The sequence below is a fragment of the Manis javanica genome, chromosome 4, assembly GCF_040802235.1.
Source record: "Manis javanica isolate MJ-LG chromosome 4, MJ_LKY, whole genome shotgun sequence".
NCBI classification, from domain to species: domain Eukaryota; kingdom Metazoa; phylum Chordata; class Mammalia; order Pholidota; family Manidae; genus Manis; species Manis javanica.
In genome coordinates, this window is record NC_133159.1 from 75,443,298 (window position 1) to 75,731,655 (window position 288,358).

The 288,358-nt window shown below is 40.9% G+C and overlaps 3 protein-coding genes across 6 annotated transcripts; 2 read left to right on the forward strand and 1 right to left on the reverse strand.

Moving 5' to 3' along the window:
- Positions 1 to 60,400: 60,400 nt before the first annotated feature.
- On the forward strand, positions 60,401 to 130,118 carry LRRC8B (leucine rich repeat containing 8 VRAC subunit B). Of its 3 annotated transcripts, none has more exons than XM_017654704.3 (5): positions 60,401 to 60,982; positions 96,200 to 96,254; positions 107,670 to 107,771; positions 110,183 to 112,347; positions 125,334 to 130,118. In XM_017654704.3, exons 4-5 carry the CDS (start codon positions 110,209 to 110,211, stop codon positions 125,604 to 125,606), a joined length of 2,412 nt encoding a protein of 803 aa, XP_017510193.1. In that variant the 5' UTR covers positions 60,401 to 60,982; positions 96,200 to 96,254; positions 107,670 to 107,771; positions 110,183 to 110,208; the 3' UTR covers positions 125,607 to 130,118. The 3 variants fall into 3 exon arrangements, with proteins under 3 accessions (XP_017510193.1, XP_036854222.1, XP_017510194.1); XM_036998327.2 differs by having other exon boundaries at positions 60,401 to 60,919; XM_017654705.3 differs by lacking the exon at positions 60,401 to 60,982 and adding an exon at positions 92,389 to 93,457.
- A 5,299-nt stretch (positions 130,119 to 135,417) lies between these two features.
- LOC108393698 (uncharacterized) lies at positions 135,418 to 160,707 on the reverse strand. The gene is made up of 6 exons (XM_073232858.1): positions 160,701 to 160,707; positions 158,589 to 158,671; positions 157,520 to 158,081; positions 149,253 to 149,386; positions 138,270 to 138,426; positions 135,418 to 136,063 (listed from the first exon to the last, which is right to left on the reverse strand). The coding sequence occupies exons 1-5, from the start codon at positions 160,705 to 160,707 to the stop codon at positions 138,403 to 138,405; spliced, it is 810 nt and encodes a 269-aa protein (XP_073088959.1). The 3' UTR covers positions 135,418 to 136,063; positions 138,270 to 138,402.
- Positions 158,021 to 231,546, forward strand: LRRC8C (leucine rich repeat containing 8 VRAC subunit C). 2 transcript variants are annotated; one of them, XM_073234258.1, is made up of 4 exons: positions 158,021 to 158,159; positions 166,485 to 166,608; positions 198,076 to 198,217; positions 224,972 to 231,546. In XM_073234258.1, exons 3-4 carry the CDS (start codon positions 198,080 to 198,082, stop codon positions 227,243 to 227,245), a joined length of 2,412 nt encoding a protein of 803 aa, XP_073090359.1. In that variant the 5' UTR covers positions 158,021 to 158,159; positions 166,485 to 166,608; positions 198,076 to 198,079; the 3' UTR covers positions 227,246 to 231,546. The 2 variants fall into 2 exon arrangements, with proteins under 2 accessions (XP_073090359.1, XP_036854110.2); XM_036998215.2 differs by lacking the exon at positions 166,485 to 166,608.
- The last annotated feature ends 56,812 nt before the right edge of the window (positions 231,547 to 288,358 follow it).

Here is a 288,358-nt window from a genome sequence, read left to right on the forward strand (position 1 = left end):
TAATGACAAATGGTACATCCTTTCTTAATTTGAGTGACAATTGTAACTCCTGGGAAAAATACTGAGACAAAATACCTTTGAAACCAAAATCAGTCAAAGGGAAAAATAAAGTGGGAGAAATGTGTTTATTTCTTACAAGCAGTCATCCAGTATTTCTCTTGTGACCCAGCTGCAGAAGAAGAGGTCCCCACCCAACCTTCTCTCACCCTTGTAATTACCTATTGATATGGAGATGGTACTTCTCTCCACTCTTTGGAAACACCTATTGATATGGAGATGCACTAAAGCCAGGTGAGAGATTCTGGAAATATTGCAATTTTACCCACATAGGCTTTGGGTTTTTTTTTTCTGCTTTCTAAAATGCACGGCATATTTGTGCTAAATTGGGAAAATTCAGCATGATACTTTCACACTGAATGTAATTCCCTGCTTTGCGAAACATTTTGAGAATCAGGACTGAACCTCCATTTGTTGAACGTTAATAACTTCCCACTCTGTCTCAAGTTAGTTTTTCTTGGCTAAAAGCCAACATTGTTATTTAAATTACAGTGGAAAAAAAGAAATCCAATCACTTTCTTCCAGCTTTGTACCATGGCTGTCAATTGCTCAAAAGGAAAGAAAAGGTTTCTTTAATGTGATTTTCTAAATGCCTAATTCCATGAGTTTATGTGAGTAAAGACAATAAGCTAGGCAAAATAATTTCTCAATCTGAAATATTAAATATCAGCTTGCTATAGAGGGGATAATTTTAATTTTAAAATTTTATTAATAAGTAGCTGCAAGAACTTTTAAAAATCCTTTCTTTAATAACAGGTTTATCTGTTAATGAATTTCATTAACAAGCATTGTAGTTCATTTTGATTATGAATTAACATATATTTAAAATAAACCATAGATCTAACATGAAAAGTTGCTAAAGAATCACAGATGGTGCATTTTAAAAGGATGTTATCAAAATATTTTAATTAGAAATTTTGAAACATGTAGAGTCATTTAAAATTATTAATGGTAACAGGAATCAGGAATGATTTAAATTCATATAAGTCTTAAAGCTGCTGCTTCTGTCAAAGCATTTATCATCACATAGACTCTGGAGGTGGAAAACATGAGCTGGAGTCCTAGTACCACCATGCATGCTTGAACTCTCTGAGCATGCTTCCTTCTCCATCATATGGGAATAGAGATGTCCCTGCAAGGATTTACCTTTATCAAATTCTGTAATGACTATGAAAATGCTTTATACATTATAAATGTGTTAGTACTGAATATTAACAAACAACAAAATGTATTTGTTTGTTCAAATTCTAAGACAAAGAGAATACTCACATTTTGAGTTCTTCCCTGTTCTGTTACAATATTGAGAAAGCAATAAAAGGTACTTAAAATATTCAGCAAGTGAAAGGTATGATTTGACCTGGGTTTAATTTAATCTATGGAATACTGGGGAGCTCTAAAAATTGTCTCGATTTATTTCTCAAGCTAACCCTACAGGGAATGTGTTCATACAATTGAGTAAAAATATTGTATGAATGCTCTACTACATGGTGGTGATAGATAGCAGTGTGTATTATGGAGACTAGAAAGATAAATAAGGTAAAGTCTCTTCTTTTGAGAGCAAAGGGTAATGAGTACTCCTTAGTCATTCAACATCAGTTGGAACAACTGTTTCCAAAATTATTTCCCCCATCTTTCTCAACCTCTCTCTCTTTCTCTAGGTCTGCATGTCTTCCTGCATATCTATATACATTTATATGTATGCATGTACATATGAAAATTTATGCACAATATTTATCATCTTAATAGCCTCTGAGATAATTTCTTACACACAAAATTACTTATCCCAAAACATATTCTTATCTCAGTCTTTCACACCTCAGTAAATGGCACCACCATTCACCTGGTTGCTCACACTACAGGGAGCCTCGAAAAATTAAAGTAAAAACATTACTTTATAAATGAACTCATGAGAAGATACAATAATAGTTAATAATGATTGAAGGTTTATATATCAGATATTGCCCATCTCATTTAAACCTCAAAACTATGCTATAAAATAGATATTTCTATCAATCTTAGATTAGGAAACTGAGAATCATGGAGTTTTAGTAGTTTGCCCAAGCCCATACAGGTAATGTGGGATAAAACATGGAATTAAAACCTAGATCTATCTATTGTAGAAACCACTTTTGTGTGTGTGTGTATGTGTGCATTCATGAAAGTATGTGTAGTATCACTAGATTAATACTAAAAAAACAGCAAAAGAATAATTAACCCCAACCTAAAAGAAGGAGTAAACATCAAAAAAATAAACAATCCCCAAAAACAGTAAGACAGGAAAAAAAAAATAGTATAGATGGGAAAATTAGATAGAAAATAATAAGATGGAAAACTTCAATCTAAATATATCAGCTAATTATATTAAATATAAGTGGACTAAGTGCTTCAAATAAAAGACAAAGATTTTCAGACTAGATAAAAAAATTTTTAAAAGAACTGAAAATACTCTGCTCATAAGAGATATATTTTAAAGTATAAGAATAAAGAAACCTTGAAATAAAAATTATATACCATAAAAACTCTAACCAAAATAAAACTGGTACAGCTATATTAATATCAGAAATAAGGCTTTAAAAGAGAAAACATTTCTATAGATAAAGAGGGCCACCTAACAATAAAAATTTTGATTCTCCAAGATATTATAATAATTATCAGTGTGTATGCATCTAATAAATTATAACCTCAAAATATAGAGAGCAAAAATTGATCAAACTTCAAGGAGAAATACATAATCCACAAGCATTATGGGAAATTTTAGCATGCTTCTCTCATTAACTAGGCTAATCAAACAAAAATATTAGTGAGTCTAGAGAACTCTTGAAAAACACAATAATAATGACTTAATTGAAACATAAAAGACCATACCAAAGAGCTATGGTCATCCTTTTCTTGAACACTTACTGGGACATAAAACAAGACACAAATTTAAAAAATTACAGTCATATAGAGCATATTATCTCATCACAGTGAAATTAAGCTAGAAATCAATAGTGCAAATCCCCATGCATTTGGAAACTAAAAAAATATTTTAAACTGAATGACAGTGAAAACAATGAATGCCAAAACTTTTAGGATGCAGCTAAAGCCAAGTGTTTATAGCTTTAAAATACATGTGTTAGAAAGAGAAAAAGGTCAAAATCGATAAGTTAAGCTCCATTACAAAGCTTAGAAAGAGAATAGAAAATTAATTCCAAATACATTACATGGGGGAAAAAAGGGGAGTAACTAACAAAATGGAAAGATAAGTACACAGTAAAGAAGATCAATAATGCCTAAAACTTATTATTTGAAATGCATAAAAATACTGATTGGTCCCTTGAAGGGCCCCCACCAGTAAGATGGCAAACTTCCGGCTTCTCTTCGGGGTCCTCGGTTCCCGCCGGCACCACCTGAAGCCCAATCACCTCTCACTCCCCTCCCAATCCCAGCACCTAGCCAACAGCCAACAGCCCCGTAGAAGTGACAGCTCAATCAATTCATGCCCCTTCCTATATAACCCAGCACCTTGCCCTAATAAAGTGGAACTCTCCGGTGAATTGCTGCTGTGTGTCGCCCCTTTCCTTTCATTGGTGCCGAAACCCGGGAGACGGGACACCCCAACTGGGCCCCGTCTTCCCCCTGACACCAGCAGCAGCTTGCCCTCGTCCTCTTTTTCCGGCGCTGGCTCATCACACTCACCACTCCTCCCTGGCCTTTAGGTAAGTTTTCCCCCCGGAGTGGGCCACTCTTCCCTGAGCTATCGCAGTGCCATTGACCGTGATCGGCCGGCAAGGCCCTGACGCTCGGGGATGAGGAGGGAACTCTCCCCGCATCAGGCCTTCACAGCTGCGGCAGACCCTCAGGCCCCTCCTCCGACAGTCATAAATCCCCGCCTCAGGCCTTCACGGATGCTGCAGACCCTCAGGCCCCTCCTCCGACAGCCATAAATCCCCGCCTCAGGCCTTTACAGCAGCGGCGGACCCTCAGGCCCCTCCTCCGACAGTCATAAATCCCCGCCTCAGGCCTTCACGGCTGCTGCAGACCCTCAGGCCTCTCCTCTGACAGCCATAAATCCCCACCTCAGGCCTTCACGGCTGCGGCAGACTCTCAGGCACACCCCTCCAACAGCCATAAACGAGGTGACTCCTTTGTGGATGAGAACACTCCCTTTCCCCCCCCTCCTCCTTCTGCTCCATCCGCCAAAAACTACTAGAGCTAGGTACCTCGAGACTCCGGCACTCTGCCTTCTTAGGGAAGTCTGGGTGACGACCCACATTTCCTAAGAAATTCCGACTCGTATACAAGTTTCCGCAGACCACCAAGGATCATCGGGGATGCCCTTTGTCTCCTTGCGGTCTGCTTCCAGTCCGAGGATCTCCGTTCGTCTTCCCCTGTTTGTCTCTTTCTCTGTCCTTTAGCCATGGGAGCCTCCTCATCCCTCCCTGAAAGTTCACCTCTTGAATGCCTGCTTAAGCATCTGGCTACCCTCTCCCTGACGCCTGATATAAAACCAAAACTTCTCCATAAATATTGCTTCCAAGATTGGCCAACATACCCCCTAGACAATAACAACCAATGGCCTGCAGGGGGAACTCTTGATCCTAACATCACTCGCAATCTTTTTAACTACTGCCAGCGCCTGAAATTTGGAAGGAGATTCCCTATATCGAACCTTTCCGCCTCCTCCTCTCCCCGCCCCCTCCCAAGTTCTCCTAGCCTGCAAGCCGCCCTTTCACTCCCTTACCCTTCTTCTCTTACAACAGCCCTTCTCCCTTCCTCCCCCACCATCTCCTCCCTCATCTCACCTCCTCTGCCTTCGTCCCCCACAGATTAAGCCTGAGCCTTTAAAGCTCAGGTTCCGCCCTCATACAAGCCCCTCCATGGCCCTATGTCCCCCTGCCTCTATCAAATTCAGATCCCTGCCTCAGCATCCCACTTCTCAGTCCTAGATCTCAAGAGGGCATTTTTCTCATCTTCACCTGGACGGACCCATACCTGAACAACTCACTTGAACAGTTTGCCACATTCATCATGATCACTCCAAGTCCACCTTATTACTGAGTATCCCCCGTCAAAGCTCAAATCTCTTCCCCTCCTGTCACTTACCTCAGATTCCTTCTATCTCAACAAAGAAAGTCCATTACCTTAGACAGAAAATAGCTCCTCTCTGACCTGCCCATTCCCAAAACCAAGACAGAAATCCTTTCCTTTCTAGGCCTGGCTAGATATTTTAGAGCGTAGATCCCTAACTTCTCCCTGCACCCTGTTGGCAAGACCCCTATACGACCTCAGCAAAAGCCCCCCTAAAAAACCATTATCCTCCTTACCCCGACACTCCTTCATTAAGCTCTGTCAAGCCCTCGTAGAAGCCCCAGCTCTCCATCTTCCTGATTTGTCGAAGCCCTTCTCATTATACATTCATGAGAGGTCCAGTCAAGCTCTAGGGGTCCTAGGCCAATATTATGGCCCATCCTTTGCCCCAGTAGCTTATCTCTCCAAGCAATTAGACCCCACAGTTCGGAGATGGGCCCCCTGCCTACGAGCATTAGCCGCTAGACAGCTCTTGCAGAAGGCAGCTCATAAACTGACATTCAGGGCGCCCCTTACCATTCTGTCCCCACATCACCTAAAAGATCTCTTAACCTACAAAAGTTTATAGACTCTCCCTCCCTCCAGACTCCTGACCTTACTGTCCTCTTTCCTCCAAAATCCCGTTCACCCCCTTTGCCATCCATACCCAAATCATGACTTTTTCCTCCTTTACTGCTCTCTTGCTTTTTTCCTCATTCTTATTGTCTTCCCCGCCACCCCAGTCTCCTTTGTATGGCGATTCAAAGTCAGACAGACTTACACACAGCATCAAACAAAAGTTACTGCCCTCATTGCCACACCAGACTGCCCTCTGAAAGGCTGCTCCAAGCCTTTATACCTCCACTTTCCTCCCTCCACCCAAGTGTTCACTAGCAGCTACCCTTATTCTCCCTACCTCTGCTTCCTCTATGACCAAAAACAAGCCTATTGCAGGTGATAGCCAGACACCTACAGGAGATGTCCCTCCTGGTCTTGCGCCATTCACTACATGAGTAACTTCCAGTACCCACAGTATTACTCCTCCAACCGTTTCATGAAATATCCCAACGGCTCATTCTCCTTATCAATCCCAGATCCCTGGGACTCTCGATGGGCTGCCAGAGTCACAGCCTCAGTTTACTACGGGGGGTTCCTCGACCCCCCACAGTACCCTTCATATCTCTCAAAAGTATGTTCCCTCTCATTCCCAGATCTCTCAAGTTGCATCAGATAGCAGACATTCTGAAAAAGTCATTATCCAAACTCTTGACGGCGCCTCTTCATCTTCTTATCCCCAACCCTCTTCTCATTTCTCCTACTCTTCGTTACAGCTCATTCAGGACACCACCATCTTTCTCAACCACACCCTTAACACAGCCAATTGTTTCTTGTGTGCATCACTACAGCGCCCACTGCTGGCCGCCGTGCCCCTTAATATTTCCAACTACTCCTTCCATGCAGAAAGACAACCCCTCTGCCCCCTGGCAGACATACCCCTATGGGAACCAGAATACGCAGATAATCTCACCATCCACCACTGTGTAGGCCCAACTCCACCCCCTCCAGCGCACTTCACTGCCTCTCTATCTACACCCCTACCTCCGGCTCTAAGAGTTTTACGCAACCGGGACACTTCATTTAGTGTAATGGCAGTCTTTTCAACTCACTGCCTCTCAACTCCGATACACCCTGCATTCTCGTCACCCTAATCCCACAGTTGACACTTTACAGCATGGCAGAATTTCTTGAGCTCCAACCTCCCTTGCCCTTGCGCACAAAAAGGGCTGCTTTCCTTCCCATCATGGTCGGTATCTCTTTAACCACCTCAGCCATTGGGGCAGGGTTTTCAGGAGCACTGACCTTGCCTCCAGTCTCCACTCTGCTTCCAATTCCAACCCATTCTCGTCAATACTAACAAACCCCCTCCTCACCTGGCTCTGGCCCATTGCAGGCCCCATAATAATCATTCTTCTCGCCTGTCTCTTCTTACCCTGTATAATAAAGTTCATCAAATGCCAAGTCAGAAAAATCTCTAATCAAGCTTTCAACCAGCTTTTACTCAGGAACTACCAGCTTCTGGCCACAGAAGATCACTCACCCTCACGTGACCTCCTCACCACACACTGAGATGGACCCCTCTCTCCACTGGAAACTGTTCCTGGAAACAATGGCTGCAGACGCCTGGCTCCTGACACCCATATCCTCTTGGCACCATTGGAATCAACAGGTCCTCAACCTATGGTTACAGGGAACCTTCATTGATTTCCAAACCTGAAGTCCACATCTTACTGTGGAGAGTCCTATCAACCCTTTCCTCCCAATCCTCAAGCCCTCACTCCCTTCTCCGCCCCTGTTCAGCAGGAAGCAGCCAGAGAGAAAGCAACGTCCACAACCCCATAGAGGAGAAAGAGGGGAATGAAGGGCCCCCACCAGTAAGATGGCAAACTTCCGGCTTCTCTTAGGGGTCCTCCGTTCCCGCCGGCGCCACCTGAAGCCCAATCACTTCTCACTCCCCTCCCAATCCCAGCACCTAGCCAACAGCCACCAGCCCCGTAGAAGTGACAGCTCAATCAATTCATGCCCCTTCCTATATAACCCAGCACCTTTCCCTAATAAAGTGGAACTCTCCGGTGAATTGCTGCTGTGTGTTGCTCCTTTCCTTTCATCCCTGACAAACTAGATCAACAAAAAGAGAAAAGAAGTTACAAAATAAATGATATTGAGATTTTGTAAGGTGACATCAGTTTGATCATAAAGATGTTAAAAATATCATAATATTATGAAAAATTACATTCAAATAAATTTCAATGCAAATCAACATACTTCATTAGAAAAGCATAACTTTCTAGAATTGACACAAGTAGAAAAATCTAAATAGTGCTATAACAATAGTGCTGAGAGTTGGCTATGTCTCAAGGAGTACTCAACCCAGCAGTAACCATAGTGTTTTCTCAGGAGTCCTGTTCATGCAAGTGTCCAGGTGGAGCTCTTGTGTTCCCTAATAACGGAAATGAAAAAGATTATTAGCAGGGTGTTCTGGTAGAACACGTTGTGTACTTAAACACATTTGTCCCATATGTGTCTTCAGGTTCTGGTCAAGAGAACAGAGTGAGCCTAAAATGGTTGTTAATGGAACCTTGCTATTAACCAGGTAAATGATAAAGCAGGTCCTCCTGCTATGCAAACCATCTGATCTTCAAGATGAAGATTGGTGACAATGATGTACCCAACACTGGCATTATAAGTGCTGTGTTCTGTTTGTTATGTTACTTATGTTTACAGGTATCCTGTTCAGGTCACTGCTCATACACAGGTATGAGATCATACGACATTAACTCATCAGTGACATCCTTATTTCATATATCCATGTAATTAATCTTGGAAGCATACTTATCTTGTTTTGGGCATATATGCCATTAAATCAGTTTGACCCTAATAATACTAGTAATTATGAGATTCTTTATATTCTTTTGTATAAAAACCTAAATAGTGCTATAATAAATTAAATGAATTGTATCTATAATTAAAATACTTTTCATAAAAAAATCTCCAGGCCCAAAAGATTACCAAAAAAAATTCTACCAAATACACTACAGTAAACAAAAAGTGTAAGTCTTTCTTACTGATGATCACTGATGCAAATGTCCCCCCAAAAAATAAGAGCAAAATGAATACAATATATAAAAATGATTTTGTATCACAACTAATTCGAATTTATTCAAAGAATAAAAAATTGTATAACATTTTAAAACCAATTAATATAATCCATCACATTAACAGAAGAAAAAAGAAAAACATGATTATCTCAATAAATGTGAAAATTTCAGTACTCATTCATAATTTCATACAGTAATCTGTGAAGAGAGATGATCTTCCTTAATTTAATTTCCAAAGGGTATCTATACAACAACTACAGAAAACATCATATTTCGACTCAATGCCAACAGAGGATCCTTTAAGAGTAGAAATAAAATAAGAATATTCAATACAACCACTTATATTCACATAATTGGAGATCCTACCAGTAAAATGAATCAAGAAAAATAAATAAAATGATTAATAATTGGAAATTTGTTATTGAAATTATTTACAAATGTCATAAAAATATAGACAGAATTAACATAAAATTATAGGTCATGTATACAAGGTCAATATTAGGAAACTCATCTGTGTTTCTATTTACCATATGTTATATGTGTATATGTCTGTGAAAATTAAAATTTGAAAAGACATTACTTATATTGGCACAAATAAACATCAAATACCTAGGCATAAAATTAATTTAATCTGTTTTAATGTGCAAGGTATCTACATAGAAAATTATAAAACAGTATAGAAAGAAACTAAAGAAAACTGTATATACTATATTCAGTGATTGAAAGGCTAAAAATTATAAAGACGAAAGCCTCAAAGTAATCTATAAAGTGATTTCAATATCAAAAAAAATCACAGTAGATTTGTGTACATGTGTTGATTTTCAAATGGATTCTATGATTTGTATCAGAACATAAAGTAGCCAAGACTTTCGAAGAAAACCTGAGAGGACCTATTTTATCAGATATCAATAGGTATTGATAATAAAGCCACAGTAACTAAGATACCTTGGTAAGATGGAATTGGAAGGAGTATAGACAATTTTTTTTTCAATGGACCAAAACAGGGTACAGAAAGCAGACCCACATATACACAGACTTTTGTTTTGTATACAGGTAGCACTACCCATTTGGATAAAGTAGGTGAAGGGGATTAAGACTATGATCTTCCTGTTGTAAGTCGTGGGGATACAATGTACGTGTAGGAAATATAGTCAATAATATTGTAATAATTGTGTGGTGACAGCTAACAGGACTTATTGTGGTAACCATTTTATAATTTATATAAATAACAAATAACTAACTATATTGTACCCCTGAAACTAATACAATACTGTATGTTAATTATTCTTCAATTTAAAGACTTTTTTTTAAAGATAGCTATAACTCAGGGGGAAAAAATTCCTAGGGCAAAATAACTTTGAAACCAAAATCAGTCAAAAGGAGAAATAAAGTGAAAGAAACCCATTTATTGCTTACAAGCAGTCATCCACTTCTGCTTTCCCAGATCTCTCACAAACTGGCTGCAGAAATGGACCCCACCCAGCTTCTCCTGTCCAGATATGCCCTCACTCCTCCTTGTAATTACCTATTGATATGGAGATGAACTACTTAGATCCACCCCTTGGAGATACCTGTTGGTATGGAGATGCACTAAGGCCAGGAGAGAAATTCTGGAAATATTGCACTTTTACCCACAGTAGCACTGCATAGCATCTGGGAAAAGCTGGGGAAGATTAATTACTGATATGGAAAAAAATGAAACATTACCACTGCTTCACAGTATAATCAAAAATCAATTTCAGATGGATTGAAGACTTAAATGTGAAAGGTAAAACAATAAATAAAGCTTCCAGAAGGTATTATGGGAGAATATCAGGATTTGGGGGTAGAGAAAGAAAACAGGACCCAAAAAGCAAAACCCAAAAGGGAAAGATTAATAAACTGCACTACACTGAAATTATGAATTTAAGTTCATAAAAAGACTCTATTTAGGTAATAAAAAGTAGGAGAAGACATTTTCAACCCAGAAAATTTAAGAGTGTATATCTAGAATATATGAAGAATCCTTCTAATTGATAGGACAAATTAATCAATTAAAAAATGGTTCTCCTAAATAGACTCTTCACAAAAGAAAATATCCAAATGGCTAGTAAACATATAAATAGGCTGTCATTCACACTGACCATCGGGGAAATGCACGACACTCATCAGCATGTATAAAATTTAAAAGACCGGCAATATCACGCTTGTGATGCAATAGGAACTTTTATCCCCTTCAGGTGGAGTGTAAATTAGTATGATCACTGAAAAACTATTGAAATAGTCATGCATACCTGTAACTCGAGGAGAGGAAATCCCGGGACAAAATACCTCTAAAACTGAAATCAGTCAAAGGGAGAAATAAATTTTAATACCTGTTTATTGCTAACAAACTGCAGCCTAGGAGCCATCTCTTTCCTGCTCAGGCAGAAGCAAGCGAAGCCTCCCCCTCTCGTGTTCTGAAAAGCCCTCGGTCACCCAGGAATTATGCACCAATATGAAGATGAACTACCTCTCTCCACCCCTTAGGAATGCCGGTTGATACGAAGATGCACTAAAGCCAGGTGAAAGATTCTCAGAATTCTGCCATTTTACCCACAGGTCATCCCTCCAGAAATCTTGCCTTGCAATCTACTCATTCTCCCTTTTCTGCAATGGTCCTTGGGTAAGAAAACTGGAGCATTGTAACCAGGCTAATGACATACAATAGCAACAGCAATAATATCATGATAATCCTTCAGCCAGAGGATTCAGCTAGGTTCAAAGTCCATAGCTCACCCATTCCACAGGCAGGCAGTAGCAATCATCACACAGCAGCTGCAGCCAGGGGGCACATCCAGGCCACAGGACTGTAGAAGAAAATAACCTTAAAGGCAATATATGTTTTGAAAATAACCAGTAAAGGCAAATCTTGTCCATCAGGTAGAATACATGCAAGAGAGTGGTCCTGTGATAGGACAGTGGCAGGGATGGGATCTCATCCTGGTCTAGTATATCAGACTTTCTCCCCACTCCCTGTGGGAGTTACAGATGGGTCAATATATAGGGCTACAGGAGGTACATGCACTGGCCATAAAGATAAAGCAAAACTTCCCCATAAGATGCTCTTACCTCCTGGACGTTTGGGGTACACTACGGTGATCTTTGGGGGCCACTCTGCTGTTACTCCAGGAATACACACAAGGCCAGCTTCCAGGCCTTTTCCCCAAGGTGCCAGAAGGGCCAGCCATTGCTGGTCCATGTGTCAAAATGTCCAGGGCCACATCCACTCAACAGAGTCTCCAGGGTTTAATGCAGTTGGGGCTGGCAGCAGAATGTTGCTCTGCTGGCCATATCCTGGCTTCAATAACTCTTCTTCAGTTTGCACATACAGTTGTATAAGAGAGGTAGCAATGTGTGTTAGCATGTCCACAGGGCTCAAGGCTCCTTTTTGAGGCTTCTCATTCAAACGCAGTAGCACTGTCCATAAGCAAACTGACCAGCCCTGTAGACTCTTAGTGTCCAACTTCAGGCCAGATTTCAACAAACCATTGTACCTCTCTATCATGCCTACACCAGTAGGGTTATATGGTACATGAAACTTCCACTTTATTTCTAATTGCTGCACCCATCCTTGTAACACATGTCCAGTAAAGTGGGTGCCTTGATTGCTCTCCATCACCTGCAGCTGGCCATAGGCTGCAGAGAGATGCTCTAGGCCCCTCTTGGTGGTTTGCTGATCTGCACGACGTGCAGGAAAAGCAACTAATAGTCCAGTAGCTGTGTCCACACAAGTCATGGCATACTGATATCCTTCTGATATGGGCAGAGGCCCAATATAGTCTACCTGCCACCTGACTAGTGGTATCAGCCCCTTTACTATTGTGCCATGTTGCTGTGGGACTCAGTGTAGGTCTCTCTTAGAGCACACAAGGCACTCCTCCTGGGCTGTACTGACTTCTTCAGAGGTCAACGGAAAGCCCCACCAACAGGCTACAGCCCACATTTTCTCCTGCTCCATGTGCAGCAAATATTGATGTAACCATTGGGCCACATCAGAAGCAGGCTTTCCTTCTAGCCAGTGCACATAGGCCAATGTGTCTGCTTCATCATTCCCTGGGGTTGGCAAAGGCAAATGGCCAGTCACATGATATACAGTAACAGTCTTAGTCTGACCAGAGGCCTATAGGTCTTGCCACAACTCTTGCCCACAAAGGGGCTGGTGACCAACCATCCAGTTGGCATGGTATTCTGTTGGTAGCCATGGGGTCAGGCCCTGACAGATGGCCCAGCTGTCAGTACAGATAACTATGAGGGAAGGCTTGGGGTGATCACTAGCCATACTGCCCACAACAGCCTACTGACTGCTCTTCCCCTCTCTATCCTTCATCCATATTGTCTCAGTCTTAGGATGGAAAGCCACAGCCCTCCACTTCAGGGACTAGCCACGACTGGAGCCATCTGTATATCAAACATCTTCAGGTATAGGGGCTTTTCCATCCTGATAAGGGCTGTTGGCTACCAATGGCTCAAAAACAAGTTCTTTCTGCTTTCCACTGGTATGTCACTGGCCCCAATAAGCATTGGAGTTCTCCACTTAAGGGGCTAGTAGAGAGGGCACTGCACTGCTATAAATATGCACCCCATTTGCCAGTGTAGGTGTCTGTGCCATGCCACTCCATGGCCTTTGGGTCCAGTCTCACACACACCCCGCAATGGGAGAGGTGGTTATTACCTTGGTTGTAGCTGTTCCAGCGATGGGCTCTGTAGCCAGCAAGGCATGGTACACAGCAGCCAGTTGCTTCTCTATCAAGGTGTACTGAACCTCTGCTCCTTTCCATAGTTGTGACCAGAATCCAATGGGTTGGCAAATTCTGCAGCTTTCTGTGTCTCCACCCTTCTCCAGTTCTGGAGAATGTGCTACCACTCTAGGAGGTACTTTACCCTAGACCAATTCCCCACTAGGGTCTCCCAAATTGGAAGCCCCACAGATGGCGGAATAATAACAGATGAAGCTGTACCCTCTGCTGCTGCATCCACTGGGGCCTCCCCACTATCCATAGGGGAGGGGAGGGGGGCTTCCAGGCATCTCCCCACCATCTCTAGTGGCAGCCCTTCCAAAGGCTGCACCTTATTTAGACAGATTTCAGGTTCAGCGGTCCTGCCGACTGACTACTGCCAGATGTAACTCTGGGGAGAGGAAATCCCGGGGCAAAATACCTCTAAAACCAAAATCAGTTAAAGGGAGAAATAAAGTTTAAAACCTGTTTATTGCTTACAAACTGTGGCCCAGGGGCCATTTCTTTCCTGTTACAGCAAAAGCAAGTGAAGCCTCCCCCGAGTCTCTCAGGTTCCTATAAGCCCTCAGTCACCAGGTAATACGCATTGATATGGAAATGAGCTACTCTCTCCACCCCTGAAGAACACCTGTTGATATGGAGATGCACTAAAACTGGGGTGAGAGATTCTGGAAATTCTGCAATTTTACCCACAATACCCTATGAACCTATGTAGCAGGGCTGGCTACATAATTTGTGAGTCTACTGCAAAATAAAAATATAGTACCTTTTGTTCAAATAGCAGAAAAAAAATTACTGTTAACTTTACCAAAACATAAAAATGTTTCCTTTCTTCCACAGTCTCTCTGGCAACTTGTCATGCTGTTTATTTGCTCTTTAATGCCAATCTAAGTAAAGAATTAAAATTTTTAATAACTATTCCAAATTTTACCATTCATCTCTATAATATGCAATGCTAGTTTTAAGTGCAAATATAAGGGCATTTAACTTGTATGTGGAATCACCGTAATTACACAATTTGTATTTTATAACCATGTACACACACACTTGTTTTGTTCTACGAAAACTGTGGAAACATTGCACAAAGCTAAATCTTCTGTTTTTTATCTCACTTCCTGATATGCTCATATTCTATAAACATTCTCTGTTGATGGTTTCCTGCTGACTAAGGAAGAACTTAAAGGAAAAGAAACTAGAGTTTGTGCCATCTTTGCTTTCCTTCTGGATCATCAGTTTCAGAGTTAAGTGGTTGGCTAATAAAGGGAAGCCATGACTCTTAAAAGGCATTGCCTGCTTCATGCAAATTCTGATTTGAATGCAAGAGTGGTCCCTCAAGACTGTTAGTGCCCCACTTCCTCAGTCTGTGAAGTACTACACTTACCTTAAACTTGCTTTGTGTCTAACAGCCCCACTGTTAGAAACCCACTGGAATTCTGTGTTTGTGGGGCATTTGGTCATATGCAAATGAAACCATCAGAAACTGGTAGCATGCTCACCTTTGTCCTCTGCTTATTAGATGCTCATTATCCCATCAGACTTCAATTATGAAAGACAAGTTTCAAGATAATATTATTAACGATTTCAAGACAGCAAGAGCAGAATATTAAACCAAGCACAGGAACTGTGTAAGCACAGGGCCCTGAGCAATTATACAAATGGCGTGTCTATGGTGACAGCCTTGCCCAGTAGATCTACTCCCAGATTTATAGCCAACAGAAATGCATGCATATGTGCACCAAAAGACATGCTCAAGAATATTCATTGTATCATTATGTCTAGTAGCCTTAAGCTGGAAATAATTCAGATGTCTACCAATGTTAAGTGAATAATTATATAGTATATAGAGAGAAATTCATAAAATGGGCTGCTATATAGCAATTATGATTAAAGAATTGTAGCTCATCACAACATCAATGATTCCCACAAATACAATATTGAGCAAAAGAAGCCAAACACTAAAGAATACATGCTATGTGAGTCCTTTCGTATAAAGCTGGAAGATAACTAAAATGACACTAATGGTCAGGATAAATCGTACTCCTGGGAAAGAAGGAAGGAGGCATTCACTGAGAGAAGAATGGAGACACTCGTCTGTCTGTTAGCCCAAGTGGTGATTACACAGGTGAGTTTACTTTGTGATAGTTTCTTGAGCTGAATGGTTATAATATGTTCAATTTTCTGAATCAAGTCATACTTAATTCTAATTCCTTTATTTGAAAAATGGAAGTGTGGAAAAATGGGAAAAAATTACTTTTCTTTTACTACAATTCTACAGTGAAAAGTATGAGTTCATAAACATTCATTTTATGTTTGTTGACATATATGTAGCATCTGCTATGGTTATTGTAGAAACCTATTTTCTACACACGAGCACATTACATACTTTTAAGCTGGAGGCTGAGGAAGTTCCTCTTTCATTACCATTTCAAGTCACCACCACATATATTTACTTGTCCAATGATATTACTTATGATAGCTGTAGGTTGTTCCATATACCCCAATGTCATGACAATGGAATGATTCATGAAAATTATGGAGATTTTTATTAATGTTATAATTTCCTATAAGCTTATGATTATTTGTCAAGATACATGTATAGGGACTTCTTAAATTTCTGCTTGTAATTATCATGAATTGAGAAAAGAAAGAAAAAAGAGCAAGCCTTGAATTCTTTTACGGACTCCAGACACAAGGAGAGAGCAATAGCAACAATCCAGCCAGTCAAAACTGACAACAGTGTCTTGATTCTGACAACTGTTGAACACAGGTAACATGTAAATTTCAAATAATTAGGTTCCCACTCCTAATGAGTTCGTTGTAGGAGTAAATAAGCAGTGGGAAATAATCCTTTATTTTCAATGTGATTCTGGAAGAGGCATCTATGAGAAGAAAGGAATAAATTCTCTAAGAAGATTGAGCTCTGGCCACAAGAGGGTGTTGTGAGGTGCAAAATACACTGATCCCAAGGCTTTGCAATCTATGGACACCCAGGGCTGTACAAGAAATACTAACATCACCTTCATTTCTACCTGCAACCATTTCAGTTTCTGTACAGTGTCCTGCCCTGGGCCAAGGCAGGTAAATTAAGAAAAAGAGGTAAGAAATGACAGTACTTTTCCTGTTTATTGACCATACTTAAAAAAGAGGCCTCTTCTACTTTTGCAGGACCTGATGTTGAATACTCAATTCAGACAGCCTATGTGGATATATTAGGGAAGACTGGAGTAAGGTCCTTTCTGCCATCCTCAGTTGTCCTAGGGAATTACAGTTCCTACCAGAGCAACGTATGACAGCATACCTGTTCTAGAACCATTCCAACTTTTTTGATCATGGAGTGTTACTTATTTATTGGACTGACACTACCCTGCTCTGCATCCATGTAGAAAACTTTTAAATGTAAATTAAAATTACAATTGGCAAGGTTCTATAACAATTCTGTCCTTTTGGAAGAGGTACAACTATACCATGTCTATGCCATGTCTGTACTAATATTTAGTTGTGGCTTTTATATCATTTTTATATATCTTTCAAATTCATGAATTTTTCTCTATAAAAGAATTCTTTAGGCTGGACTACTTTGATTGTTCACAGTTAACTAGAATTCAACAAAGAGGAAGTATTTATACTGACAAGGTAGGTGATGAAAACCCTTTGACCACATATTGTTCAACCACAAATCTGAAAGAAAGAAGCCACGAGATAAAGCCATCAGTAGGACTATCCGTTTTCAGTGCTAATGCAAAAACATGCTCAATATACTTGACAAATTAGCCACACATGCAAGATTTCTTTTTCCTTTTCTCTTTGCCTAAGCTTGATTGTGAAATTAATGACCAATTCCTTTAATGCCTTCAGATAGTTAATATTACTTTAGTCTTCTTTTTTAGGGGGTGAGTTTAAGATTATTTTATATCTTAAAGTCAGACAGCTGAGAAACAAAAAAATTAAACAGTCTAAAACTACTTTCCTCAATCAATACATTGCCTGTGGTGGTTTTGAAAGGATGCCCACGAATTCTTTGAATCTCCTCTCTTCAAGAGGTAAAGGTTAATTCCCTTCCCCTTGAGTGTAGGTTAGTTTTAATGACTAATTTCCAACTATTCAGGTACAGCAGAAGTGATGAAACTCACTTCTGAGATTAGAGTATAAAAAAATCTGCAGTTTCCTCCGTCGGAATGTACTTTTCGGTCCCGGTCACTGACTCTGGAAGGATCCATGTCATGAGCAGCCCTGTGGAGAGGCCCACAGGAGGAGAAAATGCAGACTAGGGGCAGGCCTCCCTCCAAACACTTCCTGCCCCTAAGACCACACAAACCACCGTCCCTGTCTCCCTGACTTGCTCAGTGCCTCCTTTAGCCAAGGCAGGTTGCGCCTCCTGGCCCCGCCTTCTCTGAAGCCCTCAGCTTTCCAGGACTCACAGGGGCTGGGCGGGGCTCCCGCTGGACACCTTGGAAGATCTCTCAGTGTGGTCTTCAAGTGCCACAGGGAGGACCTGGTTGGAAAGACGCGAGGGGATGGTGGGATGCGCTGAGCTACCTCAGCAGACAGCGGAGATGGGTGAGATGGGTCAAGAGGAAGCTGCAGCCGCTCTTTGCCTCCACTGATGTATCACCATCATTGCTCTTATCATTATGTTCAAATTTACTAGATTTTAGGCTTCTGGAGATAAGGACATATGCCTATTTTTCTTCGAATTTCTTATGCCTAGCACTGTGTTTAGAATAGTGAAAACACTCAATAAATGTTTATTAAACTAAATTAAAGAGATATAGATTCTACTTGTACTCTGTAAATCTAGAAGCTAAGGAGAGCCAGAAGTCAGCAGAATGAGAGGCTTTGCCCACATTATGGGAGTTGAGATCAGAGGGGCCCAGGAGTGATTCTGTCAAAGAATTCAGGGCAGTCCCAGAGAGAAAAAGTCAGCTTTAAACATCAGCTGCTCCAGAGAACAGAAGGATGGAAAGAAAGTATCAGTCAAGTAAGAACTTTCCAGTACCTCTCCCCTTGTGCCTCCCTGAGCTCCATACCTAATAGTATAATATTCAGCAGAGACCAGCTGCTTAAGTGGAAGAAGAATGCCCCAGTCCCTTCCTGCCAAGGTTGTTAGCAAGCAGCTGGGGATTGGAGGCCGAAAAGGGAAAGGAGGCTTACCTTTAAATGAAAGGAACATTTAGACTAGGCATGCTAATTTCTGAGTCAAGCTCTGTTTTGCAAGTTAAAGCAACCATGGGACTTTCTGTCATTAAGACCCTTTGAGCTTTTATCCAGCAGCAGGAAAAACACTTATCTTACTAAATACACTTTAAAGTGACAATGGGATGCAAAAAATAAAATTGTTTTTGTTATTACATTCCTCAAACCATGCTTATCCTTTATCCCACACACCAGTATTATTTATTACAATGGAATTATTATTCAGGTCACATTATGAAAAAAAACAAGAATTTAAAGGAAAAATTGCATGGCTATCATGAAAATGTATGATTAAAATAACAGTCCAAGATCTCACATTTAAAAAGCACTTTTAAAAAACTCAAATATCACCTTCACATCTATTTTTCATTATCTCTACAACACTTCAGGTTAGTAACAGTATAAAATATTAATTAAGCACCACATCAAGAGACCTACATACACTTAGCTATCTAAACTATTGGAGTTTGTAAATGTAATAGAGACTAATCAAATAGATTTATGAAGGATCCAGCTCAGCCTTGCCCCTCACATGTGTTTCTTCCCTTCCAGAATCACTGGATCTGGGTCAGGTCCTCACCGGCTGGCTGGATCCCTAGGCCTGGCCTGGGACTGCCCTGGCCCCATGTCCCTAAACTCCATGATGTTCCCTTTGTTCTGAATCTGACTCTGGTACTAGGTCCCTCTTCTGCTCTCTGGGCCTTCATTACATTCCCAAGTTTTGACATCTTCTTCCACGGCTGCAGTTGGTATCTGCCCATCCTCAAGTTCTTGATAATTGTCGATATATTCTTGTTTCTTCCCAGGACTTCTTCTGAGGGTCACTTCCAAAGGATTGGCGGCTTCTCCAAGAAATCAGCCTACAGAGCTGAGCTTTCATATAACCTGACAAATCTTCCTGAAGTCTTCATTGTTGTGTCTTGCTCAAATGCCAGAACTCCCTGCTACTTCAATGTCAGTTCTGTTACTATTTGCGTGGTTGGACCTCACTGTAGCCCTCGGAACATGTGTAACCTGACAGCCTAAACCTCCAGCTCGGCAGGTGCACCAGGGTCCAGCTCCCAGGTGGGTGGGTTTATTGCCAGGTCCTCAGCCTTATTATGAATCTGTAACTGACATGCTCTACCAAATCCCAATAATAATGAATAAACATTTATTAACACCTTGTTGTTCCAGTTTCTGTGTGAAGCGTTATATTATTTGGTTCTTACAAGAACCCTAGGTGCTGTTACCTTTTATAAATGAGGAAATTAAGGCACATGTTGGTTAGATAACTTGCCCGATATTAATTGCTCATAAGTGGAAGAGACCAAACTTATCTCAGCCATGTAGAATTTTCTAGGATATTTGATAATTTAATGCATACACATTCAGCAGGGGGGACATTCACTTGAGCCAGAAAATGACACAGAAAAATTTAAGTCGTGTATAGACTAAGACTAAGGGCATTTTAGGAAAAGGACAAATACATGAGAGCAAATAACTTTAAATTTGTTGATACACAGGTGAGAGAAGATATAAGGAGAAAAGAAGAATTCAATCTGCTAACTGGGAAACAGGACATTTGGCAAGAGACACAAGAGAAAAAGACTATTTTCTGAAGAAGAAAACCTTTCAGTTGCCAAAACTCTGGAGAGGGATCTTAGTCCTGGTTGGACATGAGCTGGAACTGCTCCAAAGTGCTATGGGAAGCTATGGGGTCTGGCATGTGAGCACTTTGACTCTTCGTCCAGGAGGGTTTATACTTAATGAGAAATGAAAATGTAATATAGCTGAGTTTGGAGCCCAAAAGAACTAGGATTCACAGCATCCAGGCTCCACCTCTTACTTTAAGAAAATCAGCTAGTTTTTTTGAGTCAGTTTCCTCAGTTATAAAATGGGAATATTAGTGTCCACCACTCAAGATTATGATGTTGATGAGAGATACTTATGTAAATAACCACCATTGTATCTAGCACAACACCAATGCTTGGCAAATGTTTAATGGTACCAGTAAGATTTGAGAAGGTAAACACCGCCGTGATGCCAAGAAGAGGATTGTGAGCTGTACTCCTGGCTCCCAGCAGTGTCCTTGGCCCATAGCAGGCAATCAATGAAAAATTGTTGAGTGAATGAAGGAGAAAAACAATGAAGTAATGAATTCTAGTGACTCCATCTCAAGGCCAGGAATACAGTTGCTTGCATAAGAGAGGGAAGCATCTGTGCTTCTGAGGTGTCAGCCAAAGTTCTGTCATCCTTTATGGCTCAGGGAGCTTCTAGTTCCCACAGGCTCTGAGGCAGGGTCCAGTCCCGCTGCCACCAGGGATGCTATAGGATGCTCTCATCCTTTTCTTTGCATATGCACCTCATTCAAAATAATAGATGTCAGTTCTTTGCCACTGAAAAATTTCATGTGTCTAATGAGTATTTTTCTAGGCTTTACCCTGGAGGTAAGGTGGGTCAAGAAAAGGATAAGTGAGTTATTTCATAGCCGGGATTCGTCAGTTGCCTGAATCAACTCTTGATCCATATTCACATAGTGGTAAAAGAGCATTACTTGAATATGGTTCATGAGCATTCTGAAGTGGCATAGATATAACATCTGTTACTTTGAAAAAGAATTGAAAGTTGGAGAGAAGAAATAGGAGTTCCAGAAGTAGGCAGGGTGGCTTAAAGGAAAATCAGTATAAAATAAAATCATACTAGAGAAATGCTTAATCATGCAGCAAAAATCTTTCACCACACTCTGAGAGATTCGGTGTGCTCAATCCATATGGAGAATGAAATAAATACAGCATCATATTGGGCTAAAGATTTTTAACCCTGTGATCTTTTCATAAAGAGAGAACAAAGAATTATTTATACTGATGGCATCGGAAGAGTATTGAAACTTGTAAATGATGCCAGCTCACACTGCAATTAATAAATATCCAAGACCCAGTGATACGGAAGGGAAAGCCCAGAGGCTTCAGGTACCCACCCTTTGTGTGAGGACTGAATCCCCAGAGCAAAAATTAATATAATGAAAATAGCTAACTATCAAAACAGATGACTGGAGCCATGATATGGCATTTGGTTCTGGTCCAACTCAGCAGACCAATCTGTGGTACTCAGGTCTTCCTACAGACTGGCACCAAGCAACAAATAGCCCATCTGTACTGCTGGAGATGGTACCAATGAGATCAGACATCTATTTACATAAAGATGGACTTCAACAGCTAAAATGACCCTATATTTGGCATGGCTTACTCATAAAAACTGAGCATTTAGTATGCCAGTAGGCTATAATTGGTCCAATGAATTGTCTTTTTCATGCATGATAAAATCAGTGGTTCTCAAGAGGTTAAACCCACAATTTGCAAGGGCCTGCTTTACCTCAAAGCTAGGTAATTACAAAAGTTATTTTACATGTAGTTGGAATATAACAGTCTGGCCCTTTGTACCCAAAAAATGTTTATTTATTATTTCCTTCTAAAATCAAGGGTTTTTTTTGTTGTTGTATTTTTAATGGTTGATTTAAAAAAAATTTTTTTTAAAGGTATGCACTCTGGTGTCCCATGGACTGGACCTGGATTGTAAACTTCTTTCCAGTTCTTACCAGCTATATAGCCATGGTTATTTTGTGGGTCTCTGTTCCTGGTCTACAAAGTAAGGATGGGAACACTTGTGTTACTTCAAAAACTGTTCTGATGCTAAATGGGACACAGAGAAACCACTTAGCAGAGAGTCTGGAGAAATTAAATATTAAATAGTTACCTCTGCTTTCTTCTTTTCTACCCTCAATGCCCCAAGAGAATCAAATCCAATGTTTTTAAATTTTAAAAGTAATTTGTCCTCAATTTAGCCCTCTGTCCATAAGATGTATTTCTTATGAAGTAGCTCAGATCAGTAAATCTATGCAGCTGTGTACCCTTAAAGCTAGTGTACAAATTGAATTTTTAAAATATGATTATTAATAATAATGTTTAGAGTTTACACTTTAAAAGAATCCTATAAAATTCTCTTGCTTCAGATTAAGTAACCATTCCTAATGAATCTGTTTTATAATTCTGTATTTCTGGCTCCTATTTGAATACTTTGCCTAAAATGGGATATATCTCTTCTTAGTTCTTTGTAGCTAATAATTACATATTTATTCACAAATGTGGTAGACTTTGAAAAAGAGCCTTATATAATGTTCATTATATCTCATATCTGGAAATTCACTATTGTCAGGATGATAATATTTGATTCATTCGCAGAATTGTGGGGTCATTGTTACATTTCACTGTTACATTATACATTGTTACATGTACATTGTTACAATCTTCCATGGAAAGAGCCTGCTTGGTGTGTGATTTCATGTGTGTGTGTGTGTGTGTGTGTGTGTTGTAACATGGAATATACCCCACCGAGTAGAGTGCTTGCTTAATAACTTTTTGTGGCTGATTGGTGATTTCAGCAAATATTAAGCTATTATCAGCCACTGATATGTCTTGAATTGATTTAACTGGGGCAGAGTCGCAAGGGTTGGCAAGATGAAGAATAAGATTGAAAGCAAAGAGAGGGTCTGATTCTCTTCAGGAGAGTTGACTTTGGAGTGTAGGGCCCTGAAGAGGAAGATAGAGACATTGAAGATAAAAATTTACTGCAAGTCTGAGAGAAAACACATAGAAATATTAAAACTTGTATATGCAAAGTATAGGTTATTGTCCTAATGTATTGTTATCCTCCTAAAGTACTGTGTATTGTTCTGTTGCATCATAAATCAAAATAATAAAAATAATAGTGAATTTCAGATCAGTCTTATTTTATAAGGAACTGATCTAAAGTGGTCACCCAACAACAGGTATCAATCAATACCATTGCTTCACATGTTCTGCTTAATCACCTTGTGATTTCTGAATCTTTCTCTGCTTGTAAGATAACGAATCATTACCTAAGCAGAATATAGTTTTAAGCTCCCCTAGAAATTGCTGTAAAAAACCTAAAATAATATTGAACTGCCATCTTCTAAAAAATATTCTGGCATACCAATTTAAACAATGTGAAACCCAAGAGATTAAAAATATGGGTTAATCCTATTATCAATCTTGGCTGGCATTGAAAAAGCAGATGTTAGAGAAAATTTGAGATAATTCCATTTGAATATATTGGATCTAAATTTTCCCCAAATGTCTTGTTAGAACTCCCACAATATTCATATGCCAATGAGTGATTTTGTTGTTGGAGTTGTTGCCTTGTCAGATTGCACTGGATTTTCTGGGTCTGAAATTATAACTTTTGTTTTAGAATAGAAGAGTTGCTGTTCTGTGTAAAATCACCACTTTCAAAAATTTCTGTGGCATTCAAACGGCACATCATTTGGAATCACAGGTGTACTGAGACAGTTACTTATCTGCTACTATATTTTGTATTAGCAAGACAAAATGAGAAAGCAATTTCTAACTCCAACTACATGTTCACTGGCATAGGTTGGTTTAGTTAGATGCCTAAACATCATTTCAGTGGAATTTTATTCTTACTGAATGGCAATTTCTCTTTAACCTAACCTTAAAAGCAAAGGTTTTGAAATGATCTCTATGATCTACTTTGCAAAGCACCTTCAGTGAAAGAAGAAAGCATTTATCACACCTTGCAAGTATGACTCAGTCGGTAAGTTCTCCTTCATTTAGCTCTTATTAAGAAATATACTTTATCAGTCATTAAAAAGAGACCAGGTACATGCATACCCTATATATATTTAAAAAAATAGCTCCTACTTAAGAAATTGCTACAGGGTACTGTTTAAATTGATGTTCATGTAGTACCTAAATATTTAGCACTTGAACCACAATGGGGCTTAGGAGGTATGTAGCACCACTTGAGGTCTCTCCACTGCCAATTAACTCGGAGGGAAATATTTGCCATACTGGCTTCTTGTGTTAGGGAAATAGCTCTACTCCTTGTTAAACCAAATAATTTAAGCATATTGAGTGGAAAATGGGCCAATGTGCAATGCTCTCCAAACTCTCACTCCTTGGATGATATTAACCAAGAGATTGCAACATTGTTGGACTCTGACAAACAGAAAGCTTAGGCCAAAACCAAGGGCATTTGTTCTACTAAATGGTCACTTAGGAAATTGTTGGTTGTGTCCTGGCATTCTCATGTCCACCTGTAACTCCAGGGGGAAAATATGTTTCCACCCCAGGGCAAATAACCTTTGAAGCAAAAATCAGTCAAAGGGAGAAATAAAGTAGGAGAAACCTGTTCATTGTTTACAGTCATCTATTTCTGCTTGCCTGTGTCTCTTGCAACCTGGCTACCAAAAAAACCCACCAAACCTCTGCAGTCCAGGTGCATACCCGCTTTCCACCCCCCTTATAATCACCTATTGATATGGAGATGGACTTTTTCTCTCCACCCCTTGGAAACACCTATTGATATGGAGATAGCTAAGGGCAGGTGAGAAATTCTGGAAGTATTGCAATTTTACCCACACCACCCCTGTTTTTTGCTTAGTATTTTATTCTATTCCCTTTTTCCTTTCCTCTACTATCCTTTCATTTCTCTCCTCTTTATTTCTTATTGGATGGTTTTGTGTAGGTAATGGACAGAGGACAGGCCTTGGACTCAGACAGGCTGCATCTGAGACTAAGCTCTAGAAGCCAGCTGAGTGACCTCGACCAGGTCAGATTTAATCTCTTTGTCTGTAGAAATGAAGAAGTGACTCACTATGTTAAAGAGAATTAGAGATAGTAAGTGTAAAGTTCTTAAAAAGGTAGAAAGTAGTCAATGAAAACAGCTATTATATTATTTTTGTTACTATTACTGATTACTTTTATAAGGTTGATTTAGATTTTTGTAGCAGCTGCTATTGAACTCCACTGAGTGTTTTTACTATGACAAAATATTCAACCCTAGAGGCTCTGGGTATTGGCTGCTATCGGCTTACAGCCCCTCTCTCAAGAGATGCCAGGGAACTTGCATTCTCCCAGGTCACCACTTCTCTAAAGCTTTCTTCTGAGAGGACTCCATTGACAGATCACCTATGAACTTCCATCTGAGACTTTGCTTCTGGGATACTAACCTAAGAAAATAATAATTATTATTAGAAATACATCTTAGGCCTTCCACTATCAACTGGATATTTTAAACATAGCTTAAGACAATGCTAATTATAGTGAATCAAAATGTCCCCTTCCTCATTCCACTTCTGGCATGATAATTTACAACAGACTCACTCATCAGCAAAACTGATAAAAATGAATAACCACTTAATAATGGTTAGCCCTATGGGCATCCAAAAATGGAAATGGCCCTCTGGGCATAGAACAAATGAGCAAAGATTTATTCAAGGATATTTACTAAAACTTAATGAATTTGTGATATTTGAACCAAGATCTACACCCTCCCTTCCCACTCCCAGCTCAGTGAGACAGGAATACCACTACAGACTGGTACAGCCAAGAACACAAACATCTAACGTCCCTCAGTTCCCAGCTGGAGGGCTATCTTCCACTTCCCAGTTAGAAGACATCACTGTTGAAAAGATTAAGGATGGCAGCGTGAGAGGTGGGCCAGAGGCTTCCTCCTAAAACCTCATATGATAAGAAAATACAATTAATACAACTAATCCTGAGAGAGCAACAGGAAAGAAGACTGCACCAGACTGCATACATTATTATTAGAAATATATCTTAGGCCTTCCACTATCAAATGGATACTTTAAACATAGTTTAAGACAATGCTAATTATAGTGGATCAAAATTTCCCCTTCCTCATTCCACTTCTGGCATGACAATGTACAACAGACTCACTCATCAGCAAAACTGATAAAAATTAACAATCACTTAATAATGGAATATTTACCATCACTGAAAGGAAAGGAGCGACACATAGCAGCAATTCACCGGAGAGTTCCGCTTTATTAGGGAAAGGTGCTGGGTTATATAGGAAGGGGCATGAATTGATTGAGGTGTCACTTCTACGGGGCTGGTGGCTATTGGCTAGGTGCTGGGATTGGGAGTGGGGCGAGAGGTGATTGGGCTTCAGGTGGCGCCCGTGGGAACTGAGGACCCCCGAAGAGAAGCCGGAAGTTTGCCATCTTACTGGTGAGGACCTTTCTCCCCTTTCTCCTCTATGGGTTTGTGGACGTTGCTTTCTCTCTGGCTGCTTCCTGCTGAACAGGGGCGGAGAAGGGAGTGAGGGCTTGAGGATTGGGAGGAAAGGGTTGATAGGACTCTCCACAGTAAGGATGAGTAGATGTGGACTTTTTCAGGTTTGGAAATCAATGAAGGTTCCCTGTAACTATAGGTTGGCCAAGAGGATATGGGTGTCAGGAGCCAGGCGTCTGTGGCCATTGTTTCCAGGAACAGTTTCCAGTGGAGAGAGAGGTCCATCTCAGCATGTGGTGAGGAGGTCACGTGAGGGTGAGGGATCTTCTGTGGCCAGAAGCTGGTAGTTCCTGAGTAAAAACTGGTTGAAAGCTTGATTAGAGATTTTTCCGACTTGGGATTTGATGAACTTTATTATACAGGGTAAGAAGAGACAGGCGAGAAGAATGATTATTATGGGGCCTGCGATGGGCCAGAGCCAGGTGAGGAGGGGGTTTGTTAGTATTGACGAGAATGGGTTGGAATTAGAAGCAGAGTGGAGACTAGAGGCAAGGTCAGTGAGTTTGGTAATGTCAGTTGCCGGATTCGTTGATGTAATAGCAGCACTCTTCCCAGAGGAAGACGCAGGTGCCACCCTTCTCAGCTGTAAGCAGATCGAGGGCCCGCCGGTTTTGAAGGGTGACTTTAGCTAGCGAAGTGACCTGTCTTTGGAGAGAGGCAAGGGAATCGGCAGTGGATGTCAGGGCTTCCTCAAGTTTGGCGTTGAGATCTCTAACTGCCCATAGAGAGTGACCCAAGGCTTCTCCCGAAAACCCTGCTCCAATGGCTGAGGTGATCAAAGAGCTACTGACCATGATGGGAAGGAAAGCAGCTCTTTTTGTGCGCGAGGACAAGGGAGGTTGGAGCTCAAGATATTCTGCCATGCTGTAAAGTGTTAACTGTGGGATTAGGGTGACGAGAATGCAGGGTGTATCGGAGTTGAGAGGCAGTGAGTTGAAAAGACTGCCATTACACTAAATGAAGTGTCCCGGTTGCGTAAAACTCTTAGAGCCGGAGGTAGGGGTGTAGATAGAGAGGCAGTGAAGTGCGCTGGAGAGGGGTGGAGTTGGGCCTACACAGTGGTGGATGGTGAGATTATCTGCATATTCTGGTTCCCATAGGGGTATGTCTGCCAGAGGGCAGAGGGGTTGTATTTCTGATTGGAAGCAGTAGTTGGAAATATTAAGGCACACGGCGGCCAGCAGTGGGCGCTGTAGTGATGCACACAAGAAACAATTCGCTGTGTTAAGGGTGTGGTTGAGAAAGATGCTGGTGTCTTGAATGAGCTATAATGAAGAGTAGGAGAAATGAGAAGAGGGGCGGGGATAAGAAGATGAAGAGGCGCCGTCAAGAGTTTGGATAATGACTTTTTCGGAATGTCTGATATCTGATGCAACTTGAGAGATCTGGGAATGAGAGGGAACATACTTTTGAGAGATATGAAGGGTAACTTGGGGGGTTGAGAACCCCCCCTCCATAGTAAACTGAGGCTGTGACTCTGGCAGCTCATCAAGAGTCCCAGGGATCTGGGATTGATAAGGAGAATGAGCTGTTGGGATATTTCATGAAACGATTGGAGGAGTAATACTGTGGGTACTGGAAGTTACTCATGTAGTGAATTGCACAAGACCAGTAGGGACATCTCTTGTAGGTGTCTGGCTATCGCCTGCAATAGGCTTGTTTTTGGTCATAGAGGAAGCAGAGGTAGGGAGAATAAGGGTAGCTGCTAGTGAACACTTCGGTGGAGGGAGGAAAGTGGAGGTATAAAGGCTCAGAGCAGCTTTTCAGAGGGCAGTCTGGTGTGGCAATGAGGGCAGTAACTTTTGTTTGATGCTGTGTGTAAGTCTCTCTGACTTTGAATCGCCATACAAAGGAGGCTGGGGTGGTGGGGAAGACAATAGGAATGAGGAAAAAAAGCGAGTGAGCAGTAAAGGAGGAAAAATTCATGATTCGGGTATGGATGGGAAAGGGGGTGAACGGGATTTTGGAGGAAAGAGGACAGTAAGGTCAGGAGTCTGGAGGGAGGGAGAGTCTGTAAACTTTTGTAGGTTAAGAGATCTTTTAGGTGATGTGGGGACAGAATGGTAAGGGGCGCCCTGAATGTCAGTTTATGAGCTTCCTTCTGCAAGAGCTGTCTAGCGGCTAATGCTCGTAGGCAGGGGGCTCATCCCCGAACTGTGGGGTCTAATTGCTTGGAGAGATAAGCTACTGGGGCAAAGGATGGGCCATAATATTGGCCTAGGACTCTTAGAGCTTGACTGGACCTCTCATGAATGTATAATGAGAAGGGCTTCGACAAATCAGGAAGATGGAGAGCTGGGGCTTCCACAAGGGATTGACAGAGCTTAATAAAGGAGTGTCGGGGTGAGGAGGATAATGGTTTTTTAGGGGGGGCTTTTGCTGAGGTCGTATAGGGGTCTTGCCAACAGGGAGCAGGGAGAAGTTAAGGATCTACACTCTAAAATATCTAGCCAGGCTTAGAAAGGAAAGGATTTCTGTCTTGGTTTTGGGAATGGGCAGGTCAGAGAGGAGCCATTTTCGGTCTAAGGTAATGGACTTTCTTTGTTGAGATAGAAGGAATCTGAGGTAAGTGACAGGAGGGGAAGAGATTTGAGCTTTGACGGGGGATACTCGGTAACTTCTGGACGCTAGAAGGTTAAGTAGGGAGGCAGTGTCAAGTTGAGACTGTTCTCACGAGAGACTGCAGAGTAGAAGATTGTCCATGTATTATAATAAGGCGGACTTGGAGTGATCATGATGAAACTGTTTGAGGTCCTGAGCTAGGACCTGTCTAAAAATATGGGGACTATCTCGGAAGCTTTGTGGCAAAACTGTCCAGGTGAGTTGTTCAGAATGTCTTGTGTATGGGTCCGTCCAGGTGAAGATGAAAAAATCTTGGGAGCAGGGGCTTAGAGGGATAGAAAAATGGGTCCTTGAGATATAGGACTGAGAAGTGGGAAGCCAAGGCAGGGATCTGCGATAAAAGGCTGTATGGATTTGGAACTAAGGGATGGATAGGGACAATGGCTATATTGATGAGGAGAAGGTCTTGGACAAGGCGGAAAGATCTGTTGGTTTTTTTAACAGCTAATATGGGGGTATTAAATGGGGAGTGAGTGGGTCTGAGGTAATTTTTGTTTAAGAGATCTTGAATGATGGGTTAGAGGCTTATGAGGGCTGAAGTGGTTGGGGGGTATTGGGCCTGACAGATATACTGAGAGGGGTCACGTAATTTGATAGAGGCAGGGGGACATAGGGCCACGGAGGGGCTTGTAATGTCCTAAAGTTGGGGATTTACAGGGTGTATGAGGGCAGAACTGGAGCTTTCATTTGGTAGAGGGGGGTTGTTGGCTATGAGGGCCATCAGAAAGGGAGTACTGGGGGCTGTGGGAGTGGATATAGTTATGGAAATGTGGAGGAGGGAAAGGATGTCCCATCTTAGTAGAGGGATGGGACACTGGGGCATAACCAGGAAGGAGTGGGAGAAAGGTATGGGATTGTCTTGGATTGTGCATAAAGGGGGGGGGGGTTTAATGGGAAAATCTGTTTACCTCTTACCCTGACTATAGGAGTAATGGCAGGCATGGTAGGGCCCCGGTATTCTCGCAAGACTGAGAAGGTGGCTCCTGTGTCTAGGAGGAAGGAGATGGGGTGACCGTCTACTGTTAAAGTAACCCTGGGCTCCTGTTTGGTGATGGAAATGGTCGGGTGAGAAGCCCCCAGGCCCCATCAATCTTCTTCTGCCAGCCCCACTAGGGCGGGCTTAGGATGGGGGTTGTTCGTCCAGCCTCCCCTTCGGGTGGTTGGGCAATCAGACTCCCAGTGGCCCTTTTTGTGGCATCTGGGGCATGGGGTGGTAGGAGATCTGGGGGAGGGGCATGCCCTTGACCAATGTCCCTCTTTTCCACACTTGAAACAAGCTCCTGGGGGGGGCTTGTTTGTAGAGGGGTGCCCAGGTTATGGTTTTATCAGCTGGGCCAACATTTGGAAATTGGCCTGATCAGCCTTTTGTTTACGGCGTTCTTTTTCCTCCTCCTGGTTATGGAAGACTTTAAAGGCCACTGTTAGGATCTCAGTCTGTGGGGTAGCGGGGCCCTGTTCTAACTTTTTGAGTTTAGCTTTAATGTCGGGGTAGCCTTGAGCTAGGAAGCATGTCATAAGGACATGTCTTCCTTCAGGTGTTTCTGGGTCCAGGCTGGTATACTGTAATAGGGCTTGAGTCAGTCTGTCTAAGAACTTGGAGGGGGTTTCGTCTCTCTTTTGAATTATGTCTTGGAGCTTTTGAAAATTGACTACTTTACAAGCTGCCTTTTTCAGACCTGCTATTAAGCAGGAGGCAAAAACATCTTGAGAGCGGAGACTCATGGCAGTGTTATAATCTCAGTGTGGGTCTTGTTCGGGGACAGCAGTGGGGCCAGGGGGATAGGTGGGGTCAGTCCTGTGGGTTTCGGTAGCCTGCGTTTGGGCGAAGTCTCAAACTCGTCTACGCTCTTCAGGGAGGAGAGTATTGGCCAGGAGCATGAAAATGTCATGATGTGTGAGGCTGTAAGACTGGAGGGTCTATTGAAACTCCCTGATGTATGTCATGGGATCAGTGGAAAAGGAACTTAGGCGTTTCTCTAGTTAGGCTAAATCTCTTAAGGAGAAAGGGACGTGAACGCGCACGATGCCTTCGGATCGTGCTACCTCCCGGAGGGGGGGCGATAATTTTGGGAGGCTCTCAGGACTGAGTCTGAGGGGGACTGAAGGGTTCTGGCTCAGTCTGTGGGGGAGTGACGCGGTCTAGCCGTGCCTAGTCGAGCAGGTCCTGAAGTGCAGAAGTGGGGCAAAGAAAATAAAGAAAGATAGAATCGGACCTACATGTCGCCAGCTAGCAGCTCAGCTGCTTACTTCTGCCGCTCTAGTTGGGCTTGAACTCATGACTCTGAATTAAGAGTCCCATGCTCTACTAACTGAGCTGCAGCAGGGCTCCAGTTAATTGCTTATGGAATGCGTAAACAGAATGTTCTTTGTTCTCCATTCCTGCCACATGGCAAGTGGGGGAAGGGCATAGCTAGAAGCAGGGGTGGTGTTTCTACACATCTTCAAGGTCTCCCTATTTTCAGAGTGAGGAGTCTTGGCAAGATATGTTTTTGTGGACAGATAACTTCTAAGGACTGCACCGGTTGTTCTCTAGCTTGTGCTTTCCCATGCTGCGTTCAGACATGGGGGAAGGTGCTTTCCCATTCTCCCTACAAACATGTGAGAAGACAAAGGCGGTCCCTAACAGGGAGAAACAGGTGATGAGGGCAAAGATGGAGGAGGCTCTTGGGACCTAGTTAAAGGGGGGCTGAAAGGCTCAGGCTTAATCTGCAGGGAATGAAGGTGGAGGAGGTGAGATGGGGGAGGAGATGGTTGGGGAGGAAGGGAGAAGGGCTGTTGTAGGAGAAGAAGGGGAAGGGAGTGAACAGGAGGCTTCTGCGGGGGCGGCGGCTTGCAGGCTAGGAGAACTTGGGAGGGGGCGGGGAGAGGAGGAGGCGGAAAGCTTCGATATAGGGAATCTCCTTCCATTTTTTCAGGTGCTGGCAGTAGTTAAAAAGATCGCGAGTGATGTTAGGATTAAGAGTTTCCCTGCGGGCCATTGGTTATTATTGTCTAGGGGGTATGTCAGCCAATCTTGGGAGCAATATTTACGGAGAAGTTTTGGTTTTATATCAGGTGTCAGGGAGAAGTTTTGGTTTTATATCAGGCGTCAGGGAGAGGGTAGCCAGATGCTTAAGCAGGCATTCAAGAGGTGAACCTTCAGGGAGGGATGAGGAAGCTCCCATCCCTAAAGGGGATGGATAAAGGACAGAGAGGCTAAAGGACAGAGAAGGAGACAAACAGGGGAAGACGAACAGAGATCCTCGGACTGGAAGCAGACCACAAGGAGACAAAGGGCGTCCCCGATGATCCTTGGTGGTCTGCGGAAACTCGTATACGAGTCGGAATTTCTTAGGAAGTGTGGGTCGTCACCCAGACTTCCCTAAGAAGGCAGAGTGCCGGAGTCACAAGGTACCTAGTGCTAGCCATTTTCGGCGGACGGAGCAGAAGGAGGAGGGGGGGAAAAGGGAGCGTTCTCATCCACAAAGGAATCACCTCGTTTATGGCTGTTGGAGGGGGGTGCCTGAGAGTCGGCCGCAGCCGTGAAGGCCTGAGGCGGGGATTTATGGCTTTCGGAGGAGGGGCCTGAGGGTCCGCCGCAGCCGTGAAGGCCTGAGGCGGGGAGAGTTCCCTCCTCGTCCCCGAGCATCAGGGCCTTGCCGGACGATCACGATCAATGGCACTGCGATAGCTCGGAGAAGAGTGGCCCACCCCGGAGAAATTTTGCTTAAAAAGTTTCAGCACTGATGGAAGGGACGGTGAATGCGTTTATGACTGTTGGAGGAGGGGCCTGAGCGTCCGCCGCAGCCATAAAGGCTTGAGGCGGGGATTTATGGCTGTTGGAGGAGGGGCCTGAGGGTCCGCTGCAGCCGTGAAGGCCTGAGGCGGGGAGAGTTCCCTCCTCATCCCCGAGCGTCAGGGCCTTGCCGGATGATCACGGTCAATGGCACTGCGATAGCTCGGGGAAGAGTGGCCCACTCCGGGGGGAAAACTTACCTAAAGGCCAGAGAGGAGTAGTGAGTGTGATGAGCCAGCACTGGAAAAAGAGGATGAGGGCAAGCTGCTGCTGGTGTCGGGGGGAAGACGGGGCCCAGTTGGGGTGTCCCGTCTCTCGGGTTTCGGCACCAATGAAAGGAAAGGAGCGACACATAGCAGCAATTCACCGGAGAGTTCCGCTTAATTAGGGAAAGGTGCTGGGTTATATAGGAAGGGGCATGAATTGATTGAGGTGTCACTTCTACGGGGCTGTTGGCTGTTGGCTAGGTGCTGGGATTGGGAGGGGGGCGAGAGGTGATTGGGTTTCAGGTGGCGCTGGCGGGAACTGTGGACCCCGAAGAGAAGCCGGAAGTTTGCCATCTTACTGGTGAGGACCCTTCAGTCACGGAACAGGGTAACATACCAAAGCTGTGGCCCGGTGGGACACAAGCCCTTCCCCCACGTGAGTGCACTAGCGGGAGGAAGGGAAACTGAGCAGGGAGTGTGTGGAGGCCTGGGACTCCTGAATACCTAGTTCTGGAGATCTGCTCTGGGAGCACAAACCTACATTTCATGGTACTTTCATGATACTCTCTTGATTATGGGGTTGGAAAACTAAGACAGGCAGAATCTCTGTAGAGACTGAGATTCCACCTGCTTGTGGAAAGCAGGGATCCATATCTGGCTGCTCTGGGGCAAAAGCTTATACCTGTGTGCTTGGCCCACTGGTTCAGGCAGTGGAGACAGGCATAGCAGCCGGGAAGCAGGAAACAGCTCTTTCCTCCCTGCAGGCACCAATATTGCTCCCCTGCAACCCCCGACATTGCTTCAGGGGCTGAGCAGCTCCAGAGAGCAGAGCTTCTGTACACTAGAGGGTGTCATGTACAAATATGAAATGCCAAAGGAACCTGGTACAGAGTAAAATTAATATCACCCCTGAGAAAAATGACATGGACCTCATGACTCCTCCTGAGAGAGAGCAAAATAAAAATCATTAACATGCTAACGGAGGTATGGAAAGATATTCAAGAACTCAGAAATGAATTCTGGTTGGAGATCCAATCGTTGAAGAGCACAGTGGAAGGTATTAAAAGCAGATTGGATATGGTGTAGGAGATGATAAATGAAACAGAAACCAGAGAGGAGGAATACAAAGAAGCTGAGGCACAGAGAGAAAAAAGGATCTCTAAGAATGAAAGAATATTGAGAGAACTGTGTGAACAATACAAAAGGAACAATATTCACATTATAGGCATACCAGAAGAAGAGAGAGAGAGAAAGGGATAGAAAGTATCTTTGAGGAGGTAATTGCTGAAAACTTCCCCAAAGTGGGGAAGGAGATAGTCTCTGAGGCCATGGAGATCCGCACATCTCCCAACACAAGGGACCCAAGGAAGACAACACCAAGACATATAGTAATTAACATGGCAAACATCAAAGATAAGGACAGACTGTTAAAAGCAGCCAGAGAGAGAAATGAGATCACATACAAAGGAAAGCCCATCAGGCTAACATCAGACTTCTCAGCAGGAACCTTACAAGCCAGAAGGGAGTGGCATGATGTATTTAATGCAATGAAGCAGAAGGGCCTTGAACCAAGAATACTGTATCCGGCAACATTATCATTTAAATTTGAAGGAGGGATTAAATGATTTCCAGATAAGCAAAAGCTGAGAGAATTTACCTCCCACAAACCACCTCTACAGTCTATTTTGGAGGGACTGCAATAGATGGAAGTGTTCCTAAGGTTTAATAGCTGTCACCAGAGGCCATAAAACCACAGTAAGGAATGTAGAGCAGTTAATTACTAAGCATATGCAAAATTAAATTAACTATTCCCAAAGTCAATCAAGGGATAGACAAAGTGTACAGAATATGATACCTAATATATAAAGAATGGAGGAGGAAGGAGAAGGAGGAGAAATAGAAAAGAACCCTTAGCATATAAGGTGAGTTAAGTTAGACTCTTAGATAGTAAGGAAGTTAACCTTGAACCTTTGGTAACCACGAATCTAAAGTCTGCAGTGGCAATAAGTACATACTTATCGATAATCACCCTAAACATAAATGGACTGAATGCATCAATCAAAAGACACAGAGTCACTGAAAGGATAAAAAAATAAGACCTGACTATCTGCTGCCTACAAGAGACTCCCTTTAAACCCAAAGACATACACAGACTAAAAGTGAAGGGATGGAAAAAGATATTTCATGCAACTAACAGAGAGAAAAAAGCAGGAGTTGCAGTACTTGTATTAGACAAAACAGACTTCAGAACAAAGAAAATCACAAGAGACAAAGAAGGATATTACATAATGATAAAGGGGTCAATCCAACAAGAAGATATAACAATTATAAATATCTATGCTCCCAACACAGGAGCACCTATATATGTGAAACAAATACTAACTAAATTAAAAGGGGAAATAGAATGTAATGCATTCATTCTAGGAGACATCAACACTCTACTCACTCTGAAGGACAGATCAACCAGACAGAAAGTAAGTAAGGGGACAGAGGCACTGAACAACACAATAGAACAGATGGACCTAACAGATATCTACAGAACTCTACACCCCAAAGCAACAGAATACACATTTTTCTGAAGTGCACATGGAACATTTTCAAGAATAGATCATATAATAGGCCACAAAAGAGCCTCAGTAAATTCAAAAAGATTGAAATTGTACCAACGAGTTTCTCAGACCACAAAGGTATGAAACTAGAAATAAATTATGCAACGAAAATGAAAAAGCCCATAAACACATGGAGGCTTCACAACCTGCTTCTAAATAACCAATAGATCAATGACCAAATAAAATTAGAGACCAAGCAATATATGGAGACAAATGACAACAATAATCCAACACTGCAAAATCTGTGGGATGCAGCGAAGGCCAGGCCAAGAGGAAAGTATATAGCAATACAGTCCTACCTCAGGATAGAAGAACAATCCCATATAAGCATTCTAAACTCACAATTAACAAAACTTGAAAAGGAAGAACAAATGAGGCCCAAAGTCAGTAGAAGGAGGGACATAATAAAGCTTAGAGCATAAATAAATAAAATCGAGAAGAATAAAACTATAGAAAGAATCAATGAAAGCAAGAGCTGATTCCTTGAGAAAATAAACAAAATAGACAAACCCCTAGCCAGACTTAACATGAAAAAAAGAGAGTCTACTCACATAAACAGAGTCAGAAATGAGAAAGGAAAAAATCACTATGGACACCACAGAAATACAAAGAATTATTAGCAAATATTTTGAAAAATTATCTTCTAACAAACTGGAAACCTAGAAGAAATGGACAACTTTCTAGAAAAATACAACCTTCCAAGGCTGACCCAGGAAGAAACAGAAAATCTGAACAGACCAATTATCAGCAAAGAAATTGAACTGGTAATCAAAAACCTACCTGAGAACTAAACCCCTGGACCAGATGGCTTCACCATTGAATTTTATCAAACATTTAGTGAATACCTAAAACCCATCCTCCTTAAAGTTTTCCAAAGACTAGAAGAAGAGGGAATATTTCCAAACTCATTCTATGAGGCCAGCATCACTCTAATACCGAAACCAGGCAAAGACACCACAAAAAAAGAAAATTACAGACCAATATCCCTGATGAACATAGATGCAAAAATACTAACAAAATATTAGCAAACTGAATTCAAAAATACATAAAAAAGATCATCCATCATGATCAAGTAGGATTTATTCCAGAGATGCAAGGACGGTACAACATTCAAAAATCCATCAACATCATCCACCACATCAACAAAAAGACGGAGAAAAACTACATGATCATCTCCATAGATGATGAAAAAGCATTTGACAAAATTCAACACCAATTCATCATAAAAACTCTCAACAAAATGGGCATAGAGGGCAATTACCTCAACATAATAAAGGCCATATGACAAACCCACAGCAAACATCATACTTAACAGTGAGAAACTGAAAGCTTTTCCTTTAAGATCAGGAACAAGACAAGGATGCCCACTTTCCCCACTTCTATTCAACATAGTACTGGAGGTCCTAGCCACGGCAAACAGACAACACAAAGAAATAAAAGGCATCCTGATTGGCAAGGAAGAAGATACAAACTGTCCCTGTTTGCAGATGACATGATATTGTACATAAAAAGCCCTAAAGAATCCACTCCAAAATGACTAGAACTAATATCTGAATTCAGCAAAGATACAGGATACAAAATTAATACACAGAAATCTGTGGCATTCCTGTACACTAATAAGGAACTAGCAGACAGAGAAATCAGGAAAACAATTCCATTCACAATTGCATCAAAAAGAATAAAATACCTAGGAATAAACCTAACCAAGAAAGTGAAAGACCTATATATACCCTGAAAACTTACAAGATACTCATGAGAGAAATTAAAGAAGATATCAATAAATGGAAACTCATCCCATGCTCATGGATAGAAGAATTAATATTGTCAAAATGGCCATTCTGCCTAAAGCAATCTATAGATTCAATTCAATTCCTATCAAAATACCAACAGCATTCTTCAATGAACTAGAGAACATTGTTCTAAAATTCATATGGAACAACAAAGGATGCCGAATAGCCAAAGCATTCCTGAGAAGGAAGAATACAGCTGGGGGGATTATGCTCCCCAACTTCAAGCTCTACTACAAAGCCACAGTAATCAAGATAATTTGGTACTGGCACAAGAACAGACCCATAGACCAATGGAACAGACTAGAGATCCCTGATATTAATGCAACCATATATGGTCAATTAATATACGATAAAGGAGCCATGGACATACAATGGGGGAAATGACAGCCTCTTCAACAGCTGGTGTTGGCAAAACTGGACAGCTACGTGCAAGAGAATGAAACTGAATTACTGTCTAACCCCATGCACAAAAGTAAACTTGAAATGGATTAAAGACTTGAATGTAAGTCATGAAACCATAAAACTCTTAGAAGACAACATAGGCAAACATCTCCTGAATATAAGCATGAGCAACTTCTTCCTGAATGCATCTCTTCAAGCAAAGGAAACAAAAGCAAAAATGAACACATGGGACTACATCAAACTAAAAAGTTTCTGAACGGCAAAGGACACCATCAACAGAACAAAAAGGCATCCTACAGTATGGGAGAACTTATTTGTAAATGACATATCCGACAAGGGGTTAACATCCAAAATATATAAAGAACTTACACACCTCAACATCCAAAAAGCAAATAACCCAATTAACAAATGGGCAGAGGATATGAAGAGACAGTTTTCCAAAGAAGAAATTCAGATGGCCAACAGACACATGAAAAGATGCTCCACATCACTAATCATCAGGGAAATGCAAATTAAAACCACAATGAGATATCACCTCACACCAGTAAGGATGGCCAGCATCGAAAAGACTAAGAACAGCAAATGCTGGCGAGGATGTGGAGAAAGGGGAACCCTCCTACACTGCTGTTGGGAATGTAAACTAGTTCAACCATTGTTGAAAGCAATATGGAGGTTCCTCAAAAAACTAAAAATAGAAATACCATTTGACCTGGGAATCCCACTCCTTGGAATTTACCCAAAGAATACAACTTCTCAGATTCAAAAACACATATACACCCCTATATTTATCTCAGCACTTTTTATAATAGCCAAGATACGGAAGCAACCTTAGTTGATCAGTAGATGAATGGATAAAGAAGATGTGGTACATATACACAATGGAATACTATTCAGCCATAAGAAAGAACAAATCCTACCATTTGCAACAACATGGATGGAGCTGGAGGGAATTATGCTCGGTGAAATAAGCCAGGCTGAGAAAGACAAATGCCAAATGATTTCCCTCATTTGTGGAGTATAACAATGTAGCAAAACTGAAGGAACAAAATAGCAGCAGATTCAGAGACTCCAAGAATGAACTAGTGGTTACCAAAGGGGAAGGGTGTGGTAGGGTGGGTGGTAAGAGAGGGAGAAGGGGATTGAGGGGTATTATGTTTAGTACACATGGTGTGGGGGATCACAGGGAAAACAGTGTAGCACAGAGAATGCACATAGTGGATCTGTGGCATCTTACTACACTGATGGACAGTGACTGCATTGGAGTATGGGTGGGGACTTGATAATACGGGTAAATGTTGTAACCACATTGTTTTTTCATGTGAAACCTTCATAAAAGTGTGTATCAATCATACCTTAATAATAATTTAAAAAAACCCAAGAAAGTGATGAGTATGCACTATAATGCAAGAAAGGGTATAGTATTGAGAAGACTATTGCTTTAAGAAGGGCTCAGCTTATTCATTTATGGATTATCTAGAGTGATCTTGGAATTAATGTACAAGCTTTGTTTCTCCATCCAGAGTCTCTGACCAAACCCTGATTCTGAAATGTCAGTTAACTGTAGTTACGGGACTGAGATGGTTTTTAAGTTTCCCTTGATTGGATGAGAAATATCTGCCTTCTGAAAACTGTACAAATAAGCAGTGATACAAAGAAATGAATACAGGATCAGTACTTTTGATAAATTCATTCAGGTAAAATAATTTGTCTTCATGATGGTGTTTCACTTATTATGCACTGTCTCTTACCACATTTAGGTTGATATGTTTGATTTACAAGACTCATTTACATGCTTAGAAAGATTTTGCTTATTAGATTTCTAAGTCAGAAGTTTTAAGCATTGGAGAAAATCAGGCATTTAAAATTTCTAATTATAGGTAGAAATACCTAAGGATCTTTGATGAATTACAAACCCCTATGCAATCTTTGGGTCCCCTTCTTCCCTTCTACAATGGTGAATGGTGGGCTTATATTCCTAGCATTATTTCCCTGCTTTATGTGGGGAGTTTTTATGTCCGTGAGGACTTCCAAAAGCTGCGACACCTTTTACCATGAGCCTCTGTCCCTTATAGGAATAAACAACAACAAAAGCTGACATGCACTTTGGGGAATTCCTCAGAGTAGGAGATAGGGAATTTGGGAAGCAGTGAGCAGACTAGCCTGACTATAATCACACAGGACATCCTAAAAGGCTTTGAGTACAGAACGACTGACTTGTCAGTTCCACAGAAGACTCCACAGCAGCTGCTGGTGGGCTCACTGGCCATGCACCAAGAGCCTGGTGATAAGGTTACCTTCTGAGGGTGATGTAAAGGCTCACTTTACATGTTTTGTGACTTTGGGTAAGTTTCATAACATCTCTGAGCCTGTTTCTTCATCTATAAACCAGAAATAGTGATACCAAGCACAAAGGATTATTGTTAATGCTGACTTGAAATAATACATGTAAAATGCTTAGCATAGTGTCCGGACATACAGAGAGCTCTATTCATGAGAGCTGTCTGTTCCTATTAAGTGAGGGGTTGAGGAGAACTGCAAAACTCCTAAGTGTAATCAAGATATTAGAATTGTAGTTCAGTTCAACAAATACATATAGACCATATGCTAATGTTGTAGTCATAGTGCTAGGGATTTATTCACATTTGTTCAACAAATATTATTTAGCAGATGCTTGCAGGGAAATTGACTATGCCTGTTGATTGCTCTGAGTCCTGAATAGTGCCAAAAAGATACTTCCAAATTCTATTTTTCTTATTCTTTTGGATGAATTCTGTATTCATGGTTTTTAAAGGTAAATAAATATTGTTAACTGAAAGAAGAAAAAAAAGACATCAGTGTTTCTCATGCTTCCCAGCTACTTGTTGCTGAGGCAAAGTTCTGGGCAAGTACAGCCAAGAGGTGGGGACAACATTTTTCCACCAAACCCCTGAAGGGTCCCCACCAGTAAGATGGCAAACTTCCGGCTTCTCTTCGGGGTCCTCAGTTCCCGCCGGTGCCACCTGAAGCCCAATCACCTCTCGCCCCCCTCCCAATCCCAGCACCTAGCCACCAGCCACCAGCCCCGTAGAAGTGACACCTCAATCAATTCATGCCCCCTCCTATATAACCCAGCACCTTTCCCTAATAAAGCGGAACTCTCCGGTGAATTGCTGCTATGTGTCGCTCCTTTCCTTTCATTGGTGCCGAAACCAGGGAGACAGGACACCCCAACTGGGCCCCGTCTTCCCCCGACACCAGCAGCAGCTTGCCCTCGTCCTCTTTTTCCGGCGCTGGCTCATCACACTCACCACTCCTCTCTGGCCTTTAGGTAAGTTTTCCCCCCCGGAGTGGGCCACTCTTCCCCGAGCTATCGCAGTGCCATTGACCGTGATCGTCCGGCAAGGCCCTGACGCTCGGGGATGAGGAGGGAACGCTCCCTGCCTCAGGCCTTCACGGCTGCGGCGGACCCTCAGGCCCCTCCCCAAACAGCCATAAATCCCTGCCTCAAGCTTTTACGGCTGCGGCGGACGCTCAAACCCCTCCTCCGACAGTCATAAATCCCCGCCTCAGGCCTTCACGGCTGCGGCTGACTCTCAGGCACCCCCCTCCAACAGCCATAAATGAGGTGACTCCTTTGTGGATGAGAACGCTCCCTTTTCCCCCCCTCCTCCTTCTGCTCCGTCCGCCGAAAATGCCTAGCGCTAGGTACCTCGTGACTCCGGCACTCTGCCTTCTTAGGGAAGTCTGGGTGACGACCCACACTTCCCAAGAAATTCCGACTCGTATACGAGTTTCCGCAGACCACCAAGGATCATCGGGGACGCCCTTTGTCTCCTTGTGGTCTGCTTCCAGTCCGAGGATCTCCGTTCGTCTTCCCCTGTTTGTCTCCCTCTCTGTCCTTTAGCCATGGGAGCCTCCTCATCCCTCCCTGAAAGTTCACGTCTTGAATGCCTGCTTAAGCATCTGGCTACCCTCTCCCTGACGCCTGATATAAAACCAAAACTTCTCTGTAAATATTGCTCCCAAGATTGGCCGACATACCCCCTAGACAATAACAACCAATGGCCCGCAGGGGGAACTCTTGATCCTAACATCACTCGCGATCTTTTTGACTACTGCCAGCGCCTGAAAAAATGGAAGGAGATTCCCTATATCGAAGCTTTCTGCCTCCTCCTCTCCCCGCCCCCTCCCAAGTTCTCCTAGCCTGCAAGCCGCCGCCCCCGCAGAAGCCTCCTGTTCACTCCCTTCCCCTTCTTCTCCTACAACAGCCCTTCTCCCTTCCTCCCCAACCATCTCCTCCCCCATCTCACCTCCTCCACCTTCATTCCCTGCAGATTAAGCCTGAGCCTTTCAGCCCCCCCCCTTTAACTAAGTCCCAGGGGCCTCCTCAGTCTTTGCCCTCATCACCTGTTTCTCTCCTGTTAGGGACCGCCTTTGTCTTCTCACAAGTTTGTAGAGAGAATGGGAAAGCACCTCCCCCCATGTCTGAACGCAGCATGGGAAAGCACAAGCTAGAGAACAACCGGTGCAGTCCTTAGAAGTTATCTGTCCACAAAAACATATCTTGCCAAGACTCCTCACTCTGAAAATAGGGAGACCTTGAAGATGTGTAGAAACACCACCCCTGCTTCTAGCTATGCCCTTCCCCCACTTGCCGATGTGGCAGGAATAGAAAACAACGCATTCCATAAGCAATTAACTGGAGCCCTGCTGTAGCTCAGTAGAGCATGGGACTCTTAACCTCAGTCATGAGTTCAAGCCCAACTAAAGCAGCAGAGGCAAGCAGCTGGGCTGCTAGCTGGCGACATGTGGGTCCGATTCTATCTTTCTTTATTTTCTTTGCCCCCCTTCTGCACTTCAGGACCTGCTCGACTAGGCACGGCTAGACCGCGTCACTCCCCCACAGACTGAGCCAGAACCCTTCAGTCCCCCTCAGACTCAGTCCCGAGAGCCTCCCAAAATTATAGCCCCCCTCCGGGAGGTAGCAGGATCCAAAGGCATCTTGCGCGTTCACGTCCCTTTCTCCTTAAGAGATTTAGCCTAACTAGAGAAATGCCTAAGTTCCTTTTCCACTGATCCCATGACATACATCAGGGAGTTTCAATAGACCCTCCAGTCTTACAGCCTCACACATCATGACATTTTCATGCTCCTGGCCAATACTCTCCTCCCTGAATAGCGTAGACGAGTTTAGGACTTCGCCCAAATGCAGGCTACTGAAACCCACAGGACTGACCCCACCTATCTCCCTAGCCCCACTGCTGTCCCCGAACAAGACCCACACTGAAATTATAACATGGCCATGAGTCTCTGCTCTCGAGATATTTTTGCCTCCTGCTTAATAGCAGGTCTGAAAAAGGGCAGCTTGTAAAGTAGTCAAAAGCTTGTAAAGTCAATTTTCAAAAGCTCCAAGACATAATTCAAAAGAGAGATGAAATCCCCTCCGAGTTCTTAGACAGACTCACTCAAGCCCTATTACAGTATACCAGCCTGGACCCAGAAACACCTGAAGGAAGACATGTCCTTATGACATACTTCCTAGCTCAAGGCTATCCCGACATTAAAGCTAAACTCAAAAAGTTAGAACAGGGCCCCGCTACCCCACAGACTGAGATCCTAACAGTGGCCTTTAAAGTCTTCCATAAGCGGGAGGAGGAGAAAGAATGCCGTAAACAAAAGGCTGATCAGGCCAATTTCCAGATGTTGGCCCAGCTGATAAAACCACAACCTGGGCGCCCCTCTACAAACAAGCCCCCCCAAGAGCTTGTTTCAAGTGCAGAAAAGAGGGACATTGGTCAAGGATGTGCCCCTCTCCCAGATCTCCTACCACCCCATGCCCCAGATGCCACAAAAAGGGCCACTGGGGGTCTGATTGCCCAACCACCCGAAGGGGAGGCTGGACGAACAACCCCCATCCTAAGCCCGCCGTAGTGGGGCTGGCAGAAGAAGATTGATGGGGCCCGGGGGCTTCTCGCCCGACCATTTCCATCACCAAACAGGAGCCCAGGGTTACTTTAACAGTAGACGGTCGCCCCATCTCCTTCCTCCTAGACACAGGAGCCACCTTCTCAGTCTTGTGAGAATACCGGGGCCCTACCACGCCAGCCATTACTCCTATAGTCGGAGTAGGAGGTAAACAGATTTTCCCATTAAACCCCCCACCCACCCTTTTATGCACAATCCAAGACAATCCCATACCTTTCTCCCACTCCTTCCTGGTTATGCCCCAGTGTCCCATCCCTTTACTAGGACGAGACATCCTTTCCCTCCTCCACGTTTCCATAACTATATCCACTCCCACAGCCCCCAGTACTCCCTTTCTGATGGCCCTCATAGCCGACGACCCCCCTCTACCCAATGAAAGCTCCGGTTCTGCCCTCATACACCCTGTAAATCCCAAATTTTGGGACATTACAAGCCCCTCCGTGGCCCTATGTCCCCCTGCCTCTATCAAATTATGTGACCCCTCTCAGTATATCTGTCAGGCCCAATACCCCCTAACCACTTCAGCCCTCATAGGCCTCCAACCCATCATTCAAGCAGACCCACTCACTCCCCATTTAATACCCCCATATTAGCTGTTAAAAAAACCAACGGATCTTGCCGCCTTGTTCAAGACCTTCGCCTCATCAACATAGCCATTGTCCCTATCCATCCCTTAGTTCCAAATCCATACAGCCTCAGCATCCCACTTCTCAGTCCTAGATCTCAAGGACCCATTTTTCTATCCCTCTAGACCCCTGCTCCCAAGATTTTTTCATCTTCACCTGGAGGGACCCATACACAAGACATTCTGAACAACTCACCTGGACAGTTTTGCCACAAAGCTTCCGAGATAGTCCCCATATTTTTAGACAGATCCTAGCTCAAGACCTCAAACAGTTTCATCATGATCACTCCAAGTCCACCTTATTATAATACATGGACAATCTTCTACTCTGCAGTCTCTCGTGAGAACAGTCTCAACTTGACACTGCCTCCCTACTTAACCTTCTAGCTTCCAGAAGTTACCGAGTATCCCCCGTCAAAGCTCAAATCTCTTCCCCTCCTGTCACTTACCTCAGATTCCTTCTATCTCAACAAAGAAAGTCCATTACCTTAGACCGAAAATGGCTCCTCTCTGACCTGCCCATTCCCAAAACCAAGACAGAAATCCTTTCCTTTCTAAGCCTGGCTAGATATTTTAGACCGTAAATCCCTAACTTCTCCCTGCTCCCTGTTGGCAAAACCCCTATACGACCTCAGCAAGAGCCTCCCCTAAGAAACCTTTATCCTCCTCACCCCAACACTCCTTCATTAAGCTCCATCAAGCCCTTGTGGAAGCCCCAGCTCTCCATCTTCCTGATTTGTCGAAGCCCTTCTCATTATACATTCATGAGAGGTCCAGTCAAGCTCTAGGAGTCCTAGGCCAATATTATGGCCCATCCTTTGCCCCAGTAGCTTATCTCTCCAAGCAATTAGACCCCACAGTTCAGGGATGGGCCCCCTGCCTACGGGCATTAGCCTCTGGGCAGCTCTTGCAGAAGGCAGCTCATAAACTGACATTCAGGGCGCCCCTTACCATTCTGTCCCCACATCACCTAAAAGATCTCTTAATCTACAAAAGTTTATAAACTCTCCCTCCCTCCAGACTCCTGACCTTATTGTCCTCTTTCCTCCAAAACCCCATTCACCCCCTTTGCCATCCATACCCAAATCATGACTTTTTCCTCCTTTACTGCTCTCTTGCTTTTTTCCTCATTCCTATTGTCTTCCCCACCACCCCAGCCTCCTTTGTATGGCGATTCAAAGTCAGACAGACTTACACACAGCATCAAACAAAAGTTACTGCCCTCATTGCCACACCAGACTGCCCTCTGAAAAGCTGCTCTGAGCCTTTACACCTCCACTTTCCTCCCTCCACTGAAGTGTTCACTAGCAGCTACCCTTATTCTCCCTACCTCTGCTTCCTGTATGACCAAAAACAAGCCTATTGCAGGTGATGGCCAGATACCTACAGGAGATGTCCCTACTAGTCTTGCACCATTCACTACATAGGTAACTTCCAGTACCCACAGTATTACTCCTCCAACCGTTTCATGAAATATCCCAATGGCTCATTCTCCTTATCAATCCCAGATCCCTGGGACTCTCGATGGGCTGCCAGAGTCACAGCCTCAGTTTACTACAGGGGGTCCTCGACCCCCCACAGTACCCTTCATGTCTCTCGAAAGTATGTTCCCTCTCATTCCCAGATCTCTCAAGTTGCATCAGATAGCAGACATTCCGAAAAAGTCATTATCCAAACTCTTGACAGCGCCTCTTCATCTTCTTATCCCCGCCCCTCTTCCCATTTCTCCTACTCTTCATTACAGCTCATTCAGACCAGCATCTTTCTCAACCACACCCTTAACACCGCCAATTGTTTCTTGTGCGCATCACTACAGCGCCCACTGCTGGCCGCCATGCCCCTTAATATTTCCAACTACTCCTTCCATGCAGAAAGACAACCCCTCTGCCCCCTGGCAGACATACCCCTATGGGAACTAGAATACTCAGATAATCTCACCATCCACCACTGTGTAGGCCCAACTCCACCCCCCTCCAGCGCACTTCACTGCCTCTCTATCTACACCCCTACCTCCGGCTCTAAGACTTTTACGCAACCAGGACACTTCTTTTAGTGTAATAGCAGTCTTTTCAACTCACTGCCTCTCACTCCGATACACCCTGCATTCTCGTCACCCTAATCCCACAGTTAACACTTTACAGCATGGCAGAATTCCTTGAGCTCCAACCTCCCTTGCCCTTGCGCACAAAAAGGGCTGCTTTCCTTCCCATCATGGTCAGTATCTCTTGGACCACCTCAGCCATTGGGGCAGGGTTTTCGGGAGAAGCCTTGGGTCACTCTCTATAGGCAGTTAGAGATCTCAACGCCAAACTTGAGGGAGCCCTGACATCCACTGCCGATTCTCTAGCCTCTCTCCAAAGACAGGTCACTTCGCTAGCTAAAGTCACCCTTCAAAACCGGCGGGCCCTAGATCTGCTTACAGCCGAGAAGGGTGGCACCTGCGTCTTCCTCTGGGAAGAGTGCTGCTATTACATCAACGAATCTGGCATTGTAGAAACTGACATTACCAAACTCACCGACCTTGCCTCCAGTCTCCACTCTGCTTCCAATTCCAACCCATTCTCGTCAATACTAACAAACCTCCTCCTCACCTGGCTCTGGCCCATTGCAGGCCCCATAATAATCATTCTTCTCGCCTGTCTCTTCTTACCCTGTATAATAAAGTTCATCAAATCCCAAGTCGGAAAAATCTCTAATCAAGCTTTCAACCAGCTTTTACTCAGGAACTACCAGCTTCTGGCCACAGAAGATCCCTCACCCTCACGTGACCTCCTTACCACACGCTGAGATGGACCCCTCTCTCCACTGGAAACTGTTCCTGGAAACAATAGCCACAGACGCCTGGCTCCTGACACCCATATCCTCTTGGCCAACCTATGGTTACAAGGAACCTTCACTGATTTCCAAACCTGAAGAAGTCCACATCTACTCGTCCTTACTGCGGGGAGTCCTATCAACCCTTTCCTCCCAATCCTCAAGCCCTCACTCCCTTCTCCGCCCCTGTTCAGCAGGAAGCAGCCAGAGAGAAAGCAACGTCCACAAACCGATAGAGGAGAAAGGGGGGAATGAAGGGTCCCCACCAGTAAGATGGTAAACTTCCGGCTTCTCTTAGGGGTCCTCAGTTCCCGCCGGTGCCACCTGAAGCCCAATCACCTCTCGCCCCCCTCCCAATCCCAGCACCTAGCCACCAGCCACCAGCCCCGTAGAAGTGACACCTCAATCAATTCATGCCCCCTCCTATATAACCCAGCACCTTTCCCTAATAAAGCGGAACTCTCCGGTGAATTGCTGCTATGTGTCGCTCCTTTCCTTTCAACCCCCACTCATGGGACAATGGCTGTACCTTTGGGCACAGGAGAATACTGAGGCCTCAGCTGCCTTTGCCTCAGCTCACAGGGCAGGGGTTCCATGTCAAGGGAGACAAGCCAAACACACCTGGGCTGTTGCCCCCATATCCACTGAGCATTCAGTTCTTTAATCTGGGGTGTCACTTAGAGAGAAGTGAGCTATTAGCCCTTGCCCCAGCACCAGAGCTATGGCTCAGAGGTTTTGCCTGGGAGGAAAAGAAGGCCATAATACAGAGAGCTGAAAAATCTCTCCCTCAATTTTATTTGCAGCAGAGCATAAAATTCAAACCTAAGGGTGATGCCAGGGTTCTTGTTTGCAGAGTCAAAGAACGAACTTAGCAAACACCCAAGGTAGGAGAGCCAAGGTAGAGGCTTTTATTTAGAAATGAAGTGAGAGGAAAGAGCTCCTGGCTCACGCCAGGAGGGGAAAAGAGCTCGGGGTGGTACATTGTCTAGGGGATTTATAAGCAGTTGAGGACTTATGGGAATTGAGGGCTTAGGGTGTGGACTTGTACCACCTGCCGTGCCCTCAAGGTGGGCTGGGTTGTTTTCTGTTTGCTAGGGCTGTTTACAGTGAAGTCACAGGTTATGCTGAGATACCCTTGCGGAACACACAAACATTCCAGGCAAAGTTACTCCTGGCCTTTTGACCTTTAACTGATCTCACTGAAGATGTCTATATTCCTAGTCTGGTATTTTTACCCTAGAGAATTAGTGTGACCTTAACTTTGCATAATGCTGAACAGAGTTTCAATAGGGACTTTACATTGTTACATTGCTTTGACTGTAAATATCTTGCCTTGCTTTTTCCAGAAATCCTCACCTTACTCTGTCTAAGCCCATGGTCCCTGTCTCAAGGGTACTTTCAAAAACAGTGCAAGTTTTGAGGAAAGGCAATTGGGAGGTGATTGATAGATCCATTGAAGATACAGGCTAAACAGTAGATAAACTAGTTGCTTGAGAAAAATGAGAATAGAAACAGCTGGAAAAGCCTTCTTACAATCTGAATAAACTTCAAACACTGACATCAGGATCTGGCCCTTCGAAGAGGCCTGAATTTGATTGGATTAGTGTATGAAACAATTTATTCCTCAGGGCATTGTTACAAACAATAGCACAGCCAATCAGCAATTGGTGGAGCTTCACAGATGGGTGTGTTCAGTTAACCAGACAGAGGGCCCTACCAAAACCACTGTCCTCCCAGAGTGACTGTGGGGATATCCCAGCACAACCCTGAGGAACAACATTAGACGCTTCATTATGTGTGCGCGTGTGGGGAGTGGGGGTGGGAGTAGCAGGAAACAGACTTCACTAAAATAATCCAACGCTTCCCTGAACAAGTACACAAGCTAATAACAACAGCCCCACAGGAGGGACGTGGTGCAGCCAGTACCCAAAGTTACTATAATATATTGTTTAAAATGTTCAGTTTCCAAAAAAGATTTTGAGACATACAAAATAAACAGGAAAAATATGACCCATATACCATAAGAGAAGCAAGCAACAGACTGTCAGTAAGACTGACAGATGTCAGATTTGCCAGAAAAAGACTTCAAAGAAGCCACTAAAAATAGGTTCAAAGAACTACAGGAAACCATGACTTTAGAAGCAAAATATGGTGACAACGTCACATCAAATAGAGAACATTAATAAAGAGACCACAGTTATTAAAAAGAACCAAATGGAAATTCTGGACTTGAAAAGTACAATAACTGAAATTTAAAAATTCACTAGACTAGCGATTGTAAAACTGGGTTAACAAAACAAAACAGGATCCAACTACATGCTGTGTACAGGAGACACAGTTTAGTTTTGAAATTACAAATACATTGGAAGTAAAGGGATAGAAAACATGCATGCATGATGCAAAAAAAAACAAAGCTGGAGGGACATTTTATAATAATAAAACTATCAATCCATCAGGAATATGTAACTGTTATAAACATATGCACATAAGAACAGAGCACCAAATATATGAAACAAAACTGACAGAAATGAAGAGAGAAATTATATATATTATATATATAAATTTTCCCATTCCATGTCATCTTTAAGCCCTGTCCTTGTTTATTATGAATAACGAGATGTAGTTTGGTGACTACTTGATACAGGATTCTTTATTACTTTTCATTAAAAAAAAATTGACATACCTAATAGTTTGCCTAATAAAAGACAAAAGTTTAAGTTCAATAAAACCAAAATAACCAGTAAATTTTAAATATAACCAGTGTAAAAATAACCAACATATTTTCATTTTCCAATCTGTTCTTCTGGCATTACAAAATACGATCTTGGATTATCTCTTCAGTTGGAAAACAGAACAAAACAAAAATCACTCGCCAGGCTTAGCTCTCCGTGTGATCAATATATGGCAAAGTCCAGGTTTGAAAAAATTCACCAAAGCCTGAAACTCTGTCATATGGCTATTGTGTGTATTTAGAGGACATTGATTTTATTTGATAGCAGCTATATAATTCATCACAAAATTCACCTTTGTAAGTGTACAGTTCAGTGTTTTTTACTATACTTATGGAGTTGTGCAACCATCATTACAATCTGATATGAGAACATTTTCATCACCCTCAAAAGAGACTCTGAACCCATTAGCAGTCCCTCTCTACCCCTTCTCCCCAAACCCCTGGAAACCATTAATCCTCTTTTCATGTGTGGATTTGCCTATTCTGGACATTTCATATAAATGGGATCATATAATATGTGGGCTTTTGTGACTGGTTTCTTTCATTTAGTATAATGTTTCCAAGGTTCATCTAGGTTGTAGTACATATCAATATCTCATTACATTTTATGGCCAAAAAGTATTCAGTCATATGGATATACCACAATTTGTGTATTCATTCATCAATTGGTGGACATTTGGGCTATCTGTACCTTTTGGTTATTATGAATAATACTGCTATGAATATTAATATACAGGTTTTTGTGTGGCCAATTTTCCAGTTTTCTTGACTATATACATGGGAGTAGAGAATTGCTGGGACATATAGTCATTCTATGTTAAACATTTTGAGAAATTGCCAGGCTGCTTCTCATAGTGGATACACCATTTTACAGTCCCACCAGCAATGTTGTAAGGGGTTCATATCTCCACATCCTCACTGAGACTTGTCATTGTCCTTTTATTTTAATCATCCTAGTGAATTTGAAGTAGTATCTCCTTGCAGCTCTATTAAAATTTCTCTAATGATTTTGAGTATCTTTTCATGTGCTTATTGCCCATTTGTGTGTGTGTGTGTGTGTATGTGTGTGTGTGTGTGTGTGTATATATTTTTTTTTTTCTGGGGGGGAATGTGGATTCAAATAGCAGTTTGTCCATTTTAAAATTGGGTTGTCTTTTTATTGTTGAATTGTATTTTTAAACATTCTGGATACAAGCAGCTTAGGAGATATATGCTTTGCAATTATTTTCTACTATTCTGTGGGTTGTCCTTCCACTTTCTTAACATTGATAATTATTCCTGTCCCTCTCTTTTTATTTACAATGAATAAAGAATAAATGCAAAATTTGTACAAATGTATAGAAACAAATGCTCTGAAGGAAGGGCAGAAATACAAGGCAAACAAATGAAACTTCGCATTGGAGTGTAAATCATGTCATCCTCAATGCTATAATGCCAAATATGTACTTGCAACAGAGCAAAATATGTCTATCTGTGCCACAGCCCATTTCTAAAATCCAGGACTTCTGAACTCAAATCAGAACCTGCCATTAAAAACACCAGTCAACTATGAATTCCTGCACTATAAATATCTCCAGTAGAGAGCACCAACGCTTTCTTAATATTTTGTGTAAATAGCTTAAAAGCTAGAAAAGGCTTACCCTCCTTTCCCCTTCACTCACCGCTAGAAATATAAGACACAAAGGCACTAATTTCACATTCATTAGCAGTTTGTGGAGCACCCGCTATCCCCAGATACCAGGGTAGGCCTTGGGATACCGAAGAGGAAAAGATACACTTCTTACCCTCAAGGAATTTAGTTTAGTGAAGAAGGTTGCCTCAATATCCCAAGAGCCTCTTCTACCAATCAAAAATATCAACTATGAACTAATCATCCCCTTCCCTATTTCTTTTTTTTATTGGAATAGAGTTGATAAACAATATTTATACTGGTTTCAGATGTATAACATAGTGGCTTGATAATTATATACATGACTAAATGGCCTCTTCCCTATTTCTAACTACATATATACATGTAGAAATACACAAGGACTGTATAACTGTCCTTGTTTAAAAACAGTAGGTGCAGGAGGACCTTAGAGACAATCTGGTTAAAGTCTCTCATTTATACATGGAAACACTAAACCCAGAGTGAGTGAGTGACTTACCAAGATCATGATAAGAGCTTAACATGGGACTTATTACATGCCTGGAACAACTTGATGTTATTCATTTAACCCTTACCAGAAACAATTTTTCAAACAGAAACCTAAGGCCCAGAGAAATTAAGCAACAACAAAAATCAAATGTCTCATATGGGCAAAACCATGATTTTTACCCAAACAGTTTTGCTCCAGAACCCAGGCTTTTAAAGCCACTATGCTACATTCAGGTAGCTATTTCTAAAAGTAGTCATGATTTTCTAACTCATGTCTTTACACTGTCTTGTAATTTTATGTTCATCATTGTGGTTTCCAGCATCTCCAAAGCCAATCCTCTGATCAAGAATTACCAAAGAAATTTCAAGATATTAAGGCACTTCAAAGTCACAAGACATTCAAGTTGGAAAAAAAACGAATGTACCAGTGTGCATGTATATGTTACCAGAAGGAAGAGATGAAGACATCCACAGTCATGAGTAATATAAGTAATTGTTTTTTAAGGTAACTTTGACATATGTTGCCACTTGTATATCATTTCCTTATCTTCTGGAATCACTATCACATACTCTATCCCACTTCCAAATCCCAGTCTTTTAAAATTGTTGATTCTTCAGTCAAAGAATGTTGATTTGTGAGACCTGAAGTGAACAAAACTGGGGGTTAAATCCTGAGATGACCTTGGAGCTTAAATATATCATCTCTACAAGACAGAGAAGAGATGTGTTTCAGAAGGATCAGACTCCATTTCACATCATTTATTCATTCATAATTTGACATATGTTTGTTCCATGCCTACCATGTGCAAACCACTGTGCCGGTTGCTGAGGATGCACTAGTCCATGTGATGGATGTGGCTTTGCCCTGCTGAGAACGAGCCTCACAGCATTCCTCCAGAGGCGTTAGGGATCTGCAGGTAAGCAGTTGTCATCTGTCAGCTTCCTGGACCTCTGAATGACAGCTGAGCTGCCAAAGGTTTAACAAAGTGACTCAGCAAGGCTAGAGACTGCTAACAGATGATGTCACTCTTAGATATACAGACTATAGGGATAAGAGCATATTGTTTAGAAATGACTATAATGCACTACTTGAGTGATTTGTGTAAACTCTAAAGCAATTTATAAATAGAATTATTTGCATTTTGATTGTATTTTGTTAGAATGCATACCTAATTTTTGTCCTTGAGAATCCTGAAGAGCAAGATATTAAATATGCTTACTAAATTGGCAAGTAAATTAAGTAAATCCAGGAATTTTATTTAACAATCAAGTTCAGGCAAAGATGAAAATAAAATTGTAAATTTCCACCCACCTATATATCTGTTTTCATCCTTCAGTATGCTTCCCCCTCACCTTTACTTGTAATCAAGCTGTAACCTACACTGAGGTCTGTGTCATCCACCAAAAGCTGTTCTACTCGCTCAAATAACAGGTTTCCTTTAATTCACGCATTGGGTCTCAATGTTTCTGAGAAGTCTTCCCCATTTGAACCTACTCTCTCCTTTACAAATGTAAGACCTGAGACCTTTGCCCCTCAATTTTGTAATGAAACAAAGAACATCTGGTTTATTATTTTACTGCCCTTTCTCATAAGGTAACCATGCTATATTCAACTATTATAGAGCATATTTGAATCATACTCTCTAAGCCATGTCAATATCCTGTTAGGAGATTCTACTGGGCCCCATATTTGCCCACATATCTAGCTTTATATTTGTCTCTTTTTTTTAAGTTTTGAAAACTTTATACTTCTTGAGGGCAGGTGTTCTGTTACTTATATGTGCTGCCAAGAAAACAATTTGGTGGAGACAGCAAATTGGATGTAAAGAAATTAGCTGAGATAAGTTAATAGAAGTATAAGCAGGTAGTTGGAATGAGTATCTGTATTTTGGTATGTAGGGTTCAGGAGACAAAGCAAAAGAGGATGGTGCTGTGGGGACAGACTGGAGCTCACTTAGTTTGTCCTCACTGATTTATGACGTCTAGCATATCATTCTCCAGAGGATTGCTGGGAGACTTGACCTCAGGAGGCAAAGGTTGCATCCATGATGTGGAGAAGTTAATCCCCAGAAACCAGTACAGTGTTTTGGCACACATGGTAGTACAAAATAAACGTTTGTTGGATAATAAATGAATAAAATAAAAACACAAACTATACCCTCTTCTTTTCTTATATAGTTCAGGATAAATATGTTAAACACATTGGAAAATAGAAAATCCTTCCTAGACTGTTAGTGATTTACCCTAGATCTCATAGCCATAAGAGCTACCAATAAGACCCAGGACTCCAAGTCCATTGCTCTTTCTGGCATATATCTCTTTCTTTTCCAACTCTAAAATGTTCTGAACCTTGTTCATTTATAATTTATTTGTTTTTTAAAAATTCTTAATAAGTTACAGAGATATTAGCTCCTACTCTTATAAAACCAATTTGGAGGTCCCACAAAAAACTAAAAGTAGAAATAGCATATAACCCAGCAGTTCCACTTCTGGGAATTTACCTCAAGAAAATAAAATCACTGGTTTGCAAAGATATATGCACTCCTTTGTTTATTGCCATATATTTGCAGTAGCCAACATAAGGAAGCAACCAAAGTGTCCACTATACATAAATGGATAAAGTAGTTGTGGTACATATTCACAATGGAATATTATTCGGCCACAAAAAAGAAAGAAATCTTCCCATTTGCAACAATATGAATAGACCTATAGGTTATTATGCTAAGAGAAATAAGCCAGGCAGAGAAAGACAAATACCCTATGATTTTACTTATATGTGGAATCTAAAACAAAACAAATGAACAAAATAACAACAGGCTCATAGACACGGAGAAGTGACCTGTGGTTACCATGGGGAAAGGGTTGGGGTGGGTGAGTGAAATAGGTGAAGGGGATAAAGAGGCACAAAATCTCAATTATAAAGTAAATTAGTCATAGGGATGAAAGTATAGCATAGAGAATAGAGTAAATAATACTGTAATATTTTTCTATTGACAAATAGTAACTACACTTATTAGGGTGAGCATTTAATAATGTAGATAACTGTTGATTCACTATGTTTTATACTTGAAACCAATATAATATTATATATCAACTATACTTCAATAAAAAGGAAAATGAAATTTGTACATATACATATATATATATAAAAGAAAATCAGTTTAGATGAGAATTGAAATCCAGCATTCAATGATTAAATGTATAGTATAATTAACAGATGGCCTTATATTAGGACAAGAAACACACATACACACAGGTCCTGAGGGGCAAAAAAAAGGTGGAAATCAATCAAGGTCTGGCTTGTGGTAGACTTGGGTTACTCTGAAACAAGGAAATGAAAGTATCTACTGTGAGGAATCTTACTCAGAAATCAGCCACTTTCACAGCACTGGGAAACTTCATGCCTGGATTCCAACACGGTTCAGAGGACACAGACTGAAGTCTCACAGACTGAAGCAAGCACTGTCTCAGTCACTAGCAGAACTCAGTACAGCTTTTTCTAAGACCATTTTGTAGGAGCTGAGGAGCACCAGCTCTACTTTAATTCTAGGCTTCCAGCCTGGCTGGAAATATTTTCTTAGAAGTCACCTTCTTTTTATGGATAAGAAAGGGACAAGAATCAATAACTGGCTGGCTGCTGTATGGTAGATTCCAATATGTGACCCAGATGACAGTATATATTCTTTAAATGGGATGCCTGGGAAACTTTGAAAGAAATATTTGGACCACTTCCCAGAATTATAGACCAACCAGGGCTGGGAGGCATCCTGCTGCAGGAATTAGTGTTTTTCCTTCAGAGATACTAGGTCACCTTCACAACACCTTTCTTGTAAGTAAGGAGCAGCACACAGTTAAGGCAGAGGGGGTTGTGAAAACACAGAATAACTAGTGAATATTTCAGACTGGGAGCATGATAAGGGACCAACACAACAGAAGTGCATAGCCATCCTTGCATAACTACAGTTTGAATTTCTAGGTCAAACTACTTTATTCCAAACACTCAGGCAATGTCCTACTCATCCTGTCCTCAGAATTCTCACCACTGAGCTCCTTCTCAAGGGTCATTCTTAGAATTTTCCCCAGGCCCAAGGACAGCTCATTGTGAAACCTCTGCAACCAGGAGATTGAAAAAGTCAGGAAAACATGGTGAAGTGTTTGGCCAAAAATAAATACAAATTCTTTATTAATGATAATCATAATGTGATCAGTCATACACAGTTGAGTCAGTTGATTCTGGCAAACTTTGTGAAAACGCAAAACCATGAATGACTTTTCTTCTGAACTGATATCTCAGTAGAAATAACAAACTTGAACCATGATGTTGAGACAATATTTAAAAGCAATATTCCAATTTAGAATCTTACAGCTAACAAACTCCCCCAGACCCACGTTAAGTGTAATTCTCCTTCAACCCTACATGGCTCACCAACCCCACCTGCCCTTGAAGATTCTGCATGCCTGGATATAACTTCCCCATTCCACTACGTAGTTACAAGAAAAGGAATTGTACTCATCTTGTTATTTTTCCCTCACCTCTGTCAGATCCCCAGTGCTTTCTTTTATACACCATAGATGTTTAATTAATTTAAAGAAGTAGACAATTTTCCATTATCATAAATAATTTTTAGAAAACTGAATTGGAAAAGAACTGTTAATACTGGATAACATTCTATTTTTCTTTAATTGTAAAAAAGACTGAGCAAACTAAACTGTTAATCAAGGCAGCCACAGGGAGCATAGCTAAATGTGGATGTTACTCAGTTTTTTTCCCAGGAAAGTGTCCCTGCCAGACCCAAGGTTTAGTTGATTACTTCATGTGGTCATGTATTTCAGCCACCAGAGGACCAACTTGTAGTGAGCCTTCCATTTCTATTATTTATGACTGTGTCATTGGGTGGAGGAACTGGCCATTTGCTCTTCATAGTCATTCCCTTCGTCATAGGAGTGTGAAGACCCTACCACTAGCTATTCTTCTACTCAGTGCAGTGTTGTAGAGAGAATATTTTTACCTCTACATTTTCTAGAGATTCTCAGCTTACCAGAAAGAGATTGACTGAGACCTGAGGGTGGATTGAATTTTAAGACAATATTTGGGGCAGATAAGGCAAAGGCATAGGATTTAGTCTTTCTAAATCCTGCTTCTTCTCTTAATACTTTAAAGTTCTCCTTTCTTCATAAGGCTTTTGCTATTACCACCCACACTGATGGATCTCTTCATCTGAGCATCAATGGCACCTGATTATTTCCTGTGTGTTCATCTAAGTTATGAGCTGCGAAATCAGGGAGCAAGTTCAATGCTCCTTCTGCTATTGCCTCTGTTGTCTAGTGTGCTTTAGGCACAAAATAAGTGCTTAGTACCTACTATGGGATTTATGATCACTATTTTAGACTTTCATGAATTTGGTTATGGACATAGCAACTGAGCCTTTAAAATTTTTATTTTTCCAGAATAAATTGATCAGAGAGTCTCTTAGAGAATTTCAGATACTACTGAAATTATTGAACACATTGCAAAACTCCACAGGTCCTCTTTTCAAAGAGATTGTAATGTAGTGGTAAAACTGGGCACAGGCAGGAAAAGCCAAACAAAATTTGTATTTCTCATATAAGGCCTACACTGGGATGCCAATCATTTCTAGTTATTAAATACTCTCTCTTCTTCACCAGCCTGTAACATGTGCATAGTATTAAAGCACTCTGAGAACAGCATTTGAGGTTTTCTTCTCCTCACTGTAGTGCAAGCAGGAGCTTATATGAAGCACAGAAGGAAGAAGAAACAAGAGAAGCATATGTTTGGTGCTACAGCTTCAGAGGAGGATTCCCAGAAGCATTATCACAAATTCAGAAGTCCACTTTCCCCAGTGTCAGCTATAAATGGCACCATGGAACGTGATTTTGTTAATGAAAATTGGAATAATAAACACATTTATAAACTGACATAAACCCAAAACTAATACAGTTTTGATGAACTTGATCACATTAATTTCCTGCTAATGGTGACTTAGTCTACCAAGCATGGAGTCACTATTTTATTCCTACCATCACTGGAATTGTAATCTAAACATACCATCTAGTTTATAACCTCTTATTTTTTATTAAGGTGTCATTGATATACAATCTTATGCTCAGATTTCACATGAGCAACATGTGGTTATACATTCCCCCTATTATTAAGTCCCCACCATATACCCCATTACAGTTACTGTCCATCAGCATAGTAAGCTTTTCTGTGCTGTACTTCCTTCCCTGTGCCCTCCCTATATTATGTGTGCTAATCACAATGCCCTTTAATCCTCTTATCCCTCCTTTCCCACCCACCCTCCCTAGTCCCTTTCCTTTTGGTAACTGTTAGTCCAATCTTAGGTCCTGTGAGTCTGCTGCTGTTTTGTTCCTTCAGTTGTTGCTTTGTTGTTACATTCCACAGGTGAGCCAAGTCATTTCGTACTTGTCTCTCTCCGCCTGGCTTATTTCACTGAGCATAATACCCTCTAGCTCCATCCATGCTGTTGCAAATTATAAGGTCTTATTTTATAGATGAAGAAACTGACTCCCAAGGAGGTTAATTAACTACCCCAATTCACATAGGTAAATGACCTTGCTGTGATAGAAAAAAGGATTGTGTTCATGGATGTGGAAGGGGGGAAAATATTCCTTTCCAAACATTCAAAGATACATTTGGAAAATAGGACACTTTCATTTTTAATATCATCATTTTACAATGCATATCTCTTACAGCACTCTTTCCCTTGTTTCATACTTAACTCTGTATATTGTTTACCTTTCTCTCCAGGTGGTAAGCAGCATGAGGAGCAAACCCCAATCTAAATTAGCTTAAGAGATCTGTACAGACGCAATGGCTCAAACACTTCAGCTAGATAAGAACTTCATGAATGACCAAATGAAGGAATGCTCTTTCAGCTTTCCCTCCAAGACTCAGGAGGAAGACAGATGCCACCCAGAGCGGAGTGGACAAGAATAGAGCAATGTCACAGAGTCAGTCTTCTTATTCACTTTCAGGGCAATTCAAATTATAGTCCCACTCCGAACAGTGCCTGTGAGACACAACTCGGTCGCATATAACTCAGTTGTGCCATTTTCTTTACTTCCATTTAAACAAACCAATCAGATATGGCTAAAACGCTGAGTCTTTTATAGTGTGCATTTTATTCCTTTGGGAGGTCGCTGTACAAACATTTTTTCTTTTAATGGGAAAGGGATTGCCATAGCAACTCAGAGATATAAATGTCGCCTAATTGAATCATGGTGTTGAAGATGATAGTCTGTGTAAAAAGACTGAGTTAAATCTAGGGTGGGTATAAAAGCGGGGCTGAAAGAGGATGATAAAAATATTAAAGCCTCTAATTCCTGGGTTGGATTAACTTTTTGTTGGTAAGACATTTTGTTCCTTTCCAGACGCAGGGCCGCCTAACCGGTAGTAGGAAACGAGTGGGGCTGCACATAGGGTGGGACTGCAGCTTATTTGCAGTAAAACGCTGGTTTTGAATACAGCATTATCCCTCTTCCATGTTGTTCCCTCCCCATCCCGAGGATAAGGACATCTGAGAGAGGTGGGTGATGCTGGAGGCCCAGAATCCTAACTGCAGCAGCCGCTTAGTTTGGTAGGACTGCAAACTCTCCCGCACAGGGGCTCGGCCCTGCCGCCTTTGTAAGCGCGCGGTGTAAATAAAGGTAAAGGGATTTCCGTGTGTAAGAGGCAGGCTCCCGCGTGTTCCACCCACGCCTTCACTCAGGGCTCAACACAGGTTATGTAAAGAACAAGTTACTCGGCGGTGCCCACGTGAAAAGGCGGTGGCCCGACACGTAATACATACCGCACTTCCCAAGCCCCTGCTCTGGGGCGCCCAGCGGACAGCCCCGGCCCCTGTCCCCCGCCTCCTGAAACAGCCCCCGCACCTTCTCGGCCCTCCGCAGCTGGGAACAGGCACCGCTGCCGCCGACCCGAGGCTGCGCGAGCGGCCGGGGCCACACGGCGCGCCTGGGTGACGGCAGCGGGGCTTTGTTTCCACCGGCGAGCGGTGAGTCAACGGCCCCCGCAGCCGCAAAGCCGGCAAACTCTCGGGGCAGGGCAGCTGCAACTTGGCAGCGGGAGCAGCCGCAGCTCTTCCTCCTCTGCCTCCTCCTCCTCTGTAGCCGCCGCCGCGCCGCCCAGGCCCTCCACCTCCTCCCGCGAACTTAGTCAGCGGTTCGCGCCGCCGCGCCCCGATTGGCCGGCGGGACGCGCCGCGTCACAATGGAGCCGGTCGGAGGCGGCGAGCCCGGCAGCGCCGGCGCTTCCCGCTGAGCCCTCCGCAGCCGGCAGACCGGTCAGCGCGGGTGCCGGGCAGCCGCCGGCGCGCCCGGGGGGTGCGGGGCGCACGCTGCGGGGAGAGCGCGCCCCGGGCTGGAGTCGTGGAGGTAGGTGGGAGCGGGACGCCCCTGGCTCCGGGAGCAGCCGCCCAGCCGACTCAAGGGGCGGAGGTGAGCACGGGGTGACGGGACGCAGCAGGTGGGGTTGGTCCGGCAGGTGCGGGTACCTGGCCCCACCTCACCTGCGAGCGGGGCCTGCGGGTTGGTGGCTCGTGCCGAGAGAGGAGTCGTGGCTTCGCTGCTCCTTGTCTTGGGGGGGAAGCAGTGATACGCCTAAGAGGACCACTCCTGGTGCTGGAATCGTTAGGGCTCAGAGGGGGGCGACCGCGAAGAGGCGGTGCCCACCCCGCGCCCGCAGTCAGGGCGCTGCGGGAACAGGGTTCCGGCTTCCCAGACTCGAGCCTCGCCCACCCTGGGCGAGCAGACCTCTCCGGAGGGCGTCCGCGCTGCGCTGCTCTCCTTTGACCCCCGCCCTGGTGCTGTTTGCTGCCAAACATTTTATGCCCATTGGACGCTCATTGTTCGCCTACAATTTGATCGTGGTGTTGGCATTCGTTTGAGGAAGAAGGGGTCGACCTAGACCCATTTAGAGAGAGAAGCGAAGAGATTTCCCCTTTGGGCTGCATTTTAGCAGGTGCTGAGAGGTCAGAAGGGAGGCGACTCTGTGTTGGCTTATTACTCTTGTGTCCTCATCTGACTTCCCGAAGTCTATAGGTTGCCTTTAGTCAGATGACATTTGTGGAAAACTTTAATTCGTGATGAGAAAGACTCCCTCTCAGCACCCCCATTTCCCCCTCCCAAGAAAAGGACAAATCTGTCTGTACTTAAAAACACCTTTGTGTGAACTTGCTTGAATAAGTTCTCCTTGCCTAAAAACTTTGAAAACTCTGTAAAAAAGATACCAGCATGAGAATTTTAAATTACAAATACGTAGCCAACTTAAAATAGACCATTTGTTCGCTGCTTTCTAAGAGAAAATTAATGGCATCTGTCCTTATCAAACTGTTCTGTCTCCTAAAAGTAAGTGTGGGGTTGAAGCACACAGAAGTCAAATAATGGAGTATAATTATTTAACAATTCCAGTGCCCTAGATGTGTTCAGGTAAACCTCCTGAGAACCCAAAATGCTCTTTGAGTTGGAGGCACCAAGGTGACTTTCATTTTGCCCCCGGCTTTCCTAGTCAGCAGCTCCACTCTTGAAGAGAATACAGAATGACAGCTACTCCCCCAAGTAATTGGGCCTGTGTGATTTAAGCTTGTAAGCCCTAACACATCTGACACTACTCTCAGTTCAGATGATGAAGGGGGCAAAGTTGTCACTGAATGTACCCTGAATGTACACTCTGGCATTTTTCTTATACCTACTGTCCCCTGATGTTTTTATTATAACTAAATAAATATATAATTAAAAATCTCCATGAGAATTAAATTTACTGTTCTTCAAAACTTGTTCTGTTTTTCTTCAGTTAGAAAGGTGTTTCAGCATGTCCAGCCTAACACAAATCATTTTCACATTTGGAATGATTTCACTTGACTAGTTGTTAAGGTTTGCCTTTAAAGATCATTCCCGATGGCTGTTTCATTCTTAAGAATTCTCAGAATGAAAGCACCAACATTAATTAAAATGAAATGAACTAATAAATATAACTTGAAAAGGATAACAGGTCTTCCAATTTTTTTGGTAGTAGAATTCAATTTTTAGAGCAGTTTTAACTTCACAGTAAAATTGAGAGTAAAATGCAGAAATTTCCTATAAACCTCTGGCCACCACTCATGTATAGCCTGCCCCATTCCCAACATCCCCTACCATAGTGGCGCGTTTGTTACAATCCATGAACTTATACTGACACATCATTATAACCCAAAGTCCATAGTATATATTAGCTTCACTCTTGGTAGGGTACATTCTATGGGTTTGGCGAATATATAATGTGTATCCACATGTATTCATCATGTAATATCACATGTAATATCGTCAGAGTATGATTCTATATCATAGTATCACTGTCCTAAAAATCCTCTTTGCACCACCCATTTCATCCCTCTGTCCCCCCAACCCTTGGCAACAATTGATGTTTTTATTTTTACTGTCTCCATAGTTTGCCTTTTCCAGAATGTCATATAGTTGGAATCATATACTCTGTAACCTTTTCAGATTGGCTCTTGCATTGGTAGTATTCATTTGTTTCCTCCATGTCTTTAATTAGCTTTATAACTCATTTCTTTTTAGCTTGGAATAATATTCTGTTATTCCTCCAAGTTTTTTTTAGATTGTGTATTTACCTGCAGTGACTTAAAATTCTGATTTTTTTGTTTTTATTTTAATATTTAGAACATTCTTACCTTTGCCAAAGTTTTTATTTATAAACATATATTTTTTAATTCGAGTCCTTTTTGATGGAACGTGAGTGCTTATATGTTCCTTTTTTATTTTGTACTGTCCATAAAAATTAGCCTATTTAATCTGATCTCTGATTTAGTGTCTCTCAAGTTGAATTTCCAAATTTTATTTTTGTTTTTCCTTTCCAGCATCTTTCTAACTATACTGATATCAGAAGTGAGTTCATGCTGAATCTGTCATGTTACTCCAGCCTTGGTAGAATGGTTTGCTTTGACTTCTGTAGAGCATGTCCCCACTGCTTTCCTGACTTAGTACAGGTACTCCACAAATAATTCAGGCCAGTGACCACTCAAAAGGAATTTGGGAGGTCCAGTTATAGTGTAGAATTTAACCAACGGTAAAGTGCATTTTAGTTTCTGTCATGTCTGTTTTCATATTGCTGCCTTTTCTTTCATTGCTATTGCCTACTTCATTTCGTTTCTTAACTTCCTATATACTGTTATTATGACTTAGTTTCCTCCAGGGCTTAAAATAATGTTTTTGGCAGATATAGCTTATTTTTCCCTTCTGGATCATTAAGATTGATCTTAAATGAAATTATCACTGCTGTTCGTTTAGAAATTGAACAAACGGTAGTAACAAACCCCCTGCTCTATGACTTCCTCTCATTTAAGATTCTCCTCAATTGCAACAGAATTTAAATGCACTTCTTCAATGCTGCTGTGAACCCATATAAGGAAATGAATAAAAATTGAGTTGTCAGAGCTTCAACATTGACCTTTCCTTTTGCCCTTTTGTCCTTTATGCTGTCTTTGATATGGGTCACATGATTCTGTTTGTCCCTTTCCAGACTGTATCTTTGCACTTCATCTCCTGCTTGTTCAGTTTCAGAGTCCACTGTAGTTCTTTCTTGTCTGTCTCATCCTGTGGTCATTTCCAGGGCTCCACTTTACAATGCCTGTACCTCAGTCAACAGCGCCTTCACAGGCTATCAGTTGCACAGCTTCCATTTCTCTTTTGTTTCCAGTTCCCTGCAGACGACTAAGATCTTCCTCAGCTCATCTCTGATGGAGACTACATTCTTTACTGTCTAGTAGCATATTAATTTTGATCGTTTTTCAGGTATGCAGATTTGAGAACATATTCAAACCTTCCTTCTTCTGTCAAATTCCTTTGCAGCATTTTTATTACTCTCCCCACGCCAAATGTATTGCAGATTATAAGCAGGAATTCTTCAGACTTCTACCTAAGAGTATGAACCCTATACTGTCACTTTGAATAAGTTGTTATATTAAGATTAGCTGCCAGTTACAAAGATCACAAAGAACAATAGCTTAAAGTGGCACTTGTATCTCTTTGACATTTAAAAAAAAAAAGGTTATAGAGAGACAATCCAGGGCTGGTGTTATGGTTTTACAGTCTTCTGATACCTCAGCTGGGTCCACGTTTTAGATCTACCATCAGATAAGGCCCTCAAAGTCATGATCCTAGATGGATCATGAGCCAACGTGGTTCCAAGTAGTAAAAAGTAGGAAGGAAAGAAGATGGGGGAAAGGCAACAGCCCGTGATCTCTTGAGGAAACTTCCTGGAGATTGTCATACATGTCTTGTTACATCTTACCCGCCAGAATTTAGTAATGTGACCTCACCTAGCTGGAATAGAGACTGGGGAATAGCATCCTTATTCTAGACAGGATTCTAATTCAGGAATAATTTAATTACTTTATAATTTATTCATTCTATCCCAGCAACTTAAATACAGATACTTTTTTTGATATGCCAACCTGATGCATCTGAGAAAGCTGGCTGTAAAGTAGGATCTTTTCAGAGAGGGTCAGAGTGTTGATCTGCATTGCCCTTAGCGAATGGAATTTGAAGGCATTTGGTGGGATGGGGTTCATGTGAAAGACTATTGACAGAAGAATAGGTAGCCCATAAAGGAGCAGAGGAAAATGTCCCCAGAATGGAGGCGTGGGGTGTTCCACAGTTGGCTGGATGCTGTTCCTGGGATGGCCTATCTCAGGGTCAGTGGGCTTGTATAGATAGGAACCCAGCTTGGCACTATGGCAGTGGGATACCATTTCTCCTTGCCCTGTGCAGCTGAGCTAATGGGGGATCCTTTGGGCAAAGGTTGCCTCTCTAATGCCATTGAGAGCTGTGGTGGGTGGCCAGGAAGGCTCTGCTTCCCTGTAGTGTGGTGGGCATGACCGAGCCGCCTGTCAGCCAACTGCAGGTTGTCTCTTGCTCTGAGTGCATTAATTTAGGATGAATTATGTTCATCTAAGGATTTTAAAGTTCATCTCTCTAGACAAAACTAAATGAGTTTGTTCCTGGCTTTTTTTCAATGCCAAAATAGGCAGTCCTCAATTGAGCGATGACTTGTCTTCCCAAAGCGGTTGTGAGTCATGATGCCGTTTCTCAGAGGCACAGTGCTGGGCTTGATGGTCAGGTACCCAGGCTTCCCCGAGAGAGTTCACGCTGTGCCAGCACTGCCTCAGGTGCCACAAGCCTTCCACCCTCACCCTCCCAGGAATGGCTTTGGAGCTGGGACTTGCTCTCACTCCCCACTTCCTCTGGCATTTGGAACTCTGCCCTCGGTGGCACACCAACCTTGTTCCGCCTCATCAGTTTCTCAGTTGCTATTCTCTGCCTGGAATGCTCTTTCCTTATGAATTTGCATGACTGCTTCTTTCTCCTCAATGAAAGATCAGCTCAAATGTGACCTCAGAGTATTTACCATGACCACCTCAGATAAAGGACCCATGCCCCTCACACCTGCGCCCCTCATAGCCTTTCAGACCTTGATTTGTGGTTTGCTTGCTTGCTTATCTTCTGTGACCTTTGCTCTCACCAGAATATAAGTTCTGTGAAAGTATGGACCTCTCTCCCTTGTTTACCAGCTCTTAAGCCTGGTATGTAGTCGACTTCCCAGACTTCTCCATGTGATACAGGGCAAAAATGTTTACCCCTTTGGGCATAGCATGGAGATAATAATTTTTTAAAAAAGATAATACCTGTGCTACCTGTAAATGATGGCCTGGAGTTAATGTACTGCAGATCCCTTCTTTTCTCCAAAACTTGCTATTCATCTTAGATACTAAATTTTTGCAAATAATAATACTGTGTACCCAATGACATAGCCCAAAGAAACTTAAAACTCACTCTGGGCTTCTCTTTGCTTCATTCCCCACAAAACTGCTCTTTATACACTTCGGAGCCATTTGTCCATGGGCCATATCCTTCAGGTTTCTTCCATCAGCACTTTCCTCCACGGCCCTTTTACCACCTTCAGCTGTTGATTGTCTTCCAACCACGAGTTCAGTTTATAGGCTTTCCTGTCTTCCACTCCCAAAATTTGTCATCTACACTGTAGAAAAGTAATCATTCTGAAAGGCAAATCTCATACCATCAATGCCTCATTTAATTACCCTTTAATAACTTGCTTGACCACAGGATCAAGTTCAGTGACTTGGTGAGCCAATAATAAAAACTTCCTTTGTCTGCTGCAACACTCCAGTTTCACTTCTTGCCACCCCATCATTTCTAAATCACCAGTGCATGCAACATGGACACCACATGTGCAGTCACACCCCCATACCAGCCATCCTGAATTTGCAGTACAGGGAAAGAGGTTTGAGGTGGCTAGATGGCTGCATTCCATGGCTTTGTTCCTTCACCATGACTGAGGTGCTGGATTCCCCTTGTCAAACACCTGCCCATCTTTCAGGGATCAGTTCAAGCACACTTATTCTGAAAGACCTTTCCAGACACTTTTGCTCTGCCTACTGCTCCCTGGAGCTCATCACTCCCTCCTCTGTGCTGCCTCTGTGACTTGAGCACCAATGCCAGAGAAAGTCCCTGCCTCCTCCAAGGTGCTCCTTCATGATAAAGAATGTTTTGTTCATCTCCCGAGCTACCTAGGCTAGGCATTATTCTTGGTATGTAAATGGACATCTGGGAAAGAATTAAGGAATAAAGTTCAGTATACTTATTACCTAGTCTAGGGCTTTGTTTCAGTGACATACTTTTGACTGGTATCTGACCAAAATTTTAAAGATCTCCTTGGAGGTTAGAAGTAAGAAGATACATTGCATGCTATTAATAGATACCAGTTGAATGGCCAAAATATTTTGTCAATGAGCTAGTGTTTATTGAACATTTACTGTGCTCAGAGTTCTGAATTTGGCAGTTTGCAGGGGATGCTTGAGACAGCTTTTGCACTTTTCTGAAATAATCCTGACTTTGTCTTTCTATTAGAAGTAGAAATTTTAGCTGGCGAGCACAAGCTCTTTGCATCAGGCAATTTTGAATACTTCCAGTTCCCACTAAAAAGATTTTGTAAAACTATGTACTCTCCTCATACATTTAAAAAGTTAACAGTTGTAGTTTTTCATTGTGATTTTAAATAGTTGTAAAAGGTGACATTTCTTATATAAATATTGATTAAGAAAAAACATTCTTTAATGTACTCAATGGAAGCTAAATTAAATACCAAGGTGGTTTCATATCTACCATATTATCCATTTTAAAAACACATGAACAAACTCTTTTAAAAAATTCAGGCATTATATATAGCTATTTCCCTCATAGAACTCATTTCATTCCTCTTCTCCTATTAAACTTAATCCTAATGGTAACATTTTTGTGTTTGAAAAATCTTTTATTCATTACCTTATCATATTTTTGTGACACCCATACATATATACACATTTCAGCTATAAAAGTTCTTCATTGAATTATGACTTTTACTAGTACACAATTGGTGAAAACAAGTACATTAGCATTTTGATGAGTCATTTTTAGTGATAGGTAAAATTTTGTTGAAAAGTTACCTCTCAATGAATACATGGGGCTTAAAAATAGTTTATGCATAAGTAAATATTACTTATTGCTACAGTAAGATAGGTTTCATAATCAAATCAGCTACTTCTTAAAATGTAAATTGCTTAAAAAATTTGCTGCATAGATAAGTATATAGGAATAAAAGCAATATTCTTTTTTTAAAACTCTTGAGTAACAAGTTGTCTGGAGATCAATCACAAAAGTGATTTTCAGCTTTTTGTTGTCTAACTACCTGATCGAGTCTTTCTCCAGTGTTGTTTGAAGTCATGAAAGTCATTTGGTTTCTTGACTCTACAACCCTACACGTATTTCAAAACGGCCCTCTGCTTGGGGCCTTGACGTTTTTACTCCCCAAGACAGTGCATCATAAGTAGACTCCTGAGAAGTGGGATGTTTGGCTTTCTTTTAGAATGTGGGGAAAGGATGAATGTGAAAAGGGAAAAAAGGAGATGCCCAGAAACAACCAACAGGACATTAGATGTTTTGAAGCAAATGCTTTTTAGACAAGGGTTAATTGGTGATACGGAAATAGATTGTGCAGGGTGCCCTCTCCCCTCCAAAAAGCAAGGGTCCTCAAACCCCATGCCCCTGTCTGAAGATCAACTGGTTTGGAGCTAAAGAAAAATTTTCAGTCAAGTTGACTACCAACTGTAAGGGAAAAGTTCCTTAATAAGCCGATTTAAAGATTTCAGGAACATTGACCAGGGAGAGAGCATGGCTAAAGCATATCATGCCCTTTATAAATCCCGTGGATGCTAATTTGACACCAGAGTGATTTCATCACCAGCATCCATTTTAAGTACACACAAACTTTCTAGAACAGTTAGAAATTGTACATTTTTTAAATAGCTGTTATTTGAGCAGATACAAAAAAACACAGGAAAGATCACCAGACACTTGGTGGCAGTCAGCTGGGTCAGTAGGTGACTGGTTTCTAAGAATAAGTCTCAATCCCACTAGAAAAAAAAAAAATTGTTCAGCATTTATCAAGAATGGTGATTTCTTCCCAGGAAGAGGTTGTGAATTATAGCATGAAGGAGGGTTCAGTACCAGGCTACATTTGGGACATTTTTTTCTTTATGGAGGAAAGAGAGGAATTGAGCCTGGCTGTCATCCTACTGAATAGGGAGCCTTACTGGGGTCTGCCTGGTCCCTGGCTGCTCTGGCCCTGTTTGAAAGGACCTTGTACCATTATTCACTTGCCTTCTCCAACAGTTTATAACAAATCTCTTCTAGAACACTGTACAGGAACTTCCACCACATTACTTAACATGCTGTACATAACTTTAACATACTAAAGAATTTATATTCACATTTATTCTCCTGAGGACCTGCAGTAAATGGGTCAAGTATCTGTATCATCTTGTATGATTATCCCCAGGATACAAATGTGCAAACTGAGTTTGTAAGGAGATATGTGGCTTGCCTAAGCAAACCCCACAAATTAGTGGCAGATTGGGCAACTGATGAAGTGGCTTTTTCTACAATATATTACCTGGTTCATTTTCCCAGATGTGTTATTTTATAAAAAGCTCTAAGGGTTGGAAAACTTTCCTTAAAGGGGTCATATGAAGATTTCGATATGCTCATAACATGCTAAATAGAGTGCACCACTCTTAGCAGGCCCCAGATTTTTAAAAAAGAAAAATAATTTATTTGAACTTTTGTTCTGCTGTGCTTCATTTTATGGATTTTTAAAAAATTAATTCATTCAAGATTTTTTTTCTTTTGGGCACTTAATATTTGCCAGGCATTGTGTGACAAGCACTGGGAATATATCCAGCAAAGAAAAAAAAAAAAACAGGAAAAACCTATTGGCATGGCGCATACATCCTAGAGGAGGGAAGGTGGGCAATGAGCAAATTCAAGATAGAATGTCACGTGCTAAGTGCTATGAAGAAAAATAAAGCAGTGTAAAGGGCTGAAGAGTGGTTGGTGGTGGGGATTAGATAAGGATGGTCAGGGACAGCATCCCTTGGGTGGAGATTTTGGGGAAGACCTGAATATTATACTCACCTAAGTCTGAGTTCAGAGCCTTGAGTTTATGTGGGTAAGTTGATTCCAGTTATGGTCTTGTAGAGTTATGTGGAAGAGACTTTAGAGGCCCTTCATTGATTTTTAACTTTTTTATTTTATAGATATGTTTGAGGGTCTTTCCTAGAATAACACATACATACTCATAACATTTGAGCATGCCTTGGCATCATCTTTAGATCCCCTCAAATTCATATTTTTGGTCTATTTCAGTCTTTTTTCCTGATACTACACTAAAGTTGAGAAAGGCAAAGTGAAAATGTCCCCAACGTCACCACTAGTTAGTGGCTGAGACAAGGAACTAAGATTCCCATAAAGTTGTCCATTGCTTTTTCCACTAAAATCTGTAAGTAGCTAGAATGTTAAATTCTCTAAAACAAATAATTCATCAAACATCTGTCTTTTTCTGTAACTGCACATTTTTATTTATGTAGAGCAAAACATCCCTGATTAGATTTATGTGGCTATTTTCCTTTTTTTCCTTTTCCATTTCCTGACCAGTAACAACATTAATAACATTCTGAGCATTCCAAATGTCCCTGAAAATTATGAGCTAGGAGGACTCAGGTTGTCAGCAAGCAAGAAAAAAAAAAAAACAAACCATCAAAGGGGAAAGGGGCAGTGGCTCCCTGGGGTGAAACAACAGTTACTCCCCCACCTGTACCCAGTGACTTCCTTTCAGGACATCTTGTATAAAATCTTGGAAGATACTGTGTCACTTTCAGGAAAATATTCATTATATCAACTTATCTTCCCTGCCACACTTCCTTAATAGATGTCTCAACTGTAAGTACTACAAAATAACCAAAAATTGTAAGTAGTAATCAGCCATACTGTAGGATGAGTGCGTGATTTTCCAAATTGGATGCTGTGTAAGGATTTCAATTTACATGCAAGATTTTCTAATAAATACACCTGGTTTTAAAACCTTAGATGCCTACAAGTCTACCTCCAGTAAATATTCATATTTATTGAAATTTTAGGTTGTTTTCTGTTGTGGCTCTCTTACATACAGAGAAAACTTACTTCAGTTAATTTGCCCCTTAATGTACTGACAACTCCAATAGAAGAAATCCTAGCCTTTTTCTCTTTATCAGTGAAAGGCCCTTTCCTTTATATTCCCTATCTCCACCCAAATTTGGGGGTATTTCTAGCCTACTTTTCCATTTGTGTGCCTTGTTGCTATGGTGATGGGCACCATAGGAATAAAGAACAAAGCAGATATAACAAGCATCTCCTACATGGTTTACAGTGCTAAAAAGGGATCTAGGTTTTTCAGGCATGGCTTGTTCTTTATTGGTGGCAGAACTGGATCAGCCCAGCTGCAAGGGGCCAGTAGGATTACATGCTGATTTGTGCCCTATTATTTCCTCTGTTCTACACTTTGCCAGGAGTCATGAAGGTGAAGGAAGAGCAGTGGGAGTGTGTAGAGAGGATGTAGCACAGAAATTAGCCACATGTAGCCATTGAAAGAGTCAATCCACTGCAAAGACAAATACTTCTGCTACAGCATATTACACTGGGGGGAATCTTGGACTGGTGTTAGGGTTTACCAGCCATTAATCCTATTGATTTTGCATTGTTCAACTTAATCTTTTAATAGAGGAGATTTACTAGCCCAAGTCTTTCTTCCTTCAAGGTATTTAGTCTATATTAGATATTGTTTAAAATTAAATGAAAATCTACATTGTATTTGCTCTTTTCCATTGAATTTTTTTAAAACATCAGTGGTTAAACTACTAATGCATGGTTGTTTTGTGCTTGTTTTAGAGTTTCAATAAAATATTTTCTAAGTATTGTGGAAATGAGTGTTTTCCATATGTTCTGAGAGAAGATGCCCAAAGATAGTTTTCAGACTTCTATATATATGTTCATTCTCTCCTATATTACATCTTCATGTAGCACATTCTTAGATATCCCTAATGAGTTACCCAGAGATCAAATAGTCCAGTTATTCAATTCCTTCTTCTGAATAATTATTTTTAAATTCATTCTTACTTTTAAAGTTTTGCTGTATTTTTATGTTTGAGGGGCAGGTACAGGGTAAAAATAATTCAGCACAACATTTTGGAATATAAGTCATGGGACATCATGCATCAGATTTTTGGAGCCTAAGAAGCTGAATGTTCCATGTGCCTGTTGCACTGTGGCATCGGGACCAGAAGTTCTTTCTTGATCTAAACTTTTCTTCTTTTTTCTGGTGGCTCCTTTCTTTTTACCTGATGAACCCATATTTTGCCAATTTTGTTATCTGCTACAGTGGCTCTAACACTGATATGAAAATGTGTTTGGAATCAACCCCACCATCTGTGAGTTTCTGAAGTGTCTATGCAGTATACCCCTCCCTGCCAAAATCAGCTTTCCCCTCTGTAAAAAGAATAAAAGAGAAGGTGCTAGAGAGGGAGTTGTAATACCCAGTGCTGATTCTGGCTCAGTCTTTGCCAGGGGTGGGCTTGGAGATGGATTTGTAACCCTATAAAATGCACACAGCTTTATCAGGAAGAGCCCAGGAGCTGCAAGGAAGGGTTTGAAACAGAAGGCAGCATCAGATTTACTTTAGGAAGTAATGCTGGCAGCTGAGTGGGGGATGTATTCTGGATGAGATGGTGCTGGGGGACCACATAGGGCAGTGAAGCAGAGGAGACTCGTATGAGAGAAACTTGAGAAAGAAGTCATAGGATTAGTCATATTTACCTTCATCACACGGATCCTATGGTAATTATTTAACTCATACTATGCTTCCTGAAGTTTTACTAGTTTTGCAATAACTTCTAACTTTTTAATCATTTTTCATAGGAGGAATGGATTAAGTTCTCTCCTGATTGTGTTTGGATCCCTCAAATCCCCCATTTCAGATTGCTGATGAGAGTACATTATATTAATACAACTTTAATAATCACAGATGCTGCTATTGACTGAATGTTTGTCCCCCTACCAAAATTCATATGTCAAAACCTAACCCCCAATGTCACGGTATTAGGAGGTGGGCCTTTGGAGGTAACTGGCTCCTGAGAGAAGAGCCCCAGTGAGTGAGGTCAGTGCCCTTATGAAAGAGTCTCCAGGGAGCGCCCTTGCCCCTTCCACCGCAGTGGGGGGAGTCGGTGGGCCAGAAAGTGAGTTCTCACCAGACACCGAATCTTCTGGTACCTTGATATTGGACTTCTCAGCCTCTAAAAGCACTTGTTGATTAACCCATCCAGTTAGTCTATGATGGCTTGCTACAGTCCAAACAGACTAAGACAACTTCCAATCATGAATATCCTGTGATGGGAAATGAGAAAAGACTTGGTGAGCAGTAGTGTTTGTTCTATGGGAGGAAAAATGTTTCTGCATAGGAGTGTTCTGCAGAAACCAGGTAATCATGCCCTGCAGGACAGCTCCTTGTCATCCAGAAGACTTGAGAACTGTGGACGTTTGGGGCAGGTTTTGTGTCATGGGGAGAACAGAGCAGGTATTGGTGAGGAGTTTGCCTCTTTATGGACAGTTGTTCTCTGATACCTCCTGGGCAGAGGGAGTTCCATTGCTTTTGATGTTATCATCAATGTGAAAGTATTAAGTAGGCCAGGTAGAGTTATTTCTAATTTTACAATGAAGAAGCTGGCATTCTGAGAGATTGCCTTGTTTGGCTAAATTTAAGGCAGATGGTAGGCAGATGTAAGTTGTTTTGCTTACCTCCACTACTATGCTCATTACTGAATGAATGAGTGCACGAGCAAATGCGTATTTAGTTGTTCAGTCTACCGTTCGTTCCATTGAGTTAAGCTACTTTTTATTCCTATGAAAGATCTCTTTGAACATTGACATTCATGCCAGCTTTCATATTACGAGTTCACTAATTCTGCAAATTTAATGAAATCACACAATTTTGTCTCAGTTGCCTAATCTGTAAAGTGGAGATAACCTCATAGAGTTGTTGGGAGCATTAAATAAGTTGATATAAAGGGCTAAGAAGAATATTTAACATATGGTTATCTTGTTGTTAGCACAACTTCCATGATTCTTGTAATGCACGGAGCCTATTTGACTACTTCAGCCTCATATCAGCTACTGGTTAGGGCCCAAACTGGGCTTGTTTTGTCTTACCATGGAGGAACTATGAAGGAATTTCTACTTTACTTGTCTTCTGATAATTTATAATTTGTCATTTAACTAGGCCTTAAGTGAACTTTTTCCTGGTCATTTTTTTTCTTTTTTTCTTTTCTTTTTTTTTTTCTTCTTCCTGGTCTTTTTAAAAGTTGAGTCAAATTACTCAATTCTGAAAAATGAGTCTTATATAGTTACTGATTGAATAAGAACACTGAAGACAAATCAGAAGAAATTATAGTTGTCCTGGGACCAGATCAGAAAAGTCTCTAAACTTCTGGTTAGCCTGAAACTTGGTCAATCTTCAGAGTCTCTGAAATTCAGCTTTGAACTATTCAGCCAAGTGGATGAGTAAAAAGATCTATAGTCCACATTGCCAATGGATATTTTGAGGTGCGTAGAGTTTAACCTTGAAGTCTTTTGTGCTAGTTGGTTATCTTGGGTACATACTCCAAGTTCAAGTCTCAATGGCTTAAAATCTTCTTTATTTGTCAGAAGTCACAGAATTCCTTTGTTTCTTTTCCTGATGTGCCTAAAGGTGTGTTAGTCACTGACTGATAGTCTCCTTACAGTCATCTGTACAAGCAAAAAGTCTATTCTAGTAAAAACAAATGATGATTTTTAAAAATCTCTATCCACGTGTGTTTATGGAGGACAAGGTGTAAGGGTAAACAGCTGTCTGGTGTGTGCAGCATGGGGCTGAGCTGGGAAAGGGCATAGAGGAAGGAAGCTGTTTTTCTGTAGTTCACCCTTTTGAGTCTTGTGTTTCTCCCCTCCAGTTAAGTCCTCAGAGATGTAACACATGGTGAAATCTTATAAAAAAAGTTCCTTTCAAAAACAAAATGTTTCCTTTTCTAATGAGATTCTGCCTTGGTGCTTTGTTGGCAGTATGCTGGGAATTTTGAAATGTTCTCTGTGTGTTTCTGTGATTTCCACCTAGTAATCTCATTTGGCTTTACCAGGTGTAGCAGCTGTTGTTTTATACCAACTATTGCTAAATTATATTTAAGTCCAAAGTTGAAAACCCCTTTTTTTCTACTTTGGCCTAGGTTATCTAGAGTTTTATAAAATGTAAGCTTCTTCCCCAGCCCTTGTAATTTTCATGTACTTGCAAGGAATCTTATAATATTAATATTCCAGTGTATGGTTTAGCTAGGCTGAGGGTCTCTCACAGGACACTAATGAAGCTTGCAGTGTGTTTTGTAGAACAGTATTTCTTGAGAAAATCATTCTTTTTTCTCCTGAGGGAAGAAGAGACCTCAATTCCATTGTAACTTAGGTGGTATTTGGTATTTGATGTAATATGATAGATGTTTGTTTTGTACTTTGTTATTAGTGATTGTGTTTGGTAAAGAAAAATTCAAAGTTGAGAAGTCAAAGGCTTTGAGAATGTCCTCAGGAAGCAAAACCTCAGAATTATAACAATTTTATTGGATAATTCTGCAGTTTTATTTGGGGGGAATTAGATGTTGAATTTGGCCTTTTCATTTACTCATTTAATGTAACAGGAATTTGCTTAAATAGCAGACAATGTATTTTGCTTCCTTTGCAATCTTTTCTTAGGGGTTCTGCAGTTTGCCTGTTTTAATAACAAGGCAATGGTTTTTGAGGTCTCAGAAATAAATAGGTGTGCATTTACATTCCTCCCAAGATTAATTTTGTTGGTTCTGAATTCCACCTGATATCTATACTATCCATTCCCATGCTCGCTTTTGAGAACTTAAATTTATTTGCCTCATTCAGGATGTAAAGCAATAGTTTTCCTTGTTGTCAAGTCATATGGCAGTCAGTTCTGCATTTACAGGTAATGAGGTGTATCAACATCATGCTCTCTCAATTACAAAACCATCTTTATATATATATATATGTATGTATATATTGCATATGATTCTGACAGTTCGGTGAGGGAAAGAGGGAAGATGGCTGTGGTTAATTCCTATTTTATGGGTGGGCTCTGAGAAGTCGCACCAATATTCCCAAAATAACACACAAACAAAAGTGCCAAGACAATAACATAGGCCTTTTAACTCCATGTCCACTGTTCATTCTGCCCAGTCATACTGTGTCAGCATACCCTGTTCTATACCACGAGACATTTCCCATATAAGGAAATTCGTCAATATGCTGTGCAAAATTGTTGGACCAAATTTCAATTAATTTTATAAAATTAAATAGTTATTCTTTAGTTCTTTCCCTACAAAGCATTTGTTATTGAACTGTATGTGTCTTGAGAGAGGTTTCCCACTTTCCAGGCCAAAGGCATTGTGAGTGTACAGTTTAAGAGGCAAGGTAGCAGTAAGAGAGATGTCCCAAAGGGAGCTAGGACTGAGAGACAAGCCCACTGGGAACAGTGTGGGAGGTGAGACCTGAGCTGAGCCTTGCTGGTTGGGACCAATTTGGAAAGATGAAGTGGGCGGAGGGAAATGTCTGAGCCGAGCTATGCAGGGAGGAATACACGCACTACTGAAATAACTGAGGGTGAAATGACACATCCAGGATTTGCTTCAAAATGATCCTGGGCTAGGGTGTGGTATGAGTTGATAATTGTTGAAGCTGGATGATGGGTGCAAGGGGCTTCCTTACACTATTTGTACTTTTGTATGTGTGAGGAACTTTTAATATAAAAATGGTATGGGGCAGTGGGTAGGCTGGTCTATCTGGAATAAAAGGTTTGTTCAAAGGTATGGTGGGAAGTGATGCTCGAAAGGCAGTTTGGGTGCAGATTTGGTGAGGGGCAGGGGGTTAGTGAATGTCCACAATGGCATCTGGATGAGTACTGTAGACACTGGTTCATTGACTGGATTTGAGTTTTACTTCCTATGGGCTCAAGGTGGCATTGCAGTGCAGCCTGGCATCCTCATCAAGAGTGGCAGCATCCCCACTTTCCTATCTACTTAGGCCCTTCCACATCCGACGTGCTGTATTCAGTTCTGAAAAAGCTTTTTCCAAGCCACAGTTCAGTGGTGGTACGTATCAGGCACGGAAGGGCATCTCTCATCCTAGGAAGCTTCCTGGTAGAGCACTCTGTACACTTATGGTCATCTACCTGGGAAGGACTTATTTTCCCTCCTGCCAAATCCCTCTCCTACTCTTTTCCAAATTCTTTCTCTTGTGCCTGAGACTGGGCAGCAAGAGAGAAATAAAAACATTACTTGGATTCCCCAGTAATATGAACATATATGTGCATGACAGCATCTAATTTAACCTCCTGGAAACAGACTTTAACAGCAGATTTATACACAAGCATTATGCACTGAATCATTTGGAAAGCCTAACACTTTGGGGTAGCTTTCTGAAGCAAAGTTCTGTATTCCTTCCTGCTTAAAATGTTTCTCTACTACCGGGGAAAAAGAGGAGAAGGTATGTCATAGAAATTTGGGCAATTTGTAATGTTAAGGAATTGTTCATTATTTGGATGCGACTGAGTGGTATGATGGAGCTGATGAGAGCCAATAGTTAAATTTTCAGGAATTTTGTAGACCAGTCATTAAACATAGCATTTAAAATTAAATTATAGAAACAAAAATTAAAATAGTAAATAAAAATGATACTAAACACATCACTGCCTAATTATTCTATTATAATTTGCTATTATGTGTGTTCTTAACTTAGGTCTAATGTATCTGCATCATGGAAGTAGAGTATAATGGTGCACTGTGTATTCTTAGCTTCATCCTAAGTGACATCATGTTAGTGGCTTGGAATTTTCCATGGTGGGAATATGTATGCAATGTAAATGAACAAAGACTACAAATCAGTCCCTGCCCCAAGAACTGCTTATTAACTATCTGCCAGCACACCACTGAATATGATTATGATATTCTGGTTTTATTTTTTAAAGCTCCTCACCATTTAGAGATACATACTGAAATAAGACAGATAAGATAGGATATCTAGAATTTGTTTCAAATAATCCAGTGGGAATGGGTATTATGATGTTGTACTGTTATATCAGAGTGGTGGACATACGGGCTTCATTTGACTCCCTACTTTTGTGTTTGTTTTAAACTTTAAAAGAAGAAGTTAAAAACCATAATTAATGAATGTTACAATGAAAGTAATTAAGTTACCTATACCCAGTAGATAGTCTGCTACCTGTCTGCGCCCCAAAGTTTGGTACTAATATTCCTTTGATAAAATATTATTCTCTAATTTTAAAGCCCTTGTTTGTGATTGGTTTGTATAAATCATGGAGTTTAAATGTTTATTTCTTGTTAAATAAAATTGAGAAATCACTATGTGCAGTTTACTTTACTCATAAAGACAAAGGAATCCAGTAGAGCCCTCCCTAAGACACTGAAAAGTTCTCTTGCTTCACAATGGAGGTAAAAGGCATTTGTCTTTTTATACGGATTGCAGTGCTGTCTGCAGAACTGGTTGTACAAATAGGGGAAAATAAATCAACTTATTGCTCAGAGGGCTACTTCAAGCTCTGTGACAGCTGTGTACCCTTTAGATATATTTTGAGCCTAGCTGATTTGAGTCATTGTTCAAGGAAGGAGTGCTGTCAAGTGAATTGTCTTCTGTGCAGATTACGAGAGCCTTTCTAAACATTGCCTTACTGATACAAGTGATCTGTTTAGAATGGTTGGCCTATGAATTAAATTAGACCCAAGCCAATGACTTAAACAGCATAACCTAGGTTATATACTGACTACATTTCACAAAGAGTGTACAAGTACAGTATTTTTTCCTAATAAATGGAAAATTTGTAGCATAAATTATTTAGAATCCATCTTTTTTTCCTAAGTTTGAAGTCCTTTTAATTTTATTCTTAATATGAATTAGAGTATGATAATAGTTTCTTCTTATCTTTGATTGTATAATAATTCATACTAACTAAATACAGTTAACCAGAAAAAAAAAAATTAGGTTGAGTAAGGAATGCAGGTGGTCATTGTGATTATCAATCAAACAGGTGGTGAGGAAATTATAGGTTTTATAATGGGGACAAGGAAGGACAATAAGAACCTTAAGAGGAAAGTAATTTATAATATTGATCTTATAATTTTAAGTTATCTGAGTCTCTGATCTCATAGAAATACAGGCTGAGACCATTCTCTAGGCTTGAGCACATGTGTACAAAAAAAAAAGTGTCAAACAATGAAAACAACAGATGTCAAACTCAGGTAACCTGGGGTCAGAATACCAAATGGAACCCTAGACTAAAACAGATGCTGAAACAGGAACTGCGATCAGGAAACCAGAAGTGAGGGTAGGATTGGTAGAAGAATCATAACTCCTCATAAGGCAGAACTAGACAGAGGAGCCCCCTGGAGAATCTGGGAGGTTTTAACACTCAGCTACAGCTTTCCCCATGTTAATTCCTTTGTCCCAAACCTTCAGTGACCCAAAAGATCCCACTGTAATATAGGTCCTGAAAGAATTTCAGTGTAGTATATAAATAGAAATAATGGTTCAAGATTAAATTGTAGCATGGAAACTGAGACATGATTACTAAGGAAAAATACATACTAAATTCTTCAAGTATAATATTCACAAGACTATGATTTAACCACTCAACAATTATTTATTGACTCCCTATTATCTGGGCTCAGTGCTGGAATTCATCAGTGAACCCTACAGATAAAAGCCCTGTGCTCTTGAAGCTTACTGTCTAATGGGTAGATATGGACAATAGACTAAATAATTACATAGTATATTAAATGGAGATGAAATTACTTAGAAAGCGAAAGAGGAAGTGTTTTTCAGAGTTAGATTCCCCAAGAATACATTTTCCAACTCCATCAACAATAACAAAGATTGATATTTATAAAAATACAAAACATTCCACATCTGAAATTCCTTCATATTTCTATTAACTTTGTTGATAAACTAAATATACTATTTCTACAACCAGTAAGTTTAGATCATAAATTCAAGTTGAAAGTATCATGGGAGAGGTGGCAGTTTTTTCTACTGAAGTAAAATGAAAAATATGCCCTTATACATTTTGTTAGAGAGTTGGCAGATCATTGTCACGAAAGCAATAAACACCTACAACAGGGAGGCTGGAAGTTATTTAAAAACAAAATGTGTTTGATTACTTCTAATCCTGTCAGTTGGGCAGGCAAGTAGAAGCCATTCAAAGCAATGAGGTGTTTTGTGTGTATGTGTGTTTTGTAACATACAGACTTTGTATCTTAGTCAACTAGATTGCCTTCAAAAAAGTAAAATGGTCTCATCTTTAAATGGAAATATTTGGAAAAGAAGGTGCTTAGTGAATTCCTTTTTATAGGAGATGGACTCAGGCTACGTTTAGTTTTTTTATTAAAAAAAAATTTTTTTTTTGAAATCACCAAGTGTAGACTTTTAAACCCAACTTTGGCCAGGGTCAGCAGAAAATGACCATTCTAACAAACTCTTTCCCAAGGGCTCCAGTTTGTATTTCCAGCTGTCTACTAGACCTTGCTACCTAGGTGGCCCACAGGGCAAATTTAGCATTTTAAAAACCACACTCAGCACCATCCTGCACTGATCAGTTTTCACCATTGATCTTGTGGTCAAGGCTAGGATGTTCACTAGCCATTGAGTCCTGGCTCTTCATAACATCTAGTCTGCCATCAAGTTCTTCTGCTCAGTATCTGGATAACCCTGAAATTCATGTCCATTAGCTATTTAACAGAGGACCTGATTAAAAGCATTTGCTTTTATCCCTTCTTCTCATACCCAGTCCCATCTTGGTTCAAGCCTTCTTTCTTGTTCTGTCCTTTGGACTATTGATCTGGTTGCCTACCTGTGTCAGGTATAACCCCTTCTAGTGAATCCTAGCTGCTACCAAAGTGGCACCTTCTTAATTCCCAAGTTTAAAATTTGACAGTTACCAAATCATGTCACTCCCTTTTGTAAAAACCCTCATTGATTCCATAGTATGGTACCCATGTCTCTCTCTGATCTGAACCTAAATGGCCTTTCATCTCACCTTCAGCTTTTCCACTGGGTTCACTCTCAAGATGAATACTCAGTCGAAACTTAGCTACACCAAACCCCTAAAAAAGGTACAAAACCTTAATTATATTAATAAATTTAAAGCAAAAGAGCAAAAGTCACCAGATGGCTCATTGGTTCTTCCAGTGAATGTTGGAATATTAACTAGCACTTTATGATGGAGCCCTTCACCATCTCAGCTTTATTCCTCTTCCCTTTCTCCACATCTCTCCCATCAGCCAATACTTGTCAGATTTTCCCTTTTTGTACTATTTAAGTTCCTTTATTCCTGTCCCCCTGTCCTGGTCTTCACTGTAGAGTTAGTGAATTACCACAGTAGATTCCTACCTGGTTCCCTTGCCTTCATTCAGTCTTTTCTCCCTTCTCCTGCCCAGTGTATCTCCCATGCCCCACCAGATGAGTTTTCTAAAACATTGCTTGCATTCTGTTTTAGAATCTGTCATGGTTCTCTTTTGTAAGTCAAGTCAAACCATGTTCTTCATTCTGGAATCTTTAGTCCTCAGTGTCCTCACTACATCACTTATTTATGAAGTCATCTCCCTCTGGTTCTGAAGATCTCTTCTCAGTGGGACCTGCTGCATCACTGCTTCTCTTAAACTCAAGACTTCTCTGCTCTTGCCATTCCCCACCTGGGTTTCTGATCCAGCTCCTGCAGGTTCCTAAAGGCTCAGAGGCTCCTACCCCAGGCTGCCTTCTCCATTCACTGAATTCCAACTTGTTAGGCTTTGTGAGAGGAGCTTTGGATAGGGGGAAGAACATGATGTTTGGTGTCAGTTATGGGATCAAGCTCCTGTTCTCAAAGACATGTGACTTTACAGCTTAGTTTTTTCTCACTGAGCATGATTTAAATGACTTATGGAAAAAAATACTCCATAAACTTTACACATTATGTAGATATACTTCTTATTTCAACTATACTATTATAGTTTTATATATTTTCCTGTTACTTAATCAATTTGTGTGTATTTCCCATTTTCCTAACTTTTATGCATGTTTGAAGGGTAGATTTTAGGTGAATACAAAAATAAAATGAAGTCTCATTTACTGATGATTATTTTTTCTTGTTCTGGCCAGCCTGCACCATAGAAATTCAATAAATTTTCCCCTGTCAAGAGGATCCAGTGAATACAAGTATAAAGTATCAAGCACTATAGTAAAAGTATAGTATTTGATACAAGGAGTGAGAGGGAAACAGGAAGAAAACCGATGACCAGAGAGAAAGACACTGACTGGGGGACTGACTGCCACACACTGATTTCTCTTATGTGTCCACAGACAAGCTCAGGGTTAGCGCCCTTTATGCAATGGCAAGACTTTCCTCACTTTCTTGGGAGTGACACAGCTCTTGCACAGAGCAGGCTTTCACATGTTTATTGAATTTGCTACCCAGGTAATTTTCATACTATTATGCACACACACTATGTTTATACATGTACATGTACACAACAATGGATTTGCCTGTAACTGTTTATTCATGGGTTTTGATTTTTTTTCCTTTTAAGTTTCATTCTCTTGCAGCAGCAGCATGTCTGCCTTGGGTCTGCAGAGCAGCATGACACTCACATTTGCACTGTGTTCGTGCAGTGTCTGATGGGGTGCTTGATCACTTGCTGAAGTCTTAGGTAGTTTCAAGAACTATCCTAATTTTTTAAATTGCTAAAAAAGTCCATAAAAATATTGCGTTATATGTCATATTGACTTTAATCAAATTCTACTTAAAATTAAAAATAGTAAAGAATAATAATCAGTAAATAAGAATTTGTTTTAAGAATTTGGGTGTCTTCTAGCCCCTCTCCCACAAGCAACCTCCTAGGAATAAGTGATACAGTAGTGGAGTGTAGGAATTTATGATTTGGCTTAGTATCCATCTTAGAAGGAACATATAAAATGTAACAAGTCTTATAACACTATGCTTGGACAGTAAAAATAACCATTAGGTGCTTGGAACTCTTACTGTGCCTGGGTCACTGAGTCTTAGTACTCAGTTAAAAAGCAAACTAATCAAACAGTAAATTACGGTTCCTGTTTTGGGGGAAAGTTTTTAATTTATGGTAGGAAAAAGGGAATGACAGTAACCTCAGCAAAGCAATTAGGGGAAATTGGGATTTGCTTTTTATCTTAGAAGCAAAAGGTGCTTTTCTCTAAAGCAAGTCATTGGAGACTGCAGTTGTTTTGTTTCAGAAGTAGATTTAGTAGCATGAAAATGATAGCTTAACCCTGCTCATTTCACCAGTCAGTCTGGTGAGTGCTCGCATTTTAGATAACCCAGCCTGCTGCAGGAAACGACATTTGCATAGAGGATGGGGAAATGTGCCAAACAACAAAATAAAGATTTATGCTTTTGAAATCCCTCTTATTACTGCTTTTATTAAACTGATGTTTCCAAGAGAATGGATTTTTAAATTAAGTTTTAATAGTGTCTCAGCTAATTCCAAATGTATTCTTTCATTTTACTCGGGTTTCACAATGTGATCATATTTGGTTTCACTTCCTTGTTTGTCCACACAAGCCTGTTGCTGGGAAATATTTAAATAGAGTGTTTATGAGAGAATGATATTGTTTTGTAATGGGTGAAAGCCTTTTGGCTTTACTTAGATTTGGTAATCTTTATAGACTTAAGGTTTCTGACACCTAAACCAGTAAATCAGTTGCTTAAGGAAAACTCTTTATAAAAAAGAAAAAAAAAACTTATTTGGCACTGAAGTTAATTAAGTTACCTAGTGGCAAAGTCTTCTGCAGGACTCTTTGATTAGGTGCCAGTCATGAAACAAATGAAACATTGGCCCATAATGAGAATAACTGTAACTTGATTTTAAACAGAGGTCTGATTGCTTGGTAAATGACAGAATGCCTAATGATTTTTCCAAAAGAGGGCCAAGTGTATTCTCTTAAGCTGATGGCTTGCTTGTGTGTTTAACATGGCCACTAGTATATCTTGCACCATTTTCTGTGTATGTTTTAAATGACCATTTTTGTGTGTCATAGCATTGCATGAAATATGTGGCTATTAATTTGAAAAGTGATATTTTTATCCCAAAGTATCTAACTTCACCAAAGTATCCAGGTACCATGTAGTGCAAAAGAAAAACAAAAACCTAACCAAATCCATTTCTCTTTTGAAAACATCGATTAAGACTTTCAGGAAATAGTGACTCTGTGGCATCTTACTACGCTGATGGGCAGGACTGCAGTCGGGTCTCAGGGGGACATGATAACAGGGGTGAATGTAGTAACCACATTGTTTTTTCATGTGAAACCTTCATAAGAGTGTTTATCAATAATACCTTAATTAAAAAATAAATTTAAAAAAAGACTTTCAGGAAAAGTCTGCTCCCTGAAAATCAGATTGTTTTGCCCAGTTGCATCATGTTACTGGTTAATCTGTTTAATGTTCTTAAGCGTAGCTATTTTTCTGAGATTTAAATTTTGAAGTCCATTTATGTTTTATTTTTCAAGATGACCTGATATATATCCTATAGAGAAGTAGGCCCCCTGCTTTCATTCTCAAACACCCTCCAAAGAATTCTTCCTGATCTCTTCAAGTTGATTTCCCTATTGAACACTAATATGTCCTTAAATGTATTTTTTTCCCCATCATTCTCCTGCTCAGATACTATCAGTGATTCTCTGCTGGCTGCATGCTCAAATTTAAATTCCTTTCTGCTCTCATGAAAATAGTTGGGTGTTCTTAAAGTAATATTTTATCCCAAAGCAAAATCATTTCTCAGGTGCCTATTGTACACTAAGTTCTCAGCCTGACATTCAAGATGTTCTTTTAATATTTGACCCTAGTCTACCTTCTACTCTTATCTCTATTATTTCCATCTCAAAAATTCTACTCCCTTCTATATGGATGGAGTCTCTTCACTAACTCCTTAAATTCTCCTTAGCTTCCTCCTACCTTCTTTATTTGTCCCTCCATTTCTCCTATGGAATATTATGTGCCTATTAGTGATCCTCCTTCTTTCTAGCTCTTATCCCTTCACCTCCCACCTTTATGAACCCTGTGCAAATTTCTTGGTCCAACACATAACTCCTATGTGTGGCTCTTACTCCTTTGGCATTATTGCCTTAAGGCTCAGCTATTTAATCCATTTGTTTGAGCTTCCTTGTATTCACGCTTTATTTCACCAAAGCATAAGTTAAGGCCATGTCTGAGCTTCACACCTTTCTGTTCCCTTCAGCATCAGTGACGATGCTTTCACCCAGCCAAGAGAAGCTAGTTCGTGATTGTTGAGCACACTTAGTGTCCAAATGGATGTAAGATAATGACATTCCTATTATGCTCTCTCTTGGAGCCCAGTTTCTGGCCATGATGCAAACTGATGATGCATCAGGACCTCTTCATTTCTACCTCTGTTCAACTAGTAATAACTAAATTGTTGCCTTCCTTGAATGGATAAGACTTCCCACAATAAAACAGTTGGTGTTCTCAAATAGAAATAGAAAAATATTATTTCTTGTGTGTGGTAAGGGGAAAAAGAGGAGGCAGGAAAAAAAACACACAATTAGCTTTCTTGGTGCAATACTCCTGCCCTTCTAGTTGTTGTTAAGAAATCCCCATAGATCCCTGGGCTGTATGCAAAGGAGAAACTTAGGGCACTGACCGAGACTGTGCGTGCTATGCAGCCGAATTTGGCACTGAGCCAAACAGTCCACCGTGATTTAGAAATCATATGTTAAACTGCCAGATGGCAAATGTGGCTTTTGTCTCCTGGGTAGGCATCAAAACTCTAAAACTCCCAGAGAGAACATGGTTTGTACCCTCTGCTAAAAACACCAGTTGAAGCTGCAGAATCCTGCTGAGCTCTGAAGCCTGCAGCCAAGCCAGTGTGCAGAAACCCTGTCACCTTTGGAATGTTGGGTTTTGATTCCTACACATTATTTGTGGGCTCTTTAAGACACCTAGCTACACTCTATCAATTAAGCATGCCCTGAACAGCCTCAAATTACTCTTAACACTATGGCTGAAATAAATCTCTTTTCTCACCTGTTAGGGCTAAAATGGAGTCTTTATCTGCTAAAGGATTCAGGGGCCTTTGCATGTTATGTGGAATTTGGTGATTTGAAGACGACATGGCAATATAGGAAGTTGTGGTCTTGCCCCAAGCAAGGGGGTTCTAATTTAATTCTTTTCTCTGTTCATTTAATCTTTAATAGTTTCTGCCTGCTAAGCCCTGAGGATACAATGATGAGCATGCTACACATAGACCAGACCTCATCGAGCTTATAATTAGTGGAAAAGAATTGAACAATTACGTGAAGGTGTGTGGTGACTACTGTGAAAGAACTGAAAGAGCGTGTTGTGAAGGGTCTGGGTGGAGCAGTCAGGGAAGGCATACCTTAGAAAGAAGTGATGTAAGTCATTGAGGATGTTGGTGGCTTCAATGATCATCCTGTTTGGGCCTTGAAGGTGAACTTGACCTTCTAAGTGTAATTGTTTGGCGCTGTTTCAAATTGCAACTGTTTTGAATAAGAATTTGCCCTCGTGTGAGACTATGCCTGTGCAGTGCCATGCTCTGAGTGGTGTGATGAGAAATTTAGATTGGTTCTTTGCCCCTGGTTTCTGGCACAGAGCTCCTAACATCCTTGGCATTTCTTGACAGGAGCATTCTTTGTTACTTATAATGAGCCCCTTTCAGCCATATCTGGGTTTATGCTAATGAGGTGACTCAGTGGGGGCCCCTAGATTAGCTTCACTGTGGAGCCAACCATGTGATTAGAGGGTTGGGACTTCAGTCTGCCCCCAACCTCTGAGGAGGGGAGAGGCGCTGGAGATTGTCAACCAATAGCCAGTGACGTTACCAACCATGCCTATATAATGAAGCTCCCATAAACACCCCTAAATGTCAGGGTTCAAGGAGCTCTGGTGTATTTGGAGAGGGCATGGGAGCTCCACCCCCACCTCCCTTTGGGCTCCTACCCTCCCACCACCAAACACCTGTCCCTAGGCATCTTTTCCATTTGGCTATTCCTAAGGTGTGTCCTTTACAATAAAACTAATTGTTTGTGAGTGTTTTCCTGAGTTCTATGTGTCATCCTAGTGAGTTGTTGAACTTAAAAGAGGGAGTTGTGGGAATTGCTGAATTTGTAATCAAGTTGGAAAGAAGTGTGGGTCGTCTGGGTACTGGGCCTGGCAACTGTTGTCCAAAGTAGTGGCAGTCTTGCGGGGCTGTAAATGGTCCATTATCAGGCCGTTTGCATGGTTGAGTTGGAGAACAATTTTCTGCTCAGGTTTCTGTCTTCTCACAGTGCATTTCTGTGGGCCACATTATCCTGTAGTTCTACATTTGGGACACATTTCTACCAAGACCCCTGGACCTTTTGGAAAAGTTCCTTTTGACTGTGTCAAAGAAGTTGAATGTCAGGAGGTGTCAGTAACCTTATAACATTTGCTGTTTTGTTTTCTTGGAACCAAAGTGGTGTAAATAAAGCTTACTTCATGAGTTATTTTGTTTCAATTTAAGATAATGTTCTAAGGCCAAAGGTATCTTCTTTTAAAATTGCTTTACCAGCAAAAGATCAGCTTTCTTTCTAAGAGTTCACTTTCACATTTATGTACCACTTTAATGATTCTGAAGTTCTTCCATAATATTTATTTTACCACTAATATCAACTCTTAGGGCCAATATGATTGTCCATATGGTAACCATGGACATGGGGGCCTGGATTGGGTGAGGGATTTGATTAAGCCCATGTAGATGGTGGTGGAGGCAGGCCTGGGACGCATTGCACATTTTCCATACTGAAGCAATGTAAAATCAGCTCCTACCCCTCACTCTCGCTTGCAGGCGGGAATGGAGAAACAAGGCTTTGCTCAGTCAGCTGCACAGCCCCTAGGGTTGGGGAACAAAAAGTATAAAAATAAATAAATAAAAATTGGGTAGTTTTGCATTTACTTCAAGCTGCTCCAAAGCATTTAGGGCAATACATCAGCAGGAGCAGCAATCATTCTGTAGTCTCAGAAGTGATGGCCCTGGCAGTGACTGCTACTGACCAGCACATAGAGTAAAACCATAAAAATGCCCAGTGTTTGGGAGCATAGACACCAGTAATGTGCAGATAGAAACAGAGCTAGAGTTTAAAAAACCCTTTCCCATCACATCTGCAGCCCAAATGGCATCAGAGTCACACGGGGAGAAGAGCTGTGGCTGCAGGCAGCCTTACCTAACCTGCGAGGCTGAGTGAATGCCCACAGGGAGACATGTGGTGAAGCTTCCTTTCTGTCTGTTCCTGCTATTTTCAAGTGAGTGATGTTCACAGTGATCACAGAATACAGTCTGCCCAGCCTGTGGGGTCAAACCCTCGCATCCCTGTCAAGAGCCAGTAAAACATCAAGAGAGTCTGGATAGCACTGGTTTCCATCATTTTCCATTGCTACACCTCTCCCAGGTCTCCCTGAGATGTTCTTTTGTCTTTAAAATAACAAACAAGCAAACAAAAAAATCAGGTGATATGTTTTTAGGAAGAGCTCTCTGGCTGCAATTTGGAAACAGGACTAAGGAGAGCAAGAGAGGAGGTTATTTCAGTCATCCTCCCCAAAGTTGATGCGCTCTGCCTGAGGTAGTGGTAGGAACGCAGAAGGGGGGAAGCTAATTTAAGAAAAGAACTGATTGGTTTGAGGGAAGAGAAGAAGAGAAGATTTCAGGGGAGGTGCCTAAGGTCTTGATGTTGCTATCAACCTTCAACATCATTCAACTATCAATCTTGATGTTGCAGTTGACATTCAGGGCCCAAGAAGAACAGGTTTGATGTGGGTGTGAACAGATAAGGCAGATTCAGTCTGGGACATACTGAGTTTGAGTTGCTTCCACACATCTCAGTGGATAGCCAGGAGGATGTGGGAGAGAATGACTCTGAGGCTTAGGGCTTGGGAGCTGGGCCCACCATGTAGTTTTAGGAGTCATCTACATGGAGGTGGTGAATGATCCATAAGAGTAGAGGCTATCACCCGAGAAGAATGCAGTGAAGCTGAATGGCTGGGGACTGAATCCTGGTAGCTCCGATGCATAGGGATGCATTTGTATTCTGACTCTTCCATGGTTCCCAATTACCTTTTTTACCTTCTATTAAAATCAGTGATTTCATTATATACTTGACCTGATGACCTTCTTTTCTTGTTATGACCCACTTTCATGCTCTTTTTAGCAAGACCAATCTTTTAGTTGTCAACTGATGGCCATTCAGTGCTCTCTTGCTAAGAAAACATACACCATTCATGTTTAAATTAATGCTTCTCCCAGTGCTGTGTCACTGTTTTCTTTTAAAGCCCTGCTCAGTTCTTGCCACTCCAGAGGAGTCTTTTCAGATTAGATGTCCCCTAACACGAGATGTAATTAATCAACTCATAGGACAGTGGAATGCTAGAAGTGGAGGTCTATCCATCACCTGGCTCTCTCTTTCTAACATGCACCTGAGGAAAGTCAGGTCAAGTTAGGTGAGAGGACTTGCTCAACGTTACACTGTCAGATGGGAAGTAGGGAGTAGAAACTAGGTCCCCAGATACCTAGTCAGGGGTCTCACTGTCAGGCCATGCTGCCTCCTGGTCTTGACTCTTCCCTGCTTCTCAGTGATGGTTACTTTCTTTCATTTAAATATCGATCCTCACTCCTCCATTCCCCTCACCCTCCTCTACCATAGCCCTGTGGAGAGGCAGAGCAGCTGTTTCTTTAAATCAGCTCTCATTTGATATGATTGACTACTTTTGTCCACTACCTTTAGCCATGGATGGACATTTCCACTCCACATATCCAGAGATCAAGGAAGTAACAAGGTAATCCTACAAAGTGAGTTTGTAATTTTGAGTCTCGGGGATTGATTGATTGATTGGTATAAGTGCCCAACAAAGTATATCTGCAATCATTAAGGCAAAGGATTGTGATTGCTCACCTTTAACCACCTTCCAGCACACACACGACCTCTCAGCATTGCCACCAGCCTCTCCCCACCCCCACGTTACCCCCACCTGGCTCTCTCTCTCCAGCCCTCCCTCACATACTCTATTTTGCTGTCCTGATGTTTTCTGCCAGACTGATCCCTTAATAAAATAGATTAAAAGGAGAATGAAATATTACCTAAAGTTAGTAGTGATTTTTGTAAACATGTGGGTACTTCAATGGTTATTTTAGAAAAAAAAGACCTCATGTGTGCTTACCTAGATAGTCACCAGAAGATTTTTGATGTGTTAGCTTCATATATGGCTTTTTATTATAAAAGAAGGCTCGTATACCTTTTCTGGACAAATTAATAGGATCATATTTCTCCCACCCAAATCCTTCTTATTCAAGGTAACAAAACTGATAAATATTTAGTATTTATTATAACCTATGAATTATGGAAAAGCAAATTTGCCACAATAAAATTACATTTTTATGTGTTGTTATATTCTCTAGTATATTGGGGCCCAGTGTACACTTAATGTGTGTAATCCATTACACTCACTTTAATGTAGTCGAAACAGTGATTTTAAATAATTATACATTTTTTATGGTAAAACATATGCAATATAAAACTTACAATTTTAGCCATTTTTAAGTGTCTAGTTCTGTGGCATTAAGTATATTCACTTTGTTTTGCAACTATGATTATAGAGTTGAAAACATGGACTTTGCTTGGGCGACATTGGGTGTATTGACTTGTCTGCAGAATGAATCTTGACCAGGAAGACAAGCGTTACAGCAAAAAGTAGAGTTTGCCAGCATTAGACTCAGACTCCAAGAAGGGACTAGCAGTCACCAAAGGGAGGTGGGGGTGGAGAGGGCAGGTGGGGAGGGAGGGAGAGGGGGATTGAGGGGATTATGATTGGCACACATGGTGTGTTGGGGGTCACAGGGAAGACTGGAGCACAGAGGAGGCAAGTAGTGACTCTGTGGCATCCTACTACACTGATGGGCAGTGACTGCAATGGAGTGTGGGGAGGACTTGATAATATGGGTAAATGCAGTAACCACAATGTTTTTCATGTGAAACCTTCATAAGAGTGTGTATCAATAATACCTTAATAAAAAAAGAGTTTGCTTCCCCAGCTTAACTTTTTAACATGTTTTATCACCATGTGTTGTTTTGGTTTTACAACACTTTGTCTTCCCTACAGGCCATGCATTAAATAACTGCAGTAAGTTACATTTATATTCAATAATTTCTAGTAACGGGATTCATATACTCTATTGTAAAATCTGGCATGCAAATCGCTAATTTAGGTGGAGAACCAAACCCTGTAACACCCAGTCTGGTTTCTCATACAGGCTAGTGCTTTGAAGCCAACCTTTAAGGGATTAATTTTAGATAAAGCTACTACTCTGTTAATAAATTGCCATTTTTGAGTGCTTCTTGGTACCCACTGCTGTGCTAGGCAGTTAATTTATAGTTACCTCATTTAATTCTTAAAACAACTCCATTATCCCTGCTTTACAGATGAGAAAACTGATACTTAGACAGTTTTCTAATACTAAGCAGGTGGTAAATGACAAAGTCAGAATTGATCTGATCTAACCATTCTACTACATTGCCTAACAGTCTCAAATATTCCTAAGAGTTTTAGGATAAGACGCAGGCCTAACAAAGTAACTAACATGTTGAAGGTATGTGATACTTCTTTACTAAGTCATTCAGAAAGAAGGTTCTATTTATTTAGGTGATATGTATTAACTTACAATAACTTACGTTAATCACATTTCAATAGGAAGGCCAGGAAGAAGAACCATATAAAAAACCATTTAAGTATAAATTAAACCTCATTTATTCCCCTTGTCATTAAATTAGTGGGTCAATGTTTTCAGTAAGAGATTGTGCCAGCAGGATGCCCCATTGCTCTGGACTTCAACGATGTTGATAACTATTAATCACTTAAGGCAGGCAGGATGGAGGGAGTGTCTGTTGATTCTGTTTCACTAGATGGAACACTAAGTAATGAGTTAGAAAAACTATAGGCATCTGCTTTTTAGATTGTATCTTTTAGTTTTTGTAAACTAAAGGATAGAGTGTAGATTTTTTAAAAGAGAGTTGTTACATTCTGTATAAAGCTCCTTTTTATATAGCTCATTGGAGAGGCAGTGCAGCAGATGGTTGTTAGTCAGAGCTGGGGTGATTCTGGGCTTGCTTTGTGAGCTTGAGCAGGTTTCTTGGTTTCTCTAATTCTCAGCTTTCTCACCTTTAGAGTTGAGATCATATTACCTACCTCACTAAATGGTAGTATGTATGTTCGCATCTACCCCACCACCGCCACCTTTTTACATTCAACAGATAATTATTGAGAATCTGTTATGTGTTAGGTCCTGTCCTGTACAGTGAACTCTTCTAAGAGCTCAAAGTGACAGGGAGAAAGGCACCTGAGCATCTATTGCAATGCAGTTTAACCCTCTCTACATGCTGGAGAAACATGAGGTATGGAGCACCTACTTGTTTTTTTGGGGGGGAGCATGTAGCAGTGTTCATTTTAAACATCTTTGTATGTAATGGTCATTTAATACTGGGTGAACATTAAACCTTTGTATTTTATGGTCAGAAATTAACTTAATCTAAACACTAGGCTGATTTGCAATGCTTGGCATTGATTTTTGCCATTGGGTTAAGAATATGTTAGAGCAGATGTAGCATTCTTTACAATGATCAGTATCAGAAATTACTGATTTTATGAGACTGAAACCATGTAAGGACATGCAGTATTGTCAGCTTGATCATAGCTCACAGGGTTGTAGAATTGCAGTATTGATGGGGCACCTAATATGCAGCAGACAAGAAATGTCCTTGCCTTCCCAGAGCCCATAGTTTTGGGGGAAAATGGACAGGACAAGTGGGCACAGAAAAGCATGATATATACCATCTTTGTTGGAGTGATAACCTGATATTCACTGGTCCTGACATTATTCCTATTGTGTTATACTGTAAACATGTGCAAAAGAAGAACTATGAAATCGTAATTTGATTTTAAGGTCAAATAAGTGATATTAAGGTCACTTAGGATGCTGTGGCATTTATCCAGCAATCCATCACTGATGCAAAATGACTCCCTGTCATTACAGTGCAGCCAGTCATGCTAAATTTGACAGCAGTTCTACATTCAGGTTTGTGAGATGTCATGTTTGGTGGGTAATTCGGCAAGTATGAATTTTTCTTCTTTCTTCCTGAAGGGCGAAGGCTTACCCTCTGCTTCTGAATCTCTAAGATTCCCATCATCTACCAGGAGGTGACGCAAATGCCTGAGGCTCTGTCCCTGTTGCTCTGCTTTGCCACCCTTCCAGACCCATCGTGTGTGCACCCACTGTGTTCATAGATCTTTCAGAGAGCCAGGCCTCCTCCTCTGTGTCCTGGGGTCCTAACTGGGTGGTGAAACCTAATCTGGTATTACTTGTTGATGTCATAATTCTTTACTAAGTATTTTATTGAACTATCACTAAAAGATAGGACTGAGACAGGGGTCCTCCTAGGTGGGCTAATAAGGTGTTATCCTAGGAAGGCTAATGATTTGATGCCATTTCAGATTGTTATTCTTTAAATATTTGTTCACAACATATTTAAGAGGAGAAGCCAAGCGCTGCACAAAAGGGAAGAGGGTAGCCAGAGCCCCTCTCACTGCCGCTTCTCCTGTTCCCAGGATCTGAACTGACCAGAAGAAAAATAGCAGGTTCCTTATCTTTTCTTCCAACCGTAATCTGTGCAATGCTTGAGAAAAGTTCTGGTTATCACTATTTTGTTTAATCTAGTTAAGTTTTCAGAGATGTTTTCAACATCCCATTGATGAATCTGCATAGAAGCTGCTATAATATCTGGGCTCTTAATCTAGCTCTGTAAAGAGACACTAGGATAGACCACAGGGATATACATAAATAAGACACTGCCCCTGCACGCAAAGAACTTGAGGTGACCGTTATTATATATTATAAAGCAGTGTGAGAGAACTATTATTAGTAAGTGTTCCAGGAACACAGATGGAAAGAGCAGTGTATTCAGCCTGTGGTGGTCAGGGTGGCTCATGAAGGTGATCCTGGGGCGGGACAGATGGTGAAATGAAGTGTCCCTCTTTTCAGCACATCTGGTATTCATAATGTGAACTTTTCAAATGAATAAAATAGGCCACTTTACTTTTACGTAACTTGAGGCCTTGAATTTATGGAGTTGCACAAGGCAGGCGAGTAAGGGCGATGCTGCGGTGATTCTTGGGTGATTCTTGCTAAATCCAACCTGCAAAATGAGATCGAGTGATACGTAGAGATTCTTGACTTCTTGCTAAATCTTAAAAGGAAATATTTTATTGAACTATCACTAAAAGACAAATTCACCCAAATGTAAAACCATTCTCAGATTTCAAATTTTTATACTTTGCTTAACTGCAGAAGCATTTGTCAGTCTTCTCTATCTGCACTGACCCCAGGAAATAAGATCATCCAGACTTCTCAATTTTCAAAATAAAAGCCTTGGGGCCTTTTGTTTTTCTGTGAGCAAGCTGATTGTCCCCTATTGTTCCTTCATCCACAGTCACTTGGAGGTTTTCCCTTATAGTCCGGCCCTGGGAACCTCCTGAAAGGAGCTCTTATTTGAGAAAAGGAATTCTCAGGGTTAAGCTTGTCATCCCAGATCTTCCAGAATACATTTGCTTTGGTTATCTTGGAATTGACTCTCTAAGTGAAAATGCACATATCTTGTGCCCTGCCACTGGGGAGAGAAAATGTGTTTGAGGGGGTAGGTAAGTCCAGCTTTATAACACTCATTAGCATAGTGAGCTGCCAAGCAGATGACACCACAGCCTCTCTCAGCAGCTGGGTCTCTCAATCACTGGCAGCCAAGTCCCATTTTTATCCTGCCTAACAGGGACTATTTATGCTATTCGAAGAGGCATTACCATTTAGTATTTTCACATTTCATTCTTCCAAATTGTACTTTTGTTTGCTGCTGGGGAGGAAGAAAGTTGATACTTTTGCTATGGTTTGTACAATTAGAGTGATTTGGTTTTAGCCTGGATGAAGAATCTGAGCTACATTTTGTTGTTTTTTACTTGACAGCAGTGGTTTTACTCCAAGATGACAAGTTGTCATTATAAGAGAGTTTTCATGAAGCTCTACATTCATATCTTCTCAGCAAAATATTCCTCTGGTTTAGGTAAATGTTAAATAGAAAAGAGGAATGAAACTCATTAATAAAACCCATTCAAACCCAACTCAGTCAAAGAAATGCAAAATAAAGCAACAGTAAGATCATTTTCTCATATATGGAATTAGCCAAGATTTTTTTCTTTAAATGATGATTCCTACATAGAGACCATGCTACTTATGTATTATTTATAGGAAAGAAAATTAGTATAATCTTCTTGGGAAATAATTTGATGCTGTGTATTAGCAGCCTTAAAATGTTCATGCTGTGACCCATGACTCACATGAAGAATACAGAAATGTTTATAGCATTATTAGTAATAAAATGAGAAAATCAAGATTCTGGGGAAATGATTTTGTAAACTATGGTGTATGTATGTATGAATGCCTATGTTTTCATCAAATATGTTTAGAGAAACTGTTATATCAAGAAAGTCTATGATAAATAATAAGAGGCAAAAATTTTGTGCCAGTGAATTTGACAGTGGCATAATTGTATAAAACTAGCAGGCCAGCAAAACAAAACAATCCAAAAAAACCAACAACAACAAAAAAGAAAAACTACAAGGAGAAAACTATCCCAACTATTAAGTCTTTTTTCCTCTAAGCTTCCCCTGTTTTCTTTATGAAACATAGAAAATTTCAATGAGTTTTTCTTTTATTTATAAAGTGAATGATGCCTCAGATATAATGCTTATCTCATTCTTAGTTTAAAATTTAGTGTTCATGTTTTATGCTCTGCAAATTGCCATGGTGATGAGATTAAATATGTAGCTTTTGACTGATTTGTTTCTCTCCCTGGGGATTAGTCGATCACCTTTGTGAGAGATCAGACAGTGATCTCTTCAACAACAATCACTTTTTTAAAAAGTTATCTTCTGTATGTGTCATAAAATTATTACAGATGTTGGAAATTTTAGAACCACATGAGTGGATAAATTGTTTTGTAGTCCTGTGATGTGTAAAATATAACAATATGTTTATGATTTCTCTTTAGGAATTTTTCAAATAGAAGCTAATTGCAGAGTTTTCGGTTGACCAGCATTCATAAGGTAAGATTAACATTCTGAATTGTGAACACATGGTAAAGATAATTACTATTACATTGGTAGCTTAGGGCAAATAAATATTAAATACTTAGTATGTAAAAAGAGATTACTATCTTACAGATGTTTCAAATGAAATCCTTTTGATGCTTTTAAGCCAGTTAATAAACAGAAAATTAAATTTGTATACATGTTGGTAAGATGCCATTTTCCTGTCCTTTGTTGGTTTTGTATGTGGGAAAGTATGTGTGTGTATGTTTAATATTTGCCATTTTTTTTAGCATTAAAGATCTACAGAATATATTAAAGTCTGTAAGGGACTTAGACCATGTCTGTATTTTTCAGATTTTTTTTTAAGGTAACATTTTTAATGTGTAGGATCAGTTTGCTGTGTTTCCGTAAGTAAGAGATGGCTGTGTTTTTCTAGAGTAGGTAAGTCGAAATAATCAAGCCCTATACTGTGTTGCTTTCTGTAAACATCATCAGTCTTTTCTAGCTGTGGAACATTAATCTGAAATTAGCACTGTGGCAGAGCTTTTGACTTTGACATATGAATGATTACATTGTATTAAACAGCATGACTCTCTAGTGTTATGAATATGACGTTTATCTTAAAAGTGTGCCACCTAGTCCTGAACATACAGTCCAGGTGAAGCAGAGGTGAGGACAAGCGGTCAGTCCCCTACTATATTCTCAGCACCTTTCTTTTTATTTTTATAGATGAATTTGTATGTCCTTTGACTTCATGAATATATCCATATTTCCCCACTGATTCATTGAGTTGCCTATGAATTTTTAAAAGCTAATAATATTGCAGCTACTCCTCTACTTATGACTCTTCTGTGGCTTTTCCATCACTCTTGAACTATTGTTATCCAGACTCTTCATCTTGGCTGCAAGCCCTCTGTCTCTCTTCTACTTTCTCCAGACTCCTGACATTCCAGGCAAGGGCTTCCTTTCTGATCTGCACACATCCTAAGATCCTTGCTCCTTCTGCCTAGAATGATCTTCCCCATAGCTGACTCCTTTTAGATCTCTGTTCTCATGGTAGTCCAAGAGGCCTTCCCTCACTACCCAATCTTAAGTTGCTTTATATTCTTCTTAGCACTCTGATTTTATCTTGTTGTTATAAGTGGTTGTCTCTCTTCCCTTAGTACATAGCGAGGTCCCTGAGAGCAGGGATCTTGTCTATTTTGCAAATCAGTATTTCTCTAACACCTAGAACTCTGCTGGGCACACAGTAGACATTCTAAATATTTTGTCACATGAACAGACTAAAATCCTGAATCTCTCTTTAATATCTTTCAACTGTGCAGTCTCCTCTCATAAAATGATTGTAAATCCTGTGAAAGCAGACACAAGTCCTCATATTTCCTTGGTATGCCTTTGGAGCTAGCCTCCATCACTGAGTGCATATAAATGTTAATTTTAGAAAACATGTTAAGACTAGTGGCTTAATCATATTTTTAAGTATTTCTAGAGTACACTGGTTTATCTGTTGCAGAGCTAAAAAAAAATTCATTTTGATGTATAGTTTCAAAAATTATCACATAGAAATGTTCTGGACTATATTTGTGACTTCATATTCCAAAACCCTGTTCTATTAAGAAGGCTTATTATTAATTAGGTTAGGTGGCCAAAATTAATGCTATTGTACTCCTAGTTCTTTCTAAATTAGGAAAATTGGCCATAGTCCCATGTTCTACTCCTCTGTTATCCTACTGACTATTTAAACACCTCTGAACTTTAATTTCCTTTTGTGTAAAGAGCTGGACTTTGATCTCTGTGTTTTCTCACTGGGTTAAATAGTCGCAGATATTTGTGCTCTTGTGAAAAGTAGGTCACCTATTAAAGAATGAGGAGAACCAAGTGGAATGAGCTCTTCTCTCAGCTGGTTATTTGAGAGGAGAGCGTGTGTGGTTCACAGGTGACTGCAGAGTGACTGAGTTTGGCTCTACTTTATGTGAAGCGGTAGCAGGTGGGGTGGTCAGGAAAGAAATCATTATCTGCAATGAAGATGGTGAAGAAGGCTTGAGGTTGCCTTCTGTCTACACATCCTCTCAAAGAATTAAGCAGCCAATGGTGGCTTATGCACCAGTGTTAGCATTTATAATAATGTGGCTGCAACTCCTTTCATTTTAAATGTTTCCTAGATATTTTGGTAGCTAGCTGAAAGTACCAAAAAATTAAGAGATCTTTTCCTAAGAGGACAATTAACCATCTAAAACACAAAATAAGAAAAGTGAAGCAATGTTCCTTAAAGTTCAGAATAACTCATATTTAATCAGGATTTCTTGAGTTGCTCCCATGGTTTTAATTGTCATGTACAATAACTTTCTCCTGGGGCTTCAGATGATTAAGGTAATGTTCCTACTACTTAGAATATTATTTATGATTATTTCACAACCTATTACCACTCTACAGCTTGGGGTAAGAATCTACAGAATGGTAGCTACATGTTACTATTCTCCTTTGATTTCTCTGTGTTGTTTGACTCTGATGTTGATTATTTCTTTGAAACTCTTTGATTTGTGCTCCAGAAACACTATGCTTCTCCTTTACCTCACGGATCCTGCTTCTCTATCCATAGCCCTTTACTCTTCCTTGTCTGAAAGTCCTTCCTCACCTGATATATTATCTAGGGGAGAGAGATTCTATTCTTGACTTGCTAAATATTTTCTTCCAATTGATTCATTTCTATGGTACTATCTACTACTTAAATGCTCATGACTTTCTATGGTGGACTAAAGATGGCTTCAGATACTTTGTGATTTTTTTTTCCCCATCAAGCTATAGTCTGTTTCCCCTCCCTTTGAGCCTGGGCTGGCCCTGTTACCTTTTTTGACTGATCAAATGTGGCAGAAGTGGCACGGAGTGATTTCAAAGTCTGGACCTTAAAGAGATGTGTGCATCTGCTTTTGTGTGCTTGCAATGTTCCTTCTTAGAACGTATCCCCCTTGCTGTGAGGAAGCCTAACTAGCCACATGGAAGAGGGGCAAGGCCCCTGGTCATTAGTGCAAGCTGAGCTCCAGGCCAGCAGCCAGACCCAGTGCCAGCCTGTGACTGAGGCATTTTGGACCTTCCAGTCAACACCATGTGAAATCAGGAACTGCCTCATCATCCCACAGACTCATGAGAAATGAATAGCTGCTGAGGTCTGGAATGGTTTGTTACATAGCCATAAAGAACCGAAGCACAACTTGGGAGAACCAAGATGGCAGCGTGAGTAGAGCAGTGGAAATCTCCTCCCAAAACCATTTATATTTTTGAAAATACAACAAATACAACTATTCCTAAAAGAGAGACCAGAAGACACAGGACAACAGCCAGACTACATCTACACCTGTGAGAACCCAGCACCTAGTGAAGGGGGTAAGATACAAGCCCCGGCCTGGTGGGACCCAAGTGCCCCTCACCCCAGCTTCCGGCAGGAGGAGAGGAGTCGGAGCGGGGAGGGAGAGGGAGCCCAGGACTGCTAAATAGCCAGCCCTAGTCATCCGCACTGAGAACGCAGACAGTGTGTGAGTTGCTGAATACTAGGGAAACAGGACAGTAAGACCTGTGAGTGGGTCCCCACAGCCGGTGCACCCGGGACAAAGAAAAGCGAGTGCTTTTTGAAAGTCTTAAAGGGACAGGGACCCCACAGCTGGACGGAAGTGCCCAGGGACACTTAGCCCAGGAGCTGGGAATCCCAGGGAACTCTGGGCGCCCTAACCCCCTGGGTGGGGCGGCAGCACAGCTCAGAGGCCCATCATGGCAATAAACAGTCTCCCGCCCTTTCCCCCTCCGACACAGCTCTGCCATATTGGAGAAGCAGCCTGAGGCTGGTCACGCCCACAGCAACCACAGACGCAAACGCTCCACAGCGGCCAGGCAAGAATTAGAAACCCCGTCTGCACGCAGCTACCCAGCACAAGCTGCTAGGGATCGCTGTTCTCCCAGGAGAGGAAGGCCACAAACCAGCAAGAAGGGACTTTCTCTTAGCCAACACACGTGCCAGCTCCCCACAAATACCTCTATCGCTATGAAAAGGCAGAAGAATTTGATACAGACCAAGATCACAGGCAAACCCTGAGAAGGAGATAGACCTAACCAATCTCCCTGAAAAAGAATTAAAAATAAAGTTCATAACCATGCTGATGGAGCTGCAGAGAAATATGCAAGAGCTAAGGGATGATGTCCAGAAGGAGATTACAGAAATGAAACAATCTCTGGAAGAATTTATAAGCAGAATGGATAAGATGCAAGAGGCCATTGATGGAATAGAAACCAGAGAACAGGAACGCATAGAAGCCGACACAGATAGAGATAAAAGTATCTCCAGGAATGAAACAATATTAAGAGAACTGTGTGACCAATCCAAAAGGAACAATATCTGCATTATAGGGGTACCAGAAGAAGAGAGAGAAAAAGGGATAGAAAGTGTATTTGAAGAAATAATTGCTGAAAACTTCCCCAAACTGGGGGAGGAAATAATCGATCAGACCACAGAAGTGCACGGAACCCCCAACAGAAGGGACCCAAGGAGGACAACACCAAGACATATAATAATTAAAATGACAAAGATCAAGGACAAGGACAGTTTTAAAGGCAGCTAGAGAGAGGAAAAAGGTCACCTACAAAGGAAAACCCATCAGGCTATCATCAGACTTCTCAACAGAAACCTTACAGGCCAGAAGAGAATGGCATGATATATTTAATGCAATGAAAGAGAAGGGCCTTGAACCAAGAATACTGTATCCAGCAGAATTATCATTTAAATATGAAGGAGGGATTAAACAATTCCCAGACAAGCAAAAGTTGAGGGAATTTGTCTCCCACAAACCCACCTCTACAGGGTATTTTAGAGGGACTATTCTAGATGGGAGCACTCCTAAGACTAAATAGATGTCACCAGAGAAAATAAAATCACAGCAAAGAAAGCAGACCAACCAAATACTAAAGGCAAAAAATAAAATCAACTACCCACAGAAGCAGTTAAAGGAAACACAGAAGAGCACAGAATAAAACAACCAACATATAAAGAATGGAGGAGGAGGAATAAGAAGGGAGAAAAATAAAGAATCACCAGACAGTGTTTAAAATAGCTCAATAACCAAGTTATGTGAGACAGTAAGATACTAAAGAAGATAACCTTGAACCTTTGGTAACCATGATTCTAAAGCCTGCAATGGCAATAAGTACGTATCTTTCAATAACCACCCTAAATGTAAATGGACTGAATGCACCAATCAAAAGACACAGAGTAATAGAATGGATAAAAAATCAAGACCCATCTATATGCTGCTTACAAGAGACTCACCTCAAACCCAAAGACATGCACAGATTAAAAGCCAAGGGATGGAAAAAGATATTTCATGAAAACAACAGGGAGAAAAAAGCAGGTGTTGCAGTAGGATCAGACAAAATAGACCTCAAAACAAAGAAAGTAACAAAAGATAAAGAAGACATTCCATAATGATAAAGGGCTCAGTCCAACAAGAGGATATAACCATTATAAATATATATGCACTCAACACAGGAGCACCAACATATGTGAAATAAATACTAACAGAACTAAAGGGGGAAAGAGAATGCAATGCACTCATTTTAGGAGACTTCAACACACCACTCACTCCAAAGGATGGATCCACCAGACAGAAAATAAGTAAGGACACAGAGGCACTGAACAACACACTAGAACAGATGAACCTAATAGACATCTATAGAACTCTACATCCAAAAGCCACTATTTACAATAGCCAAGCAATGGAAGCAACCTAAGTGTCCATCAGTAGATGAATGGATAAAGAAGATGTGGTACATATATACAATGGAATATTAATTTGCCATAAGAAAACAAATCCTACCGTATGCAACAACATGGATGGAACTAGAGGGTATAAATAAGTCAGGCAGAGAAAGACAAACACCAAATGATTTCACTCATATGTGGAGTATAGGAACAAAGAAAGACTGAAGGAACAAAACATCAGCAGAATCACAGAACCCAAGAATGGACTAACAGTTACCAAAGGGAAGGGGACTGGGGAGAATGGGAGGGAAGGGATGGATAAGGGTGGGGAAAAAGAAAGGGGGTATTACGATTAGCATGTATAATGTGGGGATGGGGGCATGGGAGGGCTGTGCAACACAGAGAAGACAAGTAGTGATTCTACAGATTCTTACTATGCTGATGGACAGTGACTGTAATGGGGTTTGTGGGGGGGACTTGGTGAAGGGGGGACCCTAGTAAACATAATGTTCTTCATGTAATTGTAGATTAATGACAACAAAGTAGAGAGAGAGAGAGAGAGAGAGAGAGAGAGATAAAAAGAGAAAAAAAGAACCGAGGCACAACTCGGTACCCAGAAGTAAAGTGCTTCATAACAAAACACCTGGCACTGGCTTTGAGACCAGAGGGCAGGGGAGGCTGGAGGGGAAGTAAGGCTGTTAGTGGTGGTTGGAAGGGCAGTGAGGAAATTGCTATGGGAGAATATAAAATTGTACCCTTGTTTTATATTGACAGAGAAATTGACAAGACCGATACCTACAGAAACATTGAAGATAGAAAATGAACCTAATAGAGTTGTAGATCTAGCTTAGGAGATTTTCTAACAGAACATTGAAGTGCTAATTGACTCTTTTTAACCCCTTATGACCAAAGTAGTGCAGAGGGAGATGAATTAAAGAAGAAACTGTTCAGATATTAAGTAGATTTTGAGAGGATATGTTTCCAACTAAGAATTTTCTAGGATCATAAGTAAAACTGTTTCTCATTCCCAGCATCTCCACCCAGCAGAAGGTACTCAAAGGAAGATTAATGACCTCAGGTTGAAAAATCAGCTCGAGGGCACTACTGCTGGTAAAGCTTGGTCTCAAGATACAAATAAAAACCAGAGCTCATCAGAGTATTAAGACTGCAAAAAGATCTAAGGCAGAGCCTCCTAGATCTTCTCAGCTGGATAGAAGGGCCTCTAAGAATCTTAAGAATCTTCCGCAGCATCCTGGGCCTGACTTAGATGACAAAATCCTAGACTTCAAGCCTGAACTTGATGCCATAATGGGATGAACTTTTGGGGGATTTAGGAGTGGGGGAATGTGCTTTGCATGTGGGAGGAATGTAAATCATTTGTGGGCAGAGAATAGACTACAGTGGATTAAACACAGCTGCACATTTCTTGCCACTCCTCCTGTCCCCTTGAATCTGGGATGCACCCTGCCTAACATCTGAGCATATGTTTTTCTGCCTTCTCGTTCAATTATTGATATAGCACATGGAAACTGTGCTTGAAATTGTATATGGTATAATACCATAGGATCAATATCTGAATCCATTTGACTCTTGCCTCTCCATGGACCTATCAGATGTTGCTTAAATGGTGTTGAATTTTCATTTTCAGTGACTAGTTCATTCATTGCTTTTTTTTCGAATGTACTATAAAACTTTCCCTTGTTTCTGGCCCATGCATTGAAATAGGCTTTCAGCTGGGGGCATTGTTTCTCATCCCTCCTCAAGTGCCTGCTGCGATCTCTGTGACTCAGTGATCCCCTATCCTACTGCCTCACACACATACCCAAGTGTCTGAAGGGCTCACGTGGTTGATGGTAGCTGTTACTTTGCAGTCTGTGGAGAGTGGGAGCTCTCTAAATATCCAGTGAAACTTCCAGGTAGGCACTTTTCCCAGATATTTTATTGCCAGTCTCTCTTGAGAGATTTCTTCCCCTGGAATATTTGAGGGGAAAAAAAAAATCTGTTCTCCTCCTAGATCAGTTGAGTTGCTCTGTGGGAGTGGGGCACAGATTTAAGGTTTATTTTAAAGTGCCCCAGATAGTTTTAATGTGAAACCAAAATCAAAACTGCTGGCTCAGATTTGTGACTCAAAAAGTGGTCACTGCATCAGCAGCATCTACATTAACCAGGAATTTGTCAGAAATGTACATTCCTGGGGCCTACTTCAGACCTAATGAATCAGAAAGTCTGAGGGTGGGAGCTTTCACTTCTTGTTTTAATAAGCTCTCCAGTGACTTTAGGGACTTCAACTTTAGGGAAATCCTTTCCTAGATAACTCTTCATTTCTTTCTAGCTCTCAAAACTACAACTTGATTTGGGAACGGTATTTATTATTTGAAAGTGGCTATGCTGACAAGATCTGAAACAATTGCTAAGGGACATAAAGAAGAATGCTAAATGATTATTATCAGGTCTCTGGAGAGTGGGTCAGGGGTTATTCAGGATAAAGAAAAGGAACAAATTAATGAGGGATACAGATTAATCAGGTGCTTTGTTTCCCAGAGAGAGAGTTCAAAGAGGTGAATTTCAATTTCAGTTAGGTATATGTGAGACCCAAGAAACATCTTGATGACAATGTAGTACTAGACATGTTGAAAGGCTATAAGGTGATTTATTTTTAAAATCAATTTGCAATGAGAGTAGTGTAGAGAGACCCCATATTATATTGTTTGGCTGTATCCCTGCCCTGGGTCAGAGACAGAGATTTTTGAAGTGGTGTCCACTTCTCAGCATATAATGACTCTAAATACTATCTGATCATCATTTGTTTATTTTTCCACTGGTTACTTTGGAAATGCTTTCAAAGTAAAGTAAGGACTACTGGGAAGAAAAGATGTCTAATGTGAGTGTTGTTCCAGTCTTAGAGACTTTGGAGTGAGACTGTCAAGTGAATTCATGTGCTTTGAAAAGCTTTTATGATTTTTTAATGAGGTTTAAAAGCTAAAGGAATGGGAACAAAATCACACAATCCTTTATTCTTGACATTGTTTCTTTGAACTGATTTAGTGCATTTGTATATTAGAAATAGAGATCTAATTTGAATTGAATCCTCATTATTTGCAAAAATATGGCTTGGAAAAAATTTCCTCAACACACAAACAGTATTATGTTTTGTAATGACAAAGGAAAGCTATACTGTAGCTTTCCATTAGAAAAATTAGAAAAATAAACTGCAATTAGAAAAATTAACATCATTCAACATACAGGAATGCTTGAGACTTTTTAGACATCATTAGATCCAGATGCTATATATTTATATATTAAGTCTTAGGTAGTCCAGAGTAGAGAAACTTTATCTGAGAAAGATTATATAGTATGTAGCTGGAGAGATATTGTACATTTGCATCTTTGTTTTTCAAAAGGCTATAATAGAACCCAGTAATAAATCTGATGTTGGGGCCAGTTGATGTCATAGTCTATTCAGGCTGCTATAACAAACTCACAGACTGAGTGACTTAAACAACAAACATTTCTCACAGTTTCTGGAGGCTGGGAAATCTAAGATCAAGGCACCAGCAGATTCACTGTCTGATGAGAACTGATTGGGTGTCACGCTGATGTTCATAGACAGCCATCCTCTTACTGTGTCCTCCCAAGGTGGGAGGGGCAAGAGAGCTCTCTGGGGTCCCTTTTACAAGGGTACTCCACCTCGTGACCTCACCACCTCCCAAAGGTTCCCCCCTCCTAATGCTGTCACGGGGGGGATATGGTGTATTTTGGGGGCACATAAACATTCAGTCCATTGCAGTTGGGGAAAAGAGTTAAATATTAGGCTTTTTCTTTAGCTTTTGAGAGAACTGAGATTGACACATGTATCTGGATTGAATAACACAGTGTGGTCTATCTAGTGTGGGCAAGGTTGAGGTTTGCATCTGAGGACTTCGGTTCTAGTTGAAACAATTTCTTCCCAGTTTTGTCACCTTGGGCAAGATAACCCCTTTAGGCCTGCCTTATTTTCCATGTTTATAAAATGTGCATAAGAAGAATATTTATCTTAATGGTTTGTTGTAAGTATGAAACAAACAATGTAAATGAAGGTGTTTTGGAAGTAAGAAAACAGATATTAGATTATTAATAATAGATTTTTATTTGCTCTCATTGACAAGGAACTCATCAAAGGAAATCTGAATAGGTGATTAAAGGAAAAATTTATAACTCTTAGGAAGGTGAACAGGAAAAGTTCTTTACAAATAATTTTCAGTTAGAATAAATATGGTGAATCTGTAGTCTGTTGTGGCTCTCTAACTAATTTCTCATGATTATTTTAAAATATTACTATAGTTGGAGGTTCATGACTATCTTCTTTCATAGAAATACTGTGCTTAAAGTAGAAACTATATTGTATTTATGTATGTAATTTAAAGGAAAGTGTATTGTATAAGAAGTATCGTGATGGCTGAGTAGCATTCTGGAATTATGCAATAAATTATTTCCTGGCACATTACAGATGCAATGTAATGGAATAATATGTAAAATGTTTCACCCATCAAATGTCTTTATCACTCCTGTTGCATACATACGCAGTCGTGTATCATGTTGTAAGCCTTTAATAGTGAATTGTGAACAATAAGCTCACTCTTCAGTGGTGCTGAGTATGGACTCGTACACAGTGTGGTTTTCATACACACCAACTACCAGCTGTGCTCTCTGGACTGCAAAATAATTTAATACTGCTTAGTAATTATAAAGCAGGATTTACACATGGATCAGTAAGTCCAAAGTAAATTTCAGACATGCCCAAATTTTTAATCTTTGAAAATGACAAGGTTACAAGAATATTGCTAAAAATATCTTAAATATAATTTGGTGTCCATTCACTTAGCTGGACTTCAATACTTAATAAACCAAAAAAGGATTGTATCTGCAGGACAAATATATAAAATTTCCCAGCAACTTTTCAGAGGTCACGTAGACATTAAAAAGTATAATTTTCACACCCAATGTTAAAATTATTTGTATGTTTTAGAGTGTTCTCACATTTCAAACTGATCTATGTGTATGTAACTTAACTATTGCAAACAATTATTTGAAGTAGATGCTAAGAATTCCTTTTATTAACCTACCAGGTAAAAAGAAAAAAAAAGCTAATATAAAGAGTACCTACATTTAATAATATAATTTCAGAGCATTTCAGCCATATTTCTGAGCTATATCTTAAAAAGCTATTAACTTGTGACTATTTCTAATGAAATCAGTAAGCTAAATTTTAAGAGTACTAATTCTTCTTAGTTGGATAGATGTGAGGTTTTAAATTAGAGTGCAGAAATTACATGGTTTGCCAGGCCATCCGATAAATACAAATAAGACCAACTGTGTATGAGGACTGAGAGAAATAAATGTATGCAGATTGCTCATTAAAAGCTAAATATTCATCTAAGGTTGTAGACATGGATTTTAATATATGTTAATATCTAAATTGCTATAAAAACTTCTTTGTAATTTAAAGGAGTTTGGGGGCTGAGTATGATTTGATATGTGGGTGGGGTCCTATGCACAGCTTTGCCAGAGTGTCCCCCAGTGTGAAAAACAAACTGATGTGTGAAAGTCTGCTTGCCATATCACATCTTATGAGGGGGAGGGTCTCTGAAGACAGTATCAGTTTGTTTGAATGACTGCAGCTATTTTAAGGTATCTATGCTTTCTCATAGAATGAAGACAAACACAGAGATGGTATGTCTAAGAAATTTCAAAAGATGTAGGCCTCCTGATTGAAGCATAGCCAACTTATTGAATTCATTTTTTTCATTAAAGTAAGTATAAATATTTAAAATATTTTATTTTGGTCAGTGTGGACTTCTGTTCTTTGCTGAATTAATATTCACTTTCTGTCAACCAACCTTATCATTGTTAGAGCTGTTGGTGTTTACATTCTTCCACAGTTTCAGCTGCACGTCTTAAATGAATTTATCTCTCAGGACTTTTGAGAGGATAAATAAAGCCATAAACTTTAAGCAGGGCCCTTAAAGATGATCTGGCTCACTCTCTTTATCTGTTATAAGAAATTCCTTGGCAACACCCCTGATGGATGGTCATCCTACTCAGCTAGACCACAGTAGGGTGAAGGGCCTAAGCATTCACAGAGTGGTAGTTCTGTGGATAGTCCACCACAACTGGAATCAAAATAGGGTACTTCTAAAGTACCCACCCACCTCGTTCTGCCTCTGGAACAATCTACTTATCCTTTCATGTAAGAGATAGTCACACAAAATTTAGAGAAATTCTCAGGTTTCCCTAGTGATCTTTTTTCTTGGCTGAATATCATTAATTTCCTGTGTTCTGCCATTGGAAATGTTGTAGCTCTTGTTTTGTTTCCCACTTAGTCTTAACTATGACTAAGCATTGTATTCTAGGTGTGATCTCACCAGGCTGGTACAGAAGGACTGTTGCCCCTTTATCTGGGTTCAACTGTTAACATGACCATAGATTATAGTCACACTGTAGCATTTAGCATCATAGCTATCACACAATTAGTTGAAAGTATGCATTCATGTCAATTAAAATCCCAGGTGTTCTCCATGTGATCATCCAGCGATGTTTTCTGCCATCCACCCTCCCACCATGTTTATGGTATTTTGGGGTTTAAGTCCCGGATTTCCTATTTGTCTCATATAAATAATGCTTTTGTTTCTTGTTTTTGTCTTGTCTTGACACACAATTATGGTCAGCTCCAGTGGGGTGAGGCAGAATGGGAGGAGTTGAAAGTTAGAAATAAGCCCACTAGAGTGAAGGAAGGAAGCCCTGGAGTGTTATATAATCAAGCTGCATGTCCTAAAAGGTGGTTGAATACATATATGATGACACCCAGAGAGGATGCGGGTGTGAAGTGGCACTCTGGTCCAGCAGTTGAAAGCAACAATCATGGGATGCCAAACCAGAGGGAGAACATGAAAGTGTAGGGTTCAGGATCAGGTCAGAAATGTGCTGGGGCTGACCAGCAAAGGACAGGACTCTATTAACAGATACCAGGGCCTTTGTAATGGGATTTGTCATGGGATCCTAGGGTTCTTTGTAATGGGATTCTAGGGACATCACTCCCTAGAGCAAAAAAAGCTTCCTTGGGGTTGCTAACCAGTACTGGGGTATCTAGAGAGAGAGAAACTCAGGCCCAGGAGGGATGAGAAGACTTCAGACTCAAGAAAGTTGCAAGAAAAGCCCTTGGATGTAGATTGAAGCTGAAGCACCAAGACACAATGACCATGCTAGTGTGACTTCCTTTCTTCTTTATTCTTACCAGACATGTTATTAGATCCAAATATTTCTTTTTATCTGTTTTACTCTGTGCCATGTTGTTGATGATCTGGATTTTTACTAATTAGCAACTTTTTAAATGATTTATGGAAGGCTGAATGTTACATAAATCATTTCTGTAAGGGGCATTGTCTGAGTACTTTTCAATATGTAAGTGCAAAATCCACCTTATTTTTCTGAAGGCAAAAATACTGTAGTAATAGAGTATGCCTTTAGTCATTATCCTATTAGTTCTTTGCTGTCAAAACATTAAATGTGAGAGAGTCCCCATAGTAGAATGTTCTAAGTATTTATTTTTTCTTATCCCTTTTTAAGCCATAACTGTTGTTTGTCATTTTAAAATACTCTAGGTTGGATGTGAACTTAAGTTATAAAGCAAGAGCTTGGGGGAAAAGGAGATAATGCATTAAATCACAGTTTGGTTAGAACATAGAATTGGTAGATCTCTGTAATCCTAAGGGATCATTTTATAAAGCAGTGCTTGTGCAAAAGAGGTTCCTGGTAGTGGTTGAAACACAACCCAGGCTGTGACCAGTGTTCCAGATATGGGGTGAGATGTGGAAAAGAGCTTATTCAAACTGTAAGGTATACTGTGTGGCTGTTAGAAATTAATAGCATGAGAACAAGTTTTCCTAATGTGGATTGAAGAGATTTGGCTTCTTGTTTTTAATAGGTTAGCATGGAGTGGAGATCCAGGAGGAAATTAGATAGTTGCTTCATGTCCTGCTCCAAATTCCTTTACAAATCCAGCCTGGCTATTGCCAGATTGTCTCTCCTCTGAGGGACTTCGTGCTACACAGTGGGGCTAGCTAAGGTCTCAGATGAAAGCAGAAGCATTTTATACCCCCGAGTAGGGAAGTCCTACTTTGATAGGATTTGGGTACTTGCTTCAGTGTGTTTTTTTTCTTCCCAGCTTCTGTACTCCTGCAAGGGAAAGTCATGATCACACTAACAGAGCTGAAATGCTTGGCAGACACCCAGCCATCGTATCACATCCTGAAACCGTGGTGGGACGTCTTCTGGTACTACATCACGCTGGTCATGCTGCTCGTGGCAGCGCTGGCTGGCGCGCTTCAGCTGACGCAAAGCAGGGTTCTCTGCTGTCTTCCATGCAAGGTGGAGTTCGACAGTCACTGTGCTGTGCCTTGGGACGTCCTGAAAGCCAGCGCTAACATGTCCTCTGACAATGGGGCACTGCTTCCGCTGCCCCTCAGGATCCAGAACGGCCTCCACAGACAGCAGTACTCGTACATCGATGCTGTCTGCTATGAGAAGCAGCTCCACTGGTTTGCAAAATTTTTCCCCTACCTGGTGCTCCTGCACACGCTCATCTTTGCAGCCTGCAGCAACTTCTGGCTTCACTACCCCAGTACCAGCTCCAGGCTTGAGCATTTTGTGGCCATCCTCCACAAGTGCTTCGATTCTCCGTGGACCACCCGGGCCCTGTCCGAAACGGTGGCAGAGCAGTCGGTGAGGCCCCTGACCCTCTCCAAGTCCAAGGCATTGCTTTCATCCTCAGGGTGCTCTGCCGAAGTCGATCCCAGCAAACAGTCATTACCCTACCCGCAGGCTGGTCTGGAGTCAGCTGGCATAGAAAGCCCAACTTCCAGCGTCCTGGACAAGAAGGAGGGTGAACAGGCCAAAGCCATCTTTGAAAAAGTGAAAAGGTTCCGCATGCACGTGGAGCAGAAGGACATCATTTACAGAGTGTATCTGAAGCAGATCATAGTCAAAGTCATTTTGTTTGTCCTCATCATAACTTACGTTCCATATTTCTTAACCTACATCACTCTTGAAATTGACTGCTCAGTTGATGTACAGGCTTTCACAGGCTATAAGCATTACCAGTGTGTCTACTCCTTGGCAGAAATATTTAAGGTCCTGGCTTCGTTCTATGTCATCCTGGTTATACTTTATGGGCTCACCTCCTCCTACAGCTTGTGGTGGATGCTGAGGAGTTCTCTGAAGCAATATTCCTTTGAGGCATTGAGAGAAAAAAGCAACTACAGTGACATCCCTGACGTCAAGAACGACTTTGCCTTCATTCTCCACCTGGCTGATCAGTATGATCCTCTTTATTCCAAACGTTTCTCCATATTCCTGTCGGAGGTCAGCGAGAATAAACTGAAACAGATCAACCTCAATAATGAATGGACAGTCGAGAAACTGAAAAGTAAGCTTGTGAAAAACTCCCAAGACAAGATAGAACTGCACCTGTTTATGCTGAATGGTCTTCCAGACAATGTGTTTGAACTGACTGAAATTGAAGTGCTAAGCCTGGAGCTTATCCCTGAGGCCAAGCTGCCCTCCGCCATCTCCCAGTTGGTCAGCCTCAAGGAGCTGCATGTGCACCACTCCTCCCTGGTGGCGGACCCTCCTGCCCTGGCCTTCCTGGAGGAGAATTTAAGGATTCTCCGCCTGAAATTTACTGAAATGGGGAAAATCCCACGCTGGGTATTTCACCTGAAGAATCTCAAGGAACTTTATCTGTCGGGCTGTGTTCTACCCGAGCAGTTGGGTCCCATGCAGTTGGAGGGCTTTCAGGACTTAAGAAACCTGAGGACGCTCTACCTGAAGAGCAGCCTGTCCCGGATCCCACAGGTCATCACCGACCTCCTGCCTTCCCTGCAGAAGCTGTCCCTGGATAATGAGGGAAGCAAACTGGTCGTGCTGAACAACCTGAAGAAGATGGTCAATCTGAAAAGCTTAGAGCTGATCAGCTGTGACCTGGAGCGCATTCCACACTCCATTTTCAGCCTGAACAATTTGCATGAGTTAGACCTAAAGGAAAATAATCTTAAAACTGTAGAAGAAATCATTAGCTTTCAGCATCTTCAGAATCTTTCCTGCTTAAAGTTGTGGCACAATAACATTGCTTATATTCCTGCCCAGATTGGGGCATTGTCTAATCTAGAGCAGCTTTCTCTGAACCATAATAACATTGAGAATCTGCCTCTGCAGCTCTTCCTATGCACCAAACTACACTATTTGGATCTAAGCTATAACCACCTGACCTTCATTCCGGAAGAAATCCAGTATCTGAGTAATTTGCAGTACTTTGCTGTGACCAACAACAATGTAAGTAAATCTGTTCTTCCTTTTATTCAGCCAGTCTTTTGAGCATCTGTTGCAGTGTGTAATGTAGATGAAGAAAATGGACTGTAAGTCATACCAAGCATTCCCTGAATTTCTCTTGACCAGCACTTACTAGATATGTGACCATGGAAAATTTACCAAAACATTGAGCATCAGTTTTTAACCGTATGAGTTGTCATAGAGATTTTATTTAAAAATATACAAACATATGGTCCAGTTCCTGGCACATAGTACTCAACAAATGTTCTCTTTATTCTCATTCGCCCTTTTTTTCACAAACATCACAGTTGAAGTATTTTAAGCTAATTAATTAGTTCTGACAGAGCTTACTGTTCATTTTGGAAAGGTCTTAAATACTCAGAAAGTTTTGTAAAACATTTCAGCTTTCCAAGTCTGTCATAGGAGAAGAACTTCTTAGTAAAAATATACTGGTATCATGAATTATTTATAAATCTTTTTTTGTGATGCAGTAAAGACTTGAAATCTACATTCAGGTCTAGAAACACAATCCAAAATGAAAGGCCTAGTCCTGCAATGCAACACTAGGGTTCCTTAGAAGCTTTTTCCAGCATCCATACTTCAAAAATGAACCATAATTTGCAACAGTAAGGCCAAGTTAAGGAAAACTTAACTTCGCTAAAACAAGAAAAAACAAAATACTGAGTGGTTTCCTGAGTTAAAATGTGAAGGAGGAGGAAAAAGAAAAAAATCATGCTAGCCAAAAGGGCAAGAGAATGATGGGAAAGTCCTCATCGGAAGAAGAAAAAATAAAACCTGTCAGAAATCGGGTCTGCCAAAAGAGGAGTGATCTTCCTCTAATTGAAAAAGGGAACTATTTTTTTTACCCCACCCAAAAATGTATTATCTCCTAGACTTTCTGTAATTCATATTTCATGCTGAATAGGGCTATGCGCAAGGTATCAGCTAATCACCCGGCACTACTTTCAAAAGCCATGGATTGTTAAAGAAAGTTGGGGAATAAGAACAAAATTTATGCTGATTTTTAGAACTCTGAAACTTTACTCGTATGTAAAAGAGAGAGCCCATTCTGAGATAAGCAAGGACTGTTCAAGTCTTAAAGGATTATGAGGTTTTAACACTCCTTTAGGATTGATCTAGACTAGCAGTGTAAATCAGAACTATATACTGAAGGCTTTGTTCAAACAAAGATTGCTACACCCCATTCCCAGGGTTTCCGATACAGTAGGTCTGGTGTAGGAGCTGAGTGTTTGCAGTTTTAAAAATCTCCAGGCAGAGCTGCTGCTGCTGGTCTGGTGACCATATTTTGAAAACTACAGGTCTAGAGATTTATTATTAATGTCACTTAATTATGCAGTACATAATTAATTAATATTTTGGTTTTACTTTTTCCACTGCTGCTAAATCTATAATAAAAATATACATAATTATTTTGGAAGGTGTTGGTTCTACCAAGTTATACAGTTAAATCACTACATGAATTTTGAATGTTGCAGCTGATAAAATTATTAGCTGGCCACAAATTATATAAATGTATTAATTTTTTTTATAGTTTATGAAACCTGAAGATCATTGGCACTTTTGACACTTAAGTTTAGACTCCTTCACAGTGTCTGAGACACTAGGCATGAGCGTCAAACACAGCCTGTCTTGAATAAGGGAGGATCCTTAGTAGCACATGAAAAGCCTTATGCTGAAGGTGGTTTAGGACCAAAGTAGAATGGTATCTTCTCAGAAGGCTGATAAAAGTAGTTGCTGAGCATCCTCAGAGCCATGAGGATGACCATGACACTTTTGGTTGGGTGAGGAACATTCTGGACTGTGAAGAGGCTTCTTTAATAAGGATGTGGAGAAACTAGAACTCACTCAAGAGATGAAAAGTTCCTCTCTGATGGAGAAGTTTAGCCTAATGATGGGATGGGGAGGGGAGGGAGAGAATGTACTCTACAAAATTGGTCTTCAGATATTTAGAAGATTTAAATAGGAAAAAAGCTTATTGGAAGTAGCTAATAAATGTTAGAAAGAGGACACACAGAAGAAAATTTCTCACCTTTCCCAAAAAAGCTGGCCAAAGATTGAATGAACATTTGAGAAGGGAGAAGTAATTTTCTTATTAATAAAACTGTCCAGCTATAGATTGTCAGCCACTTGGTAAGAATGTTGTTAAAGGAAATCAGGGGTTAGTGTTTTGTGCAGGGATTTAACTAATTTCAAGTTTCCTTCTAACCTTGAAATTCTCATGACTCTGTAAGGCAGACCAAAATATTTATAAAAATTAGAAAATAAAGCATCAAATTGGATGCATAAATGTTTAGATATGTGTATTCTCAGAAATGTGAGTTGATCTGTCCATTTGAAATGGGGGTTGGTAACAATTCCTGCAAGAAGAGGTTTTAAAAACGTTCCTAAAGACGTGGGCAGTGTATCAGGTTCATAGATGGAGGCAATAAATACTAACTCTGTGGTTTAGCAAAAAAGACACTTATTGAAAGGACACTATGTGTCACATCACTGGAAAGGCTGTAGAATAAAGCTTGTCAGTCAAATACAAAGTCAGGTAGTAAAAAGGACCTCAGCCACACCCACAGCACAGAAGAAGGTAGGGATACACTGCAGCTGGCCGCACCCACTCTGGGCAGCAGGGCAGGCCCTGAAAGCTGGGTGCTACTGTTCCTGTGCCCCTTGTCCTCCCACAACATAGGTTCTTCATGGCTTCTGATGCTTTATGACCTGACCAATTCAAGGTCCAAGACTGAGCACCTGAGGGACAGAGCTTATGAATGCCGACATTTTATAAAAGTACCTACATCATATTTTCAGTTTTGCCTCTTGGCCCACAAAGCCTAAAATATCTACTATCCTCCTTTAGAGAAAAACTTGGCCAACCTCTGCTCTAGTAACAGCCCTCAGTTGACTGATCCTGAAACTGAGGCTCTGAGTGCTGTGCTGAGGTCTGAAGCCTCCTAGGGGTGGCCCCTCCGGTGCGTCATCTGGGACTGCATCTTGGAGGCGTCGGTCTCAGTGCTGTTATGTCAGCAGCAGTGGTGTATACGGAGGGCAGGAGAGGGAGCAGCACATCAGTCTCCACCCCAGAGCCCGTGTCACTGGATTGAGATGGCATGGAGTGCGATGGAGAAGCACAGGAGAAGGGGGAGGACTTAATGGCTTTGCTCAGATCTTAAAAACCACTTGAGTTCACACCAAGGTCTTCCAACTTCTACCTTTCCGCATTTAATACATTTCTTTGGTTGCTCAAAGACTTCTGGCTGGAAGGTGAGTCATGTAAAAATTCCTGCAGAAGATCCCTCATGTGGCACTGCTTATTGTTTTCAGTATCACTACTTAGAAATGGAACTACACAGCTTTGTTTCTTGAAATGATTGGATGTTATGGATTTGGTAAGCATGTCCTGCGATAGCATGTGTTAGTGGCCAGAAAAAAAGGAAATCTGACATTGAGGACTCTGGAGTAAGGTCCCAACCTCTGGGTAACAGTGGAGTGTTTACTTATCAATGGCAGCCATAGATAGAGGAAGGGGGCCACCCTTCCCTGGATGTTCTGGGGGCACCAATTTGTTGAAGATACTTGGTTGACAGACAATTCCAGGATACAGAGTGATAATGTAGTCATTAATTTTTCTTTCCTTCAGTTTATTTTATAGTTTATTACATTTATATAGTATATTTTTTTCAATAAGAACCATTCTGTTTATGAAGTTTATCATCTCCCTCATAGTCTGTAATCATTTTCGATTTTTCAGAAGCAATCAGGTGTCTAGGGTAAATTTTTTCCTTTCTGGCTCATGTATTATATAGTCTAAGAAGAACATGCTAATAATTCAGTATAAATAAATGCTATATAAACATTAAAATTTTTTTATTAAGTTATTATTGATATACACTCTTATGAAGGTTTCACATGAAAAAACAAAGTGGTTTCTACATTTATCCATATTATCAAGTCCCCACCCATACCCCAATGCAGTCACTGTCCACCAGTGCAGCAAGTTGCCAGAGATCCACTATGTCCCTTCTCCGTGATATACTGTTCTCCCTGTGACCCCCCACACCATGTGTACTAAACATAATACCCCTCAATCCCCTTCTCCGTCCCTCCCAACCCACCCTCCCACACCCCTCACCTTTGGTAACCACTAGTCCCTTCTTAGAGTCTGTAAGTCTTCTGCTATTTTGTTCCTTCGGTTTTGCTTCGTTGTTATACTCCACAAATAGGGAAATCATTTGGCACTTGTCTTTCTCCACCTGGCTTATTTCACTGAGCATAATGTCCTCCAACTCCATCCATGTTGTTGCAAATGGTAGGATTTGTTTCTTTCTTATGGTTGAATAGTATTCCATTGTGTCTATTTACCACATCTTCTTTATCCATTTATCTACTGATGGACACTTAGGTTGCTTCCATATCTTGGTTATTGTAAATAGTGCTGCAATGAACATAGGGGTGCATATGTCTTTTTGAGCCTGAGAAATTGTATTCTTTGGGTAAATTCCAAGAAGTAGGATTCCGGGTCAAATGGTATTTTTATTTTTAGTTTTTTGAGGAACCTCCATATTGCTTTTGACAATGGTTGAACTAGTTTACATTCCCACCAGCAGTGTAGGAGGGTTCCCCTTTGGCCGCATCTTCACCAAGGTTTGTTGTTCTTAGACTTTTCGGGGCTGGCCATTCTTATTGGTGTGAGGTGATATCTCATTCTGGTTTGAATTTGCGTTTCCCTGATGATTAGTAATGTGGAGCATCTTTTCATGTGTCTGTTGGCCATCTGAATTTCTTCTTTGGAGAATTGTCTCTTCGTACCCTCTGCCCATTTTTGAATTGAGTTATTTGCTTTTTGGGTGTTGAGGCATGTGAGTTCTTTACATATTTTGGATGTTAACCCCTTGTCAGATATGTCATTTACAAATATATTCTCTCATACTGTAGGATGCCTTTTTGTTCTGTTGATAGTGTCCTTTGCCATACAGAAACTTTTTAGTTTGATGTAGTCCCATGTGTTCATTTTTGTTTTTGTTGCCCTTGCTCAAGGAGATGCATTCAGGAAGAAGTAGCTCATGCTTATATTCAGGAGATTTTTGCCTATGTTGTCTTCTAAGAGTTTTATGGTTTCATGACTTACATTAAGGTCTTTGATCCATTTTGAGTTTACTTTTGTGTATGGAGTTAAACAATAATCCAATTTCATTCTCTTGCATGTAGCTGTCCAGTTTTTCCAACACCAGTTGTTGAGGAGGCTGTCATTTCCCTATTGTATGTCCATGGCTCCTTTATCCTATATTAATTGACCATATATGGTTGGGTTTATATTAGGGCTCTCTAGTCTGTTCCATTGGTCTATGGTTCTGTTCTTGTGCCAGTACCAAATTGTCTTGATTACTGTGGCTTTGCAGTAGAGCTTGAAGTTGGGGAGCATAATCCCCCCAGCTTTATTCTTCCTTCTCCAGATTGCTTTGGCTATTTGGGGTGTTTTGTGGTTCCATATGAATTTTAGAACTATTTGCTCTAGTTCATTGAGGAATGCTGTTGGTATTGCATTGAATCTCTAGATTGCTTTAGGCAGGATTGCCATTTTGACAATATTAATTCTTCCTATCCATGAGCATGGGATATGTTTCCATTTATTGGTATCTTCTTTAATTTCTCTCATGAGTGTCTTATAGTTTTCAGAATATAGGTCTTTCACTTCCTTGGTTAGGTTTATTCCTAGGTATTTTATTCTTTTCAATGCAACTGTGAATAGAATTGTTTTCCTGATTTCTCTGTCTGCTAGTTCATCATTAGTGTATAGGAATGCTGCAGATTTCTGCATATTAATTTTGTATCCTGCAAATTTGCTGAATTCAGATATTAGATCTAGTAGTTTTGGAGTGGATTCCTTGGGTTTTTTATGTACAATATCATGTTATCTGCGAACAGGGACAATTTAAGTTCTTCCTTGCCAATCTGGGTGCCTTTTATTTCTTTGTGTTGTCTGATTGCCATGGCTAGGACCTCCAGTACTATGTTGAGTAAAAGTGGGGAGAATGGGCATTCTTGTCTTGTTCCCAATATTAAAGGAAAAGCTTTCAGTTTCTCGCTGTTAAGTATGATGTTGACTGTGGGTTTATCATATATGGCCTTTATTATGTTGAGCTACTTGCCCTCTGTACCCATTTTCTTGAGAGTTTTTATCATGAATGGATATTGAATTTTGTCAAATGCTTTTTCAGATCTATGGAGATAATCATGTGGTTTTTGTCCTTCTTTTTGTTGATGTGGTGGATGATGTTGATAGATTTTCAAATTTTGTACCATTCTTGCATCCCTGGAATAAATCCTAGTTGATCATGAGAGATGATCTTTTTTATGTATTTTTTAATTCAGTTTGCTAATATTTTGTTGAGTATTTTTGCATCTATGTTCATCAGGGATATTGGTCTATAATTTTCTTTTTTTGTGGTGTCCTTGCCTGGTTTTGGTATTAGAGTGACACTGGCCTCATAGAATGAGTTCGGAAATATTCCCTCTTCTTCTACTCTTTGGAAAACTTTAAGGAGGATAGGTTTTAGGTTTCACTAAATGTTTGATAAAATTTAGTGGTGAAGCTATCTGGTCCAGGAATTTTGTTCTTAGGTAGTTTTTTTATTACGAATTCAATTTTGTTGCTGGTAATTGGTCTTTTCAGATTTTCTGTTTCTTTCTGTCTCAGCCTTGGAAGGTTGTATTTTCATAGAAAGTTGTCCATTTCTTGTAGGTTATCTAGTTTGTTGGCATGTAATTTTTCATAGTATTCTCTAGTAATTCTTTGTATTTCTGTGGTGTCCATAGTGGTTTTTCCTTTCTCATTTCTGATTCTGTTTATGTGTGTAGATTCTCTCTTTTTCTTGGTAAATCTGGCTAGGGGTTAATCTATTTTGTTTATTTTCTCAAAGAACCAGCTCTTGCTTCATTGATTCTTTCTATGATTTTATGCTTCTCAATTTTATTTATTTCTTCTCTAATCTTTAGTATGTCCCTCCTTCTACTGACTTTGGGCCTCATTTGTTCTTCTTTTTCTAGTTTTGTTAATTGTGAGTTTAGAATGTTCATATGGTATTGTTCTTCTTTCCTGAGGTAGGCCTGTACTGCAATATACTTTCCTCTTAGCACAGCTTTCACTCTGCCCCACAGGTTTGGTGATTTGAATTTTTGTTGCCATTTTCCTCCATATATTGCTTGATCTCTGTTTTTATTTGGTCATTGATCCACTGGTTATTTAGAAGCATGTTGTGAAGCCTCCATGTTTTTGTGGGATTTTTCATTTTCTTTGCATGATTTATTTCTAGTTTCATACCTTTGTGGTCTGTGAAACTGGTTGGTACAATTTCAGTCTTTTTTAATTTACCAAGGCTCTTTTTCTGTCCTAGCATATGATCTATCCTTGAAAATGTTCCATGTGCACTTGAGAAAAATGTGTATTCTGCTGCTTTTGGGTGTAGAGTTCTGTAGATGTCTGTTAGGTCCATCTGTTCTAATGTGTTGTTCAGTGCCTCTGTGTCCTTACTTATTTTCTGTCTGGTGGATCTGTCCTTCAGAGTGAGTGGTGTGTTGAAGTCTCCTAGAATGAATGCATTGCATTCTATTTCCCCTTTTAATTCTGTTAGTATTTGTTTCACATATGTAGGTGCTCCTGTGTTGGGAGCATAGATATTTATAATTGTTATATCTTCTTGTTGGATTGACCCCTTTATCATTATGTAATGTCCTTCTTTGTCTCTTGTGACTTTCTTTGTTTTGAAGTCTATTTTGTCTGATACAAGTACTGCAACTCCTGCTTTTTTCTCCCTATTAGTTGCATGAAATATCTTTTTCCATCCCTTCACTTTTAGTCTGTGTATGTCTCTGGGTTTAAAGTGAGTCTCTTGTAGGCAGCATATAGACGGGTCTTGTTTTTTTATCCATTCAGTGACTCTGTGTCTTTTGATTGGTGCATTCAGTCCATTTATGTTTAGGGTGATTATCGATAAGTATGTACTTATTGCCATTGCAGACTTTAGATTCGTGGTTACCTAAGGTTAAAGGTTAACTTCCTTACTATCTAAGAGTCTAACTTAACTCACCTAATATGCTATTAGAAACACAATCTAAGGGTTCTTTTCTTTTTCTCCTCCTTTTCCTTCCTCCTCCATTCTTTATATATTATATTCTGCACTCTTTGTCTGTACCTTGATTGGCTTTTGGGGATAGTTGATTTAATTTTGCATTTGCTTAGTAATTAAGTGTTCTATTTTCTTTACTGTGGTTTTATTACCTGTGGTGACAGCCATTAAACCTTAGGAACACTTCCATCTATTGCAGTCCCTCCAAAATAGACTGTAGAGGTGGTTTGTGGGAGGTAAATTCTCTCAGCTTTTGCTTATCTGGAAATTGTTCAATCCCTCCTTCAAATTTAAATGATAATCTTGCCAGATAAAGTAATCTTGGTTCCAGGCCCTTCTGCTTCATTGCATTAAATACATCATGCCACTCCCTTCTGGCTTGTAAGGTTCCTGCTGAGAAGTCTGATGTTAGCCTGATGGGCTTTCCTTTGTAGGTGATCTTATTTCTCTCTCTGGCTGCTTTTAACAGTCTGTCCTTATCTTTGATGTTTGCCATGTTAATTACTATATGTCTTGGTGTTGTCTTCCTTGGGTCCCTTGTGTTGGGAGATGTGTGGATCTCCATGGCCTCAGAGACTATCTCCTTCCCCAGTTTGGGGAAGTTTTCAGCAATTACCTCCTCAAAGACACTTTCTACCCCTTTTTCTCTCTCTTCTTTTTCTGGTACCCCTACAATATGGATATTATTCCTTTTGGATTGGTCACACAGTTTTCTCAATATTCTTTCATTTTTAGAGATCCTTTTTTCTCTCTGTGCCTCAGCTTCTTTGTATTCCTCTCGTCTAATTTCCATTTCATTTATTTTCTCCTCCACCGTATCCAACCTGCTTCTAATACCCTCCATTGTGGTCTTCAACGATTAGATCTCCAACCGAAATTCATTCCTGAGTTCTTGAATATTTTTCTTTACCTCCTTGAGTATGTTAATGATTTTTATTTTGAAATCCCTTTCAGGAAGATTCATGAGATCAGTTTCATTTGAATCTTTCTCAGGTGTTGTATTCATAATTTTACTTTGAACTAGGTGTCTTTGGCATCTCATATTTGTATATGGCGCCCTCTGGTGTACAGAAGCTCTACTCTCTGGAGCTGCTCAGCCCCTGAAGCAATATTGGGGGTTGCAGGGGAGCTGTATTGGTGCCTGAGGGGAGGGAAGAGCTGTTTCCTGCTTCCCTGCTGCTATGCCTGCCTCCACTGCCACAAGTGGGCCGAGCACACAGGTATAAACCTCTAGGCTTTGTTTTTGTAGTTGCTGTAGACAGGGCTTCCCTCTGGCTGGCCTAACACCAGGGTAGGGTTTGCTGGTTTGTGAGCCAGGTGGGGCTAGCCCGGAGAAAGGCACAGCAGGCCGCATATCAAGGAGGGGGTCCCTCGAGCTGTGCAGCCAACCAAGGAGCTGGAGCACCCAAAGATTGAGAAAGTTCCCAACCTGCTGGACAGAGCACACCTGGAAAATTTTGTCCACCTGTCCTTTCTCTTGAGCAGTATGCTGTGTGGAATCCTTGCCTCTTTAGCAGCCCTATATTTAGGAAGTCTCTCAGACTTCCAGCTTTTCTTTTGTCCCAGAGCTGCTGGATATGGATCCCTGCTTTCCACAAGCAGCTGGAATCTCAGTCTCTCCAGGTATTCTGCCTGTTTTAGCTTTCCAACCCCCTAATAATGAGAGTACTATGAAAGCACCATGAAATGTAGGTTTGTGCTCCCAGCGCAGATCTCCAGAGTTAGGTATTCAGCAGTCCCAGGCCTCCACTCCCTCCCTGCTCCGTTTCTCTTCCTCACACCTGTGAGCTGGGGTGGGGGAAGGGCTTGGATCCAGCTGGGCCTTGGCTTTGGTACATTACCCTGTTCCGTGATGTTTATTCTTTTCTCCAGGTGTATGCAGTTTGGCACAGCCCTCTTTCCTGTTGCTCTTTCAGGATTAGTTGTATTAATTATATTTTTGTATTATATGCTGTTTTAGGAGGAAGCCTCTGTCTCACCTTTCACACCATTATGTTTAATCCTCTCCTATCTAAACATTTAAAAAAATGTATTGGCCCAGGCAGTATGTATTTGGTGTTCTTATAAGATTTATTGCAAACTATTCTTAAAGGTTTAAGTAGAATTTTCAGGATAAAACTGCTGAATTGAACAAAAGTTTGAGTTACACAGCTCCTCTGCCTCCTCTGGTACAATCACTTCAAGTAGGTGAGTCATGGTCCTCTGCCTTCGCTGGTGCCGACGGCAAGAGAAAGTCCTGAGATGGACACTTGGCACTGGGAAATTGGTACTATTAACCACAGCCCATGACTCATTCTTGTGACAGCAGCACCTCAGGGACCCTGGGGCCTCTGGTCTGGGGCTCACTGCCATTGTCTTGTGAAATCTCTCTCCTGTACTGGGGGATGTGAAGTCACCAAAGCCACAAATTCAGAGATTTAAAAGATTGGTGAGAACATGGTAGTGCTGATAGCCAGACAGAAGGAGAGTGGGGGGAGTGGCTGCAGGGATCCACCCCAGAGATCTGCCCAGTTAAGGAAGGTACTTGCCTGACTGAGGAAGGCAGGTGGGAAGACACCCCCTACCCCCCACCCGCCGTGCAGCTCAGGTTAGGGCAGTCTTCTTTACAGCAACCACTACAGACAAACTACTTGTGTATTGTTTAATATTCCTCTTCCCTACTAGACCAGTGCCTCCCCTACCCTCACCAGGGGACATTTATATGACAATGTTTTGGGTTGTTGCAACTAGGGAGGGGTGTGGCACTGGCATCTAGTAGGCAGAAGCCAGGGATGCTGCTAAGCATCCTACAGCACAGGCCTCCCCAAAAAACGAATTAGCCCACCCAGAATGACAACAGCACCAAGGTCGAGAAACCCAGCTTTGGACTAAAGTTCTCGAAGATCCATCTGCCTCGTTCAGCACTTTATCCCCAACACCTAGCTGGGAGCCTGACATAAAAGGAGGTTCTCAGCCTGCATTCACTGAACACAGATAAGCCAGGCCTTCCTGTTTTTCAGCTGTTTCCCTGAAGTTACTGCTTAGGAACCAATAGGCACCCTCAACCCTGTGCACACTGCCCAGGACCTATTATTTCCACTGCTTGAACATCACTAACCCTACTTCTGAACTGCAGATGCCTGTGACCTGAAAACATCATTAGGAAGGGTTTACATTCCTTCTTCTCTTATCTCCCCACTCTCTCTCTACATCGAGATCTACATGTATATAGCTTTGCACCTGCATTTTTGAGAAGGGAATAAATAAAAGCGTAGGCATTTTTCCTTTCCTTATACCTCATATTTTGGTATAGTGATGAGCTCTATTGAATGCGGTCTTAGCAGCAGTAATCATTGGATTTATTTTCAAGGATAGCCTGCACTTCGTGTGTGTGGGGGTGATGGAAGAGAGGGGGTTTCCAACATAATGAGCATTTTTTAATGGAAGTAGAGTTAATATAGAATATTATGTTAGTTTCAGGTGTACAACATACTGATTCAACAATTATATACATTACAAAATGGGCACTGCAACAAGTGTAGTTACCACAATGAGCATTTTTAATGCAATTTGACCACCTTTTAGGTTGTATGGAGAATGTTTATCTTTTTGAGGATATAATTCTAGATGGCTCTGGAAGTTCCAGCAGAGAGCTGGCTCAGTGGAACTGTGTTTAGCCCATCAAAAGAGCAGCCTGAACTCTGGAGTGCTCCTTTCATCCCTTTTTCTAACAAAGCCACTTCCTGAACCAAGGAGCTTACATTGTCTCACAGTGGCAAAGATGCTCGGCCCCAGCTTGAATAAATGTGTGGAATATTACAGGGTGGGGTGTGTACAGTCCAGCTCTGCCTGGCACACACTCAACTCACAGTGGCATGATGAGCGTTGAGGGCATTGTGCATGCTCAGCTCTTCTCTGGACGAACACACTGTAATAATTTCTTTTGCTCCCTTAGAAATTCGCATGCAACCTACCCACTAGAAAGGGGAGCAATTCATTTAAGCAGCTCTAGGAATTGACCAAATTGCAAGCTCTTATCATGTTAAAATCATTGTTTTAAATTATTATTCTCTGTGTTACATGATTCAGTTGAAATTGCCAGAGAGCAGGAGGAAGGGTACTCATGAATGTGTATGTAGCGGGGAGTGAAATGTGCATGTACATATTATTATGTTCTTCTGATGTGTGTTTCTGTTGACTTTTTTAACAAAATTAAGTGTTTCGTTTTTACTGTGAAACCCTAAGAAATAGCCTTATTCCTGTTCTCTGGATGTTTTTGAGGATATTGCTCATTACATTACGCAGTAAGCTCTTTATGGACTCCTGAGAGCAATTTATTTCTGATCTAGGACTCAAGAATAATTATGATTCCCCTGAGTTACTGGTTTATTTTCTATGTTAGGGACAATAAGTATATGACTGATTGGGTTTTGTTTGAGAATTGTTAGAATGTTTAGAGCAATCTTACTACACTGATGGATAGTGGCTGCAATGGGGTATGGGGGGAACTCGATAATAAGGGTGAATGTAGTAACCACATTGTTTTTCTTGTGAAACCTTCATAAAAGTGTATATCAATGAAACTTTAATAAAAAATAAATAAAAGAATGTTTAGAGACCAACTTATTGCCCACTCGTGTACAGCAAGGGTTGAAAAGTTCACTGTAGACTCAATCCTGATTGACTCCATGTCAGGATGTCCAAATTATTTTTCGTGTATCTTTTTTATCTACTTCAAACTTATCGTTTTTGTTCCATGTATCCCGCTAAACATCCAGAAATGTTTTTGGTAGAAGGTAGGGGTTTAAAGAAGTAATTGTGTTATCATAGGCCATCAGAAATCAGGCTTATTGGCTTCTTTCTATTCCTTTCCAGATTGAGATGCTTCCAGATGGGCTGTTTCAATGCAAAAAGCTGCAGTGTTTACTTTTGGGGAAAAATAGCCTGATGAGTTTGTCCCCTCACGTGGGTGAGCTCTTGAACCTCACTCACCTGGAACTCATTGGTAATTACCTGGAAACACTTCCTCCTGAGCTGGAAGGATGTCAGTCCCTGAAGCGGAGCTGTCTGATCGTTGAGGAGAATCTGCTCAGTACCCTTCCTCTCCCTGTAACAGAACGTTTGCAGACATGCTTAGATAAATGCTAACCTAAAGAGAAAATAATCTTTGAAAGGATGCCCCAGGGCGTTAAATGAGAACTGAAGTTTCCTAAGTTATAAAGGTGAAAAATGGGTATAATTATGACTAACTACAACCAAATGTCTTATTAAAGCAACTCAGTATCTAGCTTAAACAGGATGAACAGTGTCAACACTGAAGTTTTGTGAATAATTGATTTTTAACTTATTGAGACGTAAGAAGTATACTTTGGGGGTGGAACGGGAGACATGAAATCCTTGAATCTCCATGTTGCAGTTCTTACCTTGAAGCTTAGCTACTCTTTTCCTCTCCCTCCCCCATGCCCCATTTCTTACTTGCACATTTGTTTTAACTGACTTCCTGTTTTGAAATTTATCACCTAGACCATAAACTCATCAACATAAATTCCCTTGATGTACACTCAGCACTGTCTTTGATTTATGTTTTTAAATATTTTTAGGCAGGGTGCATTGTGCTTGTAAGAATTCCTTCTCGGCTTAATTTTTACTTCCTGTCTCAGCTTGCTTACATCTTCCTTCAATGTTGTTTTCTCCTAACAACAGAGATGAACCCTGAGAAAGTGCCGGCTTTTGGCCTTTGTGTAGAACAAGAGTAGGATACTTAGGACATGTCACTCACCCTCAGGGCTTCCTGAAAATTAATGTATTCTCTAAAATGTCTTCTTGTGTATCGTCAAGGCTTTTTTTATTTGCTCATAGTTTATATAGTAAATGTAAAACATATACATATTTTCTATTATATAATCTTGGATTCAAAATCTGTGAGAAATTTTGTAACGTACAGGGAACACGTGCATTTCTTCAAGAATTTACAATTAATATACTTAGTTTTGGCTGCTTCTATTTCTCATATTTGTGTGCATTCTGTTCCAAAATGTTTTTTATTCTGCCACTATTTACTTTGGATAACAAAAGCCTTGTGTCTTGTGCCCTAGAATATTTGGGGAGTTTCCTATATAAGAGGATGGCTGCATCATCTACCTCTCTCTTCCCTCGTTGCTGTGCTATTGTACGGGTACTATCCTTAATTACTTCAAAAACTGTGATGGAGGGGAGAGGTACAGATTTGGATCTTTAAAACTGGTTTTTAAACTCTTTGTAAAAGAGTTAAAGCAAAATATTTTCTCCATGTGCATGATCTCTAGATATGATTATAATGTAAAACACTCAGCCTCCATTCAGTATTTAAGATGGGTTCTCAAAGCTCACAGAGAAGTAGATCCATTTAACTGAAATTCATCTCATGACTTTGAGTAATTTTTCTGGAATACATTTTGCTCTTTTTTATAAAGAGCTTTGTGTTTGGCCTTTTGTTATCATGCATACTGTAAAGTGAACAAAATTGACGGACTCATTTTTGAGAAATGTATACTTTTAATGTGATTTTCTCTAATGGGTCTAGGCGTTATAATGCCATCTCATTTTGGGTGTAACTATGAAGTAATCTAACTGCATCTGGATAAAACTGGAAAACACTATAGGTAATGAGCACTGTAAACAGGGAGTTGTGATGCGTGGTATGTTTTTCTTGCTTTACTTGTTCCACAAAGATGAAAGTGAGTCTTTAAACTGTAGCAAAATGTAGCTTCTCTCCCCAGCCACACACCCCTGGACTAAAGCTCTGAAAAAAAGAATTGTTTATGTTAAATGAAATTTGCATAATATTAACTATAAAAAACATAAAACACCAAAAGCTGCCTAAAACATTATCATTTATTATGAATTAGAAGAACCAGTGTAAAAATACAATCCTCACCAAAACTTGCCTTTAGTCAAAACTTTGAAGTTCTCAGGGACCCAGGCATAACTGACGGAATTCAGAAAATAGATTCTGACTATATCTAGGGACTATATTTTGTTTTTTTTTAATGTGAGTTAATGGTCAGTATTTCACAACAGAATTGTCATGTGTACTGATTTCAATGTTACATAGGATTATCCTGTTTTGGATGTGAAAATGATACATGGATAGGTGTTTAAATGTTTTTGGCTATAGAATTAGCCATAATTTGTATGAAAAAATCCCATCCTCTCCTATAAATTTCAAATTTGCTAACATTCCCCTCACAAACTAGAACTTCTCCATGACTAATCATTAGTTCTATTCACCTGCAGAAATCATTGGTTAAATCTTTCTTAATCAGAGCTCTCAGTTTCTGGAAACACATTACTATCAGGATCATAAATGAATATTATAAGCTGCTTTCCAAACACTATAGTTAGTGGTTCAAACTCTGCTGTTCTTGATGCCATAATTTTTAGATTATTTTTTCAATTGTACACATGAGTGTTTAGGTAGCTTTTGAAATGACAGAGCTCTGACGCAGTGAACTCTGAGACCATCGATTTGACATGCAAGAATGTGTTGATGCCACCTCTGCTGCACTGTTATAGCTGATCTTCATAATATCTAAGAGGATTTTATATGAAGAAAATGAAGTTTGTTCATGATAATCATGAGACTCTTGTTGGCATTTGATTTTGAAGAACATGAAGTTTATTTTCCAAAAAATAAATGTCAAAGTTTTCAGAACAAAGTTGATGGCTTATGCTGGCAACCTTTGGTTCATTTTATTTACATGCGCGCGCACACACACACACACACAGATAAGCTTGCACACATATAGACACACACCCTTATATATGTAGTAGGTAACTTTCTAGCTTTGGATGTTCAGTATTTTTTCCAAAGTAGCTAGAGGTTGTCAGTTAATGCTAGGATGTTCTTTTATACTCATTACTAGTAATCATGGAGTGTTCTATTCTCTTTGTTATAATATTTAAAAGAAAACTGAATGCTCAGCCTTAGTCTGAGAACCGAAGCAGTTTTGAGCTTCCCTGGAAAGACACAGTGTTCTCCCCCTAACTGCCAGCAGGGTACATTTATGTGGCACATAGACACTATGTTTTCATTCTTCATCCTCAGTCTTAACTTTTCCCCCAGGTGTCACCATATTTCACTGTCACTTAACAAATGTTTGTGTTAAACAGGGTAAATAGAGATCCCCCGGGATCTTGGCACTGTGGTGTAGCTCCAGTTAGTGTGCTGTGGTGAGCTGCAGAAAGTTATTTGCATAACATTATCATTTGATAGTGAAAATACTTGTTTCTGTTCTTCATGTGTTCCATGATTCAAATTTTGTATGTTTAATGAAAATACTGCATAGTATTGGAAACCATTAAAATAATCAACAGTTATTCTGTGGATTTCTAGCTTTCTTTCCTTGTGTTTTCAATAAAAGGCTCTTTCCATCTTAATCTGCTTAGCATTGTTCTATCCTCTGAGGTATTGTGTTTTCCCTCATCACTCACTCCCCTCCTTAAATGTGATCAGCACTTGTATAGTAACATATATTTGTGCTAGAGAACCTGCAGTGATACTTGGGCATGTGTTTATTTGAGGGGAAGCCAGAGCCTCTAATTATGCCTCTCATTATGCCTAATTGAGTAGTTCTGCTTTACCCATCCCTGCAGTATTCAGAGCTGATCCACTGTCCCTCAACCAACCAAAAGCATGAGCATATAACTCTAAGTCCACTTCGTTTTCAGGAAGTACATTGCATCAGAATCTGTTTTTATTTCTTCATGGAAACAAGGGGAAGGCTGGTGGGAGAGGGGGAGAAGTTATTTTGCATCCTAGTTTGAATTATGAAGACATTATATACATGAAATGGCATAAATTAATAACTGTTGCAAAATGCCCTGGACATACTTATTTCTTATCTACAGCTGGATATGAAAGCTGAAACTGTGAAAAAACTGCTGTCCTATTTAATTGGTTTCTTCCTGTTTCTGGTCTCCCACTTCCACTGGGAGCTATCTTCTAAGTCTCTTTGGTAATGGACTACATTCTCTTCCACTGGTTTTTACATGAACAATGTCATCAGTGCTAAAGCATTAATACAGAGTATGTGAGCCAAACTGCCGAGATGGCTTCAAGTTGAACTGAATTCATAGAGAAGTTTTGCATTTGACTTGTATTAGATGCTACTGCTGAGAAAAACATTTATGAATGCCTCCTGCATGTTATATATTATCTCTAACAGAGATGGTGCAATTAAGAAAAAATACAAAGAAGCATAGAAGTAGAATGGATGTGTTTGTGTATATATATGTCATGTATAAACCAAAATATTTACGTCTATTTTTGAAACTCTTCAAATGTTTCACTCACTCAAATAATGGGGCCAGTCTTGAGACATTTCCTTTGGGTGGCTTCACAGGAAAGGCTAGTATTTATTTTATCTTTGTCACATATTTTGAAACACATACATAATCAGTTTTTGCTTCTGGTAATGAATTATTAGAAAATGTAAGATTTTGTTATGAGTTGAATGTTTTTGGCCCTCAGGTTTACCATGTAAATCTGCATTTTGGTGGTAAAAATCCTTTGCCTGAGATTTAGTAGTTTTTGGTAAACTTTCCTGTTTTTAAAGTATCTTTTGTGTAAAATAAAGATTCCATTTTTATAATAAATGACAAATAAAAACATTAAACATTGGAAGTGGACTGTACTAATTTTTACATGTGTACATTTACAGTGCCCAGGCTCCAAAAGTGATTCTCTTCCTCTTCCATAGCTCCCTGTGCAGTTGTGCTGTTATATTATTTACCAAGTGATAGATTACAGATTTACACATGAATCTCATAAGAGTAGTATGAGTTTTCAAAATATACTGCAATGGTCACAAAATAGGAAATACCCAAAAAGAGCTGGATTGACCCTAGAATACACTGGAGCAGGGATCTGTCACAATCCTAATAGGTCCATCTTTCCAATAGTGATCATCCTTGGGAGCTAATGTTGATAAACCAACCATCTCTCTTCCCTGTCTTCTTCTGGACTCTTGCTTCTCCAATTACTGTTAGTTTAACACTAACGTTGAATAGTGGACAAGATAAATAAAAAGTAATGAACTGCAAGACAACATTTTGAGAAGGTTTAATAAAGGGGTTAAACATGGAATTGGTAAAATGGGCATATGATAGTAGGGCCTTTTGAATAAAGACTTTCATCTCTCACACACACACACATGTACACACACACTTTCAGGAACACATTAGAAAGCAGATACGCAACTTTTTCTCTGCTGGAGGACAAAACTCAATATATACTGAACCAGGTTTTAAGGGAAAACTAACTGCTGAAACCAGATGGCCATATTTTTTCCTGTAAGGGTGATGCTTTAAGAAAGGCTTTCACCTACCTCCAGCTGCCTCAGGAATGGGAAATATATTGAGGAAAGGAAAACCAGTGCCTGACTAAGGCAATAGCAGCCATTCAGGGACTGCCAGGTGCTTTGGGCTGCTAGAGTTCTGTGCCAACAGCCTACAGGGCAGGGATGTGCCCCAGGAGCATGGCAGTAGTGTGGATTCATGTTCTTCAGTGTTTGCTTCCACTTTGCAAAATGAGTTTTTGAACATGCTGAGCAGGGCCTGCTGTGGAACAGAGAGGCCACATTGGCAGGGCTGAGGGCACGGGTCCCTTGTCTGGAGCTGCAGCTCTGTTTGGGTTCTGTCCCCATTGCTAGATTCTCTGAAATCCAGGGCCCTAGCTTGCTTGTCTGTTCATCTCATTCCTGAGGTCTCGAGAAAAGCCATTTATCTAAAGGCACAGTCACAGGAACTCACACCCTGTATTTCCAGAAGAAAATAAAATGCATATGCCAAAGAAAAATCAGAAAAATGTCATTTTTTAACATGTCTTTTTTTAAAAAAAATACAAATCTCTCTTTGCCCTGTGTTGTCTTATCCTTTAGAGGAGCTGTAAGTCCTGCCTCCTAAATACCAATGATTCTGTAGAACTGCCTTGTGCTACTGAGAAGCTTTTCAAATTATTTCTTATAACAAATACCTTAAATGTTGGATGTCTTTTTACACAGGCCTATTGTTTGTTCGGGTAAGGCTCAATATACCATTTTTTACTCTCTGCCTCCCTCTGCTGCTGAGATAAGAATCAAAAGCTTTCCCAGATTGTATTTTCTCCCTTTTTTTTCACTTTCTCCTTGCCTTGTCTTTAGTAAATGTAACCCCCAAGGTAAGATTTTGAGAATTCAGTCATGCTCACTTATCTGTGACTCCATCTCAAATGAGATGCACTTAGCTCCATGCAGTGTTCCTGGTACCTGGACCAGACTGGACATGTGGCTGCCCTGGAGAGGTAAGAATGTGGCACCCCTTTAAAAACATACTTTATTTATTCAATATGTATCTGGTAGAGATAGGGGAACTGGTTTTCTATTTGCAAAAATAATGAATCCCTACATCAGCTGCCTGATTATTCCCTTCTCCAAAAGCAAAACTCACAAGAGTGAGGCAGCACTTAAAGAAGATTGAGCCAGGCAGGTGCGAGGAGGGGCTGGCTGTAGGGTGCATGCGAGTTCTCAGCTCAGGCAGGTCTGTCCAGCATCCCCAGGGGACAGTCTCTTCCCCCAGGCCTCATGAGCAGGTCTGTAAGTTGCTGGGTCTCCCTTTAGTATTTCCTCCTCCAATCTCCCTACACAATTTCCCTTCTCTCTCTACCCCCACTCCCTCTGATCTCTCTCCTCTCTCTCATTCTCTCTGGCTGTGCTGTTTGGTGTCCTAACTACACACTCCAATCTTAAATATCCTCCCCATCACTAAATCCCATCTTTGAGAGTATTAAATACCCATCATCCCAAGGGTGATGTTTTAGTTTGTGCTCACCAAAAGAAATGTCCTTCAGTTATCAATATTCTGCCTTCCCAGTGTCACAATTCAAATTCCAAATAAGACACTTACTCAGTGTGCTGCATGGACCGGTTTGCAATTCCATAGGCTGGTAACCTAAGGAATTGCATATGCAAACTTGACTTAACTGGTCTCCAATTTCTGATTATTCCAATGACATTTGGTGTTCCTTGTAAATTAGTGTCCCAGGAAACTGTGTAAACCCAGGGGTACCAAATGCTACCCGTGTGAAGGAAGTTTCCCTTCACCTATCTCTGAACTGGGTTTGGATTTGCTTTCTTGTCTTATTGACTCTGTGGTGTTCCACAGAGAATGACTTAGATCATTCTGGGGCGACCAGAGCAGTTCTGTCATGCTTTTCAGAATAGACTGAGCCAGTCTCAGGCAATTGCTCTGTGCAAAGGGAAAGCCTGAACAAGTCACCAAGTGAAGGGGAACTGACTCCATCTGCACTAAGAGGAAAGGCTGCTGGGTTTGCGCTAATTGGTCAAAACAGTGCATCAGAAACCTGATTAATGGCTTCATAGTGAGAAAAGATAAAAATCTAATTATTCCATCTGTGCTCCTTCACCTTGGAGTCCGTCTCTGGAGGGAAACAGCTGTGGAATACAACAGTATCCTTACTTAGCAGGGGTTACATGCCAGGTAATCTGCTTGCTTCTTTACGTGTGCTAGCTCGGTCTATCCAACAAACTTGGTGGGTGTTATTCCCATTTTATAGATGAGAAAACAGTCTTAAAAATCCTAACTTTTCCAAGGTCTCATAACTGTTCAGAAGAGGAATCCTATTCAACCTGAAGGTCTGCAAAGCTTGTTTCTTCAGAGGTTTAGGTGAACACAACACCAGCACTTTCTCTCTCGCCCACCTTGGTGTTGGAAGAGAGGCAAATCCCACACCAGATTTCAGAGCTCACTGGTGTCTTCCCATCGGCTTTAAGCCCGGTGCTTCCTCCTGCTCCGTATCTGTCCTAGCTTGTTTCTGAGCCAGTGAGTCACATCCCTAATGCAATTCCAGAATTGCCGAACTTTCTAACTGGAAGGCTTTCTAACTATGGAGGCTTTTCTGAGGAGGAAGGTGGAAGTGGTTTGTTGGAGATCACAAACCCACTGTCTGTGGGAGTATCTTTTCACCTTCTGGGCTGGTTCTAAGGAGCACAGATCATCTGTATTCAGCCAACGGCTAGTGGAAGGGCCAAGGCTAGCACTGAGGGTGCCTCCTGAACCCCAGGCTTTCTGTTTTCCCTAACAGGCTGCATTCACCTTAGTTACAGCCTGCACCGTGAGAATAACCCCTTCCTCTGCCCAGTGCATTACTGGGCACAACACACTTAGGCTCCTGATCCCATTTCACTTATAAGAAAACTAGGCTCTGAAAGAGCCATTTCAGTAGTTACCATTATTGAGCACCTGCCACAAACTTTATAAACATCACTAATGCTTAAAGCATACCAAGGTAGGTGCTATCTATAGGAAAAGAAATAGGTCCAGGCAGGTTAAATGACATATTAGGGTATATATTAGAGGATATAGCTAGTATGTGGCAGAGTCAGGCTTTGAATTGGACACTATAGCACCAAATTTCTGCTTTTTGTATAGTGCATCCTGCCAAAGGCACACGGCAAGTGAGTGATGGGGTTGTGAGCACAGGCTAGGATTTTGACATCTATTTCAGTATTCTGTCCATTATAATAGGCAGAATCTGGATATTCTGCAAAAGAATTGATATGCCTGCAGGCACACGTGTATATACAAACACACCTTTAGTGTATGACTTCATCCAAAGGACTACTGTATTTCCAAACTTTATTTTTGAAAATGCATACTTTTTATTTTAATGTCCTAAACTAAGCTTTGAATACATTTACTCTCATTAGAAGAATGTGGTGGCATTCTGAATTTCAGACCCTATGGGAGATACTGGATAAAGGTCCCATCCTGTTAAAAAGGATTGTTAACATTCTGGTCTTTGTTTCAAGATGCAGGTGAGACCCGCAGGCAGTCTGGGTTGTAGCACAGAATTGCCACTTCAGCTTAACCCCCTGAGAATCCTGATTTATTACAGGGAAAGGAGAGCAGACATTTCAGACTTGCAAAACGTCTACTCCTAGCAGTTCAGGCTAAATTCATTCTAAATGTGTTCTGCTGATTTAGACATTTGGAGAGAGAGGAGGGACAGGTTTTGCTGTCCTTACTGAATTCATGCCACGCTCCAGATAAGAAGCTGTGTTCCTCTCCCAAGCGGACAAGGTGTCCCTTCCTGGTTTTGCCTCTTGGCTCAAATGCACTGCTAATCATGGAAAAAGCCTTAACCCAAGCTCTAAGGACCCACTCCTTGAAGCACCACTTCACTTGGCATTTCCCCTTGGATTCTTCGAAATCCCTATCCTTTAAGGCAAGTCGTCCAGCTCAGCAGTCTCTGAGCCCCATTCACACAGTGGGACTGCAGCTCTCAGACCTCCCACCCCTCCACTGAGCTCTGCTAAGGAAAGGAAGGTGACCTACCAAGTGACTTTGCACAGTCTCATTAGCTGTTATTTATGTTCTTCTAGAAGATAAAAGAAATTGGCCCTTGTCTCTTTTTCTGGTGAGGAGGCTAATTCCTCCAGCTTAGAAAGAGTGCCCAAGAGAATTTTTTGCCAGGCTAGAAGTGAGTCAGGTGGCTTAGATGCTGCCTTAGATAATCAGCAGAGGTCCTGGCTGAGCCCATGGTTGGAGGGGCCCTCAAGAGAGTCACACGCTTCTCTGGATGAGCTGTGGCTCTGGGAATCTGGCAGTGCTGAGGTTGCCACAGGTCAGCTCAGGGAGAGAAGAAAGCATCCTTGTGTCTGGTGGGATTCATCATCAGCCCTTATGACGCTGCCATTTCCAGTGGAATCTGCCTATGTAACGTGCTCAGGGGCCCAGCCTTACTGATCCTAATGAGAAGGTGAGGCCAGATGCTCTCTAGGGTGCCTGCCAGCTCCAATGTTCTGATGTACACGAAACACTCAGTGAGTGCGTAGTGTTGATCAGGGTTAATGAGTAATTTTCTTAAGAGCCTGAGAATGTCACACATTTAAGTTTTAGCTTTTGAAATGACTCATTTAAATGACATAGGAACAAGACCTTTATTCACTAAAGCACTTAAGGTACAAGAGCAAGTAAAGGGAAATGGAATTATTTTAAAGGGCTGTTCTGCCAGGCCTCTGCATCAGGAGGGCCAAGCGTGCAGTGAAGAGACGCTGTGTAGGGCAGGACAGACAGGAACATTGCCTGGAGGGCTTCATCTTGCTCAGGTTAGTTTCCAGTAAGGGGAAATGTCCTGAGGTTGCACAGGTAAGAACGTGACCTGCGAGGTGCTCTGCCATCTTGGATTGTTACACCATAGCTTGACATCTGAGGCAGGTCCATAACCACTGATGGTGAGCCTGGAGTCTGACCTGGGGCCAACAAATGCCTCTAATGTGTCAGTTCTTTGGTTTCTGTTCCCTGGGGCATTGGGCTTAAGGGTCCAGTCAACTAACAGGCTCCCAGTTGGAGAGACGCACCTCCTGACTCCGGGGCACTGAGAGATGTCAGCTCCCTCCTGCATTTAGGGGACATTCCGCTGGGTGCCAGCTCCAAAGGCCGACTGTGTGCCCATCAGGCATTCCTCACCTGGGGGGTGCTGTCCTGGAGCATGAGCTGTGTGCCTCCTCTGTGCCCTGGCGCTCAGTTTCAGACAGTTCCAGGCCCAGACCTGGGCTCTGCTGAGTCTAGAAGGGAAAGTGTGACTGCTGTCCTAGGCACAGCCAGACCATCAGCGGGCTGCAGGGAAGGCACTGAGCTCCACCCTGTACTGGAGTCCTCTCTCCAACCAGTACCACTTGAGTAACGTTCTCTCTCTCAGCCTCAGCTTCCCCTTCTGTAAAATGTAAATTCTATTCTATGAATATTAATGCCTGCTCCTTCCCAGATGCTGACTTAGGTATCGAGGCTACAGAGGGATCAATGGGGACAAGACAAACAGGGCCCCGCTCTCATGGAAACAAACCTCACACAGTCTTCTTTGACAACATATATACCATCGTTCCAAGAGATGATGTAAAATGCTCAGCTTTGTGACCCCAGCGGGTGTTTACACCAGGAGCTCTAATGAGGTTGTTTTCATTTCTTCCTCCATAGGTGGTAGAAAATCTTTTCAAACATGCCCTTGCCCACCTCGGTCTTTCTGCCTATAAGGCTCTTCCTTGCTCCCTCTGCCAACTGACTCCTGCTCGTCCAGTCCTCAGGTCACTGGTCACCTCCTCAGGGTAGCACCTTCCTGCCCAGTTCATGCTCAGGCTGCCAGCTGTATGTTCCGTGGCAACTGGCACTCTACTTGAGGCGCCCACCACTCGGGTGATTCTCCTGTTTACCATCTGTGTTCCCGACTGGACTGCCAACCTGGTGTGGACAGCTTGCACATCTACCTAAAGTCTTGGCACCTGGCGTTGAGATCTCCCTAAACCTCTGGCCGGCTGACTAGCTGACACGTGAAGGGAATGTTCCCCTCTGAATGAGGAAAGTATACTGGACTAGCAAAGGTGAACCTGGACCTTTGGTAACACAGGGGCCCTTTCTTTCTTCTTTTTCTCTCTCCTACTGTGAAGAGGAGGAACAACCAGAAGACGGCTAAAAAAACAGGCCATGCCCTGGGCAGACCCACACATCCCTGGAAGCAATCAGGTAGCCGAGTCACAGAGCAAAGGATGGCACGCTGGGTCCTCTGTTATTAACAAGCATTTGTCCATCACCACTCCAGGGTTACTGCTGACAACAGGGCAGTAGGAGTTTTCTTTGACAACATATACCACAGTCACATACCCTTTTCTATTTTTCTAGCCTTTTCTGCTCTCCCACAGCCAGGCAGTGAGACTTAACAAGAAGAGGGGTTATCATTTGTAAATGTAGATGGAGGAAGCTTGGAGAAATGAAATCCAATGCCACATGACAAGATATGCAAGATGCCCCCAGCCTCACTACTTTGAGAAAGAGACCTCAGTAAGCAGTCATTTATATATGACTCATTGGAAATGTTAATGAGCTTGCCCTTTTGTGCCCTCTGGGGTTTCACAAAGCAGCAATGCGACCTGACCCCAGTGGTTTTCTTTTGGCCAGAATCCAGACCCTCTGGGCAGTGCTGGACTTCCCACACGAATTCCTGCAGGCCCACCGCATGGAACCATATGGCAGTCCCCTGTGCCAGGCCTTTCCAAACTTCTGTGCTTTGCCCACGCTGTTCTCTCAATCAGAAGTCTCTTCCTTAGTACAAACATGGAAGATTACCTATCTATCATTTATCCATTAATCAACTACTGTCAACTCTCCATTCATTCTTCAAGACTAAAATGAAATATAATTTTGTCTCTTAACATTGTCTCAAGTTAGGTGCTCTTCTTCCTAACCCTGAGAACAATGCAGTGGGCTTATTTATAGATTTCCTCCTTACTGTATTGATGATGAAAACCAAATCTTGTCCATCTTTTTATCCCCTTCAACTAGTATAGTATCTGGCACATTGTAGATGCAGAATGAATGGAAGACAGAAATCCAGGTATTGGCAAACTGTGTCCCCGGGCCAGCGGGTCAACCAGAATGCCTAAGGGAAAGTGTATGTGCCATAAACTATGAGGGGGTATGAGTTTTGTGGACAGACTGTTAAAACAACAAAAAGTCATTGAAGGCTTGTGGACAAGGAAACTGCATGAGGAAGTAGATTTGGCACATTGAGTGTGTAATAGGTAGGAGGTTTAAAAAAAAAAAAAGAAAATCTTATGCCCATTCTACAGATGAGAAAACTGAGGCCAGAGGAAGTTAAATGTTTTACCAAAACTCATACAGCTAGTAAGCAAAGAAATCTTGTTTAGAATTCAGATCTGATTTTAGAGTTTGAGTTCATAGGACTTACCCAAAAAAATCAACCAAATCTATAAATATCACCTTGCACGTGGGTCCCTGAGGTCCTCAGTGAATGTTCTTCCAGCTGTGTTAGGTTTCACTCCCAGAATGTCACTAAGCCTACTTCAATTTCCTCTTCAATAAAACAGTGAGCTAGGTGACTGTAAGGCCAGTTCTAGCTCTGAGTTGCTCTGATGCTCTGCAAAATACAAATGGACAATATTTGTATTCTACAACCCAATACAAATACAAATTTCCCAACCTGAAAATCGGCTCAGTCAAAACCTGTGTACTTGTGGACTGGCCCTGAAAATTTTTTCATGGGTTGCAATCATAACTCCAAATACAGCAAAGACTCTAAAATATAATCATAGAGGTCTAATCAGTCTTCCCGTTTAATTGGGAATTTAACATACGCCCAGGCACAGAAGTGTAACTGCTGGACTCACAGAAAGTGTCTGTTCATCTGCGTAGTCAGACTTAAGTCACAGCAAAGTTCCCACTCGCTCTCCATGGCCTCAGGGCCTTTACTCTCCCTGGGATTGTGTGTCACAATGAAATGAAGTTGAACGTCCACCTACCCAAACCTGTAGCATCCCACCCCATCACACACACACGGTTCTCTGACTTCAGGCTGAGTGTGCGGGTCGAGTGAGTCAAAAATGTCTGTGTGGTTCAGAACGAACTCTGAAATGGGAAGTTCCCTCCCAGGTCACTGAGCTACATCCTGTTGTTGTTTTCATCGAACCTATGCAGTAACTCCTTTGATTTGGCTTTCATTTGGGACAATGTGTCCAATGCCATTTTTCTGAAACATTCAGAACAAGATAAAATCTCATTCTGGTCAGCTACATAGAGTGGACTTTTGAGCATAAAGAAACATCTGTCCTCCATCTGCAGGGCCTAAAAAACAGCATTTTCAATAGAGGACATTGTAGGAAACAAGGCTTTTAAAGGGCAAGAAATCCATTTCTGACTCAAATCTCCATAAATATGTCCAACAGAATATTTCTATGTTACATACTGTTTTCAAGGAGAACTTCAAAGGCTGCTAGAGAAAAGGGCTTAATAAGAACATAATTTTTAGATTCAGCCAGATCTGGTCCAAATACTTGTTCTGTTGTACTGTGTGATCTTGGAAACTGACTTAACCCTGATAATTTTAGGTTTTCTGGGGGGTTAAAATAGAATCATAGTGCCTACCCCAGGAAATAATGTTTTTACTGTATCTACTGGCACACAGTAGAGCACTAAATAAACATCAGGTGTTGTCCCCGCTTTGTCATTGCAGTTGTTAATGCTAGGGAAGAGCGGCCGGATTCCTGACACAGCTGAACAAACACAGGATTGGGAATTAGAAGACCTGTATTTGCACACCAACAGCACCACTCACTAGTTGAATGACCCTGGGGAAATCACCGAATCCTTCTCAACTAGGCTTCTTCATCTGTAAAACAGGGAAAATAAAAATAGCTAACTCACTGATAACAGCCTTGAGGTGCAAATGAGGTGATATATGGGTATTTACTTAGCCAGCCGAGAAACTGTGGGCAGTGCATTATTTTGCTAGTGTGGACTGAGTGCACGTCTCCCTCCAAAATGCCCGTGCTGAAACCCTGACCCCCAGCGTGACGGCAATAGGAGGCGGGGCCTTGGAAGGTAATGAGGTTAGGTGAGGTCATGAGGATGGAACCCCATGAAGGGATTAGCACCCTTGCAAGAAGAGGAAGAGTCTAGCTGGGATTCCCCTTCTCTCTCTGTCCGTGATGGCAAGAAGCTGGCCGTGTACAAGCTGGGGAGAGGGCCCTCACCAAGAACGGAATCACCCAACACCTTGATCTTGGGCTTCCAGCCTCCAGGGCTGTAAGAAATAAATGTCTACTCTTTAAGCTGCCCAGTCTGTGGTATTTTGTTATAGTGGCCTGAACTGACTGAGGCAATACCACCACAAAATTGGAGAACGTATCCAGTTTTTTAATTCCAGAATTTTTATTTACAAAAATCTTAGTTACATACTCACATCATTATAACTGATTTCCACTCAGCCACAGAAGTCAGCATTCTGGGGATGGGCAAAGGCAGCACAGGGGCAGGGGACAGGAATGTCTGCTGTCCCCTGGTCTTGGACCTGACCTCTGTGAACATGTAAAATATGTCCTGGTCAAGAGTCCACATGTCTGAAGAGGTGCTGAGACAGAGAAAGGTTGTCGACTATGGTCTCTGCCTGTGGGATGTTGTTTTTGAGGTTATAATTGTTGTAATTGTTAGTTGTGCAGCTTTAATCTCCCACCCCTTCCTATAGCATTTAAAATAACTGGCAATTCAGGCACTCTCCACCCTCCTGGGCCCCTGATCCCCTTGGTCCTTCTCCTAGGGTGGAAATCATCCAGCTTGGGACTTTGACATCAGCCAGACCTAAGTTGCAATCCTGCCTCCTCAACTTTGTAGCTCTGATACACTGGGCATGTCACATATCCTCTCTACACCTTGGTTTTCTCATCTGTGAAATGGAGAATAATAACCATCTCCCAGAGTGGTTATTATTATATAAGAGCCATCTCTTAGAGTCATATCTGACACCCAGTAAGTACTCATCAGCTTCACCTTCCTTCTCTACCCCCTTCCGGCTCCTCACACCTGAGTACTGACACCCCTCTGGGACCTCTGGTGAGACAATCACCAACAGAGTCAACAGCTAGTGTAAGCCTGTAGCAAGTGTCCCTGGAAAAACAGTAATCAGCACTCCTAAACGAAAACTCTTGCTCCATGTGTTTAGAAATGCTTAGGGCTTTGGAGTATCTCAGTAAAAACACTAGACCCCTATTGAGTCTATTTTCTGACTGAGCATTGTGTGTGTGTGCGTAAGCTTGGGTATTCAGAGGATCTCTGGTAGATGCATAAACACTGGTAACTCTATATCCCCTTTTCTCTGCATTTGTTTTTTCTTTTAATTTTGCATCAAGTGCATGTTTTACCTATTCAAAAATTACTTTAAAAATATCAGTGGTTTGAAATAAATTCTTGATTTAGATACTCTAGAAAGAATCCTCCAATGCTTTGTAGATTGGCATAGCCTCCAAAACTTCCTAATATATGAATAAGAGAAACTGTGGCTCTTCAACTGAGAACCACTGTCTATTAAATAGCCTACTAATAACCAGAAGAAGAGATTCTAATCCTATGGCCTCCTTGCCATGGAATATTTGTAACCTCTTTCCTCAAGATTTGTGAAGTAACTCTGTGTGATCAATAACAGTAGTAATGTTTACTGAGAGTTTACTGTGTGTCAAACACTGTTCTATGTCCATTTTACACATACCTTAATTTTCACAACTATCTTTTGAGGTGAATCATTATTTCTATTTTACAGAAAAGTGAGCCTAGGAGAGTTCTCAGGAGCAAGCGACAGAGCTCATTCAAACCTGTTATAGGTTTATTATAAGGGGCATAGGTGTGTTATAAGGATTAAATAAATTAACATATTTAAACTTCTTAGAACAGTATTACTTGTAGTAATCCATTAAGAGCTAACATAAACATTCTGGAATCAGGGAGGAATTTGTAAGTTAGCAAATTGACTGACTCAGCAAAAGTATGTAAAGTCATTTGAATAAACTGAAAAGTAAGTTAAGGTCCCATTTATTCTGTGACTAAGAGCTCTCCATTTTTCAAAACAGTTTTCCTTTGTTTTTATTTCCTGTGTCATTTCCTAAGAACACCAATGCCAAGTTATTTGTGCCCCACCTCTCCATCATTTTTATGCTTTTTCATCACAGAGATTTTTAACACAAAATCAGAGAAAGGTAACATTTTCAAATGTTGCTATTAGGATGATCCCCCCAACACACACAAGCTGAAGTTTTGTTATTGGCTCTTTCCTTCCTGGTTTTTTTTGGGCTGTGTTTCTACCTGTGGGAGATGAGAACAGGTGAAGCAGGAGACTTGCAGGGCAGTCTGCCATTCTGAGTGGTTAGTGCAGAAAAGACAGTTTGAGCTCCTCTGCTTCCAGCGCAGGCAGGAAGAGCAACTACCCGACTGCTTGCAAAAGACCAAGTAATAACTGAGCCTGACTGACAGAATACACACCACAGTCCCACAGTCAAATGTCAGGCTCACAAAAAATTAAAAGGAAGAGAGGAAAACACCTTATTGCCACCAGACCTATACTGTCCAATATGATAGCCACTAGTCACATACATCTGTTAAGTTTTTGAAATGGGATAGTTTGAATTGAGATGTTCTATAGATGTAAAATACAAGCTGGATTTCAAAGAATTAGCTAAAAACAGTGAAAGAGCTTGAAATTTTATATTAATTACATGGTGAAAGAATAACACTTTGGCTATATTAAGTAATTTAATTAAAATTAATTTTATTGTTTTAGTTTTTTAAATGTGGATTTTAGAAAGAAAATTACCTCCGTGGCTTGCATTAGGCCTATGTATTGGCAGCACTATCTATTGGTAACACTGCTCTAGATTAAAGGCTTAACTTTACCTTGACCTGACCCTTTTAAGTCTCCAGTACCTTAGAAACATTAATATATATAAAGGGACCAAACTCAAATGTAGAAATAAGTACATTTATTATATACCTAGTAAGAGCACAAAGATTAATAATATAGAAAGTGAACTAAGTTTCACTGAACCCTACTGTGCACCAGGCCCTGGGCAGCCTTGCAAGCCAGCTATAATTTCCACCACACAACTTAACTCCAGCTTCACAGCCTCCACTCTCTGGAGCTCAGAAAGATTCTTCAAACTGGTATGAGCATGAGTGCTCTCTTCCCAGGGTCTTCTCTACATTCTTCATCATAAATACCTTCTTTGCCATTCTAGACCCTGTGTGTGTCTTAGTCCATTTTGGGTTGCTATAACAGAATACCATAGACTTGGGTGGCTTATTAGTTTCTTACAATTCTGGAGGCTGGGAAGTGCTAGATTGTGGCACCAGTATGGCTAGGTTCTGGTGAAGGCCCTCTTTTGGGTTGCAGGCTGCTGACTTCTTGCTGTATGCTCACATGGTGGAAGGGGCAGGGAGATCAGGTATCTTTTATAAGGGCACTAATCCCATTTGTGAGGGCACCACACTCATGACCTAATCACCTCCCAAAGGCCCCACTTCCTGATACCATCACACTGGCATTAGAATTTCATGACATATGAATTTTGTGAGGACACAAACCTTCCGACCATGGCACTGTGTAACTTTCCCAGAAGGACCCAGTAAATGGGCAGGTGGATAAGTGCTTCCTACATTGTATGGTCCAATCACAAGAACTTTGTTTACCTTTACATTTAGAAACCTTTGACATTCTATTAGATAATTAACTACAAAGAGAAAACAACAACAATAATAATAATACTGTCCATGCAGGGAAAGCATGGAAACTGAGTAATTGACTTCTTAATCTCAGCTTCTCACCACATAGCAGAGATTACTCTTATTTTTCTTGAAGACAAAAGCAGTTCTTTTAGATTTATTTCATTTGATAAATCTTGTTTGATAAGTAGCATGTTTTCATTTTATCCATTCAGATTTCTAACTGGTATCTCAAACTTTACATGTTCAAAACTGAATTCCAGATGTGCCCTCCATTCCCCACCCTCCATTCCCCATCTCAGAAAACGGACACCCCATTCTTCCTGGTAACCAGTCTAACAGCCTTAGAGGAATGCCCTCTTTCTTTCATACCCCACATCTAATCTGTCAGCCCTGGCAGCTCAACTCTCAAAATAATGTGTTAGCTCTTAGCTACAACTCAACTGCTCCTCACCACCCAAGACCAGTCCCCAGACCAAACCATCAGGCCTCCCTTTGATTACTGTGTCTGTCCCACTTTGTGCCCCTCAGTCCACTCAGCACAGCAGCCAGAACAACCCCCCCCACAGCCTAGCTCATATCGCCTCTGCTCAAAACCCTCCACTATGACAGCGACCACAGGCAAATTCTCTTTGGTGGCCCCAAAGCCCCACGCTCATGGACTCCGGCCACCCTGGACTTCCTGCTATTCCTCAAAAGCAGCAGGTAGCCTGCAACTTCAGGGCCTCCACCCAAAATGTCTTCCTCCCCCTACACGGTGCTCTCGCCTCTTGCAGGCCTCTCCTCCACCACCTCCTCTAAGGTGAGGACTTCCTTGGCCACTGTGTTTTAAATTTGTAATTGTCCTATAGTGGTATGCTCTGCCCAGTACTCCCTTCCCCTGCTTTCCTTTCCTTCAAAACCCTAATTGTCAGCTAACATGATGCCTTTGACTCATTTGTTTTATTTTTTATCCCCCCATGTAGAATCTAAACTCCTCAAGGTGGGATCCTATTTTGTTCTCTGCTATCTTCCCAGTTCTTCGAACAGTGCTTGCCACAAAATAGATGTTCAATAAATATTTGTTAAATGATTGAAAGAAATTTTCAAATGGGGACACTGAGGCCGAGAGAAGTTCAGTTTTTGCCCACAGGACTAGTTAATGCCAGGGGCAGGATCAGAACTCAGCCAGCGCTCATTTCACTCTCTCAGTCTGGTTTAGGAGGCAAGAGGGCCGCCACCCTGCCAGGAGAGCTGGCTGGCAGGGCTGGGCCGTGGGAGAAGCACACATCAAGGTTCAAATATAAATCCTGCTACAAGTACTGAGCTGAAACATAAACAACTCTTTTGGCAGCATTGTTGACAGTCTGAGATTAAGAAAAATAATTTGAAGGCATATGCTGAAGCTTTCCAGTTTTAAGACTGGCTGTAACTATTTTTCTTTCAGCTGTAGCTTTCTGGGATAATGAATGTACCATATGTCTGTACCTCCAGGTTCCCATACAAATTAGGAAACTAAAAATGCCAGATGACTGAAGCAGATTTCTGCTTGTTTCCATGGGAAATCAACTGCTGTGAAACCTTAGGAAATGGCAGGGAGAGTGTGTTCAGCTCAGGGAGCTCTCTGGAGAGTGGTACGCTCTGCCCAGGCTCCAGTCTACAGGCTGTCAAAACGTTGACAGGTGAGACACTGTCCTAGGCTGGCCACCTACTGGTGGCTAAGTCAGAGTGTGAAGGTCAGCACAACTTGTCCTGCTCCTCTGAGCATCCAGTACCAGGGGAGGCTGGCCACTGTCCTTCAAGCCCTCCAGCATCAAGTCTCTGACCAACTGTGCTAGGAACAGCACCTCACTGCTGACAGAGAGACACTTAGTAATGCAGGGACCCCAGCCTCATCCTCAGTGAGGCTTCAGCACATTCTGAGTCCTCCAGCAAGTTTTCTGGGGGACAGAGAGGTCTACCACCAAGGATTTTTCTGGAAGAGTCACCGCTTGCTACTTACAACTAGATGGAGTTAATTCAGGGGAGTCAGGCAGGTGGAGGGGAGGCATTCTGTAGACACAGCCAAGTATGCCCTGGCTGGCTGCGTCAAGAATGTCTCTGGAAGGCAGTGATGGTTTCTTGCTCCTGCCTGCCCCGAATTAGCACCAATTTGCCTAAAAGAGAGAATGCTGAGAGAAAAGCCTGCAAAAAATATTTCAATACTGTCTTGCCAGTGGCTGCCTCTGACTTACATAGGGAAAACTGATTCAGACTCTAGACTAATTTGAGAGGGAAAAGAAAACCTTTCTCTGCTTTCCTAACTGAGAGTGTGACTTGGGCATGCCAGGGTAAAGCCCAAAGCTGGAAGCACAGGGTGAATGTGGAGTTTAAATTTGGATTCAGACAGCCCTGGATCTAATGCTCATCCTCTAACCTACCAGTGATGAAACCTCAGGGAACCCGGAGCCATTGTTTGTGGGTCTGTACAGAGGCCATGCTGATACCTCTTCCTCCTCGGGGAGGTCATAAGGCTGAAATAAGCTAATTTAAGTACAAGCGCTCCACTGAGTCCTGCACAGAGCCTTGGGGCTTCTTTTATCTTTCTCCCTGTTGCTAGGTTTTACTGCCAAAATTGGAAGCACACAGCTTGGTGCGGAAGGAACAGACGCTGCCCTTCCTCCTGCCATAGCCGCGAGCACTTGTAGCTTGATTCTCCTCAGAATTGCTACCGAGGGTGTAGATGGTGCAGAGGATTCCAAATCTTCACACAGAACATACCCATTTACTCGTAACTCTCTAGCCAGGCTTTCCCATCTTGCCTAGGTGGAATGTTTCTCAGAGAAACTAAGTGGAGAGGGACACTTCATTGTCTTCTGCCCAAATAAATCATTGGTAGGACCCTGTGGAATTAAGACCATAAATCACAATGCATTCCAGATGCTTTGTCCCAGGCTAGTCAAAACATTTTGACTCCTCTTGTCTTCAAATGATTTACAGGCATGATTCCTTAGCATGAGGACATCCTAACAGACTCTATGTAAGCCAGATGAGAGGAAGCAGTATTACCATTTTGTGGTCCTGGGGAGGCTTTTAGTAAATCAATCTTTCCATTATAGCTGTGATATACATTATGCTCTGGTGACCTGATCTATTTCTGTAAGTTCCAATAATAGCTACTTAATACTGTCTCTATTCTGAACTCAAGAAAGTGCTACACTTATGATTACAGTTTTCTTTTAAGGATGTAACTCAAAAAGAGCCAAATGAAGAGATGCTTAGGGCAAAGTCTAGTGGAAAGCAGAGCTCCTGTGCCCACTCCCCATGGAGTGAGGGCTGGTCACCTTCCAGGTACATCTATGTGTTCGCCAGCGGGGAAGCTTCACTGAGCCCTGGTGTCAGAATTTTTGTTGGGGGGGGTCTCATTACATAGACATGATTGATCTCAGTCTCCAGGACCCCGGTCCCGCCTTCCAGGGCAGGCTGGCCTAAAGTTCCAGGCCTCTAATCATGTCGGTTGGTCTTTCTGATGTCCAGGCCCCATCCTGAAGCTATATAGAGGCCCACGGGAGTCATCTCACTACCTTAACAAAGACACTTCTGTCACTCAGGAAATTCCATGGGTTTTAGGAGCTCCTGACCAAGAACCAAGGACAAAGACCAAATAAATTCTTTATATATTTATATTCATTAGTTCACTGTGATCCCATCATTATTTACAGACCATCAGGGCTTTGAGTCTAAGCTTTTCCCTTTGGGCAATGGGGAGTCACTTAAAGAAAGCAGAAATGATCATTTATTGAGCAGCTGCTATGTATTCTATTCTATCCTACTGTTCACTAAGCAGCCAGCCATTCATAATATACATGCTGAGAGCAGTACATTTGGAAGGTAACCTAGGCAACTGCATGGAGGGTAGTCTGGACGCAGCTAAGACATGAAAAGACTGGGAAGGAGGCAGCGACCCCCGCATAGCCATGAAGTGGTGAGAGCTAACCTGGGGGAGCAGAAGTAGAAATGGAAATGGGGGAAAAGGGGACGATTTGAGAGGGATTTTGAAGGAAGATTTCAACTTATCATTTAAGCTTTATCTCCATCACAAACTACTACACTATGAGTAGAGAAGTTAAAACTACCTTTCTAAAGAAATCCAAGTCATATTGATAAAGTGGCTCTTTTGTGATTAACTTGTGTTCTAAACAGTAAAAATTTAATAGAAAGATCTTAGTATTTTACCTCTTGAACAAACTTTGGGGCCCTGGCCCTGATCTTTAGTGCCATATTTCCATTGGTTCTTCAGATAAAACGTTGACTCCTCTTGTCTTCAAATGCTGACCTGTTTCTGTTTTTAAATGAAAATGATCAGTTTTTACTTTTCAAATAGCCTTTTGAGTTTTGTTCACTTTTGAGTACAAGGCCTTCTTCCCCTTGAAGATCACAAATTCATGAAGGGGCTGGAAGATATAGGCATATACTCTTGTATAAATCCTGTATGAAAAAGAACCTGTAATGCTGATGTTTAAAACTGGCTGTTTCTTGCTAAATGCAGATTTCAGTAAACAATAAAATTTTTCTAATTTTTCAGTGTATGCTCTTTTTTTCCATAATAGAGACACTGAACTAGGACACTGAATCACTGAATTTTTTTTCAATATCACAAGTTTGAAAGTTCTGGGGGGAGAGAAATGATTATTTTAGTGTATCATGGGTGATACATTAAATTGAAATAGACAAGAAATAGTAAATATATATATATATACATATATATATATAGTTCATTCATGCAATAAGCACTTATTACATTTACTTTTTAAAATTATTATTACATATCAAGCTATAAGACGTTGACTTTTAAGAAAATTGGCAACCAGTAACTCTTCATGTTTGTCACACACACAAAAATTGAAGAGCCTTCCTTTGACATCATATCAAAATAATTAAGTCAAGAAATAATTTTTGAGCCTCAAGTGTATATGCAACAAGAAAAAAATGTAAAGTGTCAAAAAAGAGAAGACACCATTAGTTGTTGAATATTAACCAAGAGTTACACGTATTCCATGTTTGCAATGTGGCAGGCACAGTTTGAAGACACATGTATCAAATCACCTAGTCCTCACAAGCACACTTTAAAGTGGGCACTATAATCCCTATTATCTATGGAGAAACTGAGGCTCAGAGAGGTTAAGCAACTTATACAAGTTCTCACAGCTATGGAAGATTAAAAGATGACTAGTTATCAGAAGAGTTTTTAGGAAAGAAAGTGTTAGAAAATTTCGTGGAGATAGGCTTTGAAAAGGACATTTAAAGACATTGAATTTGGAGGAGAGTGGGGAGGTGAGAAAAAGGAAGTGAGAAATTAAGAGGCAAAGAAGTCAAATTCAAGGAGGTGGTAGAGAGCTGTAAAGCCACCGGAGGCATGTACAAATGTGATTAGAAGGTCCCCTCAGAGTAAACAACTATAACATTTAGGAAGACAATTTTGCCAAGAAACGTTGGGTACACAGGAAATTCAGTCATATAAACTATTCTTAAAAGATGCAATGCAGGTTAAAATCCAGATACATCCAAATCCTTTTAGTTAAGGAATTACAAGACTTCCATGCAATTACTTGAGGTCTCCCAAAGATTCGGAGATTAATTCATACTTGCTTTTCTTAAACTTCTAGATTTGAGAGGCACAAAAGTAGAAAGCTCCACTCAACTCTTGGTTAGGCAAGGTCTTGACAAGAAAAGACAGATACCCACCAATCTCCACAGAAGTTGTTTGGCAAAGACCATGCTGAGTCCCTCACTTTCTTGTGAAATGCTGCAGAAGGGTATCTCGCTCTTGGCATCTGTCCGTTTGTCTTCAGTGGTCGGCACACAGAACAGATCTGAGGCTGCAGAGAGTTTCACATGAAACCTTGAAACCTTCCAGTCTCTAGTTTTCAGAAATCATTTTGGCATTTCAGAGGCTGGGCAGCTTCTGAATGTTATGCATTAAATGATTCCCTCATCATTCTAAGAGTCATCCAAGATTTTTAAAAATCCTTTCCCCTTAAAGCACTCAGAAGTACCCCCTCTCCCTTCCCTCACTCCACACTTCCTGGGAGACTGGATGGGATAGGCTGCCAGTCTGATTGGAGGAAAAGCATTGTGACATGACTGTTAGTCTAGATAGGATCACAATGCACCATTTGGGGACTGTGGCAATTGTGGGTGATCATTACTCCTGATCATGAAAAATTAAAGCTTGCCCAAGTAGAGAACTGGTAACGTTAAAAATGGTTTTGCTTTTTCTTCCTCCTCTGGATACAGACTTAAAGACAAACACTCAACATCTACTGTGTCTTTGTTTTAGATTATTAGAAAAATTTTGAAGGGCATCTTATGTTAGGGGTTTGAGCTACATCAAAACCTTATGTGGAAGATTTCAAGGTGTCTTAAATGGAGTGTCTCCCTCCAAAAAGTTGGTCTACACAATATCTCCCTCCTCTCCACATGTGCTGATGATGGACACAATTCACCTTTAATGGTCCTGAGATATATTCTGTATTAAGAAATGAAGAACAAAATATTATATCTAGGAAGATGATAATCTAGAGATAATACTCCAAAAAAGTAACAACATTGATGCTTATTTCTCTGAAGTATTCAGGAAAAATTCACATTTTACTTAGTCTACAAATAGTCTGATGTTACAAGGCAGGAAGGGAGTTGTAAGAATGTACGCTTCAGAGTCAAGCTGTCTGGATTCCATCCACGGCCGTACCACTTATTAGCAGCATTACCTTGGACAAGTGACATGACCTATTTTTGCCTCAGCCTCCCACCTGTGGAATGAGGACAGTGATAGGACCTGTTTTGTAGTGTTGCTACATGGATAGAATGAAATAACACATGTAAAATGCTTTAAATTGTGCCTGGCACAAAATACTCAACAAAGCTTAATTTGCTCATCCATCTGTGGCATTCAAACCACTGTTATCAAGTTATCAGATTACTTCTTAAAATTTCCAGACCAAATTATTCCCAAACCAAGTATTGTGTTATTATGAAGTCCCTGAAAACCTTTCAGTCAGAAAGTGTTTGTTTCAGAGCAATGGATGAGAAGCATTGTTACAGAAAAAATAATTTTGAGTTCTGGTTTGGCCAATGAAATCAACAGTTTATATGAAATGACATCAAATCAGATGTAAATAGACTGTTGTCTGGGGCATTTTACAAGCTGAAGAATATTGGGGGCATTCAAGAAATCTGGATGTTTTCAGTTTCCTAAATAAGGCCACAGTTGTTTTCATGTTGTGGTACAATGATTCGAGCTCTGGTCACATGAAGCAATTTATCTTATTTGAACTCTCGTCTCTTCCTTTCTTACAGGCCATCAGTACAGTTAATTCAGAAATATCCCCCTGCCCTGCCAACACACATATCCATTCTTTACTAGAAAATGATACTTCTGTTCCATTGAGGATTTTAAAATTCCTTCTAAAAAACCAGAGAGAATATAAAATATTTTCTAATCATTTTAATGAAATGTTAGCAGACTGAACAGAATTCCTGTTGCCTTTCTTTGATTTTCTATAATCAGAATGTATCACTTGTAATAGCCCTCTACCAAATGTTCCTCAAGAACAAGGATGGACAGCTATAAATGTTACAACAGGCTTAGAGAAGCAGTCATAGAAGAGAACAGTCACAAGGACAGACAGGGATGATTCAGGGAAGCAAAACACCTAAGGGTAGAAAGTGATTCTATCAATGTGCAATTCATAGGGGGGAAACTGGTTACTCTCAAGAACTGTGAAAGGTTGGAGATTTTATTCCTTGCAAGCTAAAATCTAGCCTGACACAATTTCTTGGATGCTAGTAGAAGACATGAAATTCCTGGACCAGTGATGAAGAAAGTTTCAATACTCACAGCAGTAGTAGTAGCCAGAGTATGAGCATTTTTGTGTCAGTTCCTGGGGCCTCCCCACAGTAATAGCAGGTTGTATTATGGAGAGGAAACCATGAGCTTAGGGAACATGCATCTTTTAGAGTAAGCATAAGCATGCCTGCCCTTTGCTCGGAGAGAAACATTATCTTCCTTACACCGAACAGTAGGTATGCTTACCGTCTGCTCCAACAGGCTTGAGATATTATCTCTATCTTCAAAGCCTGTATAGAAATATCCTTGAAAATTCAGTCTGGCAGAAAGGGCAGCCAGCACCTTGCTCACAAAATGTGCAGAAATACTAGAGACCCATGGAGAAGTGTCTCCCAATAGTCAATAATAAACTACTTTTTGCTATACCTTTAAGTGCTTGAAGACATGTCTGTTTTATACCAGTTTCAACTACTTCTAAAAGGTTATCAAAGAACTCAGATGTTAATAAAAACATGTAAAGGCAAGGAAGTAGCCTTCATTTTAAAGGAATAAGGCTATATTATCAGTGAGAATGGGTGCTCATTGTGCTTTAAAGATGACCAACACTCTATTATGGCTGATGTTTATCAGGAAAATAGCTACAGAAAACCTCTACCAAGAGACCTTACCTTGGTAGGCATTCATTAAATGAGTTAATAGGGCCTATAATTCTCTTCTCTTTCCAAAGAAAAAAAAACTTTAGGAAGGTTCTGTAGTCTTTCACACTGAAGTAACAATTCAAATATTCTATTCTGAGAGGTTTTATATTTCTTGGAATGTTGATATAGATGTGAGAAAGGAAAGAATTCCATGGTCAAATGAAGTTACAGAAAGGCTGGGTTCAGCAGAGGTAAATGGATATTTTTAATACAGGACTTCTCAGATTCCTAAGCATATTCATATGCATTGTCAGTCTCCAAGAGGGATGTAGCATGCTCCACATGAAGGTGACCATACCCCCTATTTCTTAGGATATTCAGAGGATAGAGTTCTACAGAAAGCTGCTTGGGAATGCCTCAGTAGAAATGACTATCTCACTGGCAATGGGTGGTGGAAGACTAAGGTACTTGTCTGACTGGTCTGCCCTGCTCCAGACTGGCTTCCCAGAGATAGCAGTGATGGATGCCTTCCTGCTTCCTTGATTAAATGTTGGTGATTATATCCAGTACTGACTGAAATCTAGGGAGGAGAAATATGTATGTTTTTTTTTAAGATTGATGTAAAAAGTTTTAGCACTGAACAAGACCTGAGAAATCACCTATTCCAACAGATTCATTTCAGAAAATGAGACTCAGGGATCCGAAAGTATTGAGAGACTTGTCCCAAGTCACAGAGTTAGTCAATGATAGAGCCATGCCTGGAATCTAGGTCTCATTAATCCCAGTTTATGATCTTTTTATTAATAGCAATAAAAGTGACCACTAATGATTATTATCACTGATACTGAGAAAGAAAACCAGGCTTTCTTGTATTTTTCCCAGAAAGGGAAACAACATGAGCCAATTTGGGAAATTAATAAGTGAACTCCAAAAAGGCTCAAGAAAATGCATCTTGTGTCAGTATGGGTGGAAACTTTGACAGCATCAGGGCATGGTTATAGCGTTTTCTAAGCATACAAAGCACCTTCGGTGATAATTATCCAAGGAGAGTCCTGTTTACGTAACAAGAGCATCTTCAGTTTCACTCCCCTGATAAGGTTTCTTGAGCCATCAATCTTCATTCCTAAAAGAGCAGCTTCTTAGTCAAAGGAAAGAAGCAATTCCTTACTCTTGAAATTAGGTGCTATGTCAGGGTTGATGTCACTCGTATTGGAAGCAAGTCCATGTTAAACTCTGTGACCTGATGTTCTGTGGTACATGCTAAATGCATAATATAAGGTGCTAAGGTAAAAGTAAACATTTTGAATCCTGGGAAATATGAGTCACCTTCCTTAGGTCTATCTTAAGTTTTTTTAAATAAATACAAAAGTTCAAACCCCTTAAGGGTGTATCATTATTTTCAGAATAATTCACTTCATGACTACAGCTAGTCATTTGTAGATTTAACTAATGAGTTATTACATATGAAGTCCTTAGATCAGTGGCTGTACATGCATAGTACATAGCAGCAAGCAAATATTATTTGGTAATGGAATTACAGCAGTGATATTTAGGTACAAAAAATAAGTCACTGCTGAGAATGTCAAACTCACTTTTCACTTCATACATATGCAATGTGTGAAAGTTATTTAGTTATCTTTGACCCACAGGAACAACAATTACAAGGATGAGGTTCTCTGCCTGGTATATTTCATGTTGCCTAAACTCAGAACCACAAACACTTTATGATCTTTAGTTAAGAGGTTTGTTTTCAATCATAAGATGCTTTTCAATTAAAGAGTAAGCTGTAAAATCACCTCATGCAGGCACATTTAGGATGTAAATATGCTATTGGGAAAAGCACAAATGAATGAGATTTTAACAACTACTGAGAAAGTACATCATTAACCTTATTGAATACACTTTGATGGATTCTGTTTAAAAATTAATATTCCTTTTCCATATGCTTGAACAGTGGTTAAGCATGAGAACTTTGAAATTAGACTTGCCTGGGTCCAAATCCCAGTTCTTCTACTCATATGACCTTTGACTAGTTACTTGTTTATAACATGCCTCAGTTTTCTCCTCTGTCAATAGGAGAAAACAAGACTGCCTGGACAGCTAGAGTCAATAAATGAGACAGCACATATAAAGCTAGTACTTTGCACATAATATATACCTAGTAAGTGCTTATTCATTTTTTCCAGAGAATATCTCCCAAATCAATGGGACCAACCACTTTTATCTTCTATTTGTTTGGGGTGGGAAAGGTGGAGGGAAGTTAAAATACACAAGGCTGGCTTTAGAAGAATTTGAACCAAAGTTTTGTAGTATTCTTTTTTTAGTCCTCAGCACCACCACTCTCTCATCTGGCACAAATTCAACTACCATTTTAGGGTCAAGACCACATTTGACCACATTACCTCTTGGGCAACTTCCTGCTCACAGGCATTTTCTAGGGTAGGTTTTATTCTCCTGGTCTTAACATTTTTAATGTCATAGAGTCAAGGATTTCAAAACTTGCTAAAGGTGAGTTTTATCTTGCAGCTTTTAATTCAGAAAGTGCTAATGGGTCCAACAGTTTAACAGCTAAAACTGAAAAGAACAATGTTTTCTGTTAGCTCAAGACCTTCCCACAAAAGCTCAGAAATGATCTGGTAGCAGATGTGTACAGCGTGGGTACAGAATGCTGGTGGTTTGGGTTTAGAATTCAGATTTTACTTTCACTATTACAAGGCAGGATCAACTGACATCAAGTGCAAACAAAAAAGCATGGCAGGCTGGTCTTCAAGGACAAACCCAGCACTGAAAAATCATGCTTTAAGCAGATAGATACACAGAAAACATAATTTTAGTATAAACTCTTTATGAGCTAAAGGGTTCAGGTTCTAGAGGTGAAGTTTAATACAAATTATACTGAAAGTCAGAACTGATACAAGAAATGGGAACATTTTAAAATTCATTGTTTCAACATGTAATACCAGACTCTATGCTAGGTGTTGACATAGGGGTGAAAATGCTGTAGTGAAGCAAAATGTGGAGATAAATGGCAGCACACCATGACAAGGGCTGCAGGGGCACAAAGGAGGGAGAATCACAGTTGCCTGGAGCCTGCAGAAGCATCACAGAGAAGGAGACTTTTGAAATATGCCTTCAAGGAGTGATACAGCCCAGCCTGCATTTTCTTGTAGCTAACAACAAAATGATACAATATAGTTATCACTTTCATATAATCCACTAGAAGAGTAGCAGATATTCTAAGCCTCACTGGAATCTTAACAAGGTATTGGTATTTCAACAGACTGCTGGGGAAACTGGGATTTAAAGGTTAAGAAGCTCAGGGTCACACAGTGAGTAGTGGACCCAGGATTTGAGCCCAGATCTGTATCCTTCCAAATCCTTTGCCATGGCCCGGCACCACCCAGAAAGATCTGCTTCTGCTCCCTGCTGCCAACCAGTACATGGTTAACTTGTAACTAAGTGGAGTCTAAGTGTGGGAACTCACCAGGAGAGGCCATCTAGGATGTCAAACATTGGTCTAAAGAATTGGATATGATGTGAAGGTCAAGATGGTGACTGTGTACACAGTTCACCTCGCCCCAGTTTCCTCTCTGTTCCCTGAACTCCAACCACATTTAGTTTGAAATGGTTCATTCTGATTCATGTGCATGCCAGATTCCCTTTGCCATGATCTGTGAACAGCTTGAAGTCAGGAAATAAGCTGTGTACTTTGAGACCCTCGGGGTCCAGCATTTATAGACACTGGCTGATTGATTACAGATTCACCTGGGCATTCACGCGAGATTGACAAATGTGGATGTTGATTTGAATTAGGTTGACTGAAGTCAGTTTACAAGCTCTAAAATAAGAAAATGTTATCTAAGCAGTATACCATAGTGGTTTTCAGATATGCCCCTCAGACTTGAGTGTGCACGTGAATCATCTGACTTCATTCAGAACTGTCCAGCTCACCCTATGAGAAAACAGGCACAAAGCAGACTGAAGTATTGCAATTAGGCAACTGGAGGTGGGAGGGAAGAAGCACCTTGTGGAGTGCATATCCTGTTTCCAAAACCTGCTGGGGTTCCTGCCCTTTGCTTTCAGGGCAATGAAGAATAGTATCTACATAACAGCTACCACTTACTGAGTACTTGTAACACGCTAGGTGCTGTTCCTGCTGAAGCTCTAGAGTACTGCATTTGTAATGCTGATGATGGGCACAGAAATGAAAAGTAGCAGTAACTCCCTTACATTTACACAGGAAGAGTAGGGATTTATTCCTGGTTTAAAGTCCAAAGTCTAGGGTTGAATGGTTCCTTGACAGTGGGTAACGAGGGAGCATTAAGGGATGCCTAAACTTGGGGCCAGGGTGCCAATGGTACAAGGATAGAGGTGTACTTGGAAAGCACTTGCAAAATAAGGCCTTCCATAGGTGTTTAGTGTCCTCAGTACTTGCCTCATTCAGCGTATAAATCCAGGTAAGGTGCTTAAGAGCTGGAGCTACAGTACTTGGGAGCTTGAATGGTACTTTAATTTTTAAGCAAATTGCTCAAGTCAGTCTCTGCCTTTTCCCCAGGAACTTTTCCACCTGCTGTCTCTGAGGAAGGCCCCACCCTAGATCTTTGTGTTGACCTAGGTTAAAGCTGGTGTTAGAGTCATCTCCCAAACCCTGAGAGGGTTTAATGTTGTCTTCCCAGAGGGATACCCAAAAACAGTACTACAATTGGAAAAATTCTCCTGGCAAGCAAAGGATAGGCAGTTAAAAACCTAAGAAAACAACTTATGGAACAACTTCCTTTTCATTTTTGGCTTGGAAATAGTGTAAAAGTAGGTGCCTGCTCTACTAAGTCTTGCTTTGAGAGAACAAACCAATTAATGAAAGATGATTGGTTATCTATTAATTGACCTTATTCATATACATCATCTCTTCCTGACTGCCAGGACAGAGCAAGTTTAATTTTTGGTGCTCATAGAATAAGGCATCCCGTAAGACTTTACTTAGTAATCTTGTCTGTACATTTTTTTCACTAGGCAGGTTTTGCATATAGATAACTGTCAGCTTTCAAGAAAGCAGAGCTCGCTTTTTTCTTCCGGAAATTGGGTAGGGGTATGTGGAGAAGAAAAGCATGACTCAGATTAACAAATACGGGAGAAACCCGTCCCCATACTCGTTAAACAACAGGTGGTTTTGATGTGCCTTATCAACTCCTTTATGCTCAGCACGAAATTGTAGGCGGAGCGTTCAATTTGAACGTCCGTGGAACCTGTGGCGGGTTAATGAGGGAGCAGGGCAGGAATATGGGGATTCCTGCCGGAGAGGAGACTCGGGAGCCTCACGGTTCAGGGAAACTGGTGTTTGCCTTCCTACTTCGCGGTCTCTCAATGCGTCCCACCAACCCCTCCCACCCTCCAGGTTTTATGGGGTCTCTCAGTTCTTACGGGCTAAGGGAGTCACAGCGGAAGGATTATCTCTGTCCTGAGCCGAGTGCTCCAGCGGAGTTCCCAGAAGGGCTATTTATAGTGGAAGCTGCTCCCCTCTAACTTACCCCGGGGAGGAGCTGCGGCAGTGGAGCGGACGCTGAGCGCGGGGAAGCCTCGGGTTTCGGGGCGCGGGTTGGGATGGGGGGGTCTTCGACGCCGCCGATTCCCCAGGCGGAGCCGCCAGGTGGGCGTTTCAGAGGCCGGAGCGGCCCCTCCGGCAAGCAGAGGATGAGTTTTCCCCGCGTCCCGTGAAAGTCCCCAGCGGTGGGCGGCAGCCCTGGTCGGCCAGTGCCGGGCGTGGGGTGGTCTCGGCAGGGAAGGAAGTTCCCGGGCACGGCGGCCTGCGTCACAGCGGGGCTGGGGCCGCCGAGTGGGCTGGCGGGCGGCGGCGGCGGCCCCGAGTCCGGGCGCTGGGGGGCGCTGGCTGCCGCTGGCCCAGCTGAGCGCGGGGCGGCGCTGGAGGCGGCTCGGTGCGCGGCCGGGGAGGCGGAGGGGAGGGCTGCGGGGCTGGGGCGTTAGCTGCGTCCCGGCTCGGAGCCCGCGAAGAGGTCTAGAAGGAAGGCGCCGCCGTGGCCGCGGCAGCAGTGTTCCGGGCGCCACAAGCCATGAGCAGCGGCCCCGCTGTCGCTAGCCGCCGCTGAGCCCGACCGGGAGACAGCCCCCTGCGCCCCAGCACCTCCCCAGCTGGCACCCGCGCGCCCGGAGGTAAGGGCGGGACCGCGGAGGGATGGGGAGGGACGGCTCGCCGAGCACCGCGGGGCTCGATCCGCTAGGTGCGCGGGAGCCGGACGCGCCCCGCCTCGCCCGCGTCCCTTCCTCCCCCGGCGCTCGGCAGGCGGGATGTGGTGGTCTGCCCAGTGTGTGGTCCCGGGAGCCCTCCGGGGCTCGGGCTCAGGGACCCGCCACCCCTGCCCCACCCATCCCACGCCAGCCCCAGCGCCCGGCGAGGGACCCCAGCCTGGCGCCAAGCACCGCGCGATCGCCGCAGGTTCTGCGGACTTAGGGGTGGGGAGTGGGAGGTGGGACGCGGGGACGGGATGGGGAGTGGGAGGTGGGGGGGCGGGGGCGGGGTGGAGGGTGGAGGACGTGGTGAAAACGCGGCCACAGCTGGGGGCAATCGTCTTTCTATCCAACCTTCAAAATCCCGGAGACCCCAGGAGGGCCTGACCCTTCTAGCCTGCTCTCCCCTTGCTCCCCCCGAGCCCCCGAAGTTAGCACTTTGGGGGAAAGGGAGAGGAACGTGAAGGTCTTCGATGGGACCGAGAGCGCGGTATCTGACCCCTTGCAGGACCAGAGACGAGAGAGGGTTTAGCCGCCCGGGCGGGCCCCAGAAGCCAGGTGTCTTAGGCCGGCGGTTGAGACCAACACCTCTGCCTTCAACCCAAACCCAGACTCACAGGTCTTTCTGTTTGCAGCTGGATCCCAGCATAGAGGTGGTTAGGGATGTTAGCAACTCCGGAACCCTAGGATGGGCGCTGCAGACGCTGATTCCTTTCTTTTCTCCCTCAACCGATTCTGCCCTCCCCCACCCCATGCCTGCGGTCTACAGCAGATTACAGTTACTTAAGCATTTCACGCAGTATAACCACAGACACCTAGCTCACATCCCGGGACAGATATTTCAGTGTTAGGGCCAAACTTCACGTGGTTTCAGATTCTTTTTAGCATTGTGAACTCCCAGCAAACCAGTTAGTAAAAAACACTTTGAAGTTCCCATCCTCCTTAAATAATAAGAACTGATCAGTCTTTGTGGGACTGCCAGCACTGGGCAGAGGGAGTCTTGAGTGACCCTATTTGATGCAGCCTTAGCGGGGGTGGGTTGGGGGAATAGATAATGGAAATGGCAGCCCTATTTTAGTCACATTCTTCTTACAAGCATATAAGAAATGGATCCTGAACCAACGGTCTTATTTGTGGACAGGTATGTGGTGGTTTCCTAAAGCATACATGAGGCTTCTTCATGGACAAGTCATTAAAATGCCGGCTAAATGGGAGAGGGGCAAAAGTGGTGGTAAGCCTCTGGCTTGGCCCTACACTGAAACTCTCCAGAGCCAATCAGCTGCATACTTTTGTAAATTCTGTTTAATTTTTAAGGATTTGTATAAACCCCAAATGTAAGCTGAACTTCCCCAAATTTGCTCAGATTCATAAACCATGTGTTGAAAGTGTGGATTTAGATAACAGATTAAGATTGTATTCAGCTCTAATGTATACCTGCAATTCCTCTGACTAGCTTAAATAGGGAAGATCAAGGGTATAACCCTGATTTACTTTACTTTGGAGTGATTAACTTAAAAATTGTTTGTTTGTTTATTTGCTTCTAAGGGGTGATGGAGAGCAGCTTTGGAAGGATGGATATTTTTCATGGTTCACGTAATGGACTGACCACAGATAGGGCCAACAACCCAATAATGGTATCAGAAGTAGCAAGCATGTTTAACAATTTTTCTATCAATAAAATTTTCACAGCCTTTGTCAATGGTACTAATGTCTTATTTCTCAGGTTGCTTAAGTATTTTGTTTAATGAAATGTTTTTAGAAATAATGCTTTTAGTGAAAAAAATGTATTGGGAACTATAAGAAAAGTGAATAACTCTCTACACGAAGTTTATCTTTTAAAAGTAATACTAGGTTAGCAATATTTTTACTACTCTGAACAGTGGCTTCAGATACTCTGAAGGTATCCAATTTTTACCAAATTATTGTCAGGATTTTTTAAGAGTCTGTAGTGTTTTAAGTTATTGTCATCAATAACATTATAACAGAGCCCAAGTTTGAAAAGAAATAGTGTGGAAACATTTATTTTGTCAAGCATTGTGTTAATGATTTAATATAGCACATTGCTGTAATATAGTCAGGCTGCTCCAGGTACCTAACACACATTATTTCAGATTCTTACAACAAACATTTATGGTAGATGGTGCCTTCCACATTTTACAGAAGAAAGATGCTCAGAGTATGTGACTTGCCCAAGACTGTTCAGCTAATGTAATGCCTCAGTGAGGCCCAGCATTAATGAAGTAGTTTTCCATTATCCAAAGATGCTGCTTTTTTTCTTCCATAAGTTTACTGTTAACTACCAAAATGACTATATGAGAAAATGTAAATTGAAGAAATACATTCACCTGTCCAGAGTTTTTCATGTAACTGGCATATAGTGGAATTCACATTTGAAATCTGGGCCAACTGTTTCCCGAATCCATGTTCTTGCCATGGAACTCTATTAAATGACTGAGTTTAACCTACTGGGCATTTCGCTCCTGCTCATCAGTTATACTCATCCAGGTGACAATGATGGTCTCATAGGCTGCAGCACACGCCCAAGGTTTTCTACTCAAGCCCTCGAGTGCTAGCTATATCGCCAGCCCTGGATCACTGATGAAAACATTGCAGCCAATGAGGGTGACATTGTTGGGGAGGTATCCTTGAATTCACTTAATTTCTCTTAAAATATTAATCAGTCTAGATTGGCATTAGGAAAATAGCATGGCCTCAAGATAGAAAAAGCTGGTATCATATTCTGGCTCCACTGCACAGTAGGAGTGCAAACTAATTCAACAAATTCATTATTGAACTTCTCTGAGCCTCAGTTGCCTCATGTATAATGGAGTTAAAGCCTATCTAGTTGGGTTATTGTGCAGATTAAATGTAATAATCCATATACAGGACAGTTCCTGTCACCTAATAGGTGTTCAGTAAATGGTAGAGATGAACACCCCTGTATCCTAGCACTGATAGAAATTTCTGCTGTATTTCACTATATGTACATTTACATGCATGTAGTGATTAGTCATTGCTCTCAAGTGATTCACTCTTCAGACAGCTATTTAAGGGTCTAATCTAGCTTTTAGTATCTTTAACTTTGAATCACATCCTTTTTTTTGTAGTCCTGACTTATAAACATTTACTCCTGTAGTTTTTCCTTTGCTCCACTCTGCATATTTTTTAGAACTTTACTAGCCATATTGTAATGAGTTGGAATTTGTAATTTTTGGCAACATACTTCCTATTTTCTGCCTCTCCTGATTTTTCAGCCTGCTGACCACTTAGGGCAGCATGACAATCCCAGTATCTTCCCACCAGACATCTCACCCCTGACCAAGCCTCTACCAGCTGAAATTCTACATCTTTCTTCAAGGCCCAGCCTAAATACCACCTACTTCCTAAGCCCATATACCTTTCATTTAAAATCCTTTGTCAGCTCACTAATAATTCAGACAACATGTACCCCTAGGCTTTTAAATTTTTTTTTTTACTTTTTTAGTTATTTGCCCAGGGTAATATCCTATGAACAACTAAAGTTTTTGAGAACAGGGACATTTTTCTATTTCTTTATATTCTTTGCTTAGTATAAAATGTAGATGGTTTCTGTTTCCTGAATGAAAGATGAATCAGATATTCTGGGAGTGATCCTTACAATAATTAGGAAGGACACCCAAATTGTCTGTTATGTGATTATTAATGACTGCTGCTGCTTTATTCTGCAACTTATTTATCCCAGCCTTCTCCACCTATTTAACTGGTATTATATTTCCTGGAAGGCCATAGTTCTTAAACAAAGCCCTGGCCATTTAGGTACCATGTAGGATAGCTACATTCCATTAGTAAGTTGCTTCTATGGACATATAATGCCCTCGTTATATGGCAGATATTGAGCACATCAACAGTATTTCAGTAGTTTGGCATTTTAGATGGGGCAATGGTCCAGATGAATTTCTTTGGTTAGGAATAGGGTTCACGTGAAGGAAAGGAATACCTCCCTTAGAGAGGAGGTTAAGATAATAAGCAAGGGGGATTTCAAACCCCTTCAGTTGGAAATATGACTAATAGTGGCACAGTATGGAGGCTACAATCAGAAGTGAACTTTCATTAGAGAGTTTGCAGAGGGAAAAGCCTCAGACAGTCTATTAATATGAGAGGTGGAAAAAATACAAAGGAAGAAGTAAAAGAAACGAAGCATGACAATAATACTGTTAATAATACTGCTAGATATCAGTCATTCCTGGACTGTAGAACTAGGAAAGAGACTGTGGGGTCAGGATGAGCAAGAGAGGAGAGAAACTAGTGTGGCTGCAAACATCTAGCACATGAGTATATTCCCAACTGCTCCCAGGGCTGGTGTAGAAAGGCAAGAGGGGTCATCTCAGAGCTTTGCTTAGCTAGTTGGGCAGGAATATATCAAAAATGTCCTAATCATTAAAAAGTAGAGAGTGACTGAACTGTTCCAACATCAGGCATGAACCAAAAGAAGCAGCTGGGCTGCCTACTTAGAAGCGTAACACACTGTTGCAAGTTCTGCGATTAGAAATCCAGGATCGTTTTCTGGTGTTGGGTGGGTGTCCTTTTACAATACAGTTCTGTAGTGTATGGTGTATTTAACTGAATGGCAGTTGGTCCAGAATGGTAATATAGGTTCAGAAAATGAATAAAGTTCAGAAAGAAGAAGAATTGACAAAAAAATCAATTTTAAGACAAATGTTTTAAAGCTTAGGGAAATAACTGAAAATGTTACAGATGACTGAAGTACGTTGAGTCAAAGGAACCCAGAAATAGATGTTATTTGAAGAACGCTTCTAAGGACTTGGAAGGACCAAAGCTAGTCCCATACTAGCCCCATAGACTAGGAGGGCGGGGGTAGAGCAAAGAGGAAAGTTAGTTTGGCTAATCCGAAGAACTGCCCAGGGCTTGAAACACCAGGAGAAAGATCATGGAGAGTTTAGAGAAGTGTTTCTCAACCTTTTTTTCATTATTACCCTCTCTCCATGAGGCTTTTTTAGATACATTGTAATTCCACAGATAGACTGTGTATCTGTTTACCTACTATGGCATTTTGGCAGACTACAAACCATTGTTTAGGATTATTTTTTATCCTGCCTCCTAGAACCAATTTTCAACAGGGGCAAGATTGCTCCCTGCTTGAGAAAACATGGTGCAGCATGAGTCTATATTATGTTCAAAAATCATAGAAGAGCCACATGGAATTAAAAGACATGAAGGAAAGTCAATATATATATTTTCATGAATGCATATGATACCTTAATTAACAAACTCTCTGGAATTAGATAGCTTTTCTTTTGCCTTTATAAAAAAGCATGCATTATTGGCTCTTAAACTGAAATACATGTGTCAAAAAATATAAGGCTTTTAATCCCAATTCCGCCTTGACAGATGATTAAATTCATAAAGTTCTCTTCTAAAGCCTCTACCTGCATCCTTTTGTTTCCCGGATGGGAAGCCCTCTCCAAACTTTTAATGCTTAACTTTTAATGCTTTATTTCTGTTATGCTGAGAAGGCTCTGATATTAGCCATTCATTCTTTGTAACTAGTCAATTATATGTGAATATAAATCAATTTGTCTTTAAGAGAGCATTTGTATCTTAAGCCATTTATTTATAATTAAGAAACTCTGTGTTCCCTAAGAGATTTCACTTCATAACAAGTAGATATTTGGGAAAAGTAGGGCATCTAAAGTCATTCTTAGCTTTTTCATGTGCAATTTCTTGCTCCAGTTTCCCAAGGAACATAAGCCTGGGTTTCTGATGCCCAGTCTCGAGAGCTACAAGGGTTAGAGCTACTTGGCTTCTCTTGGCATTTTGAACTTGTTGCTATTTGCATGCTTCTTTCCCCCAAAACTGCTCATTCTCATCTCCTCCAGCTTATATTTTAACCATGTCATTCCTTTCCCTTTCCTTTACTCTCAAACCTCTAGTAATTGTTTTTCCAACATCTTTTCTGTCCTTTTGGTTTATGGAGCTGCACTGAAACTTCCATAAGGGCAGAGGCCACATCTGTTAGGTCCCTTCTGTAGCCACAGCACCTGCCAGTGCCTGGGACACAGCTGCTCAGGACACATGTATTTACAGTAACATTTCTAACCTACTGTCTTCATGTATCCATTTACATTTTTATTACTTTAAATTCTAGTAATGAAATGTGATAGTGTGATTACAAGTCATCCTTTATAGGGCCATGAAATAGGTACATGGAAATACTCTATGTGCAGTTAGGAGCAAATGTCATGAGGCCTGAGATTAGATATAATTATATGGTATATGTTTTTATATTTAAGTTGTTAAGTATTATGTAATATGAAGTCAGGACATAAAAATAAGTCCTAGGCAAAAATATGCAAAATATGTGAAAACTCATCAGTCCTGTGAGTGCTCATTGTATATTTGAAGAACTTGCCAAGTCAATAGAAATTACCAACTAGTGTTTCTCAAATATCTTTTGAGGTTTGTGAAAATCAGAAACCGGTTCAAATATCTTTTTTTACTGGGAGAGATATAACTTATAAATCCAACTTTTGGAAAAATACAATAGAGGATTATTAAACTAATATTACTTGACTATGAGAATAACTTCATTAGGAAAATACTGTTAGGTTACTTTGTATTCTCTCTCTTGACATTGGCAAGGTCCAGAATAATGTTCTTATCAGCTGAATTAGGAAATACTGTCCTGCACACACACTTTCTAGTTAGTGCATAGCTATGTGGATCCCTATAAGCAGAAAGTGGTTAAAGTTGAGGAGCTAGCAGCTGGAGGTATGTCTAGGCTTTAGATCTGAGTTGAGTGCCTAAGCATTTTTTCTAAGGATCTGGAGGACATAAAAAAAAGTATGTATCTGATATTTCAATAAGGTAGATAGAGTGACTTGGTGTTGATACAAGGATTGGAAGTGAGCTTAGCAAAAAAAATGTTAAAGTGTAATTGAAAGTGAAAGGAAATAGTCAAAATGAAGCAATGAAATTCATCTGAGGAAAGTATAGAGGCATACCTTAAGGAAAACTAGACCAACCAACTATACAAATGTACTAGATTTTTGTTTGGTTGTGTTGTTTCTGTATCACCATATTTAGAACAGTGCCCCATGTGGCAAAGGATCAATAAATATTTGTTAAATGGATAAGTGAATGAAATGCAAGATGGAGAAAGAACAACTACATGCCTAACTAGGGCAAAAGCAGAATTATTCCAAAGGAGATGATGATGGAGAGCCAGGAGACTGAATAGACTGTTAGAAACTTTTCTGACAAATCATTTATGAGCATATGCTAAAGTTCTATTTCAGTCTTACACACAAGATAAAGGTTTCTGATAGGTCATTTCAAAAACTCATTCTTACTAGGGACATTTTCTAAGAATAATGGGTGGTTACATAGCATGGTTAGACTAGATTTTTAAAATGTAGATTCAGGGTTATTAGACTTTTGACTAACAGTTGACAATTAACTGGTGGCTTGGTAACTGGTTTCCAGTGACAAGTCTTGTCCCCACCAGCATTATACAGGAGCCTAGCCGGTGCAATAAGTATGAAAAAAGTTAAAGACAGAAAGATTGGAAAGGAGAAAGTGAAAGTATCTCTTCTTCAGACTTTGTGATTAGAAATTAGGATTCCATATCCCAGGGAATCTGCAAAGGAGCAGCTAAAAAATGGTGCCACACTAATTGCTAATTGATATGTGGATATTTAAAATGTACAGAAGTCTGTTGACAGTTTCAGTTAGTCCTGGACATGAAGATGATTTTACTTATCCTGAAAGGATATCTAATAATGTAATCACATTAATACCATTTTATGTGTCAACTTTTTTTTTTAACTTGGCAGCTTTCCCCATAATGTGACTGCAATAATTAGAACAGCCTACTGTTGAAGTAATTAAGGATTTATGGAGCAAATCAATTAAATCAAATGATTTCTAGCATCCTTTTTACTTGAGAATGCCACATCTTGTGTTGTAGGAGAGGAAGCATACCTTTGGTGCTACCTAGATGCTGTCTAGTATGTATCAAATGTATTATCAGTATAAAAACCTACTCTTTTTATTGCTACAGATTTGTCATATAATCTTAGTGCAACATTATAACACTTTGTCAGATAAGGATACAGATGCCCGATGATAAGGCCACAGTTTTGACTAGCTTATTAACTAATAACAACTAAATCAGGAAGTATTTAAGAAATGTCAAATTTTTAATTTCTCTAGAGGGTAGAATCTCTTATTATTCTGCTTGTTTGCTTTCAGTTATTTGTGATTTTGGAAGACCAGAAAGCAGCACAAAAGCAAGAAAGCTAATTATCTCTCCTAAAGGAACACATTTAGGTTGGGTGAGAAAAAAATAACTTCTGCCATCTGAGTAGAATATACGGTAAGTAAATAATTTTACAGCCTCATATTGAGAAAAGGTCATCTCAAAAATAATTTTTCTTTCTAAGTTACCAGTTACAGTTATCTATTCTATTAAACTATTTTTTCAAATAATTATCTTGAAAAATTCACATTGCCACTTAAAATTAATTTAATCACTCTTCATCTTAAAAACTTGTCAGAGAATAATGACACGCCGTGGTTTATGTTACTGCAACATGGCCCTGAATTTTCAATGACCATTAAAGAAACAGACACCTGTTGGCAGAAAGAATGCAGTCAGAGGATATAGCATTTTCCCCTCTCCTGTGAAAGACTTAATGATAACAGCTAATGTCTTCAGTGTATAGATTTGGGGTTTTCTAGTTTGTTTCTTTGTTTGCCATACAGCACAACCTTATAATTCAATGTAATAATTCAGTGTCATTGAGCATATCTAAAAACATTTAAATCTTTAGTGTAAATAACGATCTGGCCTATAAAGTAAATATAAGGAATTTAGTTACTACTTCCAAAGAAATAAACATCCTATCAGAGAACAGATCACATTTTAACTAAAACACATTTTAACAGTCTTGTTGAGATCTTTGCATATGATAACATTTGTTTAAAGTATACAATCCATTAGTTTTTAGTATAATTGAAGAATTATGTAATCATCACCATAATCTAAATTTAGAACATTTTCAGCACCCCAAAAAGAAACCTGTGCCTATTAACTATCACTTCCCACCATACACCCCCTCCAACTTCTACTCCCAAGCTCTAGGCAGCCACTAATCTATTTTCTGTCTCAGTAGATTTGCCTATTCTGGACATTTTGTGTAAATGGTATCATGCAAAATGTCTTTTTGGAATGGCTTCTTTCAGTCAGCATGTATTTGAGGTTCATCCATGTTGTAGTGTGTATCCATACTCTGCCCTTTTATTATCAAATAATATTCCTTTGTATGATATACCATGTTTTCTTTAATCATTCATCAGTTGACGGACATTTAGATTGTTTCCACTTGGGAGCTATGAGGAATGTTGCTCCTATGAACATTTGTACACAGTTTTTGTGTGAATGTATGTTTTTATTTCTCTGCTGGATAGGTCTGTGTAGAAGTAGAATTGCTGGGCCATAGGTAACTTTGTTTGAAATTTTGATGTAAATGAGATGTGATTTTTTGCGTCGTATCCTAAACTAGAATAAAATAAGGGTTAAGACATTTAGCTTTCTTTTTCATGAAAACTAGGAAAATAGCTTTAATTTGTGAAAGTGTTCACCATGATCAGGTATATCAAGTGAACTTTGAATTTTATATAATCAATCACAGTTTGAACAAAGTATTATTAAAGCATTATTAAAGCTCTAAATTTTGGATTGAAAGTCCTAGCTAAGAAATATAGAAAAGCCTGCTGAAGGCTGACTGGATAGCTGTTTGCATATTTTTGGTTCCTTATCCTTCACAACCTGGACACCACTCATTAATTCCAAACTTCCATTTTGTGCGTTTCTTCCTCTTTTCATTTTGAGTTGGTCGTGGTTGGGCATGGGGAGGGTGGGGATTTTTCACATATAATTTCATAATATTCATAGAATATTCCCTTATTCTAGATGTATGTAAGTGTTGATTAGCTTCTGCCTAGAAAATGTGAATTCTGTTTATTTGAAAGTCTTCATAGTCTTGTTAATTTCCCTCTGGAAAGAAGCAAAGGCATTTTTAAAAGTAAAACATCTTTCACTGGTTAGCATTCAGGCACTGCTCTTTTGCCTGAGATTGTGATGGAGGGACTCTCCTCATAAGTAGTAGATTCTGTCTGTCCTGGTTTATTTGGAGTTTGTTTTAATTCACTGTCAGACTAAGACCTGGCAGAAAGTTGTCTTAACCCTTTCTCTTCACACCCTCATAGAATCACCCATGTGGAGTCCCCCTTTCTTTTCCTTTCAAAGTGAATGCACTTATTTGAGGAGGTGTTCTCTGACCTCACAAAGGACAAACTCCCACAACCAGTGGACCTTCATTGTTAGAGGTGCTATGAGCAAGTGGGAAGCTGTAGGTCTGGTAGGGGTCCAGACAACTCACTGACCATAATAACCACTTCCAGATACAGGCAAATGTACAGAAAACCTCTGACTGGATTCCTACCTGTTAGACATATGCAAGCATATACACAAAACCACTGCAAGCAAAACACAAAGTAAGACTTCTGTGAAGGTTGGCAAAGAATAATTTTCATGAAGGTTGAGCTTGACTCAGATTAATAAAGATTGAGCATGTTGAAGGTTTAGTCAACTCCTTAATAAAGGAGCCAGCTGGGTCAAAGAACATTTAAGGAACTATTTGAAAAAAGAATGTTAAAATAACATTGCTAGGTCAGATTTAAAACTGGGTAATATCCTTCAGGGCAATAAAAAACATGAAGTTTCAGGTTTTCTTTTTTACTGGACAAAAATCTACAAGTCTGGGATTTAATCAGCAGTAATCAGCAAGTCAAAGAAAGATATATTTCCCTAAATTATCTTTGGATGGGCCACTGAAACATTTCTTCAGTATTACATTGAAAGGATAAAGTCTTCTCCTTTTGTCTCATTTCCAAGTTGGGATACATTTTTTCTTCACAATGTATCCTTGCTCATCCCTAACTTTCTTTAAGGACATTGGTTGTTTCTTAGTTATATAAAAGACATTTAGACATAGAATGTGTCAGATACAAAGCACTGGACATGAAAATCCTCAAACTTAAAACATAGGACAGAAACTTTGGATTCTACACTTGACTTCTCTTCCTGGGGGACCCTTATGTCACCTTCAGTATCAAAATACCTCTGTAATCTCATCCTGGGGAGGAATTCTATTTTAACTCTAACCTTAAGTTCAACCAATGTGTAGGGCCCAGACTACTTACCAAGCTCCCAACTTAGATGGCAGGTCATCTTAAGCCCAACAGAATGAGAATCCTTTCAGATGGCCTTTGCACTTTGACAATTCATGATCATGGTATCTCCCCTGCCAGGTAAGTATTGCACTTTGACAATTCAAATGCTTGAATTGCCATGTCACAGCAAAAAAATCCAAGGCTCAGGAAGAAAAACACAAAAGATCTCAACAGCATACGTGCCAGGAAGTTCCTGAATGCAGTGGCTGCCAGCAGCTCTGCTTCTTTTCAGATGAGCAAGTTTCCATGGAACCTTCAAGAACCATTACAGTAGGAACTGGCAAACTGTGACCCATGTACAGTTTGGGTCTACAACCTGTGCTTGAGTTTTTACATTTCTGAAGGATTGTTTAAAAAGTTTTCCAAAGAACATTCAATGCAGACCATATGTGACCTATAAGGCCTAGATATTTTTCATCTCTCCCTTTATAGAAAAAGTTTACTGATCCCCATATTAAAAAAGCATATTGATAACTTCATTGTTTGCATCTTCCACAGTTTTCTAACAAACTTCCTGTAAGGGAAAGCTCTCTAAGTAGGTTAATTAAAAGATTTGCCTCTGGTTAGCAAAGCACTAGATACATCAAAAGAAAATAATACTTGATTAAGGCCACAAAACATGGTTGACATTGGGTCAACTGCAGGGTGGTAACTGATTTCTCAGAACAAGTCTTAATGTCAGTAAAGTTCGTGAGAAACAATTACTTAAGCACTATATCAAGAACATTTTTTTCTGGAAAGAGGATGCAAGTTACATCATACAAACAGATTTGGAAAAATTTTTCTTTTACAAGGCCATGTGTTGTATATTTTAAAAGCACACTCTGGGATGCAGTAAAAGAAAAGGAGATTCTCAGAATCTTTTGACACCACACTACCTCTTACAATTTAATTTAGGACTCTACAAATAAATAGGAAGATGACAAACTTGGAAGAGAGAGCACAAAGAGCATGAGGGCACAGAAAAAACTGAATCTATGTGGGAAAAAATGAAAGGAATTGGGATGTTTCAGCAAAGATGAGGACAGGGAGAAATTTCAATAATTACTTCCAAGAGTGTGAAGGGGTCTCCATCTGAATATGAAGAACAATTGTACATCTCATCTGAAAAGAGATAAAAGTTTAATTTGCAACACAAGAAAATTCGGTTTTGGACCTACTCATTTTGAAATGCCTATTGCACATCCAATATAAATGTGAAATCAGGATGACATCAATTCGTTAGCCTTTTCACAAATTTTCATAAAGGCTGTGTGTCTTTAGGAGATTTAAAAAACAGAATAGTATTGGGTACTTGCCTGAAGGTTTAGCCAGATAACCCCTTGAGATCAACTACGTCTTTAAGACTCTACTGGGTACATAGTACACGCCACCAGATCTGCTGTCCTTTGAAGAGATTATAAACCAGTCACTGTCCCTGTGGACTTACTCTGAGACAGAGGGATTCAGGTTAATAATATGAATGGCCAAGATAAGGAGTAGTGCTGCCACAGGAGAAGAGGGGTATACTGGCAAGTATTTAAAAATCCAGAAAGGGAAGCAGTTAAAAATATGGCTCAGAAGGCAAAGACCTGGAGGTGGGGAGGGAGCTAACCACGTCTGGGAAAGAGATCTGAGCAGAGGAAACATTAATATGAAGATATATCCCCGGCATGATGGAGGAGCAGCAGGTAGGCTCTGTGCGGGGAGGGCACCAAGCAAGGGGGAGAGCGGTAGCTATGAAGAGAGGGTGCTGTAAGCGTGGCAAGTATCTCGTTCACCTCTAGTCTGAATGAGGAGCCATTAGAGGGTTCAGAGCAAAAGAGAGTCATAATCTGACTTGACTTTTAAAAAGATCGATCTGGCTGCAGTGTAGGTGAGCCCTTAGCCAACTTTTTGGCCTCAATGCCTTTGTACTCCTAAAAAATAATTGAAGACCTTCAGAGAATTTTATGTGGGTTATATGTGTAGATATTTATCATATTAGAAATGTAAAACTATTTGTTTTAAATAATAAAGTCACTATGTGTTAACACAAATAACATATTTTTTATGAAAATATATTTCCCCCCAAAAGGAAAAGAGGAACAATACTTTAATGTTTTCACAAATCTTTTTAATGTCTGGCATTCAGTCTGTGCTCTATCACACAACATACAGCTTCTAGGAAACTCCTCTGTTCACTCATTTGGCAGAATGAGAATTCAAAAGGCAAATAATGTATAGTATTCTTGTAAAAATAGTTTTTACCTCACCAATTCCCTGAAAAGACATACTTTAGGAGACTGTGGTAGAGAAAAGGTTAGACTGGGAGACAAGAATGGAAACATGGAGACTAGTTAGGAAGTTGCAGAAAAGCACAAGCCCTACTGGTGGCTTGGTTGTAGCAGCAGAGGTAATGAGAAATGGTCAGATTCTGGGGATATTTCAAAGGTTGACCCAGTAGGCTTTGCTGACAGAATAGACCAGGAGGTGATAGAATGAAGTGAAAATTAACTCCAAAGTTTTGAACTGGAGGAACTGACATGTAGAAGATTTTATAGGAGTAGCAGACTGGGGAGTGAAAAGAATTTTGTTTTGGATTTACTAATTTTGAAATGGCTATTACACGTCCAGTGTAAATGTGAAGTCAGCAGCTGGATGTGTAAGCTGGGGCATAAGGAAGAGATGTTTTATTGTCTTAATAATCCTCAGTACTTTTTAAAGAAAGAATTACATAAAAGCCAGCTTTCCAGAGTCTCTCAGTGTTTCAAATATATTGTTTATTCTGATGTACTCCCAGATTTGAACATTAGTTTGGCTGGATATTGAACTCCAAATTAACAACTACTTGCACTAAGAATTTTGAAGGCTTTTTTTTTTTTTAACCATTATTTTCTAGCCTCCTATACTGTCACTGAGAAGCCTTGCACTGTTCTGAGTTTTGTTTCTTTGTGTGTATCCTCTTACCCAACTTTTCCCAGAAGCTTTTGGGATCTGTACTCCTGGTGTTCTGAGACCTCATGATGGCATGGGCCTCCATTCATTCCTTGTGCTAGATGCTTTAGACAACCTTTTAAATAAGAATCATATCTTGCAGTTTGGGACATTTTTCTTGTAGTATTTCCCTGGTAAATTCTCACTCATTTTCTCTTTTTCTCTTTATGAAATTGCTGTTTTTCAGATACTGGATCTGGAATCTCTATGTCTTTTTCTTCCTCATTTGTCTTTTCTACTTCAAGATGAATTTCCTCAATATTATAATCTAACCCATATGATGACTTTTTAAAATTATCTTATTTTTAATTTCCAAGCTTTTTCTATTGCTTATTTTATGGACACAATAGCTTCTGCAAGATCCATGAGAATATCAGAGTTTAGAGTTTTTTAAATGTAATCTGTTGCCCTCTGCTTTGTGTGTTTCTATTACTTTTGGATTTGCTATGTATTTGCGTCTTTTATTGTGTTTATCTTGTTTATATCTGTCTTTCATGGTGGACACATTCCCCAAATGCCTGATAATTCAGAATTGTGTTTGCATATTTAATGGTGAGGCTCAGAAAGCTGTTTGGGAGCTCTGTGTGAATTGTAGTTTTTCCACTGAAGAGCTTCATAATAGATTTGTTGAATGGCCTTATTTTGAAAGGCTTCCACTTAGATGTCAGTGTCCCAGAATTACAATTCATAGCATCTCATTGCCCTTCAAGAACACGTCTAACTCATCTTTACCCCTCTGCAGCCCAATAGTTATACAGTTGAAGCCTTGAATAACATGGGTTTGAACTACACAGTCCACTTACACACAGATTTTTTCAATAAATATATTGGAAATATTTTTGGTGATTTGTGACAATTTGAAAAACTCAGAAAACAACATAGCCTACAAATATCAAAAAAAATTAAGAAAAATGTGTATCATGAATGCATAAAATATATGTAAATACTAGTATCTTTTATAATTTACTACCGCAAAATCAACAGTAGGTTATTCGTAGTTAAGTTTTGCAGAAGTCAAAACTTATATGTAGATTTTTTTACTACAAAAGGGATCAGCACCCCTAACTGCTGAATTGTTCAAGAGTTAACTGTATGTATGTATGACAGTGTACTGACTAGATTCATAGATACATAGCTCTGCTTTATAAGTATAAAACCACCAGGGAAGTAGGACTTGTCTAACATAGTATAGTCAGAAATGGAGTTGGGTCAGGAACCTTGTACTTCTAGTCTAATGTTCTTCCTTTAACTAATGGTCTTCATCCTTGCCATCAGAGCCTCCTTCAGAATGGAAGAGGTTTTCTGCTAATTTCAAATTTGGAGTAGAGCTAGAAGCATTGTTTGATGCACCAAATTTCATTTAACAAAGTGTTTTTTAACTTTAAAAAGCACATCAAACTATATCCTTGCTGGTTTCAATATAACACTTCCTTTTAATCTAAAATCTTTGAGTAAAGTCACTGTGCCTGGAAAACCTACCATGTGTATTCTGTGGCCTCTTCTACACCCCAGCTGGCATTTATTCACATCTTCCAGTGTGAGCATTGCTCATATGCCTAAAGAGTTAAGTTATGAGTTCAAATGCTGTCAGAGAGTCTCTCTGTTTCCTCCCTCCCTAATGGTGGCTTAAACAAGAATGGAGATTATTTCTTTGTCTCTAATATTGGTAGAAACATAGTCATGTGGGTCTGTGATGTAAAGCGTTCAGCCTCCTTGTGTCTTGATGTTCCCCCACTGCTGTCAGGGATCCTTTGCTGATCTGATTGAAGATGATTAATACTAAACTTACATCCCAGCTTGGAAGTGGGGAGGAGGGTATGTTGAAGGCAAGCTCCCTGCCTTTTAGGGCCTAACTCAGAGTTGAATGTATCTTTTCTGTTTATATTTCATTGGCTAAGATGTTGGCTAAGTTCCCTGGTCACGCCTGCCTGCAAAGAGGCAAGAACTTATACTTGTTTATTATCATATAAAAAGGAAAGACTGGATATTGGGAGACAGTAAGTGATCTCTCCCACTTCAGTGTTGCCCCCTTCTAGTTCTAGGGCATAATAGTTAACCTAGCAAGGAAAATTCAACATGAGTGCCCTTTCAGTGACTACTCTTGGAGATCATGATGCAATTTTCAGGAAGTCCCTCCTATGGGGACACACCAGGGCCACACATCATGGCTGGTTTCTGCAGCTACAGTGGCTGACTGTCCTGTTGACCCAGGAAGGCAGCTGGGTTCTTGGATGGCATCAGTTGGCAGGATGGCTTTTCCATAGTGGTATGATCTTCATGCTAGTAAGTCCAACCACCTGAAGGAGTGGGGTAGGCTGGACCCTGGTTCTTCAGAACTATTCAGTTGGCTTTATCATTGCTGGTCTCAGCTATTGAGGTTTCCTTAAAACTTTGGGTTGTGCACCAGACATGCTAGGTACTGAGTAAGCTTCAGGACTCGTGTAGTCTGTGGTGGGATCTAGCAGATTTGTACTTCTGAGGACTCTAGATTTCTAGATGTGTAGTTCAAGAATTGGGGCAGGTTGGCGTTTTCATGGAGTTTAGTTTCAGTATATCCATGCAACAAGGACAGATAACACATAGAATTAAAGATGGCTATTTGAAGGAAACGGCCTTTCTTGAGGCAAGGGGAAAAAATTACCAAATGTTTCAAAGAAGACACCACAATTTGGGGGTACTTCTAGGCATTTTCCATGAACAGAAGATATAAAGGAACATGCAGTAAATCAGATTTTTCAGAATCCAGGAACTTCCCAGGAAAGAAACCTTGCTAATAGTTTCTTAATTAAATAATGAGGTTGATAATATTATATTTACTGCTAGGCACTTTTCTAAGTGTGCATAATTTAAAGAGGTTGGCATGGAGTTGGAATCAAATGTAGGTCTCTCTGGTATAATATTTGCATGGTAACCATTGCTTTATGTTGAACAGTGAGTAGAGATGACTTACTTTTATTTTTATTTTTTAGCTTAATGTAGCTGCTTATAACTAAACTTAGAGTTCTGGGAATGCAGATGTTCAGTGGGGTAATATACACCTATAAGGTAATAACAGGAGTGTTGGCATTGCTGTTGGCAATGTTTAGGTCTAAGGACTTCATATCACCTAAACGTACAAAATAGCTGTAAGTCACTTTATAGAGATGAGAATTTGCACAGAGTATCTTTGAATTGTGTATTAAAGTGCTGCTAATATCCTGTCAGTGTCCTAAGTTGGAACATCCCACATCTTTATGAAATGGTCCCTGGCTTAGTAAGCTGGGTCCATTGTGCTTTAGAAGAAGGATGCTTAACCTGTTAACTGGTAGACTGTCAGTTGACTGTTTCCAAAAAACTTTCAGAGGACCTATTCTTCAATGGAATGGAAAAAACATTTTAGACCCAACCCGGAGCCATACACAAAGGGCCAAATCACATTAGAATATTTTATACATAAAACCAACAATGTTTTAGGTGAGGCAAGGAGGTGTGTTACTAAGGTTGAGCAGCAGATGTATCTATAGAGAATCTCAGGAATGTTAAGTGTATGACTGAGCATCTTTACCTTTACTCAGCTGCATTGAGAATTTTTTAATTAAAATATACTGTGCTTTCAAAAAGCCTCCTGTGCTTTCAAAAAGCCTAAGAGTAGAATAAGTCCCTTATATGAGGAAACCACAGATCTTGAAAACAGGGATGTTCATTGATGTTCTTTGGCCACACTGCTGTTTGGTTTAACTAACATTTCTGGTAATGGAATTGCTCGAGTCTCAGAATTAGTTTGCTTCAGATTTTTATACTTTTGCCAGACCTCTTCCTGTTGACATATTCAAACTGAATTAAAATTATTTGTGTGACATCATAAGCAGTGTAAGTATAGCATTTGAAAACAGTGTAAAGCTCTGATGTATTAATTAATCTATTTGGGTATGTTTGCTTAGAAACCTGGAATGAAGCCTGTTTTAAAATATATCTGTATTTAGACTATAATCCAAAAAGAGTTAGAAAATTTGTAACCTCCATAACATTTCAAAATAGCCATTCTCCATCTCTCAACATCTCCTACTCCAACTAAGGCATTTATGTTTGGAAGTGGGGAAGGTAGCAGAAACAGAATATTTTAAATAAACAGCTATGTCCTCATTTTTAGAAAGATCATACATTAAGTGCCATCACTATTTTTATATTAGAATCACCCATGAACAAGATTAAAGTAATCCTCATCTTTCTTAAACGAAGCAGTTGATACAAACATTGAACCTGTGTATGTATCTTTCTTTACTGAGTGATATACTATAAAATGTTTATTGGAAATATGAATGTACAGTATGCTGAAAATGGGCACTTTTCCAACAGGAAAATGGACTGTCTGTGGTCTCATTTAGCTATTGGATGAAGTAGATTCTACCTTTTAAATTCTTTAAAGTAACTAAGTGCTTGACCAAGAGACTGAAGAGCTAAGAAATTTAAAGCCAAGGAGTTAGGAGCCACTGCCAATGGAAGAGCAAACAAATTTAAAAGAAAACATCTCAGAGTATGTATTTTACTCTGAGTATAAAATAAATTTAAAAGAAAGCATCTTTGATACATTATATAAGTTAATGGGCACTTTTTAGTAACACTCCCAGTTTTTAAGAGTAAAGGAAAATACCCTTGCTTGCTAATTCCTAAATTAAACCAAGAAGGAATTCAATTTTCAATTCTGTTGTTTCTGCCTTCCATAGAATGTTAGATTTAACAATTCACAATAATTGGCTCTGAAAACCGATTGCCTGAGTTGCAATCAAGCCCCTCTCCTTTGTGCTGGGAAGCCCTTGGCAGGATATTCAACCTTCAGAAGTCTCAGTTTCTTCTGCAAGAGTAGGCTGATGGCACCTGGAGCTTAGAGATGTTTGGGGATTACATAGTAAGATATGTGTGAAGTGCCTGACACCATCTAGATACAGTAAACCTTAGCTCAGGTTGTGATGGAGTAAAGCTTTCCTTTATGCTCAAAGAGATCTGTGCCAGGTAAGATCAATACTCACTATTGCTCTAAAATAGATCACCCACAAAATAAAAATAGACTCCATCCTGAGTATGGCTCAAAGCATCATTTGCATTCAGCAAGTATTCTGCAGGGGCAAACCACAGCTATACAAGTGCCGCTTCTTGTCCTGTAAAACCATTCCTGCTCCAGCAGCTAGGTCAGGGGCTAGGACTGCCACAATGAGCAACAGCCTGCCCTTACAGAATGTGCAGTGTGGGAGGAGAGATGAAGGAGTGAGCAAATAACCCAGGGGGAGTGAACAGAGCAGGTAGGAAAAGCGTTGGTCTTGGACCACATATGAAAATACTCAGCCACCGCCATCCAAAATCAGACCCTGCAGATGGTCTCAGCCCCTTTCATCATGGTGCTAGTAGCATGCTCCTCCCCTGGGAAGGCAGGCTGGTGGGAGAGCCTGTCCATCTCCATGTGGTGACCTGGGGAGAGGCGGGATCTGAGGTACATACTAACTAAAGGTACAATCAACCTACCGCTTATATTATTAAATATAGATTCATAGAGTTCTGAAATCATTTTGAGTAAGTGAACTCTGCCTTGGTAGACCCAGAGAAAACTCTGGTTTATCTTATCTGGTCCATAGGTTTACTTTTTATCACAAGAAAGGGAAATAAGATGTTTCCAGGGAAATAGTTGTTAACCTCAGCTGCATGTTAGAATCACCTGGTCTTTTAAAAAGAAACCTGTGCTGGGGGTTGGTCCCCCACAGGCATTCTGATGGAACTGGATCCAAGCATTAGTATTTTTAAAGCTTTCCAACTGATTCCATTGTGTAGCCCACATTGAGAGCCACTACTCTACCTACCCTGGGTTTTATTTCCCCCAAGATGCTCTAATAAATTTCAGGAGACTGGCTGAGCCCAGATTCTGTCAACAAGTTTTCCAAATGGCAGTTCCTAATTTAATGTGAGTCCATCTGTTTTCCCTTTGGAAACACATGAGACTTCCTGCTGGTTCAGTCAAGCGGTGGTGTCACCTGGAGAAATACTCATCTTAGACTCCGAGTGGAGCAGCAGGGGGCTTTTTCTTCTAACACTCTGCCTCCATAGGGGGAGTCTCGCCTATTTTTCATATCTCCATGGAATGGCCAACCCACAGGTTTTGTTCTAAAGCCTTCTACTCTATTATTTATAAACAGGTTCATATCCTGTCTACCCTAAATCTCTCATAGAGCAATGTGAAGCCTGTTTTTACATACAAAGTTGAAGCATTTTATATTTGGTGCCGTCATCCATTTACTTCCAGGTTCTTGACTCCTCTGTTGGACATATAGTCCTTCACTTACCTCCGTTTATGTGACATTTGTGTATAGGTTCTGTTTCTACCATTTTATTCCCCATTCAACAAAAATCTATTCAATGGCAGATATGAGCCAGGCGTGCTCCTGGACATTAGGGACAAAGTAGTGTCCAAAAATTCCTGCCTTTGTGGGACTTACATTCAGTGGAAGGAAAGCAGAAGAGAAATACATAAGTAACTAAAACATGTGGCATGTTCAAAGGCACTAAATGCTATGGAGGAAAGAAGGCAGGGCAGCGGGAAAGGGAGTGCTAGGGACAGGGCTGGGATTATAATGTCAAGTCAGCCTTGGAGTATTGTCCAAGCAAGAGCCAGTGAAGGCTTGGACCAGAGTGGTAGTGCCGGAGATCTGCTTGGAATCTAGGTAAGTTTCAGCAAGGCCTGAATAAGACCAGGGATTGAGCCATGCAGATATCAGGAAAAGGAGAATTGCAGGCAGGGGGTATTGCAAATGCAACAGCCCTGAGACAGGGCTGGGATGTTCAGGGAACTGCAAGAAGGTCCAGTGTGGCTGCAGCAAAGCAGGAGTGAAGGAGGCGGCTTTGGCCCTGGTACTGAGGGCGGGAGAAGTGTGGATAACATAGCGCCTTGCAGGACTCCTATAAAGATTTTGTTTTTCTCTGAGTGGGAGAGAGTTATTACAAAGTTTTGAGCAGAGGAGAAACATAGTATTGTAATAGGATCATTCGGGCTGCTCAATTGAGACCAATCTGTATGGGTCAGTGGTAGAAGTACAGAGACCAGTCATGAGCATATCGTAATAATCTAATTGAGAACTGATAATGGCTTAGACCAGGGTAATAGCAGTAGAGATGAGGCAGACATGGTTGAAAACTGAATATATTTTTGAAGGTGAAATTTTCTGCACTTAAGTGTCTAATTTTTCCACATTCCTCTTAAAAGACAGAGCCTCAACCCCCAGTAAGGGGCCCAAGTAATGCTAGTCATAGCAGAAGGTTAACTTTCTGGCTCTTGAATACCACAAATTCAGTATCATGTTTTTTGTTTTTTGTTTTTTAAGGAATGCTGCTATTACTGATGTGGTTCACTCCTGATCCACTGTAACATCCCACAGACCTCACTCTCCCATTTTTCTGTTCTTGTGCATTGCTGGGCATTTGCCATTGAGGATTTTGACCCAAACTAACAATGATCACCATTACCTTGCTGTTGTTTAGTAACCGCCTGTTGTTCCCTTCTCTTCGGTCTTTACCTGACTCTGTGGTAGGTCCCCAGAAGGTGACTTGGGCCGGCAATGGGAGTAAAGAGCATGGTACAGCTAACATTATTATATACGAGCCCAAGGTTCAACACAGATCGGGCTGCAAAACCACCTACATGGGGCGTTCCCATTCCTGTCTTCCTTCTCCCAGCTCCCGGTACAAGGCAAAGTAAGATTTTCCTTTTCAACCTCCCGCTAAATCTCTCAGGTGGCCTTCTATGCCTTCTTTGCTTTCCCTTTGACCCTAAGCAGAGTACAGGTGTCAAGAGAAAATGCAGATCGTTGCAAAAGAAATCTGGTGGTTCTCTTCCCCAAAGCTAAGTGCACCTAACTACATTCAGGATTTACAGAAGTATTTATATGTTTTTAATAACTGGTAGAATTTCAGAATAAGTATACACTCATTTTTTACTCACTCACTCGTCCAGCAACTATTAATTGACTACTCTTATGTGCCAGGCACTGTTCTGCACACTGGGAGGTGGGAATGAACAGAACAAAGTCCCTGTTTCTCATGGAGTTTGCCTTAGAACATGGGAGACACGCAAAACCCCAGGTAAACGAGTAAACACCTGTGTAGTACTTCTGGTAAAGATTGTGCTGTTGAGAAAAGTAACAGGAACAAGAAGAAGGGAATGTGGCAGTGGCAAGTTAGTATTAATATTTTAAATAGGGTGATCAGAGAATGAGTCTCTGATAACACGACATTTGCTCAGAAACCTACAGGAAGTGATGTGGGATTCAGCCCCACAGCAGGTGGGAAAATGCTCCTTCAGGAAGTCCTTAGGTGGTGTCCTTCTCTCTGTATACTTCCTAAGTGACTTCATCCCATCCCATGGCTCTGACCACTCCTATTCCCTGACAGCTCCTGCCCAGATCTCTCCTAACCCTAACCAAGTATAACCAGTGTTCATGGAACCCTCCAGCTGGGTGTCTGAAAGATAGAAGTTTCAGCTTTAACATGTCTCTAACCAAATCTGCTATTCCTATAGCTTTCTTCTCCCTTTAGTCAATGCCAACTCCATCCTTTTGGTTTAACAAGTCAAAAATCTTGGTATCATTTCCCTCTGTCTCTAACCAGACTTATCATATAAATCATGAGTTACTTGCATTGGCAAAGGCTTGAAAAGGAGGGAACTTGGGAAGCTGGGACAAAGAAATTGAGGTAAAATAGAAAGCAGAGCATTAATAAAAGTATCTGCAGGGCAGTATTCCATGACATGAAGAAAATTGAAAGTAAGGGAATGTGAGAGCTAGTACTCAGATGTATGTGAAATCATAGCATGAGTCAGATTCCCCTAAAAGAGCCACAGCTTCAGAGTGGCCCACTATGTTTGGGTATGTATTAACATCAAGAATTAGTTGGCAGAACTAGGCAGAGAAAGACAAGTTCCAAATGATTTCACTCATTTTTGGAGTATAACAACAAAGCAAAACTGAAGAATCAAAACAACAGAGGACTCACAGAACCCAAGAAGGGACTAGTGGTTACCAAAGGGTAGGGGGTGGGAGAGGGTTCATGGGAGGGAGGGAGAAGGGAATTAAGGGACATTATGATTAGCACAAATTATGTAGGGGGGTCATGGGAAGACAGTGTAGCACAGGGAAGACAAGTAGTGAGTCTGTGGTATCTTACTACACTGATGGACAGTGACTGCAATGGGGTGTGTTGGGGGGGACTTGATAATATGGGTGAATGTAATATCTACAACGTTGCTCATGTGAAACCTTTATGAGATTGTATCAATGATACCTTTATAAAAAAAACTTATAAAGAAATAGTTGGCAGAACTAAGCCTATAGCTCTGTGGATTGGACACATCCTTTAGGTACCCATGGACATTTTTCACATAATGTTCACCTAAAGTATTTTACATCCCTGCCTCTGAAAAGGCTGTGGGGTCTGGAGAGGGAAGCTAGAAATGCAGAGTCATAATTTTACAAAGACAGTGAACATTTGAACTATTTTTAGAACAACGAATCCTCTTTGCAGGCATATCTGCAATAAAGCAAAACACTTTGCTGTAACATCAGGAAAAAGAGATCCTGATAATTTTCTAGGGGCAAGAAATGGTTAATAGTTAAGCATCTTGATTAAGTTAATTTGAGCAAGAACAGTGTAAAGGAAGTAAGTAGTCACTGTCCTTCTATTTCAATTTGGTATATGTTTCCCGTTATTCAGATTCTCAGTACAGAAGGTTCTTGCTGTTTTGCTGCACTGAGTTCCTGGAGATCACATACAGATGCCCCAAAAGGGTAAAGTACAGGGGTTGCATTCACTACCAAAGGGTTTAGCATAAACGAAAAAGAGGTGTAACCAAGAGTATAACATAAAAGACCTTGTGTGGCTCTGGCGAAAATAGCTTTTTACTGTAGAAGATTAAGTCCATACCAGCTACTTTCTCTTGGAGAGAAGCTGAGTCCTTTATAACCTTTAAAAAGATCTTTCCTCAGACTGTATTTCTGTCAGTGCCACATTTTAGGCTAGAGTGCACAGATTGCAAGTATGACGGCACCGAATTCAGTCCTCAGAGAGAGAACGCCCCAAATAGGTGTTTTTGCCAATAGATGGCAAAGCTGAAATTCCTTTTATTAGAGACTAAAACAATTTCTTTCATGAAGTAGAATGAACTTGGGCATTGGACTTGGACAGTCCTGAGTGGGAAGTTTGCTATGCCATTCATAGGCTTTGTAACCTTGGAGAAATTTAATCTCTCTTTGCACATTTCCTCTTCTGTAGAGCAAAGATAATACTACTTCACAGGCTTCGTGTGGAAGTTCAACAGATAACATGTTTAATGCCTGGTAGTTAATAGGTGTAATAATAATAAGTGTTCATTGTTATCCCTTTCCCATTTAACAGAAATTATTTTTTTGTTTGTTTATTCTGTTTTTATAAAAAATCATTTTTCACTGTGATACCTCAAGTTAGAAAGAAGTCTCCAAATACCAAGGACTTCTTATTCTTAACAGTAAACTTGCTGTCACATGTATCAAATTTGTTAGCTCTATTAATATAGTAGTAGCTGTCATATAAGGAGTGCTAACTTCTTACTTAGTACTGCAATAAATGTTTGCCACAGTTATCTCTTACACCCACTTCCCCACAACCATGTGAAGGAAGATATGATCCTTTTCCCCATCTTAAAGATGAGGAAACACAGATTAAGTAACCAAGCTCATGAGTGGCAGAGCCAGGATTCGGGCATAGGCACCTTGATTTCATTGCTTTGCCCCCCAACCACTGTAGTACTAGAGTAATACTTTAATACTCTTACCACTACATCAATACAAATGTCTGTTCTTGCCTTAATCACCAGGGGTATATCTCCTCTAAAAGAACCAAGATTGGGTATAGAACATGTAATCTACCCTTTATGCTTGCTTTTTCTCTTTTTCCCTTTCCTATAATAAAACTAGAGCTCTAGAATGAGTGGAGGTCCTATACCATTTGGGAAAAAGTGAGTGGGGTAGTAACAATACATAAATCTGGACTTTTAAAATCATTTAAGATCTCGTCACTTAGAAAATCTCATTTGACCCCCACAGGCCCTTTCCTTTCCCCTATTTAATTCTGCAAGTTAAAGAAAAGAATGGTACAAAATATTTATTAGATCAGCGTAGTCCATATTACTGTGCTTCCACTCCCTTGGACATTTTCTTTTTTTAATCCGTTTACATGTTTTTTTGCCTGTTGCCATGGTAAAGCTTATTCCATGATGTGAGAGACCTTAGTGCTGAAGAAGGTTTTCTTATGTTAAATCCTGCATTTTATCTTGGTGTTACTAGGGCAACCCAAATACTATTTTCTCTTTGAAGCTGATACCTTTAAAGCTGTTATACCCTCATGCTGACTCATTCATGTCCTTACAAACTTTTTTCTAGTTTCATTCCTGCAGTTCATTTCTTTACACAGATGTTTTCTGCTTTTCTTTAGTCATAATAGTTGATAAACTGTTGGTGCAGTGGTTATATATTTGGGGGAATTACAAATCCCAATGGAGATTAGAAAAAAGCTATGGACTTTCTCACTAGAAAAAAAAATGCTAGTTTAAGAAATAATGGGTAAATATACAATGGGGAAAGGATTGTCTCTTCAAAAAATGGTGGCGGTAAACTGGACAGTCACATGCAAAAGAATGAAATTGGGCCACTTAGATAATATACAAAAATTAATGCAAAATGTATGAAAGACTTGAACATGAGACCTGAAACCCTAAAACTCCTAGAAGAAAACATAGGCAATAAGCTCCTTGACGTCAGTCTTGGTGATGATTTTTTGACTCTGACACCAAAAACAAAGGCAACAAAAGCACAAATAAACAAATGGGGCTGCACACACAGCAAAGGACACCGTCAGTAAAATGAGAAGACAACCTATGGGATGGGAGAAAACAATTGCAAATCATGTATCTGATCATAGTATCCAAAATATATAAAGAATTCATACAACTCAACAGGAAAAAAGGCAATCAGATTTTTTAAGTGGGCAGAGGATCTGAATAGATATTTTTCCAGAGAAGACATACAAATGACCAACAAGTACATGAAAAGGAGCTCAGCATCACATCGTCAGGGAAATGCAAGTTAGAACCACAAGGAGACATCACTTCATACATGTGAGAATGGCTGTCAAATCAAAAAGACAAGAAATAATAAGTGTTGGAGAGGATCTGTAGAAAAGGGAACCCTTATGCAATGTTGGTGGGAATATAAATTGGTGTAGCCACTCTGGAAAACAGTATAGAATTTCCTCAAAAAATTAAAAGTAGAACCACTTTACAATCCAACAGCTCCACTTCTGGGTATTTTTCTGAAGGAAACAAAAAAACTAACTCAAAAAGATACCTATACCCCATATTCATTGCAGCATAATTTACAATAACCAAAATATGAAAACAACCTAAGTGTCCATTAATGGATGAACAGATAAAGCAAATGGAATACTTGAATAATGAAATATTGTTCAACCATAAGAAAGAAGGAAATGCTGTCAATTGCAACAACATGGATGGACCTGGAGGGCATTATGCTATGTGAAATAAGTGAGACAGAGAAGGACAAAGACAGTGTGATCTTACTTAAATGTGGATTCTTAAAAAAAATTTAAGAAAAAAATAAACTGAACTCATACATAGAACAGGTAGGTGGTTGCCAGAGGCGGCAGTGGGTATTGGAGAAATGAAGATGGTCAAAAGGTACAAATTTCTAGTTACAAGGTACGTCCTGCAGATGTACAGTGTCGTGACTATAGTTAATAATGCTGTACAGTACATTTGAAATTTTTAACTGTATGGTGATGGATATTAGCTTATTCTGGTAATAATTTCATAATATACATATACACATGTCAAATCATTTTGTTGTACACCTAAAACTGAAGCAATGTTATATGTCCATTATATCTTAGATTTAAAAAAAGAAACAGTGGATGGAAATATTGCACACATAGTATCTCTTATTACCCAAATCTATTTGGATGTTGGGTTTTGAATAGCAAGGTGCAAGTGTTTGTGTAGCAAGGGATTAATAAAAAAATCTCAACCTATTTCATTTCTAAATTCAGATTGTAAAAGTTAAGATACCTGTTTATTTCCATTTTCATTCTTACTTCATCCCAGGGCTGTTTCATATTTGGTCCTCTGTCTCCATCCTTCTCCGGCAGTCTCTTCACAAGCTACCTGCAGGTATTGAATAGCTAGTTGGTATGGATCTTTCCCCTTGATGCTCTGGTTCACACAAACTCTTTGGTTTGAACCTATACAAAGAGCTGAGGAGCAAAGAGAAGGGATAACACATTTTGAGTTGCCTTGTCTAAGATTGTGTGGTCCACGTATTTGACTGTAGCTTATTTGTCTTTCATCCCCAGTACAAGACACATAGTAGTTGGACAACAAATGCTGAAGAAGGAGGGGGAAAGGGGGAGTAAGAAGGCAGAAAGAAAAGGATGGAAAAAGGATATATCCAAGGGAGGGAAGAAGAAAAGGAAAAAAATATATAGACCGAAGACTGCATTCCTATGTATAACTCAAAGTCATTTCCTAAGGAGGAATCCTATGCAGATTTTGAACGAGGTGACCACACTGCAGGCTGGCACACGTTTGGACCTCATAGTGGCCATTTGTGGTCAGTACCAGGAAGTAGCTAAGCAGCCCCCTCATGGTGACACCTGGCCCACTGAGATCCCAGAACAATGTTGACTATATGTGATGAGAATTTTGTGAACTCAGTGCCAAACATGGGTTACTCAGCCAGAACTTTGGGGCATCTTTTCACTGAATTAACAGAAGCATTGAGGCATCATGCGGAGGATGATCCAGGGAAGCTGGTTCATGTATGTTAGAAGGCAGCTTAGCAGCGGGGTACACAGTGAAGTTCCTAAAGTCTACATGCTTCTACAAAAAAATTGCTTTTTAACTTTTCACACATACCTTAGAAAAAGACTCAGTAATTCCTGGTGTCTTTGCCATTTCAGTCTAAGAGCAAGTGACTTGTTGCCCGCTTTGTCTCAATGAACCTGGACCAACCAACTTGGGCCACCCCTACCCTTTGTCTCTAGAGATACAAAATATCAGATCCACCCTTACTCAAAATAAACAGAAGCCAAACATTTGTGACGCATGTTGGAGAGCAAAATGATGCATCTTAAAGGGGGAGCACAGCCATCACACTGCAGACCTTTCATTCTGCCTGGAATATTCTCCAGGCTCTAGTGTCCAACTTTACCTGGATAACTATTCCTATCTATACTTCATACTTCCATTCAGGCATTTTTTTCCCAAAGCTCCAGCAGCTCAGGTACCTCATTATACTAGCAGAGTATCCTAAGCTTCCGCTTCATCATACCTATCACAATTGTGATTAAATGGTTGTGTGTAATTATTTACTTATTTCTACCATAACATGAGGTTCATAGGAAGGGGCTGTTGTACTCATTGGTATATACACATTAGTAAACTCAGTGCCCTGCAGGTAAAAGCTACTCTCGTATTTGTGGAAAGATTGAATAAAGCCACCAGGCTCTGTGGTAGATGCTAGGGATATAAAGCTTTACAAAGACACTGCATCTATCATTGAGAAACTTTGTGCTCCTGGAGTAGCTGTCTCCCATAGGGAGCTGTCCTCAAGTAGGAAAAGACCAAGGGTGAATGAAGAGCGTATGGCTTTCTCCACCTCATTTCCCCAAATCCCATCTATTTCCCACACAAATCCCAACACTGATCCTGTTTGTATCTAAGGACATGGAATAGAGATGAACCAACTTATCTTTCCACAAATTTCCTTCTTTGTTGAGTGGACTTTTGTTTTGCAGAAGCAATTTTAATTTATGTCTGTATAACCATTTTCAGATCCCTAAAACATTAGTGTATTACGTTTTTAGCATGGGCCATCTGAAAATAGCACCAAACATTACAGAACAAATAAAAACAAACATCCCCACAGTTGTCCCATAAACCTTGTCTTTCCCTTGGCCCTGAGCTGCCCAAAAGATCATCCATGCATTCCACTTCACTTCAGAACCTCCAAAGATCGCTCAGCTTTGAAATATTTGACTTCTAAAAGCTTTTTTTGTTTCATTCTTACTTTTTCCTACTAAATCGAAAGTTTTAAATAAATCCCTATGACCTTTCTACACAAGTGTTTTTCCTTGCAAGTATCCCCAAATCACCTCTCATCCACCTGATGAAGGTGCTGAACAAAACAGCTTTAGATAACTGGATGTCGCCGTGCAAGCCGATACGTTGCTGGACTTGGTATCTTGTTTTCTAGGGCTTTCAACCATTTTAAAAATAAACTCAACAGGGCTCTCAATATTGTTGAGGTAGTTTTCTCAGGAAGACCTCATATGGCCCCAAGTCATCTTTCTTACTAGTAAAAACAACTGCAAAATGTTATATAGTTTGTATATAAAGATGGCACTGCTTTGGGATTTATTGATCTATCCCACTTGGTCTCAAATTTATATTGGTCTCTAAATTTTGTCCTCTGTTTTCTTTTTTGCTGATAAGGTATTCCAATGAATTTTTCAGAGATCTCACACTTAGACTATTCTTTTAACTTTTTAAATTAATTATTCATTTAGCCAATGAATATATGTTGAGCACCTATTATGTGTTAGAAAAGCAATGAAGACTAACATCAGTCCAAGAAACACACAAAATGCATGGAAAATGGTGTCTGCAAGGGGCCATCAGGGGAAGTCCATAGTGCGGTGAGCCTGCAGAGCTGGGTTTAACCTAGGCTGGGAGACCAGGGATAGTTTCCCTGAGCAAGTGACACTAGAGCTGAGGTCTACAGGGTGCACAGGAGTCTGCACAGCAAGAGGGGATTGAAAGAACATTGCAGCTGTAGAGTTAGCACCACAAGGCCCTGCTACTATTGCTTGTATCTTCTTCATAGTGACTTTTCAAGAGCCACACAGATCATTTGACCCTTGCAATCATGTAATGTATATCACCTAGTTTCATGCTTTCTTTTTGGTGATGGTGGGGGAGATACTTTTTGTTGTTGTTTTTGTTATTTTAACTAAATAACGTATCATCTCCAGAGACATGTATTTTAGTGAACTGATGCACATTTTCCAAGCATTTCTTCCACTTAGATTTTTAACACAGTCTAGATCTGAGAGGCAAGTAGCCTTTGTCCATATTCTCCCAGAGCCTTCCTATACAGAAGCCTTTCATGCCTTCCCTCGGTTTCTAGAATGTGAGCCTTTAGGAGTGTCAAATATCATCATGTTAGGTTTTATTTAGCTTTGTTATGAGAAAATAAGAGTTGGAAGAGGGATATAATGTCTAACTTGGAAAAGATGACCATTAAATCAATAAGTTAAATTTAGAGCCAAACCCAACAAATATTTTTCCTGTAGGCACAAAGCCTACCATGAAATATTTATTGGTTATGTGGACAAAAACCTAATATGCACATTTCCGGGTGCATTCACATCAGTTTTAATATACTGACTATAAAATTATGGTAGTTGTTAACTATCTTCTACTTCTACAGAGTTGTTTTTTCTTGGAGGTTGGAGGGCTTGAACTTCTTTCCATCATGGATTTTACTGAGTACATCCAACTGGAAAGGCAACCAAGAGCTGATTTCTTCAGAACAACTTTCTTGAAAATCCCCAAAGAGAATTATTCAGTAGTTAGTGTTTTTCTGCTATATTCAAACTTTCCATGGTCCCTGATCTGAAAAGGGATATTTTAGATGGTAGATTCCTATAAAGATGAGTTTAACAAAAACAGTAATGAAAATGGTCATACTATACATCCATTAGTCTTTCAGTCTTTCACTTTAAACTCCAATCTCTTATTTTCTGAGCAGTATTAGTTTCCTAGTTATTGTATCTAATATGGCTAGAAATTTTGAAATTTACCAAAATTCAAAGAAAATTTTTCATAACAAGTTACATTAGCTGGCCTGTCACACACTTTTGTTAGCCTCTCTGTTTTTATAAGTACCAGCTTATTTGAGTTTGTGAAAAGGTATTTGTAAAACAAGCCAAACTTCCTGTTGGAACAGAAAAAGTAACTTTCCCCCATGGAATCACTAGGAATTCAACTGAACAAACTATCAAGCATTTTAGGCCCTGGAGATGGCAATGTGAAATAAAAGATGACCCCTGCCTTTTCAGACTACTTTAAGTTCCAGGAGTTAAAAAATAAACAAGAACCTTTAGTTTTAATATTCAGAAGGGCAGGAGTCTTCCTGTCTTGTCCACCTTCCTCTTTGCTGTCCCTTCGTCGGAAGGAAAGTAGGCTTCCAGAGTGACGGCTCAGGCCCCCTGGTTTTGTCTGGGTTTTCTGGCCTGTGCTGTATGTTCATGGTGTGCCTGCTGCTCATAATTATTGTGTTGTCTTTGCTCAAGGAGTAAAATTGATTAGAGGTAAACCTGTCTCATTGAAGGAAGAGATAAATCATCTTCAAAATAACCATGACAGCTTTACTCAGTTGAATCCTAGACTTAGCATTTAGATGTGGAAACCAATAAAATGAACTGAAAACCTGAAACCTTGTCTAAAACACATTTCAATGATATCAAGAATTTGGGGGGAAACCCACAATCTTTTCAAGAATTTCAAATCCTACTGGGGGGAGGGATTAAGCATATACTGTACCTCCTGGAAGACTGTATCTGATTTACAGGAGACAGAAACAACATGGAATGAAGAGGTGACCAGGAAGAACAGTGGGATGGAGAAAGCTGAAGCCATATTTCTCAGAGATCTTAGGGGTATTGAGAGTAACAGAGTTGAGGGAGGGAATGAGTAAGACAGATAACAACTTAGCTTCATTTTAGAAGAAATTTGTGAATTCAAATTTAGTTAAAATGTACACAGTAACTGTTAAAAAGTTATTAGTGTCATATAGATATAGCTAAAGCTCTTTGATAATAATCCTAAAGAAATTAAGCTGCCTTTTAAGATCTCACCAAGATTTAGAAATGTAGTATTCCAAATCATTATATTGTAAACAAGACTATTATGTTTGGATCTGTTTTCTGTCACTTCTTTCTTAATAGGATAATGTTCTGATAAGGGAGTCAACAAAATGTGACCATTGGGTACAGTCTGTGGCATAAGAAGTTATTATCGATTGACATATCCTCTTTAGCCCTGGCGGACAGGACATTGTGCATTAAAATTTCAGTGATCCTTAACTTTGAAATTATAAATTATTCTTGACTCTTCTTTCCAAACACTTTCTTCAGTGTGTGTTCTTTTAACAATCATTATTTATAATGTGAACCTACATGGTAATAGTTACTCTTTTATTTATTGCTGTGTCAAACTTGTAGCAGAGAATAACACATAATAGAAGAATTTGTTCTCTACTAGAAAATGGTGGGTTGGGTATATGTACATGTGTGTGAGTGTGCATGTATATTTAGGCCTTGTTCAATTTTACAAGTATGTATTGAGGGTCTATTCTAAGGCATTGCATTGATTTCTAAAAGACTAAGAAATAAACAAGATATGATCCCTGTCCTCAGTGAAATAAAAATAACTCTTTAAATGAACGATTGGCATAGGAAACAATAACCAATGACATTCACAAAGCAGATCAGTTACAATTCACCCTTTATAGGAGCTTCTTTAGTCTACATACATCCTCCCTTGAGAGTACACATGTGTGAGGGCAGGTTCCGTAGTTATTTTGTTCACTTCCAAATCCCCAGCACCTAACATGGTACCTGATATATTTTACATAATTATTTCATAGCAAATACATGAGCAAATGAAATTAACCTGTGCTTTTTAGAGAGAAACTTCAACTACTCATTATAACACATAACAAATTTTTAGTGTATCGAAAAACTTGCTACTATAATAAAGGTAACTGTTGAAACAACCATGTAAGGCAAGGCCCTTGAGATGTACCCCTGATACAGGGGTTTTTCTTTACATATGTGGACTATGTAACAAGGAAGAGAATAATCTCTTTTTTAGGTTAAGAGAGAATAAGAATTTCTAGATGGAGCTCCCCTCGTGACCAGTCAGAGAAACAGGTTAAGCTCAATTTGAATGTTTTCCACATAATGCAACTGGACCATTAGTTTAACATATGATGTGGAAATACCCGAGGAGATGACAATACAGAAGTATCCACTGGGTTCCAAGTTTCACTTGCCTCTTATGATTCTCTCTAAATCTGAAGTTCTTGTTTTATGGGTTTAAGGGCATGGTAATCATTTAAATGTATTAATAGCATCTTATTTTTTATTTTACACTGTCAAATAGGGACATGAAAAGAGAAACTGAGGATAGAAGAAATTCTATTCAAGCTGTTTGTTTCTTAGTATATTAGAGATTCTTTACATTTGAGTCAGCATGATGTAGTATTAACTAAGAGCTGTAGAGGTGTAAGATTTGGTTAGAAGTCATGGTTCACCATTAGATATGTTCCTTGGACAATTCACCTAATCTCTCTTGACTCAAGTTTTTCACTCATAAAAGAGAATTGTTGACTGGATGACCTCTGAAGTGTGTTTCAGGTTCTAAAATTGTATAACCTGTTTGTGATTTTCTTTTAACCAAATACATTTCTATAGAACCATGTAATTATGATCTTCCTCAGCAGATTTTTTTAGAAATATCTTGTCATGTGTACCACAACTACAGGATAAAACACAAGTTAGAGTCATGCTTTCCCAAAAGATAAAGGAATCATTTTTATGTAATTGGAAAATTTGACATTTTTTCCTGTATCTTATTTTCACATTTGCATGCTAGGAGAAAAGTAGTTTGTTTTTTATAGTTGTTGTTTGAACATATCCTGATGACTTTATTTTGATTCATGGAGCCTTTGGGTACAACTGAGGAAAGCCCATAAATGGTGGTATTTCTGTGCCTTTCCTCTTTTGTGCTTCTCCATGCCCTCCTTGGCTGTGGGGATGTCCTGGCCCTGCTCTGTGGGGTCTTCTCCCAGGACGTTACCCAGACACATGCTTTGCCTTTACAATGATTGTTTCTAAAACTAAAGGTAATTGCATCCCCCTTTCTTCATTAAAACTACTACCCATTCACTAGTTTATTCAGCAAATACTGAGTGCCTACTATATGCCAAGCATTATTTTCTAAGTAGCTTCTAGGATACACGGAAAGAAAGTCCCTGCTTCCATGAAGCGTACATTCTTTCAGGAGACAGATCATACATTAAGGAACATAATGAATAAGGTGGGTTTTTTTGTTTTTTTTTTTTAACAGACTGGATGTGAGATATAAGACAAAGAAGGGTCAGGGATGACACCAAGAATTTTGGCCTAAGTAACTGGAAAATGGAGTTGCCATCAACTGAGATAAGGAAGTTGCAAGAAGAACAGAGCTTTGCTGGGGACAGGGTGGGGGTGTTGAGATAAGGGAATGGAACTGGAGTTGGTTTGGAACATACTGAGTGTAATGTGTCTACTGAAATATCCAAATGGACGTGTCTAATGAGCAGCAGGGTCCATGAGTCTGGATGCAGATGTGAATTTGTGTTTGGTTTAGATGCTACTTAAAGCATTGTGACTAGATGCAATCACCAGGGGATGAATAACTTAGGGAAGAGAGGAGGACAAGGGACTAATCACTGGGCACTCCAAAGTCAGAGGTCAGGGAGAAGAGGAGGAAACAGCAAAGGAGTTAAAGAAGGAGCAGTCAGGGAAGTTGGAGGAAAACCCAAAGTCTGTGGCATCCTGAAAGTCAAGTACAGAATGGCCAATGCTGCTGATAGAATGGATCAGGTGAGGTCTGAGAATTGACCACTAGATTTAGCAACATACATGAACAATATGTGTGGGTGTCTTTTCTGTAGAATTCATATTTCATGTGCTCAGGAATTATTGAATTCTTTAAATTCACCTTTGTAAGGGCCATTCACCATGTCACTGATATGATATCTGTTATCATTTGGAATTGGCCCTTGTTCCCTTGAGCAATGTATGATTATACTGTCCAAAGATGATGCCATTTTCCAACTGCCAACAAAATGCGGAACAAAACAAATGTTAGCCATATCCCCCTGACAGCCACAGAACAGTGTTAGCAATGAGGTTTGAATCAAAATAGAGTAAGTCTGATATTCTTATAATCATGGGTTAATAGAGTAGAATTTGTTCTGTGTTATTAATTCTGGAGAAGATATTAAAATTCTCCAGAGAGATGGGGGAAGACAGATTGTTTCAGGAAGAGCCAAATGAATGAAAGAAATAACAAACTCTGGGTTTTTAACTAGCTTTACCATTATTTTTTATCAAAGGATTATATGATAAAATATTTTTGAGAGGTTAGGTTTTGTAGATAATGGAGCTCTTAAAATGACTTTTGGTATTAAGTATTTTTAATAAAGGAAATGGACATGGATTTCTGCAGAAGGACACAGACACAGAGATATAACAAGAAATAAAAGTTTATATATTTTTAATTAGGACCCCAGAATCTCTTGATTGAATTTGAAATGCCATATTTCCAAAGACATTATTTAATTAGGTAAACTAAAATCTTACATAGTAAGTTGGAAATTGGAGTTGGAAGAAGATAATAAAGATCATCAATTACATTTCTAAAGATCATCAATTACATTTCTAAAATAGAACAAATTTTAAATAGAAATAAAATTACACTGATTGAACTTGAGGGGGAAAAAACCTTTTAAGCCTAGCAGTTTATTCAGAAGTGGTGCCTTCAGCTTAAAACGATAACGCTTAAAATAGGCACAAACTGCTTGGAAACTACAGTGATAAGGAGAAAGAAAGTAAGTGTAGCCACTGTAATGAATGGCTTTCAGAAGTGCTGAAATTTGTGAAGGAAGAATACAAAATTTTTTTTCAATTAGCAAAGGCAAGGTCCATCTGCCCCCTTGTTAATTATGGAGTTTTGTGGTCGGCTTCTACTTTCCCTATACCGGCCCTCCACCCCGTTTTATTTTGCATCAAAAATAATTCCAAGGATTATTGCTGTGCTGGATGTCAGCTTTGTGCCTTGTAATACATTAAAACAATGAGATGTGTGTGTGTGTATGTGTCTATGTATTGTACATCTGTGTGTATATTATACATCTGTCTACATATATTTATATGTAATATGTAAATACATATATAGGCATGTGCATAAACACACGTGCACATACACGTGCTCTTACCCAAGGTTAAGTGCAGTAAGAGTTTTACACTAAAAGTCTGTGCCATCTTGACCATTTATTTCGCTAATAACCCATCTTAACTAGGCTGTACCAGTATTAGGAAACAGTAGATAATACTTAAGTTTCTTGGATCCCTTAGTTTTTCTTGAATTTCCATATTAAGAGAATGATGCCTGTGAAGACAACCCAGCCAGGGACTCAGAGAACCTCGCCTGTTATGAACACTAAGGTCTTTGCTTTTTTAAAGAAAGGAAAGACACAGTGAGTCTTTAAGTTCAGTGGTTCTCAAAGTGTGCAACTCATGTAGACTAAGCCTTTTTAAGATTTTACAAGGTCAAAACTATTTTTTAATGCTAAGATGTTTTTTTGCCTTTTTCACTGATGGCGCAAAAGCAATTCTGGGTAAGGCACCTTAGCATAAATCAAGAACCAGACTGTACTGTAGCGATTGTTTTCTTCATTGGCACATACTTATGACTTTTTTAAAGTGCCAGTTTCATTTAATGTCCTCACTGAAGCAGCAAAACTTATGTTAATAACTCTCAACCTCTGACTACATATTGTATCGATACCCTGTGTGATGAAGGGGAAGAGCACACAAAGCACCTCTTTCCAAGGTACAGTGGTTGGTCTCAAGGGAAAGTCCTTACCTGGGTAGAATTAGCTGCTTTATCGTATTATACCATTTTTTACTTGAATTAAACAACTGATTATTCACACCAGAGTATGTGCAAGATTTTTTTCTCAAAATGTAAAGGGCCCAACACTTTCAAGGAAAACAACTGACCTAAAATTCCAGAAATAAAATTCAAACCTTCAAGTGGTGATGGGAATTTTGGAAAACTTGTATGCACCAGCAGGAGTTTGACAGCATCCTGTTACTTAAAAACTTCCGTGATGAAAGTAGTCTTGATATTAATGAATGTTGTTTTTAAAGTATAATTTGCAAACATTTAGAAGATCTGTATCACTCAGTGATTCAGTATTTTCCAGATGACCAATGTATGATGTTACAAAATCAAGAATGGGTAAAAGATCCATTCAAAGTAAGACAGATAAAAGAGTTTTAATACCATGGGGTTTTGAAGAGTACGCTGATACAGTTTTCCGATTCCATGTTGTATCTAAACAAGTCAGCTTAATATATTATCAGCATCTATAATTAGTAACTACAATTATATGAAAAGGCTGCTAAGAAAATTCTCCCTTTTCCAACTGTTTATCTGATTCATAAATTTCTATCAAAACAACATATTGCAACAGATTGAATGTAGAAGCAGTATGAGAATCCAGTTTTATTTTATTAAGTCAGATGTTAAAGAGATTCGAAAAATACAAAACAATGCCACTATTGTCATTAATTTTTCAAAATAAACTTTTTGTTAACATGTAATGGGCTTCCTATTTTAAATGAGTTAATATACACTTTCAACATTTCTTGGTTTTAATTTCTATTGTAAATATTGACAGGTATGATTGGGTCCTGAGATCAAAAAGTTTGAGAACCACTGCTCTCCATTGGTGTATTTGTTCCTGAGTTGCTCCTCACTTCAGAGAACAAGTGCACTTCCCTCCAAGGTGTACAGGAATTTATCATAAAGGAGACAACAAACAAATCTGCCAAAGAGACTGGAGCCCAGGGACTGTCCTTGTTTGTGCAGTCACTGCAGTTGGCTAAGGTCACCCCAAATCTGATTTGGATGAGCATTGCTCCATGAATGAGTACCTGCATTCATTCATTTGTTTATTCAACAGACAGTTGTTCAGGGCCTCTTATTTGCCAGGCTGGTGGAAAGTGATGGAGATGCAAAACAGAATATTGTGAACGTGGTGGGAGTCAAGATGAGGTAGTGCCTGTCTGTGACTGCTGCTGGAACAAGTGTGACTAGAAAGCGTTTGGGACAGAGACTCATTGAGAAGAAAGATCATGAAGTATCAGGAAATCAAACTTTGAACTAGTCTGAAATGTTAATGACACTGGGAATCTGCAGAGTTGTTTATTTAGCTTGTGTGGCTTGCCTGCAACATGGGTTTTGAGAACAGAAATGCACAGCATGTAGCTTCTTCTGTCAAGCTTTCAGCCTAGTGGCAGTAACAGAGTGGACTTAACAAAAGTTGTCTCAATAAAATGAAGAAATTATATCAAATGTTGCACAGATGCCAAGTAGGTAGGACACAGGTGAGAGCAGCAGCAGACAGTTGAAATTTGCAACATTGTGTTAAAGAACAAACCAAAGGAAGATATATTACTGCTGAAGAAAATGTCAGATAAAGCAGCAATTCAGAACGAGGTAACATTGCAATAATTTCCAAAGATATCCATCAGTGAACTTGAAGAAGAGCCCGTGCTTTTCTTTGGGCTGTTCATTGTACAGCTTTAATTTATACTAGGGAAGGGAAGATCCAGGAAAAACCGACAAGGCTGGGGAGAACAGGCAGCAAGTATAGCCTTTCCCCTGCTCTTTAATTAGGAGTAAATCACAAGCACAGACATAGAGAGCTGGATGATGGGTCCAAAGATGGCAAAAGGGAGAAATTTTCTTTTTGTTGCCATAAGATAGGAAAGAATATTTCTTGTCACCACAGCAGGATGATTGACAGCAAGTCCTGCACCACAGTACAGGTAGTGGAACTGATCATGAGAAAGGACAGTACAAACTAAGAAAGGCATGTGTTTCTTCCCCTTTCCCCAGAGCCTTGGGTGCATCTATTCAGTTATCTTCTGTCATTTAGATAGAGAGAGGCATTTCTAGGGCCAACAGATCTCTCAGAGGAGAAAACCAGGATGACTTTGAGGCTTACGGTGAAATAAGAGGAGTACAGGAAGTAAAGAAAAGAAACCAAGCCAAAAGCACAGGGACACTAGAAAGGAGGGGACAAGAAAAAATTGAAGGTGTCTCCAAACCCCCCACCACTACCACCAATGAGGTCTTTCCTCCTACAGGACAACAACCACGTGACAAGATAATTTGCTCTTCCCAGGAAACAAGCAAAATGCTTTACATATAGGGCTCAGTAAGTAATACAAAAGAATGCTGAGATTAAATTTTAAAAAATAAAGCACAACCCCAAGATGGTAAGATAAATGGCAAAAAGATTTCAAAGGATGGCTTCTGCTTTCTCAGACACCATCTGGGTCTGCTTAAGGGAAAGGAGAGTCCAGAAAATAATGCACTGCTCTGGCCGTGGTCTTGCTGGGCCATGTGGGGCTCCCTATTAACTCAACTGATGGTTTTATTCAGTGGCTTAACGAAACACTGAGGGGCCCTGACAACTCCTGGACTGATCCAGACCCTTGTTTCTGATGGACTGATCCAGACCCCTGTTTCTGATGGGTTGAAGCAGCATTTCAAATGCTGTTACTAATGCAATTCACCGTGCATGATGATAAATTAATTCACTGGCAACCTTTCCTTTCTCAGAAACATGATTCCGGTGACAGAATTCCGGCAGTTCTCTGAGCAGCAGCCTGCCTTCCGGGTGCTGAAGCCATGGTGGGACGTGTTCACCGATTACCTGTCGGTGGCTATGCTGATGATCGGTGTGTTCGGGTGTACTTTACAGGTAGGTGCCTGGACTCATGTCACAGTGGGAGCGAGAGCAAGACGCTAAGCTATTGAAACCTCTTAAAAGAGCTGGCTGTGTGATTTTATATCATGTAAATATTAGTTTATCTTTTCTGCTTGTGTCTGGTGTTTGTACTCATGGCAGAGAGCCCAAAACAGTTGCTTACTGAAGTTTCTTAATAAGGTAAACATAGTACTTGTAAAGATTTCACTGGGCCCAAATAGCAGTAGGCTGTAGGCAAGTATTATTTGATGTCACTAATATCATAGGAAGTCCTTTATCACTCAAAGTTGGCTTTATAGTAAAAAAATAGTATGTATATCTACCATGCCATTTATATTGTCAAAATGGAGCTTTTTTCTTTTCTTTGCCTCCTACATTAACCCAGGATAAGACTTTTCTGGAATAACTAACATTTTGGTGAGATACTATTACTTTACCCAATGTTTGTTTCTGAATTAAAATTTAACCCAGCCCAAGTTTATTCTATGTATGTATATATATATATATATATATATATATATATATATATATTATGTACTCAGATATTGAATCCAGATTTTTTTGGCGTGTCTGCTATGTGCCAGGCACTATACTTTGAGGACATGTATACCTACAAGCAGTTCATTTCTAAGGAAAAACTAAATAAGCCAGCACTTAGGAAAAGTTGGGCTATATTATGATAGAGGCATCCCTAAAGCTCTAGGGGAGTTGAAGAGGTGCGCTCGGTTTAGGAACGAGAGGAAAAGTGAGGATTGTATTAAAACTTGGATAACCAGCTGTTTTCAGTCAGGGAGCAGGATCTGGGGATAGACGAAGGTGCCAGGAAGACAGAAAAAACTCTAAACCATGAATGTTAGAAAGAACATGACATCTCTAGGAAAGTGTCAGTAGGACTGGCACTTACTGGGTATCATCAGTGTGAGAGTTGAAGCTGTGCCTGTGAATAGAATTAGCCAAGGAGACTGTGGTGCATGGGATGAGGTCGGGAAAGATATTAAAGAGTGAATGAAGGGTAAGAGGGCACCTCTGAGGAAGTCTGAGAAGGGGCTGCAAAAGGACAGGTGGAAACTGGGAAAAAGGAGGGATTCAAGGGTCAAAGGCAGGTGTGGCCAGTGGTGGCAGGTGTTCAGCTAACTCATGGACAAAAGAGAAAAGTAGCAACTAGGTCATTAGAAATCCTAGTTCCAGTGGTTGGAAAAGTTAAAGGCTGTGGAGTAGACATGACTTCCAGGCAGACCAGCTGAGAGGAAAAGGAGCTTGGAAGAGACAGAAATAGCTAGAACTGGTATAGAGTAGATGTAAAGGCCTTCTAAAAGCTGATCTTAGTAATAGTTAACACAGTGTAAATCCTGTATGTCAGGCCTTCTTCCATATACTTTACACATATTTTAACTCATTTCATCCTCAGAGCAACCTAAGATGTAGGTACTATTATTATCCCCTTAGAGGAGATAACTAAGGCACAGAGAGGTCAGAGAAACAAACCTCTTAAGGAGAGGGGCAAAACCCTTATGGAAATGCAGGAAAGTTGGCCCCAAAGTCCCTGTGCTTCATCCCTATCCCACACTACCTTTCACTAGTAGGCCAAATATATTTTGTTCTTTCCCCTCACCCTTAAATAAGGATGCCCATGGAAAACTTGAGTTTGGAAAGGGAAAGGGCATACATTCATTCATAGATAAAACAACAGTTGAAGAACCTACTGTTTTCCAGACACTGTTTTAGGTGCTAAGAATTATCAATACAGGAGGAAAAAATTAAAGACAAATATTCCAGCCTTATGGAGCTTAAATTCTATAGGAAAAACAAACAAAATCAATTAGTAAATTATATATGTTAGAAGGTAATAAGGGCAATGGAAAAGAAAATAAAGCATACAAGGATAGTAGGAGGTCCCAGCAGGTGAGACATCAGAAATTGTAATTCTCCATAGGAAGGCCTCATGGCGAAGGTGACCTTTGATGAAGGAATTGAAGGTGGTGCAGGAGCGGGCCATATGGATGTCCAGGGAGGAGACTTCCCAGCAGAGGGAACAGCATGAGCAAGAGACACATGCACTGAGTGTTCACTGGGTCCTTCCCCTTCTACAGGAGAATTTGACATTTGACTTCCTCAACCCTCTAGCTCAGTTGCCCTGGAGACCTGATAAAAGTAGAATGTTAACTGTGTTACTAGGCAACATTGCTTGTTGTATCAATGGCTGCAGTTCAGTAAACTGCATCTGAACTGGGGTAGGAAGCCATACCGTGGGACTTCTGTGACTGCGATGACACTCATAACTGCACAGGTCTCTTGACACATGAAAGATGTATCTATTGAATTATAAGAAATATTGGCTCCTTTGGATCATAAGGTTTTTAATCCAGAGTAATCCAGAACCCGCCTGCAGTGGCTGTCTTTTCCTAGCACCTGGGATGGTCCGGGAAGCAGAGGCGCAGGGAGAGCCTAGGCCCTGGGCAGCAGGGTGGACTCTACCTGGACAGTTGTGATGGTTCCCCCAAAGGGGAAAAGCCTGGTGCTGCCTTGCTGGCAAGCTGTGACTCCAGTCTCAGTTCTCTCTGAGTGATTCTGGCGCTAAGTGAGGTTTATGATAATCTTGTAATGTTGAGATGATCCGAGAAAGCCCCTGGTCATGTTACAGGCCTGAAGGGAGGGGTTTCCCTGGTATGTGGAGGGAAGAGCCAGGAGGACAGTGGGCTAGAGAACAGCAGCAGGAGGCCTGAGAGGCAACAGCTGCCAGATCACTTAGGGCCTTGTGGCCCCTGTGGGGGCTTTGGCTTTGCTCTGAGTAAGGTGGGACATATTGGAGGATATTGATCAGAGGGCTGTCATTATCTGACTTAGGTTCTAACATGGCCATGTTAACTGTTGAGAGCACAGTGTAGGGCAAGGATGCAAGCAGGGGGCTGCTTAGAAGGCAAGTGCAGTGATCCAGGTGAGACGTGAACCAGATGACTTAGACCAGGATTGAAGCAGTGATTGTGGGTGTATTTTTAAGGAAAAACACTAAGGTTTCTGAAAGATGAAATGTGATGTATGGAGAAAAAAAGAAATCCAGAATGACTCAAAGATCCTTAGGCCTGAGCAACTGAAGAAAGTTTGCTTTTGAGCATGGAAGTTGGGGTATGTGTTAGATATCTAAATAGGGATGTTACATAAGCAGTTGGATGTATGACCCAGGAGTTCAGGGTAAGTGAAGGCTGGTCACCTTCAGGAAAAAGGAAGTGATGGATCCATGGTCTCTGTAGAAGGATTACCCTTGATTTGGGTAGGAGGGCATCTTCAGCAGAATGGGAATGATGGCTACAGATGCCCTTATGGGGCCGGGGAGGGAGGAGGCACAGAAACGTGGGAGTTTATGCTTTATGGCTTCTGTGAAGTAGAAAGGGACACATCTGCTGAGAGACTGTGAGGGTAAGAGAGATAGCACGGTGTAGCAGCAAGGAAGGAAGGTAGAGTGGGGTCCTTGAGGAGAAGGGCAAGGCCTTGAAATGGCCAGTTTGGGAACCAGCGGAGTGAGATGACATAGATCAGCAGGACTTAGATCTGTCTTACTTTGTTACTGTGCCACCAAGCACTAGAATTGTTTCTCTTGTTTCCATGTTCTATGGCAGGATGAGATGTAGAAAAGAGAAAACATACAGAGAAGCTATAAGAACTAGTAGTTAGCTTGGAACAAAATGAGTGAACACGAGAGCGTGTACCTATGAAAATGTCTATAATGAACGTCATGTAGGAGATGTGTCCGTGGTGTGTTTTGAAGGGGGTCATGCATGACTTAAGCATCTTTCCCTGTACTGCGGTCAGGATCACCTTCCTGGAGCATGGCCCATCCCGTCTCTGCTGTGCAGAAGCTCTTGCACTCCCAGGGCCAAGCTAAGCTCCCTCACCAACGCCACCTCCCACATTCAGTGCCCACTCCTCCGGATGGCTGGCAGAGCCGGGCCCTCACACAGAAACCTGACACAGGTTCATCCTGACAGCCTTTGAGAACAAAACAGGTGCTAGCTGAATAGGTAAAGGAGGTATAGTCTGAGGTGTGAAGGTTCTGAAAAATGTGAAATGCCCCAAAGGAATGTATCAGAAGGTGAGAGCTCCCAGGCTCAGAGCTCGTGGGGTGGACCGTTCTCCTCCACAAGCATCACTAAGCACCAGCAATAGACCAGCCACTGTGTGGGGGGCCAGACACTGAGACAGAAATGGAGCCACGGCCCTGCCCTCAGATCACTAGTCTGTAGTCTGAAGACCATCTAATTCAGCAGTGAAGCCATTCAGTGTGCAGTCGCCTCAGCGGTGGCAGTCTTCAGAGGCATTAACTATGTCATCTCTGCTACTGGAAGGTAGGGACTTGAGGAGGTGAAAATTGAACTAAAGTTTCAAAGAATAAGTAGATAAAACCAAAATATATATTTTTTAAAGAGGGATAGAAGAAAACCTCAGCCTAAACAGAAGGTTTAGTATGATCATTTCACAGAGCCCTCACTGATGGGGACTAATACAGCATTTGAGAGGGCATCCTGCAGTGGGAGGCACATTCCCCCCAAGAATCATCGTCCTGCCCAGAATGCTAAGTGCGCTTCCACTGGATAACACAGGTAAGGGGCCTGTGCTGGAGTCTTTGTGTACTTGATTTAGGCCCTAGAAGGAACCAGTGGGGGTTGATTAGTACCAGTTTTCATTCTCATCTGAAAAGGTTGGGTAACTTGTCCCAAAGCCAAGATAGATGCAGTGAGGATTCAAATCTCAGGATTTTCACCCAGGTGCACACTGCTATATATGGAACCATTACAACTGCACAGCTTATGTGGCCAAATTTTGGCTTATAAAACAGGATTTTAAATATAAAAAGCAAGTGTAAAATGACTAGCAGAGAAAATGATAGATTATAAAAGGGATGAATTTTCTGAGGTACAGCTTAGATCCTCTAAAGTTTTCACTATACACCTGCCTTAAAAAAGAATCTCTTCTGACCTATAGTAAACACTAAGAAACAAGAAATAGAATAATATAAATTACTAAAGAAAGTAACACCACCCAGTATTATCCATATTACAAATGAAAGTAATGTTCCTTCCTGGGAATATAAAACAAAACAAAATAAAAATCATTTGATGGTGACAGTAGTCTTAAAGTGCAACCTTTCTCTGTGGGGATGGTGGTAGAGGTTGGAAGAGAAGCACTATTTCGAAATCCCTGCTATATCTAAATATGTAGAAGGAAATTTTAAGCTCTTATTTTTGCTCTGCTATGATAATCATTTGAAATGGGCTTAGTGACTTATAACTTCACAAGCAGAAGTTCTCTGTGAAGCTCAAATTCCTGTCTCATTTCCAAGGCTATATTACAGTGATTAAAATATATTTTTATACCTTGATTTTACTTTTGTAAAATGAAAGTGCAATCATTCTTTCCAAACTTATTTACAAAACACATTGACTCTTAGGGTTTAAAACCATCACAAAGCTAAATCTAAGGTAGGGTTAAAAGAGCACTTGGGGAATAAAATAGTAATCTAGTAACTTTTCATATTTTATAAATGGCTTCTTCCAATGGCAAATTGATTGGAATCAATTAGTTGATTATCTGTTTGCTTCTAAAAGATTGTGTTCATATAGGTTTAACACTTCTCAGCTTTGAAAATACTGGGGGAAGGAGGAAGTTATTACCTATCAATGGGGTATTGATTCTTTCTTGCCCTGATGCAAAAGGATTAGAATCAACAGTCTTGTCTTACTCAACTGACAAATATTTGTCCATTTCTGAGCAAGTTGCTATTTTCAAGTTTTCCATGAAACAAGAGCATTCCTTAGATTCCATCCGTCCACATAAGAAACAAGTGTAAACTCATTGTAAACCAGGAGGGTGTACATATCCCATTCCTGTACAGTCAAATACCCTCAAGGACTGAGAGTGTAAACACCCAGCTTTGTGCTATAAACAATGCTATTCAAAATCTCAACACACTCAATAGAACAGACCAGATTCTGAAAGGTCAACACGTTGTTTCCTGGAAAAATAAAATTGCTTTAGATCTCTGCTCAGTGGTTCCAGGTTATCTTATTATGACCAAATCCAAAACAGCCCACAGGCAGGCCATTACCAAATATAGAGTCAGTAGTTAGAAACCAGAAACAGGAACTGGAAGACACAAGCCCCCTGGAGCCCCTAGGGGACCACTCTGTGACTGGTACACAGGAAAGATATTTCCTGCTTTCTGAATCGACAAGGAAAAAAAAGCCAAGAGAGTGACTTCAGTGACTTGAAACCACCTACAAAAAAGTCCTTTTGGACTGAACCCCATCACCAGGAGCAGACTGGCCGGCAGGGTCACACCAGAGAAGAGTTCAGGACACCTGAGTTTGTTGTTTGGAGTTGATCTCACTTTGAGCTTTGGTACCTACTGTGGTTAATTGAACTTCTGCTTCTCTGAGTCTGAGTCAGCATGCCTGGCACCTGGCCTTCAGGTGAAAGTGCTCACAGGCAGTTCCCTAGAAAGGACAGGTGGTAAAAATTATAGAGCCCAGAGTGATTTCAGAGCAGTTCATGTCCGTAATGTGCCCTGAAATCCTTGCTTCTATCCTCCTCCATCCTCTGGCCCATACTATCTGGATTTCTACTAGATCTTTTTCTTTTGCCAAATCTGCATTTATAGATGTATGCTCAGAAACTCTTACTTAGATTCACCTATTGTTTAAGGAGAAACTCAGACTCCTGATGGAATAGTAAATAGCACCAAGGGCAGGCTTAAAATGAAGACCTCAACCAAGATAGGTTTGATTAAGTTTCTGTGGACCCACATGTTGCCATTCTACTTGGGTGTTTAGAGAATACAAAACAAAAATCATTTGATGGCAAAAATAATTTTAAAGAACAACCCTTCTATGTGTGGGAATGGTGGCAGAGGCTGGAAGAGAAACACTGTTTCAAAATCCCTGTTACACCTAGTAACAAAAATACAGGTTAGTTAGGACTTCCTCCTTATGGTGATTTGTTCAAAGTGATCTTCCCTAGAACTTCTAGTCAAATTGTCACCTTGACAATTTAATGTGCAGTGAATTCCTGGCCACAAGAATAATATATGAGTGCCTCTCCCCTTACCCTCTTGGGTTTAACACAGGGCATGAATCTAAATGCTTTTCTCAGATCATCCGATGCTGTCCAATGCCAGTCAGTGAACGAGGAGCGTTTCCTTTTATCTCACTATTATGGGTTATGATCACGTTGCCTATTAATTGTTTAATAATACATCTTTTCCCTCAAATAACAAAGCACTGACAGACTTTTTGGGTTTTTTTCCATAAGCAACAAATGAGATACACCATATATTTCATCTGTTGTTGATCCTGAGTTCTGAATCACCAGAACCTGTATTTTAAAGTCTCTGTTAAGTAAGCTTCGATATGAAGAGATGATCTTGTATTTCTAACCAGGAGCCTGCACTGGGAGAGCATCTGCCATCCTCTAGTCTGATGAGGCAGACAGATGTCCTGGTCCTGTGCCCTCCGGTGGGTGCTCTCAAAGTCCTCTCTTTCCTGTTTTCCTGAGAATATAACAGCAGCTGGATCCTCTCAGCCACACAGGGGCCCTGTGGTAAGGATTCAGCCAATATCAGGACCATATTTTAATTGCAAGGCCAGTAAGTTTCTACGTTTTATCTGTAGTCCTCCGTTTAATATAAAGAAACCTGTTCCTTCTTCCCCTACACTAATATTTTCCTTTATAAACTCTTGCATTTTTGTTATGTCAATTTTTAAAATTCCTACCGTTTGGGAACATCTAGCCTTCTCACTGTTAAAAAAAAGCTAATCCAGTATTATTGTTTCACATCCACCTTTTAAAATATGAAATAAAATAGTCCCAACTAGAAAGCCACACACCACCTAAAAGACTTAACAACAACAACAAAAAAGATACCATTCAAAATAGTAACAAAAACTTTCAAGTGTTAGAAATTAAGCTAACCAGAATACACAAGAACATCACTGAAAATGTAAATGTCTAGTAAATGACATGTAAGATAATTTGAATAAGTGGAAAGATACTGTATGTCCTTGGATAGCCCAGACCTGGTATTACAAAGATGTCCTGTCCCCACAAACTATTTTATGAATTAAAAGCAATATTAATAAAATTCCAATTCAAATTTTTGAGGAATTTAGTAAATTTATACCAAAATACATATGAAGAGTGCTCACTTCTGGTGGAGGGGAACAGAATGATGTAAAGACAGGCAGGACAGAAGGAAAAGGCAAGAGAGGACGAGGAGAGCGGAGCGAGGAGGGGGGCGCCCCTCAGGACCGACACCTGTGCGCCGTAGAACATAGGTAAATCCACCTTCTGGCCAGGAGGGTCCCCTCTCCCCACCACAAATGCGCAGATCACCCCAAGGAGATAGACTAACTCCTTCAAATTTCCTGTATAAACCATGAGTCAGATGCTCCATCTAAATTCCTTCCTTTTTTTTTTTCAATTGTAAACTTCTAAATTTCTGTGCTAGTATTTCTGCTGTATTTCACAAGCAGGAAATTTCTTAACCCTAATGTTCTAAGTGGGAAGACCATTAGCTCTAAGGTATGTCATCCTTTTATTTAAAAAACACAAAGTCTAGTTGGAAGAATTGCCTCTAAGAACAGTAGCACATGAAAGTGTCCCCAGAACTCATTCTGCACAACGGAGGGGGGAGGGGGGCTCCTGAGCAACAAAGGGGATGACGCATCCTTGCCATGTGCTCATGCACAGTGAGCATCTAGTGGCCTTGGAAGGGGGCTGAGACCTCTGAACTGCAGAGATACTATATTCCTTTCTGGGGGTTTTATACTATAACATAAGAGACTGTGACCAGCTAGGAGAGAGAAACCAGAAACCCTTGTATGAGGCTTGGTTGAAGGTCTGCTCAGCCTGATGCTGAGAAGACTGAAGGGAACATGGGAACAGACAGCAGATACTTGAAGGGCTTCCATACGGAAAATTTAAGAGGATTAAACATATTCCCCATGTCCTAGAACACCAAATACAACCAACAGCAGAAGTTTCAGGAAGGAAGATTTTGGCTCAGTACAAACCCATACTTTCAAAAAGTAAAAACCTTCCTGAAAATGTGTTAGATATTGAGGTTCTTGTTATTGGAGATGCCCATCTAGTGAATGGCCTGGTGGAAGAAAGGCTTCAAGGAGGATCCATGTGTCCCAAGAACCATGTTCCTTTGTTCTTTATGTACAATAGTTCTAGGCAGTACAGGAGGGCTAAACAGTAATAAAAATGACAAGTTCCTGCCAAAAATAAATAAATACAGTGAAACTGTAACATCAGATAGAAGTTCTGCATGAAAAGTAAAGCCATGTAAGGGGAGAAGGTGACAGGTCATACTTTAAATAGGGTGGTCAAGGAGTCCTTTCTGAAAAGATGACATTTGAGCAGAACTAAAGGAACTGAGAGAGGGAGGTGTGTGGGTAATTTGGAGGAAGAAAATGCCGGGCACAGGAAACAGAAGAGGCCAGTGTGGCAGGTACAGAGAGAGAATGGGGGAAGCGTGGGCCTTGCAGTTTTTTCTTGCTCGAATCTCCTTTGTAAGGCTTGGCTTTAGTATTGGCCTAAACGGAGCTTCACCACTAGTGCCCTGGAGCCCTTGTGTACCTGCAAGTATCAGGTGTCTTAGCCTTAAGCTTCCAGACTTATGACACCTCATCTGTCAGGCTCAGGGCAAAGAACTGAATCCTACAGTGTCTGGAACCTGGGACCATGTGCAGTGCCAGAGTAATTAGTGCCACCTCTTTGTTGACATGTGAGCCACAGTGTGTGGCAGAAAATGTTAAAAGTGAATCTCACTGTCCCTACAAGACTTCAAGCTGCTAAAAGGCAGGGTTCGTGTCTGATTCATCTTTGTGCCCACCAACAGGCATTAGACCTGACACACACTCAAGAAATATGTTGAGTGAATCCATTAATGTACTTCAGCAGTTCTAAGAATTTGCTCTCTTAATAATAAAAACAATCATATGAACATGAAATTTAAAACTGCATTATACACTGACAGAGGAACACTGTGTGGGGGGGTAATTAATGAGGAGGAGACAATTAGATCCTCCAGAGGTAGAAAAAGCAGCCAGTAGCACATGACCTTTGTTTAGTGGTATTCAGAGATTAACCACAGCCCTCTGCAGAGCTGAATTGGATGTGGGGAGCAATCCTTAGAATTATTAGCATAAACCCACTGCCAAAGAAATGAGACAGGGCCTTATGTTTGGGGAACAAACTTGAAGAACAGGAGTCCTTTGAGGATATAGTGTAATAATGTGCTGATAACAGACCAACAAATCCAGGCCCACATATGGCTATGTATCCTCAGGTGTTGGAAAACTACAGCCAAAATTTGTGTAGAGAAAGAGAAACGAAAACCATGCTGTTACAGCAAAGAAATTTAAGAAACTATAGAAACTGAGTCAGCACAGTACAGCAAGTTACAGAGTCATTCAGTGAGGTCAGAACTGAGAATTTGTTAAGGTTGGGCTGTGTGTGGTTATTCTATAATAAAAGTTTAGTTGACTGTCATGGTGCCAATTTCTCTTACCCAGGTGATTTCCCATTCATAAGGACGCAGTGTGGAAAAGTATATTACTGGCATCCCAAAGTAAACCATTTTAGGAGTAGTGATTAAGTTCTCAGACAGTAGTAGTACTTGACCTTGTACCCATGGATTGATTTATTTATGAGCTTCCCTGTGGGTCTAAAAACTTCCATGTTGTTTTGTAGAGAAATGGTTTCTTCATTCTAAACAACCAATTTTCAAATGAACTTTTAAGGGTTTGCTTATTATGTTTGTTAACTATTTAGTTTAGTCTTTCAGGGATTTTTAAAAATTTACTTAAAATGTAGTGCTGAGTAATGATGATGTTTTCATCATATTGGTTTATTCTAATCCGTGAAGTTTGTAATCCTGCAGTAGTTAAATAAAAATAAAAGAATTTCAGAATTGGAAGAGAATTTAGAGGTTATCTAGTATAAGTTCCTATCCAACATAGAAGTCTTTTATAACATCCTTGACAGATGAATATCTAGTTTCTATTTGAGTATATCTGGTGACAGGGAGAAGAGTTTTGTTTAATGAAATTTTTGCTATGAAACTGCAAATAAATCAGTGCATAGTTATTGAATGTTGACTAGGTTCCCAGCACTCTGTCAAGTATTATGAGGAACACAAAATAATTTAAGGCTTCATCTCTACCCCAACAGAGTTTAAGGAATAGTTGGAAAGACAAAAAACACATTCATTTATTGTAACATTTTATTCTGTGTGCTTTGTTAATAGGCACTGTGCTAAATTCTGTCACAAAATTGGCCTTGGCCCTGAAAATGTTTAAATTGTAGCAAAGATAGCCATTCATATGCAACCTTCTAAAGCACAAGATAATGCTGTGTGTGTTGGTGGGGGAGGTCATATCTCAAGGACCACATATTGCAATGGCTGCAAAGGAGAAAGAATAGTTATGTCTACCTAGGGAAGTCAAGTTCCCTGATGTTCTGTATAGGACGGTTCAAATTATTTTCCTGAAAAAAGGAAGTGTTACAGTACGTTACAATTTGTGAGGCAAAGTAAAATTTAATAAATGTCTACTTGGGGGCTTCTAGCAAATAAAAACTTTCAGCTCTTTTGATGAAACAGCAGTTCCTGTAAGAATAAAAAAGAAAGACTTTTTAATGTATATAGTAACTTTTACTGTATATATTAAAAATACTATATATGTAATAGCAAGTTCAAAATATTAGCTTTCCTAAGAAGTATACTATGGTAACTGGTGATATTAAAGTTAGCTGTTTTAAAACTGAGTCAACATCTCCCTACCCAAGGGGAGGGTCTTTCTTTGATGCATGAAGCAGAAGCTATATAACCTGAAGTTCATGCCTGTTAGCTTATGTTTTGGGATGTTAATGTTAACTTTTAAATGTGGGTACTAGATATTGGTCTCAGAAAATGCCTAATCCATGATAAGAAAATGTTGTAGAGATAGCTCCTTCTGTATCACTTTTGTGCATGATTGTATTGGTTAGTCTCTTAATTTTATATTTTTAGAACTTCTGCACTGTCAGCCACAAATCTTTTGTCCCATAAACAGGCCATCAACTACATCATCATTTTACCATGTAAGAAGCCTCATGTGCTCACTGAAAACACAAAACCTGGGTGGATTTTTATAATTTCAGCTAAGTAATGCAAATTTAAAGAGAAAAGATATCTTTTCGCAAAACTTGACACAGAATGCATGTACTCTCCTATATGCTTTTCTGAGCCTCAGTTTTATTAAATGGACAGGTTAGGCAACATTACCATTTCACAGATTTATTATTTTTAGTCTCTTCAACTATAAACATCAAATACCTTTTCCTCTTCTAGGCCATTTCTGTATAGTCGTAAGTGTACCTAGATGGGTGTCCAGCAAATGGACTGAGAGGGATCTGAGATCCAGGACCAAATGCCAGATTCTTCCCTCCCCATGCACCTTGCTTTCCTCTCCCGCAGGGCTCTCTGGAGTTATATAAATAGAGGAAAGAGCATTTAATGGAAGCTGAGCTCTGGCCCCAGACTTCACTTTGTCACTCTCCTGGTGAGCAAGGCCAGACCTCAAATAAGTCCCAAAAACTTCCTTTTGCCTAAGCACTGCCTAACCTGGACCAGGAGGGAGTTGAGGGGCTGGGGAGTGCAGGTAGGCATGCAGCACAAGAACCCGCCTTATCCCCTTTCCCTGCATTTTAATCTCTGCCTGCCCAGAACAAGAAAAAGGGAACCTGGATTGGGGAGAAGATGGATGGATTAGTGATTCTTCCTAAAGCCAAAAAGAGAGTTTATCTGACTTATCCGCAGGTGCTAGGATAGGATCCATTTCTGAGAGAGAGGCAGCTCCAAGACCCATCATAAAAGATCAGTTTCAAGGAAGAAGAGACTTTAAAGTGATGATTCCCAAGAGAAACTCTATAGAGAGTCCAGCCGGACTAACGCCAAGGGTGAGCCCCTGCCACCTGAACTCAGAGCCTTAACTCTTTTTGAACATCAAGGCTCAATACTTTTCCATATATATTACCATCTCTACTAGAGCTGTCTCTCCTAGAAAGAAATAAGGAGAAAGAAAGAAGAGGCTTGGGTTCTGCCCAGAGATCAGCCATCTGGATGAGTCAGAAGAAAGAAAAAAATCCGTAACTGAAATTCACCCTGTATTGTAAAATATTTATTTGCCTGGGACCTACGGAAACTTTCTTATCTGAATTAATGATATTTCTGGAGTCCAGATAAGTTAACTTCCACAAAACAGAGTGACTAGAAAAAAATTTGTCCTACCATCCAACACACCTAAATGACTGAGAATTGCCTTACCTGCAAGCCTTCTATGGTGTCATAACAAAGTAGAGCTATTCTCTTTCATAAATAACCTCTCTTCCTTCCCATGGATTGGACCAGAGCCTAGCAATGGAATTGACCTCATTCACTTGCTGAGTACTGTAGCAAATCATTCTTCAATTATTAAAGTAAATTTTTTAAATAGATGAGTATTTTTAAAAACATCCTTAAAGTACAGTTTTTTGTTATTTGGATGATTCCAGTGTTCAGAATCCTGTATCTCTGTGCTGTTTGTACACTGTGTATGAATAGTCCACAGGATTTATGTTTCTCTTTGGTTTCTCCCAATTTCTTTCATCTACTCCTGCTCACAGATTTATCAGTGAGCTGCAGGGTGACCCAAGGTAAATCAGTTGAATCCAGAACTAAGGTTTTCAGTCCCTGGGGATTGCTTCACAAAGAGCTTCTCCTTCATTATTTCAAGAATGACTATTTCAAATTTTCAAGCAACTGAAACAAATGGTCTCTGTTATGAATCATTAACTATATCTTCCTAATGTTTACCTATAGTTTTGATATATCCACTGAATTTTCTTACTTGGTTTTGGCTTTGAAATGGACGCTTTCCACTTAAATCTTGAATTGCCATGGATCAAATAAATTATGAGCTTATTTAGCTTATGAAAACAAAATCCATGAAGCAAAATGGAAGTAGTTTTGAATCCCGTCAGTTACCTCACTATGGAAATTCTAATTCCTTTTGTATCCTGGAGAAGCTTTCCTCCAGAGAAGAAGGGAAAGGAAGCACAGTGTAGATACAGCTGAGGAAATGAAAGCATCCTTGATGGAAAGTCTCAGGCTAAACAACAGTTTAAAAATTAATGTTCAAAGTATGGAATAGTCATCCTTACCCTCAAAAATTCAGTGTTTCCATATTCACAGAGGTAGTAGAATTGCCTTTATTAAGTGAAATATCAAAATGTAGACGTGATCCTCATGTAGAGGTGGTAGTTGCTTTCTTAATTTGGAATAAATGGACAGTGCCTGCCAAATCTGGTGTGCTCTTTGTGCATCTGAAATGAATAAGCACTTAGCTCCAGCTTTAGGAGTCACTAGGCTGACATCACTTGGCAGTTTGGAGGGTCTGTGAAATGAATTGTTTCATCTCAGAGGAAGGTTGCTGGAAGCCAAATATTTCCAGATGTTCGCTGGCATCTGATTTTATAAATGTGTGCTCTCCGTTGTTGTGGTTTGTTTTCCTTTGGTGATGGGGGTGGGCACTGTTTATTTATTCACCTCATATTTATTGCATTCCTACTTTGTGCCAGGCAGGGTCAACAAGGATGGAGCCTTTCTTTGAGGAGCCTACTGGTGTAGGAGGTAAAATGATAAGGAAATAGACAACTACACTATGTTTTCTTAGATGCTCTGGTAGAAACAAAACTGGAACTTAAAAGGCTGCTCCAGTTCTACTTAACTGTGTTTTTCTGTTCTGTACAGTAATGACTCAGGAAATTATGCCTTAACTTTTTCAGTGTTAAATTCTTCTGCCAGACTAGTGGCATTTAATGTTCTTCAAGTGTAGAAATTTCTAATAATCTTAACTTGAGAAGATTTGCTTGCTTGATGTCTTATTTTTAATCATGTACAGATAAATTCTATTGTTACAACTTAACACCGAGAGAATTCATGAATTTAAAAATCCCAGTTTTAGTCAGCTCATCCCTCCAATTCTTTTGATTTTTTCCAAGAACATCAATTCCATGCCTCCGAGGTGCCAGTATATGATTTTTTTCTTCTCCTTTTCCAGTTGCTATTGAGGAAATGAGCAACCAGTAAAAACAAACTTTTTACTAACCCCTTGTTTTTATTAATAAACACCTTAAAATTTGGCAGTTTGCATTAGACATACTCCCTCCCTCTGTCCCCTACCTGGCTTTAAACTTCCTCTATACACAACATGTTATTTCCTGTCCATCATATAAGTTTTAAACATCATCGTTAAAAAGAAGGAAGACACGCGGTGCACAGCAGGCAGGAAATGATACCACACCCGTGCCGTTAAGCTTTTCCATTTTCCCAGGGGACAGGGACTTGGTTTGTAGCCACACAGTGTGTGTGTGTGTGATGCTCATGAATGTCTGTTTTTATGCTCCAGTGATGATTGCCCCTGTGTACACATACACTGGACTTGGAGAATAGTAACACTGGTGAATAAGACATGTGCTGAGCATGAATGCATTTAGATGTTCACCCCTGAGAATCATCTTTCCTGCCTCTGCAGTTTCTTTTCTTTCTCACCAAGATTGTTTTGTACTTATTTTAGTAGTTGGCCTTTATGTAAAATCTGCATCTTCAGAGTTAATCCTGTCACTGATGAGGGTAAATCTCACATCTTTTGAAGACAGGTGTTTTCTTTGTCTTTGAGCACCTTGTTTCTGGGAGAGTAAGTTTGTACGTTAACTGATAACTTAGTGACATGAAAGTTAATTCCCTCCCCTTGTAGTTCCATCCCTTATCCCAGGAGGAATGGGTGTCCCTCAGAAAAGAAGAGCAACAATCCATCCTTCCAGTCGTTGCCCGTGCTCTTCCCGAGGGCAGCCCTTTCCTCCTGTCTCCAGAACCAAGTAGGCGCTGACCTCACCCTCCCCTCATGACCTTTCCAAGGCCAAGCCCAAAGGAGGTTGCTCCTACTCCATGAAGCCTTCTCTAGCCCTGCAAATCTGAGCTTTTATTGTGCTTACCACACTATTGTACTTGGTATAGATCTTTGACTTTTTGACATTTTATATGGCTATTTATGTCTCTCCAGTGCTTTTAGGAAGGCAAATGGTTATGCCTCCTTGATTTTCTATGATGCTCAGCATATAGTAGATATTCAGTAAGTTTTAGTTGGTAAAAATAGTAATCTGTCCTTAACGTCTCTGACCAAGCCCTGGGGAGTAGGTCTTTGGGATCTGTTTCTTGTTGGGTCATTCTTAGGTCAGCAGAGGTAACTTGTTTTGTTCTATCAAACTGGGGGCAAATCTGGATGATCAGTTTCAAGTTACAACCCTTTAGAATGAGATGCATTTGAATCTGTGGGGTGGGGAGAGGGTAAGGTATAGTCACCTTTATATTGGCCTGCCTGCCTTTTTGTGGCTGCAGTCTACCTGTTTGTATCAAACTCACCAAGTTAAAGCACTGTCTTCTTAAAGAATAAGCCACAATCTAAAGGATATGCCTGGATAATAAGTGAATATATTGGAATGATGCCCACTGTTTTACTATATGTAGCAAATTTCCTCACTCCTTCTTTTAGTGATATTATAGTCATAACTATGATTTAAAGTCTGACCTGGAGAAATAATTTTTCGGTTATAGTTCATAAAAAAGAGTGATGGACTTAATTGTTGAGAAGGTAGAAAAATAGCATGTGTGATTAGTGGGAGATATGTACAGAAATTCAGCCTTAATGTGGCGGGGAGAGGAATTTGGCGTTTTGGGTTTACCTTGTTTGGCATTCCCCAAGCGACACCGATTCATCATAATGTTTGTCTTGAGATACAATTTTGTTAAATATTAAAACACATACATTCTCTCTCTCTTCTGGAAAAGATAGTAAAGCAAGTGTTACAGTTCAAAACACTCCCTCTGTTCAACATATGTAGCCATGAGAGATAAAGTACAAAGAGATAAGGAAACACAAATATATGTACTAAAAACAAGATAAATATTTCTGTGGCATGCCAATGGAGGACTGAGAGGGACTGAAGCAACGCCAGGCTCTCATCCAAAGGTAGGCAGTAGCGGCCAGGAGCTCGGCTCCTGCCAGTAAAGGGAACTAAAAATGCACTGAGCAAGATAAGAGACTGGAGCCTGGTCACTGTTCAAAGCCAAAGGCCCCTACTCCCACAGGAAGCTGAGAAGAATGGCAATTAAGTGGATGCTGGAGCTGGTGCTCAGAGGAAACCATCCATCTGGGTGCCTCCCAACCAGGAACTGAGTCAAACTGCCCACTGTCTGCCTGGCTGAATCTGTGAGCTCCCGCCATTATAGTGGAGCATCAAAGTACCAGGATAAGACCTAATGATGGATGGGGGGCTCAGGCCTGGGTGCAGGACATGACATAAGAGTGGGTGAAAGATAGTGGAAAACAATTTCCTTCTCAGAAAGAGCCAACCACTCAGAACATATGAAGAAAACTATGCTAAGAAAGACTCTCAACAAAATTAACCATTGTAACATTGATTCACTTGAAATGAAACTAAGTTTTGAAACAAACAGTGAAGTTAAAATAAATATATTTAGAGAGGTCAAAGAGATAAAACTATAACTTTATAAAGTAGGTACCTATGACATAAGAGCAAATGGATATTAAAAATTTAGAAATTTTTAAAATAAAGAAGTCACCAAACTTAAAAATATCAACAGGTAGAATAACTAGACTATATTCAGTTGCAGAAAGAAGTAATTAGATAAGAGCTCTGAGTTTACTCTGAGTTCAGCCCAGAGAGAGACAGGGATTAAAAAGCACATACACCCCAAAGAAGAGCAATTGAGAGGCTCTAACATGTGCCTAACTAGAAAATGTAGAAAAAAATAAGGGAGCAATTTTTGAAGCAATAGTTTATTTTAGATTTTAATAGGTACTTAATACCTACATTTTGCTAAAAAATATTTCCAAAATTAAAGAAAGTTGACTCCTTAGCTACAGATACTGAGCAGGATTAATCTATACATTCAAAATTGAAGTGAAACCTAGAAAATCTGTGATTAAAGGTAAAATCTTAAAAGCCCCTATAGAGAAACAGATTGCCTGCTATAGAACAAATTCAAACAGATAGCAGTCTTCTTGTCAGCAAAAATATAGGCCAGAAGAAAATGGAATAATATTTCAAAGTGCCAAAGGGAAATTACTGTCAACACAGGATTTTATAACTTACTAAACTATTATTCAAGAATGAAATCAATATAGAAATGTTCAGACAGGCAAGGTATATGAGTTTTCTATCCACAGACCTTTTTTAAAGGAATTATTAAGGGATAGACTTCAGCCAAAAGGAAAATGAACCCAAGGAGAAGATATAGCATCTAAGAAAATTTGTGAGCACATGATGTAATAAGTATGTAAATAGTCACAATCAACCATAGATATTTTTTAAATGTGTTTCAGTTGTTTTTAAAACAAAGTGGAGTAGTTTAGTGGTAATTAAAACATGCTTGGAAATGGGGTAAGGATACTAAAAAAGTTTAAGTGTGTTTGTTTTAAGAAATTTAGATAAACTCTACTCTAGAAATACAGTTAATACCTTTCCAACCATCTGGACAACAGTGGGAAATAAGAGATATGGAAAATGCAGCAGAAGGCAGCAAGAAGGAAAGGTATATGTAAAAGTAAAAAATATGAAAATAAATCCAAATACCAGTAAATATCCAAATGTGAGTGAGCAAAACAATGTAATGGATTAAATTCTCTTGTAAAAAGAAAGATGTGATTCATTTGGATTTTGGAAAAATAGATAAAAGGGACACCTAAAAAATAAAATCACAGATGAAGGTACACAATAGATAGTAGAGACTAGTACATGAAAAGCGGAAAAAAGCTGGTGGAGCCCAGTTAATATTAGGTACCATTTAGCCCTCCCATCTTCAAGAATGCACTCTTTATCAAAACGAGATATATATTTGAGTTTAAAACATGCATAAGTTCTGGGGCTCTCTTGTCCCCTCCTGGTGTGAGCCAGGAGCTCATTCCTCTCACTTTATTTCTAAATAAAAGCCTGTACTTTGCTCTCCTACCTTGAGTGTTTGTGAAGCTCATTCTTTGGCTTCGTGAATAAGAACCCTGGCATCATCTTTGGAGGCACGTCCAGGATAACCTTAGAGAAGCCACAAAAATGCCAATAGTAATAGAAATGGAACCTGAAATAGAAGTGCCCATCTTCCAAGGCCCACTCAACTGACCACTGATGGAGACCTAACTGCACCCTTTACTGTGCCCCTTCTCAGCATGAAGCAGCCAGAGTAGTCGTTGCCCCCTTTCCCTAGCAGCAGCTAGGGTCTCTATTTGTAGAGGGGGAATGAGACAGGGACCATGGGCTTAGACAGAGTAGGGTGAGAGTCTCCAGAAAAGCATGACAAGATATTTACAGTGAAAGCAATGTAACAATGTAAAGTCCCTATCGAAATTCTGTATTCAGCATTATGCAAAGTCAAGGTCACACTAATTCTCTAGGGTAAAGATAGCGGAATAGGAATATAGACATCTTCAGTGAGATCAGTTAAAGAACAAAAGGCCAGGAGCAACTTGGCCTGGAATGTTTGAGTGTTCCTCAAGGGCATCTCAGCATAACGCATGACTTCACTGTAACCAGCCCTAGCAAACAGACAACAACCCCGCCCACCTTGAGGGCAGGGCAGGTGGTACAAGTCCACACCTGAAGCCCTCAGTTCCCCAAAATCCTCAACTGCCTATAAATCCCCTAGACAATGCACCACCCTGGGCTCTCTTGTCCCCTCCTGTCATGAGCCAGGAGCTCTTTCCTCTCACTTCATTTCTAAATAAAAGCCTGTTCATTGCTCTCCTAAAAAAAAAAAAAAAAAAAAAATGCATAAGTTCTTGTAACCAGCACCACAAAGAGGACACAGAATCTCAACACCCCAAAGAATTCCTGGTACTGATCTTCACAGTGAACCTCTGGCACCTGCTGATCTGTTCTCTGCCCCATTTTACAGGAGCTGTGTAAAACCAGACAGCAGGTAATTTTTTTACCTTGGCACTGGTTTTAATAGAAAAATTGCCTAAACACACATCAACACTGGAATGCTTTTAACAAATTATAGCACATCCCCACTGTGTAGTTCTGTGGTCATTCGCATGAAGTGGGGCCCTCTGCGCCAGTGAGGTGAGGTCCCCAGGGCACAGTGTGAAAGTGGGAAGCTCAGGGTGTAGGAATCATAGCAGAGTAAGCTCCCACGTGTGTGTACATCATATCCATGTAAATGCGCAGGTACATTCTCCTTATCAGGGCTTACTAAGGAATGGCCTGGGGATAGCACAAGGGAAACACCTTCTATGTTAGAAATAAGTGTTTTTTTTAAAAAAAAAAAGATTTATTATAGCAAAAAATAAAATATTAGGCAGAGCTTAACAATTGATGTCCAAAAGCTCTATGAGGAAAGCTGTAAAACACTCTTGAAAGATAGAAAATTAGACGTGAACATGTGGAAACACACACCATGGAGAGGAAGAATCAACACCATAAAGACGCCAGTTCTTTGACTCACTTGTAAGTGTGATCCCAATAAAAATACCACGAAGGTTTTTTTTCCTTCTGGGTCTGGATAAGTTGATTCTAAAGTTCATTGTGAACAACAAGCATGAATTTGGGCACTTATCACTCTACTGACGCAGTCATCTTTCTCCTGTGCTTGACCTTGCAGGTCTTAGTGTCCCTGATGTAATGTCTGACATAGAGCAGACACGCCAGGGGCCACCTGGTCCCGCGGGCACTCGCAGAACTACTCAGCCCTTTCTGCTACCTGTCCGTCCCCCATCTGGGTCATTCATATTTCTGGCATAAAATAGATAAGCAGGCCCTTATTTATGTTGCTCTATCTTTATTTCAAGAAGTTACCTCTGAAGTGAAGTGGTTTGGTTTGGTTTTGTTCTGTTTTGGTTTAACCTCAGCCCTTTGGTGTCTCATTCATGCAAATGTGACATGTTTTCAACTTGTCACCACAGTTGGGTTTTGCTTTTCACCACAGTGTTTTTCTGGAAACTGCCTAGATTAAGTAGACTTTATTTTTATATCATTATAATGATTTGGTGTAATTCTCACAAAGGACTGAGAATAACCCTCATCAAAGATATATCATACAATCACAGATGTAGGCATAAACATTAATGATTTAAAATAGTGAAAATTATCATTGAAAAGCCCTAATTTAGTGTTGACCATACAAGAAGTATTTCAGTATGTGATAAAGTATACATGTACTCCATTTAAAAATGCATCCCTTTGCTGGAATAAATTTGACAATTACAGTTTTTAAATAATGTGATTTCTTTTCCTGGATCTAAGAAGCATTAAAGGGCCTGGTTTGTATGGGTTGTTTTCTTTTTTAAGGAAGTTTGTATACTCATTTTGTTTCTCTTAACAACATCCCTCTGGAGAAAGCAAAAGCTACATTGACCTTAGAATTAAGGGAGCTAAGTTCCAAAAAATGGCAGCTCTGTTATCTCAAAATAATTTACTCATGAATCCAAATTTTAGTGAGCCCTTTTCTCCAAACCCTGAAGTCCTTGGGTTTCTTTTATAGAAATATCACCTCGATATTATCACAGTCATGGGACAGTTTTACACATGTATTTTTATTCCTCTAGGGACATTAAATGTAAATCTTTGAGGAGCATTTTATATACTTTTGTCACCTCGATGTCAGCTGCTGCTTAGGATTGAGCGGATATTGGTTGAATTCCAGCCTGTGGCCCTCTCCAAGTCCTGCCGGACTCCTGGGAGGACCGGGCTCTCATGGTCCCAGGTGTTGCTTCCCTGGAAACAGCATAGATTTTTACCATCCATGCAAACTTTCCCTCTCTGTATGGTTTTGATTCAAGGATGAAATTGAGTCCCTTTTTGCTGTGATTTTTACAAAATTCATTAACAAAAGGTATGTGTATGCATCTGTGTATGCATGTGGTTAGCAGTTTTTACCAAAGGTCTGAGGAAGATTGAAAGGTATTCACATCTCAAAATAGAAATAATGAGTATATACTCCAGCCTCCTACCGTGTTGCTTAACCTAGTTCCTCGATTGGAGGCCCTCTCAGCTCTGCCGCCTCGCCTCCTCCTGCCCCACGCCTGTTCTTCCCGATGCTGAGTGGCTAGTTGAGCCATCCTCATTGCCTCGGCTTCACTGACCTTTGCTGTCAGTGACTCACTTTCTTCTGTCTCACTCTTCTCGTCATTTCCAAACTAACTTACCTCCTTAACCTGGACGATTTTGTTGGAGAGGAAACATTTCCCTCTACCCTTAAGGTTCTTCTCGTTGGTCTAAGAACTAAATTGACGTAAGACAAATTAATAGGAGAAAAATCAAATTTAATTTCGTACCTACGGGAACCCCACATCCACTACAGGTTCAAAGACAGAAAGGTAAAATGAAGTGTGTATGCCGTCCTGAGCTGAGGAATGTGATAGATTCCTGTGGCTTCAAAGGGGAGGAGGGCAATAAGCAGAGCAAATGTTTGGTAGTTAAATGCTCTGCCAGATGGGACACTCAGATAAAATTGATCTCTGGTAATAACCCTTATTTTGGGAAAGACCCCAATTTAGATTTTTCTAGGCACTTAAGGGAGCGGTAGAAGTTTCTCTTGAGCTGTCAGGGTCTCTATTAAGCTCAAAATAGCTCACAGGCCAAAGTGGCACATTTGGGCAGGCTTGTTGTGAATTCCTTCAGTTTCATGGAGGAATTATTCCCACCCCCTTGCAGCACAGTAACTTCCTCACCTTGCTGTATTTTGGGTCAGATTTTCCACTCAGTTTTGCATTTAAATTATTTTTTCTCCCCTACCCCATTTCTTTTGCCGACTTGTGTCTCTTTTATGTACAAACACACCACCGAGCTCTGGTCTCAAGCCTTTTTCCTCCAGAGGCAGTCTGAGGGTTGCCTGTGGAAGGAAGTGGTGGAACCCCTTGACACTGTGACATGTGCTTATGAGCTGGTGGTGATGGTCTGAGCCTCCAGATCTTGGGGAATGGGATAGGCATGGGGCTCTCTCCCTGCTCGCCCCTTCCCCACTTCCCCTTAGTCCTGCCCTAGCAGCCTCGAAGCCTACAGTGATTTCCTTTGAAACTTGAGATGTAGCCCTTCTTTATGGATTCCTTTGCATTCTGAACTTTAAATTACTGGGTAGAGGTATAGAGAAGTGAAATATAGGTTTAATTAGGCAAACTTCTCAAAAGAACAGAAGAGGTAAAACAAAAACTCAATTTCTTACAAGATGCTGCTTTTTACAAAGAAAACACAAAAACACCCTTTACCCTTTTTTTAGGAAGCCTGTCTGCAGTACCTTTTTCTGTCTTCTCTCTTTTTTACTATACCTTTGACAATTCTGATCCTTCTCTCAGTTCTTCTCACTGTTGTAGCATACAGAAATATTAGACATGGAGGAGGGTCACTTACTTCCCCTCTTTTGTGGCTATTTTACTGTTGGAATCTTCACCCTCTTTGCTGTGGGACTCTGGAACCTGCCCTGTTCCTTTTCATAGTCCTGGATTAGACAAGCTGCCGCTGCACTCTAGGAATCCCCCTCTGCCCTGCATCTATGCTGGGATCTTCTCAGGAGATGTTCTCTCAGCAGCATGAGCAGCTGTTGTTGTGGTGACTAAATTCCAGAATTTTTTCTACTCTGTGCTCATATCAGAGTAGTTGAGAGCTTCTAGAAAATACATCATTGTCTTTACCCTCTTGGGATTTAAGTAGGCACATTTTAAAAATTCCATCTTCATGAATATTGAAAGAGAAATACGATGTGAGAGGGCAAAAAGGAAATTCTGGAGATTGTGCACGACCCTCTATCATGGGCTGTTTTTTATAAAGCCATCCTAGCAGAAGCTTGGTGAAATGAGAAGAGGTGTGGTGTGGTAGAAAAACACTAGGCACTAGAAGACAGGTTTAAATTCCTCCTCTGCCATTTCCTACCTGTGTGAACTTGGGTAAGTTAAGTTCTCTGAACCTTAGCTGGTTTCTCCTATAAAATGGAGAGAATGTGACCTATCTCCTAAGCATGGCAGATACTAGCCAGTCGGGTGCCTTTGTGCAAAATATAAAAAGACATCTCTACTGTGTGATCATAGCCCCAAAGGCACTTATCTGGGAGAGGGAAGCACAAGGATTTCAGCCCATACTGCCGTTAGCTGGCACCTGGTACAGTGCATAACCTGAGACCCTATTCAGCCAAGCTGCCATGGCAGGAGCAAGCCTGGGGAAGGGCTGGGCAGGGGGCAGTAATGGGGCTGCCTGGTTACTTGCAGGGAGTTAGGTCCTTGTGTGGGGGTGCCTGTGTTTTTACCTTCTAACTGATCCTGCTTTCACATGGAATCTTTGTGGAGTCACTGACAATGCCATATTAACATACCAGCTGCAAGGTGTCCCTCCTATAGAAGGTGCTCAGGGAAGCCCTCCTTTTCCCTGCTGGTCTCTGGCCCCACCCTCTGCCCACTTCACAGATTGTTGGAGCATTAAATGAGATCACAAATAGGAAAACATCCAAAACATGATGCAAACACTGGACTTCTTACTTGTTTCTCTTTTATATTCCTTCCAGGAAGTCTGACATTTGTCTAGGCTTCTCCTACTATTTTCTATTCCAGGAGTTTCCAAGGTAGAGTGCTTGTCTCCAAAGAAATGTGAAGGACACTCCATTGAGATAGGAGATAAAAATGATAACTTGTATTTAAACATAAAGGGAAATTAAGCTTGTCTTATACTTGGCATACAGATTGACAGTACTTTACAGATATAATTATGAATAGACATTCATATATTGGGTGAGCATGCTAAGATTTTCCTCTGATATAAGTAAGTGATAAAAATGTTTGCATACCACTGCTCACTTCTCATACCTCTGCAGCTATGGAACCCTCTGAGTGCAACCATGTTTGTTATTCTTCCCCACCTTCTTTGGGTTTACATAGTACGTAGTTGCCACCTGCTTTATCTTCCAAGACAGAGCTTTTACAGATCTTCTAGTGAAACTTCCTTCTTCCCCTAACCTTATTATTTCATTGTCATCTGCATAGGATATGTGAAGAAGTAAGCTTTTTCCCTAAAACATGAATAAGTTGTATAAGGTGACTTGTTATTTAGGATAAAGTCAGTTTGGGGTCTTTTTGGTTTAACCCTGGAAATTCGGTGAAATAAAATAAGAATGCGGGCTCTGGGCCCAGGTGGCCTGGGCTAGAAGATACAAGCAAGTCACTTAACCTTTCGGTGCCTTGGTCTTCTCATCTGTGAAATGGGAATAATAAGGTTATCTGTCTCATCTGGTTAAGGTGACAGTAAAAAGAATCAATACTTACGATATTTTTAGAATAGGGTCAGTTGTGTATTAAACACAACAGAAGTTCACTGCTGTCATCACTATAATCACCATCGTCATTTCACCCCTAGGAGAGAGATGGTCCACAGCCAGACCTAAGAAGCTCTGAACTGGAAACACTAGTGTCAGTTCTGGATTCATCCACTTTCTCAGCAAATGTGTACTGGTGGCCTCCTGTGTACCAGCCACTCTACTCAGTGCTGGGTGCACTTCTCTCTCCAGCATCAAGCCTTTCCTTCTGCTTGGTGGGCTCTATCTCCCATGTCACCAGTTTGTAGTCACATCCCCTGTCAGCAGTCAACTTTGCAATGGATTCAGTTTCTACTTCTGTGTTTTGCCATTGCAGAATCACTGACTGCCATGGATTTCCAGCCATTTGACATTTTAAGGTACAAATAGACTTTCCCTGCATTATTAATTCCACATGTCAATTCCTTGGTTATTCTTCTTCCTCTGTACTGTTTGCTATTTGTTCAAAGAGTTCCACTTATGTGGACGTCTTCCTGGGGACAGATTCTCCAAGTCGATTGATACAAAGTATATTCTGCTTCATACAACCAAATCTTCATAAAGGATGCGATCTCTCTGACCAAATGGCAATCTTATGAGACTGTTGGACATTCTTAGAGCTTAATATTCTTTTCAACAAATTGAGGTATTGCTAAAGGTATAGAATTTCTTTTTCTCAATTAATATTTTGTGTGAAAAGCCAGCAAGTTAAAACATAATTATTTTACTATTGCACATTTCTGTATTCTATATCATAGAAATGAAATGGTTTTTAATGGAAGCTTAGTAAATTCCCATTCTATTAAAGCCATTCATACTCATCAATGCACGTAGTCCAGGATATGGGTATAAATGAAAGGGGAAATGAGAAAGACAGGGATTTCTTCCATATTTTCTCCTTCTGATCCTTTTATTTCTCGTACACGAGCTAATATAATCTTGGGAGCCATCTGTTTAAAGATGAGTCTGAGGGGAATGTACTTCTCAGACCAATGACCAGTTGCCCCCAGGCTCCAGTAAGAGAAAATATGCAAATTTTTAAACACACATGAATGTTCTTTAAATATTTCTTTTGTGAATTATTCTCTGTCCTAACAAAACCGCTGTGTTTATGTCAAAACTTAGACATGCTGAACAAAGTCAGATATTTCATTTTTTCCAACATGTGGGCTAAGAATAAAATCTTGGTGCTGGACTCGAACGTTGTATTCTCCAGGCAAAGGAAATGGACATTTATTGGATGTTATTGCTGCTTTCTTCACACTAACGACATTATGAAAGCTCTTTGAATAATGTAATTTGAAAATATTATTTCTGTGTTTCAGGTCATGCAAGACAAGATCATCTGCCTTCCGAAAAGAGTTCCGCCTTCTCAGAACCACTCTGCCATTTCAAATGTCTCGCAGGCAGTTGCCAGTACCACCCCGCTGCCTCCACCAAAGCCGTCTCCTGCTAACCCTGTCACTGTGGAAATGAAGGGACTGAAGACAGATCTGGACCTTCAGCAGTACAGCTTCATAAACCAGATGTGCTATGAGCGAGCCCTTCACTGGTACGCCAAGTATTTCCCTTACCTTGTCCTTATCCATACCTTGGTCTTCATGCTCTGCAGCAACTTTTGGTTCAAATTCCCTGGCTCCAGCTCCAAAATAGAACATTTCATTTCAATTCTGGGGAAGTGTTTTGACTCTCCCTGGACCACACGGGCTTTGTCTGAAGTGTCTGGGGAGGACTCAGAAGAAAAGGACAACAGGAAGAACAACATGAGCAGGTCCAACACCATCCAGTCTGGGCCGGAAGGCAGCCTGGCCAACTCTCAATCCTTAAAGTCAATTCCTGAGAAGTTTGTGGTTGACAAGTCGACTGCAGGGGCTCTGGATAAGAAGGAAGGGGAGCAAGCGAAGGCCTTATTTGAGAAGGTGAAGAAGTTCAGGCTGCACGTAGAAGAAGGTGATATACTATATGCTATGTATGTCCGCCAGACTGTACTTAAGGTTATAAAATTCCTGATCATCATTGCATATAATAGTGCCCTGGTTTCCAAAGTCCAGTTTACCGTGGACTGTAATGTTGACATTCAGGACATGACTGGATATAAAAACTTTTCTTGTAATCACACCATGGCACACTTGTTCTCAAAACTGTCCTTTTGTTACCTGTGCTTTGTAAGTATCTACGGACTGACATGCCTTTATACCTTGTACTGGCTGTTCTACCGTTCTCTAAGGGAATACTCTTTCGAGTATGTCCGGCAGGAGACCGGAATTGATGATATCCCAGATGTGAAAAATGACTTTGCTTTTATGCTTCATATGATAGATCAGTATGACCCTCTGTATTCTAAGAGGTTTGCAGTGTTCCTGTCTGAAGTGAGTGAAAACAAATTAAAGCAGCTGAACTTAAACAACGAGTGGACTCCTGACAAACTGAGGCAGAAGCTGCAGACAAATGCCCATAACCGGCTAGAGTTGCCTCTTATCATGCTCTCTGGCCTTCCAGATACTGTTTTTGAAATCACAGAGTTGCAATCTCTAAAACTTGAAATCATTAAGAATGTAATGATACCAGCCACCATTGCACAGCTTGACAATCTCCAAGAACTCTCTCTACACCAGTGCTCAGTCAAGATCCACTGTGCGGCGCTGTCTTTCCTGAAAGAAAACCTGAAGGTCTTGAGTGTCAAGTTTGATGACATGAGGGAGTTGCCCCCCTGGATGTATGGACTCCGGAATCTGGAAGAGCTCTACCTGGTTGGCTCTCTAAGTCATGATATTTCCAGAAATATCACCCTTGAGTCTCTGCGGGATCTCAAAAGCCTTAAAATTCTCTCCATCAAAAGCAATGTTTCCAAAATCCCTCAGGCAGTGGCTGATGTTTCCAGCCACCTCCAGAAGATGTGCATACATAACGATGGCACCAAGCTGGTGATGCTCAACAATTTGAAGAAGATGACCAATCTGACAGAGCTGGAGCTAGTCCACTGCGACCTGGAGCGCATTCCTCACGCCGTGTTCAGCCTGCTTAGCCTCCAGGAATTGGACCTCAAGGAAAATAACCTGAAATCTATAGAAGAAATCGTCAGCTTCCAGCACCTGAGAAAACTGACAGTGCTAAAACTGTGGCACAACAGCATCACCTATATCCCAGAGCATATAAAGAAACTCACCAGCCTGGAGCGTCTGTCTTTCAGTCACAATAAAATAGAGGTGCTGCCTTCCCACCTCTTCCTGTGCAACAAAATCCGATACTTGGACTTATCCTACAATGACATTCGATTTATCCCACCTGAAATTGGAGTTCTACAAAGTTTACAGTATTTTTCCATCACTTGTAACAAAGTGGAAAGCCTTCCAGACGAACTCTACTTCTGCAAGAAACTTAAAACTCTGAAGATTGGGAAAAACAACCTATCAGTACTTTCACCAAAAATTGGAAATTTACTGTTTCTTTCCTACTTAGATGTTAAAGGCAATCACTTTGAAATCTTGCCTCCTGAACTGGGTGACTGCCGGGCTCTGAAGCGGGCTGGTTTAGTTGTAGAAGACGCTCTGTTTGAAACTCTGCCTTCTGATGTCCGGGAGCAAATGAAAACAGAATAACTTATTTTTGTTTAAAATTTGACTGAAACATGCTTCTGCCAAATACAATATAAATAATTAGGTAGTCTTAATGCCTTTCCTATTTTTTTTCCACACAAAACAAAATGTACACAAAGATTAAGGAGTGTGTATTTTTTAATAAAAATTTAATTGTATTTTTTCAATATTAATATTTTAAAGTTTTATTTGTCTTTGAACCTAATATATGTATTATTGTCTTCCACTGACAGAAACAGATGGTTCTATCTGGTTTTTTGTGGGGTTTTTTTTGTCTTTTCAGTTACATTCTTGTGAAGGGGAGGGAACTTTATGTTGCATGCTTTTGGGTATTTTTTAAATAGGTGAAGACATTTTGCCAAGGTCATTTTTAGATTGTTTATACCTGTATGCAGTCCTTATTTTTGTTTTCATTGTATGTGTGCCAAGAAATCCATGCTGGTTATTTTAATATCAGCTGCATTCCCCATTGGCTAGCTCCTTCATTCTACAGAAAACTCTTCTCTGTTGTGTGAATTCACGTAAGTGCATCATCACAGACTATTATTTTTATTCTCCCTCACCTCCCACAGAACCCTAAATCATGTTGTTTTGTATATCTGACAGTTAAAGTTATCCTTAGATAAGGATTTTGTGAGTGAAGACAATAATTTTCCATGTTTGGCTTGCTTGAACTGGTCATTTATAATTTAACTGATTTGCATTTTTATGAACATTAAAAAAATATCGTTTAAAAACAAGATACAGAGGCTCCCACCCTTTAAACTCAATATTCCTATGTAGTATTGGTGAACAACCTTAAGAGAAACAAGACACTAGATTTATTTTAATTAATAGGTAATTACATTTAAAAATCATAGAATTAGAAGCCTGGTTTTTGGCTAACATAATCATCTTTGATATCTTGATATGTGGGTACGTCAGATGGAAAAAAATCCACTAGTAAAGCTAGTGAGAAAAAACTCTGCTAAAGAGCTGGTACACTCCAGTGAAGCCCACTGATTTCTCCAGGCAGTGTGGCAGTGGTAATCTATTCAAACTCTCCCTGTTATACAAAATAATCCACTTATAGACATATATAAAAGTAGATATATGAATTGATCTCACTCAAACCTACCCTTGCTGTGAATGCTAGGGAATATAAGTGCAGGAACTCTTCATCAGCTCTCTTTGGCTTAAAATAAGCATCTCATCTAAAAGAGTTCTGTTACTTTTTTTAAAAGTGTGAATACATTGTTAAGTGGATGTTACTTGGGAACAGCAGAGCTTTTATTTATCTTTGTTCTAAAAAATATCTGACATAATGTGGGTCTTCGGCAAAATTTTTCACTGACTATGAGTCTGTGTAGAACAGGAAAATGAAAACACTTTTTGTGCCCTCAACCTGGGACCAACCAGTGCCACTGATCATGGGAATTTTATTTTACGTACCAAACTCACACTGTTTTCAGATCTAAGAAAGTTCTGCCTCATAGCAATCAAAGAAAGTAGGAAGATGATGTGGGGTTTCAAAATGCTGCTTTTAAAGTTTCTTCCTTGGATCCTGGTGACTTTGCTCAGTGCTGCTTTGAATCATATATGGAACACAAATATAAGAACTACTCAGCAGATGTATGTACCTCAATCATGTTGTAAATGTCATGATACATCGTGGGGTGAAGGATTTGGGAAAGAGATGCTTTTTCATTTAAGTAATAATTGAATCATGTAGACCAAATGGTTTCACTGTTTCTGCACTATGTTAAAGTGTTGGAATGATGATTTCGTATAGCCGATTTGTTTTGACCTAGAATTGAAACAGTATGTTTAAAATAATAACATGGCTGTATTTCTTGTAGGCTATCATATTCAATTCCAGAATATTGTTAGGATCTTGATTATGAATGATGTGTTGTCCTTAGAAACACAACCCTGTTTTAAACAAATTAACAAAAAACTTGGAAGATTGTCTATGGCTGAGCATGACAAAAACACGTGTTGAAAGGTAAGCTTAGATAACTACTAGTAAAACACTGGGTGCACTTGTTTTCTGGATAAAATTTATAGTCATTTTCTGTATCACGCTTCAGTAAGGAACTATTCAGGTTAAAAATCATATTTATGCTGAAGTCTTTATCTGGGCTTCACTCAATCTCATATAGGTTCATAACTGAAGTAAGTCACTAATGTTGTTTTTATCTCCCATAACAATTTGCTCAAAATTATAAAAGAATTTGATTTGCTTTCTTGATTTCTCAGGCTGACCCCCAACCTAAATTCTAAATCACATCCTGCAAATTAGTATAGTTCTATGACTTTATGTTTTAACTAAGAAGGAAAATTCATAAACGTTTCTATTAGATTTTGTAAAAATTCTATGGTCTCAAACTTCATCTTGAGTCTAAATTTTCTGACTCTGGCCCTTTTTAATATTGTAGGTTTTTGCTCACGTTTGTAAGTAAAAAGCACTCAATTACTATTTAGCCTTTAAATGGGAAACTCAACTCAGGTAAATGAACTGCTGACTTTTCTGAAATCCTTTAACAGATCAACTCAGTGTAAAGGGGGTATTTACATAATCCCTTTCTGAATTTTACAAGTGCTCTTGCTAAAAAGGAACAACTAGCTCTCTTTTTCCAACCTCTATGGTATTCATGCAAAACTACTTGTGTAAATATAAAAGCACTCATGCTTAAAACCCATAATGGGTACACTTTTTGGTCAGTTTTAATGGTTGAGTGTAGAACAGACAATTGTCTGGCGATAGTCTGGTTGAAACAGAGCAAGTAAATGTATCCCAATGGAATGCACCTAAGAAGACCACACCTCAGAAAATTAGTTGTGTGTTAGGTTTTTGTTCTGTTCTTAACACAAGTGTTTTCAAAAACTTTTGATATAAAGATTCTTGAGGCAGTGAACCCTGTTATTTACAGCTGTAAAGTGTTCTTGTTGGTCCACCGTTTCCCTGCCATTACATTTCCCCTGTAGCTATTATAATTAGTCCTAACAATAGGTGTGACGTCCTACACAGCAAGCACTTTTTCAGAAAGCCTTGGGAAATATGCCTGCTATGAGAATTGGTGTTTATTTAGAGAGGCCTCCTTAACTGCCTCTCAAAGCCATCTTTGTAGAGAAAGGCTTAAGCGAACTGGAACCTTCCTTGGGTCCCTTGGGATGAGGAAAGTCCAAGTTCTTGAGATACGATGTCTTCCAATTTCTGATATTAAGGAAGAGAAGACAAAAGCTTTGTATCGTTACCATTTCCCCCAAGAGGAGTTTTACTGTTGTTTTCTTAATTCTGTAAGAAAAAAAAAAATTCAACTTTTAAGTGGTTTATTTTACTCTTGAATCTCATACTAAACAACTGATCAATAGTAACATTTACTTAAACTATGAACATTCATGATCCATCTTAATGAAAACTGTCAGCAGTACTTAGCAGTGAATAGGTAAGATGAATTTCAATATGATTTCCATTTGTTTCAAGACTAAGAGTCAATTAACTTTCTCATGTTAATCCTCAATGTGCTAATGTTATTTGGGCAGTTCACATTTTTGGCAGGATCTCAGTAACTCAGACAAGGGTTCCATACTGACCTTAAGTTAGCAGAACAAATTAACAGAACAGCGCAGTTAGTGAGGGGATACTTAAGGGGTCTGCAAGATGTTCTCATCTTTTCTCATCTACTCAGACACATCGTAAGAAAACCTGAACAGTCCCAACAAGACCTGCCATTGACTTCAGGTTTAGGCCTCAGTGATATGCTTCTAATACAATTTCGTATGAGCCTTCTGAACAAGGCACCCCCTCTTAGCTCCACCTTCCCAAATCCGTTCACTGAAAAAGGTAGCAACAGCCTTGCATTCATTTTGGTGAGAGAGAAGAGGGTTTTCTCCTGCCCCAATGAAAATTTTTTTTAATCAAAAGACTTTGAAAAGGGGTATGTACCTTGGAACAACTTAATGTCTTGGCCATGTTAAATAACAGTTCTTATGCAGGGTTTTTAAAAGTGGTAAGTTTGCTTTCAGCTAATACCATTCCATCTCCCACCTGATGCTGCCTCTGTTCTTAATATTTTTACTATGGTTGAAAACTCAATGCCTTATGTGCTCACTCAGTTTTTATTCTGCCCCGTTTTCTCTCACTGTCTTTTCTGTATTCAAACTGTGTCAAATGCTGGCAAAACCTCTAAGACTGTTGAGAAAATGCTTGAACGTTAATTTGTTATAGTGCAAGTTTATGATAAGATGTCTTAATGTTATTTGGCTAAGTAGTACATAGGAATAGAAAATAACTTAAATAAAGTCATTTTTGTAATTTAAAATTGAGACTTTGTCCCTTTCTTAATCATTTGTAGAAGTCATGTTTATCTTCAGCATTTCTCTTGTGTTTTTGCCTGTTCTGTTTCTGAAGCTCCCTGCACTCTGCAGGAAATAGACTGCATGCCTTCTTTCACTTGGTGTTTAGCTAGTTTCTGCAAGTGTGACTAATTATTTCCTTCCTTAATTCACTGTACTGTGTCTACCTAACATGCCCCTGGAGTTTCATTTGGGTAATTAGTGCCTTAATATGTTATCTGGAGTACAATTTCTGTGCATTTGCCAGATCAGATTGTACAATCACTGTCCAGTCCAGCTTTCAGTAAATACTTTCATGGTAATGATTGTGATTACTTAAAGGAATCAGAATGGTTCTGCAGAACTAAGAGGCCTCTCTTAGCTAACCACATACACACCAGGCTTAGAGAAACCACCTTCATAAGAAAACTTTATGCACCACTTACATGTAAGAAAACTGTGATTGATAACTTTTGAGGCTAAACTGTCACTTTACCTATTTCTCTATAGTCATTTATGACTCAGTTATTTACTGATACTCAATTGATAGTCCCTTGGAGAAGAACTATTGAGATGAGGTGGATTCTGAGTGTGTTGAGAGGGGCCGTGAGAAACTGTGGAGACGAGAGCTGAGAAATGCAATAGGTCAGAGACATCTGATGATTCCAGGGCAGTTTGCACAGAAGAGAAAGACTTGGTCAACTGCCACCTTCTTCTGTGCCATCTTCCAGTCCTTTCATTTACACAGAATTGAGATAGACTCTGAAATTAAATAAATAGATTCAGTTATTCAGAATTGTTGTCTAGTGAGATATAAGTGAAGCATTTGCGTTTGGGTGGGAAGTACATGAAGAGGGAAGTCTTAGCCAATTTTATGTGCAGTGGGGTCCTTACATACACTCCCTACCTCAATATGAAAGTAGAAAAAAACAGTGATTTTTGTACAAATCTCTTGAACTTTTGTACAAGTCTCTTGACTTTCTTGGAAGTCACATTCTGAGCCTTAACACTAGCATCATGCTAACGGATTTAGTTGTTCTATGCATCCACAAAGATGGGATGTTAGAGTATTGACAGCCTTTCCTTTAGTGAGGAGCTGTTTAAATGAGTTCATGCTCATGAAATTGAAGCCTAGAGATTCAGCTTAGATCAAAACTACTCAGTCTAAACATTTAGCCACATAATTTATTTAAGTCCTCTCAAAGAAAGTGAATTTGCGTCAAATGGGAAATATGAAAAATGCCAGAGGGATTATATACCTGATTTATATTACATAAGACTTTTGCTTACTTAACAGGCAGTCTCCTGATCAAGGATGTTCATTGTACTTTCTCATTTCAGGCCTATTTGTTGCCCTTCAAATTCTACCAACAACAAATTAAAACATACAAAGCTCAAGTACAGCAAACCAGGTGGAATATTATTTCCAGATGGCTGTCCCTCACTCAGAAACTGCTTACATGAATAAAAAATTCTATTTAAAAAAATATTAAAAAGAAACTGCTAGTGATTTTGAGTGTTTTTCAATGACTATTGAGTCTTTAATTATGAATCTGGCCAAGAACTTGAAGCAAAAAATGCCTGAAAGTAAACTCCAAAACCTTATGGTAAAAGCTGACTGACATTCTCAATAGAACTGTCTACATAGTAAAAAATTGTAAGAAAGAAGTTGCATTTTGGGTTGTTTTAAAATGTTTTGAGTCATACATTTTTTCTAATGTGTACAGTGAGGGAAGAAATTATACAGAAATGTATCTGGAATTCTCTAAACACTTTAAATAAATTTTACAATAAAGGAGTTATGCTTTATGTACTATGATTGGACAGAGACCCATAGAGTGTTAGATACACATAGTAATGCCTCTTCTGTTTTCAGTTCTGTCCACCCAAATCCATTGATTCTACTAAGACTTTTTAAGAGTTTTAAGACTTCAGAATTTCACCCTAACTGCCTCATTATGTAGGTCACTTACCACTTCTACCATGCTTATTTTAGGACACATCATATCTCTCCTTCCACAGTTGGAGGTCCAGTGAGTGTAGAAACCAAGACTTATTTTTTTTCCTGAAGTGTTTCCCATTGTGACTTACAGGAGATGAGCCCTGAAGTAGTATTGCTGAATCAATCAAGAGGACTGACCCTACTGACTGAGGGCCTTGGAGCTGTGAGCGGCAACCATCTGTGTTCAAACTGGTTCTGAAATGCATTATTTTTCTAGGGTTGCCCTAACTACCACACACTGGGTGGCTTAAACAAATTTAGAGTCTCACAGTTTTAGATCACAGTGTCAGTGGGATCGGTTCCTCTGAGGGCTGTGTGGGAGAATCTGTTCCATGCCTCTCTCCTATCTTTTGGTGGTTTGTAGGCAAACTTTGGCAGTCCGGGTCTGATCGCTGCCTTCATCTTCCTATGGTGTTCTTTTCATGTGTGTCTATCTCTGTGTCCGAAGACCAAAAACTTCTCCGTTTTATAAGGACACAGTCATACTAGATTAGGACCCACCCTGACAACCTCATCTTTTTTCTCAGCATAGGGATTTGAAAGTCATATACATTATGAAATGCTCACCACAGTAAGTGTAGTTCTGTCACCATACAAAGATACTATAACATTATTGGCTACATTCCTTATGCTGTACATTTCGTCCTTGTGACATTTCTTTTATAATTGGAATTTTGTCCCTCTTCCCGATCCCTGTGGCAACCACCCATTTGTTCTCTGTATTTTTTTAGATTCCACATATAAGTGAAATCATATGGTATTTGTCTTTCTCAGTCTGACTTATTTCAATTAGCATGTCTCAAATGGCAAGATTCATTCTTTTTTATGGCTGAGTAATATTCCACTGTACACATGTACTGCATCTTCTTTATCCATTCATTTATTGATGGACATTTAGGTTGTTTTCATATCTTGGCTTTTGTAAACAGTATTGTATTACACACATAGGGGCGCATGTATCTTTTCAAAATAGTGATTGTATTTTCCTTGGATAAACACCCAGAAGTGGAATTACTGGGTCATGTGGTATTTCTATTTTCAACTTTTTGAGAATTCCTCAGACTGTTTTCCACAATGTGTGAACCAATTTACATTCCCATCAACAGTATACAATGATTCCCTTTTCTCCACAATCTCATCAGCACTTGTTATTTCTTGTCTTTTTGGTATTAGCCATTCTAATTGATGTGAGGTGATAATCTCACTGTGGTTTTGATTTGCATTTCCCTGATAATTAGTGATGTGGAACATCTTTTCATGTGCCTGTTGGACATCTGTATGTCTTCTTTGGAAAAATATCTATTCAGGTCCTCAAACCATTCTTTAATCAGATTATTTGGTTTTTTTGGTGTTGAGTTGTATGAGTGCTTTGTGTATTTTAGATGTTAACCTTACAGGATATATCATTTGTGAATATCTTCTCCCATTCAATATATTGCCTTTTCATTTTGTTGACAGCTTCTGTCTCTATGCAGAAGCCTTTTAGTTTGATGTAGTCCTGCTTATTTTTGCTTTTGTTTCCCTTGCCTGGGGAGACATCCAAAAAAAAAAAATAAGGCCAATGTTCAATAGTGTACTGCCTATATTTTTCTGTAGGTTTTATGGTTTCAGTTCTTATATGTAGGTGATTAATCCATTTCAAATTAATTTTTGTATATGATATAAGATAGTAGTCCAGTTTCATTCTTTTGCATGTAGTTGTCCAGTTTTCTCACCACCATTTATTGAACCTAATGAACCTTAGATGAACCTAATGACTAAATCTTAACTTGATAACTTGCAAAGAGCCAAATCAGATAAAAACACAGGTACTGGAGATTAAGACATCATCTTTTGGGGGACACAATTCAATCCATAACAGTGGGCAAAATAGTTTTCGTTCTTGATGAAGCTATTACATTCCAAGTTTATTAGAAACACAGAATTTGGAGTTTTTGAAGATTGGCTAGTCCAAAGTTTTTCAGATATGTTCCAAAGAGCTCTAACTCTCTAACAAAGTATCTCAGAAGGACTCAGGGGCTGGATAGGGTTCCTGGCTTCATGTCTGTTTCAATTAATATTGCCATGTAACATACCCCAAACCTCAGGAGGGTAAAACAACTATGTTATTACACTCCCAGAGTCAGTGGGTAAGGAATATAGACAGTGCACAGAAAAACAGCTTGTTTCTGCTCTACAGTGTCCGGGACGTCAGCTGGGGAGACTCGTGGCTGGGAGCTATAGTCAAACGGTCGGCATTTGGTTCTGGTGTTGGCTGGGGCATCAGCTGGGCTTCTTCACAGCGTGACAGCTCCAGGGCAGTCAGAGATCTTGTGCGATAGCTTAGGGTTCCAAAGCCACTCTTCCATCAGGCAGAAAGGATGTTCCATCACCTTTCAGTACCCCACTTCCGCCATATTCTATTGGTTGAAACAGTGTAAACCTTGCCCACTGTAGGAGCAGGGGAGAGGGGACACAGGCCCTGTCTTTTCACGGGAGGAATGTCAATGTCACAACTGTAAGATTATGTGAGACAGGAGTCATCATTGTGGCATCTGTTACACTATCAGCAACAACTTTTATAACCATTGACTCTTTCATGTTCACTAGCAATTGTACATGAAAAATACAGTATCTATAAGGCCAAGTAACACATAAATTTCACACAGTCTTTCAGCATATCCAGTGATTATAGAAAACCAGAAAATCAAGAAAGCTAGTGTTTTCACCCTTTTCTTTGTTTCTTTGGGCAAGGTGGGAGAGAGTTATGAAATAACTGGAAGAAAGCCATCATGTCTTTTTACTGAATTGTGTTATAAAAATCAACCTTATGACAGGGTTTAAGCTAGGTGCTTTCACAAATTTTATTTGGCTGTTGCATGTTTCTCCCAAGGTTAGCCAAAGTTTCTGAAATTGTTCAGAGATGCATGTGTATGTGAGCAGACACACACACCCCTGGTCTGTGACTTACACAATTTAATAAGAGGAAAAGTCTCATCCATGTCTGTGGTAAAAGTGAAGAGATGTGGAGAATGCCTTAGTCAAGTCCCTCATCCTCTGCTTTCCAGGCGTTCTTTGCCATCTGCCCAGTGCCCCAGCTCCTGCCCCAACCTGACAATACCCCAAGTGACTGGGGCACAGACAGTGAGAGCAGCTCCCTGCGGCCTCCAAACCCCCACTTTGTGGCAAGCGTCTCTGTTAGATCCCATCCTTCTGGCTCAGGAGGAAATTTGGGGGTTTGGAAAAAGTTTTCTAGGAAACAATTACTCACGAGCAGAGGGACCAGAAAAGTCTCAGAGATGTTCTCTAGCAGACAGTTTAAACTAATGACTCGCAGCTGGGCAGCCTGCCCTGTCCCAGCTGATGTGCAGAGGCAGTGGAGTGCTGCATGGAAATCTGTGTTCACCCTCCAGCCCACTACATTGTCAAACCAATTCACTGAGGATTCTTCTCCTCACTCATGTTCACTCATAAAATCCACCAACATATTTAGTTCATTCAGAAAGAATAACTACTTAATAGCATGTCTTCCATCATAAGGTTGTACCACAGAGGTCAGCTAGAGGCTAAATCTCTTAGGATTTAGAGGAAATTGGCTACTACCACCACCACCCCCAACCCCCATCCCATGCCCTTTGGAAGTCTGGCCCCCTCTTCAAAGTTTCACAAATTTCTTGTGTGTTTATGTTTTCAGACAGCTCTCTGAACCTGTTTCTGAGGAACGACTTCCACCTACCACCTCACTATTCCGCATGTTTGGTCCCTGCTGGTACCTGAAAGATGGGTCTGTCCTGTTCTTTGACTGCCCTCAACATACACATGCTGGGCTTCGGTGCCCTTTGGAGATTTCACTGAGGGTTTGCAGAGACAGCAGAGCACTCTCAAGAGCCATACAAGCCACTTTAAAACCCGAATTTGTGGAAGCCATTCGGCCTGCCCACACCGTTGCCTTGCCGTCCCTCCCGCCACCCTCCCAGCTTCCCCGCCCCCCGCCCAACCCACTCTCAGGTGCGGGGCAGCTGAACTTCCTTTCCTGCTTGGCGGCCTCCCACTATGTGTCTCCTTGCTCTCACCCTTTACATCCTGGCAGTTTATTAAAGGTTTTCTCAACACACTTCCATCCTGTAAGAATTCTGGTGTCTGCTGTTAAATTGTTTTAACAACCTGTTTATACAAGTCGTTACTCTGACCTGCACTTCTCTGACTATTCCTTCTGTTTCTTCATAGTTCCCTGCCTTTCTCCTTCCCTCCAAATATGCCAGACTTCCCAGTTATATCCTAGCCTCTGTCCGCCTTTGTTCTTATCCCAGCTCTTAGTGAGCTCGTTTACTTTCAGGTCTATATCTGAAGACTTCCTATAGCAACTCCCAGATCTCTACCTCTAGTTACCACTTCTCTTCTGTCTCTCACTTCCTGTTGTCTTCTGAGCATTTCCACTTGTCTATCATTTCACGTTTAATGTATCTGAGAGCAAACCTCATCTAAGCACTACTTTACATTACTATTGTATATCATTACATTACTCATATATATTACATTACTATTGTAATGGCAACAGCCTACTAACTAGTTGCCCCACAATTCTCTCATTCTTTCATTGCTTTCTCCTCTAATACTAGACTAGTTTTCCAAAGTATAGTTCCTATCTTATTGCTCCTCTGCCCGAAAACCTTTCCATTATCTTCTTAATACACTCTGTACACCTTAGCTTGCCTTTCGAGATCCACCCCAGTCCAGGCCTGACCTGCATTGCCAACACAGGCCCTGGAATCCAGTGATTCAAATCCTCATTACCCATTTACCTGACGTATAACCTTGGGAGAGTTAATACAAACTCTCTGGCCTCTGTTTATATTAAAGACCTCCATATTTTAGCCCTTCCCAGGAAATACTAAAATTTTACGTATCCTAATGCTGCTGAAACCACCTCCAATTCTGTCCTCTCTAAATTGTAAATTTCCTTTCGTAGTTTATCACCAGTCCTAGTTCTAATCAAGGTAAAGACCATTCTGCTCTTGAAATTCTACTTGCATCACAAGTCACAGATATTCTCAAGGTCTCTATGATATAACCTACGGTTTGATAGCAAGAAAGTAAAATGAAGTGACGATGTAATACCTGTAATACCATATATAGTCATATGAGGAGAAGTGTGGAGTCAGGGAAGGATGCCTTATCACCTGAAATTGAGACACTGACAGGTAGCTGGAGATACAGGAGGTAAGAACTAGAGCCAACACTCTAGCTGCCTCATAGCATCTGAATTCGATCCAGAGTGTACATCTCATCTCTGCCACTGCCTGAGTGTGTATATACGAGCAAATCACTTAGCTCCTTGAGCCAGTCTCCTCATCTGTAACATGGGCAGGTGGGCTGAGCAGGCACCCATCTTAAGGCGTGTTGTGATGATTAGTGGTATGATGTATGTGATATACCCAACTCAGTGCTTGAACTCAAGAAATCTGCTAGTATCATGAGTATGCATTGAACTCTGGATAATGTAAAAAATAGCCTTCAATATTACACACTTTCTTCAAGCCAACACTGTTGAACACCTAGAATGTGCTAAGCATGGTCTTAAAGGCAGGGAGCTTGTAGTTTATTCTCAAGTCGCTGGAGCATCCCAGGAGAGTCATAGGTAAGAAGTTACCACTGGGCAACATGATGAGTGGTGTCGCTGGCATATAAATGCCATATTTTGAATATACAGGTGCTTTTTCCACCAACCAGCATTTTCTGAGCACATTCCAGGTACAAGGCATTGTTCTAGGTGCTAAAGGATAAAAAATGAGAATGTGATACCTGTTTTTAAACAGTTCACAAGCTAATAGGAAAACACAGCCATGTATTCAATAGTTATGTGTTAACAAGGGCTCATCTGGAAGTCTGTTCACACTACACATGAGCACAAGGGAGGGTGTGGTCAATTCACCTGGCCATAGGAAGGGTTTCAGGAGGTGAACCTGAGCTCGGTCCTGATGCAGGAGATCCAGGCAGAAATGAGAGGATGTGGGGAAAGAGCTTTCTGGGTCAGCACAGAGGCCTGAAGGACCACTTGGTGTCATCGGAGGGCTTAGGTACAGGGAAGGATCACAAGCTATTGAACTGGATGGGAGGTGAAGATGGAAAGACATGGTGGGTCGGCTTGAAGGTGCCCTGTGTGTGCCACCCATGCCAGAGAGCTCTTCAGCCTATCCTTCAGGCAGTGGGAAATGGGAAGAAACTGAAGCCCGTTCCCAGTTACCTTCAAAGCCTGGATAATCTTACGGTCTGTCTGATGTATGACAGTTTTCTCTCTGTTTTCAAATCCCTGTAAAAGAAAAACTGCCATCCGGTCTTGTAGAAAACCAAACGCTACAAAGAGAAGCCAAGCACGGCAGACTGACGAAGCCCGGAGCAAACTGCGCTGAGCGTAATGAGACTCAGAAACAATGTGTCGCTTCAACTTGTCCTTGGCATTGGGAGACCTCAGGGAAAGCATTCAGCAGACCCATTCTCCTTTGTTCCTCCTCTTCCTCTTCTTTCACACCCTGGTTTCTTCCTTTGCTTTGCTGCCATTTTTTAAATAGCCCCACTGATTGCCGGAAGTTTGCTCTGTTTAGAGTCAGGAACGCCGTAAAGGACACCCAATTAAACGGAATTGAGAGTCGTTCTGAGCAAAACCCTCCTCCTGCCTCTGCCCCTGCCCTTGTGGCGGGGAAGCTCACGGGGAGGCGCCATTGCTCTCAGAGCACACGAGGGTGTTCAGAGTTGTTGGTATCTGCCCACCCTCCCTGAAGCTCGCTCCTGGGTGAGCCCAGCCTACTTGCCCGAGTCATGGGCTGGACAGACCAGAGTAGGAGATGCGGAGGGGGACAAGGCTCAGCTCAGCCACGTGTCCCTGTCTGACCTCTGGTGCTTTTTCTGTCCACACAGGAAAGGTGGAGCTTTCCTGCCCTCAGAACTTAATTTCCATTTCCCATTCAATGCTACATTCCTGGCTACCCCCTGGGGAGAACAGGGCTTGGTGTTTCTGCAGACAGCGCTTTGATGGGCCTCCTGGGAAAACTACAGGTTGAAAAGCCAGAGGTCATTCGCCTCCTGTGCTGGTACCATTTCTTACTGTATTTCACTCTCCCTGCTTCTCCCAGAGTCTGCCAGGGAACCTGCCAGGCTGGGAGCATCTCTGTCACCTGCATTGCCCCTGACTAGACCCAAGGAGGCCCTCCTTCTCCAGCCGCTTTCAGAGGCTTGCAGAAGCAGAGCACCTGGGAGTGTGAGACTGTCCGCACAGTGCTGCCCAGAGGGACCGGACCTGGAAATGGGGGGTTCATGCCCCATCAGTTTTTAAACCAGAAAGAAAGGAGACCTAAGGGAGCAGGCAAATGCACTCTGCTCTCTCGCTTCCTCCTGTGGGTCTTTCCTAGGCCCCGCTGTTTGGTATGTCCTGCCAGAGATGTCCCAGGTCACCAAGAAACCGGCTGTGCTCTTATCCTGAAGCTGTGACCAAGTCATTAATGCATGTTCACTTTCCTCTTTCTCTGCCTTGGTTTTCTTTTTCTCTCATTTTTACAACCCTGTCATTGCACTCCCCAAAGAAGTGGTACCAGGGAACCTTTGCCTCGGGCTGTTTTCTGGGGAGTCCCCTCACAGTGGCCCACCGACCCCAGACACACTCTGGACCCAGTCATTTGGTTCGCTGGTCCTGGATTGGCCCAGGCGGGTCTATGACCACCACTCCCCACTACCTTCTAATGCCACAAAAGAAGGCCATTCCTTGTTTCTGCCTTGGAGAACAGGTTCAGACCTATAGATTCCTGGAAAACATATAGTCAGGAGGGGAGCTATCACAATACTATTAACAAAAGGGGGGAAACGATGGAGACAATCTTAGCTTCCCCAAAATGAGGGGTGATTTTTTAAAATATGATACATTTTTAAAATAAAGTTCTAGGTGGACAATAAAAATAATTTTATAGACGTATTTATTGGCATATAAGCTTGTTCATGATGTGTTCATGGAAAAAAATTAAAACAAGTACAGCATGATCTCACTCTGCAAGAAACAAACATACCTACATATCTATGTACAGAAAAGCTTGGGGGAGTTAACACCAAAACCAAGCAGGGGTTGTCATTTAGTGGTAGAATTTTAAGCAAGTTCTCTTTTATTCTTTGTATATATCAGTAGTTTAAATTTTTTCCTCTAAGAAATATGTATTAATTGTGATATATTTTATTTAAAAGGAAAAAAGCAACCTGGGCCTGGTTCTCACAAGCATACCTTCTGCCAGCAGCATGCTGTGACTTTAGAAGGAAAGTGAGATGAAGACCCCAGAGAGACTCTGGCAGACTAAGGGTAAAAGATAACTTTTTATAGGCTTTTCTTTTTGGTAAGAATTATTAAAAAATATGGTGTGTCATTGTTCCAATGGTAGGTATTTGTTGAAATGCAAAGGTAATATGTCTATGTTTCTAACAGGAATAAGGTTATTGTATTCTGTTGTAACTATCTTTTGTAACGCTCATAAAGCATGCCCATGTATTTCATTACTTTATTATAGTTAATAACTACTATTTCTAAAGAAAAATGTTGCATTGAAATCCTTCCTTTGGTACGCTTTTTAGTTCTTGAGAGTGTTTAAGGCTAAACCACTGCACGGGCACAGGGTGAGGCACATGGTGAGTCTGTATGTTCAACACACATTTTTCAGAAACTAAGCTGGGCCCTGGACAGTTAGAAGTTGAAGATACATGCTTCTCCCTCAGCAAGTTGGTAAAGCACAAGGACCAGCGAGCTGACGTCTGCAGCTGACTTAACGAGCATTCCACGGCCATGGGTCTAATAGGCCACAGAAGGGCGTGTACTCCAGGCTGGAAGAGGTGGTGGTCAGAAGATGCTTTCCCCAAAGTAGGTGATGTCTGAGCTGTACATTAAAGGATGTGTTGGAATTAGGCAAAGAGAAGTAGAAGGGCATTCTCAGCAGAGGCTAGATGTAGAAGGAAACAGATTCAGGAATTGTGAAAGTTCAATCTGCTGATCCATGCTCTCCAGAACTATCTGCAATGATGGAAAAGTTCTACATCTGTGCTGTCCAGACAGTAGCCATAAGCTACTGTAAATACACGTGGCTATTGAGCAAGTGAGGAACCGAAACTTTAATTTTATTTAATTTTTTAAATTTAAATTTAAATATCCACCTTTGGTAAATGGTTACTGCATTTTTAAGCTACTTTAGTAAGGCATATTGACTTACAAAAAGTTGTACATAATTGATGTACATACAGCTTGAGGAGTTTGAAGGTACGTATGCACCCATGAAATAATCCCCACAGTCTCACACCATAAACACCTCCATTACCTCTGGGGGTTTCCTCCTGCCCTCTTTATTTCTTATCTTTGGTGCATAATAAGAACACTTAACGTAAGATCTACTGTGGCCACTGTATTAAACAGCACAGCTGTAGATGAGATCTGCTAGATCATACACTTTTTTCCTGGTAAGTTTCATTTTCATTCTAAAGGTGAAAAGGAGTCTGCGAAATTTCAGAGTAATTATATGAATGGACTTAAAAGAAAGATTACATGCCAATTTACAAGCAAAGTCATTTGCCCAGTTTTTAACATACGTTCACTTTCCCTGACCTTCTTAGAGAAGGTGACAGAAAAGAAGCATATAAAACAAACATTGCCATAAAACTCACCTTTGGAAATGATCTGACAGTGTAAATAACCAAACAATTAGCTGCCTACAAACCAATAAGTAAAAGATAGCCATCACAGGAGGAAACTGAGTAGATGCCATTAATGGACCACTCCCTGGGGCCCGCATACAAATGGTCAGTTAAACACTTACTGCAGCGTTCAGCCTCACCAGTATTTCAATGAAAATGAGATTCCCATTTTTCAGCAACCAAATTTGTAAAGTTTTATTTTAAAAACTGTCTACTTTTGAGAATGGAGTTAGGCAGTTGCTCTCCTAGATATCTTTAGGAGAATAAATTGACACATTTCTGGAGGCCAGTTTGGCGGTATTTCTGCAAAAGATTTGAAAACATTTAAATCTTGTCAGCCGGCTATTCCATTTCTGGGGATGTGGCATAGGGAAGAAATTATGGATTCTTGCAAAGATTTCTGCACAAGGCTGTTCATGTCTATGTTGCATGCAACAGTGAAGAAAAATGACAACCTTATTATGGTTCTCAATAGTTGTATTAAATAAATTATGATACATCTACCTAACTGAACACCACACAACTATTGATTGCCATATTGTGCATGAGTACTTAACTGCATTAGGGTAATGCATGTGATACTTTTTTTAGTAGGAAAAAAATGAAACTGTATTAGATGTAAGATTTCAACTGAGTATTAAAAAATTGTATGAGTAGAAAAAATACTTGAGGGATCTTCACCAGTGTTAATGGTGTTTATCAGTTAGTAGTGTGATTGTGGGCGATCTTTGTTTTCTTTTTATATTCCTCTGTGTTTTATAATTTCCTACAAAGAACTTTACAGCTTTTAAAATAGAAAAGAATTTTCAAGTTGAAATTGTTTATTACATCAGTAGTGTTCAGTTATATGAAGTATACTTCATATAACAGAAGTAATTTAAAGTATATAATTGCCACATTTCTGCTATGCTAGATAAAATAATTAAAATGGTAGCAGGCATTTGCTGTTACAGACTTGTAGACAGTCGAGCTTTTAAAGTGAGGCTAAGTGACATTGGAGTCCTTTCCAGAAACTATTCTCTACTGTTGGTAGCAGCATAAGTGCTTTAATTAATCAAGACAAAATGTTTTCAACCAGAGATAATTAAGTATAAGAAGATGATTTTGCAGCCAGATATGTGGATGGTTTATATGAAAGAGATGGGTTTCCCCTTGTTAGGTTCTTTCTAATATTTTAACCCAGATGTATCTGGGAAAGAGAGGAGAGTGGCAGGGAAAGTTTCAAGCAGAGACCAAACAACCAGAAACTTCAGCTAATGAGAAATTGTTCTGCCATCGGTTTTAGGAGAGAATGAGAAAGCTCAAGCACTCTTAGTTGAGAATTGCTCATAACCAACTTCCAAGATGTTTCTCAAGGTGTTGCCAGTTCAAACTAGCCTCCAGACTTTCTACATCAGTATTTGTCATTCTGTCTATTGAAAATAATTCCTAATGGTAAGTCTGAAATTCCAGAAGAATTTTCATTATCAAATGAAACAAATTAAATTATATTCCATACTCTACTTACTGTGCAGAAGGAAGGGAAGAAAGGAGGGAGAGAGGAAAGGAGAGAGGGCAACTACACGCCTGGGAAGACTGGACCCAATCCAAAGCCTCACACATCAGTGTCAGGGATCTGGCTTCCAAGGGTCTGATACCTCTCTGTACAGTCTGGTCAAACGCCCAGTATCCTATTCTGTCTGGAAGTTCCCTCGGGGAGTGAGAGTCTTGCTGCCTCAGAGCATCCCCCACCTCTAGCTGGCATAGTAGGCTTGTAGACATCTCATGGCGTTCCCATTCCTTGTCCCCTGTAAGTCACTTCCCCTACTTTATATCAACAGCAAGAGACTTCCTTTCCTCCTAAATGCTCTTCTGGGATTAGCTAATGAACTGTCTAGGCAATTCCGGTCATACATGTTTGGGTGGTATTTAGTGACAGGAATGATTCCTCTTTTGGCATTTGGAAATTTTACTAATTAACAAAGACTTCCCCTTCTTCTCCTGGTTCTGACAGATACTTAGAGGGGAAAGAAGAAAAGGCAATCTATTTCTAAAGTGACTTGACTGAGTAAGGGGGTTTTGGCTTAGAAGCAGAGACAGAGGTTAGTCAATGACCAGATGATGGCAACCATGGGTCTCAGGAGGTTATACTGTCATGTGACTAAGCCTGTGTGGCTTATCTGTGGGTCTCAGCATATGAGGAAAAACAGGAGAGTTAAGGAGGCCTGTGAAGAAACATCTCTCTTACATTATTTTTATATATATTTTAGATGCCAAGGCAGAGGCAATGTAAAATGAATGAGCAATTTCACATTTTTGAGAGGTCAGTGCATTAACTCTAAATCTTCACTAGACTGCAGGGCTCATTTGGAGGCTGCTAGATTCTTACCTCCCATGAACACCTAGAACTGAGTTCCCTGTCCCCCAGTTGATGTGTGCACACACACACAAATACACAAACACACACACACCTGGTGTAAGGCAAAAACAAGTCAAAAGCAAACAGTTCCTGCAGTAGGGCAGCATTCATCTTGCTGCACCCAGGTCTCTTGTGTTGTGGTTTCTGACTCCCGGCTTCTGAAATGCATGTGCCCAGAGAATTGGTGCCTGCCTGAGGGAGATGGCTGATCTGAGATTTCTGTCCGGTACGTACCAGGATTTCCACCCCAGTTAGGTTTGCTCCTTGAAACTTAATTTCTGCTTGTGGAATTCTCCTGCCCAGCAGACCCCTAATTCATGCTCTGCTGGCTACTGAGTCTAGCTGCTGTTTGTATCTTGGTGAGGAAGTCACACCTTAGATTTGGCAGTCATAGTAACTGCTGCACATACTTAACCAGAAGGTATGCACTTACCTTAACAGATACCTTACTTTAGAGCTTCACTCATATGAAAACGCTTGTCTCCCCAATTTAGAGGGCCTCTCATCTCCCTACCTATGTTGATCTTTCCCAGATACCAGGGACCCCATCTCCTCACCTTTACATATTACTGCCCAGATGGACTAAAAAGCTTCTGCCTTCCCTGCACTCCTCATACAGGCTCTTTTTTGATCCTTTCTCAACTTAGCTTTTTTCTGAGATAATTTACTCTCACCTTTGCAAAAAGGAGCTATATGTAATTTTGAATGGTAAACACAGTCCAGTGAAACTTTTAGTAAATCAAATATCTGTTTAGTGTAAATCATAACTAATAAGACAGAGTAGTCGGGTGTAATGGTCATAGGTTTTGGAATGAGTGAGAACTGCTTTCTAACCCACACTTTTAAAAGTGTTATCTTGGACACATTTCTTAACCTCTGTTAGCCTATTTGTTCATCTATGAAAGAGAAATAATAATTTGTGCTTCATTGGGTGGTTAGAGGATCAAGTGACATAATGCACGGCAGGTAATAGTTGACAAAGCTCCTGACGATTGAATTCTGTTTTCCCCTCTCCCTTTGTAGGTAGCCAGACAGATGTGTATGGGTCTTGCCCTGCCCTGGACAAGGTCCTCCTGCTCTCCACCTGCCCCACTGTCACCAGATGCCAGAACACATCCCAAGCCCCTCCTGTTGATGGTTCAGTCTCCTGCTGTATCAGGGCCAAACAAGATGTAAAAAGCCCTGCAGGCCTCCAGACCACCAACACAGGTTGGCTGCAGGCGTACTAATACCCAGAAGGTGACCCTGAGCCACCTTGGGGTTTGTTATACCATAAATAATTATAATAAATTTACACTGCGATTTTGGCCCCCCTGGGTTTCACTGTGTACTTATGGGTAAACAACTGGTGAACACTAGGAAGGTGGTTAGATAGCCTGAGACTGTCATCAGCCTGTCAGTGGAATGATGTAAGATTCAGGGAGGGACTTCCCGCCATTTTAAAAACCAACCTGAACCGTCATAGTGGGTCTGCCTCCAGTTTCCAGACAGCCCGCTCTTTGCCCTTCTCCAGAGTGTACTTTGGCATTGCTAAATACACTCCTGATGCTTAAGTCCATCTCTTAATTGAATTCTTTCCTTCAAGACAGAGAACTGAGGCCTAAATGAACTAGTAACACCTGTTCCTAACTTACTTGATACTTTGGATAATTTAAATGTACAGTGTATAATATTGTGGGAACCACAAGAAGGCTGCCCCAAGATGTGCTATTGTGACATGTAGATTATTTTAAGCTGAAAAACCATCAAGGCCCAAAAGACTCAGGAAGACACTTCATCTCCTGCAACTGCACAGAAAGATCTGGATGGACGGTCTACCCCACGAGGAGAGCTATGTGGCTAGGTCTGTCAAAATTCCTCTCTGTGGCCCATTGTTTCTGTGGCCTATCAAGTATTTTGTTTACCAAACTTGACTCTTCTCATAGTCGTGTGAATTACTTCCCTTTTCCTTTGGACTCAGACCCCTGCCCCCTGAGCCCTGGTTCAGGATGACATATACACTTCATCCTCCCTTAATGTCTTTGGAACCCATGTCCATGGCTTCCCCATGCACTAAATTTTGGTTTTTTTCTCCTGTCGATCTGTCTTGTGTCAGTTTGATTCTCAGACCAGCTAAAAGAAGCTTAAGGGGCAGAGGAAATTTCTTCCACCCCAACAGTACTCATGTAAGTTCCATGAAAGCCAGAACTGTATGTACTCCCCTAGAGCTGAGCACATATTGGATGTTTAGTAAATATTTGTTGAATGAATGGATGAATATGAATAATTTACAAGATCACTCCTACCTTATATTGTTTCTTCAACACTGGTTGATCACCTATGACACTGGGTTTCCAAATCATGCCATCACTGATCTCTGCCTTTGCCCAGGGAAGTGACTAGTACCTGCTCTTGGATGAATTACTTAGCCTAAGGATGCCTCACCTGCAGCAAGTTCTCTTGAGCAAGCCTGTTGCCTGCTGGATTGTCCTGCTTTCTACACTCTCTGTATAAGAAGGAGGCTGGGGACCTGGGCAATTCTCCTACCCCCATCCCTAATCCCTGGCAGAACAGCTCAGTCAGGCAAAGTGATGGTGATGTCTGCAGTGCTCCTGATCCAGCCCCAGGACCCTTCCTAAAGGTGGGGAGAGCTCTGAGCTCAGGCCAATGTATCCAGCAGGTGCAGAGGGCCTGAGGCCCATGATACTTTTAGAGCCCCCCCCCCACAGAAATGCTTTGATTTTAATTTCTTTTAAAATCAAGAGAAAATGAATATAATACTGCTTATATAATGATTCCAGCCTGAATTACATTAATTTTTATGCCAACACAGTCATAAAATATAATTTTTTATCTTTTTTTTTTTAGAGAGAGGAAGAGGCCCAGGAGAGAAAAAAGCAACCAGGGCTCATGCAAGTCAGAGTATGGCCCTGCGTGCCCCAAGCAGCACAGCAGAACAAGCAGGCATCGCGCTGCCCTGGGAGGAGCTGCTTCTTCAGGCAGCTTCCCAGAGAAAAGCAAGCCCTGCAGGGAGGGGGGCAAACCTCCCTTTGGAGGCAGAAGGGCTTCCTACTCTCCCCAGCTTCTTACATAAGGCAAATTCTGGTATGGCATAGTCTCTCCCCTCGCTCCCAGACTCAAAATAAGGAAAAACCACAGTATGATCTCACTCTTTCTTCCCCCAAATAAGACAAACCCAGCTGTGACCTCATCCCCTGACTCTAAAGTAAAGAAAGCTCACCAGTGACTTCACCTCCTCTTCCCTCAAGGGTCAAGCCCATGACCGCCCCTCAAATCCATCAAGATCAGGCATGATGCCAGTGCCTCTCCCCCACCCGCTTGGCAGATGACACATTTCCACCCCACTGCTTCTCAGAAGTGGCCCTGCCTGAAGGTGTGCGTGTCTGGCTGGGGGCCATTTCCTCTTAGCTACGGGGCAAACCCTCTGTCTGCAGGGCAGCTCAGAGTTCGGGGGAGGGTGGGGGGTGTGGGCAGAAACTGTGACTCAGCGTGCCCGACTGAAGAGAATTTATGCAAGGCTCAACAATAAATAAGGAGTTTTTAGGCAAGTCTGGAGGGCAAGTTAAGTCAACTGAGGATGAGAAACTAAAAAGCAAAAGGGGAAATTCAGAGCTAAGAAATTCCTAGAAAAGAATTCATGGCCTTGGCCAGGGTAAGAAGGTTGCTTGAGTTGACGGAGCTCCTAGGCAGGCCTGGCCTCAGACCTGCAGCTGCTCACGGCCCTGCAAGCACTGGGGAACCCGGCCATCTGCCAGCCTTCTGATCTCCCCTGCTGGCACTGGGTCCTCCTTCTGTAAGAGGGAGAATGTCAGGCCCCTGACAGGCAGCCCAGGTGTGCACGAGGGACTCAGCATCCAGGGAGTAATAGTATTTGACTCTGCAGTCCAGATTTAACTTGTAGAAAGGAGCAGAATGGGGAAGAAGCTAACCTTGTAAATCAAAAGTCTACTGGGCTAGTGGGGAAGGTGTGCATGTGTGGGGGCAGGGGCTTATGGGAACTTTGTACTTCCCACTCAATTTTGCTGTGACTCTAAAACTGCTCTAAAAAATAAAGTCTGTTTTTTAAAATTGGCTGAGATTTTTTTAGGTCTCTTCTGTAGCCACAGACCCTTGGCTAGTATTATGCAGAGGTTTATACTAGCTCAAGAGAGAGACCAGGTAAACAGGCGACTTAAGCCATCATAATTGTAAGAGCTTCAAGAAATGTAAACTTCCCTCTTCCTCACACCTTTGGCATATTTCTGGGTGTTACAATTCCTTGACTGTGCGCAATTGCTTTGCATTCTACAGCTAGGAAGAAAGCTATAAATACTTATCTAGAGATAGACCCTAGCATATGAACAGCCAGTAGATGTATTCTTGCAAATAAGGCTTGTATTCTAACTCAGTTTCTCTATCTGTGAAATGAGGATAACAGTATTATGTTTCTGACAAGATGTCACATGTGTCAGTTTTCAGTGAAATCTTTGCCATCCTCCCTATTTAAAAGAGCCACACCCTCCTCTCCTCAACGCTCACCAGGGCTTCCTGGCACCTTCCTTGTTTTGTGTTTCTACAAAGCATTTATCATTATCTGTATATTATATATTTTGCTTTTAAAGTTCTTTTTATCTCCCTTTGAATGTAAATTCCATGAGGGCAGGGATTTTTTGTCTGTTTTGTTTTGTACTCTCAGCACCTGGAACATTTTCTAATATACAATAGGTCCTCAGTAAGTATTTATTGGGTGAATAATTCATATAAAGTGCTCACCACAATGGCTGGTACAGGCCAAGTATGTAATACACATTAACTATTATTATTTGTATTATTCCAGGCAGCAGCTTCCAAGAGTGAAGAATGATGAAATTCCAGAGAGGAGAGAAAGGGATTCAGAAAAGAGAATTAGTGAGGATGCAGGTACCTGATCACAGACTTCCTGAACAGCGTAGTTTTGTTGTAGGCTGAGCCTACAAGTTTGGGTGTCTGAATGGCTCCATGCCAGGCTCCCGAAATAAATCATGGGACCCCCGTATACTGATGGTTCATTGTGTCCAAATCAGAGGGCCTTTAAAACGATGTGCCCTTTCGCCAACCTATTCATCTTTTTTTTAATTCTTGGAGCAGAACCTGGTGTAGGCCAGCTGTGCTTTCCACTGCAATTCTAATCACAAGCATTGCACAGGAAATACAAAGAACTGCCCCAAACCAGCTCCAGTTAGCCACCCCACAGTAGTACCACCAAGAGTGTGCCAGGCTATACGAACTAAAGCAGAAACTCAGAGGGACCACAGAGCAACTGAGTGGAAGCTCCAGGCAGGTGGAACTGAGCTACCTCAGGCAGCAGGAGTCAGCCGAGGTAGACAAAGCTCTCAGGGCATGCTGATAAGGAAGGTTCCTGTCCCAGGAGCTCACAGACTGTACAAAGTCAAACTCAGTCAACAGTCTGCTTTCCATCTTGGTTCTTCCAAAATGTGTCTCCATTGCCTCTCTTCCTACAACACACACACACACACACCAAATCCTCCTATAGCAAGCTCTGTTTTCTTATTGAAATGCTCTGCTAACCCTCAAAAGGGAAAAGAGAAACTCTTCAAAGTCAGGACGAGGGTAACATTGTCCTGATGCTCTGGCAGGGCCAGTGCGAAATCATCTGGACTCCCCATCTCATCTCCTACCTGGCTCGCACAGAGTTACACTCCTGGACAAGAAAGCTAGGAGCTGGGCTAGCCTGAGGGCAATCTGTGAAGTCCAGGCAGGCTGCCCTGGCTTGGCTTTCCCAAATGAGACAGCTCTAGGGAGGTGATTTCGAGAGACAGGGCTACAACTCTAGTGTCTTTCTGCAAACTGTAAAAAATTGCTTCCTCCGGGCCCTTGGATTGGACAAGTTGTGATTTCTCAAGGCTGAAGCCCCTCTGAGCCTGCTGAGAGAAGCAGGGCTGTATTTCAGCCCATTCACATCCCTCCCCCTTGGTTGGCTGTCTTTGTGCAGGAGGGGAACTGTACACCTGTACCTGGTGGGTGGCTGTGTGAAGAGGAGGTGTCAGGGGGCTAGCAGGGACGTGAAAAACAAAATGCCTGATTGATTCTTACTCTCCACACTCCTGTTCTTTTGCAACTGGAGTTTACCCTGTTGCTGGGTCTCCTCTAGAACATGCTAACCTCCTAGTCTTTCTGCTGGTGCTGCCCCCTATCCAATAGCCAGCTGTGCTAGAGGCCTGTGGTGCCAATACTTAAACTAGGTTGAACTAGGAAGAATGCCTTTCATGGATTTAAAGATTGAACAAGTAAGTTAAAAGGCCATTTGGAGAGTGTCAAAGTGGTGTCATGGAAAAGCCAAGGATATGGGATCAGCTGACCTGGAACGGTGGTGTGATAAGTGTCAACTTGACAGGGCCAAACTGTATTTCCCAGAATTCCCCTCCCTGCATGTTTCCCACAGAGTGGCCACAAGAGATATTCTTCTGTGAGATTTGAAGGGGAGAAGTGAAGCAGTAGCTACTTTGCAGCTCACACATTGCCACTAATCTGTCGGCTCTTATCATTGGCTCTCCAAACAAGCGTCTTATTGCTGTTCTTGCCTTCCCTCAGCTCTCCACTGTGTGAGCAGTCGCTACTGCCCACCCATCTCCCCCACCACCCCATTCCAAACTTTCTAGCTAAATCACTTACATTCTTAGCAGACAGCTAATTAAACCAAGTCTGTTACTGGGACTTCACTTCCCTCCCCTCCTGGATGAAATTCCTGAATTTTCTCAGGGCCTTTGAGAAACAGGGCTTTTATGCAAAGAAAGGGTGTGAGTAGAGTTTGTGTACATAAAACCAGGCTGGTGGTGGGAATATGTTGGAGTGGTTTCCTCTAAATGTTAGCATGACTGGCACCATATACTCTATTTGGATACATAGTAAAGGTGATTATATATGACTTTATTAGCAGAGAATAGAAATACCTTAAAGAAGGCCTCCACTGTTCAAATTCTTTTCCTGTTTTAGGGATTTGCTGGGCCATGGGGCTATTGAGATAAGAAGTCTTCTTACCACTACCTGCCAGTTTATCCTCAGCTCCATCTGCACACTCCACTCCCACCATCCATGCATACACTCTCTCCCTTTCATCCTGCTGTCATCCTGCTTTGTGATCACCCTGACCTCCATCTACCTTGTCATAAATGAACAAAGGGGTATGAGCTATCCCAGGACAACTTGACACAGAAAAGATGTCTCTCTAAAATCTCAGAATGTCACAATGAAATAGTTGAGAAACAGTATGATGCATTGTAGTGGTTTTTCTAAAGTCCATCTCCCTGGAAAAAATTTTGAACATTTGACTCATTCACTGAAAGTTTGGGAGAGCTAAAGGCGGAGGGAAAAAAGAGAAAGAAGAGTGAATAATTGGCTTCTTTTTGTCCATAGTATCTGATTCAGGTGCCAAAGCTCATGAATCTTGGAATACACTCAGCTATGATCATGGGTGATTCTCCAAATGAAGAGGCCAAACGCTGGCAAAACAAAAGTCAGATTTGGCCCACTGCATTCCTGCTCTAATGGATGCTGAGAAATGGACGCTCCACAACCACCCACAAATTTCCTGGTACTGCTGCTGTCATCGCAAAATCCTGGCTCCTTCAAAGAATCATCCCTTGCCCCTGCCAGAGAAAGCCAGCCTTTAAAAGAAATTAAATCCAAGGTCACTTACTTCCACATAAAGAGAAAATTTTGTCAGCTGCCAAAATGCATTTTTCTAATGTACTGTTACTCAATAACTTAAGCCTGGCGTGCTGGGCAGAGTCCAACTTGGGTAATTCCATTCTCCCAACCAAATTTCCCCAAGGAGTTTGAACTGGAAATGACATTATTCTTCATTTCTTCAGCTACTCTCTTACTAATCAAACTAATGCTTTTCATCCCAAAAGCATGATAGGGATACAGGGATGGAATTTCTAAAAGGGGATTATTCTTAAGAATTTGGTGATGAGAGATTTCATTATATAAATTTATTAAAGTTCTTTGGAAGTCAAGTCTAGTCTCATATATTCAACAGTTACTAAAGTACATGCCAAGTACTGTTCTCAACATTATAGGTGTAGCAGGACACAAGAACAGGTTTCTGCCCTCAAGAAATAAATATCAGAATTAGTGTATGAGATGAGTTTGGAGAGGCAGGAATCAGATCATTTAAGCCATGATATGGAGTTTGGATATTATTTTGTTTGTTTGATTTTTTTAGTTTAATTGTCAGTATGTCCATCCCTCCTACTAGATTATAAGCATCTCAAGGATAAAAACAGTTGGTTTGTTTTTTTTTTGCCTTTGCCTTTGCCTTTGCTCAAGGAGTTTGGATATTATTATAAGTACAGTTGGAAAGTGTTAGAAGATTAATATGATCAGATTTGTTTGTTTTTATAAGATGACCATGAAGGGGAAGAACCACTTTTTAGGATATCTGTGAGCCAGGACCCTAGCCTTCTGCTATATTCCACTACAGTTACATCATTTTGGAGTCAACATGACTGTGGCCATATTTTCCTCCCTGCGAGGCTCACACAGCATTGAATATTGGTTAACTCAGAGGCCCAAGGAGGCCAAAGCCATGATGTGACCATTGCACTGCTCCACCATAAAAGCTTCCTCCCTCTTCCTGCCCAGCTGGCTGTATGTCATGGGCTCCCTCTGGATACATGGGACACCAGACAAGAGAAGGCAAACAAAAAAGCATTAGCTCCTGTCCACTGCTTCGGGAACTGCCCAGACTGTAGAAGGTAGTTCTATGGCAAAATTAAGGAGCAGGAATACCTATATATATGACTTACTGAATGGTGGCATTCTTGGAAGAACATTACCATTAACAAAGAATACTTGAAAATGTTCTATTTATTGCCCACCCTGTGAATGGTGACAAATACAAAGGAGAAAGTCCCATAGAAACTCAGACTAGAAGGGGACGTTAATGGTCATCAAGCCCAGCCCTCCACTCAATATGAGATTCTTCTATGCAATCCTAACAGTGAGTCTGCCAATGTTCTATTCTCCTCCTATGTCAGATGGGGGCCAGATAAGTGGCAATTGAATTGCATGTTGTTCCGTTGGCTAGGGAAGGTCATTGACCTATTGTGGTCTGAAGAGCCAAAGGGCAGATTTAAAAAGTCACGTCTTAAAGAGAAGCCAAGGTCACAACCTGGAAAGAAAGTGGTAAATAAGTTTGCCAACTCAGAAGCAAGAGGGAACATAAGGGGTACAGAGCCAAACAAGAAGATACCTAGGATACTGATGAATGAGGAATATAAAGTAGGTGGACCAGAGATGAGCAAGTCCAGAGAAATTCATAAGGGTGTGTGCTGTTTCTCATGGTGGAATTTTTAACACAGTTCTCACACAGGTTTGTATGATTGTGCTTAGTAGTTCTGGAGGGGCAGAAGGGAACTAATGTCCTGCTTCTAATAAATTGTCATGCCTCACATGGAAGCCCATTCATCATTAGAAAGTGCCAGTGGTCAGAATATTTTCTGTATCCTCTTTCCTCTGGCCATAAATCTGTTCTTGCATGACGTACAGAGCAAATCTAATTCCTTTTCCTTAAACAATCCTTCATATAATTAAAAACAGCTCCTAGGTCCTCCTTCAGTATTTCCTGCTCTAGGCTACACATGCCCAGATTCCTTCAGCTGGTCTCAGATGGCAAAATTGCATAGATGCCAGACTTCCAAGTTGAAAAGGATTTCAAAATTCAAGTCGAGATCTCCCTCTGCCCAGGAGGAAGATGTGGTTTAGAGAGGTGAAATGCAGCTGGGTGGGGAGTGGATTTCGTCCAGCATCACCTGAAAGTGGCAGATCTGAAATCTGGATCTTTTATTCCCAAGTGCAATGTTTTCTCCATATCTTTCAACACCTCTTACTGCCCCTCTCACCTTCCTCTGTACTCATTCCAGCTTCTCAGATTTTTTCTTTAAATGTAGTCCCTGATGCTGACCCCACTTGCAGATGTGGTCCAACTACCAAGATAATAAAGCAATTGCTATCTGCTTTATCCTAAACTCTATACATGCATTAATGCTGATGTGATTACTTTAGATTTCTTTGACAGGCCCTGATCATTCTTACTGAGCCTGGAGTTAACTAAAACCATTTGTACTAGTTTTTATTTTTAACCCAAAATGTGTCAAGGAAGATACTTTCCACCTTCTATTGGGATGATTTGGTTTTACTTTAACCTAGATGGAGGATTTTGTATTGAACCCTCCTAAATATGTCCCTGTTAGTTTAGATATATCATCCTCCTGGTTGGGATATTTTTGAATGTCACTTCTCCTATCAGACATATTAACTAACTATCCACATTTTATGATATACATGACTCAACAAGCACACTGTGGCAAAGACAGTTCTCTCCAAATATGCCATGTACTCCCCTACTTTGCCCAGATTCTGTTGTAATTGTGTTGGAGCCATGGGACTTCCTCTGGCCAACAGACTGGGAATGAAGGTGATGTCACTTCTGGGCCAACTCATGTTCGAGCCTGTGTGATTCTTCTATTCTTATATCTCCCTTTTACAGAGACAATGGGGGCCACCCATGACTATGGGGGTGGCTTACAGGAGGCTGTGGAAATACATTGAGGACAGTTAACCATATTCTAACCAAGTTTCTATACCCAGAGACAAATTCAACTTATCACCCAAAGACATCATAAAAGACATCATTTAAATGCCCTGTTAAAATTCAAATACATTAAGTCCCAAAGACCAGGGTAATCCATGGAAGGTTTTTAATCTTGGGTGTGGTATAGTCAGATCTGGTTTTAGAGCAGCATCTGAGTAGGGAGTGAATTGGAGGGAGCTAAGATCAGAAGCAGAGAGAGCAGCTACGTTCATGAACATCCAGAAAGGAGTTATGGTTACAGGAGCCAATGTGAGCTTGCAAAAAACCGAGTTCTGTCACAGTCACCTCATCTCTACCTATGCCAGGGCTGCTAGACTGGTGTGTCAGAGATATGCCCACATCCACAGTTCTGACCCTGGCTCTTGCCTGCTCCTCAGCCCGCTGCCACCCCATTCATCTGCCTCTAGCCTCTTGTGCCTTCAGATTTACTTCAGTGCCTTGAAGCATCTCTGATGCTGGACTTTTACACAAGCCTTCCTTCTGTTTAGAATGGTTTCCTATCCTGCCTCCTTTTGTGGTCTAATTCTTCAAACCTTAAATCTCAGTTTTCTCAGAGAGGCTTCCCCTGATCCCCTAAGCTAAGTAAGATCCCCTTTCTCACACCATCTGCCCACACCCTTCCCCTTCCAGAACGTTCAGGACTTTTGCAATCACGTCTTACAAAACCACTTCCTGTCTCTTTGAGACTAAAAATTCCTGGAGGACAAAGGCCATGTCTATAGTGTTTACCAGGGAGAACTTAGGACAGTGTGAAGTAGGTGTTCAAATAATATTTGGTGAATCGGATTTCTAATAATTTGTTCTGGAAATGTGTCAGAAATCAGTGCTAAATTCTTAGCAATTACAGAACCTCCCCTTTTTGTCCTCTGCCCTTCTCCAGATTCTGGGGAGTTCCTCTTTCCAGCAGAGTTCCTCAGAGATGACCCACAGCAATTCTTGCAGTTTTCTGGGGTTGTCATTGCCCTGGGGCAGGGATCTGAGAACTATAGCCCAACCCATAGCCCAACCCGAATGTGGCTAGCTGCCTGTTTCTATAAAGCTGCATTAGAACACAGCCATACCCACTCATTCCCAAATTACCCATGGCTGCTTTCACACTACAAAAGCAGAGTTGATCAGTTGTAACCAAGATCATATGGCTCCCAAAGCCTAAAATATCACAAAAAATTACAGAAAAAAATTGCTGACTCTTAGTGTAAATATTTGAACTCATTCAAGCTAGGTTATTTCTTTCTGTCACCTCATCTGTATGTGGCTTCTTTTCCTCTCATCTTTGATTTGCCTTTACAATTTGATATTTATTGTTTCTATTTAAAAGTTCAGAACAAAGTAGATAGCTGCTACTGTCATCTACTGACATGTATCTTCTGCCCCATGGAGCCTCTTCCACTTTTATCTTTTCTTTTTAATAACAAAGATCATTTATTAAAAACAGAAATCAGTATTTTTGTTTTTTTGTTTACTCAATTAACATTTTCTTTTCTTTTCCAGTTTTATTGAGTATAATTGACATAAAACTTGTATAAGTTTAAGCTATACAACACAAAGATTTGATAGATGTATATATTGCAAAGTCATGACCACGGTAAATTTAGCTAACATCCATCACCTCTTCCACATTTTTTTCCTTGTTCTACTCATGTGTAACAAAGCCATTTTATTGCCTTTAAAATTTTCACAAGACCCATTTTACTTCCAGCTTCCTTTTGCGAGTTATAGTCATTCTTGCTTATGTAGTCCTCCATAAATTACTTCTCTCTCATGATTGGGCCTTTCAATTAGACTTGTGAATTTTTCTTTTTTCTTTTACAGAGATTTTCAAATGTTATCTTAAGAGTTTTGAGAACATGTCAGTCAGAAGCAGCCAAGATGCCCCTCCTCAGCAATTTTGGACTCCCGGATGAGAATCCATTCCACTTCTACTATTCCCCAACCAGTTCCCCACTTGGTCAGTATTATGGGTTGAATTATATCCCCCCAAAAAAGATATCTTGAATCCTTAACCCCTTGTACCTCAGAATGTAACCATTTTTGCAAATAGGGTCTTTACAGAGATAATTAAAAGGAGGTCATAATCCAGTAATAATAGTATCTTTATCTCCAATAAGGAGGAGAAATTTGAACACAGAGACAGACACACCACAGGGAGAATGCCATATGAGCAGGAAAGCAGAGGTGGGGGTGATGCATCTATAAGAGAACGAACACCATAGGCTGGGAGCAAGTCCCCAGAAGCTAGCTTCAAGGCGTGGAACAGATTCTTCCTCCCACCCTTCAGAGGGAACCAATCCTGCTGATACTTGATGGCGGACTTTCAGCTTCCTGTACTGTGAGATAATACATTTCTGTTGTGTGGGTCATCAGAATTTGTGGTACTTTGTCAACAGCTCTAGCAAACTAATGCACTCAGAATTAGTTCAAAGAGCAGTTTGCCAGCTGATTCCAATGTGAACTCCACCTCATTTCCCCTGGTTCTGCCTGCTCTAGCTCCTCCCACAAGAGTCCCTTGTTATCCCACTAAAGATTCTTAGACTGGAGACCAAACCTCCAGATATTTTCATTTCACCAACTCCAAGGTGGAGCCTAGGAATCTGATTTTATTTAAGCCCCAAAGGCAATTCTGAAGCATCAGATGTAGGGAGGATTTGACTGACTTTGTGTAATTCAGTCTCCTTCCTGACCCCAGGGCCTTAACACAACATCTGAGAACTAATAGACCCACTTCTGCAGCCAACCTCTGCCAGGATCAAAGCCCCAGTGGCAGCCAGTCGGCTCCTGTGCTGCCTGGTGTCCCTCAGGTGCCCATCCCCAGGAGCAGGTCTAGGCCGGGGTCCTACCATTCCCCCACACCCTTGCCAGCCCTTCCCCTGAGAAGAGCCCAGACCCTAGTCCCCATTCTGGTGGCTGGGCCACTAAACTCCGAGGACAGAGCTCCCAAATGACTGCTCACTCACCTGCCTCTTGAGCACCTCTTACCCTCAATTTTCCACCCTGATGCTGTGGTCAGATGGGGACCCAAACGCACAGCTTGGGAAATATCCTCAGTGACTGTGTCCTGCCTCATGCAGGGCCTCCGCTGTCCTCTAGGGGAGGTACAACCAGACTGCCTTTCCCTCCCAAGCTCAGCCACTGTTCGGGTAGTACAGTGTGCTAGCCCCTGCGCTGCATGCCAGGTAGGTACATGGTAATGACTAGGCCATGTCCCTCTTGGCTTCAGCATAGGCTTACCATCTAAGGGGGAGCCCAAAAGCACGTGGCTGCACGGATCTATGTGTACAGGGTTCTCAGGACACAGGGGCAGAACACCTGGCCCAGGGTCCGGAGGGGTGGGAGTTGGGGAGGACAACCTGAGGAAACCCCCTTTAACACCAAGGCCAACATATGTATACACATATATTATATATTATAAAGCCCCTTGTATACTACCTATAGATTGTATAAAGGGAGTTAGCAGGGGCACCCCTAGAAATGTTTTGGAGGAGCTGTAGCCTCCTCATAATTTCTAGCATTCCCCTCACCCCACCTCAGCAATCTCAGCAAAATTAAAAACTAACATTATTTAATATTCACTATATACCCAGAACAGTTCTAAGCAACTTAACAACCGTTCTCTCATTTAATCAAAAACCCCATGTGGTAGGCACTGTTATTATCCGAGGCTTATATGTAGGGAAACTGAGGTACACAGAGGTTGAGAATCTTCTCCAGGTTCACAAAGCTAAGGGGTGCCGCTGGGACATGAACTCAGACAGGCTGATCCAGGAGCCATGACTTCATCCTGCCTTCCTGACAAAGAGAAACAGTTTGCCCAAGCTATGCCAGCAGCTTAGAAACAGGGACTCTGGTGTCACTCTGTCCCCGGCTTAAACCGGATGGCCACCACTAAGCCCCTCTAGGGGCATTCTAGAGTGCCCTCGGGGATGAGTCCAAAGGAGGGAGGGGCTGGGGATCAGGACGCAGGACGCAGAGGAGAGATCTTCAGGCCCCAAAGCCGGAGAGGACGTGATGGTTTCTGGGAAGAACAAGTAGCTGGAGGGGTGGGCAGGGGTCAAGGGCTCGGCAGCTCAATCCTACCCCACTAGGAGAGTCTTTCTCAGAAGACCAGCAGATTCCTGATGTCAGCCGTACTGAAGAACACACCCACATCCAGGGAAGCTTCCCAGCACGTACACCCAGGGAAAGTCTGGATGGATGAGCCTCAACTGACCCTCAGCCAACCTTCATCAGCTTTCTTACAAAAATAATCTTTTCTTATTCATAGTTTGCAGTTTTTCACACTTTAACAGGCAGCTTCTTCAACCTGACATAGCTGAAGTCTCAAGGCTAGAACCCTTTGGCTCAGCCCTGAACTGCCCTTCCCCTAGTCCTGCCACTTGGGAGGGTCCTTACAGGCAGCCTGCAAGGAAATTAATCCCTGGATGGAATTATATGACGAGAAGTTTCTGGGAATGTAGATTTGACGCTGACAACTGAGGAACTCAGGACACTAAGCATCAGAAGGCACAAAAATTCTGCAATCCCAGGCATTTGATCTTGCTTGTGATGTAAGTCTTACCTGGACAGTTTTGGACAAATGCTCTCCTGAACAACCAGGTTATACCTTCTTATTTAAAGGACCATTAATCAGGACAACTTGGCACCTAATGTGTCAAATGAATGTAAAGAGGAAAGGCAATAATTTCCTCACTACAGGAAAGAGGAGATAGGAATCTGAAGAACACGATCTGGTACTGATTAGAAGTAAATTACCAGCTGATTAGATGGCTGTAAATACAAGGAGAGAAGCCTCAACAGGCAGCTGGATTTTGTAAGGAAGAGGGAAATTAGAGAGGGTATGGGAGGTGCTGAGCATCAACGGGGCTTGCAAGGAGAGTAGTGGTGGCTCTGTGCCACCAAGGTTTTTGAATCAGGAAGGGATTTCTGGGAAGTGTTCTGTAGATGGAGCCGGCACAGAAGGGTGGCCCTCCCACTCCCACGCCCCAAGCCCCAACCCCCATTGAGCCTGAAGGGGTTAAACAATCAAACCCGTATTGGGCAGCGTCTGGGAGGGGTGTTTGTTATTGCAACACAGAGAGTATCAACGATTTCTATTCAGAGGTGAAAATGTTTGAAGTTGTAGGCAATCTGGAAGCTTCTTGCTTCCTACCAAAAAGCCACTCTCATAAAAACCATTTTCACCCCTGCAGTGTACAGGGACAGAGACCATGTAGATTTCTTGTATAGTACAAGAAATGGCAGTGGGAGATGCCGTTCCCCCAAACAGGAGCTGGGTCAGTTTCTGGGGAGAGCAAGCACTGAAAGAAGAAGAACTTTAGCAGGAGGAAGGACAGACTGGTGTAACTAGAAAACTTAGGACACCCTCTGCGTATCAAAAGAGATCGCCTCTTCCTCTGGCAAATAGAGGGAGAGAGTTTGGCTGATCTAAGAGGAAGGGATGGATTGGGGCAGAAATGGGGGAGAAGGAAGATGACTGACTTTTGCTTTGGTGTTGGGTGTGAATTTAGCAAAGAGCGGACAGTGGATGCCTCAGTCCCATGGGTATTATTATTTTCAGAGCCCTGAGCCCTGCTCTACGAGCATCTGTAATCCCCAAGCAAGGCAGCCATGTGCCCTTATGGTCTAAGGAGAGAAGAGAGAGGATATTACAGCTGCTAGTTTAGCTCAGCTACACTCCAGCCTTCCTGTCTTTGGGTTCCAGCCCTCAGGCCGGGGTATGCCTCTCACCAGGAGGGAGCCACTGGGGGGACAATGGACCCAATGACCATATCAGCTCATTTGCACTTAGAAGGAACCATTCCAGTATAACATGGCAGAGGACATATGAAAGGATGTGTAAACAATATGGAATAAAGATAATGAAAAGGAGTTGGGGACGAGGTCTTCATTGAGCTTAAGTAAAGTCTTTTCTTTAGCAAGTCTTTCTTAGCTTCTGACTAAGGGTGTCACTAGTTCTTTAATATGGAGGCATTTTAGGTTATAACACACAAAACTGCTACTTAAAGCTTATTTTGTGGCTACCACTGAAAGAAAAAAAGAGAGGATCAATGAAAGATAAAAGAGGGGATGTGAACTCAACAGTCCAAGCAGGTTTATTGCTAAACCTGAGAGGGACCCCTCCGTCCTGGCCAGCAGAACAAAGGAAAGGGGTCTCTAATGGATCAAAAGGCTTTTTATGGCCAGGGTTTTTGGTGGGCTCTTTGAGAGGACAGGCCAGGGAAAAGGTGGGCTTGTGGCTTGCTGATGTGTCCTCTGGAGATTGCTTGTAGCCTCGGTAAGATGACACCTAGGTCTCTCTGAGATGGTGGGTGGGGCTTATTTGGAAGGTGGTACTCAGGTCTGGATTCTATCAACCACTTTTAAATGTTAACTGATACAATTAACTGTTTAGTTAACTGGATACAGTTCTCATTTCATATGTGGAGTTAGGCACTCTCAACAAATCTTTTGATTGGCTCTATAAAATTCAAAGGTAAAGAATCCCTCAAAGCATCTGGGAGTACACAAAACTGTCATTGGTAGTCAAGATTCCCATGTTCTGAGGGTAAATTCCAGGTAAGTGGGGGTGGGTGGGGGGTAGGGTGGGAAGAATGTTCCCAGCTTGGGGCAAATAACCATGTATGACTGAAATCAGTCAAGGGAAAGCACAGATTGGGAGAAACCCTTTTATTGGTCACAGTGGGGCCTGGCCCCCTCTGTCCCCTCCGCTGCTGCTCTTGCTCTGCCCCCAGGGTGCGCTCTCTCTTTTCATCCCAGTCTCTAGCCTGCCACCCCCACCCCCACCCCCACCCCCACCCCCAGCCATTGCAATCTCAGTGCCTGCTCACCTCTCCACCCTCCCCTTCTGGGAGGAACTCTGGAGGGTCCCCAGCGACTGACAGGCACCAGACCAATTATCCAGTGGAGGGGAGGAGAGAACAGCCTCTCTCCATCCTTTGCTCTAGGGGCTGTGGGATGCGGTGGTATATGTAAATATGCTAAGGCCAGGCAGGAGATTCTGGAAATTTACCCCACATCCCTCCTATCAAAAGAATCCTTAATAATGCTTGTGGTTATGTGGATCACAAAACCAGTATAAATCAGATTACTAGAGGGGCACACATTACTTAGACTGGCCAAAGAAAAATTCAAAGATTTGGTTTAACTAGTTTGGAGCCAACTTTTGGATGAGGACAGAAGTGGAACTGGGTTCATTTCAACTGGTGTTAACTGAAATGAAGGTTAACATGCCAAATGTCTGGATTGCTGACTAAAAATATGACAACAGATTGGAGAACTAAAGGGTGTGACTAAGGGGAAGTGGTGACACTGAAGAAAAGGGTGTAACAACAGGAGATCTAATGTTGAGAGCTGATTCTCTAATGTATAAAAAATGAGAAGAGAAAAGAAGGGGATACTGAGAAAATTTAAAAGGCTTTCAGCAAAAGCATCCTTTCTGGCAGCACCACCGCTCCTTTCTCTGCCCTCAGAACAATTCCTGGTGGTGCCTAGAAGAGATATATTTCAATAATCTCTCAAGTTCATTCACTCTTCCTTTGCTAAAGTAGAGGTGAGGATTGATTTATTATAGTTAACATTTGGTTCTCTGACCCAAGAAGTAAACCCACTTCTCTTAAGACATCCTGCTTTGTTTTCCTAAAGATAGCATTTAAATCCCAAGAAGCTGCAGTGTGCCCTAAAGGAGCCAGTTTAAAACACTGAGTCTGCTTAGATTCTGGGATTCTAAGATGAAACCGTTTATTAGTGAATCTTACATCATCAACAGCTGCCTAATTTTTCCACATAGTTTCTCTGTAATTAGAAAGAGATTGTGTTGGCTGGAAGTAAAAATACATCCCTGGCAAGAAACCTTTATCCAGGTAAGACTTTAGAGTTGCTTTGGCTAAACCATGCTCTTAAAAAATTCTGCTGCAAGGAAAAAAATATATAGTCCTTCCCTAAAAGTAATCCATTTAAATGCAATTCCCATCAAAATTTCAGCAAGTTTCTTTGTAGGGCTAGACAAGCTTATTCCAATATTTATATGGAAAGGAAGAAGCCCTAACATAGCTGGAACAACTTTGACAAATAAGAAATAAAGGAGAAATCACTCTTCCTGATGTGAAGGTCTAATATATAACTTCGGCATCAACACAGTGTGATACTAGTAGAAGGGAACAGGCACAAAGGTCAGTGAAACAGAGTACAGAACCCAGGTATGAAGCCACACAAATATGTCCAATTAATTTTGACTGTAAGTCGGGGAAAGGAAATCCTGGTACAATACCTCTAAAAACCAAAATCAGTCAAAGGGAGAAATAAAGTTTAAAATCCATTTATCGCTTACAAACTGCAGTCTGGGCCATTTCTCTCTCCTGCTCCAGCAGAAGCAAAACCGGCCCTCACCCTCACCTCTGGGTAGAGATAAGCCCTCCTTGACCAGGTAATTACCCATTGATCTGGAGATGAACTTCTCTCCACCCCTGAGGAATCATGCAAATGCACTAAAGCCACACTTCTTTCCATTTCTGAACACCTATTGACATGTAGATGTACTAAAGCCAGGCAAAATATTCTGGAAATATTACAATTTTACCCACATTGACAAAAGAGTAAAAGCAATTCAATGGAGGTGGAATAGGCGTGTCAACAAATGGTGCTGAAGCGACCAGACCTAAACCTCACACTTACTACAAAAATCAACCCAAAATGGAACATGGACTGCATATGAAAAACATAAAACTACAATGCTTCTAGAAAAGAATATAAGAGAAGATCTTTGGGACCTGGGACTAGGCAGAGTTCTTGGACTTGACATCAAAAGCATGATCCATAATAGGAAAAATTTATAAATTGGACCTTCATTAAAATTGAAAACTTTTGCTCTGTGGAAAATGCCATAAAAAGGGTGAAATGACAATTTACAAAGCAAAAGGAAATATTTACAAGTCACATATTCAACAAAGGCCTTGTGTCTAGAATATATGAAAAACTCTCAAAACTCAACATTAAAAAATAAAATGGACCCAGGGTATCCTTCAGTACCTGTTTTACAGCCTATGTTTTGGGGGCACCAGATTTAAGATCCTAGGGTGGGTAGGGAGAAGAGACAGGGGAAGGTTTGGGAAAATACAGATTCCTGTGCCTCACTCCAGAAATTCTGATTCCACAGATTTGGGTGGGGCCTGAGGCACTGCTTTTAAAGCAAGCTCCTCAGGAGATTTTTTTTTTTCCTTACTATAGTTTGAGGACTTCCACTACTGCTCAATCTAGCAAACTACAAAGGAAGAGCCTCATTAGAAAAACTGGGACTGGGCCACTTGTGCCCTGAAGGGGCAAAAACCAGAACAGAGAATATTTAATAAACACTCTTAATAAACCAGAAGTGCTATGAACCATTTCTAAGAGGCAGCCACTTTCTAGATTTATCAGGATGTGAATGGAAGTGCTGCCCGCCCCCCCAGCCCCCAACATGCATACACACATGTTTAAGTCACAGGCAGAGGAGAACTTGCTGCCTACAAAGAGATTCCAAAATAGTTCTCACAGCCCTGCTGCCCCGGAGGCCTGTGCCCCCTGGGACATGTTCACAAGGGGCTGTGAGAGCCCAGGAGAGGTCCTTTTCTCTGAGAGCAAGGCACACACTTTGGACATTTGGGGGAACTTATTCCTCAATGACCCAGTGTCTTTGGAGCCCCTCCATGAGCTGGTTCCTGGGGAACCCAGACAGCAACCCCAGCTGCTGCCGCCAAGGGAGAAGGCCTGCCTCAGGGATCTCTGATATCACTGTCTACTACCACCTTTCCTGCTCACTCATACATGATTACTGAGATTAAGAAGCAGCTCCTCCTCACCGAGTCACCAAATAGTCTATCTCTCTGCCTTCACCATTGTTTCCAACCCCTCACGAGTAGCAGGAGAGCCCCAGGACAAGATGGCATGACTAAGGGCAGACACAGGTTGAAGCCAGCCTCCCCTGAGCAGCTGGTGAATAAGAAGGCTGTGTCCACCCCTCTGAGCAATATGGACAGGGCCAGCCTGACAGAGAGAATGAGAAAACTGCCCAGGGGAAGATGAGGTAGGTAACCATCAGCCCATCAAAAAGTGAAGTGGCCTTCATTAAGATCAAGACCAGACTCAAGAGATGCTGCCAGGATGTAATAATGCCCCTTAGTGTCTAAGGCCAGGAAAGACCCACCCTCCAGATGCAGGCATCTGGGTATCTGAGATGGCCTTTCCTGCCCAAGGGAGCTGCTGAGTAGCTTTCTAGCTACCCTGCACAATCCAGGTCCCTGGGTGCTCCATCCTCTCTGCTGCTTTGTGTCTACTGTATCTCCTCTTCATCAAAACTGATGGGGGCTAATTAGTGTTGAAGCAGACTCCAGTTCACTTCCACTCCCCTCATTATTTATTTCCCTTTTGGGCTGAAGCCAAGTAACAAGCATTAATATTGCCCCGGCAGAGCAGGCACAGACACATGGAAACGTGCTCACATGAGCCACACTCCCAGGCATGCACACACATGCACACATATGCACTTGCACCCAGACATGTGCACACAGGTACTCATCCATACACACTCTCACACCTGCACAGGTATGCATCCACATGCATGTACACACACATTCACTCACCATGCACACATGCCACTATATGCATACACATACCCATAGGTGCACACATTCACATGGGCACACGCATCTGCTCCAGCTGCGGTTCGGCTGTGCAAAGTCTCTGCAGCCAGCTGTCTAGGAGCATCTGGGATAAGTCTTTCTGCTTCAGACCTGGGTCAGGGAGAGAAATATAAACAACTACCAGCCCCATTGCATGACCCACCGCAAGCAGGGAAAAGATGTTTGGAATCTCTGGCGCTCAGTCCCCTGGGGCCAGGACCAGCTAAGGCTGCCGTTGGCCTTTTGTAGGCAGCTGCTCCTCCTCCCACCAGGCCCGCTGGGCACCCGCACCCACACGCTGTAATTTGTTACTACATCTTAGGCCTTGTTTCCAGCCCTTGTCAATCGAGTGGGGACCTTCCAAGCTTCCGTCTCACTGAAGATCAACTGTTCTAAACCCAAGCTCCCAGGAAGCATTCCAGAGGCTTGCCTGACTTGGATTTTAAACAGCAGCGCTGCCCTCCCTGGGTGTGAAGCAGCCTGGACTCCAGATGAAGTGGGGAAGCCCTCTAGTGGCCGTGGCTGATGTGACAACAGGCTTTGAGGACTCAGGGACTCCGCTGGGGGCCAGTCCTCCCATTTGGACGACACAAGAAGGAAACCACGATAATAACATCTTTAGAGCCTAACTCCTCCCTCTCCATCACTCGAATCCTTCTGATAACCAGATCGTATAGATTTTCCTTTCCCAGCAGGGCTACCCGCTGCCCCTCCCTCGCTCCATCTGGCTTCATCACCCCTGGTTAGTCGAGCTGCGGTCATCTTTTTTTCTGCCTCCAGATTCCCTGCCTCCAACTTCTGTATCTAATCCATTATGCACCCTGCTGCCATATTGACCTTCTAGACACTCCTTTTCGGCCTTCTGTGTTCTCTATTTAAGATGTTCCCCATTGTCTACAGGGCTGGTCCTCAAAAGGGCGACCTCTTCCTGGAGAGGCATCTCAGCGAGTCTCAGGACAGGGTGAGCAGTGTTTCCACATGCAGGCCAGAGATCTGATGGGCTTCCCACAAAGTGTGCTCATACTGAACCAGTCTGGCTGAGGTAGCCTATCCCTCAAATGTAGAGGGGTGGGGAAAAGATAAAGAACCACCAGTCCTCTGGGCGAGAGTCCAAGTATCTCAGCCCTCCACAGCCTGGCTTCAAATTTTCTTCCTAGCTGCAGTACTACAGGGGAATGTCAAGGGTAAGGGCTAGAATCAGACTGTCCAGCTTAGAACCCCAGCTCTACAACTTATTGGTATGTAACTATATGGAATGGTCTCAATTCTTACTTTCTTTACAAAGCTGTTAGCCCATATATTCGATTTAGCCCAGTGCTTGCCACGTAGTCAGTGCTCAATCAATGGCAGCCTTAATTACTCCTCAGTTAACAAGCCAACAGGTTTGCTCATGGCTCTGGCATATGACTTGCACTTTGTGTCTCTGCACATTGGCTCTTGATGCATTTATTTGTCTGGAATGCCCTTCTCTTCCTCTCTAAAATCAAGACCTTACCTGGCCTCTGGGCCCAGCTCAAATCTCACCTGCTTAGGGACTGAGATAATAATACTGTACCATCCTCCTCACACATTATCTATTGGGAGAAGTATTGGGAGAAGACATGTAAATACTTGTGACAGTGTACCATATAGACTTATATATAACAGATAAATGTGTGATCTTTTCATTATTCATGCAGTCATTTTGAAAAATTAAGTAAAGCTTCATAATGTGTATTCTTGTGTTATTGGAATAGTACTTTAAATTTTCTGGAGATCTTATTTCTCTCCATAGCTAGATTATAAGTGTCATGAGGACAGGACCTCTGTTTTATATTTATATTCTCCATAGAACATATTTAATACAATACCTTCACTATGTTAGCTACTTAGTAAACACTGCCTTCACTCAGTTAAGTGACTGCATCTTTTACAATAGTATGGATGTTCTTGTCCCTTGAAGCAATTTTCCCATCCTCATCTTACAGCCTTTAATTATCTAACTTCTGCAATATCCTTGAAAGAAAAGAAAAGCTTTAGCCTATCTCATAAGGACCTCCTTGTTGACCAAAAACTCTTGCAAGCAAGTTTTGTTCTTTATACTGAAGTTCATCACAGAAACACAATCTTCAAATGGAAAGTCATCTGGGTCAAAAGGGCAGGGGGTAAACTTGTTAAAGTATGCCTATGGTGTGTTTATTCACAAAGATTTGGAATTTAGTCTATAAATTAAATTCTGGAGTCTAAAACCAAAAACATAATTGATATTCCATGATTAGATGCCACTGGATACCTATTAGAATGGCTAAAATAAAAAATAAAATTGACAGTACCAAGGGCTGGCAGGCAACTGTAACTCTCGTACTGTCCTGGCAGACATGCAAATGGTACAGCCACTTCAGAAGGCAATTTTTCAGTTTCTTATAAAGTCAAAACAATATTAACCATATGAACCAGCAAACCCATGCCTAGACTTTTACCCTAGAAAAATGCACACCTATGCTCACACAGAAAGTGTACACTAATGTTTATAGTCTGTAAAGACAAAGAATAGATCAGTGGTTGCCAGGGATTATTGGTGGGGAGGATTAGACTACAAATGCACAGCAAAAGGTAATTTGGAGAGAGGGGTAATAGAAATATTCTATATACTGATTGTGGTAGTAGTTACACAAACCTATGCATGTGTTAAAATTCATGTGTTAGAATTCATATATCATAAAAATTAAGTTACTGTACATTAAATAATAGTTTTTAAAATTATCCTCAGAAACAAACCTGTAGTTTAATCTCAGTAAGTATAGGACAAAATAAATGATGTCATAATTAATTTAATGAAAAGGTTTTCTCACCTATTATGGACAAGATACTTACTGGCCTAGGCAAAAAGGCAGCCAGAACCTAGGGATAAAGCAGTTTTGAGAGCACTAGCTTTGAATCTGCTAGGGCTAAGACTGTGGGTTCTTAGAAAGGATGCTTAATGTCTTTGAGCTTTAGTTTTGAGGATAATAAAACACAGAATAGGGACATAGGAAGGGGTTGAAAAATTATAACCATTATTATTATTAATATAGGATTGCTAATACTAGAGCAGGTGATGCCAGTAATAATGATGGCCGTACCTTCAATACATACCCAGAATCTAGCCAGTCTCAGCATGTCCACTGTCACCTCCCTGGTCCAAGTCACTATGACCTCCTGCAATAGCTGAGTAACCAGCATCCCTGCTTCCATCCTACAGTCTATCCTCAACCCAGCAACCAGAATAATCTCTTTAAAATGTAAACTAGGTGATGTCACTCCTCTGCTTAGAACCCTGTTGTGATTCCCCATTTCACTCACATTAAAAGCCAGTCCCCCTGGTGCCCTGAAAGACTCTGCATGCACCCGCTCTCTCTGCTGCTCTTGTGGTTTCTTCTATTGCATTCCCCTTACTCTACTTCGGCCACATTGACCTGTCTCTTTGACTTGAACACACTGGGGTTTTATTTATGGCCTTTGCTGTGGCTCCTCCCTCTACTCAGAATATTTTCCATACATGTGCCCTGCTCACTCTCTTCTCTCCTTCAGGATTTTGCTCCAATGTTACCTTCTTCAAAAAAAAAAAAAAAGCCTATCTTGACCTCTGTATTTAAAATTTCAGCCTCCTCCATTCTCCCAGCATTAACAATCCCCTTTTGTCTTACCCAAATTTTCCTTTTCCATTCCTCTAACCACCTTCTATATAACAAAACCAAACATTGTCAAATGGTTCTCTCATAAATTGCCACTGGGAGTGTAACTGGTACAACGACTTTGAAATTTTAAATTTATATCTTTTAAAGATTTAAAGAGTATCCAAATGATTTCACTCATTTGTGGAGTATAAAAACAAAGCAAAACTGAAGGGACAAAATAGCAGTGGATTTGCAGACACTGAGAAGGAACTAGCAGTTACCAAAGGGGAGAGGGTAGGGAGGGTGGGTGGAAGGGAGGGAGAAGGGGATTAAGGGATGCTGTAATTAGCACACACAATATAGGTGGGTCATGGGGAAGGCAGTACAGCACAGAGAAGACAAGTAGTGACTCTATAGCATCTTACTATGCTGATGGACAGTGACTGCAATGGGAGGGGGTGAGGACTGGATAATATGAATGAATCTTGAACCACTGTGTTGTTTATGTGAAACCACCATAAAATTGCGTATCAATGATATTTTAATAAATAAATAACTTTTTAAAAAAATATTTAAAGAGTATCTACTAAAGCTAAAAATATCCTGTGCTACTCCTGTGTTAATCTAAGAGAAAGGAGTGCTTCTATCTGCCAAGAGACACATATTAAGAATATGAATAGCAGCTTTATTTATAGTATCTCCAAACTGGAAGCAACCCAAATATCAATCTGCAGTACAATGGATAAGTAAATTGTAACTGTAGAAGTAACTATGGGATAATATGCAGCAATAAAAAATGAATTGCTGATATTCATAATAACATGAGTGAATCACAGGCTAATATTGAGCAAGATAAGTCAGAAACAAAAGAGAACATTTCATATGATTTAATTTATTTGACATTCAAGAAAAGCACATATTTTAACACTAGAAGTCAGAACAGAACTATTTTTTGCCTAATGAGGAGGTATCCTAATCTCTAAAAATAGAGATAATAATATTCATCATGCAGGACTGGGATAATTGCATATGACTAATATATAGCACCAATTCCTAGCACAGAGTACTGGTTAACTAAATATTAATTTATATCCATGTATGTTCTCAATTCATGTTAATTTAATAAGTGATAAGTAAAGAATACTGTGATACTCAACCCAAAATTTCCAGTTTTATATACCATTAGATGCCTCCCAATAGCCACTCTCCTTTTCTTTCTTACTAACTGAATCCATATTTCTGTTCAGGGAAGCTATATGCCCAATCCAGAAAGATGAAGCACGACTAACCCAATCATGGACCTCCCATGCCCGTTGCCAGACCCACCTTCCCAATTGCCCTTTGCATCTAGGGGTGCCCATGTGCCCAGTTTTGGCCAATGAAACCTAAAGAGAAATTCTGATGGGAAATTGTTTAGAAAATGTTTCTCCTTCTTGTTAAAAGGAGAAAGGCACCCTCTCTCACTGCTTCCCGGTTTTCTGCCTTTGGACAAATGATGCATGAAACAGTGTAACCATCCTTTGACCATGAGAATTACAGGGACAAGGCCTCAGAGTCCCTAAATAGCAGTATTATCAAATCACCTACCTTTAGGCTTGTTCTGGGAATTAATTATCTTTATTGTTTAAGCCACCTTTAGTTGAGTATTCTATTACTTCCAGGTGAAATCATTCCTATGCCTGTTCCCTTACAGCATGCAGGTGTTCAGAAGGAAACCTTGATCTGGTAATTAAGGCATCTTACGATGCTGTCTTTAATTTCCCAGTGTCTGAGCCCAACTCACCCATTTTATGGTCATTCCATGAGTCTCCTCCTTGCAAGTTTACTAAAATGCCTTTGTGTCTAAGTCAAATACCTTTCAGTGGTATATGAACACACTAATAAGGTCATTAACTTTCCTCAGGCCTTAAGGCTAAAAGAATAAAGCTTAAAGCTTAGGAAAATTCTACTCAGTTTCCGACTCCTGGTGGAGATTAGCTGACCACTAAACTGTGGTAGTAGCACACACTAACCTGCATTTGCCCACAAGCCCACCAGCACACCAACCCTGTAAATATGAACATAATATGAACAGGTGGCTCATCCAAACAGGACTCATCCCTGGTCGGCAGGGCAGATTTGACATCCCAGGCCCCTCATGTGCACAGGCTCTTTTCAAGGCTCTGGGGTCCAAGCAATGTGTTCACGCAATCATATACTTTTGTAAAACTTGAAAGACATGTTAGCCACAATCATTAAGACCTCTGTCTGCTTCCTCTCTACAGTCTGTTATGCTTGACCTGTAGAGTGATGTTAGAGAGACCATGGCCTATCTGGGATTCAGCTAAGGGAAGTTGAGTTGAAGATACATAGAGTTTGGATAAAGGAAATTATGTTTATGTGGATCACTTTGACATCTAGTTAACTTATTGCTAGCTATTCTGGTGCAGGAATAGCTTCCAGCAGCATTCCCACTGCCCACTTGCTCAATATGAGAGGTCAAATTGGCATTGAGAGTTCATAGGCATGGAAGGAGAAACAAGTTGCCAAAATAATGAAGCCAGAAAAAATTCTGCCAATCTTCAGAAACGTAAAATTATAAGCAGAGGGCTTGATTCTCATGGATACCTTGTTAAAACAGGAGTTCTGTCCTGCCAGATATCTTGCCTGAGGGTTTCACTCCTGGGCAAGTTCACTATGGATTTGGCAAGACTGAGAAATAACAACGGAATGTTCTTGGGGTGAAAGGGTTTACCTGGCTTTATTCCCCTGGAGGTATGTCAAGCACTAGAACCACATCTGCATCCAGCAGCCTGCAATCCATAATCTGCCTCTGTCTCTGCCTCTACCCAGAGCACTGAGCAGAGCTCTTTATATAATGACTCAGTCAGAAATAGCTCATTGCCAATGGGTGTGGAAACATTAGCCTAACAATAGGCCAATTACATCACAAGTAATTTAGGGTCAGGTGAGGATCCTGGCCATAGGAACTTCCATTTTCCTCACACAAGAATATACTCAATTAGCAATGTATGCAGTTATAAACCCATGATATTTTTTATTTAAATCACACAAAATAGAATTTATCAGAATTCCTGTGTTTGTAGGGCACAAACCAACACAAGTTCATAGAGACTATGTCTGTTTAGACATAGATTTTATATATCTAACACATTGGATCATATCACATCCTGAAGAGGATCAGCAGTTTTAGACAAAGTGGGATGAAAAATTATCCATCAATGGAGCACAAAAACCTAACAAAACAACCCAGTAACAAAATCACTCTACATATTTATAAACAAAGCAATGCATGCAGTATAAAAATAACGTGATTACATAATCAAGTAGCTTAATTAATGTAGGTGTTTTTTAAAATAAATGTTCATTACTCCTGTGTGTGCCTTAATTTCAGATAAATTTTACATTTTCTTCAGAATTCTTGATCATATTAAAATTCAAAAGAAATTACAGAGGTATGTATATAAGTTCATTCAGAAAAGCATTATGTCATTTTCTAGATTTTTTATATTTATGTTATTAGCCAGCATCTTAAAATTTGTAGCTTGTTGTCAATTCTTCTCTTATTCTAAGTAAATATGTGTTTTTACTCCTCATTTTGCATTTTCTTAGAACGTATCCCCCAAATTGTGAGATCTACACACCCCAGAGCCGCAGCTGCTGGTCAGGCAGCAGTTACATTCAATAAATATTGCAAATATTATTTTCCAGTTGGGGTGCTTTGAGGCTTTGAAAGGATAAGAATATTAAGTGAGATGAGTTGAAGCCATTTCGTATAATGTCTTACATAGAGTTTGCTATGTAAATGAACCTGATGTTAAATAGAACACCTCTCCTTTTCTCCAAGGGACTGATATTATAGCTCTCAGGTACCAAAGCACATATGAGGTGGAATGCCATAAGAAGAATCTATTAAAAAAATCTGAGGTTTAATTTTAAAAACTCAGGACATTTATCCAGGGGCTTCTTTTGCACTTCAAGAACATGAAAGATTTCTAGAGAGTTGGAAGCAGGAGGAAAGATGCTAGTGAGAAGCACATCTTTGGGGAAATTTTTTTTTTTTACAAAATGGCTTCGATTCTTCTCATTTAATATTCTTATCCTTTCAAAACCTCAGACTAAAAACTTCCAAAGCACCCCAACTGGAAAATGATATTTGCAATATTTATTGAATGCAACTGCTGCCTGACCAGCAGCCGCAGCTCTTGTGGAGTGTGTAGATCTCACAATTTGGGAGATATGCTCTAAGAAAATGCAAAATTAGGAGTAAAAACACATACTTACTTAGAATGAGAGAAGAATTGACAACAAGCTACAAATTTTAAGATGCTGGCTAATAACATAAACATAAAAAGCCTAGAAAAATGACATAATGCTTTTCTGAATGAAGGAACTTATATACATACCTCTCTAATTTCTTTTGCATTTTGATATGATCAAGAATTCTGAATAAATGTAAAACTTCAAATCCTACCCACCCAAGAGGAAATAAGAGGTGAGAGGTGCATGAATCCCTCCTTCTAAGTCTTGGGGGTCCTTCAACACAGCTACTTTGAGAGTCTGATATGTGTAGTCTGGAGTTTGGGGACATGGTGAGCTGCCCCTGAAGAAATGTAGGGTGGTGGAGAAGCCTGTGAGCTATGGGGAGGGCAGTGGAATCAAGACAGGTAGCTGCTTTGTCCGGAACATCACTTCACCCCCATCCAGTGGCAGGACAAAGAGGTCCTGCATCAGATCAGGGACCTGTCAACCCAAGACAGTTTTAGGACCTACTGAAAGGACCTCCTAGAAGGGGCAATGAGACTCCAGCAGGGTGAGGGTGAATCCTGAGAAGCCGAGAGCAACCACCGGCAGTGCGGCCAAAGCAAGATTTCACACCAGTGTCAAATTCAGGGTTTTAGTTATTTCCAGGGCTGGCTATTCTAAGGTATGTCCTAGGCTGTGTTTGTGACTTCAAGGGACCACAGAACTGACTGTTTTGTCTATGGTTGAGTTGTATTTATCCAGGGCAGGGAAAGATAAAATAAACTTCATAGGATCAGTAAAAACAAAAGTAAAGTTGTGTTTTATTACATTCATTATGTGAATTTAAGAATAAGTAAATAGAAAGCTATGAACAACCTAAAGCTGTAATTATGGTATTGATCAGACATCATTTTCGAATCTTTTCTTCAGAGATCTTTACTGAAATCCATATTCAGAAGTGGCCAGTTGGTGTCTCTGTCTTAGTGGTAATCTGAATCATTCATTCAACAAATATTTAATATCACCAGACAAGTTCAGCTTCCTAAATACTCCTCCGGCTTTGCCACTGCCCTGCTCAGAAACCTTCTGTGACTCACCGTTGCTTGCAGCAGTGACTTTCCAGGGATGAACACTCCCTTGGGCAGAGCTTTAATACAACCCTCACCTCCCTATCTTTCCCTACATTCTGAGGCTTGCCTCTGGGGAGAGCCGACGCCCTTACCCCCTCTCCAGGTACCCCACTTCCTTGCTGCCTAAAAGCCACAGTGATGGATCCCAGGACTCATTTAATTTGCCCTCAGCAGAGCCCCTATCCTTTGTCCACCAAAACCACTTGGATAAAAAGGAAATAGAATTATATTTCATTTGGCCTTCACATACATTTTCTTCTTTCTTCTTTTTTTTTTTATTATTAAGCTGAGAACATGATATCCTCTGTTGGCAGCAGCCCAGGGATAAATCTCTTTAGCCCAGATCGCTTCTCTAATGCTGTATCCATGGGGCTCTCATGACATTTTTTTAAATCTCTAGGGGCTCTTTAGTTTCTGCCTCTGGCACCTGGCCTCACAGAAGGTTTGGAGGCTTTGTGGGTCAAAGCAGTTTGGTTGGGAGAGGGAGGGTGGGAGACGCAGGAATAAAGGTCTGACCTGCCCCCAGCTTATAGGGTATCTTAGCAGTTCACACGTCTAAATGAATCATTCCAAGACAATATGCCCCCACTCTCTCCTCAGTGGTTTCCAGTGTACAGTTTGGCATGGCATTAAAAGGGACTTTTTGAATTAACTATGACTATCCTGTCGCAGCTTGTCTTATACCACATTGGCGAAGCTAAACACTAATGATGGGAAACACGTTCAACACACAGGTATTGGAGGTTAACACTTGTACTCCATGTTTTCATTTTTTTTATTCTTTATTCTTGGTGACTGTGCTCAGTACACAGTTACATAATGTATGCTAAACACTGAAGATTTTAAAAATCAACAAGAGATTTGGGGGTGGCCTTTGACCTGACCCTGATCTTCAGCAGCCACTCCAAAGCCATCCATTTAACATGATGATGATGGTAAAAGAAAATGAGAAATGGGACATCTTATGAAAACAGTGAAAATGCTGTCTTTGTTGATCTAACCTGTAATCTCAAAACATATGCTTATTATGAAAAGACAACTCCAAGATAAGATTTAGCTCCTTCTTCCCATCAAGTTTCTAAAGCTGCCACAAGAGAAGCTTCTGGTCTGTTGGAGTAAGAGACTGATGGGTGCACAATTAAGTAAATTAGTAGAGGGTAAATGCTTTAGTGGAGGATAGTGTTTTCTGAATGAGCCCTTCCAGGGTGGACCAAGAGTGCTCATTTTCTTCTGGTAAACAGCAATCTGGTCCCAAGTGATAATCCTTTCCCAAGCACCCAATCAGCCAGCACCAATGTCCTGATGTAATTCCCAGGGTGTCCTCCTACAGCCTGACCTCCCGCATGAGGCTGTGAAGAAAGTTCTTGCATCCCTGAATCCACTGCCACTCCTTATTAAGGGCATTCCCAGCAGGTCCTGCCCACAGCCGTCAACGTTGGCCATGTATGGAAAGGGTCTGGATATCTATCACTCAAGACTGCTGGATTTTCTTCTTACTAGGACACACACACACACACACAAAAGAACTGGTTCCACAAATGTATGCTTTGCAGGGTCAGTTGGTTTTCCACCAGTGTTACTTTGGGAGCGTTTACTGTATGACAGCACAGCACTGGACATACTATGATAAACAAGATGGTGCCTCTTACTCTCTGAGTTCCTCACAATATCAATTTCCTTGGTGTTTTAAGTTCTCTTTTCCATCCTTTACAGGGAGACTGATCCAAGCTTTGTCCTCTAGGAGCTGCCCCCAAAAGCCTAGTTCAGTGTTACTCACACACCTGAAGATAGTTGCCAGTTACAAGGATTTCAGTGCATGAGAACAGACCTTCACCATGTTATTCTTTTTCACAGCACCCTCTTTACTGCCTTCCTAATACTTAAAATCTGTGGCTATTTCTTTAATTACTCTGTTTCCTTGTTCATTACCTCACCCATTCATCAGTATGTAAACTCCATGGAAGCAAAGACTACTTAGTCTTGTTTCCGGCTGAATCCGCAGTTCTAACCAACCCCGTACACATTGTAGTCGCTCAGTGATACTTGTTGAACTATGTGGAAGGAAGGAGGAAAAAAGAAAGAGTCATAAAGCAAAGATAAGGACAGCTAGTTTCTCAAGGACTTCCCCTTGACTACACTCCATCTATAAGGGGATCATGGGGCTGTGGTGGCATCTCTGACAAGTGGCTAGAGATCCACAAGTGACTTTCCTGGACATTCTCAGCAGCAAATAAAAGCTGCTTAAGACTGCCACAGAGTCTTGGAAATGTGCTGTGGCAGGAAGAGTTTCCTTAAGGACTAGAGAGAAGGGCAATAAGCTTCTAGATTTCTGTTATATTCCTAAAATAAAAATAGGTTGCCTGGAAAAAATCAACAAGCAACCAAGTAGGATGCTTTGAATGCTGTAATATTTGGAAACTCTGCACTTGATTGTTGCTTGAAGATGCTAAGCTACTTTGCATACTAAGAAACAGGATTGAGAAGATGATGAGCAGAAAAAAGAAGTTCTTTAAAAAACATAAGCGTAAGTTCAAGCAAGTGTCATGTTAACCCAGACTCAGATGTGAAACTGAGAAGGCATGAAGTGACAGGGCTCGGCTGCAGTTTGTTCACCACCTTTTCCTCTCAGCAAAGTATATGAAGATGCAGAAACAACCCTGTAATACCTGACATTTGAAGAAATTAGATTTTAAAAGTCATTTAGGTGAGGACCTAGGTGGCTAGAAATATCAGCCGTTAGTCTGTGTCAATGGAGCAGGGGTATGAGGAGTGCTTGCTGTAAGAGCAGGGTCCAAAGGCAGGTGGGATGAGCAGGTAACACTGGACAAGGCTAGCACACCTTAGATTAGGCTAATATTCAAAATTAGATTTGTAAATGACCCGCCAAAAACAAGACAAAACACATACAGTGAAGATGAGGGTATGAGGTTGCATATTTAGTTCAGTTCATCTTGGGTCCTGAAACAAAATGGAAAATGAATCACGAAATAAAAGTGCAGTGGAAAAGGACTCAAAGCTTTCTAAGTGACAAAAAACATGCTTCAGCAATGTGTGTTATTTCAAAAGTTTACAAGATACTAGAATGCATTAACAGAAGTATGACAAAGAAAGACGTATGGTATTCAGGAACTAGAAGGAATCCTCTGTGTGCTAGATCATGTTTTGTTTGCTGAGTATTTAGAACAGGGTTTTCTGTTCTAATTTGTACAAGTTAATTTGTAAAGGAATTAAGAATTTGACTTTTATGACTGTTTGAAAGGTGTGGAAGCCCTGGGTACTGTGATACAATTTGGACACTACACAAATTTCAGGAAATCTCCCCCATGCCATGTCCTTAAAAGGAACAATTAAATAATTAAACATTGACCTTATTTTGGGGAAAAAATCACAAGAGTTACTTCATATGTACCTTCAAGCATGCAGTTTCCAAGGTTATAATAAAAGTATCTGATTGGGTATTAACATAATCAATAGGGATCAAAAACAAACTGAGCTTAAATGTTACAAAGATACTCCAATGTGTTACCTCATTTTGGATCACACAAGTGGCAGAAGTACAGCTTATATCTCCAAAAATCTTTAAAATAGGACAAACCCACTCTGTTCCCGACAGTTTAGGCTTTATATATATTTTGGAGTCAAGTACTCAAAGATTTCAAGGACCTCACACATGAGAGCTGTTTCTTCAAAGTGTTCACACGACCAACAGATGGCAGAACTGGCTACGTGTTCTTTGGTCAAATCCAAATCTATATTTATATTGAGCAAAATAGGTATCTTTTAAAGGTGAGTATGTATTTTTCTAGGAATCCTTACACAGTTACATGTACATACTGTCACTCTTTCCCACTTCAAAGTATACTTCTGAGCCTCTTTCCCCAAAACCTACCAAAAGAAAGGACATCACCTCTGGCTAGTACCCAGGGCTGATAGCATGCTCAGTTCAAGAAAGGGTAAGGCTCATTAACAAGGCTATGAGATCAAATTCTGGGCTTTTTCTTCATAAAAATCCCTTTAAAATAGGGCAGCTCTTCTAATAAATGAAGGATTTAGAATCAGTATAAACTACCATCAGCCTTCCTGTCTCAGTGCAACTGCTGGACTTTCACCATTTCCCAAAAAGGCTCTGGGATGAATCAGACCTGACCTGCAGCCAGATCAGACTTCTCTTGATCACTGTTCCCTGGTCCCAAATTGTGGTTCGCAACAGAGCTCCAGCCCGCACTGTCCTCTCACTTCTTGGATCCCTTGTGAGACACTGAGCCTTTCGCTTTTAAGTCTGTCCTAAGGGTGAATTCAGCTCATCCCAAATGTTGCCTTACACACATAAAAGCAAGGAAATTATGGTCCTAATCAGTGTGTGTATATCATTCATCTTCCTCTTTCTAATCACAGGACCAAACAGTGTATAAGCAGCTTCTAAAATGCCAAGAATCTCAATACCCTCTCACTACTGGCAAAAATAATAGCTAATACTTAGTGAGCATTTACTATGTGCCAGACAGTATCCTAAGTACTATACCCTGCCAGGGTAGGGTAAGGGGCAATGGCTATTTTAAATAGAGTGGTCAGGGACCCCACTGGAAAGGTGGCCTATGAGCAGAGGGAAGAGCCAGTGCAAGTCCTGGGGCAGGAGTTTTCTTGGCATGTTCAAGAAGAATAAGGATGCCAGTGTGGCTAGAATGCAGTGAAAAAGGGACAGAGTCATAGGAAGTGAGGCAGAGGAAGTACCGGCAGGGCAGTTGAGCAGATTATGAAGGGGCCTTTCCATTACTGTAAAGAATTTGACCTTTACTCTGAATGAAAAGGAAAGTCAGGGACTGTCTTGATCTAATTTATGTTTTAATAGAGTCATTACATCTAATGTTGACAAGAAATCTAATGTGGAGAACATTCAGGGGGCCATTACAGAAATTTAAGTGAAAGTTTATCTTAGACTGGTTTCCTTGGAAACAAATTCAGAGCTAGGGAATTGCATGCAGAAGGCTATTCAGGAGTGCTCTCAGGAAATACCCTTGTAGGGACACAAAGAAGGTAGTATAGGGCAGAGAGGGAGGCCAGCCTGCAAGATGGTGGTAACTGAGACCTCAGCCAATCCTAGGAGAAGCTCTTGGAGTTGGGATGACCCTTCAGAGCTGCCCAAAACTGTGTGAATTACCACAAACAAATTACCACAAACATAGTGGCTTAAGAAAACACATTGAGTATCCTTGACTTATCTTCTCTCAGCAGCAGATCCTGACCTTTATCTTGCAGTTCTGGATACCAGAAGTCCAGATGTGTCTCACTGGCTAAAATCAAGGTGTTGGCAGGACTGCCCTCCTTTTGGAGGCTCTAAAGGAGAGCCTTATTTCTTGTCTTTTCCATTTTGAAGAGGCTGCCAGGGTTCCAGCAATCACATCACGCCTACCTCTGTTTCTGTGTTCACATCTCCTTCTCTGACTGACTTCTGCCTCTTTCATTTATAAGGATTCTCATGATTACACTGGTTCACCTGGAGGACCCAGGATAATTTCCCCATGTAAACATCAGCTAATTAGCAACCTCAATTTCCACTTGCCATGTAACTTAACATATTCACAGGTTCCAGGATTCAGCCATTATTCTGCCTACCATAGGTGAGGTGGCCAGGTCTTCGCAGCCTTGCATCAGGGAGTCACTGGTGGGAACTGATCCTTGGGAGTGTGTGTGAGTTTTGAGTGAAGCAGTTGTCTTCAGCCACAGCAATCCCCATGAGGGTCAAACCTCTGTGCTCTGTGCCTTCACCAATATTCCCAGCAGGTGGGGGATGAGCACACTGGTCCTAAAGAGGACATGTGGGAAGAATGGGCACCAAGTACCCACTGCAGAGATGAAGGTGGCCACAGTGAGATGACAGCAGTGGACATGGTACTAAGCAATTGATTCTAGATATATTTTGAAGTTAGGTACAACAGGATCTGTTGCTGAGAGAAAGAGAAGTCAAGGATACTCCAAGACTTGGGGGCTGAATGATGGAAAGCCAGGGCTGCTATTAATGAAACAGGGAACATGGGATCAGTACTGTCTCATTTAATCCCCATAATTAAGCTATGTGGCAAGTACTTTTATTAGCCACATAATGCAGCTGAGGAAACTGAGGCACAGAAATGTCAAGTGACAAGCCAGGATTTGAAATCAGCCAGTCCCACTCAAAATTATATTTATCATTAAAATATGGATAATGGGATCCCTTTTCTGAAATATTTGGTTAGAGGCCCACAAATTGAACTCAGATCATCTTACAGGATCTTGACCTCTCACCCTGGGCTTAGAACAGTGACTGGCACACAGAAGGAGCTAGAAAATACATGTGGACTGACTGTGTGAAGATCCAGTGGCAGGTATAGAATGCCTGTATGTATTTCCACTTGGCTGTTTAATACTATGTCCTTGCCCAAAACTCTTCAGTGCCTTCCACCTCTATATTCATACAGTCCAAACCATCATTTCAAAATCCATGGTGAGGCCCAAGGCTCATCTTTCACTGAGTGTCAGCCACTTCAGTGCCATTTCACAGGTCAACTCCTTTACTCTTTCTGCTCATCTTTAGGAACTGCAGAGATGAGTTAAGCACGCTCTGCCCAGACCCTCTAGTTTCCCACCTTCACATGAACCTGCCATGCTGGTTCTGCTTCCCTGTCTTGAGCAGGATGCACTGCACACCTGGAACGCTTCTCTTTTCCCCCAACATAGCTGAATATTCCTGACCTTCAAAGCTTAAATGGAGATTTTCTTTCATGAAGGCTTCTCTACAAGTTAGGATTTTGTTCAGAAACTTGACTACATTGCTTTAACAAAATAGGGGTTCATTTTTTCTCACACATCAACAAATCCAGAGGAAGACAGTCCAGGACTGCTGCAGCTGCTTAAAGACATCATGCAGGACCAGGCTGATTTCTCACTTCCTTGTCTGCCATCCTGAGCATCTGGCTTTAGTCCTCATGGTTGTAAAATGGCCTCTCTGCCCCACGTTTTGTGTCTGCCCAGGACAAAAGAAAGGGCAGAGGCAAAGGGGCAAAGGGGCCTGCCAACTGAATCTGTGCTTTTGTATCAGGAAAATAACAGCTTTCCAGGGAACCCCACCCAGCAGACTTCCTCTGTCATCTCACTGGCTAGAACTTGACTGCATGGCCACATCTCACTGGGCACATTGCTATCAGTTAGAAAGGAAGAGAAAGTGACTGGATATGAGACAGATAATCAGCAGTGTCTGCTACACCTTTGGATCCTACTCTAGCCTGTCTGAACTTTACCATCCTCTGAGCAATTATTTATTATTGCAATTTGTGTGCAATTGCTGGGTAGAGTCTGTGTTTATATCCCTCTTAATTGAGTGCTGGGCATATAGTAAATGTTTCATTGACTAATATCACAAATGTAGAGACAATGTGGCATAACAGTTACTGGTCAGGTGGTCTGGTTTAAATCCCACCTCTGCCATTTACCACCTACTAAGTGTGAGACTTCAGTCAAGCTATTTAACCTCTTTGTTCTTCAGTTTCCTTAGTTATAAAATGGAGATGATATGATAATACATACTTTATATAGTTGTGATAGGATTAAGTTAATTTTAATAGAGCACTTAGACTTGTAAGCACAAGGTGTCTGTTCAATAAATACATAATTGCCACCTATTTTTAAAACATTACTGGAAAACGGGACACACATTTTGACAAGTCAGAGCATCTTCATGGACTAAAGGGACAGAACAGTTAAAGCCAGGAGTGTAGAAGACAGTTTGGGTGCAGAGCAATCGCTGTGACTGGACATGGCTCAGGACACTGGGTAGCATGCTGATCAGGCTCTCAGGTCAGGCTGCCCAGGTCTGGCCAGTAGCTTTTCCCCACTTATTCACTGTGTGCCCCTCAGGAAATCACTGAATCTGTCAATGGCTCAGTTTTCTCATCCATAAAACTGGAATAAAAATAAGCAGAGCCTACCTCTTAGGTGTGTTTGAAGATTAAACAAGATCATGTATGGAAGGTGATTAGCATGGCTTATGGTATACCCAAATAAATTTTAGTTCTATAAAGAGTCATGACCTAAGATGAAGAGGCCAGCTGGTCCCTTCCATCCCAGCTGAAGTGGGTGCAGGAGCGCAGAATGATGTTTGCATAAATGTTGATCCTCACTTTTGAAATTAGCTGGGAAAAGACATGCAAGATGACAAGTCTCCCTGCCTCCTCAGGGCACTCTGAGGCACAGTCCGGAGCCAGTGCCCTCTTCTTTGAGTTCTGACAATAGATTCTTTTTTAAGTGCAGCAAACTGACGTCTCCTAAGAAATACCAAGTTAATTTTTTCTTAAATCTGGCCTACAGCAGACATCTGCTTATCTCTGGAAGTCCCTACCTAACGTGAATAGGAGCTTATTGAGACCGCCCTCCACTAGCTCCCATCATTCCTACACCAAGAAAAGCACATGGGGCTTGAATCTGGTGCAAATCTTCTTAAAGAAAGCTAAGAGACTGAAAACAACCCTAATCATCTTTCTCCAAGCTAAGCAATCCTTTCTGGGCTTCTGTTTCCTGGTTTGAGGCAGGGATTAAAATGACTACTTACTAAAACAAAAACAAAACAAAACAAAATAAACTCCAGAAGTTCACTGTATCACAATTCATGATTACTAGACCATTCTTTGTACATTTAATAGACTTTCTAAAAGCTTACATTTACTCTCCAAAGCCATGAGGAAACAGCTCATTTTCCCTATGATATTGTCATTACATTATTGCAAGAACAAAATAAAATCCCAAATTTTTAAAGAAAAACTGACTACATACTAAGTTAATTTTGTGTAATAAGAGTTCTCTCAAATAGAATAACAGAACCTAGTCAAAATCACTAATTCGTTTTTGTAGGATGAAGCACAAAATGTGTAAAGTTTTTTTTTGCTAAAGTGTTTTTAATCCTTTTAGGGAAAATACACAGAATTAGCATCAACAGATTCTAATAAACTAAATGAGACTAATTAATGACAAAAGCCATAGTTTAAAACAGTTGTATCTCATAACTATTCTGGTTCCAAAATAGACTGTATATTGAGGAATATAAGTTTTTTATCCCTTGCTTTAAAAATAAAAGAATGCTATGGTTTTGCAAGTAAGTCTTTGAAAATGCTTAGAAATTTCAAAGTTTCAGAAGTTTAAATGTTTGAAATTCAAGTTTTTGCTAACATCTACTATTGTTTGTAGAAGGTGTACATGGTAGCTAATTTATTCCTAACTCTCCTATAAAATATATAACACACACACACTTCCAAGAAACTGGAGGCTAAATATCTTAGCAGATCAACTGCCCCAACCGCTCCCCCATGATAACCACCAGTCACTTCTCAGTGTCTATAAGTCTATTGCTGTTTTGTTAATTCTGTTTTGCTTTCTTTTTATATTCCACAAATAAGTGAAATCATATAGTCTTTGTCTTTCTCCACCTGGCTTATTTCACTTAGCATAATGCCCTCTAAGTCCATCCATGTTGTTGCAAATGGGAGGACTTTTTTATTTTCTGTGGCTGAATAATATTCTACTGTGTATATGTACCACATCTTCTTTACCCATTCATCCACTGATGGACATGTTGGTTGCTACCATATCTTGCCTATTGTGAATAATGTGGCAATAAACATAGGGGTGCATATATCTTTTTGAGTCAGAGCAAACTTCTAACTTTAAATGTGTAGTTTGTTAAATTTCAAAACAATTTCCTGTATTTGATAATCTAAATTAATGTGCACTTCCTATATTTTCTACATGAAATCCTCTTCTTAAATAACCTATCACATATTGTTGCAAACAGAAAACTAAATGACCTGGGCAGAAGATTAGACCCTTTGATCTTATCCTGTACTTGTCCTTAACCCTGTGAAAACTTCTGAAAGCCACATATGTATGGAAGATTGCGTTAAGCAAGGGAAACTTTGAAACTGGGGCTCTGGCTTCAAACGCCATTACACTCCACTAGCAGGCATGGCTGAGCCAGGTAAAGGGACCTAGGGCCTGAAAACACAAGCAGTTGCATAAGCCTGTTTGGTGCTCCTGAGTCTCAGCCCCCTCATCCCAGATCTGTTGGCGAGACAAGCCTAGTCCAGTGAAAATCAGGAATTAGGACCAAGAAGAGGAGTGCACAGGAGCCTCCACTTGGACCAGTGCCCAAGGCACAGCCAGCCCCAGCGTCAATTGAATCCAGTCCTGTCCTTCCCATTCACCTGGACAAATGGGAGAGACTGAGAGTGAAGAAACAAGAGAGAAGGAAATGGAATAGCCAGGACTGCTCCTTCTTCCTTCTCCCTCTAGAAGAAAATCATCCCAAAGGACAGAAGTCTTATTTCAACACCTCAGGAAGCGTGGCCCAAGAATATCTGTGGATGTTGGATTAGAACGTGACCAATCTGTGGAAACATACCTCCTCCTGGGATTGATCTCAGAGGTGGGTGAGGGAAGCTTCTTTAGCCTGCCTGTAAGCCAATATGCTTTATTTTATATTCTAGATGTAAAAATTTTAGAACATAGTAACATGATACAGTATGAAATAATAAATGTTGGGGGTTTTGTGAAGAGCTCTGGAAACTCTCCCTACCTACTGGGGATCTGCCACTTTGTCTCCTAATTTTATCTGTACAAGCAAACATAATCCATGTTTCCAAATGAATTTACAACGCAAAGCCTTCAGAGGGTGGTGTGAAAGTTCCACCTACTTCATTTTTACAACAGGGAAAGATTATTTCTGGGGAAGGATTTTGAAGATGTGAATACCAAGTGAGCAGTGCCATTATAGGTACGTGAAGCGGGAAAGTCCCCCAGTGTTTGGGAACTGAGGCAGTAGACCAGAGCTGGTTTTAATTATGTACAAGTGACTGGTTACAGTAAAACTCAAACTGGAAAATTGCCTCAGAATCAGAGTAGAGAATTCATAAGATTTTGGAGTAGGCCAAGACCAAAGAGATCATCTTATTCATTGGTGCCATACATTTTATTAAATGCAATCAACAGATACTTACTGACATCTATTATGTGCCAGGAACTCAAGTACAAATATTCTTTTTAATATTAAAAAAAGCCACAGCCTCCCATGTGATAGCAACTGTAATTCAAATCTGTTGGAAAGAAAAGTACCCAATGGGATAAAATTAACTACAAACATAATTAAACTTTAAATATTGCATTTTAATAATTGTAACAGTACCTACATTCAAAAATTAGTAGTATTCATCTAGATAAGTCATTATTTATTCCATTGACAGATTCACAAATACTTCCTAAAATTCCTTGTAATCACATCCCCCTACTGCAAAGCCTGTAAGTTGGAAATCACTAATCTAGTCCTATATGCACATTTTGTAGATGATAAAAGTTGAGGTCTAGAGAAGTTAAAAATAACTTTCATCTAGTCTCATAACCAGTTAGTGGTAGAGCTAAAAGCTCTTATCTTACTATGGCATGCAACCTCTGCTTATTTGCTGTCTATGCACTTAGGTGACAGAGAACATTAACCATCCCACATGGTTCATTCTCTCCTCTTCTGTTCCACAAATCTGGGGCAAGACACATGGGCAGCCACATGGAGACTTCATTTCCTAGCCTCTCTTACATGTAGACATGGCCATATGACTTTGGCCAATGGGTTATAAGCAATGGGATGTAAGCAATGGATGGGAATTGTGTGCAGTTTCCAGGTCATGTTCTTATATGACCTGGAAGGGAAGCCTTTTTCTCTCCACATCCTGTCCCTACCCTCTTTTGCACTTTGAACCAGCTTTGACCAAGCAGATGCAGTCAGAACCCTCGGGACACATGCATAAAATAAACAGAAAGAATCTGAGTTCCTAGATGTCCTCAAAGAGCAAAGCCACCCAGCACTGCCACCCCATCTGAAAGAGGAAGAAATTTCTCTCTTGTCAGTGCTAGTATTTTGGGGGCTTCTTTGTTGCAGAAATTTAGTTTAAACCTAACAAAAATAACAATATACCCAGATAAAAGGCTGCAGGGTGAGAGGGTAAAGGAAATAATAAATTAGACCCTTGAAAATAAGAAAGAATGATATTTCATTTGTATTTCTACATAATGACATTACAGCCGATCTTAGCTGGTTATAGGAGAAAACTAACCTCTGACTGTGGTGAAGGCCCCTGGTCTTTACACCTTGGGCAGGGCCTTCCCACATGGTATCAGGGCTGGTCTCTGTGACTGGTAGAATGAAGCAGAAGGGATGGAGGATGGCTTCTGAGGCTAGCATCATTGCTTCTGCCTTGTTCTGGCTCTCTTGGGTCACCCCCTCTGGGGGCAGCCAGGTGCCATGTCATGAGGCCACTCAGACGGCCCTGTAGAGAAACCTGGATGATGAGGAATGGACGTCTCCTGTCAGTAGCCAACAAGCCCCTGAGATAAGCATGG

What these genes read in the sequence shown, in the direction of transcription:
- LRRC8C (XM_073234258.1), top strand. Translation starts at nt 198,080, where the DNA reads ATGATTCCGGTGACAGAATTCCGGCAGTTCTCTGAGCAGCAGCCTGCC. An exon ending in TGTTCGGGTGTACTTTACAG is followed by an intron (nt 198,218 to 224,971) that starts GTAGGTGCCTGG and finishes TCTGTGTTTCAG; the next exon opens with GTCATGCAAGACAAGATCAT.
- LOC108393698 (XM_073232858.1), bottom strand. An exon ending in GGGTCTCCGGGATTTTGAAG is followed by an intron (nt 158,082 to 158,588) that starts GTTGGATAGAAA and finishes AGCGGCGGCTAG; the next exon opens with CGACAGCGGGGCCGCTGCTC. An exon ending in TGCCGCAGCTCCTCCCCGGG is followed by an intron (nt 149,387 to 157,519) that starts GTAAGTTAGAGG and finishes AACTCTCTGCAG; the next exon opens with CCTCAGATCTGTTCTGTGTG.
- LRRC8B (XM_017654704.3), top strand. Translation starts at nt 110,209, where the DNA reads ATGATCACACTAACAGAGCTGAAATGCTTGGCAGACACCCAGCCATCG. An exon ending in TTGCTGTGACCAACAACAAT is followed by an intron (nt 112,348 to 125,333) that starts GTAAGTAAATCT and finishes ATTCCTTTCCAG; the next exon opens with ATTGAGATGCTTCCAGATGG.